Consider the following 288,358-nt stretch of genomic DNA (forward strand, 5'->3'; position numbering starts at 1 on the left):
AGGTTTCCTACCATTATATCAAAGTTGAAAACTGAATTATCTCCTCCAGCAAACTTCTTCGTTACAGTCCATTTTTGGTTAATACTTCAATTTTCCTTTCACTTTATTGTTAGAATGGTTGGGTTATCTTTTGACCCTCTCCTCTTTCTTTCCTTCAGTCACCAAGTCTTATCTGCTGTATAAATGTCATCCTTTTCTCTCAATTTTTGCTTATGTTTCTAGTTCAGGCTTATATTGTTCAATTGTTTTAGGTTGTTGTTGTTGTTTTTTTTTTTTTTGCAAGGCAAATGGGGTTAAGTGGCTTGCCCAGGACCACACAGCTAGATAATTATTAAGTGTCTGAGACCAGATTTGAACCCAGGTACTCCTGACTCCAGGGCCAGTGCTTTATCCACTGCGCCACCTAGCTGCCCCGTTCAATTGTTTTTAGGCATTTCTGACTAGGATCCATTTGGGGTTTTCTTGGCAAAGATCCTGGGAATGGTTTGCCATTTCTGCAGTTCAGTTTGCAGATGGGGAAACTGAGGCAAACTGGGATTAAGTGATTTGTGCAGGGTCACATAGATAGTGTCTTTAGTTGGATTTGAAATCATGAAGATGAGTTCCTGATTCTAAACCCAGTGTTCTGTCCACTGAACCATCTAGCTGCTTTTGTCTTATTTTGCCACTATGTCATCCCCATTTCAGTTGCTGCTTAGTTGATCAGTTCAATTAATATGGAAGGAATTACTCAAGGTCACAGAAGTGAACATTCAGAAATTCCTTATGTTCCTTGTTTATTCAAAATATCAAGAAACTTGCAAGGTGCAAGACACAACTCAGTGCTGTGACAGATACAAACATGAATAAGATGTACTCGGTGCCCTTAAAACAACTCAAAATCAAATAGGCAGATCTAAAACATGCTAAAACATTTTCCATCATCTCTTTTTGAACCTGTCAGGAAATTCTTCCTTCAGCTCAGTACACTCCTCCATTTTCCCTTTCCTATGGGAAAGACAAATGATCAGTGTCTAACAGAAATTTCTCTAAGCACTCTATCTTTTACACTATACTTGCAAAACTGTTCTGGAAAAAGTGAAAAAAGGAAACTGAGGAAAAAGCTAGAGGGAACAGCTTTCTCCCTTTTTTCCCCCTGGGTAGCAATCTAGAGATTCAGCCAGAATGATGAAGATGAGAGAGCGGTCTTTGGAAAGAAAACAGAGTTGCTTCTGGACACTGGGTAGAGCGGGCAGTAAATTTATTTAGAGGATTCAACACTTATCAAGTCCTGAAAAATGAACTGACCTTATCATCAAGGACATAGGATCCGAAGTCATATCCACATAAGTCAGTGAATTGTGTATATAGAATTGAAATAATGTATCATGGATTCTGGATATGCTTGCTTTATGTTAAGGGAAAACTTGGAAATTAGTTATGAAGGGTTCTATAACTCGTAGCATTATTATTCTGTATTCTGAAAACTTTAAAAAGGTTGAGCAGAAAATTGGTTTCATCTCTCTTCCTGCTTCCTAATCATTCCAAACTGAATTATTTTGACTTGAAACACAAACAGATGCTAGGTAAAATAAGGCCAAACAGAGTGGGGTGGGGGTGGGGTCTTTTACTTCTGTAATTAAAATCATTGCAGAAATTTGAGCAGAAACATTTTGGGAAGTCACTGTATAAGGTCACATTTTATGTAATATTTACGTTTATAGTCACATATAAATTGTTCATTTTGAATTTTAGCTAGATTGTGTTGCCTCATGATTTCAGCTAAGTAGTTGCCAACTGGGGCAACTAGGTGGCTCAATGAATTAAGTGATAGACCTGGCATCAGAAAGATCTAATTCAAATCTGACCCCCAGACCCACTAGTTATATGACCCTAGACAAGTCAATCTGTTTGCCAAAGCAAACCAATTCAGTATTTTTGCCAGGAAAACCCCTGGACAGTATTGGTGTGCTTTAGTCTTTGGGGTGACAAAAGAGCTGGATGTGGCAGTACATCGATATTAAAGTTCAGAGTTTAGTAGGATGACAAAATTATCTTTGATGGGTCCAGCTCTCATGTTTCCTGGCCAGAGGCAGATTTCCCAAGCCTCATATCTGGCTTCTAGTCAGGAAACATTTAGAAAAATTGAGGTACTCATTTAGGGAATTGAACCACAAAGTGTACTTTTTATCAGAAGGACCCAGATAGTGATTTGTGCAATATTTCTGTTTTGTCTTAGCCTTCTGGATAATTATTCTCAATTCTACTGGAATTATTGTTGTTGGAAAGACAAAGAGTAAAGGAATAACTACTCCATGTCATAGGCACTGTGTTGAGCACTGATAAAGGGGTAGGGAGGAGAGAGGGAAGGAAAAGGGGGGGGGAGGAAGGAGAAGAAAAGGGAGAAGAGAGAGTGGCAGAAAGGGACAGACAGACACAGAGAATATGAAGAGGCACAGGTATAATGGAAAGAGTTTGGAAACAAGTCAAGGAACCTAGGATCAAATGACTGCTTTACCAATTAATAGCTATATGATCACCAAATTTGAATTCTCATCTGTAAAAATGAGGAAAATAGGGGTGGCTAGGTGGTGCAGTAGATGGAGCACTGGCCCCAGAGACAGGTGTACCTGAGTTCAAATCCGGCCTCAGACACTTAATAATTACCTAGCTGTGTGGCCTTGGGCAAGCTACTTAACCCCATTGCCTTGGGAAAAAAAACCTAAAAAAAATTTAAAAATGAAGAAAATAATCCTTCCATACCCTCCTTCAGATGGTAGATTTGTGATTTTGTACACGAAAGGTTTTTAAACATGTTTTGCTAGCTATGGAAGCCTCAGAAGAAGCCAAAATACCAAATGATACCATGACCATGGATTCCTATAGAACTCAAGTAAGGATGAGGAAGACTGTCATCATGGCATGTCATGAGCTGTCCCATGACAACCCGAGTTACATCAGTAACTAGAAGGGGAGTTAGTGACAGTCTTGCAGTCTGGGTAGAGATGATTGTGGTAAAGAACTTCCTTAGGAAGTGTGAACTGATTTGTTTGATTGGCTTGGATATTTTGGGGGTGAGGGAAGATATCAGTCAGTTTACCATTTCTAAATTATGGTAGGCATTTACAGATAACCACGTAGGATCACTTGAGATCAGGAGGTTTTTTTTTTATTTTTTTTATTTTAGGCTTTTGCAAGGCAATTGGGTTAAATGGCTTGCCCAAGGCCACACAACTAGGTAATTATTAAGTGTCTGAGGCTGGATTTGAACCCAGGTACTCCTGACTCTACTGCGCCACCTAGCTGTCCCGAGATCAGGAATTCTTAATTGTAGTCTATTTGACATCTGCACTGACATCAATATGATGAGTAGCAGAGGAAGGGTAACCAGTTTGCCTAAGGCAGGTTGGAGAAGACCCTCCCTCAAAACAAAAACAAAAACAAAACAACCCAGACAGGTCAAGAATCCCCCTACATCTTGAAACAAAAACGAAAAAATGCTTTTGCATTCAGTACTTCGTCTTATTTTTTGGATGAATCCTCTATCTGAATTTTCTATTCCCCCTCATAACTGTTAACTTTGAAACTCTTCTCAACAGATATTTTACCTCCTTATCTTTGAATAAAGAAATATGGCATTACCTCCAAATAGAAGTTTTAATGCATTTGAAAACTTTTTTTTCTTTCAAAAGCCTCAAGAACTTAGCATAGACTATATGTAAATCTGGATAATTTTCTCCCCTCTTCCCCTTCTGCCTCTGTCTTTCCTCCCGTTCCCCTTTCCTCTGCCCATCTATTGGTGCTCAACACAGTACCAGTGACATAGAGTAGCTAAATAAACATTCTTTTCCTCTTCTGTTTCTCTTCCCAATAGCAAATTGGGAATAATTATTTCTTATTTGTTCAAAATTATTTCTTGATTAAAAGTATCCACAGTATTCAAATCAATATATAATCAGGCACATTCAGAACAGTTTTATAAAGTCTAGTTTAATTCAGAGCTTTTAGGAGTGGGAAAGGAAGTAAATACATGTGCACAGTTGGAAAAATGTTAGTTGAAAACACAATAGGAGTACCACAAATGATCATTGGCTCAAACTAAGTCTGTCAATACAACTTTATTTCTATATTTGGCTCAAGTGACTGTTGCATGCTTATACACAGGACACTGAAGTCTTCCTTCCTCCCACCCACTCTTCTTTCCAGATGCCTCTGGCCAAGGACAGTTTCACCACAGACTCAGAAGAAACCCTGGTCTTGCTTTCGGGCCCTTTGGCTTTACAAAGTCATCATTCCTAAATATCAATGTGTAATTACAGGCCAGGATTTTGACAAAATTGCACTCACTTATTACACTTGAAATAAATGCCTGTATTAAAGCTAGAGTGGTATGGCCAAGAGGAGATGAGAAAACAGCCTTGAAGCAGTGGCCCCAATGGATGATAAGTGTAAAAAAAGCATATTCAGAAATAAGCTTCTTGGTGATTATATATATACACATATGTATAATATATCTGCTACTAGAGATTAGCCTGACAAAAGCAGCATGGCAGCTTCACATTTCAAATTAAAGGCTAGCAAAAAAGGAGGCCTGGGTTCTCAGGCTTTCCAAAAAAAAAAAATCTAGTGATTTTATGGATTGAGATTAAATTCACACCAACAATCAGTTTATTTTCTCCATGATTTCTATAGCTCATTAGAATTGCCATAGGTTTCTAAGGGGTAAAGCCTACATTTCTAGCTCTCTTTTGCTTTGAATAGAACGATTTCCTCCCTCCCCCCAACCCTTTTCTAACTCCTCCAGTTTTCAAAAACCAAACATATGCCTATGTTATTGCACATCTCTCACAGACTTGTGTATATATAGATATATAGATATATACATGTGTATATATATATGTACATACATATACATATAAACATGTAACATATATATCTAATTTTAAATATGCTACACTTCAAAAGAAGGACTATGGCACTTAACTGAGTACATGTTTAACAAAAGATTATCAAACCACAGATTGAAAATGATTAAAAAATATTCCCCCCCAACCCCCCCCAAGTCAATTTTACACTGTTGAGTTAACACACAGGTTTAAAGAATCCACAGAACCATTGGCAAACATTTCATAGTTCTCTCAGTATCACTGTGACACCTTACAAATTTGCCTGAAGCTGAGACTTTGGCAAAATAAATAGGACTCTTCTGGTGCAATAGTCCAAGCATATTACATTTTCAGTGATATGATATGAGATGGTCATCTGAAATGTATTAGGAATATTGCAACTCTTCTTTTTTATACTTGTCAGAAAAATGGAAGAGCTGAGAAATGAACAGTTAACATCTGCATTTCTTCCCTGCATAGTCTCCATCTTGAGTGGTTTTTAAAGAGCTAGTCAGAATAACCTGAGTCCAAGCCAACACAATTTTCAGGAAGTTTTGGTGGACGGAGATGCATGGTGGTTGATGAATGGATGCTGGTTTCTCTGCTCTTCAGTCCAGTGCAGGCCTCAAGGTTTGATGTCACCTTTGCTACCGTTTATCCACCAAGTAGATTCCCTTCCTGTTATATGGTCACTTTTACTGTGTGGAAAGTCTTTCAGTGGTTTCATTTTCTTGGTACTTTTTAAGAAAATATCTTGCAAGGTCCAACTAATTAAATTTGGCTTTGGATACAAATGTTTACATCTTTACTTGCAATTGATGGGAAGAGAATAATTGGGGATAGCAGCATTCTTACAGCCAAGATAACAGCCACAGAGATAAAGGTGATGAAGGTATGATATCAAGACGGTACCTTTTGGTTCTTGAAGTTATTTAAGCCTATAGAAATTAGCTGGAATTTGTCAAAAATGAGATTGAGATTATCTTGAAGGTTGAAATGAAGAGTGAAAAATGAGTGTGGGAACATTTTGTTGATGAATCAAGAAAAGACCTTTGCATAATGAATAAAACCACAAAAGTGGTAACTGAACAAGCAATAAAGCTAGATTATGTGCCTACATAGAAATTTTTAGGTCAGAGCATTAATACAAGTTTGGAACCTAGCCATACCTAGAGTCATTTTTTTTTGTTAAACTCTAAGATTATATGTGATAGCAGATGTAGTTAAAGATTCCAAGCTTAGTGTAGACAACAAAAATGAACTAGAAAATGCCCTCTTCAAAAAAAAAAAATCACCATTTTAACACCATCTCTCCCTTTTCATCTGAGTCACAGGATGGATTTACAATCTAATTACTTGAGACTACAGTCAGTCAGAACTAGTCTGTAATACAGAAGACCTTTAAGTTCTTTCTTTTTCAGCTTCAGACTGACTTCCATTCTTTTGCTCCCGATGTGTCCTAGAGTTAGGTGAGGCTAGCCTGCAGCCAAGATAAGCTGTTCCTGGTGTAGGGGCAGGTGTATGCATTAACAAGCATTTGTAATCATTGGTTAAAAGGCAAGAGCGGTAGTGATTACACAGCTGTTAAAGTAGACTTCTTGAGGAAATCTTAGAAAGTCCAAGTTTTGGAGTACTTTTAAAGTTTCAAAAGATTTAAAATCTCCCAGGTGATCCTCTGGCTCTCAGCTGATTCTGGAAACTTACTGATGATAGGTTTGAAGAAGAACAGAGTGAAGAATTATAGGAAATAGGTTGAACTCATTCACCTGAGATTAGAATTACTTAAAGATGAAATTTGTGAATTTATCTTATTTCCTGTGAGACCTCACAAATTGGACAGAGATTCTAAAAGCAGAGGCAGTTTTCTTAGCAACTTAGTGCTAGAACAAAATGTGAAAGGCCCTTCCTCTGTTTTCAGAGTACTACATCACTTTTTAAATTATTCTTGTATTTTACTCTATTGATAGTGAACATTGCCATCTTTTTAGGTGATTAGAAAACAATTCCACTTGGTAATTTTGGATAATCATTTAGTTTATTACTTGAGATTGTTTTTTACTTGATTTATTATATGCTGCGTCTCCACTCTACTTGTCCATTGTTTTGGGAGCTCTTGATTACAATTTTCATAGATCTAGAGCTGGAAAGGCCCTTAGTAGCCATCTACTCTAATCCCCCAATTTGCAGGTTAGAAAACTGATGTCTGATCAATTGGGTCTTATTTGCACAAGGACACAAATGTAAGCTTGACTCAAGAGCCAATGCTCTTTTATCCACTCTTAATTTTGGATAGTTGTGACCATAATTCACCTTCTGGTGAAGATAATCTCTGCAATTAGAAATACTCAAATCATGGCACTTGTACTCAAAGCATTTTGTGCCCAAGAGAATGGAAGTCCTTATGAGCAAGAACAGTTTTTTTTTCACTTGTTCCTGGCACACAATAGCAGCTGAATGCTCAATAAATTGAATTGGTACACTATGCTTGAATTTCAAGAATTCAGGGTCACCTTCACACCATGAAGAGGAACTAGAGTAGAACACTTATCCCCAAATAAATGAGAGTTTTCCAAAGGATTCTAATACAAGAGAACCAAAGAAAAACACATGAACTGGATTTACTGAGCAGGATGGAAAAAATTCTAAGCCAAACTACTAGTTGTTTTCAGCCAAGTCAATGTTTAGAGCTGAAAAGTTGTTGTAAGAAAGCAAAAGTAAGGCCCCATCTCTGTTGGTCTCTTGGAAGGAATTTGGCAGTCAATTTGAATTCACTGATAATTATTTTTAGAAACTAACAGCATCAATTAATTTCACACAAATCCTTTTTCTCAATTATGGATGTCCAGATTTGGCAGGTAGCATAAATGAAGACTTCATGCCTGTAGACCAGGGACTGTAGTTTCCAGAGGAGTATTATGAATATCATTTTTAAAAAAGTTCAGAATGGCAAATGATAAAACTGTGAGCATAAGTGTGCTTTCTGGTCCCCAAGGCACTTTTCAAGGTTGGCAAAGCTTTTCCAGAGGAAGGAAGGAGTCTTCCCGAGTTTGTCCATATACCTGAACCTGCAGAATCATTCATAGGGTGTTTAGAGCTCCACAGACTCTTAAATAAAACTACAATTTATGGAAAAGTATTCCTTTATAACAGCTATTATTTTTCCTTGTTGGTTCCTCAGAAGTTATTTTATCTTCCTTAAATTTGTCCTCCAGAAGAGTTACTGTGCTTAGAAAAATGAAAGTCATGTGACTAGTTGACTTTTTTTGTTAAAAAACATCAGTTATGGTAACTATTGCTATATTGCTGCTGTATTTGGAAATACAGCTGACGGCAACGTGATGAACAAACAGTGGGAAAATGTCCCCCCACAAATGCTGAGAATTTGGCAGGGCTTCTCAGTTAAGCATTTGAATGGGCCACAGCTGGTCCTGGGACATCAGTCTCTGGAATGAGGAAAGGGAATGAGCTTCCCTTTGGCAGTTGAATGAAGCCAAGTGCTAACACCAGGCAAAAAACACATTATCTGCATTTGAACTGGGAACTGGGACAGTCTCAGAACCTGATGGCCCAAGCAGGCTAGCCTGCTGAATGATGATGGGGGGGAAGCATTTTTCTCCAATTCTAAAGGTAACCAACTATCACTTGAATCTTACTTGGACATTTCTTCTAGATGGTGGGTCCTTCAAAGCTGGAATGGCTTCCATTGGAAACCTGAGACCTTCTGTTTGTTGGTCAAGGACTAGTCTAGGTAGGTCCAGAAAGGCATCTGACCAAAAGGCTAGACACCAAGGGCTGGAGGAGCTGATCTTATTTTGAATGCTTACTAATACATAGCCTGGAGTGTAAAGAAGTATTAGTGTCTCTGGGGTGAGTGGACTACAGGAATGAAATTTGGAACCTTCAAAGTGTTGAAAGATCAAAGATAACAATTTCATTACCATGGGGTTGTAAGATTTTAGTCGTTACCCACTTTCTGCAATCCCAAACTGACTTTTGGTCCACCTAACCCGAGAAGGTGCCTCATCTTGAGTAATCTTCATGTGGGGGACCCTTACAAAAGACTGGATCCCCCAGATTAATATCACCTTCAGTCTCTTTGCATGGTACTCAAGGGGAGTAATACCTTGACAATATCTTGTTTCCCCTTTAACATCACTTGTTTTTCCCCATCAGAGAGTGAATATAGCTTCATTTTCACCCAGCCAAAATGTTCTATGGCAGGCAGTTAATTGTATTTGAAGTCATTTTGGACCACAGTCCCCCTAGCCAAACTCATTCTGATGGATGCTCTTTGCACAAGAGTTCTAAATTTGTAGCAGAAGATGGTCTCAAAATACAGAGAGGAGTGGTTTTCTGTCTCATCCTGTCCAGAATAAAGATTGCTGGCTGTATTGCTTAGAATCCTTCAGCAACTCTGGGGAAGATGCAATCTAATAAAGACAGCATTTGTCAGCGATTTAACATGGTTTATATTGCTATTTACATACTTCAAAACTCCCTCCCCCACCTTGCCCCACTGGCCACTTGTGTCCAGCTTTTCTGAGATGGGCTGTTTCTTCCTGTTGGTTCTTCAGCTCTGGGAGAATGAAGGATGGCTTCGGTAGAAACAGGCCGCTGACAACACATGGGACCCAGTCACCATCAGAGAAAACAGGAAAGTGGATCCTTTTCCAAAGTTAATTAGGAAAGAACAGGCTCTGATCTCTCTCTTTCTCAAATTAAAGGAGGCAGATCAGGTTTTTCCCTTCTTCAATTTCTTCTTGTACTTTGTCACTGGATGTGGCGATCTCAGCTTGTGCTGAGAAGACAGCACAGATGAAGGTCAGGACAGTACCACCAATGGCTGTGTAGAAGGCCCAGCCAAGGGAGCATTCTCCTAGTTTATAGGCAGAAGCATAATGTCCACAGTAGTTTATTGCCTTCTGGGAACCCCAACCAGCAGGGTACAATATCAAACCTAGGATAAGGAACAGACCTAAAGGGAGGAAAAAAAAAAAAGATTAGGTGTTGACAACAGAAGCTATTAAAAACATGACTATTCAGATATTCCTAACAATGATGGTGCCTGCCCTGGACATCTTCAGAGCAGCCTTACAATTGGTGGCATCCTTTCTGCAGAGACTCAGATTTTAATAGGTTTTTGGTTCTAAGCAGATATCAAAGAACAGGATAGCATGACCTAGATCAAATTCCTTCCAATATGATAGGAAAGTTGCTTGGTCCCATCAGCACAATCTTATGTAGGTTCACTCTTTTGGAAGAGGAGGAAACCCAAGCCTACCATTGGTTTTAGAAAACACTAACACAGAAGATGGAAATTGAAAAGATACTCTTGGGGACCTAAATAGTCTCTATAATTTCAGGGTACCCATGAAGATCAGTTTGCCAGCCTGCAGCACACCACTTCCCATAGTTGTGATGCGATGCAGAGACTACTGGACTTGAAGTCATGAAGTCTAGGTTCAAAAATCTGTTTTGGACATTTGCCTTACTTCTTAGGGGCATCATAAACTTGTTCATTCATTCAATAAACAGTTATTAAGCAAAGCCAGGCACTGGACTAAGGGCTAGGGGTTACTAAAGAGGCAAAGACAGGCCCTGTCCTCAAGAAGCTTACAATCTAGTGAAGGAGATAACATGCAAAGCACAGGACAGGATAAATAGGAAAAATTAAGAGAGTGGATACCATGGAATTAAGAAGGCACTGGGGAAGATTTCCTGTAGGAGGGGGAATTTTAGTTGGAACAAAGCCAGAGAGGCTAGCAGCTAAGACTAGAACCTACTGAATTCAACTAATTTTCTAGCTTAGACAACTGAGGCACAGAAAGGTTGACTTGTCCAAGAACACACTAATTGCCTGAAGGAGAATTTGAATTCAGGTCTTTCTAACTCCCAAGCCTAGTATTTTCCACTCACCCCGCCCCCCCTTAGCCCCCTCCCCCATCTCCCCTGGGGGACTCAAATTCAGCTTCATTCTGTTCATTTGTCAAATGAAGGGTTGTATTACAAGACCACTTTGAGATCAAAACCAATGATCACAGATCGACAAAGGATTATTCTTAATAACCCTGTGAGTCTGATAGTGAAAGTATGGTTAACCCCATTTTATGAATGAGAAAAGTGAGGCAGGGCCAGTGGAAATAACTAGATTCCAGAGAAATTAATTTCTCTGTCTCAATTCCATAACATGCTGCTTCTGTAGGGATTGTTATTAACAAATAACTGCAAGATGATTTTCAGACAGATTTCTGCATCATTTGCCTACACAGTAAAAAACAAATTGCAAACTTCATATTGTGCTTCCTCTCCATGGGTGCCAATATTGAGCAAAGCATAAAGGATGGCTTCATGTTACGGAGATAAGAGAGAAACTCTTATTTTCATCCCGCTGAGCTCACCAGCCATGACAGCCAAATAAACACTCATCTCTCTTTGTCTTCAGTTTGACTGTTCATTGGACAGACCAAATCATTACTAAGGAGTAATTTTTTTTTTCCTGGTAGGTTCAAAGATACAGAATAAGTCCCAGGTATCAGATGAGAAGCATTTTTTTTAGGTGAGGGAGGGGAAAGAAAGAAACATTTATATAGAACCTACTACCTACTAGGCACTATGCTAAGTACTTCTAAAAAATTTTTATTTTATCTTAATTTATGGAACAAAATAAGGATTTCCAGTATATAATAAAAGAGATGATTTCTTATGATGCTACAAATAAATTATTACAATTTGCTATTCTTTTTAAATATATAGTAGTTATCATGTAAATTTCTTTTTCTTTTTTCCTTCCCCTACCTCCACAGAGATGGCTATCATTAAACACAAATAAGTATATATATATATATATATATATATATATATATATATATATATATATATTATATATAATAGATATCTATAATACATATGTATAGATACATGCATACATTTACACACTCATGGACACATACACATATAAAATTATTCAGTTCTTTCTCTGGATGCAGGTAGCATCTTTAATCCTATGGCCTTTATAGTTAATTTAAGTATTTATAATAGTCAAAATGACATTCATTGAAAGCCATTCTTAAAATAAAAGTGCTGGTTCTGCTCATTTTGCTCTTCATTATTTCATGCAAATCTTTCCATGTTTTTCTAAAATCATTGAGCTCATCATTTCTTATGTCTAAGCACTTTTTATTATTTCTGAGCTTCACCTTTGTGAGAAAGGTGCTATTATTATAACTCTTTTATAGTTGAGAAAACTGGGGCAAAAAGAGAGATGAAGTGATGTCCAGAGTCACACAGCTAGTAAAATATCTGAGGCAGGGTTTGAACTCAGATCTTCCAGATCCCGAGTCCAGAGTTCTATCCACTATTGTTACCTGCTGTCTTTTTTTCCCCCTTAATCAAGATCTGCTAATGGGAAACTGAACTCAGTCCACTATCTTTTTTTTTTTTTTTGTAAGGCAATGGGGTTAAGTGAATTGCCCAAGGCCACACAGCTAGGTAATTATTAAGTGTCTGAGGTCATATTTGAACTCAGGTCCTCCTGACTCGAGGACCGGTGCTCTATCCACTGCACTACCTAGCTGCTCCTACTATCTCTTTCTAATATACTCTCAACTTAGGCTGCCCACATTAAATTTTTACCATATAGTAAACTTGATCAAGGGTAGATTGTAAGGGAATTGATCTAAGCTATGAAGAAGGATTTACTCAGGCATATTATGTCTTTGCAAAGAGTGTTCCCCAGGCAAGGATGCATGAGTATACTTGTAAAGGCCATTTGTCAATGTTTTCTCTCAAAGCCCAGGGATAGCTTTGGTCCTTCTGGCAAGCAAAGTCAAAATAAGGCCTTTCCACCTACTAGCTACACCTGGATGTTCTTAGTTCTCCTTTCAGATTTCTAATCCATATCTTAACATACTGAAGTCAGAAGCAAGCTCCTGGAAGAATAACTCTGACATAAGTATTTTTGCTCCTATGGTTTTGTCACTTTTCCCACTTGAACTGAAATGCTTTTGATTCATTCAGCACTCACAGATCTACAGTGTTTACCATACAGAGGAAACTTGAATGTAAAACTTTTTATGGTAATGCCTGCTCCATGGGAGATTTAACTGAATTCACAATTGTGTTGTGTTTGTGGTTGATGCTGGGCCTCCCTCCCCCAAACCAAAACTTTTCACTAATAATGTTAGCTAGCATTTATACAGTATTGTAAAGGCAGCTAGGTGGCATAATGGATAGAGTGCTATCAGGGAGATTTGAGTTCAAATTCAGCCTAAGACACTTATACTAGCTGTGTGATCCTGGGCAAGTCACTTAACCTCAGTCTCTTCTGTAAAAGAGATAATAATCCCTAACTCAGGGTTGTGAGGATCAAATGAGATGATATTTGTGAAGTACCTACTATACACCAGATGCTATATAAATGTTTGCTATTATTACTTTAAGGTTTATATGTGTTAACTTGTTTGAGCCCCCAATGATTATTAGCTCCACTTTAGGAAAGCTTCCATTTAAGGAAACTGAAACTGAGAGGTGTGACTTGCCCAAGGTCCTATAGCTAGGTGTCTGTGGCAGGATTTGAATTCAGCTTTTCCTAACTCCAAGACCAACACTTTAATTGCTTTGCCACCTAGATACCTTGAATTGGGAGACTGCTTGCTGCTTCCCTAGCTTGCAGGGCCTTCTGATGAATTCATCTCCCAGCAGCATCATGAATCACAGTCAAGGCAGCAAAAGGTAGTGACACATCAAAGAAAGGCTGCATAGGTCAGAAGGAAAACTCTCAACTCTAGTCCCACCTATCTTACTTACTACAGGTCAGTCTCTACTGACTTCCTCATTGTTAAAATGAGAGGTTTGGATGAGAGGGTCTCTAAAGCTCCTTTTTCTCTAAAGCTCTAATTCTGTGATTAGGTCTGAAGTCAGAAGACCTGGACTTGAACACCAGTTCTCTTGGCTCCATGTAGGATAAGACATTTCATGTCTTTGAGGCTGTTTTCTTTGTTTGTTTGTGATATGAGGCAGGGGCAGCTAGGTGGTGCAGTGGATGCAATATTGGGTCTGGAGTCAGGAAGACTCATCTTCCTGAGTTCAACTCTGACTTCAGACATTTACTAGATGTGTGACCCTGTTCGAGTCACTTAACCCAATGTGCCACAGTTTCCTGTAACATGAGCTAGAGAAGGATATGGCAAAACATTCTAGTATCTTTGCCAAAAATACCCAAATGGGTTCATAAGAAATTGGGCACAAGTGAAACAACTGAATAACAACAATAACAATGAGACAGTTGGATTGGTTGATCTCTAATGTTTCTTGGTGGTTCTTAAGCCTATGAAATAGTTCCCCCTACAATTCCTTGGATGGACAGATCCAAAGGACCTCAAGTCTATGAAATGATATACCCCCTACAATTATTTGAATGGATAGACAAAAGACTTTCCAGGGTTATTTCAAATGACCAAAATACTAAAACAGACAAGGAGTCTTACAAGAATAATCACACATTACACTACCCCCAAAGGGGTTGTGATGCACATAAAGAAGTCTGTCAATTCCCCCTTAGAATGGAGTCACATTAGTCGCAAGCTGGGAGAAAAAGAGGACTTAGGAAATGGATAAGGGCAGTGAAAGGAGCAGGGGAGATATGAAAATGTGAGACATCTGGCAGAGAACAAACCAGTGCTATAGCACCTGCTGCAAGACTGTTGGAAATGAAAGATTGTGAATTACTGTACAATTCCAAAGGTTAACCTTGGAAAATCCAAGAGTTGCTATTCATCATTAAGATCTTACTTCATCATTTCAGTCACTTCCAGTTGCCATGGACATCTTTATTATTTGCCTCCTTCTGCCCCAAAGGATCAAGAGGACTTGGTTTGGTCCATGCATAAATCCAAAGCAGCTCTCTGAAATTCACAGGTTTCTAGGGTGTGTCCCCAAAGTCAAGTCAAAGGACAGAATCCACCAAAGAAGCATTCATGTGGAAAAGAAAATTCATTCCTAGGGTAGGCTGAGGCCAGACTGCAAACCATCAAAATGATGGAACATGGTGAAGTCTCATTAAACATTAATTTATCAGACTGTTCTTCAGAAACCTAGCAGCCTGACATATGAACAAACCAGCTGTGTATGCTTTTAATGTTTACATGTAAGCATATGAATCAAACAACCTCTGCTCTCCTTAATCACATTATCAGTCCTTAAAATCCAACCTCTGCATTTTAGAGATGTGGGAACTGATTCCTAGAGGATTCAAGTGATTTGCCCACTACTTCCTGGTTTTATGTTAAAGGCTTTGAATAGCTGTTTGACTGCTATGGGAAAATAAGGATGTCTTTATGGGGAAGGTCACTAGTAGAACAACTGAAAATTGAGGAGAGGTGAAGGGAATGGAGTCTTTCTTTGTTGTTGTTCAGATGGGTCCCCATCACTTCGTGTCCCCAACTGGAATTTTCTTGGCAAAGTTGCTGGAGTGGATTGCCATTACAAATGAGGAAACTGAGGCACATAATTAAGCAACTAGTCCAGGGCCAAAAAGAGTGTCTGAGGTCACATTTGAATTCATGAAAATGACTCCAAGTCAAGAGCTCTCTCCACAGTGCCTTGTATCTGCACCATAGGACTCTCATATGCCTAATCACACAATTCACATTCCTGAAAAGGAAATTCTGGGTCTAGGGAATAATGTAAGCAAAGACACAGAGTTAGAAAACTGAGGAAAATTTTCACAGATTAGGAAATAATACAGTTTGTCTACATTGCAGAGTATATGAAGGGAATCATTTTGAGTTTAGACTGGAAATATACCATTTAAATGTACTTTGGAAGAATGAGTAACTCTTTCTAGGAACAAAATTAGTATCTCAGAATGGCTTTACTTAGCTGGTCAGGTCTAATTATTTGACCCAATGCCCTGAAGCTCTGTCAGATCCTTGATCAGCACACCCAGATAATACTTTGCTCCCTAAGAAATAACATTAGTTTTCAGCTCCAGATATGGGATGCAAGTGATGGGAGAGCTGAAGCCAGTGGTTGGTTAGTCAGAGTGGTAGGATACCAAGGCCTTCTGCCTTTCCCTAAAGATAGTCCCGTGACTTGGAGTCCAATGTGCCCCTAGTTGGAGCTGGCTGTGACATGAGGAGAGGAAGCAGCTCTTGTTGCTTTCTCTGAGAGTCATATTCTCCTTGAGCGTGCACAGGCTTCAGTCCAGTTAAGGTTGGAGCTTCTTCCTTGACTGGGCCGCCTCCGGAAAGACTAAACTTCACTGTCTTTAGGTGTGAATTGTGGCTCTGATTAAATATTAATTCTGCACTTAATTTGTCTCACATGGTTTAAAACAATCTCAGAAAACTAGATGGATGTGTTTTAATATTTGTCAGAAGCACAGGAATGGAGCTACAACCTTTGTGTCAGTGCCAGGCTCAGGGGGGGTGGCAGGAGATACCATTATTCAACCCTATTTCAAGGGCAATGCCAACTCAGCTCTTTTCTCAGGGTTGGAGTGTGGCTGCCCGTCTGATGACTAGTAACTTCTGAATATGAATTGGATCGATAAGCATTGTATCTTCCTTCTTACTCCCACTCCAAGAGCTCTTTATCTCTGGCTTAGGTGTCTTCTACTCTGATAGTGCATACAAGGCATTGCCAACATCCCAGGATATATTGTCTCAGGTTGTCTCCATCTTACTACTGAGGCAAAGCTTACAGTGATGCATTTCAGTCATGTCTAACTCTTCATGATCCTACTTGGGGTTTCTTGGCAAAGTAATTGGGGTGGTTTGCCATTTCTTTCTCCAATTCACTTTTACAGATGAAGAAACTGGGGCAAACTGAAGTTAAGGAACTTGCTCAGTTATCCAACTTTAGACAGAGATACTGGAGTGGCTTGCTGTTTCTTTCTCCAGCTCATTTTTACAGATGAGGAAACGGGGCAAACAGAAGTGCCTACAAATCAATTTCTCCTAGATATTTATAAGATCATAAGAGAGTGCATATGAAAGTGAAAAAAGAAAAAACCCAACAACTAAAAACCAAGCAAAGGAACATCTGCAGTTCTGAATGGAAAGCCAAGAGGACCAGAGTATCCTGGGCAAGCAGCCTGTGCAAACAGCCAGAGTGACTTGTCTGGAGGCCTGCAGAGGCTGGATTGTTTTGGGAGAGGGAACTGCCTCCTGTTTCACTGATGACCACTGTCCACTCTATCCTTGGCTAGGAAACTTGAACAGATCTTGTTTCTAGGAATAGCTCAGAGGCAGCTAGGATTGGGATGGGTCATTCCTTGGCCAGAGTTGTCCGCCAGGGAGATGATAAAAGGTCAAGAAGAGCTGGAAGGGCCTGGGATCCAGTCCCCGCCTCTGAAGTACTGAGATGCTCACAGAAGGCAGCAAGGCAGCAATAGGATCCCCCTTCCTAGAGGGCCGGTGGGGCCTTTCTCTTGCCTTTCTTAATATCTCAGTGTTAGCAGAGGCTCTGGCACACAAGAGACACCTAACAAATGTTTGCTGACCAAGGTCACACATAAGTAAATATTAGATCCAAACCAAGAAAATACCAAACCTCCGACCAGGAAAGCAAAGAAAACATTAACTTCTAGTTGAGTTCAGAGTATTTCAAGGAAACAATTTGCACCTTTGCATTAGAATATTTGGCTTTGCTTTCTAGTTAAGTATTTTCCTTTCTTTCTCAAGTCAGGCAAGGATTTCCAGAAAAGTTCAATGACTCAGGTAACCTTCTCGGCAGGGAAACTGCTATGTGGGTGAATCAGAAACAGCCCTGATTTTCCCTGACATAAATGCCTGTCTTTCCATTAGGCTGGACCTACATGTATTTTTCTTTTATTTAAAAAATTTTTCTTTTTTAATTTATGAAATAAAACATTTTCATAATGCAGTACAATAAAAAAAGATGATTGCACATGAAACTGCAAATCTACTAGGCACAACTTGCTATTCCTTTCAACAAAATATCATGTAAAATTCTTTTTCCTCCCTTCCTTTCACTGCCCCCCATCCTAAAGATGGTTTCCATTAGACCCAAATAGGGTGGATATGTATAATACATATATAACATATATGTCATATGTAAAATATAATTTATAACATATAACAAGCCATATCTATATAATTATTCTTTATACACTTTTAGTTATCGGTTCTTTCTCTGGATTCAGATAGTGGGAGTCATCCAAGGCTAATACTTGGCAAGGTGTACTTGGTAAAATGTAAGAGCAATAGAAAAAGAATAGGGATGGGAAGAGGTGTAATGAACAATAAGAAGAATTTCAAGATAAATCCCTGGTTTCATGTCTGGATAGCTGGGAGAAAAGCAGTACTATTAGCAAAAATAAGGAAGTCAGAAGGAAGAATAGATTTTGGGAAAAAAGGAGAGTTTTAATTGAGACTTTTGATAATTTCTAGATTGGGGCTAAAAAAATTGGCTAATGGATTTTCATTTAAATGAATGGATTTCCTCAGGAAGTAAAACACAATAAGGAAAAGTGCAATAGACTCCTTTTCTTTGAGGCTTGTCTGGTGCTTCAGAAACTAGGCTGAAGGACCAGCTGAGAGAGAGACAGTAAGAAAGAAAAGAGAGAGATGGAGAGACAGAGACAGAGAGGCAGAAGGGGAGAGAAAGCAAGAGAGACAGAAACAGAGAGAGTTGGAGACAGAGGGGAGGGGGAGAGAGAGAGAGAGAGAGAGAGAGAGAGAGAGAGAGAGAGAGAGAGAGAGAGAGAGAGAGAGAGAGAGAGAGAGAGAAAATGAATCTAGGCTGAGATAGCTTTAGGAATTCCTTGTGTCCACTCTGGTCATCTCTAACCCACAGGCCACTAAACAAATGGAATCACATCACAGATAATTTGAGTTCAGGGCTGCTCCAAAGGTTGAGCCATAACTCATTTGCTCTCCTTGCACTCCTACAGGACTTGGATGAAGCATGGCCAAACCAAACCTCCTAGATCTGCATCAGACCCAAGTAACCTCTCTCCACCCTCACCCCAGGCATAGTCCACATTTCTGCAGCTGTTCCGTCTCTTGTACATGAGGGAAAGAATGAGTCTTTGCTTTGCTACATCCTTATCAAAGTGTCTCTTGTGAATGAATGAATGTGAATACCCATCTGACTCCATAAAAACATTTGGCTTCACCAAATGTTTACCCCAGTTGGGAGAGAGAAAGCAGGGAGTAACAGCAGCCAGCAGCTGGCACCAAGCCTCCCCACCACCATGGAAAGAAACCACAAATGATTCCAGGGCTGCTAGCCTTTTATGCAGTTTGTTTTGGCAAAGTGATTACCATGAGGAGAGTGCCGATAGTCAACCTGACATCATGGTTCTAGCTTCTATTTTTTTCTTCTCTGAATCTGGATCATGCCCCACAGCTCATTTTTCCCAACAGACAGCCTCTTGTCAGCACCCAGGAAGGTCTGACTTTTGAAAAAGGGTTTATCTCTAAAATTGTCTCAGCATTGGCTATAGACCTTAAATTCAGACAATGGGGTTACAGGCCAAAGATCAGATCTGCCAAAATGCACTTTAATATGCTATAGTGGGCTTCTTCCATTGGTGACCCTGCCCAAAGGCAAAAACCTTCCTTTGTGGGTCAGGTTAACATGGAACACTGAAGCCACCACTACTTCTTTTCTATTACCACCTCCCTGCCCCCTCAACCCCTTTGTAATATCTTTTTAAGCATTTAGCCTTCTGATTTGGCTCCTAATTCAGTTGCTTTCCCCCTTCTCTTCTGACCCAAGGTGTTCCATGGGTTCCACTGGAGAAGACCAGAGGCTTTCTTAGGTCTCAATTCACAATTACCTCTAGAGTTTCCCCCAGCCCTGAGTGTCAGGGTCCCTGACCTAGAGGCTGCTACTCAGTCACTAGCAGAATGGGGGGCACTCCTCCTCTTCTTCCTCCTGACGGTCAGTGGTCTCAGAAATCAAGCAAAGCCCCTAGAGCTACAACGATACTATTCCAACTCTGTAATTCCTAAATACTATGATCACTAAGCTGCCACAAATTTATTTTCTTAGGTCATATTTCTCTCTACTATTCTAGAGTTATGGTAAGGCAAATAAACATTTTAAATCTGGGTGGGGGACATAGGGAATTCATCAAATCAGAAAATGTCAGTATCCTATTAGTCTTTATTTGAACAACAATTTATCAAGCACAATGTCCTTTTTTGGCACTGGAGGAAAAGGGAGAAAGACAAAACTAGAATATGAAGGAAATGACAAAAGAGGTAGGGATGAAGAGAAAAGGCATTTCTAGACCTTTAACTATATTAAAAAGCAGCAGTTATAAAAACCATTTGCTCCTAGTTAAAAACTAGAGAAGCAAAAAGAATGGAACAGACTAGACAAGGAAGCTCCAAATCCAAATAAGACACTGGTCTCCAACTGCAAACTAGAATATACTAAGGAATGTTCACATATAAATAGGAAATGAATTAGGACATGCTAGGAATAAAAAAGCAGAAGCAGATCCAACAAGGAAATGTCAGTTGGGACCAAGGGTCCCATTCTTCACAACTGCCCCTAGAGTTTTCCAAGAAGGAGGAGGTTCTTAACATTTTGGTATATTATGGGCCTTTGCAATCTGGTAAAGCCCATCATCCCCTTCTCAGAAAAATATTTTTAAATGTATAAAATAAAATATAGATTAAAAAGGAGATCCATTTATATTCAGACAGAGCTATCAAAATAATTACTAAGTAGTTTTAAGCTGCAGGATAGAGACTTCATAAAGGAGTTTGTAGTTAGACTCTCATATTGTATTGCTTTTATAGAGTCATTTTTCAGTCATGTTCAATTATATGACCCCATTTGGGGTTTTCTTGGTAAAGATTTTGTTGTGGTTTGTCATTTCCTTCTCCAGCTCATTTTACAGATGTAAAATTGCTCAAATAGTGAGCCACTGAAAAATGTTTAGGAGAGGGATGGCATGGTGAGATATTTTTAAAGAATATAACAAAAGAGACAATTATCAAGGACTTATGATAAAAAATGTTATCTCCAGAGTAAGAAACTGATAGAATCTGATTACATTTCAGAGTATACTTTTAAAAACTTCTAAAATTTTTCTTCAGTTTTTGGGGAGAGGGGTGGGGTAGAGGAGGTCTATATTTTCTTTTTCAACATGGCTAATAGGGAAAGTTTTTTTTTTTTAAAAAAGTAACTTGTTGAGGGCCACACAGTTAGTAAGTGTCTAAGATTGGATTTGAACTCATTCCAAGCCCTGTGCTCTATCCCCTGTACTGTCTAGTTGCCTCACATTAAACAGATGAGAAAGCAAAGATCTAAGTGGTTAAGGGACTTGTAGTCACATGGTACATTTGAGGTGACTTTAGAGCTCAGAACTTTTGACCTCCAGTCCTGGGGTCTTTCTAGCATAGCACACTAGAGTCTTTTCAAGCTCTACCAGCAGTTTTGTGCAATGGAAATTTAACATAATTAATTCTCTCAACATTTAGCATTCTCTGAAGACGACTGACTCGGGTATCATAAGGAAGTAGGTTCAATCTCTGAGTTAATTCAAGTAGAAGAACACTGCATACTCCTTGGTCTGCTGCCCAAAGAGTCAACTAGCCATAGTTCTGCCTAAATTAGACAAGGTCTGGAGGGTGTTTCCCAACCCTCTTAGGTGGGGAGGTGTTGGGAAGACAGCAACTTCTCCTTTTATGTATTTATCAACTGGAGAATGGCTATATAATTATGAGGGAATATTACCGAGATAAATGAAATGATGAGTTCCATGATCTTAGAAATACATGGAAAGACTTGGCACGAAATAATGGAGAATGAAATGACTAGAATCAAGAGAACATCATTTCCAGTAACAGCACTATTGTGCTGTTCTTTGAGTGAATTAGTTATTCTATTGTAAATATTCAAATTAGCTAAAAAGGACATATGAAGAAAGACACTATTTGCATCCAGAGAAAGAACTGATAAATTAAGTATATATAGAATAATGTTACACACACACACACACACACACACACACACACACACACACACACATACACCTACATATACACACACACATACAGCTTCACCTATTTGTTTCTGGGTTGTTGGTTTTTTTTTTTTTTTTGCTTGTTTGTGTTTTGGCAAGGGGATTGGTATTAAGTGACTGGCTCAGAATCACACAGCTAGGAAGTGTCAAATATCTGAGGCTGGATTTGAACTCAGATCCTCTGGATTCCAGGGCAGTGCTCTGTCTACTAGGGTGAGGGAAGAAGGTAGAAAAAAAAAATAATTTATATGATGATTTTGTTGTATATTTGAAAGGATTAGGAAGCTGTTGTAAAGATATTTTTAGTTTCATGTATAATCTGCCTTTTTATTGTACTATTTTAAGGAAATTCCAGAAATACGTATTACTATAGTTAAAAGAAAAAGGGGGGCAGGAAAGAGGCTAGGTTGTACCATTTGGTAGCCTGGCTTTTGGGCCCTGGCTCACCTATTCTTCTTAAAGCAGGGGGATCCAGCAAACCCCGGACAACTCTACTAGCTGAGATGCCTAAGCCTTTTACTAGGCAACCCATGACTTGAACAGGAGCATTGTCCAGTTGTACTGGAGGAAGGCAGCTGTGTGTTGTCTACAGATACAGAATAATGAACAAACAAATCAAGTCTCCATACATCCTAATATAGTAAAAGTGGTTCCCTAACAGACATCTGCACAATCCCTTCCTTTCTATCTTTTGCACTTTCAGATTAAGTCTCAAACATTGGCTACACATACTTTACTGAAGGCAGTTTGCTTAGTGAGACTTTCTGGGAATGACAAATAATGATAATAGCTCCATGTACATCACTATATGGTTCCACAAAGCATTTTACATATATTGCCCTCATTTGATCATTACAAAAACCTTCTGAGGAAGGTGCTTTTCCCACCTCCATTTTACAGAAGGATAAACTGAGATTCAGATCATTCAAGTGACTTTCTGGGGAGTCACAGTTCACAGTTAAGTGTTAGGATTTTATCCTCATTTTAAAGAAGAATCAATGGAGCTACAAAGTTAAAGTGATTGCTCAAGGTTGGGTAGTGAATAGGTGTCAGAGATGAGATCTGACTTGATTTCAGTTCAGTCTGATCTTTGCCCTATTATCATCTTACCTCCTCCCAAGAGGAACCCTCCGTTGCTTCATTGAGTTAAATGGAAGAACTCTAGCACTAGCCATCATAATAATTAGCTTTCAAACACCTGTAATCCAGGTGCTTTAGTGCAAATAGGAGATATCATAACTTTGTAAAATAACTATGAGAAAGGGTCAAAGGATATAAACAGGAAATTTTTGGGAGAGGAAATCAAAGCTAACAATAATCTTATGAAAAAGAAATGCTCAGTCACTAATATTTAGAGAAATGCTGCCCAAATATGTGGTTGTAAGGAGATGAGGCAAGAGAGTGGATGGCTCAGTGAAACCCATCCCCTCTTCAAGAAAACCTATTTGAAATCCATTCATTCTCTATTGACTGTGTTTGAAGTGGCCTCTGTGTTTATGAAAGACAGTCTAGTTCATTAACAAGTATAGAAAGTACTTTCCAATTATCAATGAATTGTTTCAGACTAGTCTGAAAAGGAGCAGGATAGGGAAAACTCCCATTCTTAGAAACATGTAAGCTCCTTGAGGTCTGAGATATTTTTTCATTTTTTCTCTGTATTCCCAACACCTAGCATGCTACCTTGCCCATAAGCAAGTACTTCATAAAATATGTGTTGAATTGACTATCAGTCAATTAGGCAGCCAGCGGGAATAATGGATAGAGTGCTAGACCTGGAGTAAGAAAGACTCATCTTCATAAATTCAAATCTGAATTTGTAGACAACTGTGGGATCCTGGACAAGTCACTTAATCCTGTCTGCCTCAGTTTCCTAATGTATAAAATTAACTGGAGAAGGAAATGGTAAGGCACATCAGGATCTTTGCCAAGAAAACCTCCAATGGGGCCACAAAGAGTCAGACCCAAATGAAAATGACTGAACAACTGGAAAGGACCTTCAAGAGACTTATTGCTCTAATTTTCCAGATGAGAAAATGGAAGCCCAGAGAAACTGAGTGGTATTTACAACTTTATCCCAATGACTTTGCAGCACAATGGAGTCCCAGGTCCCCTGACTTCTGGTTCAGTGCCTTTTCCACTACACTGGTTTTCCTCTTACTAAAGAGGAGCAACCTGGATTGATGCCAATACTGTTCCTGAGAGATACATTCTCTCTCTGAGGCCAACTTCTTTGTGATATCTAGCACCCTTTTTTTCTTTCCTGTCTCTGGTCAACCACCTTGCCCCACTTTCCAGAGGTGGGGTGGAGAGAGAGAGAGACAGACAGACAGACACACAGACACACAGAGAAAAAGAGAGAGACACAGACACAGACACAATCAGAGACAGAGTTAGAGAGAGAGACAGAGACAGAGACCCAGACATAGAGATAGAGAGATAACTATGAGTTATGTCAAGATTTCTATCTCCTCCCCAATCTTACCATCACTACTACCCCATGGCTATTTATTTTTTGAAATTAGAATTTTTATTTTTTGAGACTCTAGAATAGGTTTCTCATGCATATGTTATAAAACAATGATTAATGTACTCTGGGCTCTCTCCAAATTCCCTCTGGTCCCAATCTGCTTTCATTATGGTCCTTGTCTTGTTCTTGCACTGAAAATAATGAAGTACTTTGGTTCAATCTTCCACCAATTAAGTTACTTCCAATTTCTTTTTTGGGGGGCCTCAGTTTCCTCATTTGTAGTTCTAACCAATAAAATGAACAATATACAGGCACTAAAAACTCTTACCCTACCATTGTTCAATCGGTCAAACAATAAACATTTATTAAAAGTCTAAAGTTTGTCAGGCCTTGTATCTGCTCTTAAGGAGTCACATATGTGAATATATGGAGACATATTAAAATATATAAGGTTGGAGAGTGGATAAAACACTGGTCCTGGCCAGGAGGACCTTAGTTCAAATCCAGTCTCAGACATTTAATAGCTGTGACCCTGGCAAGTCACTTTTAAAGCAAATGGAATTATAAGAGGTAGACATGATGGAGCAGAAGGGGATTCCAGGCTTGTGGAATTTCAGAGCATACAGACACACAAAGAGATGAACTAGGGATTATGAAAAAAGAGCAAGAAGTGCATTTTGTCTGTATCCTAAAAAGTGGAAAGGGGAGAAATGTTTGCTCATGTGCTTTGAAAATTATAAATTTATCAGAACAACTCAAACCTTCTATTGATGACTAGGTTCTTGTTTTATTAATATATTATCAGTTTCTCCTGACCAGAGCTTCCCTGTTCCTGTCCTTTGAGAGTAAAACTCAATATAACCAGCTCATTCTGCACTGGAGGACAGAGACTGGATAAGAGGTCCAGTCTCATGACTAACTTATATTGTGGAAAACTGGAAATAAAACCAGGTGATAGTGGGGGAGAGGAATCAAGAGAAAAAGCAAGCTACAGAATTCCTAGAAATGAAGATGTTGTGCCTGTTAATGAACCACATGTGATCACGGAACCCTCTCCATGGAGGGGATCCAGATCCTAGGCACCAATGTCATTCTCAACACAATGTTTACCAATATCATCATCTGGGACAAATGAACCCATCCAAAGTGTCTTGGAGAAAGGACTGACGGCTTTTCTGAATGACCATCAATTCTTGGATTCTATAGTTAAGGAATTAGAGAGCTCCTAAAAACAGATTAAGAGACACGAACCCATAGACCAGGGGAAAAGCTATCATGTCCACATTTCTTTTTTATTCTTTTTTTTTTGTTTGGTTGGAATTAGATCCATGTTTAGGATTAAGGTAAAATATATATCCACCCATGAGAATAGCACTGAAAACAAGACTCCCCTCAAGATCATCAGATTTTCCACAGAGAAATAAATTTTTTTTTCTGGACAAGCCATCAATAGCTCACTGGACAAAATCCAGTCTCCAATGAATGACCTCTCAAACAGCACCCTATGTGTGGTATTACATCACCCCTTCAAGTTTGCCAAACAAACTCCTTTCTCAAAAAGAACTCAGAATTCTACTTCTTCCAAAAAGAATTAGCTGAAGCAAAATGGTGTTTCTCAACTTATGGAATCAAATTAAACAGTTTTTTAAAAGTAATATATCATCATCATCACCATCATCAACATAAAGTAAATCATATTTATAAGGGTTTACAAATGACACTATTTGCCTCTCGAACAACATATGATTATGTTGTTCTCTTTGCCATTCTACTTCCTACTGCTTGAATAAAGTATGAATATGTTTCCTAAGAGGGTAGTTGGATGGAGCAGTTGAGATCCTAAATTCAAATTTGGCCTCAGACACTAGATGTGTGAACCTGGGCAAGTCACTTAACCCTGTATGTCCCAGTTTTTTCTCTGTTAAATGAGATTGAGAAGGAAATGGTAAACCACTCCAGTATTTTTGCCAAGAAAACCTCAAATGGGGGTCATGAAGAGTCAGACACAACTAAAATGACTGAACAACAAATGTTACCTAGAATATTGATTTGATAGTAATATAATCTATGAGAGTTAATATAATATAGCTGATAGAAGTTTGGGTTTCAGAGTCAGGGTAATCTGAGTTCAAGTCTTTCAGTCTATACAGATTGGTTGTGTGACTTATATGGACTGGTTGTGTGATTTTAGGAAAGTTACTTAACCTCTTGGTTCCTGGGGCAACTATATAAGAAAAAATTAAAGCACATACTAGTCTTCACTGGTAAAGGCAACTGGGTGGCAGGGTGCCACAGCTGGAGTCAGGAAGACTTGAATTTAAATTTAGCTTTAGATACTTAACTATCTGTGTGACCCTGGGCAAGTCACTTAACCTCTCTTTGCCTCAGTTTCCTCATCTGTGATATGGGGATAATAATATCACCTATTTTCCAGGGTTATTGTGAAGACTAAATGATAATCTATTTCAGATTTCAAACTCCTAGAATGAAGAAACCATTTCTATTTAACTGGATTTTTCCATACAACTTGCTCTTCTGTTGTCTTCTGTACTGTTCTGGATACCACATTTTATAAAGGAAATCAATGTTTGTCCAGAGAAAGATGACCAGGTTGTTTAGGAGATGAGGAGACCATATGGTGAGATGATCAGTTGAAGGAACCAGGTATATTTTTTCCAGGGAGAACTTTGATAGACAAGGATAAGTATGAGAAAGTATATCATATAGATGAGGTGCTAAGACTAATTTATTCTCCTTGGTCTCAGGGGATGAGACTAGGAACTATGGATGGAAGTTGCCCAGTAAGGTAGATTTAGGTTCAATGTAAATAAGAACTTATTAGAAATGAGAGCAATACTCATGGGGAATGACTTGTCTCAGAGGCTAGGGGATCAGCTAGTCCCTGGAATCCTCAAGTGGAGTGAGGTTTCTTGTTTAGTTTGGACTAGGTATTCTGCTTGAGAGTGATGCTGTAGCTTTAAAAGGAAAGTCATAAAGGGAGCTTTTAATGAGAAATAGCATGTATCTAAAACCAAGAACAAACATTCTCTTTAACAGAGATAAACTAGAAACTTTTCCCTGTAAGGTCAAGGGTGAATGGAGGCTGACCATTTACTATTCAGTTTTGTACTAGAAGTCCTAGCCTTAGTAATAAGACAAGAAAAAAGAGATGGATGAAATCATAATTGATTAGAGAAATGCAAATTAAAACAGCTATGAGGTACTACTTCACACCTATCAGATTGGCTAAAATGACAGAAAAAAAGAAAATGATTAATGTGGGAGAACCGTATACTAATGAACTGATCCAACCATTCTGGAGAGCATTTTAGAACTATGTTGAGAGGGCAATAAAACTATGCATGCTCTTTGATCCAGCAATACAATTACTAGGTCTGTACCCCAAAGTGATCATAAAAAAAGAAGACCCGCATGTACAAAAAAATTTATAGCAGCTGTTTTTGTAGTAGCGAAGAATTGGAAATTGAGGGCATGTCTATCAACTGTGAACAAGTTATGGTATATGAATGTGATGGAGTATTACTGTTCTATAAGAACTTCAAAAAAGCCTGGAAAGACTTGCATGAACTTATGTTGTAAGGAATGAATAGAACCAGAAGAACACTGTACACATTACAACAACATTGTGAGATGATCAATATGATGGATACAGTTCCTCTCAGCAGTTCAGTGATTAAACACAATCCTGAGAAAATTACTTTGGACAATACCATCTGCATCCAGAGAAAACAACTATGGAGTCTGAATGCAGAGCAAAGCATACCAAGATCACTTTCAAAAACTTCTTTTGTGTTTTTTCTTACTTTCCTATGGTTCCCTTCTCTCCGTGCCCCCCCCCAGTTCTAATTTTTCTTTCATATTACTAATATGGAAATATATAAACACAATTATACATGCACAACCTAGATATCATATTGCTTGCTGCCATTGGGAAAGATGGTAGAAAAATGTGGAGCTCAAAAGTTTACAAAAGGATAAATGTTGAAAACTATCTTTGTATGTAATTGGAAAAAATTTAAAAAAAAGAAATGGAAGTAATAAGTATAGGTGATGAGCAAACAAAATTATCATTTTTTGCATCTGATAAGATGATTTATGTAGAAAGTCCTACCTAGAAAATCACCTAAAAACTAGTCGAAAGAACTTAAACTTCAGTAATCATCAACGTATTATTATATATATTACATAAATCATCAACATATTAATTATTATACATTACCAACAAAACCCAGCTGGAATTCCATTTAAGATAATTACATGCAGTATAAAATACATGGTAATCTACCTCCACAAAAAACTATATGAAAACAATTATGAAGCACTCCATACAAATAAAGATAGCACTAAACTTAAATATTCATTGTTCATGGGTAGGCTGAGTTAACAGAAAAAAGATTTTTAAAAATATTATCAAAATCGATTTAACTGTTTAGTAAAATACAATCAAATGACCATAAAAAGATTGCTATTTTACCACATCTATTTCACCTAAATATATCTATGTAAGTGAAATAGATGTGTATTAAATAGTATTAATTACTGCTTAGGAGACTGGGGTCAGGTGATTTCCCTGAAAGGACACCAGAGGAATCAGTTAGGATAACTGATCCAAGAAATGTTATTAAGACAAAAGAGAAGAAACTGGGGGTGGAATGGGGGAGCAGGCAGGAGAGGGACGTGAAGCGTCCCAGGAGTGGATCAGGAACAGCAATCTATCATCAAGTGAATAAGCAGATAGGGAACGTGACTAGACCAGTGGTTATGCCTAAGTGAGCAAGAAGCCAGAAAGGCGTCAGAGAAATGACATGGAGCCAGGAATGTGTCATTAGGATTGTCTAAACAAGGCTAATCCTAGGGTGGGGATGGGGTAGGGGGTCAGGGTAGTAAAAATGGAGTATAAAACCCATATTTTGTTCAGAGACCTCAGCAACTGTTAGGATCATTAACCAGACCGAAAATCATAAATAGACACCAAGAAAATGGTGGCTAAATGAAGGCATTTTAACTCTACCCTAACCAATTCATTTATTCATTAGAAGGCAGTTTGTAGTTCCATTCTGGTTCTGGGATCAGAAGAATTCTTATGCTCAGGTCTGAGTTTTGCCACTAGCTATGGGGCTGTGTGACTGACCTTAAGCAAATCACTTCAACAGATGAATAGATAGGTGTGTATGTGGTGGTGGGCCATAGAGAAGATTTAACATATAAACCTGAAGTCACACTAGTTATTTATTAATTTGGGGGATTCTGAAATGCCCTGTTCAATCTTGAGCTAAAGCATATTTTACACTGGTGGTCTGAAAAGCCTCTGAAGGATAAAATCAACTAGAAAATGGGGAGGAATGTGGGAGAAGCAGGAGGAAATTGGGAAAAGGACAGGAGAAAGAAGAAAAAAATTGGCTAATTGGAGAGCTTGTGTAAAGTATTCTGATTATCTTCCTGAAGGTAGCAGCTATGCAGATATATTCTTCTTTGTATTAATTTCATTGAAGAATTTCAGCTTTATACCCCATCTGAGTAGACCTGGATCCCACCTGGAAGGTTTCCATTCCCTTAATTGATTATTTTTATCTGTCCTGTAATTATTTATGGTGCCCTATTAGTACAAAATCTTTGCATATGGGTCTCTTTTCTATCTTTTTTTCCCCTTTAAAAACATTTGACATGTAATCTCAGGACTCAAGAAGGCTCAAACTGTGTTTTGTAAAACAGATGGAAATGGTGAAATGTAAGTAGTATTCTTGATGATACTTTTAAAGACTAGTTCTATGGGTCACAGTCATTTAGAAGGACTATTATACACTTCAGGTTATCAGTATCAACAGATTCTTGAAATCAAAGCTTCCAGAGAGCCAGCAATATTTACATATAATCAACAAAAATCAATTGTTAGGGATTCATGAACTATCTTTGGAAAATGTTAAGATCCAATCTCCAAGTGCCATATAGTTTTCCATTCTATGGAGGAGGCAACTCTCAAGGACTTGAAAGGGAATAAGGGGAGAAATGGTTAATGTAATTAGGTTTTTTGCAGCAATGATTCATTTCTTACATGTAAACAATTTTACTGGTTGTTTCTAACACTAACAAGTGTTGAAATTTATCCTGGCAAACTTAGTTGGTGATTGAAGATTATACCCTTATCATTCTGGTAGCTGACACAATGGAGGGATAGGGGGAAGGGAGGGCAAGTTTTTTGCATGACAGATGTTAGGCAATTGATCATTTTACAGTGGAAAGAACAATAGATGAGGTGTCTCAAAGGACCTGGGTTCAAATCCTGACTTTTTACTTGAATGACTTTGTCCAAGTCAAGGAATTTAAACCTAATGGCTTTTGGTATCCCTTTCAGCTCTAAATCTATTAACACTCTCAATTTATATGAAAGTGAGGAAAAGTATAAACAATTGTCCTGGTCAATTAAGTATGCAAGGTTAAGAGTCATTCTTGGATCCCAGATTTAGAGCAAGAAGAGCTCTTGAAAGTCATCAATGCAAACTCTCATAAATGAGGAAATGGAACTCAGAGGGTAAAGCAAATTATCTAAGGGTCCACACCCAAGGCCAACCCTGGGTCTTTGGTTCAGCTCATGGATAGAGATTCTGTTGTGGCAATTACCCAAATAAAAGGTTAATTTAAGAGCAAATGTTAATTTAAATTGAATGTAGCGTAGAACTCATTAAGAAATGCTTCTTGTTATTTTTTCCAAATTTAGCCTCTTCTGCTATTTAGTTTTTTATAAAGGAGTGCTCTTGAATATTGAAGTCTTTGACTTTAGATAATGCCAAAAAATTCATGGTCCAATCTGGTTCCAGTTTTTAAGATTTGGTCGGCAAGTATTTAGAGATCTCAACTGCTATAGTGAATTAACACTGCAGACAAATCACTATGAAATATTTTGAATGCTGAATTATTGCTTAGCTACAAAGTAATTATTTACAGACCATTTAGATTCACAGACACCTAACTCATACTGATTCATAAATTACTTTTATATTGGTTTTGTTTTCTTAATATACTTCAAATGTATTTCATCTCTAGAGGAGTGGAACCAGCTGTCTTGGGAAGGTCTGGGTATATTGGAAAAAGTGTTGACCCTAGAGTCAGAGGACTTTAGTTTAAAATCCTATCCCTGGAAGAATGGACAGATGAGAATAATTTATTCCAGTAGTCATGAAGCCCACTGAAGCAGGCACTGTGGAGTACTTAAAGTGTGGTCACACATTAAAGACACCAAGGTCATCTACTGCATCTCAGGCTATAGCCAAACATCATGATTTTTGTCTTGCCATTGGACTTTGATGATTTAGGAAGACAGAATGAGGTTGATGATCTTATGCCTTACTTATACAAGTCAAGGTATCACCAGTGATGTCATTGGTCCTCTTCAAAAACGAAAAATGAGAAACATCAATAAGAACCTCTGACATTTAGAACTTTTAAGACTTTGGGCATGTCATTCAGTTTTCCTCATTTGGGAGAGGAGGGATGTTGCACTAATTAGCTTCTGAGCTTTGTTCCAATGAGTGGATTCCCCCTCATAGGGAGCCCTCAAAAAAAGGTATGGATGACAACATATGGGACATTTGTTATAGAACAGGCAAAACTCAATGGGTTCTGAGATGATTTCCATTTCTGTGACTCTGAGGTATATGCTTTAAATGGTTACTTATAGGGTAATACTATAGAAATTTCAATACATAATCAAAATTATGAGCTGAGCAGAGCTGTGTTATTCCCTAATGAGGCAGGGGTTATTTTGGGTTTGGTTTTTGGTTTAAATGATCTTCTAACATTCAAACATCAACCACTGCTGTCTTGGGCTCTTAAAAACAAAATGTTCCAAAACATTAAAGTAAATATTCACCACCATGCTTAGGAGATTATTTGTTAATGGAATGTGTACATGGATCACCCATGGACCAGTGATAATTTGATGCCTGTAATTAGGTGGTTACCATGGCAATCTACCCTGCATATCAATTACCATGTTTGAATTTTAAGATAGTATGTAATTTACTTCTAGACCTTCTAAATGATTTTTCAAAAATAGATCCCAAGCTCAAATTAATGCCTGCCTGATCCACTTGCTTTCAGGCAGTAATTATTTATCTCATAATAAGAATGAGTTCCTGTGTTTCTCTCCACAGATGAATTTTCATTTCTTGAGAGTGTAGCTTACAGAATGCAGACTCCCTATTATTATTGTACTAGAGTTGGGAAAGTCAAGAAATTACCATCCTAATAGTTTCTGGTGTAGTGCTCTATACATGGCTGGTACTCAATAAATATCTAATTTAATTCTAGTCTTGCTCTTTTATAATTTTGAAATTTCATCCAAGTTCAATATGAGTTGCTGAAGGTTAGTATTTTGAATATTCTTGATTTCATTCTGATATACAACTGCTGATTTTCACTTCTAATGAATTAAGGTTACAGACTGTCAGCCTTTGCTAGCAGATAGTTTAGAAACTGAGGTCTCTCTTCAGTGACCTACAAAGTCTGAGAATAATGGCCTCTTCTTTTACTGCTAAATTCTCTATAGTTAGTATTTTTAGTTGCTTTGATCTTAAATCTTCTATAAAATTCTGCTCTAATGTTTTATCATGGTATGCAGAGGTCCTTGGGTTTGCAAGGAATGTACCAGTGAAATTCAAGTTCTGGTAGGTTCTATCATGTTTGAATGACTTCTAGTCTAGACCTGATAAAAGCCTGAGTTTGCCCTCTGATGCATACTCTAACTAGGTACAGAGGAGCACAAGTTGGCTGGTCCCTGGATGGAGAAGTTTTTGTCCATGGCAACACTAACACAAAGAAAAACAAAAAAATGGTCCTTAGTCTTAGGCAATCCCTTTTCCTTCTGTGGTGATACAGAAGGGTAAAGTGGTGGAAAAGAGAGCAAGGATGAATGAAAATGATCATTTTTAAACCATGTATAAACATTAGTTCAGCAGAATTAAGTACACTCTAAATGGAATTGTAGATTGAAATCCAACTCTCTCATTTTACAGATAAGGAAACAGGCCCAGAGAAGTTAGGTAACTTGACCAAGGTCAAGACAGTAAGTGGTGCCTATAGGAGAAGTTTGTCTAATGAACAAGAAAGTAACCTCTAATTTTAGAAATGGAAATATAACTACATTGATATTCTTGTGATAAATAAAACAAAATTATAAAAGGAGATTGCAGCTGAAAGGAGGGGATAGCTTAAATGTATTAAAGAAAATAAGAAACATCATTTCATGGAAAATGCCATCCACATCCAAAGGAAAAACTATGGAATCTGAATGCAGACCAAACCAAACTATTTTTACTTTTTAAAACTTCAAGTGTTTTTTCTTTCTTTCTTTCTCGTTTTTTTCCTTTGGTTCTAATTCTTCTTTCACAACATGACTAATATGGAGCTACATTAAATATAATTGTATATATGCAACCTATATGAGGTTGTTTGCTGCCAGGAGAATAAGGTGGGTAGTAGAAAAATATGGAACTCAAAAGCTTACAGAAAAGATGTATGTTGAAAACTATCTCTGCACTAAACTGAAAAAAATAACATTCAAAAAAGAATAAAGAAATATCATTTCATGGGGTGTCTTATGGCACTCAGGGAAGCTAGGTGGAGCACTATATAGAGCACTGAACCTGGAGCCAGGAAGACCTGAGTTTAAATCCAGACCCTGCCACTTACTAGCCATGTGACTAGGAGCAAGTCATTTTACTCTGCCTCCATTTACTCATCTATAGAATGAGCTAGAGAAGGAACTAGCAAATTACTCTAGTATCTTTTCCAAGAAAACCCCAAATGGCACCACAAAGAATTGAACACAATTGAAAAGACTGAATAGCAACCAAATGTTCCTTCCAGGTCTATATTTATGATACTAAGATACTATCTCTGAGCTTCCTCACCTGTAAGATGGTCTCTAAGGTCCCTTTCAAATCTAAAGTTATAATCCTAAATCAGTTATCTATTCTGAGCTTGCTTATCTATAAAACAGAAATAATAATTCTCCTGCAAAAAGGTTTGTATCTGCTTCTCTTTCTGGTTTCATCTTTCCTGAAAAAGATACTTCTCCTGGACAAGTTCATCACCTTGCTAATCCGAATCTTGATTGACAATACCTCTCTTCTCAGTTTGGAGGGATGGAGTATCACGCTCCTTCCAAAGCCTTTCTTTCCAGAAGGTAGAAAACTCCATTTCTGCACCTGTTGTTCTCTGATTTCAAATCCACGAAGCAAGATGTCCCCATGAGGTACCCTCTGGCATCCCCCTTCCCCAACACCTTTCTGTACCTTTTTAGGTATTATTTTCTCCCCATTCCTGTTCTTGAAGGCTGGGGTTTCCCTTCTTTTTATGAATTGTATCCCTAGCAGTTAGCAAAGTACCTAGCAAACAGTAGGTGCTCAATAAATGTTAATAGGATTGGAAAAATTGTAAAGTGCTCTGGCAAAGTGAGCCATTAATGTTGTTGTCCAAAGAACTGTGCTATGGCTTCAGAGTCCAAGCAAGCATTCAGATCTTGAAAAGGGTAGATTATTAAAAAGATAATATAAACCACCCTATCCTTTCAAATATTGTTTAAAAAAATGATCAAAGGATCTTTCCATAATGGAATGTGAACCTTTGGGAAACCAAAATGCCATCTATATAAAGCCTGCTGAGGAAAGCTCCTAGAATCATTGAAGGCTACTAGCTCTCCTTTCAGCTACATTTCTGGGTGGAGGCAGAGGGAGCAGTCACTGCTCTTTATCGGGATTTGGCTGGGTGCACTCCTGAGTCTAGCTAAGAACTCTGGACACTATTAATTTCTTAGTTATTTGTTCATTGTCTACTGAGTCTAAACTCTTTAAGAGGTTGGACTGCTGCCCTTTTTTCTTTTTTCTTTTTATCTGGCACATGGTAGGTGCTTAATCAATGAGTGACTGAGAATTTGCTGGCTTCAGACTTTCGAGGCAGATGATAGTGTCTGGGCTAATTTAAGAACTAGGAGCTTCATCTGAATTATTTTTACTGAGCTCTGTTTGAAATAACCAAATTTTAGGATTTTCCTAAATTATTTCCTTTGGGAAAATAGATTCTTTCATAACCAGTTTGCATCCTTTAACCAAGCATCAAGACTCTTGAGAAAGACTTCCATTATACTTGTGCCTAGCTTTTCTGGATGACAAAGATTATACAAGCCCTATAGTCTATTTAATCATTAAACTCATACTTGGAAATTAAAAAATTAACTCTTGTATGGTCCTGAAATGTGAAAAAACTTTGCTTTTAAAAAGTAAAGAAAAGAAAAAACTGATCGTGCTTGCCAAGTTGGGAATGAATACAGTCTGGGGTCTGTTTCTGAAAGATCCCTTGCTCTTGTAACAGCCCTTTCTCACACCAATTGTTTCCATGTCTCCCAGATCCAGGGCTGACAAAGTGGGGGGGGGGGACTCCAAAGAATAGATGTCACAGCTGCACTAAGTCATCAGTTAAACTTGTGCTGCTGTTAACCAGATGCAGACCAGTCACTCAGCTGGCAGGGGAGAAAAAAACCAGTGAAGGCACTGAAGAAGCTAGGCAGTGGTCAGGAGGCAGCTGGCTTCAGATACCCCATGGGCAGAATTCACAGAAACAGGGCCAGGAACTAGAGCCAAAAACTTTACTTGAAACTGGGTGGATCTATCTGTCTTTCAGATACATGGAGAAGTCATCCAAGCCTCTCTGAAATCTTGTTTCCACTGATCATTTGGTTCACTCTTTTGTACACTCCCTCCTCCCAAAGGCCCAACTGAGCTAGACAGACAGAATGAGGCTAAATTTCTCTTCAGAGTTGAGATGAAGTAGTCCCAAGAGAGGTGCTCTGAGTGAACAGGAATCTCTGCCTCCCGCCAATTTTAAAATTTGAATCATCCCTTTGGCGGAGTGGGAGGAACTGTGCAAGAAGGAAGAAAGGCAAAAAAAAAAAAAGAAAAAGAAAACCTATTGGGAAAGTTCGAATTTATGGAGTATATTTTTTCAAATGGAAAAGACCCTCAAGTGGTCTGTCCCTCCCCTCTTGCATCATGTCAGTCTATCATAGTAACTAAGGGTGAAAATTAAAGGCTCTCATCTGAAGTAAGAAAGGCACATTCTTCCATGGCACTTTCCCCACCTCATCTTGCTCAAGGTTTATTCTCCAACAATGTCCATATAAAGAATGCTATAATTGGAACTCTCATTCAACTGGAAAGGACTGATCTGAAGGAGCTGTTGGGTTGGCTGAAGGAAGATATGAAGGAGCTGTTGGGCTATCTGAATAAAGGATATTTTAAGTAGAATTTGATAAACCATTCTGTAAAATCACTTACATGCTTATTACATGCAAGGTAATGGAAAAGCCTGGGGAGTATAAAGATGAATCATAGACTAGTTCCAAAGAAATTATATATCCTTGCAATTAAGAAAACTGAGGCTTAGAAAGGGGAAGTGACTTCCCTAATGATGCTGACAGAGAACAAAAGTGGCAGTCAGGACATGAACCCTAATTTTCTCATTCCCAGTCTGGCCTTTTTTCTACATCAACCTTGAAAAAAGGACTGAATCCTCTATAGTTGAGGGGATGGAGAAGAAATGGAAAAAAAGCAAAAATAAAGGTCAAGTTAAAAAAAATTAATAGCTGTCTTAGACTGTAAAATCTCCTTCATGAGAAGGACTATGCTCATATAAAGATCTCTTTGTAGATACTTAATGGGGGTGCAGCTAGGTGGAGCAGTGGATAAAGCACCGGCCCTGGAGTCAGGAGTACCTGGGTTCAAATCCCGTCTCAGACACTTAATAATTACCTAGCTGTGGGGCCTTGGGCAAGCCACTTAACCCCATTTGCCTTGCAAAAATCTAAAAAAAAAGATACTTAATGGGTTTGATTGAAATAATAATTTGTATATCCAGTTTTTCATTTTTTCCTCTCTGTAGTCTCTAGAGAAGGAACAGAGTATGTTCTTTAATAAACAATGTGAAGACAGTGTCAGATAAGGGCTTTCATCAAGTTCCAACTAAAATCTACCTTTCCATCTTCCTTCTAATGTCTTCCCTCTAGTCATATTCCTATTTACTATTTATTTCTCTTTGACTCTGTAAGTTTGTTTGTAGATATCTATTTGTTGCTGTTATCTACCATTAGATTGTAAGCTCATTGAGGAAGAAGTTATCTTTGGTCTTTTTATGTATCCCGGGTACTCAGCACAGTTTGTTATTTGTCCTTCATTTTCAAAGAAGATCATGACATCATGGAGGTGATACTATGACAAATGAATGAATTTGATTTCAGGAGAATGTATGCTAAGTCACCAGCCTCACTTTTTCCTCCAGAGTCATCTGCATCCAGTGCCCAAATATGAATCAGTGGCCCTGGATAAGAGGCAATCCAGATAAAGTGACTTGCCCAAGGTCACATAGCTAGTTAAGTGTCAAGTATCTGAGGCTGAATTTGAACTTAAGTCCTCCTAACTCCAGGCTAGTGCTCTATTCACAATGCCACTTAGCTGCCCTTTAGCACAGTTTAATGACTCATTGACTTACTGAGCTATTCTTTGAATCAGAGTGAATAATACCATTTAGGTGAAAGGACTATTAGCACTAAAAAATGTTAGTCCTTGAGATTCTCAGTGACCTTAACTCAACAAGTTAACACTTGGCATCGGGAGGCTGGTTTTTAAAAAAACTATTTATGTTGAATGGCATCCATCCAAGAATCCTGTAAATGTGAAATCATGGTCCAAATCATTGGTCCAAATATAACCTCGCATTACAAAATGGCCAGAAAATCAGAGGATGGTGCATCTTATTCCACTCATAAGAACTCCTAGGTATATGGACAGATGAACTTGACCATTTCACTGGCATATCTGGAAGATTGGTAGCATTTACAATGCAGGGTAAGATCATTTAAGATCTAGCTAAGCATGTCCTATTGGGAGAAAGGTAAATGGAACATGTCCCTCTAATCTCAAGAGTTTTAATTGGATGCTACAAAGCAGCCAAATGGAAACTAGAAGATAATTTATTTAGATTTCTAAGAAACCTCTGAAAAATCCTCTACACTAAGAGCTGTGTTTTATTGGGGGTGGGGTGGGGAAAGGGGAACATAAGTAAGAGGAAACCTGTGGTTACGAAATGTTCTTATTGTGGATAGTGAACTAGCTTAAAAACAGAAAACCAAGAAGGGATAAATGGATTTATCTCTGTCAGAAAAGTATGAGTAGAGGATTCACCAGGAATGGTATTTAACATTTTAATAAATTATTTGGCAGAGGAAGTATTAGGTGAACTCTTAGTTGCAGATGACACTACACATTTCCAGGTAATGAAATGCCAGGCTGAGCAGGATATATTGCAGGGTGAGCTCACAAAGTTGTAGAATTAAGCTGAAAATGGGAAGATAAGCTTCCCAGATTCGGAGTTTTAGAACTAGAAAGGATATTGGATATAAGATAGGCTAATATTTTCACTTTAAAAATGAGTAAATCGAAGTCCAGAAGATCTAAATGACTTTCCTCACAGACTTTCTGGCAAAAACATAATTAAGACTTTATAATTATCAGTTCTCTTTGCAACCCATTGTGCCCTGGGGCCTCTTAGGAGTACCCACCTAATCTATGATATGTATGATAGGGAGTTGACTCTACTGACATTTCTATCTTTTGTCTGAGCAATAGGCCAGGATATAATACATCTCCCTGCTTCTCCCCATTTCTTTACCCTCTCCATCCTTCCAATGTCTCTGGTGAAGTAATCAAGAATATCCTTTAACTAGTAGCTGGGAAACTTTTCTGTTGTGAGAATATATCATGCTATGGCTTTTTGAAAGACAGGAAGATGAAGAACTTTCCACATTGAACACTGAAAACGTAGTCTCGAGATGAAAAAAGGGGTAAATTAGGAAAAAGGAGACATGGACTACAGTCCTGACTGTCAATAATTCTCTTTAGGAATTTAGGAAAGTTTGCTATTCATGACCAAATGGAGACGATCATCCTTAACCTATCTGGATCCCAGGGTTATGGTGGGGAGGTGAAGGAGGGAATTCAATTAAATTCAGTTCAACAAACATTTATGTAACATTTCCTGTCTATATGGCATGATGGTATATGAGGAAGATAAAATAAGGAAATAAAGATATAAAAGGTGAGATAATAGCTTTGCAAGTGTTTTTTGAAACCAGTTCCTGATCCCTGCCCTATTAACTGTTTTGAAAAATAAAAGATAATTCACTCTTTCTCAGGAAGAAGCTTCAGCACAATGTACCAGCTGGGGTCTGGAGTTTACCTTTCTGTGAGCCAGTTTCTTCATCTATAAAATGTGAGAATTATATTACCTGCTTCATGTGACTGTTGTGAGAAACACCTTGGAAACTACATACATAAATATGCTGTTTGTTGTGACTATAGTAGTTGCAGAACTAGATGGCTCAGGAATGGGCCTTATCTACCTAGAAGCTAAAATGAACAAGTAGGTTTGGACCAGTGGACCTTAACCTCTGCTCTCAGAAAGCCGGGTGAGGTAAATTGATTGGAGCTCTAAGGTAAATTATGGAAAAGCCAGAACTCCCTGGGGCAAGATCTTTGGCCTACAGATGCCTCCTCCTTCAGGGAGTCCCTAGAGGGTGTGTGTGTGTGGGGGGGGGGGAAGAGGGGAACTTTGAACTTCCAGTGGCTAGCAGAAGGCTGGAGATACTGGGCAGATACACCTCAGCAATTGGGAGTGGCCTTTGAATCCCTCAAATTTTGTGTCATCCTTGGGAAGCAGGAATAGGCGGTGCTATAGTAAAGCATTTTCTCTAAACAGAAAGAAAGTAAAGAGAGTATTTCCTTTCTTTAGGCCTGCTCCTTGACCTCTTTCATGTCATGGGCACATATCTGGGTCCTTCTAGGACTCTCCTCTACAGCTTGCTTTAGTACTTCCTTTTGGCATAGTGAATTACTGGGACTACCTCGGTTCTTCCTTGAGAATTTTAGACAATACAGCTGATTGTAACTTGAGAGACTGGAAAATATCTTGGATACAACTATTAAAAACATTCTTTGTACTTTTCTCAAAAGCCAGACAAAATCCCATTTCTAAGATCTACCTACACGAGATGTCTTAATGTTCAACTTTTTTTTCTTTGAAAAAAATGAGTGACTACTGCCAAGAAAACAGAATATTATTTCTTTCAATCCACAGGAGTCTGAGTGGACAACTTGTCCTTCCTTGGAACTAAAACCAAGTATTCTGAGTTCCAGATCCACAGCCTGGGAACGTCTGGTAACAATGGGAGGTTTCTTAACCATTCTTGGCTTTCTCTCTTGTAATCACTGCAATGCCCTACAACTCTCCTTTTTCTGTTCATTTCTAAAATATCTCACCACAGTGAGAATTCCTCTGAAATCTATGAGTTACCTTTTACTTTCCATCCTGAACATTCTGTCTGGTTCCAGGAGGGCAATTTAAAACAGAACACAATTAATACTGAACAGATGAGGATAATTCCTTTTTCCAGCTAAAATGATTCAAAGACTTGAGGATAAAGTTTGAGGAGAGAAAGGAGGACATGGGGAGGCAAAGAGTGGTAAGAAAGGAATTAGTGATTCCTAATGAACCCTGAGCTATTAAGGTTCTTATTTGGAATAAATCTTGTGGCTGAGATTTGCTCTCACCATAATCCTTCACTGTAGGATAGGCTGCCATGGAGCGCATGCTTTCAATTTGATGGGGAAAGCAATAAAAAAGGAGTGGTAACTCAAACAGAGAGTTAACAATTTATAAACCCCAGGACCACCTAACACTGAGAGTTTGGCTAAAGCCAAAAGAGAACAAGAGAGACTGTCTTCATCTTAGCTGAAGATGACAGAAACAGGAAATACAGGAAACTTGGGCCAGCTTAGCTTGCTGGTTCATCTCTGTTGGACTTGTGCCCCTTAATTGAAAAACTAACTGAGGTCTAGAAAGCATCAGAGACTGATATACTGAGTTGCTGTTTAAATTAGTTAGAGGATGACTGATTGACTGACTGACTGACTGACTGACTGAGCCACAATACAGTCAGTTTTCTCCCATCCTGCTTCCTGCACACTTTTCCATCACCAAGCCTTATTCCCCCTTGTTCATTTTGCACCTACCTGCAATCCCTTGTAGCAGCCCACAGACATTAAAAATACTTTTCTTCATGATGCTCTGCACACACATGGTGAAGACAGATATTAATGCCACAATACAGAGAATAATGATCCCAAAGGCTAAGAAAATAGCAGTGGCCTGCCAGAAGCCACTGGCGATCTCGTTGAAGTTCTCAGCATAGGGACCACAGAGGGTGTCCCGATTGGAATGGTGTATATGGGAGATGCGGGTACAGCGAGAATAGATGCCCAAGGTTGGGTGATAAGGCTGATGAGAGCCCCTGGTCCTGTTATCTGTATCCACATTGCTGGAGGATTTGGGAGTGCCGATCAGCCAGTCTGCACTTATGAAAGCGATGAGTTCTGCAACAGCCACGACGATGCTCAGGAGAGTCCAGAGCATGGAGCGACAGGTGACAATAACATGACACATTTTGAGGACTGAGGTAGTGGAGAGCCAGAAATCCAAGGGTCACACGCAGCTACCCCCAACTACAAGAATGAAGGCAGAAAGACAGCAGGAGGAGAAATCTTTTTCTTTCCAAGCAGCTTTGCAGCCAGTCACCAAGGTCCAAGCAGAACTATGAAGAAGTGAGATGATTCAATCATTGACTTGGAGCATACTCAGCTCCTCCTTTCTTTCTCCTCCCCTGACAACTCCTGCTGGCTGCTCTGTTAGCATGCATACTGGCACATGTCGACGGACTGGGTGGTTAGTCTTCTGGGTGGGGAGGTCCCAAGCCCTGCCTCCTGCTTTGACATCACACACCTATAGGAGAGAAAGGAGGAGGGAGGGTTTAGCCATGAGCACTCCCTGCCCCAGCCCCACCCCCTGCTCTGGTGAAAGCAAAACTTCTCATCTTGCCCAACAAGGTCTTAAAGTTAACATGTGAGAGTTTAAAACACGAGTTTGTCAAGTCCATAGAGCAAGAAAATTCCCAGGCTCCGTTGTCAGATGGTGACTCTTGTCCGCTGCCCCATGGTACCCGCCCCCTCCCACCCCAGCGAGCAGCTGTCAGAGTTTAGGAAAGGTACTTCTCCACTTTGTGAGAAGTCAAAGAGACCATTTACAGGCAGACAGTCATAGAATCACCCATGAGAGCAGGAGGGCCAGCTTCAGACCACTCTCCTTCCTCTCCAACTCACCCCAAACCATACAGGTAGTAAACATCAAAGGGTTGGGGGGGGGAGAGGATTAGAACCCATTTCCTCTGACCCCAAAATCAGTTTTTCTTCTCACTTTATAAACCTTCATGAAATACTAATTCCTTGTAACAATCCAGTTTATGTTTCCCTCACTTTTGGGTTTACCTTTACTGTAGATTAGTCTTCTAGAGGAGAGCCTCAACAGGTAGCATGACCTGAGAGAGCTGTCAAATTGGGTGCCTCCCACATAATCTAGAGGATATTATCAATTTAGCTTATGACAGTTTCATTGAAGCTCTTACCCACTGCTAAATATCCAGCATCTCATACAAGAAAAACAAAGTCATAAAAACACTGGCCCTAGGGCACTGGAATTTATTTGGGCATGGTTTGGAGGACAAACAATTTCAAAGGACTTGGGCATCCAACAGTCTCCCCCTCTTCCCCCTATTTAAAGACAGGTGCTACATTGGATAGAAAACTGGACTTGGAGATGGGAAGATTTGAATTCTTATCTAGATTTGGACTCTTCCTAGCTGTAAGACACTGGGTAAATTATATAACCGGTTTACCTCAGTTTCCCTGTTTATAAATGGGAATAAATAAATAAATAAAAGTATCCCCCTTTTAGGATTGTTGTGAGGATAAAATGAGATATTGAATACTTTGTAAATCTTAAAACGCTACATAAACACTATTATTGTTAATTTTACAATTTGCAAGGCTCTTCATGGATACATTTTGGCTTCAAAGACTAAGAGCAGCCTGGCAAAGCTTTTCATATTCACTATGCTGAATGCAAGCAGCAGTCTCCAGCATCTGTTGCTAAGATCAATTATAAGAAACAGCATCTAATTATCCAATTTTTAATTCTTTGGAAATAGAATCACTAGGAATAAGCAGGTTACTCAGGTACTGTGATGGGAAAGAGAAAATCATTACAATTTGCTGTGTTTGAGATTTAATATGAAAGGAAACAAATTATTCCTTCCATGAAGATGGACTGCATCATAGGACTAGGCTCACTGGTGATTATTTAGTATTTACCATAGAACGCCCACAGTGTATTTTTGCCAAAAAATTAAGTCACACTGACTCACAGGTCTTATAAGAGCTAATGACTCATCCCAGCTTTAGGAAACAATTTGAAATAGAGGCATCCCTTTCTAAGGACCATTAATTAAGGATTGCTATCATGGAGTCAACTTGTTGACAACAGAAACTTGTCTAAGGGTTGGAGCAGAATGAAAGTCTTGAATTGTTCCAATTCATTGCCATGTGCAAATGGTCATTCCTCTGCTTAGAGGGCTTTGGTTCACCACAGGTCCTGGGCTAAAACCTCCCATTGTTTCCTATTTCACAGAGAACTTATTCTCTGACCCCCCCCCCCCCCCGAAATGGCTTCATTATAAGAGGACTTTGCTCTAACAACCAAAGCCTCCAGTAGAGGTGACCTAGCTCTAAATAAGTGCCAAGAACTCAGATTGATGTGTCCATTCTTTTCCTTAGTTGGGACAGCAGCCCTTCTGCCTACCAGGGTCAAGATAAATTGAGTATGTTGCATCTGACCTATCAACACAAGGACCTTTTCTGAATGATTAGAGCTTATCAACTGAGGTCATATCAGTTCCATGGGAACCACAGAGACACCCAGAGCATGTGCAGGGTCCTTGCTGTGGGGGAGGCAAGCAGGGAAGAATAAATGCATTGGAATATCTGAGTTGGAAAAATGCAACTGCAAGCAATTCAACAAACAATCCAATAAGAATCAATGAAACACATATACAAGGCACCATGCTTGTCACTTGAATTTCAAAGAGGAATCTTAGAAAATTGGATCTGGAAATGATCTCAAAGATCATCTAGTTCATTTAATTTTTTTAAAAATTTAGTTTCAACTCCTCATTTTATGTAGCAGGTTGGTATAGTAAGTAGTGGGGGTGATTTGGACTTGGGAAGACTTGAGTTTGTATCCTGCTTCATGCTTAAAAGGTCTGGGTCCCCATATAAGTCAATCAGTCTCCTTGAATATGATTTTGCTCATCTAAAATAATTGGGGTAATCATAATACCCAACTAACAGGGTATTTTTTTTTTGCAAGGCAGTGGGGTTAAGTGACTTGCCCATGGTCACACAGATAGGTAATTTTTAAGTGTCTGAGACTGGATTTGAACTCAGGTCCTCCTGACTCCAGGGCAGGTGCTCTCTATCCTAGCTGCCCTAACAGGTTTTTTGTGAATTATCATCAAACCTATGTTTGTAAAGCACTTTGCAAGTTTAAAACATTTTATATATGTCAGTTATTAGTATTATACTTTTCCTCTGCAAATTATTTCCTATTTATCCTGCATAAAGCTTGCTTTGTATATATTTTGCATGTTATTTATTCTATTAAGCTACAAGCTCCTTGAGAGCAGGTCTTCTTTGGCCTCCAGCACTTAGTACATTGCCTTTAGTAGGTTTATCATAAATGGTTACTGATTTGAATTACTATTCTTGTTATTATTAGAGTAGCAAAATGAGGCTTAGAGAAAGAACTGATGCCAGAAGGTCATAGTTTAGAGCTGGAAGAGACATTAGGGATCATATTGTTCAACCCTTTTATTTTAAAGATGGGTAAACTGAGGCAAGAACTCAGATTTGCCAAAGAAAGTGATAGTGTGGAAGACCTAAGACTAAAAGTCCAGTTGTCTCACTACTAGTCCAGGTCCTTAAAAGAAATATTCTATTTAATTAGCAAGTATTTATTTTATTTTACTTTCAACTTCTCTCACTCTAGTGGGGTAGGTGTTAATATGTCTTGCCATGGGAAACAAATTCTCAAATTTGCCATATTCTAAAAGGCATGTCTTCTTCCAGGACCTTTTCTTTAATATCCTCCTTTCCATACTACATGCCATTTGTAAACCTTCATGCTGAAGTTCATGCTAAAGACTCTTCTCCACGTACTATCCAAGAAATGGGAGTACTGCTCAAATCACAATACATTCATAGCAGCCTGGGCTTGTCTGGGCATTATGCAAAGGTTGTCAAACATTCCATGGAATACCCAGAGCCCCAGTGTAATGGGAGGAAATCACATCTTTAGTTTCACTAGCCTCTAACTGAAATTTAGGATTTCCTTCAATTATTTAAAAACATTCTTCTAAGAAGAGTTCTATCAGACTGCCAAAAGGGAAGAAGCAGGGAATAAACATTTATATAATACCTACTATCTATCAGGCTCTGTGTTAAGCACTTTTTACAAATATTATCTCAGTTGATCCTTAGGGCAACCCTGGGAGGTAGATATTATTATTATTTCCATTTTGCAGTTAAGGAAACTGAGGCAAACAGAGGTTAAATGATTAGCCTAGGCTTACAGAGATATTGGTATCAAAGGATGGATATGAACTCAGGTCTTCCTATGGCTAGCAACTGCATCTGGTGCCTCCAAAGTCTGTGATACACACAAAAAAAGTAAGAACCCCTGCCCTATAGTCTTTTGAGCTCAAATGGATGACCTTGGCACAAGGAATGGATAAGCAATAGATACTCAGTGACAACAAAATAAGATGCTGCATGGTATAGTGTAAGAGATGGGATTGGGGTGATGAAGCCATGCCTACTTGGCCTTTCTTCTGGAACTGAATGTAGGAGGTTGTGGTGGGGGAAGTCATTGCATTTTAAATCTCTACTACAGTGTATGGAACATTCTTGGTCTGGGTAACTTCTCCCTTCGAATAAAAGCACATAATAAGGCTACCCCTAGAAAAGCCACAGGTTCCTGGGGGGAGTTATATGGATAATGAAAACTTTTTGTTTGGTAAGACCACTTGAGAAAAGATAGGAGGGCTATGAATATAATAGCAATTCCAAGGTAAGCATTGCAAGAGGGTCTTCTGATTTCATCTATGTGGTAAAAGGTAACATGGAAGACCTGGAGGATTTATACTTTACCAATTAGATCTTCAAAATCATGAGGGTGAAATGGAGATAGGGAGGGGGGATGATGTTGATAGGCCAGAAAAATGCAAGGCACTAAAACAGTTTTTCAATAAAGATAAAACCAACTTAGTCCTCTGATCTGCCTGCCCATCCTTAGTCTGGAAACTCTTTTCTTTAGATCTGAAAAGGGATCCCTCCATACTAATCACCCAATCTCTTACTGCTTTAGTTCCTTCATCTGTAAAATGGCAATAAAATAACAACAACAACAACAATAATAATAATAATGTTAATAGCACCTACTTCCCGGGGTTGAATGAGATAATAAGATTTTGCAACCCTTAAACTGCTATATAAATGCTAGCTATGATTGGTGGTGATTTTGATCCACTGATAAAGGTGGAGTTTGTATTCTGCTAGGAGGCTAAAGTTGATCTCAATGGAAATACTTTCTTTCAAAAGGCGGGGTTGCAATTAAGTTGCAACATCTTAACAGAAAGAGTAAGGGAATCTTGGCAGGGAGGGCTGGCCATGGCCGCTTCGTCTCCGCATCAGAAAAGGGATGATCAGATGTGTCATAAATACTTCCTTTTCTCAGAGCTGTGATGAAGAAAGTTCTCTGGCAACCTTCAAGTACTTTGGGCACGTAAATGATTATTACTAATATTTATTGCAAAAGGTCAAACTCCAAATTCAACATAGAATAGAAAATACAATGTCCAAAGTTTCTATAGTTTGGGAAAAAATGATTCCTTGCTTTCTGTTTTTTGGCTAACTAACTCATGTATTTCTCCAGATTTCAATTCATTTGTATAACAGTTGGGCCTGAATGAGGGTGAGAGATGATTTTTCATTTTTCCTTCTTTGTAAAGAGGAGCAATTCTGTGCACTAACAGCCACAACAGCAGCCTCGAGTTCTTACAATCCTGGATATAAGGGAATCAAACCAAACCTAACTGAACTTGGACTCCAAGAAATGTCCAAATGTAGACAGGCGAGAAACATCTGAAAACCTGTGGACAGTTCTCTAGAGCAAGTTATAAAATGTGTTGCATTGAGCCTGTGAACATATGATGGAGAAGAGAGTACCTGCCTTAATGACAAAGGCATTAGAGGGAAAATAAATACTCCCTCATTAACCACAATGAATGAAAATGGGTAGAGGAAGAACCTCTTAACCTAGACATCTTCAGCTATTAACTGTAATTCCTGGTTACTAAAACAGTTTGTTTAATAAAGCTAAGTATACATTCCTGGTTCACTTAAAAGCTTCATGGGCAACTAAATAAATATTTTTTCCCTTAGAACACAAGATAGTATTTCTGACACTAGTTGGATGAAAATGACTTATTGAAAAATCTACTGTTCCTTCTGTCCCCCTCTACACATAATACTGCCATCTCTCCCATGAGACTTTCCTGATGCCTCTTGTTCTTAGGACTCTATCATTGCTCAATTTTCTTGGTGCTGAAATATACATTTTTCTATCCTACTCCCCTTTGCCTCTTGCCCAACCTCCACAATAGAGTATAGGTTCCTCAAGAGGAAGGATGATATTTGGCTTTCTATCCCTAGTATCTACTTTGAACATCTACTTTATTATTGTTCAGTCATTTCAGTTGTTCACCTCTTCATGAGCCCACATTTGAGGGTTTTTTCCCCCTTTTGGCAAAGATGCTAGAATGTTTTGCCATTTTCTTCTCCAGGTCATTTTCCTGGTGAGGAGACTGAGGCAAACCAGGGTAAAGTGACTTGCCCAGTGTCACACAACTAGTAAGTGACTGAAGCCAGATTTGAACTCAAGAAGAGGAGTCTTCCTAACTTCAGCCCTAGTGCTCTAACCAGTGATCCACCTGGCTGCCTTTGCACATAGTAGGCATTTAATAGATAGTTAATAAATTGAATTGCAACATGTCTTCAGAGTGTATATTCAGAGTATATGGATTGATAGGAAGTGGGCCCTAGACTCAGTGAGAGTGGAGTCCAAGGGTCATAATGCTATTTCTGATACATACAGGTTCTGTGACACAGGACAAGTCACTCTCTCCACACTGTCCCCTACAAGCTGCTCTTAAGACCAAGAGCAGTACAGCAGCTGCTGCTGTGCATTGATAGAGACCTCCTTATATGGATGAAATACTAGGAGCATTCTAAAAAAGCCCCAAACAAACCCAAATTAATAACAAAAACAAATGTCAAAATCCAACTAAGGTGTATCCCCTTAGAGAATCATTATTCAAAATCTAAAAGCTTAGGGAGGACCTTAAGAATAATACAATGTTACTATAAAACTGATTTTCATATTTGGTTTATGGAAATCAGTCTCATTGACTCATTCATTCAATAAATGCCTACGACATACCAGGTAGGCTGAGGAATAAAAGACAAATACAACCACTAGCCTCAAAGTGCTTACATTAACATACAGTGAAACAGGTGCAATAATAAATAAATAGAAACTATGTGCAAAGTAAATACAAAGCAATATAGGAGATCAGGAAAGGTTTCACTTAGAAGGCAGTACTTGCTAAGCTTGGAAAGAAGCCAGATTGTTACAGGAAGAATTGGGGAAAGAGTACTTTTCATAGGCAGAGAGATATGAGTTGAAATATCATGTTGTTGTTCAGTTCTTTCAGTCATGCCTGGTCTTTTGTGGCCCATTTGGGGTTTTCCTGGTAATGATACTGAAGTGGTTTGCCATTTCTTTCTACAGTTCATTTTCTTTTCTTTTTTTCAAGTTTTTTTTTAAAAATTCATTTTCTAGATGAGGAAACTTAGGCAAACAGGGTGAAATGACTTGCCCAGGGTCACACAGCTAGTAAATGGTTAAGGTCAGATTTGGACTCGGAAAGATGAATTTTCCTGATCTAAAGTCTAATGCTGTATCCACTATGCCTCCTTAGTTGCCCCAAAATATCATAGAGAAAGAATATCAAAAAGTCCAATTTGACTGGAACACAATGTACAAGGAAGAGAAATATGAAATAAATCTGTGAAGATTGGTTCAAATTATATTGTGAAGGACTTTAAAAAGTAATTTGAGGAGTCAATATTTTATCCAGGAAGCATTTGGAAGCCACTGCAATCTTGAGCAAGGGAGTGACATAGACAGATACGTACTTTGGGAACATCAATTAGTCATTTCATAGAGGACAGATTGGAGAGTGGAAATCACTTGCAACAGGCTGAGGTGGAAGCAATGAAAGCCTTAATTTGGGTTATAGCTATGTGCATGCAGATAAAAGGATATAAATGTTGAGAAGAAAAAACTGACAACTCTTGGCAATTGAATCAGAGATTGAAAAGTTTAGAAGATAAGTTCATGAATTTGGGTATCTGGAATGGTTGGACAGAAGCGGGTTAGAAGGGGCAGCAATGGATAGTGGATAGAGAACCAGCTCTGGAGTCAGAAGGACTTGAGTTTAAATCCAATCTCATGTATAAAATGAGCTTGAAAAAGAAATGACAAACCACTCACTCTAGTATCTTGGCCAAGAAAATTCCAAATGGGGTCAACAGAGAGTTGAACAAGTCTGAAATAATACAGCAAAAAAAAAAAGTTAGAAAGGTGGAGTGGGGGAAATAATGAGCTCCATTTTGAGTATATGGAATTTGAGATGTCTGTCTCTGAACATTTACAACTTCACTAGTGAATTGGCATTTTGGAACAAACTCAGCATAAAACTTAGAGTTGAATATATATAGATCTGGGAGTCAACTTTCAAAAGTTGATAACTGAACTCACAGGAACTGATCAAATCCACTGAGAGAATGTGGAGAAAGAGAGAATAGGGCCTGAGAAGATGCCTTGGGTATGTCTATAGGTCAAAGATGATAATCCACAAAAACAGCTGAGAAGTGACTAAATAGGTAAGAAGAGAGACAAGGGAGAATATTGTAATAAAAACCTGAGAAGAAAAGAAGGGATGATCAACAGTGATAAATGCTACAGAGATTGTTGAAAATGAAGACCAAGAACAAGTCATATGATAGGCCAATTAACTGATCATAGCTCACCATGATAAGAACAGTTTCAGTTGCTTGATAAAATCAGGCTGCAAAGGCCCGATTAGTGAGTGGAAGGAAAGAAGCAGTGAAAAGTAATATAGATAGCTTTTCTATCAATTTGCCTTTGTTATATAGAAGGGAAAAGTAAAAGTCAAGGTTGGAAGAAACCTGAACTCATTCATTTTGTTATTGTTATTCAGTTGTATCTGATTCTTTATAACTGCAATCTTGAGCAAGGGAGTAACCAAGGGACCAAGGGAGTGATCATCTATTCGGCTGAGGAGTTTATCATTTCCTTCTTCATCTCATTCTATAGATGAGCAATGAGGGCAAACAGGGTTAAATGATTTGTTCAGGATCACACAGCTAGTAAGTGTCTGAGGCCAGATTTGAATTTAGGAAGATGAACCTTCCTAATTCCAGGCCTGGCACTCTATCCACTGTGCCACTTGGCTGCCCTCAAGGCAGGTAGGAAGTAACTGATAAGGAAAGAAAGATCCTAAAGAAAATAGTGAAGGAGGTGGCTAGGTGGTGCAGTGGATAGAGCACTGGCCCTGGAGTCAGGAGCACCTGAGTTCAAATCTGTACTCAGACACTTACTAATTACCTAGCTATGTGACCTTGGGCAAATCACTTAACCCCATTTGCCTTGCAAAAACTAAAAAAAAAAAAGATTAAAAAAAAGAAAAAGAAAATAGTGAAGAAGGAAGAATGATTCAGGAGGCAACTTCCTGGAGAAGATGGGCAGAAATGGGATTAAGAGCCCAAGTAAAGGAGCTGAAGGGGCAGCTAGGTGGAACAGTGGTTAGAGCAGAGGGTCTGGGGTCAAGAAGATCTAAGTTCAATGAAAACCCCAAATGGGTTCATGAAGAGTTGGACATGATTGCAAAGTAACTGAACAGTAACCAAAAAGGGGCTGAACGTGGCAAAGAGAAGCAACCTTCTCTTCATCAGATACAGAAGAGCACTGTATTTGGAGGGAGAGGGTCTGCTCTGCTACTTACTGCCTATGTGAGCTTAGACAAATCTTTGGGTTTCAATTTTCTCCCTAATAAAAATAAGGAGTTGAATTTTAATTCTCTAATAATCTTTCCATTTCATAATTCCATGAGTTTGTGAGTGTCCTATATGGAGTCCAATGCTGAAAAGGAGATATAGAAACTCTTAGAATGAGCGAAGCAACCACTTGTATAATAAGTCAATAGGACCATATGTTAAAATGGTTGTTAGGTTTCATTTTGAAAGGATAGATGATATAACCAAAAGAGAACTGTACTTTCAGAAAGACAGGAACAAAGTTCATATTTACTCAGAAGGTGGTGTCGTGTTGACTAGTAATAATACCTTACATGTATTTTTATTCTTACAACAACCATGTGAAATGAACAGGACAAGTATCATCATTTTAATTTTCCAGATGATGAAAATGACTGGGATTAAATGACTAGCCAAATTGTGGAAAGATTTAAATATTATGATAAGGCTTTAACATTATAGGCAACTGTGAGCCACTGAAGGGAAGTCTTAAGAATTACAATGATTATTTCGGAAATTGTGAAGAATGGATCAGAGAAAGTGTAGATAGTGTAGAATAGTATGGAAAGGCCAGTTAGGGTATTAGTACAATAATTTTGGCCAGAAGTAATGAAGACCTGAAAGAGGGTGATGGTAGCCTGGGTGTGGAGGAGGGAACAGATGTGAGAGGTCTAGTCAAAAGTGATTGACAACTGATTGGATGTCAGGGAAGCGAACTAGAGGAAAGAGTCAAAAATGACCTTCTGGTTGGAACCAGGATGACTCCTGAAGCAGTGGCCTCAGCAACAGAAGGAGGAAAATTGGAAAAGGGATTGAATTTGGGGGCAAGGTAAATGTTCAGTCTTAGAAATGCTGATTTTGATTCATAAGTAAGACATTCAGAAAGGGATGTCAGGACAGAGGACCGGAGCTGACTGAGGGCTTAACTTGCAGTCAGGAAGACCTGCTTTCAAATCCTTACTAAGAAAGGGTCCAAAAGAGAAAGATCATTTTCTTTCATTAATTATTTTAATGCAGGGACTGACCAATGAGGACTCATCCTTAAAAAATTATTTAGATTTGCTCTGGGGAGAATCTAGGGTAGGCTACCCTCTCAGCTTACATTTCTATCTACTTTAAAAGTCTTGAGTTGCCTCAAGTGATGAGAGGTAGGAGAACGTTGCTGTAGTGAGTGGTGCTCTTCCACAGAAGGCCCTTCTTAGGCAAAAATAGGTTTACTCTGCTTAATGTAATTTATTAATACCAGAAATTATAATATCAGCTAAAATAACCTTTCAGGATGCATTTACTTTGTCCTTAACATAAAGTTTGCACATTTTGCTTTGCTGACCTAATACACATTTATTAGTCACCCATTTTGTGCAGAGTGCTATGTTGGGAAACTAAAAGATGGTTCCTTGTTATCAAGAAGGTTACAGTCTAGAATTATTGTAGCTGTTATCAAGTTACTTCATTCATGTCCAGCTTTCTGTGATCCTATTTATGATTTTCTTGGCAAAGACACTGAAGTGGTTTGCATTTCCTTCTCCAGCACATTTTACAGATGAAGGAACTGAGATAAGCAGGGTTGAGTGACTTGTTCAGGATCACACAGCTAGTAAATGTCTGAAGTCACATTTGAACTCAGATCTTCCTGACTCCAAGGCTAACATTCTATCCTTTGCAACACCTAGATACCCTACAGTATAATAAGAGGACTAAATTCATATATACTTATTATATAATATTTTGATATTGTTATTGCATAAAATGAGTTCAAAGTGCAATGCATGTAGATAGATAGACAGATGGACAGATAGATAGATGTTTGCATTTTGTTTCTTCCTTTAGAATATGACCTCCTTGAAAACAAGGATTGTTTTGACCTTTGTATGAAGGGATTTAGTTTTGTTGACTTGACTTGTTGACTATGAGATAAGATGAGGGAGAGATAACTTTAACCAGAGAGAGTCAGTAGAAATTAGCATCTGAACAAGGTTTTGAAGACAATATGGGTATATCAGTGAAGACCAGAAAAAGGAGAGCATTTGAGCAAAGGGATAAAGTGAGCAAAAGCATGAAGGTGAGAAGGGTAGAAAAAAGAGTTTGTGAGGAAAGGCTGGAAAAACTTACAAATGACCTTGAATACCAAGTCCAAGATGGCCTTCTCAGGTGTTCATAGACCATGGCAGATTCTTGTGGGTAGAAGAAACAGCAGGCATAGACCCTGGCAGGACCCTCCAGGCAGGGAGGACTGATATTCTTTTTTTCTTTTTCTGGCCTACAGGATATATTGATGCTATAAGTTGAGTGGCATACATTTTGCCTTGTCTAAATAAAATTATATTTTGGGTCTTTAGTTCATCCAAAGCTACAGTTGGAAGTTTGTACCAGTTCCTAATTCTATTCTGCATAACATTTATCCTGAACAAACAGGAGGCTTCATATATACAAGGAGCAGTTTTACAGAAAGAGCAAAGGTTTTAGATTTGGTTAGTGTAGGTCCTTTGGCACTAAAGGGCAGGGTGACCCTGGGTCTCTCTGGGGCTCAGCTCTCTCCTTTGCAGGCTAGAATTTCTAGAAGGTCTGTCCTTTTCAACTCTCAAATTCAATGATGCCAAGTCCTTCACTGCAAAAACCTACAGAGAAAGTCTAAAATGGAACTTGTTTACTTTTATGGAAGCTAATAAAAGCTCTGTTCCTATAAGGGTGGATTTAAAAACAAAAAAGGAAGAAGGGAGGGAAAGGTTGAAAGCAAAAATCCTATAAAGCATCCTCTTCCACCAGCACATCCATCTAGCTACAGATTCCTTTCTTATGAGTTCACAGATCTAAGATGTCAGAGGCTTTGACCAAACTGCCTCCTGTTCTGTTAACTCAACTCTGGGAACAAATAACCTTTAGAGAAAAGCCTTCTAGTTTAGTTAAGTGAACAGCTGAACAGAAGCTCCAGAGGCTGATGAAATACCCACTTCTCACAGGGAAGGCAACTGCAGGCATAAGAAGCCTCTATTTGATCACAGTTTTTGTCTTATCCCTTTTCTCCTATTGTTGGCAGAAAGAGAACCAACTTAGAATGTTTTTGTTTTAAAGTAATACATTCTTTTGTCTACCATTTGAGAATCAACTGAATAAGAAAAATAGAGAAGTATGCTTATTTTGATTGTGAATAGATTACACATATATACTCTCTCTCTGTCTCTCTCTCTCTCTATATATATATATATAATATATATATATATATATATACATATATACATACTACATATATTTCATGGCCACCTAAAAAAGGGGAGATATCTTTATTCTAACTGTTTGGCCTCTGAATACTGGGGGGGGGGGTTCCCTACCTTCAAGGAGCTTACAAATCAAAGGCAGGCATAAGAAGAAACATATAAATAAATACCTTAAAAAACAGAATGTATGAAGGACAAATGAGACACACAGAAATACTATAAGAAATGTGAGATGGCTCCATTATAGATGAAAGAGAGAGATCCTTTTAGAACAAAGTAAGGTCCCCCCCAAAACATGGTACCAAAAACAAAGATGAAAGCAATCACATACCTCCCCTCTCCACTCAACCCACAACATTCCAAGACAGAAACATGAAGGCAGTATTGAAGGGTGTATGTAGCCACTCAAAGAAGAAAATACAAACATGCTCCTATCTTCTAGTTATCCAAGATATTTCAGCTTCAAAGATAGTCCAGATAATACCCTTAATAAAAGTGCTGGAGAAGGAACAAATTCTATTTCTATGATGTCATCAAATTTCTCTTGATCACTGAATTTGCTAAGGAAGAAAATTGAGAACATTAATCTAGTACCATTTCATTGTGGGTGTCAAGGTCAAAGAATATCAGATTAAGCAAGCTGATAAGCATTTTTATACATAGTGTCTGTTCAAGGTCAACATGCTGATCCAATCTGATAAAAGGAGGATCTACATTTGACTTGCCTCAAACTAATGCTTTGGATGCTGCTAAAAAATTATAATCATCTCAGCTCCATCCAACTGGTCAGTACCATATATAATAACATTTTCCAGGATAGTGCATAAGCAAAAAAACCCAACAGTGAGATAAGGACAATGTCTACAAAAAAGAAAAATGAAACAAAATTGAACCCTGTGTAAGTATAATGACCAATTTGCTTCCAGAAAAGAAAGAAGGAAATGCAACCCTCTCCTTTATTTGCTGGAAAATGTGGCAAACTGTCAGAAAAAAAATAAATATATTGATTGATTTTCCTTAATAGTTTTTTTTGTTATTAGGGAAGGTTCCTTGTGTGTGTTTTGAGGGATTGGGGGAAAGGAATGTATTCAGACATAGTTGTGATGAAAATACAAGAGGCATCAATAATTTTTTTAAAGGTAAAGGAAAAATAGCTTTCCTTTAAATTTAGTTATGTGGTCTGTTTGAAATGACTCTCATATCTCATACTTTTTTGCAATATGTTTGTGGTATCTGTGTTTAATAACCATGAATTTTCAGCAAATTTTAAAAACTGTAAGTACACATGACTTCCTCTACCAAGTTCATCTTTCAATGTCTGCTTACAGTGTGGAGGTTAAGTTTTGAAACCAGTGTTTTTGTCTGTGTGTGTGTGTGTGTGTGTGTGTGTGTGTGTGTGTGTGTGTGTAAACCTGGCTTTTGAAAACCAGAAGAACACATTTTTTGATAGATCTTACCAAACTAGGACTTGATTTTAATACAGGCTGAGTCTCATTTGAGGACCACCTTAGCTAAGGTCTGAGATATTCAGAACCATGTTGGCTACAGGATGAATAATTTTTCTATCCCAATAGCTCTCTGAGTCATCCAAAGCAAACTTCAGTAAAGGAAGTCTTGGGTTTTTCTCCCCACAGGCAATAAAAAAAAAACAACAACAAAAGACACAGTTTTCTAATATACCATCTCTGTAGCAACTCCTTCCTAGTCTAGAAGCAAGGGTAGAAAGGGATAGAGGAGTGACTCATGATGTCTTATCTAGTCAAAAGATGCAAATGACTGAATTTCTGGGCACAGGACTATGAATGACAGTAAAACAAGTACCTCTTGCTCCTTGAAAAATGACTCAGGGGACTGACTTGGACTATTACAGAAGAGCACTATGGCACCCCTATTACTGAGTTACCCAACCTTCCATGAATACCAGGAAAGGTAGTTCTAGGATCACCTCTAGGAATCTTCAGTTCCTCATTAAAAGTATAAGGGTAGATTTGAAACCATTCCACTTTATTTTGGTTTGATACCTTAACTAGGTGAGAAAGAACATGTCTCAATCAATCCATAAAAAAGACCTTAGACTAAGTATGAAACATCTTTGACAGCCAATTGATGAAGTTAAATGATACCAGACAAGAAGTTTGTTCAATTGGCATTGGAATTTCCTTATATGCTCCGGGAGTCCCATTAAAAAAAAGTACTGAGTTAACTGGAATAGGAAGCTTTTGTCAGAAGCTGGAACGTCTGCTTTTCCAGTACACTACTGGGAAAGACTCACCTGGGGAGAGTGCAGGAGGTGTCTCAGTTTTGGTCATGTCCCCTTGACCTAAGGAGGGTCTTTCAGCTTTGAAAGGGTCTAGACTGGGAAATTGGATTTCCCATTTTTCCATCAGTATTTGAAATCAGGTGGCAGCAGTGTCTTCATTACTGAGAAACAAGGATAGTCTAGACTCACAGCTCTGTCAAGAGCCAGAAAAGAGATTATACTATGTGTAAAGGGAAATATTTTAGGACCCCAAAGAGGGGAGAACAAGATTCTAGCAACAAGGAGCTGTGTTAACCTTGGCCACATATGCTCTCAAAGCTAATATCCACTTTTCCTGGGCATTGTATGTTCTTTTTTTTTTCTTTTGCAAGGCAATGGGGTTAAGTGGCTTGCCCAAGGTCATACAGCTAGGTCATTATTAAGTGTCTGAGGTTGGATTTGAACTCAGGTGCTCCTGACCCCAGAGCTGGTACTCTATCCACTGCGCCACCTAGCTACCCTACATTGTATGTTCTTAAGGGAGAATGTGTCACAGATTTTGGGGGGATATTTTATGCCCACTGTTTCTATGACTCTATTCTACTCTACTTCTATTGTTCTATTACTCTACTACTAAAAGCTTGGGAATGGGGGAATACACTGGTGGGGACTATAGTTGATGGCATCAGGTATATCCCTATGATCATGAGAGGAAAAATCTTGGCTGCCTAGCTCTAGGACCCCAACTTATTTATGAGAGTGGGAATTGGGATAAAGATTCTCAGAATTTACTTGAGCTAAAAACAAATACTTTAAGTACTATCATTTGGCATTTGAGCCTGCATAGCAATAGTATATAAAATTCATATCCGTATAGCTACATGCTAAGGTCTCTTAGCTTACTATTGGAGATGACATAATATGCATCCACTACAATGCCATTTTATGTCCACTTCTTTCAACTCTTAGCTTCAGCCAGTGTTATTAAGGTTTGCTTCTGATTCAAATACTGAATTATGTTTATAATAATGTTATATTATGATGAGGGTTACAAATAAGTCTTTTTTCAGAGATTTGGCATGCAAAGCACCTGGCAAGTATAGTTAGGCTTTGTCGAAATATTGAATCTACTTGACTAACAACAAATTTCACCTTGTGGTCTTAAGCTCCTTGCTAAAACAATGTGTCCACATCATGTTTATTTATAGCCAGAGACAGAAGTCTGAGGAGAATTCCAAGGTTCCTAGTGCCATCCTTGGCTTTTACATTTCCCCAAAGTGATATTTCCTAAAAGAATGGAAATTAAGGATAGATACAAAGATAATAAATACCAAGTAACACTCTGGATCAGAATATATCAGATAGGCGATTTATTTTTAACAAGAAATCACTGTAAGCCAACTGTTATTTTTTAAAGTCACGGAAAATCTAGTCACTGTGTCAAGGGTTCTTTTACTATGTCCCAGGGTCATAATATCATGGATTTAGAGCTTGAAGGGAACTAGAGGCTAATAAATTCCACCTCCCTCATTTTACTGATGATAAAAGTGAATCTCAGAAATGTTAAGTAACTTACCTGGAGTCACACAGTGAAATTATTTAAGGTAGAATTTGAATCCAAGTCTTCCTGACTCCAAGTTCAGTGCTCTAACTCTAGGTCAACTCATCCACCCTTGTTCCATCAACACTGCATACTTCAGTGATTTAACAAGCAGGGGTCAAATTGAACTGATTTTTTTTTAAACTTATGATTTCATCAGTATAAGGAACTCCCAGTAAGGATCTTCCTGTCTCAATGCCCCTCGGCACTTTTTATTCAATTAATATCCTCAGAGAGCTGCCTGGAGGACATTGAGAGGTTAAATAAGTTGTCCAAGGTCACACAACTAGGATGTCAGAGTTAGGACTTGACCCCAGATCTTCATTACTCCAAGGCCATAGCTTTTATCAACTAAGCTAAGCTACTTCTCTGGGATAATCCACATCTTTAGTCTTTCCTAATCAGTTCTCCAGATTCTAAAATTAGAAATAGGTTTTCATTTCTCTTAATCAATTGGAGGAATTTCCCAGAGCTATGATATTAATCTATGCTTGGAAAATATATTCAAGAGTACATTCAGGTCCAAAATGCATTCAGCTTTCAGTGGAGGAGGGGAAGAACTGGAAGATGCATCTAGTTATCAGTTCCAGGGAAACTTAGAAATTGCACCAACAGTCATTAGCTTGGGCCTTGGCCCTCATTATTGCAATAATCTCACAATTCAGGAATGTACCAACTGGGAGCATAACGGATGAGTGCCGTTTCTTATCCTAGTTTTGGTGAAGTCACTTCAGACTCCAGATTCAATATTTCCATAGAAAACCTTTTTGGGGAACTTTTACCCTGGATTTGGACAGATGAGTCAAGTAATACTTTCTTCCTGGTAGTGAACCTTACCCACTGGCCTGGTTTCTCATCACAATGAACTGTGATAAATCAAAGGGATGTTTGAAATACTTCAGAAGGCAGCAGCAACCCTACATCCCCCCCTCTCTGAGAAGTCTTCCCATTCCCCACAGAGACTGTGAGAAGGGCAGTTCCACATGGGTGGTGACTTGGAAGTGACAGAAGGCCAGGCTGGAAAGAGAAGGACCACAAGCCCACCTCTCACAGGTTGAAAGCCCCATGTGTGGCCACAGAGGAAGGTACTGAGGAAAGGGGGGTAGGGAAATCAAAGTCAGAGGAAAGGGGGTGGGGTGGGTCAAAAGAGAAGTGTAAGAGGTAGAGAGGTAACAAGAATGATGATGATGATATAATCTAGACTTTATCATTTCAAATATGTTTTTTTTAAAGAATATACATGCATGCCAAATGTCTTTTTCAACGATTTGTAATATACATTTTATGACTGGAAACTTTTTTGTACAAGACACTCCAATAAATGTTTTGATTTAAAAAAAAAAGAATGATGATGATAATGGTGGTGGTGGCTGCTAACATTTGTAGAGCAGTTTAAAGTTTGCAAAGCACTTCACAGATATCATCTCATTGGACTAGAAAAGGTCATCTGAAGAAAGTCATTCTGTCTAGTAAGTAGCACCCATCAATTTGCCCTTTAGACTTCTCCAATAAAGGAAAATGGGCTCCGATGAGTTAATATAAACATTATTCATCTGTTTATTGATTTATTTGTTAAGAAAGCCTTATGTTTCCTTTCTGGGCAGGTAAGTAAAGTAGAATTAAGTCTGACTCCCACATCTAGAGCTGTGATCCTGCCTAAGATGTCACGAGCCAAAAAACCATGTCTTCCATGTCTCTTGTTTTTAAGTGTAAGAACATTTGGCTTCTGAGATAAAAGCTACAATTCAATTCTACATTTGGAGCAACTGGTTCCTACTTAAAGTGGCAATGTTTTTCCTTGCAAATATTCACTTTCTTTCCTGTAGAGGAGAACATTTAATAGTCCTCAGAGATGTGAAAGCATTTGGAGAGCTTTTGCAAGATATTTGAAATTCCGTAAGTTGATTAAAGATAAATGATTGTCTGCGTTAAAGTTCATTTGCAGCAAGTGTTCTCCTGATCAACAGAAACTGTTTCTTAGGCTTTTCAAACTGTAATTTGATTTTAATAATAATAGCTAGAATTTATAGAGGCATGCAAAGCAATTCACAAGTTATCTCCTTTGGTCATCATAATAATCATTATTATTCCCATTTTATAATGTAGAAACTGAGGCTGAGTCATTGAAGTGAAGCAATTCATCCAAGCTCACATAATGTTACTGAGGCAGGATTCTGTCCTCAGATCTTTAGGACTCTAAATCTCAAACTCTTTCCATGGTGCTACCTATCTGAGCCTATATTAAAAAAGTAATGCTCAAAAAAAGTCTTAAATCAGCCCAAATGCATATTTCAAGCAAGCTGGATGTTGAAATTTGTATTAATATTAATTTTCCTATTTGGGAAAGTGAATTTCTCTTGGAATATGCTAAGGACATGGAAGAGTCAAAAGTTATGACTTTTTTAATTTCAAATATGAAACAAATAAATTTCCCAAGATAGTATTGTCTAGTGTGGCTAGGTGGTGTAGTGGATAGAGCACTGGCTCTGGAGTCAGGAGTACCTGAGTTCAAATCCGGCCTCAGATACTTAATAATTACCTAGCTGTGTGGCCTTGGGCAAGTCACTTAACCCCATTGCCTTACAAAAAACCTAAAAAAACCCCTATCCTATGCTGAATAATTCTCTTATCAATTATAAAATGATTTCAGGAGGCTAACTTACATATATTGCAGAGGTATCTTAAAGTACTATTATTAATTATATAGTAAAATGACTTTTTATTATGATCAAACTAATCAAATGATATCATTTCTCTCCTTACCCTCCTTTCTCAAAACAAAAAACCCCACAAGTAGTTCAGCAGTCTTAATGACAGAAGTTTCTTGTCTGACATTAATTTAAAGTGATTATCAATTTCACTTGGGCATTTATCAGCAAGACTGTGAGCAGCTTAACAATGATTAAATTTTTTTTTGCTCCAAAATTATTATGTATGGCCAATTTCCTATAGGATGAAGTAAAGTTGGCCTGATTATAATGATAATCAGAGAACACAAAGTGTAGGGGTAAGGGGATTCTAGGAAGATAAAATGTTTGGCAGGTCACCACATGCATTTGAACTTGGCAAGCATGTGATGGAAGAACAAATCTGTTCCAGCTTCTCATACATACATCTGGTGAGGCACACTCACCCTACATTCCCTTTCCTCCAACTCCCAACTCTGTGACCCTAGTTCCAAATTCCCCCTTAATTACAGGAGTCATTCAGAAAACCAAATGGAGCTATTGCAATATGGACAAGAATCAGAATGTGACCCTTCCAGTTTATGGAAACATGTATTGACTTCCTACAGTTGAGTTTATATGTGCATCAATATTTCTGTCCCATTCGTTGTGAATACAATATATATATATATATACATATATATATATATATATATATATATATGGATAAAGACTGCAGTAAGACAACCACTAAGGTTTTTTTTAGAGCAATGAATCAGCAACAAAGAAATTACTGACTCATTTAATTGGAAAGATTTGATGGATTTGGAAAATAAGGAACCATAAAAAATCTTGGATCTTTTGTCATCAATGCTTTCAGTGTATTACCCTAAACATTTATTTGGAAGTACTTCTTTTAACCTTTTCTCCCAAAAGGTCAGAAGCTGATGATGTATATATTCTGTGAAATGGATGAATGATCATGCATGTTGTTTTCATTGTGCAAAGCAGATGTGGTACTCTTTCAAACATGTGAAAGGGAGAATGTGATATAAGTAGAGCAACCCTACTGTTGGACATCTGATATGGCCAAGCCTGAACAGAGGAATAAAGATAAACTAAAGATAAAGTTAAAATTGACCATAAGTTCTTAATATCATTCCTTCAAATTTATTTTTATGAAATGATTCCATAAGTGAAACCTGTGATTATGGAGAGGAAAAAATCTCAATAATCTATGTTCTGGGTTCAAAGCTTATTACTGATATAATCCAGTTGAGTGATCCTATACAAGTCTCTATCTCCCTTGTCTTTGGGTGTATGTGTGATACTCTTTATCTGTAAAATAGGAACATTACTTACTCATAGGACTGTTTTGAGGAATGTGCTTTTCAAACCATAAAATACTATATAAATGTGTGCTTTTATTATAATGGTGTTGAGACTAAAATGAATGTCATTAGTATATAAATATAAATTGGAATTGAAGTCATTTAATTCAATGTGCTTTATCAATTTCTTTTATCTGTTTCAAAATGCAAATCATAAAACAGAATTATCTAAAAAAATTTTAAGAGAGTTTTGAGGGGCAGGGAATATTCAACAGTTCTATTCAAAACATTTGTCTTTTTTTCTATTTATTTGTATTTCCACTTTTTTCTCTATTATCTCTTCTAGAAAACTGATGTAAATTGAGTCAAGAGCCATAATTTTAAAGTAGTAATAGTTTACACACTAACTAAAGTTAAAAATATTTTTTTGGATCATTTACTTTAAGTCTAACATAAGCACAAGTTCCCCTACAAAAGACTCAGACAAAATATGTTTGGCTTATAGAGCAGAAGTTCTTTGAGGGACAAAGGGTCATTAGACTCAGCTCCTCTAGTCCAAGTGTAATTTAGTCCTGTCTTGATCCCTCATCCTAATTTCCTGGTCAGAAATCTATTGATCAGTCCAGTTCTTTTTTCTGTCATATCATAGTTGGAAAAGACATTTGCTTTACATTTTTCATAAGTCATTTTTATCTTTATGACTAGCCTTCATTTCTTTATCTTCAAGCTGATAAAGGCTGTGCCTAATGGTTGATGCACATCCTTTCTCAGAAAGCCCAGGGAAAATTCTAGAACCAGAAGGGAAATTTGGTTCAATTTTTGCTATTGAGCCAAAAGTTAGAACACTCACTCATTCTCATTCTCTCTCTCTCTCTCTCTCTCTCTCTCTCTCTCTCTGTCTTCATCTCTGTCTTCCTCTCTCTCCCCTCTTTGCTCTATCTCCCCCCACACCCACATGAAAAAGAATCTTTGACATTGATCACTTTCTTATGAGACAAAAGACTTAAAAAACATGAAGTAATAGAACATGTAAGCAAATGGGAGCAGAATTAAGTCTCACTGTACTCTGAAATCTATTTCAAAATGTGATGTATTGTTTATTCATTCTAGCTACTCAATTATCCTTCCCTGAGACTTAAAAGGTAGAGGAGGAGCAAAGAATACTGTGTCTGAGGAGTCATTACAATAAACAGGCTGCTAGCAACAAGGTCAAGATAAGGGAGAATATGAACAATAAAATATTGTAGATGTGACTGCGGGGGGGGGGGGGTGCAGGGAAGGAAATCAATTGGACAATGAACAGATGTCTGTGCTCCCTGGCAGGAGCACAGACAAACAGGAAGGCCTCAAAGTTCTGGAACAAGGGAAAACTAGGTTTTGCTTGATGAGCAGCTCTGAGACTAAGGGGCCAAGCACATGACTGGAATATAAAAACATAAGGTTGTGATTAGGGCTGTGAAAATATTCCATCCACAACCTATATCCCAGCCTGGCTTTCACAAGAAATTCTAATGGCTTCTCCTGGAGCCTGGACCCAATCCATTCTTAGTCTGTTGTTGGCAGCATCTTCTCTACTTGGTTGGTAGAGATTCTTGGGGCTAGACCCTTTGATACAGGTGCTATTCTAGAAATAAGAGAAATTTCCAGACTAGGTGGGTTCAAATAATCAGAGAAGGCTAGGCTCTGAATTTGGGGAGGGGAAGAATCTTGAGCCATACCCAATGCCTATATCTGCTTTCCAAGCTGATATCTGGGATTGTTCACATGGCACACATTCATAACCATGCCACAAAAGATGCCTAGAACTTTAGGAAAATTTCTCTCAATATTGCCAAATGTGAGGTTTCATGAACTCATTTTTCCTTGTAAATAGTTTATGGTTTCTATATCACTATCACCATCTCTCTCCCCCTCCCTCCCCTTCTCCCTGTGGCCCCCCCCCCCCCCCCCAGGTATGGAAACAAAGAGTTTTTCTTAAAGGTAGTTCTGGTAACACTGCTTTACAGAAATAATAAACAAAACCAAACTATCATTGTAAAAAGTCATATTTCACTTAAGCCTGTGAGTTACAAAAATACATGGGGAGTAATTTGGGATGGTCAAAGTAACAGAAAAAACCACTGGGATGGTTTCGGGATCCTATGCTGGGACTAAAGGGACCTTGCAGAAAAATTAACAGACCAGTCAATGCTAAAAGCATAAAAACCTTTTATTTTGATATTTTTAAGGGAGGCCATGTGGCTTAACTGGAGACACCAAGGGAGCACCAAAGGGGAGCTAGCAATAATAGGAGAAAGATTCTATACCTACCCACTGACATGCCCCATCAAATCTCATATATACACAGAAAAAGGCAGGAATAATGCTGGAGATGGTGAGAGGGTCTCAGGTATGAAGCTATCCAGAGTTGAACATGGATTTGAGAGAAGCTGCCCTCCCAGAACATGGGACATAAATTAGACTAAGCTTTGGGGAATTCCTGGGTCCATGCTTCAGGGCAGCTCAGGTACCTTCTGAATCAGAAGCACTCTGGAATCAGGGCTACTCAGGTATTTTACAAAAGGGGGGGGCTATTCAGGTGGATTTGATTGGTTTCCTTAATATCTGACAAAGAATATCCTAGCTGGGGAGGAGGTTAGAAGTCTCCTAGATTAGAAATGATTCAAGAGATGGAGAAAGGGGGTTTCCAGAGAAGGGATAGGACAGAAATAAAGAAGGATTAGGAAGTTCACTGAAGGGGCAGATGTAAGGCATGGGTCATTTGTAGGACTGATAAAAAATTATGGATAGATATCCTCAGCTGTAAAAATACAGTGCAAGCAGAACAACCTAGACCATGAGTGGCAAGGTGACATTGTCCTACTGTTGAAAGATCTGGGAGGAAAGGTCAAATTGACGATTAGTCAATCCACATCTGGATTGACTGTGCTATTGCAGTCTGTCCTGTTGAGATGTCATGGTGCCACATATGCTGTGAGTTGCTATTTTGTCACCAGATATCACATACAGTCACTTTGCCTGGCATTGCAGGATTGCCAAAGCACCTCATTGATATGGGAGGGCAACAAATCATACTCGGGGGTCAAGAATTCCCACAGCAGGAGACCATCACCAAAAATCCTGGTTTCTATCAAATCAAGCCATGGGTGAAATGGTTCTGATAAAAGCAAATGAGAAGGATGTCTTTGGACAATACCTCCTTCACTATAAGAACATAATTGTGCAAGTCATGTCATAATATGGTCCCTTTTGATTATGAAGGACAACCTCTTTCTTGGGAGATGCTTGGGAAAGCAGGTGGGTCTAGAGTCCTTGACATCCTAGGAGATCATTTTAGTCAAAAAAGATCCTACCCAGAACCATTTTCCATAGAAGGAGCTGGATCGTGTACTAGTGGGGAATAATAATAACAACAAAGCTAACATTTGCACCGTGCAATGTGCTAAATAATTTATAAAAATTCTCTCATTTGAGCCTCACAAAAAACTCTGGGGGATAAATACTACTATTATATCCATTTTTATATGATATCCATTTTTTATTGATGAGGAAACTGAGGCAACATCATGTTTAAGTGACTTGCCAAGGGTCACACAACTAGTAAGTGTCTAAATATATATTGAACTCATTGAACTGGATCACCTAGGAAGGCAGGTTGAGTACGAAAGATGCTCAATTTCTATGTCAAAGATTCCTAACCTGGAGTCCATGGACCTTTGCCCTGTTCCCCCCATCCCCACTCCACCCCCAAGTCTATGGATAGGTTTCCAGAGTTGTGGAGAGCAGTTTGTGAATTTGAATGAGAGAGAAATTATTTTTTCACTAACATTTGGTTTCCTTTTTAAACTTATGCATTTTTTTAAATTTTATTTTATTTTTTGATTTAAGGCAATGGGGTTAAGTAACTTGCCCAAGGTCACACAACTAGGCAATTATTAAGTGTCTGAGGCCGGATTTGAACTCAAATCCTCCTGACTCTAGGGCCAGTGCTCTGTTCACTATGCCACCTAACTGCCCCAATCTTATGCATTTTAAAACATGGGGGCCTAGACAGAGAAAAAGATCCAGAGCCCCTGATCTAAGCAGGATATTTCCTGGAGGGGGAATGAGGAGAATCAGGTGATAAGGAAGAGAGAGCAGGTTAAGGAAAGAAGAAGGATAATAAAGGAAAGCATTAGAAATAGAATAATTCAAAAAGATTTCTTTTAAAACAGTTGCTATTCAGTCATTTTTCATCATGTCTGACTCTTCCTAACCCTGTTTGGAGTTTTCTTTGCATAGATATTGGAGTAATTAGACATTTCCTTCTCCAGCTCATTTTATAGAAGAGGATACTGAGGAAAACAGGGTTAAGTGATTTGTCCAGGGCCATACAACTAATGTCTGAGGCCAAATTTGAACTCAGGAAGATGAATCTTCTGACTTTAGGCCTGCACTCTATCCTCTGTGCCACCCTCTATGGAAAAAAGCTGCAGAACCCACCAAAAAAGACCAAGAACCCAAAGTTATACTTCCAGAAGAAAGGATAACAACAGAATGGTTGGTGTGTCTTTGAACAAAACTATAAGAGCTGCATGAAGATCAGAAGCGTGGTGACCTACCAGAGAGGGAAGTGGGAAGTCAAAGAACCACATACAGTAGTATTGACCTAAAACTGAGAAAAGAGAAAGGGCAAGCATTGTGATCTACTTTCTAGCAAAGGGTTTTACCAAAAGTTCCTGCTCAGGGGGTGGTAGAGAAAATAACACAAAGCACCCCTTCCCTACCGGACCAAAGGAATGGTCTTCACAGCCTTGCCAGCTCCTGCTGGCCTCTGAGGTTAGAGATTATAGGCATCAAACCCGGATCTCTCCCACTGAGCTACTCCTTGGCTACTCCAGCCAGACCCAGATTTGACCCAGATTTGTGATATTTTACATTTCCCACTGGGAAATCCAACCATATGTGGAAACCTCCCTTTCAACCTCTTTCTCTGCTCCTCCTCAGGCCTCTATCAGGCCACACCACCTGTAGTCCCACAGAACAGCACTTTTCAGTTTCAGCTGCCTACCCAGTTTAAGATTCATCCGTAGGCTGGGATTTGGTTGAAAGACCAGAATTCAAATGTTACCAGTCCATTGACTCCCCAAATTCCCTTGGTTTGGAGAGTCAAAAGCTCTTTTCCCCAGTAGCTGGATCTTAAAACAAGGTTGTTTTTTTAAAAAAAATTCTTTTGGATTTTTTGTTTTGGATTCATATCATGAAAATCTGAATTGGATACATCTCCCAATTAATAGCTTCATATCACAATCAAGTGGTGATAAGGAAATGCCTGGAAACACTTAGCAACATCCTTCTCTAGCAGTTATGTTTATCTAATGCTAATCTAATATCTTGGGAGCAGCCAGGTGTCACACAATGGATAGAGTGCTGGGCTTGGAGTCAGGAAGACCTTTCCTCTTCCTGAGTTCAAACCTGGTCTCAGACACTCAGTAGTTGTGTGACCCTGGGCAAGTCACTTAACCCTGATTGTCTCATTTCCTCATCTTTAAAAATGAGCTGGAGGAGAAAATGACAAACCACTCCAGTCTTTGCTAAGAAAACCCCAAAAGGGGTCACAATGAATCAGACACAATTGAAAAATGATTAACAATAACAAAAATCTAAGATCTAATATTATAATGGATCCATGAATCTTAATAATTTAGCCATTCCTCCAATGATGTAGATAATAGCCTATCCATAGCTGCTCACCTTATGGACCTCTCCTCCATGATTTTCAATGAGTTCAGGTGGGGGGAGGTAGTCTATAATATACTAATCAGATTCAATTGTATTCTAAGAGAATTAAGTACAAAGAAGGTCTTCACTGAGGGTGAAGGACTATGAGTATGGAATAGTGAATACACCCTCAGACTCAGTTGATGTTGATGTTTTTTTCCCCCCTCTCTTTTATTCTTTGTAATAAGGGGTAGAGAGGAAGGTGATATATAAAAACAAAAGATATTCATTTTTTAAAAAAGAATTGGATACAATGGGAGACATTGTATCAGACATCATGTTACAAATCAAAGAAAAATTTGAAAGGAATTTTTTTTAAAGGCTTATTTCAGGATCCAGTTAGGGGGAAAATTGTTAAAAGTTGTGATTTCTAAAAATGATAAAAGCAAATTATATATGTTTTATACAGTTAAATAGCCCTTTTTTTTCACTATAGCTCCATGAGAGAAATAGTATGGGTATGGTATTATTAGCCCATTTTACAAATGGCAAAACAGAGCAGAGTGACATGTTTAGACAGTATATTTACTAAGCTTCAAGCATATAAATAAAAGAGACAAAAGACAGTCACTGCCCTCAAGAAAATTCCAATCTAATATATGTAAGATATGTAAAAAATAGATAATAAGCATCTCAAAGGGGATATACAGGTAAGAAGGAAAGCATTTCAGGCATAGGGATCAGCTAGTGAAAGGGCATGAAGGTGGCTGGTATCCTGTGTGAAGAATACTAGGAGGTTAATGTAGTGTTTGAGGAAAGAAAAGTAGAAGGAGACTGGAAATGTAGCAAGAAGCCAGGTTAAAAGGAGCTTAGATGCCAAATAGAGGTCATTACATTTGATCCAAGAGGTAATTAGGGACCAAAAGAGTAGGGATATGATGGTGATAGGGATTGAATAACATGGTTTGATCTGCATTCAGAAAAATCATTCAGCTTAATGTAGTAGAGACGAGTGGGGAGAAACAAGACAAGGGAGACTGATTAAAGGGTGATTGCAGTAGTCAGGCAAGAAGTGAGAAGGACTTCTACTGGGATTAACTAATGTGAACGGAGAGAAGAGGATTTCTAGGGGAACTGTGAAAGTAGAAATGACAGGATATGGCAAATGACTAGATGTACAAATGGGGGTAAGTGAGAGTGAGGAGGCAAGGATGATACCAAGGTTTCAAGTCTGGGTTCCTAGGAGGGTGGCCTACTTGTGTAATAGGTAAGTTCAGAACAGTGGAGAGTTTGGGGGAAAGATAATACATTCTGTTTTTGACATATTGAATTTGATATGCCTATGGAATATCTGGTTCATCACATGTTCAAAAGACAGCTGGTGGTGTGGTACTAAAGCTCAGGAGAGAAACTAGGATTGAATATTTAGAAATGAGAATAATTTGCATATGGATGAATACTGAGCCCATGGGAGGAGATGAGATTACTAAGATAGTATCAAGTAAAAGAAGACCTAGGACAGAGTCTTCAGGAACACTAATGTTGGAGATGAAAGTGGGGGTGATTTGCTAAAGAAGACAGGAGGGGATAGGAACAAGAGTGATTATAAAGGGGTTAGTCTTGGCAAAAAAAATCAGCTCTTCATCTGAGACCATAGTGCTGAATGAATTGATGGGGGAAGATGTCTAAGAAAAGAGAGATGGGGGGGGGGGATAAGGGGGGAAAAGTTGAACTTTTGAAAAATGATCTCTATTTTTTTAGTGACTATAAAAAACAGCTTTTGTCTAAGAGGCTAGAGGGAGGGGGTGCTATGGGAGGTTCAAGGAGAAACAAGATAGTTTGGAAAAACCCTTGTGGAGAGAATCATGAATTAAGGAGTAGAGTGATGGCTCTATTGCAGTGAGTGTTGTTATTGATCATTTTCCATCATTTCTGACTTTTCATACTTTCATTTGGGGTTTTCTTGGCAGATATACTAGTTTGACATTTCCTTCTCCAGTTCATTTCACAGAGGAGGAAACTGAGGTAAACAGAGTTAAGTGATTTGCACAGGGTCACACAGCTAGTGTCTGAAGCCAGGTTTAATTTAAACTCGAGATCTTCCTAACTCCAAGCTCAGAGCTCTTTTCACTGCACCATCTAGCTGCCCCACAGTGAGGACCTAGTTGAGATTTAAAAGCATAAAAATTTATACTGGACACAGTCAGCATAGTTTTGAGAATTTCTTTAGCTCCATTTAGTGATAGCAATCCAGTAATTTACCAAGATATGACTTTAAAATGGATAAGGGAACAAGGGATTCAAGGATAAAGGATAATTTATAGTTGAATTGGTTCAGCAAAGAGTTGAAATACAGAAGAAAGGAAAACATAGCCAGTATAGAGTCAATGACCTAGCAGAGAACAATAAGATAGAGGGATCAAACATCACTGTGATGAAGACTAGGGTTGGGGTTTATAAGGCATAGGTAAAGATGGATAAAAAGATTATAGATTGGCTAAGGGAATTTCAGAGATCATGAGGACAGACATGATATACTTGTAGGCAATAGCAAAATCAAGGGAAAGGTCATCTCTGTGTATGTAGTTGAGGTATAATAGAGTAATAAGTTATGAGAATTGAACAGTTTGAGGAACTAAGAAGTTTGTTTAGAATAGTTGAGGGAGTACCAATATGTATGCTGCTTACTTACAAGAACAAGAGATAGAAGAGGAGAGAAGGTGGCAAGCCATGCATTGAACTCATTGAAGAAAGAAAGAAAATGTCCTGGGGGTAGATAGATAACCAATACCCTGAAATCAAAGCCCTAGGTTCAAATCCTTGCTACTACTTCTCACTGAGACCTGGCCTTTTCCAGTGACTGCTACCCCAGGTTCTCCTTCCAGTACTGTTTATGCTTTCTTTCATACTATTGATTCATTGATTGCAGCGAAGGCATTGGAATTTTCAACTAAGTATCTGTCATTTGAAATATTAGTAGCTTTGTGCAAAATGTTTAAAGCTATAAATATCAAAACTAGGTAATATATCTAAATATACATTTAATATTTTGGAATTCACATCATTGAGCAGCTAAGTAGATAGAGGGCCAGACTTGGAGTCAGGGAATCTTATCTTCCTAAATTCAAATCCAGCCTTGGATATGTCATAGCTGTGTGACCCTGGGCAAATCATTTAACTTTTTTGCCTTAGTTTCCTCATCTGTAAAATAAACCGGAGAAGGAAATGGCAAACAACTCCAATATCTTTGTCAAGAGAATTCCAAAAAGGAGTCACAAAGAGTCATGCATGACAAAAAATGACTGAACAACAACAAAAGGGAAAGGTTTAAAACTGCAAACATCAAAACTAAGCAATATATTGAAATAGACATTTAATGCTTTGGTATTCACATCACTTCTACACAAAAGTCTTGTGGAGGCCACCAAATGACTTTTGACTCTGATAAGCTATTATGCTGTTGTCAGTTGAATGAGCTCTAAGAACCAATGGAGAAAAATTAGAAACCCTTTCATTATTTCTGAAGGAAAAGCAACACAATGAACTCTACTTGACCCCAGCATCAACTCAAAGTAGTCAAAGAGGCCTGTTGGGATTCTTTTTAAGCTTTTGACATTTACATTCCACAGCAATTTTTATGAGATTAAAAATAATTTTTTATAAAAAAAGACACTAAAAAAAATATATTGAATGTATGGACAAAGCAGAGGGAGAACAATTAGAATTTGAAAAATGGATAACAAAGACAGATGTAATTGACCCAAAGGTCTTTTAAAACTTGATATAAAGCACGATGTTGGACTCCTCATTTTCAGATGGTGTTTGGAAACTTTGTCCTGGCTGCTTTAGAAATGAAATTCCCCAGTCAATTGTAGAGTCAACCATGCCCATTGCTTGGCTCATTTCTGCATTTCACCTGAACAACTATTCTTCTCCCTGAAACGTAGGCCTCAGTCTTCATGAAGTTTTAGACTATTAAAGTTGAAAACTATATGAAGACTTTTGGGACATTGCCTATTTCCCCCAACATTATTGCTTTGCTTTTCCCTCCCTCTAAACCTCTTTTGCCATTTTTCCCCTCCTTTTTCTTTTGAACTTGAAAACACACAAAAACTTACAATGAATTCTTTCATGTTCTGAAGATAATAAAGTTTAGGTTAATTGTGTTTGGAAAGAAGGAGAAAAAATGGAACCCAAGGATGACAGCAACACATTTCACTTACGAGTTTAATCATACAACTATATCTGGCAATAATATTTTCCACATGAAAAGCATATAATTAGTGTTTGTTGAATGACTGGTGAATAGACTCATAAGCAGACAACTATGATTGGAGACTCAGAGATTTACTTTTCTCTGTTCCAGCTTTTCCTAGCAAGTAGCATTCTCTATACCTTGATAGTTATTTATACTGATTTTGCTACATTAATTTGGATTTGTTGATGTGCTGTTCTTTAAGAGTGCTTGAGATTTGTGTGGTTCTGTCTTCGAAAGTTGATTGTGATGTATATTTTTATTTCTCCTTAGGACCTAGGCAAATAAATACTGTGTATACACAAGTTTAACACATGTCATTGACTGATATGCTTCCATTCTGACTAGTCTCATCCTAACATATGACAACTATTTGCTTTTCTAAATCATAGGCATTTTGATTTGGGGGGGGTTTTATGAGTTTACAGCAGAGCAATTAAAAATAACAAAGAAACTTATGGGGGGGCCTTCAAGAAAACATAAGCTTGTCATAATAATAGCCATGACTTTATGTATTGCTTGTCTTCCTAAGAACTTTCCCTTTTAATTTTTTATTTTCTTATTTCATTCTCACAATATCTCTGTGAAAAGCACAAGGAAAATCTACAAAGTATAGCACTTATCACAGAAGAAAGGAAATCACAAGTTGACTTGAAAAACATGCAACTATTTCATAGAAAATGTAGGAAGCAACAATGTCATCTTCAGGATTGGGTGCATAGCTGATTGAACCCCAGAGCTTTGCAAATAGAGAGGGCAGCATGGAGGAAAGCAGATGAAAAGGACCTGAGGAACAAAGTCTTCATGAGATAGGAGTTGCTGATGCTAGCAACCACAATTCTTGTTGGGGAGAAGGAAAAGGGAAGAGAGGAACACAGAAAGAATCAACTGACTGGTTGAGTCACCAGTTTGTGTAAGAATTTATACGGCAACAGGGTGTGAATCATATACATGAAAATATTTTTAATGTTCTGACAAAAATCACACCTAGTGATGTGGTAACTCATCCAAAGGCAGTTCCCTTTTTTATTGTCGGCACTGATTCACACTGAATATTTTTAGTAATGAGTAAAGAAATTCATAACATAATCTGGAGGCTAATTTCTGAGAGTCAGGAAAAGAAAACAAAATTAATTCCAACACAGACACAAAAACTGCTCTACTGCTGCCTGGTTGGCACAAAAAATATATTACAAAAGGGAAAAATCATCTTATTGGTTCTGTTGGTTCCAATTCAATGAGCAAACTATCAAATCTAAACTGCTATTTTATTTTTTGGTTTAATTAGTCTAATGCACATATATTTACAACCAAGCACTTGTAAGGTGAACTGAAGTTATTTCCTTAATTTGTTTTTTTTCAAATAATGCTATTTGGCCCAAAATTAGGAAACACCATGATGTCAGAAAAATCAAAATTTCAGATGACCCAAAGGTAAGAAACATGGTGGCCACTGGTAGTAATGTACTATTTCAGCACTTTTACAAATATATTATTTTACTTTTACAAATCCCTGAGAGGTAAGTACTATTATTAGTCACATTTTATTCATGAAGAAACAGAAGTGGACAGAAGTTAAGTGACTTACCCAGGGTCATACAAGCTAGTAATATCAATCGTATTTTAACTGGGGATATTCCTGACTCCAGGTCCAATGCTCTATCCACTGTGTCCCTAGTTGCCTAGAACACTCTCAAAAGACCGGGGTTTGAATCCCAGATGCCTGTTCCTTTGTGTCATTTCATCACTCTGGTCCATGAAGTGTATAAAACGATAAGGAGCCTAACATAATCCCTGACTACTATAGACATTTATAAATGCTTGCTAAATCTTGATTAAATATGGGGAAGGGGTATGGTACCATTTCACATTAGCTATTTACTTCATCAAAGTCAATCCCTAAAGCTGATTAGTTATGCAGTTACCCTTACTGATTGAAAATAGGAGGGACCAAATAAGGAATCCAGTAATAATGTAGTCAAGTTTATTCCATGTGTCTAGATAGGCACAGTCAAAACTAGGCAGCCCACATAGATACTGGACCAGACACTGTGGGTCATTTTATCTCCTTATGAAGAGAAGCCTAAGTTGTCAGTGGACCTCTGACCTCAGAGGAAATGGTCAGGACCATTCTATATACTATTATCCTGTAATCAGTTCTCTGCCTTTCACCATTTTGACTACAAGTTCAACTTGCAAATAATGACATCTGTGCAAGATTGGAATTATTTGAGGGATATTGGTCTTTGACTTGATATATCTAGTGCCCAAGCCTAGAAGTCATCCGGTTTATATTAGAGATGAGGAAGATGAGACTCAGGATGGTTATATGACTCACGCAGATGGCAACTTATGGATAGTAGGGTCCAGAGCATGGTTATAAACAGGAATCCTCTAGGCAGTCTAGTAGATGTTAACATATGCTTGGTGATTTAAATTAAATTGGTGCAAATACTGTAATGCCTATGGCAGCCTCTATATTGCAAATAATTTCACAGAAAGGGCCAATTTTTACAAGAATTTCCTTCTCACAATTAACAATGGAAAAGTTGATCTATTCTGAAGAATTTCCTTGAGACTCCAGAACTTAGACTGATGCCAGTAAAATATTACTCACAAACAAAAAACCATTAGCACCTTTATTTATAAGTAGTTATATTAGAGAAGGGTTACAGAGTCATTACCTTAATTCCCAGACCTTGTTCATTATAAAATTATAGTACTTTTCAAAACAGATTTTGATAGAGCTTTTATCAAGCACTTAACTCTATGTTAGGCATGGTATTAAATGTCAGAGATGCAAATAGACATAAGCAAGACAGTCCTGGCCTTTGAGCACTGTTATTCTGATGGAGGAAGATAACAAAGAAAGGGGAACTGGAAAGGGCCTGTGCAGGGATCTAGTGTAGGGACCTGGTGCCGGGTAAGGTGAAAAGGTTCGCCTCTCAGAGTCAGGTAACTCAAGGGTAGATTTAAGATTCTAAAACCTACATTCGTGGTCCTTCAGAGCAATTTTTCCAGTCTTATTAGACATCACTCCTCCACCTCTCTTCTAATCCAGTCAAATTCCTGTTTTTTCTGCTCCTCATTCCATTTCCCAATTCCAGACCTTTCTCTGCATTAGCTGTTTCACTCCATATCTGGAACACAAAATTCCTTTCTTCTTTCAAGAAGCAGCCTTTTCTGAGCCACTCAAATCCCTCCCAGACATCTTTGCATTTAACTATTTTATATTTATTCCCTTTATATACAAATTTACATTAAGATGGAAGTTTCTTCCATGAGTACTGCATACTCTAGGTGCCTAATAAATGCTTGTGGATTAAGAAAAATATCAATTTCAATTAAGCCTGAAATCTTTAATCAAAACTTAGTGGCCACCCATGTGGGGAAACAGTAAGTTTTCTTTCATCTTCCTTTGTTTATCTTCCAGAAATTGAATGGAGGGTGACAGTGAGCAAGGAAGGTGTGCAGCTGGGAGAATAGGGGAAAGGGAAGAGCAGTTGATAAAAGAAAGGGCTTGGATCAGAAAATTTTTAAAATTTATTATTGATGGAGGTGAGGAGAGGTTACAGCACAGAATCTTGACAGCACACTTAAATGTCACATGCTTCTATATGACACATGTCTGATATCTTCCTTCCTCAGTCAAAAACTGCAAGTTGCTGGTAATCAATAGACCTTAGCAATTTTTCTTTTAAAATGAGAATAATTCATTCCCATGGTACCTCTCTTAGCCACCGCTTCTACTTGCTTCATTATAAAAAGAGATTGGAGGATTAAGTTTCCATTTTTCTTTGCTCTATCACGACATCATCAAAGACAGGATGCCAGACTGGATCAAAAGTAAACTAGATCCAATGGAGAGCAAGCCTTCAGGTGGTAGAAAAGGCAGAACTAGTTCTTCAAGCAGCTAAGATTTTAGCAATTTCTCAACTATTTTCTTCTTTCATATTTATGCTCTTTCAAAAGGAAAAGTACAATAAAAACCTCGCTAATTCATATTAATGGCCATATAGAAAGCCAATATAGATGAAAAAACCCAAATGACAAAATGTTTTATATAAGCATGGTTTCACTACTTTCTATTATAGAGAATTACTCAAGTCTGGCCAAGGAAATGTTGCCTAGCAGAAGTCCTGAGAGAACTAGCTGTAAGGGTGAGATAAGAATAGTTTGTAATTACCATATCAATTGTTTCTAGTTTTATTGTACACAATGTGGAGAGGGCAGGGGAACTGATATGGGCCTTTTCCTGGAGAGTTCAAGGTTCTGTGAGAACAAAGGATATGAAGAAAAGATTTCAAAGAACCAGAAGGTGTAGTTTTTGAACCAGAACCTGAGATTGTAAGGTCAGCGTTCCCTTTTCAGTCAAAAAAGAAAAAAAGGAAGAAAGAGAGAGAGAAAGAGAGAGAGAGAGAGAGAGAGAGAGAGAGAGAGAGAGAGAGAGAGAGGAAGAGAAAGTAATAAAAAGGAAGAAAGATAGCTAATTTTCATTTCTAGTTGCTTGTTGGGACTGTTAGGTAAAGTGCCATGTGCCAAAAGCCTAGACTGCAGGATCAACTCTGAAAAGAGGAAAAGACCTTTGCCAAGGATTTATCAACACCTAAAATTGCTTCTCTCCATTCTCTGCACTAAGGCAGTTTATTAAATATTTTAAACCCCTTGCCTGACTAAAACAGTCATTACTTGAATTTGGAACCATCCTTGTAAAAACAAAAACCCTAGAGAAGTTATTAATATGTACAAAAGAGTGAAATCATCCTGAGAATTTTCTTAGCAATTCTAGGATGCTACAGCAACAGAAGCATATGCTTGATCTGTTTACTTTGGCCGAGTTAGACCTAGCCCTATACATTTTCCCTTCTATAATCCAGGAAGTTTGAATTAGCAGGGAAGGGCCCTACTGACCAACAGAATTGGACACCAGATAAAAATCCCAGTAGGATGAAGACTATGTGGTTATTGCAAAGTCAATTCTATAATGCTTGGAGAGTGGAAATGAGGAGGGGAACAGACTTAGCCTTTATAACAGAACAGCCTCTTCTTCCCTCTTTCCAAGGATGGCACTGGATGGGTTCACCAGCTGTCAGTGATATTCAAGGATTTGACCTTAGAGCAGTTCTCTGGATAGGAGTGTCCAGTGCTAGATGAATAACAGGAGTTCTACTGGGGCGTGATATGATGTGGGAGAACTCTGCTATGCTGGTGACACTGAGCAAAAGCCCATTTGGACCAGGGGCTGAGATATCAGAGAGAAAGGGCACTGCCTGAGACTTGGACAATCACTTTTCTACACTGTGCTTGATTCCCTTATTTGTAAAAGAAAGTTGGGAATTGGGAAAAAATGGCCTTTAAGATTTCTCTTCCAATTCTGACATTCCGTGACTTTATAGAGTCATGCTTTGGTCACATAGTGACCAATTTAGGATCAGGATTTCAGACTCAGGTACCACATCACTCCTTGTCTTTCCATTGTTCTTGAGGCATCCCTAGATTTTAAGGGAAGTAAAAGCCTAAATTTGGATTTCACCTCTGACTTTGTTGGTCGTAAGTACTTCCTTATAATAGCTTTTATGCTATCTCTGCCACAGTCTCACAGCAAAATAACCAATGTCTCTTCTGTAATAATCAAGATTCCTTTGGAAAGGGTCCCCAGTAGGGCCATAAGACTAAAAGAACTCACCTTCTAATGACCTTCTCCCTCCTACATACTAGTTACTTTGGCAAACATCCTTGATCCTGCCAACCTGTGAATGAGAAGACTGGAGCTTGGGAACAAGGCCAGATATTTCACAGGGTACAATAGTGCCAGAATAACTGCTGCTTGGACTTAAGCTTTTTAATCTTAGATTATTATTTTTGCCTTCTACTATGAGCTAGACCTCAGTAGAAAATAAAGAACTTTTATGCCACCTCTCTTTTTCAAGGTTAGCAAATTTGCCTTGAAAGAAAAGTACACAATCATAGATGTCTAAGAATAAAGATGGAACAGTGAGAATCTCTCCTTAGCATGATTTTTTTCCCTTTAGTCCATAAAAGAAGAGGATTTATCATGTTCGGTTACTGTTACATTGAAGCTTAAATCCTAAAAGATCCCATCTCTAAATGAACCTCTTTACAAAGCTACTTACATAGTTACAAAGTCATTTACAGTTACAGTACAGAGTAAAATTAGGGATCATCATAAAGAAACTCCTAGAGACAATTTATTAGACCCTGGATCTCATTTACCAAGAAGGAAAAGCAACCTTGCCTTGGTCACAACTGTCTTACAGTTATCCTTAAGAATAGCATTTGGTCAAGCATGGTGGTAAATGCCTAAAAATCTTAATTTCCAGGTTGTACATCGGGGGTTTGCTTGAGGTTGCTAGTTTAAAGCTCAAATAGGGCTGAAGTTATTTGGATGTCCATAACAATTACAAAACCAACATGGAGAGCCCCTAGGGGCCAAGAGATGGGGAGGAAAATGCCACCAAGATGGGGAGCAGATCAAAGAATCAGCAGTCATATAGCAGTGGGATCAGCGGGTGAGTGGTTGCTATATATTTCCAGATGAGGCAAGATGGAGAGAGACAGAATCTAAAAAAAAACATCCTCAAACTGAGACTCACTTCCAAGCTGCCTCTGGGACTCCTTTCCTCTCTGCCCCCTATACCACCCACAGCCCCAAGCTTTTGGCACACTTCTCATAGAGGCACTTATAGACTATCTGTTACCTTTCCTTGTATCTTTAGTACTTAGCACAACATCTGATGCATAAAAGGGGCTAAGAAAGACTTACTGAAATGGGAAAATGTATTGAATTCCTATTGGGAAGGTGGGGATTATTTATATGTAAAATCTTTTATTCTTCAAAAAGATATGGAATGTTCAACCTTTGATGGAAGGGTGAATGTGTGTGTGTGTACACACATGAATAACAAAATGACCTACACCTTAATTCTGAACATTTTGTTTCTTTTAATGTTCATCCTTTTACACCTATAGCCAGACTTTCAGTCCGCCACCTAGTGGAATTTACCTCAAACTCACTTGAAAACTGACATAAACTTGTTGAATATATAAAAATGGAATGCAAACCAATTAATCAATCAATCAACCAACAAGCATTTATTAAGCTACTATCTGCCAGTCGAAGTGCTAGGAACTAAGAATACAAAGATTCATCTGAAACAGTCCCTGTCCTCAGGTAGCTTAATACACATCAGCTCCTGGTGGTTGGAAGAACAAAGGAAAAGACAATCTTGAATGGAAAGAAGATCAGCTTGAAGAAATTGGTAGGTTTTCATCCAAAATGGGTTAGAGTTTAAGAGGCTGGAAGCAATGTTTCTTTGACAAAACTGGTGCAGAGTGGTGGTAACCATGTAGTCGATTAATTTGACTTCATTGCTCATGTGAAAGAAGACATGGCAAAGAATATTAACAAAATGACTGGAATTTGGTTCACTACCCACACAGGGAGAAAATTTCAACTGAATCAATCATGAATAATTGGGATTACAAGATTAATGGATGTAGCCTGCATTTCTCTTCACCATTGGTACATCCCAACCAAAATGACCTTGAATATACTAAAAAATCTTATAGTACCCTAAATCCTCTCACATCCCCCCAAACTTAATATTTATAATATATACATATATAATACAACATATACATATGTAATATATATTACAAAAATACAAACCAAATTTTTTATTCTTTAAAAAAGGGAAAAGTACTCTAACTTCAAAATTTACTTTTCTTATACAATTTTGATAAAGTTTATTCCTTTTGGGGGGGAAATTGGTGGCTTTGAATAATTGATATTTATCATAGAGTACTAAATTAGTACTAAACTCAAATGATATTTTGGTTTTGGCACATTTATTTACATTTCTAACATAAATGTGAAATAAATGATGCTCTTGTCTTAACCTAAGTTAAAGTTTTGCTATCAACATAGATCAGAAAAAGCTGTCAAAGCACTTAGCATTTGCCTCTAAGCTTCAAAATCCCTTAAGAGTCCAGAAACACTTGTTGTGGTCACCCAACACTGGTTGATCATCCAAAGCCATCTTACTCTGACTAAGAACCAAAAGATGAAAAGTCACATGGATTTCTTAGACTGCTTACAATGCTGTTTGTAGAAAATTTCCAGTCTTGTCTTGGAGGCCTTGGCCCATGGAACTCCCTTGTTTTCTTAAGGAGATTTCCAATAAGGGGAATACATTTGACTTCTCTTTTTGTTCTTTTATTTCCTCTTTCACAGGGAAAAAAACCAAACCAAACAATATTCAGTGAACTGAACTCATTCTTGGCCTCCATGCCTTGAGATCTGAGATCAGAAGATTTAACCAACCAGGGGTTCTTCAGTCTTCTGAAATGAGTAACCGGTTCCAAATACATAACAATTTTTTTATCTGAGGCATCACCACCTTTTCCCCTTCTGTATTTAACAGAGAAACAGATTCCAGTGGAAAAGAACCTTACATAGTCTTCTGGAGGAACAATATTCTTAATCTCATTTTAATTAAGAGCTTCCATGACCTTGAACTCATACACTTGAATGTTTTACCTTTCTTCTTCTTATTACTTTCCATCCCTCTGGTCTAAGTCTTTGGTTATTCTCTACTGTCTTCCTCAAGCCCTCCTCTGCTTTGGGATTATGGAGGACATACAGATTACAAATGACACATCTCTCCAACATGCTAAGAAGTAAGGAAAACAAGTATTTTGCTTTTCTTCTTTCACTTAGGACAATCTGCATGCCAGTATGCATATGCAACTAACCAAAGTTAAAGTCTAAGCACATATGAATTCATATGGGTAACAAAAGAGGAGAAAATAATAATACATTTAGATGACTTGGATTACATTAAATCACATGATAGGTCAATGGGGGCAGAAGAGTAGATAAGCAAATATAAATGGTCAATATATTGCAGACTCTTAGCCAATTTTATCCACCCCCACTCCATCTTATCACTAAAAACTCCACTATATATTTATATTTAATATATTGAGTACTTAGGGTAATAATAGAAACTATTGGTAGGGTCTTTCAAAAAAAAAGTAAATATCAAAGAATGTCAGAGATAATTTAGTTTAACACTGTCATTTTATGTTTGAAAGTCATGCTTCTCAATCAGTAATAGAGATTGGATTAGAATTCAGAACAACTAACCTTTTCTCCAAGTTCTTTCCTAAAAATACTCAGCAGGGGCCAGTCTTCTCTCACTGAGAGAGAAGCCAATTTCATCCCCATTATAATTCTACTATATGGACACTGCTCAAAGTCCTCACCTCCTAAAGCCCAGAGGATTAGGTTACCTCTGGACAGCAATACATCTAACCTAGCCACAGGTACACACATTGGGATGCTCTTCCCTAGCTCTTGGACGGTGATGTCCTTTAGGGCTAAAGTTATCTGTCCTCGATGATTAGGAATATGTCAGGCCTCTAATGACATAGGAGTGTCATTTAACTACATGTTAAATAGTGAGGAAAAGGATTTATTTTTAGATATCAGTGACCTAGCTGTCCTGGTCAGGCTTAGTCTCCTCCTCCCTCCTTGACCAGTTAAGAAGAGCATGTTGTTTCCTGTCTCAAGATTCTGGGGGTCATTAAAATACATGCAAGGGATGGGGTGACATTCTTATGAAACAGTTCTCAGTGAATGGAAACAAGATGATTTGGGAATGATTTCTTCTCAAAACAATTTCCTCAGCACCCACCCTTTCCTCCCACCATGGAACCCATCCTGAAGGGATGCCAAGAATGGAAATAACAAAAACATAAACACATGCAAAGAGCTTTACACCTTCAAAGGACTCTCAAAAGAACATATTGCCTCTGTTAACCCTCCACTACCCCACCACCTGAAGAGAATGTTAGGTCTCCTAGAGTTCAAAAGTGCCTCATTCCTGACTTGTTTTCAGATCTAGCTAGTTGGGTATTGGAGAAATATGCACATTGCTAAAAGCCCTCTTCCTCCAAATGTGAGGAGGGTAGGCTACCTCTGGACAGTATTATATCCACCCTGGCCACAGTCATATACCCTAGATACCTCTCAGACTACCTTGTCATCTTCCTCTGTTTTCTTGGTGACACTGCTCATCCCTGAATGAAAGACCCAAGACCACAACCTCTCCCTCAAATGCTTTCATTGATTATATAATACAATACTTTCTTGGTTCCCAAAAACCAATGGCAGTCCATTCATCAAGAACCAGCTCAAACCTTCATATAAGTGCTCCCTGACAACTTCTGACCAAAGGAATCTCTTCTCTTTTCAGAAATTCTATATTTAGGATCATAGCTTTAGAGTTGGAAGGCTCTGAGGTCATCTAATCCAGGTGTCCAACAGTGTAGCCCATACCAGATTAAAAGGTAATTGGGGGCAGCTAGATGGTACAGTGGATAGAGCATTGGTCCTGAAGTCAGGAGGACTGAGTTCAAATTTGACCTCAGACACTTAGTAATTACCTAGCTGTGTGACTGTAGGCAAGTCATGGAATCCAATTGCCTTGCAAAAACAACAAAAAGGTAATTGAGAAATAAATTACAATACAGCAGAACATAGATAATATTACTATACCATTTTCTAAGTCCACATACACTGAGTGAGGATCCTTGTACATGGTTTAGTGGCCCTCATTTTTTTTTTTTTGAGTTTGATACCACTATTCTAATCTCTGCATTTTATGGACAGAGGCCATGAGAACTAAAAGGTCTTACCCAAGTCATACATTCATTTCAACTGCACCCCACTCCATATGGTGTTTTCTTGGCAAAGATTAGTAGCAGAAATGGGATTTGAACACTCCAGATCCAGGACAGTCACTCTTAACTGTACCATTCACCTAGCATTTGTTATGGTTGTCCTCAAATAGGAACCAACCACTTTTCACTGTCCTGCTCATTCGATAATACCTAGAAAGAAGGTTAGACCTCATATTTCAAGCCCTGCTGACTTTATAGAGTCAGTCAAGTGTTTTCCCAATGGCTCATTAAGAGAAGGCAACTATGCAGGAAGGATATAGCCACAATTGAAATCTAGATTTTTGCTTCATGGAAGCACGACAGACTTGTGTAAAACTTCTGCTACCACTCCCAATACATTCGAGAATCACTATGACTAAAATTTCCTGGTATACACAGCTGGGTAGATTGAGTACCACTCAGATTTCATGTGCCTCAATTTCCTCAACTGCATAATACCTGCAGCACTTGCCTTCATTGCTGTGAATGTTTAGTATAGTGCTTGGCCCATTGTAAATCCTTGATAAATCCTTATTGATGGATAATTAGGAGGACCAAATGAGAGGAATACATGAAACATTTTCTAGACAGGCCAATAGGTTGAGTTCAACTCTTGGGTGTGGCCCAATCAGATTAAAATATAACTGAGAAACATTTAACAACTTAAATCTATAAACACATAGTTTTCTTAGTCAATTTGTTAGCACGTATTGACTAAGAAAACCATATATTATTTATATTTTATAAATATTTTAAAATATTGCTATATATTTCCCAATAACATTTTAATTTAGTTTTGGCCACATTCAAGAGGGTTGGGGACCTTATACAGTCCATAAGCTGTTAAATTTGATATCTCTACTCTATACCATAAAACATAATTATTAGGAATGAAATAATAAAAGAGGACCAATTACTTTTTCTGGGGACCTTTAGTGGATAGTATTAGGCCTGAATTCAAATCTGGAGACCCTGGCAAGTAATTTAACTGTCTCAGTTTCCTCATGTGTAAAATGAGCGGGAGAAGGAAATGGCAATTTCCTTTGGTATCTTTGCCAAGCAAATCTCAAGAGTTGACTATAACTGAAATGATTCAACAACAACAATTTTTTTCATGTGAATGTATCTCATTTCTCTAATTTTAGAAAAGCATCAGGGCATGGTAGATAGAGAACTCAGTTTGGAAGGTAGTGTCCCACCATTGAATGGCCTGATAGATTAAAATTCATCATGTTCAAAAATTGAAGTCATCATCTTCTCCACAAAACTGGTTTCATTCCCTTGATGGGTTTGTACATCTTCCCTGCTAGAATATAAGCTTTATGAAAGCTTACATTTTGATTTTGCATTTCCAGCCTCTAGCATAGGGTGTGAAACATATAGCAGGAGGTTAATATATGTTTGTTGATGGACTGATGACCCAACCAGCCTTCCAATAACTCAGGTGTGAAATTTTCATTATTTTTGACTCTTTTCTCTCCTCTCCCTACATTCAATTAACTTAAAAGTTTTGTGTGAATTCTACCTCCACAAGACTTCTCTGGCAAAGTCGAGAAACTGGGGATAGCAGAGAGCTTTAAGATTTTTTTAAAAAGGCAGGATTTGCACAGCTATCCTTTGTCTTTATATATCAGGTTCCTGGCTCCATCCACAAGATGCTCAAGTGTGGATTTGGTCCCTGGTTGTGTTTGGGTAGGACAAAAACCCTTTATTGAATGAAGTAAAACTAGAATATGAGCATGATGAGAGGTTGGATGATTAACTGTTTTCTGAAAGAGAAGAAAGTGAAATGCGAGCAGGGAGAACTGGCTATTTGGGAGTCCTGAAAAGCAATTGGGCAGCTAGAATGTATGACCTGAAGTCAGATGACTCATCTTCCTGATTCAAATCTAGCCTCAGATACTTATTAGCTGTGTGACTCTGGGTAAGTCACTTGAGCCAGTTTGCCTCTAATTTCTCATCTGTAAAGTGAGCTGGAAAAAGGAAGTGATAAATCATAAAACTCCAGTATTTTTGCCAAGAAAACTCCAAATACGGTCACAAAAAAATTGAACACCATTGAACAACCAAACCACAGAAGCAATGGGGCTGACAATTGGATTTGTGGAAGTGGGGGAAGAGGGCTCCTTTTCTATTTGGCTTACAGTTTGCAGCACATGGGTCAGCATTATATGCCCTTTCCCTCATTTTGAATGTCAGCTCCTTGAGAACAGAAGCCATATTAGTTTTTGTTTGGGGGCCCCTAAAGGAGAGTGAAAAGAATAGAGGTACATAGTAGGTGCTTAAAATGCTCAGGGTGATTATTTTCTGGCAAGTAAAACAAGCTACATTCTTTTATATTCACTGAGCACCAGCAATAAAACGCATGCATCCTAAAAAAACAACAGACATTTATTTCCCTATGCACACATAAACATGTTTTAAGTTAACTCAACTAGGAAATGGAATGCTGCCAGATTTGGGGGTAATGTTTAAATATATACAGCATAAGAAATGAAAAGGGACTGAATTGGGTCACTGTCTGTTTATTTTCTTTTTTAGAAAAGGACTGATGATTTCAGGGACTGAAGAGTTTTATTTGCCAACTCTTCAAAATTCAGGGAAGAAGAATGAAGTGTCTTTCCAAAAACAATAGTATCTAATAGAGTGCAAAGTATAAGTTTAAACTGTCCACAATTATTCCTTTCAATTTTCTAAATCCAGGTCATCAATTTAGACAGACTCTATTAATCTAAGTGAAAATGGCATATTTTTTTTTTTGGTCAAAAACTACAGTTCTATTACACCTTTTAACATAGGTTTCTCACCATTCCCCATGAGGTAGGCAGGGCAAAAACCCAAGGTAACATGAGAAAACTGATGCTTAGAAAAGTTAAATGACCTGTTTGAGGTTCCACAATTAGAGTCAGGGTTTGTCTGGAATTCAGTGTTTGTTTAGTGCTTATTACTGGGTCATCTCTGACAGGCCCATTGATTCTAAGGAACCTGGTATATACAGCTCAATCAAATAAGCATTGATTGTCTATTAAATGCCAGCTTAAATTAACTGGAAGAAAAAAGAACCCCAAACTTCTGCTAAAGGTTGAGCAAGGCTAGATTCTGGAGCAGCTTTTCCAGCTTGCTGGGGGTATTTGCCATCAATCTTGGCATCTGGACTCAATGGGCATTTTTTCAAGGATTCCACAGTTCCTGTCTCTCTGTAGTCAGCTTTGAGCCCTATGTGACAGGTTAAAGCAGTTATAAAGTTCAATGTTTTAAAAGCAACCTGGACAACAGGTAACCATTATATGGAGCAAACAATGGTGTCATTGAAGAGGCTTTCATAGATCATTTGGGAAGTGCTCACTTGTCTGAACAAACCAACCAGACCTCCCTCTCCCCACTCCTCCAACTGGGCAGAACCTATATGGTTCCTATAATAGAGAAATACTCCATTGCCCTCCTTTTAAATACCCTGAAACAAGTACCATTTGTGTCTTGGTAAGATAATATTCACCTTTTTGAAATGTGAAATGGGATAGTAGGGAAACAAGGAGGGAAACAAGATAGATAGTGGGGGTGGGAGAAGAGAGAGAGAGACACAGAGAGACAGAGAGACAGAGACAAAGACAGAGACAATCAGAGACAGACAGCTAAAGAGACAGACAGAGAGATGGAGACAGAGAGACAGACACAGAGAGACAGATATAGAAAGATAGAGTCAAAAAGACAGGGATAGAGAAAAAAGGACACATAAAAAGAAGCTTTATTATTATCATTAAAAACAAAAGAGGTGAAAATCCCCTACTGCGTACTTAAGGAAGCATTTTTCTTAAATCAGTAATTGGTCCTTAATTCCATCTTCCAACTTTACACCATCTCCACTCCACTTCCAAAGTTCCAGACCGCCACTGACTAAAAGGCTTTTATTCTATAGAAGCAGCTTACCATCACCTCTCACCAGACTTAGCAAATGGGTGAGTGATTCAAAGATTTAGGTGGCTGAAGGTGGGGAGAGAGAGAGAGAAGGAAGTGAGCTTTCTTTAACTCTCTGAGAACCAAATCATATGATATTAACTGGAATCAGCAAATCAGAGCTGGCTTGAAGTTCTTCATTCAGGTGGATTTGGATGTGGCTGGGCCAGACTCTAGAGGTAGGACTGCTGCCCTGGGGATCACAGAGCTTGTGTTTCACAATGAATTGCAGATTGTAGAGGCCATTTCAAATTGAAGACTCTGTAAACCTGCTCCGCCCCCCAAAGAACAGATCATGCTCCAATGAGCTCTGCTTAAGAGAGTTCCTAGATGGATTCCTTGAGACTACACGTCAAGGACATGGAGGATGGAGAAGGCTGTGTCTGGCGTGTCACTTCTGCAGCAAGATGTTACCTAGTTGGCATTGCATAAATCAATTACTGAAGTGGACCTTGGGCTTTCAGCTTCAAAGGAGTCACAGTAGAACTCAAAATAGAATAAATTTTAAAAAAAACAGACCACAAAAAATTTCAGAGGAGACTGCTACAAAATTCAGACAAGAGAACTTTCAGTTCAGACTTGCTCTAACGGGAAGAGTAATAATTAAACACAGCTCAAATACCTACTTAAGTAAAGTCAGTAATTGTTTTGTACCAACCTGGACCCTGGATGGTGAACACCAGGGCTAGCTGTGGTTAACTGAAGAAAAAAGAAGTTTTAGATATTTGTCTCCTACTCCCTGTATTAAGGAACTTTGGAAGAAATATGGTCTTTTTTACTTTTTTTCCAGGGTTGAATCATGAAAAGGTTCATGATAACCTTCATTTCTATAGAGCTATACAATTATTTGTAGAGTTCTTTCCTTGTAGCAAACCAGGTATGAGGGCAGCATATGTAATTCTAGAATCCTTCAGTTACTGAAATTTAATAGCTTTATGAACTTTGGAATCCACTTTAAAAAAGAAAAATGGCTCGTCTATCTCCAACTCCCTTATAAATAAATAAAAGTAAAGTATACTTTCTTGTGATATGATTACTCTAAAATGACTTTGATTATAAATTGGATTAAAAAAAATCCCTTAAACCTCATAAAATGATATGCTATTATATCAGGGCTTTTGTTTTTCCCCTTGATATTTTCCTTGGTTGGATAAGAATCGAAAATACTGACCTGACAAGAATCATAGATTTAAAGTTAGAAAGGTCCTTAGAAATCATCTAGACTCTTTTTACAGATGAGGAAACTAAGATCAAATTGCCTTGCTCAAAGATTTACTGGTACTAAGTAGCAGAAACAGAATTTCAGCTTAGGCCCTTGAAGAAAGTCAGATATTCCCTAATCTTATTGGGACATTTAGATCTCTTTTTCCTATATTATCAACCTGTCTGAATGTACTCAGCAAAGATATTAGTGAGTAAAAAAATCAACCCTGTGATTTTTAGAAAGATTTGTCTTGATTTTCTTCTTCCACAATGTATAGTAGAAAGGGTAAGAGAAGATAGAATCAAGAGATTCAAGTCTTGATAGATTATTCCATCAACTTGTTTATTTACATTGAGTCACTTCTTTTTTCTAGATGTTTGTTTCCTCATTGGTATTATAAGGAGATTGGACCAGATGATTGATAATGATTCTAACTCTCAAATCTGATTTCTAGCTATTATCTCTCTGTTCTCCCTTAGATCTCTTAGGAAACAGCCTGTTTGGCAAGTTTTGAACAGAGAAGAAAGGTGAGTTCCAATTACTTAAGTCTCCCTTAGCAACATGTAGACATAAATGCTTTTTTCATTTATTCACTCATTCTAGGGGCTTATTCTGCTTCAAAATTCTGGGTTCTTAAACAATAGGATCAATTACCAGCATTTTTACCCTCTTCCCCTACTCTCTCAACTACTCTGCAATGAATCTTGTTGTCAATAGGTAAAAGAAGCAGGTAGGAACTCTATGCCCAACAGGTGAATTACAGTCACTTCCTCAATTGTATTACCCAACATACACATACACTCTCTCTCTCTCTCTCTCTCTCTCTCTCTCTCTCTCTCTCTCTCTCTCTCTCTCTCTGTCTCTCTCCCTCCATAACCTTAATGTAAGAATATTCTTGGAGAGAGGGAGAAATGTCAAATCAACCAAATTTAAATTTAGAGGCCATAGTATTGAAGGGCATAGGTATCTGACTCACAGGTCAAGGAAAGGATGATAAAAAATTATGACCCAAGTGGAGTTTTCACCTGTAGGTGAAGTCAAACTGAGATGTATGAACAAGGGCAAATTACCAGAAAGATATGGCAAGACAAAAGCATCAGGCAGGAGTAAGTGCAACCTTCCTAAGATAACTTTTCTCTTCCCTGTCTGTCTCTTATCCCTTCTCATTGAGAATGTGTTCAGTTCAATTCAACAAGCATTGAACAAGTGCCTAACTTTAGGTAAAGTGCAAGGTAGTACTGGGACACAAAGAAAAAAATCAATAACCACTTATTAAGCACTTATGATTTGCACTGTATACACAGACACTAGGTAGAAGACAAATTTCATGAGTAGGATGTGAGAAGGGGGAGCCGGAGGGGAAATAACAATTTGAGGAATCAGGAAAGGCCTCCCATAGGTGGTAGTTCTTAAGCCAGACTAAAGGGAATCACAAAAAGGTGCCATGCTATGAGAAACAGTTTGAATACAGCTTTTAGTGGTTCCTCCACTTGACTCTTCCTTTGCGCTTGGGAGAATAAAGGTGTAAGAGCAGATTTTAGAAGTCCAGAGGACTGTAACATAAATGATCTGAGATCAAAAGTGAGCTGATTGTTTATGTTGAAAAGATCACTGGATTTGAAGATATGGCTTGAAGTTCCAGTTGCACCATTCATCAATGGTGTAAATTTGGGTAAACCCCTATGTCTAGGAGCCTCTGTTTCCTCATCTATAAAATAGGCACGATGAACACTTGTACTATCTGCTTCATCAGAAGATCTTTGCAAAGAGAGTATTTTGTGGGGATACAAAATTCTTTCCATAAACTGATTGTAGCATCAGGACATTAATTGGAGTATGTCTGGTCCCTTAACAGCATAGCATCAGAATTAGGCACTGGACTTGTGATTATTAATACTGGGAACTTCTAGGTGAGATCTATGAGATCCTTAAGAGTAAGCACTTAAATTAAATATTTATTGCCTAAGGAAACTTTTTTCTCCAATTACATGCTGGTAACTTCTTTGCAGGGGCAGTTTTAGAGAGTTGTCTAGGGCACTGTGAAATTAAGTTACTTACCCAAGGTCATTCAGCTAGTATGGGTTAGAAGTGAAACTTGAATCCAGGACTTTCTGACTTCAGTATCAACTCTCTGTCTCTTATGCTTTGTGCCTTTCACTTATGGCAGATTACAAAGTTCTCTCTCTGTTGGCTCCTCTAGAGAGACAAACCCATCTCTTGTGCTTCAGAAGTCCAGAAAGCATTAATACAGGATGTTGCAGCAGCTATTGTGTTTTTATTTGACATGCTTTAAGGTTAAACCTTTTTAACATAATGCACCAAATTATGCAAACAATTTATCATACAGCTCTGTCTCAAATAATACAAACAAAAAATTCTGAGATGTGGTTGAATTATTTGAATAGGCACTGTAGGTTTCCATTGTAGTTATCATATTTTTACATAATTATAATTTCAAATAGTATAAATTCAAATACATATTACCACTTAATGGGATTCATTATTTTACCAATTTGGAACCTAGTTGTACTTTGATTTTGGGGGGGGGGGAAATCCCTCAACTGAAACTGTGAGACTGGAAAATCTCTTTATTATTTGTTAAGATAGGGAAAACTTCTTTATTATTTGTTAAGAGTCACATTTGTTTCTGAAAATACAGAAGAAATTGATCTGGGCCTATGCAGTTAGGATCACCATTCTGCTGATTATGCCTCTTTTAAACCAAGAGGGTGAACAGTATTTATTTTGGAGTAAAATCAACCCACCCAGGCTAGAAGGTCTGTCCAACGTTCTAGTCTTGTTATTTAGAGAGGACTCATGTCATTTTTCTGCACACAGAAAAGAATTTAAGTTTCTGCTTCTAAAAACATGGCATTGTGGAAAGACCTCTGTAATGAGTGGGGTGAAAATTAAGAATCTGGGGGATGGCAGGGTGAGATGAGAGAAAGGAAAATATTCCCTGATCTGAATATGGAATTCATTTGCATTGTAATCCCAAGTGGAAAGTGCACTCATTTCCTCTTGATCTGTGATTGGGTTCCACCCACTTGCTCTTGTTTCTCATGAACAATGAATGGAAACACTCACATGTAAGAATTTCAACAGCCCTCTTCAAGACAGATGTTTTGGAAACCACTAAAAAGATTCTTGTCGTATTAAAGCACATAATGCATTTTTACAACCCATTCATCCCCAAAGCTTTACAATGAATTATTCTTCAAGCTAAATATTAACTGTGAACTCAAATACTTGGCTATTTAGCAGTCTTGTTTTATATGTCCTCTTCAAGCAAATACTATTTCCTTTGAGGCAGGGTAAGTTGGTAACAGCTAAACATGTATGTCAGAGGAGTCTTTATTCAACGTAGAATCCAATGTCAAAAATGTCCCACATTGCTGCTAATGATGGGCTTTTACTGAATTCTGATCCTTTGCCGAATAAATTACTTTAGGGAAGTCAGTTAGACTGGGGAAGAAAATGAAATCTTTTAAGCCCCAGGGCACCATTTAGTACATTGTTACTTTAGCTTACTAAATGATCCTCTGGTGACCTGAATTATTGCCTAATGTATATTAAGCACCCACCATAGTCTCTGTTCATCTCATGGTGCCTGGCTTGTTCCCCCAAAGAAACTTACTATAAACTTTGCTCTTATTTAAAAATGGGACACTCAGCAGAACTACAGAGGTCATTACCGGATCCACCTGGAAGAATTGTTGAAAGGCCTGTCAAGAAAAATTTACAGGTTCCCCCCCCCCAAATATTCCCATTAAATGAAAAAAATACACATTGAATTGAGCCATTAGGGAACCCAGGCCATGAAACATTACTCCTAGAAGCATCCAAATGACTAGGGAGAGGCTTCATAAAAAAACCAAATTTGTTTAATATAGAGATCTGGTCCATGAGCAGGAGTGAATGGCATCACACAAAAAGTGCCAGAGTGAGACTGGAGCAAATCTGTCTGCACTCCTCAGTTGATGCTTGGTTTCAGCAAGTGCTACAAAGATGATCGGTATAATCAGAAGTGTGTCTGTGTGAAAATCAAGATTGGTATAAATTCTTGCATAAATTATTAAATTATATTAGTATAAATACTTAATATTTACATAAATATTATATATCTTCTTTAATAAATCACCCATTCAATTTGTTCCATGTGAGAGAGAGAGGCCTGTTTTGTTTTTGCTCCAGTACAGATAATAAATTTTTGTTTTTGTTTTGCAAGGCAATGGGGTTTAGCGACTTGTCCAAGGTCATACAGCAAAGTAATTATTAAACATCTGAGTCCAGATTTGAACTCAGATCCTCCTGACTCTAGGAGCAATGCTTTATCCACTGGACCACCTAGCTTCCCCCAATAATACATTATGAAGGAATAACCTGGTACAAGGGAAAGAATGCTATAAACTGAGAGTACACAGAGACATGGGTTCAAATCCCATCTCCAAAACTTATTTTTTTGTGTAACCACAGGCAAGACAGTTAAACTCTTTTTTCAGTTTGTTTATCTGTGAAATGGGGATAAAAATATCTGCAACATCTATATCACAGGGTTATAAGTCTCCAAAGAAATGAGGTATATCAAACACTTCAAAGTGTTAAAACTGTTAAGTGTCAATTATTTAGGAGCATACAGAATTATCTCCAAGAGATTTTTGGGATACTCAGTATATTTAGTTCTGCTGCAATCTATTCAGCACTTTCAAAGAATAATCCACTCTAAGTTTCTGCCAAGAATTTACATAGACTTTTCACATAACCACCAAAGACTGGAGGAAAAAAAAATCTATGTGAATATGCACAGAGGCAAAATCATAGACAGAAAGGATACTGTGGACACTTCAAGGGATTCAACTGGTGATGTCACTTTTAACATTGATGTAACCTGAATGGTATCAAGCCAGGCAAGCTGATGCATGTGAACCTGGGTTTAAATACACATTTTCAAAGCTGCACATGCATCTTTAATGGTCTCATTCTGTGAACACACTCAGCGAGTTGCATTTTTATCTTTCCCTTTTCCCTTACTGAGGGTCATTTACAGATCATTAAGTTTCAAAGTTCATAAGTTAATTTTTTTTAGTGGATGGGCAGCAACTCTAAAAACAAACATATGAAAGACATTTTCTAAAACTCAACCTGATCATCTTTTCTCTTTTTCAAGAATAATTAAAATACATTGTCAAGAACTTTGGAAAGATGGGAAAAGAACATTATAAATGTAGCCTTGTATCTTCAGCTAGAACTCTTACAGTTGCAACTTATTATTATTTTTGACACCCTTGGGTAAGTCATGTCAACTCTCCAAGCCTTCTTCATTCCCACATCAATAAAATGAAGGGGTTGGGCTAGCTATCCCTAAGGTCTCTTTCAGTTCTAACAGTGTAAAAGTTCCTTGTAGGGAAAAAAATCATGACTTGGCTCTTGTACCTAGAAATCAATTATTTTTTCACACTGCAGCTTAAGGATTCCTTTCCACTTGGGTCCATTGAGATTGCATGTTGATGATATGGTAGTTACCAAAACATCTGTATCTTTGGTGATTTTTTTCCTCATGTCCTCCAAATATCTGAATTCTCCAAATAGATACCCAAAGGCAATTCTGAGGTGCTTGATTAGAGTTTTCTCCATTTACTTTTCTTAGAAGTTATTAAGGTCACCCATATCTAAGAACTATAAGGTTTTGGTCTATAGCCATTTCTATGCATTCAATTCAAAGGGTCTTTGTAATCAATTCCTGATCTTTCTTTGTATGATAAAAAGAAAGATCCACAAAACCATTCTCTGCTTACAAAAAAAATATGGACAATATTGTGGTTTCTGCCCATACAAATGCCTTTTTCTTTTCTTTCCTAACATTTGCTAAATGTAGGCTGGGCTACCAGCAAATCCCCTAATGAAATGCCTAAGCCCACAAGTGTTTATGTAGTTATGCCAAAGAATTTGAATGATGCACAAGATTTCTATTACTGGTAATAAAGGAGTCATGTTCTATTTCACCGTATTTTATACCCATTATTCTGTAATACCTCAACTCAGGTCCAAAACAACCAAGCAAAAAGTTGTTGCCAGAAATACTTCTAAATAGTTTCAAGCAAAATGGTGCACCTGTGTGAGTAGAAACAGCACCCCCCCATCATATCCCTGAAAGGCAGCCATAGTTTTATACACATCAAATGCAAATCAGGTCGATCAAACTCATTACTATGTGATACAGAAGATAATGAAAACGCATCAGAAAAATGCATGAGAAAAGCATTTGATGCAGAAAGCGCCAAGTGAACAGAGCCAACACTTTCTTTGTTTAATTGCTCTGAAATGGAAGCATGACAAATGTTTAAGTGTGGGAACCCGAAAAGGTAGGAGGAGACTTGTTCCGGGTGGTCCAAGGAAGAGCGGCCAAGGAGCTTTGAGGAGGGAGTCAGCCAACCACAAATTTCTCCAGATTATCAGGAAAATATTTCCTCAACAGTCAAGCCTTCTCTCTCCCATGGGAACTGGTGGAAGACCCCTAGCCTGAGCCATTCAGAAAAATATTTTACAAAGAACTTTGTAAAATAATATACCATGGGGAACAATCTTGCAACAAAAAAAGACCCTTTTTGACCTAATTGACTTTGTTCCGTTCTTATTCTCATATTATTCTCTAGTTTTTTCTTTTTTTTTTCTTTTCTTCCCCCCCCCCCTTCATAATATAATCACCGAGAACTGGGCATGAGCTGATTCAGGAAGGCTCCAGGACACAGGGGTCTTACAAGGAGGGCTTTCTGGCTAGGGTGCAGCTAGTGAAGTGGGCTCTTGATTTGCTCTGGTGAACAGCCCTCCAGCTGTGCTGCATCATATTGCAGTCTGGCTGACAGTCATGTAAACAGCTCCACCTGGCCTCAATGGGCTGAGGAGAAAAACTGATGTCATTTCCAAGACCCCAGTGCTCCCCGAGCCAGGCACCCATCAATCAGGGCTCAGCAAGCTCAGCACAAGTCCTCTCGCATTACCACTTCACACCGAGGGCTTGTTGAGAATGTTCCCCTTTAACATCTGCTAATCAGATTTCTTCCTAGGAGCCTGTAACAATTAAACCTGCTATATTGCAGGAAGCACCGTGGAAGGAGGATTTTTACACGTCCACAGCTGGGCAGTTAGCAGAACAGATGGACCCTATCTGAAGCAATGGCTCTTGCTTAGATTTAATTATTAAGCCGGTAGAATGAAGGCTAAATGAAGATGACTGCCTCAACCACTAGAAGAGACTGGGCCTGATCAGCAGCCTGCACTTGCCAAGTAGTCTCTGAAAGGCTAAGACCTCTCCAGACTGGCCATTAACCAATTCGGAGAGATCCCCAGGGACGTCACTTAGAAGGCAGGACTCAGACGGGGTGACTCACTGGGAAGTTGGGTGCTGCTTTCTGGTCTTGCTAATCATATTCAAAACATATTCAAAATCAGTCTTCTTCATCTGAATATTGGCTCAGACTGCTGGAAAATCCCTATTTGGATTGGAAAGTAGACCTCTCAATTTGAACTAGCTAAGCCTTAAATGAAGTTCCAGATTGGACAAATAATTGACCGTTATTCTGTGTTAATGTTTCCAATTTTTCCAATTTTTCCTACACCACTAACCCACTCAGTAATGTATGCTGTTGGGTTTTTTAAAACTCAACTATAATTTTTAACCACCCAGGAAAACATTTCAGAGTTGAGTGCACAGTCTGGGGATTTCATTTTCTACTTTCCTGCCCCTCAATAATTGAATACCTGCAGCCTGACGGTTTGATCCCAGCACATTTAATATTAGGATGCATTTTAACTTATTTTGTTTGTTTTTGCAAGACAGTGGGCTTAAATGACTTGCCCAAGGTCACTCAGCTAGGTAAGTATTAAATGTCTGAGGTCAAATTTGAACTCAGGTCCTCCTGATTCCAGGGCTGGTGCTATATCTAGTATACCACCTGACTGCCACCCTCCCTTTAAAAATTTCTTTTTTTTTCTTTTTTCTTTTTTAAATTTTGGTTTGTGATTAAAAGCAATAGGAGGTCATAGGTATAAGTATCATAGCCACTATTCAAGCAGCAAGGCTGAAACTGTTCTTAAGGAAAGGACACAAGTCTTCACTTTATTCCATTTCTCTTTCTCTCGCTCTTCTTTAGAATCTATCCCCTTCTCAAAGTGCTTCCCCACTAACACTCTATACCCTCTTTACTTCTGTCAAGTTCAGAAGGCAACTGTATACCATTCTTGAAATTTTTGATGGTGATAATAAGAAGCAAAGCATTTTACTTCATTCACCATGGCAACAACAGCTATCTCATATAAGAGATAAAGTATTTTTGTCAGATACAGAGAAGAGACTCAGGGATGAGAAATGCAACATTAATTATCGGACTGGATTTATTGAATCAAATCAACCAGATCATGAAGAATCCTCAAATTCAGAAACAGGACTCTGTTCAACTTCTTTCCAATCATATTTTCTGCTCCTTATCTCACACATATAATAGGAATTCTGCAAAAACTTGTTTATGGTAAGGTACAAAAAGGCAGGTTGGGAGTACAGTGTAATGAGTATAAACCCAGGAGCTGGGAGGATTCATTTTCCTGATAACTGCCTAGCTGGGTGACTCTGGGCAAGTCACTTAATCCTGTTTACCTGAATTCCTTACCTAGAAAATGAGGTGGTAAAGGAGAAGGCAAACCACTCTAGTATTTTGCCAAGAAAACTTCAAATGGGGTTATGAAGAATTGAACATGACTAAACAAAAAAAGTGGAAAAAAAAGATGCACGTATTCACATATACATTTTTTTTAGGTTTTTGCAAGGCAATGGGGTTAAGTGGCTTGCCCAGGGCCACACAGCTAGGTAATGATTAAATGTCTGAGGTCATATTTGAACTCAGGTCTCCTGACACCAGGGCCAGTGCTCTATCCATTGTACCACCTAGAAGACCTTACACACATACATATTTGTAAGAGAGTATGTTTAGTAGAGACTGTTGGAAGGAAGACTTGAGTTCAAATTCTGCCTATATCACTAAATATCACTAAATCATTACAAGTGATTCCAAGATTTATAAATGAATATATCTAGAGAAGACAGAGGATCTCTACCAAACACACTCAATCTTATGATCAAAGAAACACATATACATACATGTTTATACACATGAGGTATGCATATTTATGTGCATGTATATGCACTCACATAGTTATAAAGGAATTGTGAGTTACCCATATGCATTAAAGGAGTTTCTACATTTTAAGTTCTCTAATGAAATTACAGGTCCAAACCAAAATAAATACCTATGTATGATATACTTAAAAATTAACTAAGCCAGTGGGAACACTCAATCTGTCATTGGTTTTTCTCAGTGACACTCTCATGTGATAAATAGTAATTTCACTCATTCTTTTTTAGGAGATACTTGCTGGGATCAAAATGGAAACAAATAGGAAACAAAGGCTAATTTCTAAGTCATTGGATCATATGATGCTGGAACTGAAGAAGGGATCCCAGATGTCTGATAATATTGTCCCTCCCCCCTCCATCTTTAAAGATGAAGAAACTCAAATCCAAAGGTAAGAAGATTTGCCCAAGGTCCTGAAGCTAGTTAACGACTCAATCAAGTCTAGAAACCCAATTTAAGAGTTTTAGTTAATGACCCAATCAAGTCTAGAAGCCCAGTTTAAGAAAGTCCAGTTTAAGTGTTTTCTTCATTACATCACCCTTTCATGTTAGAAACTGGAAGATTTGATACAGAAAACCATTTACAAACACCCACATCGCTGCCCAGAAGGCAAAAGACTTTAACTCTCCAACATTTATTTGAGCAAAATGGGTCACAAAACAAGACATTATCCTTTCATTATGCTTTTTAAAAAATTTCTCAAGATGAATGAAGGCTAGGGAGTGGGGAAGAGAATGGATGGGAAGGTAGATAAGGAGGGAAAAAGGATCTTTATATAGAATATGGTTAGGCAAAGAGGCAGGTGGGCTTTGGAACACATCTCATGCAACTGTTCCAAATCCCACAGTGCAGTGAATAGAGCACTGGCCCTGGAGTCAGGAGGGCCTAAGTTCAAATTTGGCCACAGACATGTAATACTTATTTAGCTGTGTGACCTTGGACAAATCACTTAACCCTAATGCCTTGAAAGAAAAAGAGATAGACAGTTGAGAAATGACCAATAAGATCCAATGACTCTCAGGAAGAGTGTTGCTGAAGGTCCCATTAAATCTTTGGTCTTCTTCATTCCTCTTCCTTTTTTTCTTTCCCCACCTTCCCACTCCTAGGGTTAAAAGTTTTTGGAATACTTACTCTAAAGTGGCATTTTGAAATTATTGGTGTTTCTCTCCTCTTCCTTGCCCCTAATAATTTGTTCCTCTCTTTATCTCAGTTTTTATAAAATTTTGGTCTTCTTGTACCTAGATTCACATACAGGGTACCACTTCATTATTTGAATTGGAAATGGAGACAAAATAAAAAATTAACGGGAAATGTACCCTTGTATTATATCATGTTGATAAATCACTTCAGCTGCAACCATCATTCTTCATTACTGATAACAGTTGCTACCTTGGCAGCAGCAACCCTGTTAGAGATGAATGTACAATGTGGTCAGTGTACTAGGTGAAGAATGTCCTGTGAAATCCTGCCCTTTGGTGCCTTTTTTTTCTATTTGATTAGAGGATAATAATTCAGGAACCTGGGTTGAAGTGGATTCCCAGGCTTATTTCCAAGGCCCCTGAGGGAAGAGGAGGGAAAGAGACAGACAGATTGATCTTGTTTTCTTTATTTAATCTGAAAGAATCTGTTCTAGAGGTCTGCCTTGTCTGACTGACCTATTGCTTCTCAAAGCTCAAATTGAAAATAAAACTCTGGAATTTATTGAATTTTCAGAGGGAATTTTTCATTGCTGTAATGATTTTGGTGTAGAATGCTGTGGTTATAGATTGATTCATTTTTCTTTCTTCATGAAAATTTTCCCCATTTCTCTCATTCCAACAAAAGAATAAGGAAAAACATTTTCTTCACATCTTTCTTTCTCCATCCACTCCCCCAAGGAGAATCAGATCATGATTAGTGCAAATAATAAATCCTTTGAAATGATATCATGCAGTCAGATTCACACTATTCCAAGTAATAATTATGTAAAATTTGGTCTTTTTTCCCCAGTTCAATGAAAATATTCAGTCTTCCAGCCACGGTGTCCTGGTGTTTTTTTTTTTTCTCCTGAAGGGACAGTAACTTTGATATGCTTATTTGGGGTAATGTAAAAGCAAATGGATAGGAAATTTAGATTCCAATTTACTTGGCTCCAATTCCTATATAACTTTGGAAAAATCACGTTACTTTTCTGAGTGATGGTGAAGATCCTAAATATTAATGAAGTTATCCAGCAACCAGATACTTGCAAAATATTCTCCCTATTCCTTGCCTTCTATTCCCCCATTCCACTCCAAAGCAATATTTACTTTTAGAATTAAAATTACTAGAGTAAATATAAGTACTTTCTCCCAATCTCACTTTGAATTTAGGATCAACTGGGATTTGTAGAAAACTTTTATGTAGGTATTCTTAAATAACAGAAGATAGAGGACTGAGCCTGGAATCAGGAAGACGTGAGTTCAAATTTGACCTTAGACACTTACTAGCTGTGTGATCTTAGAAAAGTCTCTTAACCTCTGCCTCAGTTTCTTCATCTATAAAATGAAACTAATCATAGCACCTACCTCCCAGAGTTATTGTGTCCCTGGAACATAGATGATGATGATGTTTATCCTTTTTTTTTCTGTTTTTTTTTTTGGCAAGGCAGTGGGGTTAAGTGACTTGCCCAAGGTCACACAACTAAGTAATTATTAAGTGGTTGAGGCCAGATTTGAACTAAGGCCCTCTTGACTCCAGTGCTGGTGCTCTATCCACTGTGCCAATTAGTTGCCCCTTGTCCTTTGTCCTTTTTTCTTTTTTAGTTTTTGCAAGGCAAATGGGATTAAGTGGCTTGCCCAAGGCCACACAGCTAGGTAATGATTAAGTGTCTGAGGTTGGATTTGAACTCAGGTCCTCCTGACTCCAGGCCCAGTGCTCTATCCACTGTGCAACCTAGCCGCCCCTTGTCCTTTGTTCTTAAAGAAGAAGGTGACAGACTAGTGAATTGTATTTGAGTGAGGGATGCTGGGTTAAGTCACCAGCCTTACTTTCTCCTCTGGAGCCATCTGATTCCAATGGCCAAATATGGGTCAGGATGACTGGAGATGGTCCTGGATGCAAGGCAATCAAGGTTAAGTGACTTGCCCAAGGTCACACAGCTAATAAGTGTCAAATATCTGAGACTGGATTTGAACTTAGGTCCTTCTGACTCCAGGGCTGGTGTTCTACCCATTGCAACATTTAGCTTCCCTGACACACAGAAGATGATGTATGAATGTTAGTTATTGTCGTCATCATCATCATCATCATCATCATCACTATTACCACTCCATGACAGACATGATTATCAGATCTGGATTTAAGGAGACCACTTTTATATTGGTCTTCCTGGTTAGACTTTTTACAATTCAATCCTGAATTCTTCCTTACATGACAAATAAAATATTTGCTCTTTTACTCATACATATATGTGAATATATCCTCCCTTTAAGTCCTTCTCAGATTTCTCAGTATGACTGGTGTCTCTAAAACTACAAATTCTAACAGTGATCATTCCCCCACCCCCACCCCGAGCAATCCAGGAAGCTATCTATGACATGCAGGTAGACATATTCATCTTTGCATCAGGGAAGGGAAGGCCCATGTATGACATCACAAGACTTTTTCTCAGAGTCAGAGAATCTAAGATTTGTAGGAACCTCAGAAGTCATTGAGTGCAACCTTATCTGACCCCAGGTCCTTTTTTTTGGTAAGACAATGGGTTAAGTGACTTGCCCAAGGTCACACAACTAAGAAAGTATAACTGGGGTTGGATTTGAACTTGGGTCCTCCTTACTCCAGAGTCGGTGCTCTATCCACTATGCCACCTAGACAGCCCCCCCCCCCCCAAGTTCTTCCTACAAGTCATTACCTGACCTGTCTGAAAATGCCACTTGGTTTCTTCCCTGGGGACAAGAAGCATAACTCTTGTACTCAAATTGGATGATGGCCATTATACTCTCCCAAGCTCTTTTCTTTTAAAAGCTAACTACTCCCAAGTTCCTCCAAATAATCTTCACATTCTCCATTCCTTCTGTCATCATGGTGATCATCTTTTGAACATAGTCAAGATTGCTTATGTATTTCTAGTAATATGATGCCTGGAGCTGAATACTGTGTTCCTGATATGGCCTGATCAGGGAAGATACATTAGAATTGGGCTCTGGAGGAGAGTGTATGTGCTCACACATGTACTTAGGTGATGCATTGGATAGAGCACTAGCCTTGGAATCAGGATCAGCCCTGAGTTCAAATCTGCCTCAGACACTTGATTCTTACCAGCTATGTGACCTTGGGCAAGTCACTTAACCCTGACTGACTCACATTTAGAGCCATCTCCAGTTCTGATCCATATCTGATCACTGGTCCCAGATGGCTACAGAGGAGAAAATGAGGCTGGTGACTTAGCACAGCACCACCTCACTCGAATTTAATCTTGCGCTTGTCATGGCGTCACCTCTCTGATGTCAGGACAACAAAGGATAAACAGCAACATACCTATATAGAGGGATAATGACTAGACTTAGGAGTCTAAAACTTGGAGGACTAAACTCTAGGAAAGAAAACTCTGTCAAAACAGGTTGCCCAGGGTCACATGAGGAATACATGTCAAAAGGAGATTATGAACCCTGCTCCATAGCTTCAAGATTGGCCACACTAGTGCTACTCTGCACCTGTCTGCTGGCTTACTAGCTTGCTGACTCCGTTTTCCAACAACAACCTTACACTTGGTTTCCATACCAAGGAAAATCATGCCTGTCCCAGGTAAGCTGATCACAAGAATTTTATCACCATACTCCCTGGACTTGACTTTTTATACTAACTCCCTCTGCCTCTACCCCTCTGGTTTTGACTTTATGAAACAAGATGTCCTTCTGCTTACCCCACATCCTTCCTATGGCTTTTCTGCTTCATTTTGTGTGTTGTCTTCCCTTATTAGATTGTAAGGTTCTTGAGGACAGGAATGGTGAGAGGCAGTATTAGCTTGTTTGGATTCCATGTTACATTTTGGCTAATACTCAATTTTTTCATAGGAACCATTACAGTCCAGATCTATAAACCTTTGACAATGATACAGAGCTATTTTTTTCTTTTCCAAAATGAGATTACTGGAACAAATGTATAACAGGGTAGAATTTCCCAAGATCAAATGTGGCACAGGAAATTCAGCATAAGGAAAGAGAACAGAGAAAAGAAATCAAGGAAGGATGGCCCAGAAGAAAGTCCTGCTAACAGAATTGGATTCATCTTTTTTATTTTCCCCAGGAATTCCCCGACTTTATGAGGACAGCTCTGCTTTGTGGGCCACAGATTTCCGTTAGAAATTGTTTTTCTTCCAGATCTGAGTGCATGGAAAAAAAATTTAATTTCCTTGTTGATGTTATGACTCTGCAGGCTGATTAGTGTTAAGGAAAAAAATAAATCCTGCAAATGCAATCTCTCATGTTGCCAAAAATCAGTAACAGACACAATTGTCAATATTTATTCCTAACAAAAAAATCAAGGACCACGGTCTACACAGGTGTGTGGTGCCTAGAAAAGAAGAAATCTAAATCTTCTTTATTTCCCTGGTTTCCTTTATCCTCCACCTCAGAGGAGCTGACATTTGAACTCTTGTCACCCTTTAAATTTTCTGAAATGTCTGTAAAATATTGGCAAAGTTTAAACTCATTCACCTAGAAATATCTCTTTGTGCTTTGAAATGTCTTGAGCAGACAGCTGAGGCAATTAGCTCTAAAACTGTGAAAGGCAACTAGAAAAGCAGAGCAAGATCTAGATTAGTGGAAATAATGAATGAATCAAATTCACATGATACATTTCCACTGGCCTAGAACCAATGATCATATTTTACATAATTTTAATTTTGAATAGTGCAAATTTGTAGTTGTCCTTTGTTCTCAAAGTGGACCAAAATGACATCACTATGTTAGCGTCAAGTTACTGTGTCTGATTAGACTAATACAAGCTTGGAATCTCTACTACAGATGGGGCACAAATAGACCATGTGAATATCTGGGGTGGATTCTCTGAATTTGTGCATCGTGCAAATTTGCGGAGTGCAAATTACAATACATTAGAATGTATTCACATTGATCAGGACCTACCTGCAGTTTGATCAGTAGATACCTAAGGTGGAGCCTCTAGGAAGGTCCAAGATTCAGGCTTACTAATTGTTTACATTAAATATAAAATGCTGAAGAACCTTTCGCTGTCATATTCAAACTCAGTGTGACAGTCTCAGGAAGAGATCAGAACTACACCTAGTTTCTGGGAAGAAATATGCTCAGTGTGATGTAGAAAAAAATTTCAGTGAGTTTTATTCCCTGCTTTCAGCTCTCCCAAATTTCCTTTAAATTTTTTATTTTCAATTTTATGTTTATTTTCAATAAATATTAAAAATAAATTATGTTCGTAGAAAATCACAGTACTTAAGAACTGAAAGTGATCTTAGCAGTCATAACTATCACAGCTCACCAAAAATCTGTTCAATAACATTTACCTAAAGCCCTCTATATCCTAAACAGACCATTCTACTTTAATATAATTCTAATATTTTTAATACAGGATGTTCAAAAGCTTAAAATAGTACCAGGAATTTTTTTGTTCTTTTTTTCTTTAATACTCTCCTGGCTGTCCTCCCTTGAATGAATGAATAAATGAAAAAGCACTTACTATGTACCAAACACCATGCTATGTACTGGGGATACAAATGGAATTAGGAGATCATCCTTGCTCTCAAAAAGTGTTCACATTCCAACTGGGGGAAATTAGATATAAATGAAAATTTAGTTGCAGAGTATTTGAAAAAAATCAGAAATCCTAAGTATTCAATGTTGATGTGAATGTCAAGGTCCAAAATTCCTTAGGAAATCTTTAGAAAGCAGTGGGAGAGCTGGTTGCCCTCCACCTTACCAGAAGGAACAGAGTAAGTGACTCCCACCTCATTTAAGCTGTTGATATTTTTCAACCTGAGAATAAGACTTTCTATTCATTTAATTCCAATTAAATTTTATAGTTTCTATCCAATGTTGTAGTCTTTTGATATTTATTTTTTTGGGAGAATTCCAATTCGTCTATTATGCGAGCCATCCCCAACTTCAAAAGATCTATAATTTTGATAAGCTTATGATCTACGTTTGGAAAAAGAAATGGTAAATTGGAGAAGTAAATGGTAAACCACTTTAGTATCTTTGCCTAAAAAATCCCAAATGGGGTCAGATATAACTGAAAATGACTGAACATCACTATAATAATTAAATTTGTACCCAAGTCAACAATTTTTAAAAAACAGGGTTGAATACATATAGCTAAAACACAGAACTGGAGACCTCCTTTCACAACTTCAAATCATTAATGATGACTCTGTGGATCTGGCCCTTCAACAACTTCTGATTTTTACATATATGTGTATATATATATATATATGTATATATAACATAATATATATATATAATATATATTTATATATATGTATACAATTATATTATTGTCTAGCACACATCTCTTCAATTTTCAATATGGATGTCATGAAAGGCTCCATCAAATGCTTTGCTAAAATCTGAGTAGACTAATCTGATATAGGTTAAAAATGCACCATCAAATGATTTCTCTGTCATCACATTCAGCTGAGATCAATGTATAACATGGAACCAATGTAAACACTAACAGAATGTCTTCTGTGGCAGGTGGGAAAGGGAAGCAAGAATGGGGGGAAAATTGTAAAACTCAAAATAAAATCTTTCTTTAAAAAATGTACAATCATGTTTAATGTTTCCATATTAGGTTGTGAAAGAAGAATCAGAACAAAAGAAAAAATATAATAAAAAAACACAAAATATACTTTGATCTGCATTCAGATTCCACAGTTTTTTTCTTCTGGTTGTAGATGATATTTTCTATCACAATTCTTATAGAATTATCTTTATTCACTGTATTACTGAGAAGAACTATGACCATCACAGAATGTTGCTGTTCTCCTGGTTCTGCTCATTTCACTCAACTCATACCACATATAAGTCTTTCCAGGTTTTTCTGAAATCTACCTGCTCATGATTTCTTGTAGACTAATAGTATTCCATCACATTTATATACCACAATTTGTTCAACCATTCTCTAACTGATGGACATCCCCTCAATTACCAATTCTTGGACACCACAAAAAAAGTTGCTATAAATATTTTCGTATATGTGGATCCTTTTCCTTTTTCCTAATATTAAATTCTCAGTGATCCATTTAATTCATGTAAAGTCAAATGTTTCTGTATAAGTTCTAAACTGGAAAACTAAGAAAATGTGATACAGCTAGACTAAAAGAAAAGACCAAAATAAAGATGAGAGGTGTTGTCTAAGAGGTTAGGTTTGATTTTTGTTCTAGATACTATAGAAAGTATGCCCTACTTTAAGCAAATTAGATAAATAAAATCAGGAATATTGGTTTCTTTTCAAAAGAATTCATACTAGACTTCCCTGATTACCATTTTATTGAGAATTTTGAAGCATTATATAAAATTTTATTATAATAAATAATAAGCCTCCAGAGATATAGTTTAAATAATTTTATTTACCATTCAAAGTTTGCCCAGTTTTCCAGAATGTCTACTATAAAATGTGAGATGCACCTATATTTATAAGGAGACCCAAGGAACCTCCCACAAAATAAGATAAAGGCTATTATTATAAGGATTTTAATTTTAAGAAGTATATACTAATTTTCCTGTGATTCAAACCAATGTCAAGCCTTTCCTAGTGTTTTTTTAATCATAACTAGTAATTCCCTCAACATTATTTGTGAGGTTATGAAACCATATTTGAAAATTATATATTCTGCCATTTCTCTTCTTGTATAGAATATTCTTTTCCCTAACCTTAGTGATCCAGCCTAACTGCTCTTGATATTACCTCTTCATTTTTTTGCATGCATACTAGTTGGAAATTACTTGCAATCAGAGTTCTCTAGTTTGCAAAAAATAAGTTGTCCATCAGACAACTCTCTGCAAGTGTTAATAAGACAATAAAAGTGTCTCTGACACTCTCTATATTTATTTATCAACCTGAGTACTTCATTAAAATTTAAAAGATGAGGATTTTTTTTACAAATATTTTTCATCCTAAAGCTTTTTGTCTCATCATTGCTCACTGTATTATCAATGACCTGTCACACAAAATCAATCTTACTTGCAATAAAAAAAATTATGTATTGGGCCTTCTCAAAACCATATGAGTTGAGGTGGGGGGGGGGATATTAAGGTGTACTCCACCACCATTTGATGCATGAATTCGGTCTACACCATTTCTCTTGGGTACATATCTAAGTTCCAACTGGACACCAGCAGTGATGGGAAACCCCACTAAGCAAGAAGCAAGTCAACTCACTCCATTTTGAGACAGCATTGTCAAGTTCTTTCTTATATTCAATAAAACTTTTTTTCTTCATCTTTCATTCACTCCTCTCCATTCTATTTTTTGTAGGCATACAAAAATCAATCTAATCCCTCTTTCAAATGACAGCTCCTTAATATATGAAAATAGTTACCATGACTCCCTTAAGTCTTTTTTTTTTTTTAGGTTTTTGCAAGGCAAATGGGGTTGAGGCCGGTGCTTTATCCACTACACCACCTAGCTGCCCTGTCTCCCTTAAGTCTTTACATTTTCAGGCTTCATATATTCATATTACTTCAATCAATCTTCATACAGTGTTGTTTCATGTTCTCTCATCACCTTTGTCCTCCTCTTTGAACTAACAAAATAATCTAAGTATGATCTGACCACATAAAAAAGAGCAGGACTGGGGGCAGCTAGGTGGTGGCATAGTGGATTGAGAACTGGCCCTGGAGTTAGGAGGACCTGAGTTCAAATCCGGCCTCAGATATTTAATAATTACCTAGCTCTATGATCTTTGGCATATCACTTAACCCTTACAATAAACTAAAGAAAAAAAAAAGAGCAGGACTATCATCAAATGATGCAGTCCAAGATGACATTTGCTTTTGTAGTAGCTACCATATACTATATATTACTGTTTATTAAGTCTGCTGTACATTAAACCTTGATTACTGTGATTTTTTGAACCAAAAATGTCTAACTTTATATTTATTTCCATTGCTTTATTTTATCAGGCCATTTGATATTATAGTCTGTGACTTTTTAAAAATTTTTAATTTTTTTTTGTTTGTATCTTGATCACCTAGCACACTGTATTTAGCACAAATTTTAGCACAAAATTTGAATTTTGGAATTATTGTGTCCTGATTATTTCAATCAAAACACTGACAGTTCATTCCATCTGTCAATTTTATGTTTTTTTTAAAATATAATCAATTGATCAATAAGCATTGATTAATCCCTGCTTTGTGCTTGACAGTCCCAAGCACTGTGCTTGACAGAAGAAGAAAGGGTCACTGCTCTTAAGGTGTTTATATTCTCATTGGAGAGAAAATGTAAGAGCCTTGAAGACAGCAATTGCTTGGCAAAAATAGTCAATAAATAATTATGGGGTTGGAAGTCTCTAATAAAAATATGGAACCTACCGGCTTAGGGCAGAGCTTGGTGAACTATAACAAAATCTTTCAAAAGATTCATACTGATGCATCAATCAGCACTCCATGGATTTCACCAGTCTCAGATCTACCTAATTTGTGTTGTTGTGAAGCCCACATTTCTCTTTTTAGGATGTTGTTGAGTTGTTTCAGTCATGTCCGACTCTTTGTGACTCCATTTGGTAAAAGATACCGGAGTAGCTTTCCATTTTATAGATAAGGAAAATGAGGCAAATGTGTTTAAGTGAGTTGCCCAGGGTCACACAGTTAATAAATGTCTGAGGCCACATTTGAACTCAGGAGGATGAGTCTTCCTGTTTCCTGGTCCAGGGCTCTATCAACTGTGCCACCTAGTTGCCCATCCATTTTGTTCACAAGGATGTAATAATTGGAGGCTTTTGCCAAAGTCTTGATGAAATCTAGGCATGTTGTGTCAACTGGTATTAGATTTATCACTAGTCTACTAACTCTTTTAAAAAGAAAATAAGGTTAGCCCAGTTGTTCTTACTGAATACATGCTGATTCCTGGTGATTGCAGCTTCCCTTTCTATGTATTCATAAGCCTTACACATTATCAATTCAATATTATGCTATAGAATTTTGACTGATAACAAATCAAGTTCTCTAGTCAGTGGCTTGTAGACTCTACCTCCTTCTATCTAGCTTCTTTTTTTTTTGCAAGGCTTGCCCAAGGCCACACAGCTAGGTAATTATTAAGTGTCTGAGACCGGATTGGAACCCAGGTACTCCTGACTCCAAGGTGGGTGCTTTATCCACTGTGCCACCTAGCCGCCCCTTTCTATCTAGCTTTTAAAAATAACTAACAAATTATTTCATCAATAATTAAAATTAAAGACTATTTGATCAAGACTAAAAAAACCAGTGCTGATGAATAAGGGTATCTGAAAGACTAGACTCTCTATGTTCATAAAAATTATTTTTTCTTTTTGCTTTGAAATGTAAAGACACATACAGAAGTCATCATGACATCCAAAGGGGATGTCTGAGAAAAGACCTAGATTTTTTTTTTAGTTTTTTGCAAGGCAAATGGGGTTAAGTGGCTTGCCCAAGGTCACACAGCTAGGTAATTACTAAGTGTCTGAGACCGGATTTGAACCCAGGTACTCCTGACTCCAAGGCCGGTGCTTTATCCACTATGCTACCTAGCCGCCCCAAAGACCTAGATTTCAACAGATAAATACTGCTACAGTTATCTCTAACTGAATTTTCCATAGGATATTCAATTCAATGTATCCAAAACAGAACTCATTACTTTCCCCCCAAAATTTCTTCCCTCTTAAATTCCCTATTACTACCCATAAGGGCATCACCAGCCACCCTGGTTCACAATCCCCCTGCCATCCTCAACTTCTCACTTACTTATTTCACATAACTACCCAGTCTGTTACCAAATGTAATATTCTGGCTCCTGATTTTAAGGAACCTTACCCCCTCACCAAACAATGGAGTATTTCCAAAGAGTAATTACTTTCAGAGATAAAGTCTTTGTGTTTGTTCGAAGCATAGTGTTCATGGAATGCTACATGAGAGCCATAACTAGGAAGTAACAATGAGGTACTTGCCTCAGGCATGCAAAGCTGAAAGAAACAGAATATTTAAAATAGAGGTTTATAAACAGTATGAAATGTAAATTCATGGTTTTATAGTGAATTTTCTTTTTCTATTGTCCTATGTACATGTACAGGGTTTTTTGCTCATGTTTAAGTTTAAAATGAATTGAAAAATAAAATTAAAAGATGAGATATTTACATATATAAACTATACCAGGTCATTAGGAAAGGAGACACAACTTTCTATTCTTGATTTGGGTATAAAATTAGTTAGGTATGTTCGCCAGTCTAAACAACATGGTCCATCCAGTACAGAGATTCTTATTCTTTTTGTTTCATGGTCCCCTCTGGCTATCTAGTGAAGCCTTAGAATCTTTCACAGAATGATGATTTTAAAGGCATAAAAGACAGAGGATTAGAAAGAAAACCAATTATATTGAAATATGGTTATCAAAATGCTAAAAAACTGTTAATAGACCCTAGGTTAAGAAGCCCTGGTTTAGTGGAAATAACATTTGAATTGGAGATCAAGAACTAGCTCTAATGCATATTAAGTGTGTAATTTTAAGCAAATCACTTTTAACTTTTCTAAACCTCAGTGTTCTGTTCCTGGGAAACTGGAATATTAATACTATGGACTATCTATCCCACAGAAATGTTGTGAGGAAAATATTTTGTAAAATTATTGCATTTTGTAACAGAAAGCTATGATGATAAGCCTTGCTGATGATTATGGTGTAAACTTATATTTCTTCTTAGATAAATCTCTTCTTTGGATTATGGTTCAAGAGTGAGAAGTCTGGTATCTGGTGAGAGAATACACCTCTTTTATGAGTCTATTTTTTGGGGGGAGGGGTAAGTCTTCTCTTGATGGAATACATTTTGGTAGGGTTGGAAAGATCTAGAGACAAGAGTGATCTGTCAATGTACGAGAAGTTGGCAACTGCTGATGAGATAATTATGTCAGATCATAGTCCATAAATTGCTATATAAGACTGCTTTCTTTGATCTGTTCCACTCTCAATCAGCACTAATTAAGGTACAACTCTGAAGAAATAAGAAGTAAATCATTTATAAAATTGCTTTTTCTGTAATTTTTTTTAAGTTTTTGCAAGGCAAATGGGGTTAAGTGGCTTGCCCAAGGCCACACTGCTAGGTAATTATTAAGTGTCTGAGACCAGATTTGAACCCGGGTACTTCTGACTCCAGGGCCAGTGCTTTATCCATTACGCCACCTAGCCGCCCCTAAAATTACTTTTTCAATAGTGATTGAGGAAAAAGAACAAGAATGGATAATTGGAATCTTATTCATTCAAATCTTTAGCTACTGGTTTTGGTTTCCTTCCACGGCAAATTTCTTGCCAGAACTGTCAAGTATTTAAGAAGAGGGATCTGAAATTCACTTACTTTAGCCTTTAAGGAGTTTAGATAATCAGACCTGATGATATAACTGGGAGTAAGATTCAGCATTTTATTATTTTTTAACCCACAGCATGACTCTGTGGCTTTTCTTCCAGACATTCATCCCGTGAGCCTAAGAAGAAAACTTGACTGGAAAAGTTTCTAAAAAGGGGAACTGAAAATGAGGATGTGAAAATTTCAAAGAGGAGAAATCTGAGAGTAAGAAACAGAGAAAAATTAACTGGCTCATTTCAGGCATTTATCTTGGATCTCTGAAGTATATTTTCAATCATATTTTTCAAGTATTAGTCTTCATTACTTAAATTTGATGACCTATGCAATGAGTTAATGACAGGAAATGTCCATTTCCTAACAAACACAAGCAGGCTATGTGTAGAGAACTTTGATTAAAGCTAGTCACATTTTCCAAGACCATTTGAACTTTCCAAGTCCCCCTTAACATTTTTTTCACAGTTTGTACTCAAAAACTTGAATGACCCAAAAAGGGAAAATCCTTTTTATGCTAACTTTCCATTGAAGAGAGAAAGAAAATCATGAAATCAAGTCCTGGTGTTTAGATTCACTAAAAAGGAATCATTATGTTAAGCAAGTCTTCCTCACAAGCAGGTAAGCTTCAGTAAGGAAATTCTTGATACAATTTACCAGAGCAGGAAAGGTTTCCCTGGGGAAGGTCCCAGTACTTTCAGATCATCCCTGACAGAGGAGAAATACTGTGGATTCTGGAGTCAGGAAACTTGGAACCTTTTCTTCTACCTTCCTAGCTGTGTATCTGTGGAAAAGTCTCAACCTCCACGAACCTTGGTTTCCTCATCTGTAAAATACATACCTCCAAAATTAAGTGAATTTGTACTACCTACCTTATGGGGTTGTTATAAGAAAATCTTCAAGTGAAAATTTGGGTTGTTATGGGTAGCATCAATTTTTAGTATTACTTTTGTTTGACAAAGGGGTAGACAAAACTGGGAAAGGGGTTGTATGTATGTGTACATAAACATATAAACTGTGTATAATGTGTAAGCAACCATTATTAAAGAATCCTTCAAAATGTTGAGTGTATTGAATTAGGGATAGGTATTTTGATCTAAAAGATCACTGTTGTAGGGTAATCCTCATTGAGGAAATGTCTTCTACCAATGCAGGTTGTACCTTCTCTACAGCTTAGAATTTTAGAGTCTCACCTAGGGGTACTGAAAGGTTCAAAGACTTTTCCATGGTCATGAGCTATGATTTAAAGTCTTTGTGTTTAGAGCTTTATCCCTATGCCATGCTACCTTTCATGTCAACACAAGAACAAGAAATACCTTTTTTCCCCTCTGTGAAGAAAGTAAAAAAATAATGAGGGTCTAAGTCATAAAAGAGGAGAGGGAAGGGAATAAGCATTTAGACAGTGTCTTCTATCTAAGGCACTGATTTTACAGATATTATTTAATTTGATACCCACAACAGCCCAGGGAGGTAGGTGCTCTTGTATCTTCATTTTATAGCTGAGGAAACTGAGGTAGATGAAAGTTAAGTGACTTACCCAAAGCCACATAGTTAGCAAATATCTGAGACTGGAATTTTAAATGGGGTCAACTATAGCTAAAATATCTCCTAGACTGAATATTTCCTTATGAATTTTCTCTGAAAAGAAAGTGTTCCAGAGGAAGGAATTATCAAAAATAGACACTTTTGTAGAGTTGAAGCTCTGCCCCCCTCATTTTTGCTCTAAAAACTATCAAGTTTCCAGATCATCAAAGTGGTAATTTTGAAGAAAGAAGTGTACCCTCATATAAGCATCTGTGCCTAGACATAGGACCATGGCCTAACAACTTTAACACAGTAAAAATCAGTGCCAGAAGCAATATTGAAAGAATTTCCCTCACAACTCACAATATCTCTCCTTGGGGTAAAGAAATTATTACAAAAACCCAATTTCCCTTCTAAGGAAGCTACTTAAAGTCAGAGAAATCTTAACATTGTCAGGCCCATTGACCTTCAGGATGCTGTCCCATTTTTCTCAGTGACTTTGGTTCCTGATTCAGTTTTCTTTTCCATTCCTGATCATAGTTCCTTGAATGCTTCTACTCATATAAACTTCTTCATTTTCCTTCAACTACCCACAACCTAGACCTTCTTCCTTCAGGACATTAAACTCTGAAATTCTCTATTATAACCATAAACTATAGACCCTCCACCTTTTTTTACTCTTCCCATATCTGCTCTTTGCTTTCTTGGGACCTTTGGCCTCTTGAACCAAACTTATTCTCTCACAGTCCATCAAGTCCTTCAAGGAGGTTTCAATGCTTGAATTTCTTATCCCCCCTCTTGTCACTCTTCTTTCTCTTTTAGCACCTAGTCTTAACCAGCTAGTATAATTTGCTTTTCAGTATCTACTCTTATCTGATTAAATGTTGAAGTGAATCATTAAATCATGGTTGACTGGTCTATTCTAGATATATGCTATGTGATGAATGAAAAATCCTAAGGGACTCTAGTTTCTGGGTAGCAAATGATCATTTTTATTAATTAAACTGGCTAATAATGAATAAATTGAAGGTTTTCTCTTGGAAAACCAAACACAAAAATATAGAAGACCCTGAAAACTTTAAATTATTTTTTAGATTTTTTTTCAAGGCAATGGGGTTAAGTGGCTTGCCCAAGGCCACATGGCTAGGTAATTATTAAGTGTCTGAGGTCGGATTTGAACCCAGGTACTCCTTACTCCAAGACCGTTGCTCTATTCACTGCACCACCTAGCCGCCCCTAAATATTTTTTTAAATAGAATGCTCTTGATAAGTGGAAACTAAACTTAAAGGATGGACATTTAATGAGGAGGTGGTCTAAACAGTCCTCCTTCTCTCTGAGAGCGTGGCTTGATCTTGAAACTCAGTCACCTCCAAACAAATCTGGACAAAGGAATTCATCTCCAACGAGACCACTTTGGTTGGTTTTCTCCTTCCTGAGTTGGGTTGCCATAAACTCCATTGAACAGGTGCAAGAACAGAGGCTCATTTTCATAAATCAAGAATTCTCCTAGACTGAATTTTGCTTGCACTCTTAACAGAAATAAGGTCTCCTAGTTGCATGCAGTCCTGCCCCAAGATAAGAAGCATGCTCCTGAGGATTAGGACAACCTCATCAATAAGGTACATTTTTCAGAAATTAATTTTTTTTACAGGGTCTAGGTCTGAAATGAGGAAATGAAAGGAGAAAAATCTGGATCCTAATTTAATAATTAGTTATTAATATATTAACAAAATAATAATTTTTCTCACTCTATAAACTCACCTGGGTCACTACTATTATACAGGAACAGTATTTTTTTTTTATCCCTTTACTATATTCTCTTTTCTCCAACCTTAGGATGGACTGTCCCACCCTCTCTTATTGGGAAGTCTTTTTAAACTTTTATTTTTAGGGTTTTTTGCAAGGCAATGGTAATTATTAAGTGTCTGAGGCCAGATCTGAACTCAGGTCCTCCTGACTCCAGGGCCAGTGCTCTATCTAGGTGCCACCTAGTTCCCCCCTTTTTTTAAAAACTTTTTTTTAGGTTTTTATATTGGGAAATCTTTGCCTGCTAAAGTCCCTTCCTTAAATGGCCCAACTTGGGTACCACCTCATTTATGAACACTCTCTGATTCATCTTCCTATCTAAATGAGAGTCATCCTTGTTCAGATTTCTAAGGAATAATTTGTCTGGATCTCTTCTTTTAGTTTTCTTTTGGCATCTATATCTCACCATTCCCCCCATTAGACTATAAACTCCATGAAGACAAGGTCTTTGTATCTGTCATTATATTTGTGTCTCCAAAGCCTAGTATAGAAGTCAATTAAATGTAATGAATCTAATGATATGTGGATATTCCCTTGGCACGCTTATTAATTCTAATGCAGAATGTGTTCTTTTCTGGAGCACTCATTCAAACCAATAGCTGGCAAGCATAAAATTGCCAAGGATCAAAGAATATGCCTATGAACACAAAGAATCTATGAGTTAGAGAGTGTACACACACACACACACACCACACACACACACACACACACACACAAACCTCAGAGTAAGGTGAGTACAGATGTTTCTTGCTCTAAGAAAAACTATATTTGAATTTTTAAAAAAATACTTTTCTTGCTTTTCTTTTTTGCAACATGGTTAATTTGGAAATATGTTTTACATGATTTACATGTATAATTAATATCACATTGTTTCCTTTCCAGTGAATGGGGGGTAGAAGGAGGAGGATTTGGAACTCAAATTTTAAAAATATGCTAGCTAAAAATAAATAATCATTCTTAAAAAGGGAAAACTGCTTAATTTACAAAAATTACAAGGTGATTATTTTAATAACAAAAGACTTTGTTGCACCACTCTTTTATACCTAGAGTGATATTCATAACCCTTACCATAATTAAACTGGCTTTATTTAAATTTTTATTATCAGCCAATGCTGTTCACTGAGGTTTCTTGGCAAGGATACTAAAATAGTCTGTCTTTTCCTTTTGTAGAGGTAAACAGAGGTTAAGTGACTTGTCCAGGTTTACAGCTAGAAGTATTTGATGCTGGATTTGAACTCAAGTCTTTCTGACTCTAGACCCAGCACTCTATCCTGTGGGCTACCTAGATACTAGAAAGGAATATTAGAGGTCACCTAGTCTAGTATATCAGACTTAAATAGAAATGGGGGGGCCACTAAACTATATATATATATATATATATATATGTACATATATATATACATATATATATGTATATATGGATACCTGCAGGCAATATATTGCCAATATTATCTTAAGTTCTACTTTTTTTTTTTTTTTAGGTTTTTGCAAGGCAAACGGGGTTAAGTGGCTTGCCCAAGGCCACACAGCTATTATTAAGTGTCTGAGACTGGATTTGAGCCCAGGTACTCCTGACTCCAGGGCCAGTGCTTTATCCACTATGCCACCTAGCTGCCCCAGTTCTACTCTATTTTTATCTATTTTGAGAAATATTTCCTCAATTACATTTTAATCTAGTTCTGGATGCACTTGGGTGTGTTGCTGCCCAGATATGTGCTTGACATCTCTGATTAAATCCAACCCTCTACATTTTTTTTTTTAGGTTTTTACAAGGCAAATGGGGTTAAGTGGCTTGCCCAAGGCCATACAGCTAGGTAATTATTAAATGTCTGAGGCCGGATTTGAACTCAGTTACTCCTGACTCCAGGGCCAGTGCTCTATCCACTGCTCCAACTAGCTGCCCCCTCCACCTAGCTGCCCCCTCCAACCCTCTATATTTACAGAAGAAATATACCAGTTTAGTTATTTTTTTCTTCCCATAACATTTTCTTTGGGAGGGGGGTAGAGGCTAACAGGGTTAAATGACTTGCCCAGGGTTACACAGCTAGAAAGTGTCTGATGTCAGATCTGACAGGTCCTTCTGATTCCAGGTGCTCTATCTACCATGTCACCTAGCTACCCTACCTATAGCATTTTAAAGTAAAGTTATGACTGAAGAGTAGATACAAGGAGGCAGTATGGATGGAACAATTAGCTAGGCTTTATGAAAATTCAAGAGCTTACATTTGTACCTATTCAAAAAAGTAATAAAAAAGATAAAAGGGCCATCTAAAATGCTTCTAAATCACATACTACTAAATTACAATGAGTAAATTTGATCCTCTCCAAAAAAATGCCTTAAGCTTGATGATACAAATGAACACTAAACTTCAGTCTTAACTTTCAGAACTTCATTTTATATTTCAAAAAACCAACATCATCCATATTACAATCAATGCCATTTTTTTTAGGATTTTGCAAAGGCAAATGGGGTTAAGCGGCTTGCCCAAGGCCACACAGCTAGGTCATTATCAAGTGTCTGAGACCAGATTTGAACCCAGGTACTCCTGACTCCAGGACCAGTGCTTTAATCCACTGTGCCACACAGCTACCCACATATTACAATCAATAGGTAGGTCCTTTGTATAAGCACTCTTTTCTCGTAGGAAAATATATTGTTAAAAAACCTTTAACAGTTTGTGTCCAGAGACTGCTTCTCTGTGCAAGGCAATTGCAAAGAAAACAATATCATCTATGTCATTCTTTAGTTAACACATCATTATAAGATTTGACACTGGAGCTCTTCTCACGCAGAAATATTGCTTGCACATTTTTGGAAGGAACCCACAGGACTAGTTACATCAGGAGCATTTAATTTCCTTTGCCTAGTAATACATTAGTCTTTTGGCACTGAGTAGGCATAAGGATAACAAAATATTTATTGTCCCTATCACAGTTACTGTGAAAGGATTTAAACAAGGCGAAGGTCTGAATATAAAGTTAAAGTAGCAGAATTTATAGTAAATATTAATTGCATTACAGCTTGACAATGTCTCATGGATGTAGCTTTTATAATGATTGGATTAAATAACTGTCCTGTACTTGCTATATCAGTATAGTACAATATGTCAGTATAGAAACAATCCTCTGGTTTTCTTGGCACTATGGTTCCTGAAAGAACTCCATGATGTACTGTTGGTGATTAAATAGTCATTTTCCCTTGAATGAGAGTTTCTGAGCTGATCATATCTGCTACAAATAAAATCTCAATATAGGGTGCAAGGTATTTACTGCAAGTATCACAAAGTGAAAGATCTGACAGTTTTCAGAACTAGACTATCCTCATAACTGAGGTTAAGCTTTTCAGAGGGTAAAAGTATCGATTGAAGAATTGTGCATAAACCTACATCACTCAAAATTCAGCAAGTGGTCATTAGCATTGAAGATAGATTCAAGACAAGTAGGTATACTTCAAATAAAAATCTGGAAAAGGTGAAAAATGTGACAAAGCATTAATGATATATTATAGGATTCATGAAATAACTAAATTCAAATGTATTATAAATATACATAAAACTTATATACAAATATGTACCTATATTTATATAGTGTCTACTCTAAGTTTAGAAGTATTAAGAACTGGATCTATGATTTCACTGCCACAAGAATTTCATTTACTGTTATTGATCAGCACATATCAACTTACAGTCTAAAGATACCTGTCTAATACCATTACTAGGACTGTATTCTAAAGAGATCAAAGAAAAAGGAAAAGGACCTATTTATACAAATAACATTTACAGCAGTTCAATTTGTGGGAGGAAAGAATTGAAAATTAAGGGTATACCCATTAAGGGGAGAATGACTTAACTAATTGTGGTATTGTATTATATAAAGATATATAAATACTATTGTGCTACATAAGAAATGACAAGTGAGGGGTGGCTAGGTGGCGCAGTGGATAGAGCACTGGCCCTGGAGTCAGGAGTACCTGAGTTCAAATCCGGTCTCAGATACTTAATAATTACCTAGCTGTGTGGCCTTGGGCAAGCCGCTTAACCCCATTTACCTTGCAAAAAAAAACCTAAAAAAAGAAAAGAAATGACAAGTGGGATGCTTTCAGAAAAACCAGGAATGACTTATATGAATGGATGCAATGTGAAGTGAGCAGAACCAAGAGAATATAGTACCAGCAATATTGTAAGGTCAAGTGTAAATGACTTAGCTATTCTCAGCAATGTCTCAAGACAATTCAAAAGGACTACTGACGAAAAATACTATCCACTTCCAGAGAAAGAAGGCTGGAGTCTGAATGCAAATCAAAGTATGTTTTTTTAAAAAAAATGTTTTTTGTTTTTTTTTCTCATTTGGCTAATATGGAAATATAGTTTGCATGACTGTATGCATATAATTTACAGCAAATTGGACTTCTTAAGGAGGGAAGGAAAGGAGAAAGAAAATTTGGAATTAAAATTTATTTAAATTAATGTTAAAATTATTTTTACATATAATTGAAAATATAGTGTATATAAGTGGGCATGTATATGTGGGTAGACATATCTATAAATAAATGTGTTATATGTATGTACACACACACATATAAAAGAGAGAGACAGACAGACAGCTGCCTAAAACACTAATGGTTTTTTTTTAACTTGAATTAATTGATTAAACATGAGCAACAGCTTTTATGTTAGACTTATTTCTGGGTTAAGTTCTGAACCAAGAAGCTATGTACTTCACTCATCTTTAATTCTTCAAAGTACTTGCAAATAATACATTTTGAATAATTCACAAATTATATATTTCTATTCAAAGATCTCATGATGCTTTATAAGCACTAATTATTCTTATGACTCACACTCTTATTATGATGATCTGCCAATAGAGGAATGAAGATCTGTTTCAGCTCTGATTTGCTCAAGATTAGACAATATGCCAGAGGTAAAACTGAGAAAAGAAAGTAGCGTGACGGGTTTCCAGATGAATGCTCTACTGATTACATCTAAGAAGCAGTTTGATTTAGTTCTGTAGTACTGGATAGCTAGGTAGCTCAGTAAATAAAGTGTCAGGCCTGGAGTCAGAAAGACCTGAGTTCAAAATCTAGACACAAACACTCACTGGCTATGTGATCCTGGGCAAGTCACTCATCTGTGAAATGAACTGGAGAAGGAAATGGCAAACCATTCTAATATATCTTTGCCAAGAAAAACCCAAATGGGATCATAAAAAGTTGGACAAGTCTGAACAACAACAGTAAATCTAGAGTAAGGAAGAGATAGGTTCAAATCTTGTCTGACATTTACCAGCTAGATTGTAGTAAAGTCTTAACCTCTTGTTCTCAGTTTTTTCATCTATAAAATAGGGATAATACAATCACCTGCATCTACTTAACAATTGTTTCAAGGAACAAATGAGATATTTTTGTAAACCATTGTGTAATCCTTAGATTTATACACAAATATCAACTAAAATTATTATTATTACCATATTTATCAATTTAAATGTAGCTAACCAGGGCCTGTAGAGAAAAAGTTACTTTCACTATACAGATATTATCATTCTATACCAATTCTTGACTGGCCAAAGTGTGACTCAAAATCTAAATTGCTAATTATTTCAGATTTTAATTTTGACAAAACTAAAAATAACAAAACAATTTTTTTTGAGCCTGAGCATTTACCTCTTTTTGGGTGAGTGATATAATTTGATTTATATCAATTTTACTGATTTGAAACTTATTAAGCTAAAGGCAGAGACCGAGTCAGAGTTACTTTTTTTGCTTAGCAAAATCTTTCTTCATCAATAGTTCAAATTAATAAAATAACTGAGATTTCAGAAGAGTGGTTTGGATTTCTAACATTGAGATGTACTCATTTATATGATAATTTCAAATTATTCTTATTTATTCATCGAAATAAGTAAAAACCCATAAGAGTTCACTTTCTTATTTTGAGTTATAGCACATAATTGAATGCAATAATATTACTTTTATCTATAAATACTCATTAAATCATACTTTACTTCCCTCTAGTCAGTATGAATTGAAGTTTAAATGTTAAGAAAGTTAAGAAAGAAACAAATCAGGCTGATGTTGAAAAAAAAATCCAAGTAAGAAACAAGAGAACTGAGAAGTTGGAGTATTTAATTTTCTCTGTATGCTATAGTTCTCATTATTTTGGCACTAAGCAAACATGAGGATAGCAAAATATTTACTCTGCATATAACAAGTGTGTCTTAAAGGCCCATCAATTACTATAAAAGGGCTGTGCAGAGAGAGGGGTAGAGGTCATGGGAGAATATAGTTTCAGTCCTGAAGTGTTTGAGCAAAATGGAGGAGGTCAATAACATGTCGAATGATCCTCCACCCTAATCATCTTCAAACTCAAATCTGTTGATATAAGTATAAAAACAAAACTCCACAGCAGATTAATCTAAATGGTTTAATGAACACTATAAGAAGAACAAATTACCATTTTCAATGGAGCAATTTAATAACAAAAAGTTTATATCCTCCCATTGTCCCAAGTCACAAATCATTTCTATGTAACAAGCTCATTAATTCCTGGTTCTCTTCTTAACCCTGTAATTCCTGCCTATATCTTCAACTTAGAGCTGACCAAAATTCTCCACAGAAACTTAACCCCCACCTCATTCCAAAACATTTTGTGGAATGGAGCCTTTCCCACAGTGATCTACAACTTGGGCCAAGAGGATCCTTTGGAAAAATAACTTTTCTCAGTCTTGATTTCCATAAATATATAAGCAGTAGACTAGTAAAACCAACTGGGCTTAATCCAAAATGCTATGTTGGTTGATCCATTCAAGCTCTTGCCTAGTCAATTCTTTTGAAAGAGTTGTCATTAAGTAGCAAAACTAAAAAAAATTGAATTTGCCCTTTCTATTTTTTTCTTTATTACTCTTTGGTGATAAAAGAGTCTGAGGGTCAATAGTTAGTGGGGGATGAAATTAAGGGAGTGAAATGTCCAAGACTAGAAAGGTGATAGTCCCAATAGACTTTGCTCTGCTCAGACCATATTTGGAAGACTGGGTGCTATCAGATTTTTGGAGGGACATTGATAAGCTACAGAGCATCCAGAGGAAGGCAACCAGGTAGTGAAAAGCCTTGAGGTCATACAATTTAGGAAGAAATGGGGTACAAGGGAAGAGATTAGAGGCTTTAGAACCAGAGAGACTGTTCCATATTATGTGATTTTGGACAGATCAGTTACCCCCTCAGTTTCTTTATCTGTATTATGAGAGGGTTAAACTAGATGCCTCAAAGTTTCCTTCAAGCTCTACATCTATGATCTAATATCAGGATCAGTTGAAGGAACCACCCTCAGATAGTTAAACTAGAAAGGGAAGGGAGATGTTTTCAAGTATTTAAAGAACTGTCATGTGAGCAGCTAGATGGCACAGTAAATAGAATATCAGGCCTAGAGTAAGGAAGACTCAATTCTGGCCTCAGATATTTATTTGTCAGCTCATTTAAGCCTGTCTACCTCTGTTTCCTCATATGTAAAAAGAACTGAAGAAGGAAATGGCAAACCATTTTAGTACCTTAGTCAAGAAAACCCCAGAGTCATGAAAAGTTAGATAAGATTGAAACAATGGACAAAAAAATATGAAAGAGGGATTTGACTTGATTTGATCTCAGAGAGCAAAGTGAGAAGTGAGAGGAAGAAATTGGAAAGGTGCCAATTTTACAAGATAAGGAAAAGTATTTCACAATCAGACCTCTCCAAAATGGAATGGTAGATCTTAGGAGATGGTGAGTTCTCCCATGTTGGAGGTCTTTGAACAAAGGCTCAATGATCACTTGGGTTCGCTCTGATGTGGTTGGACAACATGGCCCCTAGCATCCCTTCCAACTTAGATTCTGTGATTTTCATGACTAGGCAAGAAAAATGGTGAGTGTACCTGAATTTTCAGTATACCTTAAAAATGATGAAAAACAAAACAAAACACACAAAAAACTTTTGAAGTATCAAAGTAGAATATGATAGAACAGAATGCCATTGTGATAGGGTGATTAAAGATTAAGAGTAACATTAAGTTTTATTTGGGCAGCAACACATGGTTTCTTGCATCCCACCAAAGCCTCTTAATACAAATAGCCCTAATTTTTAAAAAGATTGGTCTTTATTCTGCAAGAGTCAGAATTGATGGAAATTAGCATCTATCTCTTACATAAATTAATCTGCTCTACAAAATGTAAACATTTTGCAAAGCACTAACAACAGCTAAAGAAAATGGAATTTCATTGACTCACCTATTAAAATCCCACTGAAATATCAAGAAGTCTTGGTGAATAGCTTCAGAAAAAAAAGTGACACCTGGAGAAACAAATTAAATGAAACATAAGGAATTTGTCTTGGATCCCCAAACAGTAACCACACAATGATTACATCCAGTTCCAGCACCAAGAGTAACAAACTTGGATTCTTGGGCTCCTCAGAGTAGTACCTTCATTACCATAGAACTGCTCCTTCATTGAAACACTGACCTACTTCTCCAGGGTGCCAAACCACTGATAGACTGGGAATAATAAAACAGGGCTAGGAAGAATGTGTAACCCATTAAACATGCACCAAATTATATACTTTCCCTTCTCCTCCAAAACTAACTTCAAAATATAATTTTTGTCCTCGAGGTCACTTTGTGAGCAGATGGGAAAGATTCAAATGGATGAAAAAGTAAATTTAAAAAATAAGGAACTAAATTGTATATGATATAAAATCAAGAAAACATTTATTAAAACCTATTATGGACCAGATACTATAACAATAATCCTGACAATTATTTTTTATTATCTTTTCATTTAAATTTGCTAATTTTAATAAAAAAAATAAATTTGCTACTTTTTTCAAATGTTGCCCAAGGACAACATGATAAGCCTTGACTTATACAGGCTACAGGCAAAAAATGCAAAAATGCTGAAAGGGTAAGAACAAAAACTCAAAACTGTTGATTTGTCTAAAAATGTTAAGACAGAAGCAAAGATCCTAGTCAATCTTTAGAAAACTTCAGAAAACTGTATGCTCAATTTGCTTTCTTAAAAGAAGGGGGGGGGGGAAATCACAATTAGGAAAAATACTAAATAAAATGCTGATAAATAACACGTTTTTATTTAAATGAGACAGGGAATAGTTTCACTACTATTAAATGAAATTCCATCAACCCTGATCTTTCTGTTTGCTAAATAGTCAGAGAAAGAAAAAAGAAAGAGCATTGAATTTCATCTAAGAGAATTTGAGTTCAAATCTTAGTTTTGCCATTTAAATTTAAATGCTCAAAGTTTTTTATTTAAGCTCTCAGTTGCCTCATTTGCAGAATGAGAGGATTATGAGTCTGAGACCTTATAATATATGATCCTATACATCTATGTTTCTTAAGCCCAAACCAGTTTAAAATAAAACAAATCAGTTCTTTGCAAACATAAAAGTTTATTTCTTCATTTTAAGATTATTCCTGATTGAATAAAGACCATGATAGTTTAGTCAGATACATTAAGATTTATCTTAGTCTTGTCAGCTACATATCAGATATTAAGATTTGTGGAACAAGAAATATTTGAGTAATGATGGAAATTCTATTACCTCCCAGAGTGAAGACCAAAAATCAACAGCTAAAAATTTTAACAGCTTTGGTTTTACATTGTAGATCATTATAGTAAAGAAGGAGAAATCTCATCTCATCCACCCCTCCCCCCTTTCTTTTGCAAGGCAATGGTGTTAAGTGACTTGTCCAAGGTCAAATAGCTAGGTAATTATTAAATGTCTGAGGCCAAATTTAGACTCAGGTCCTCCTGACTCCAGGGCTGGTGCTATAATCTACTGCGCCACCAAGCTGCCCCCCCCCCCCACTTAAATATACCATGGAACTTATAAGTGAAAGATTATTTAATACCAATTAATGTTAGTACTCAAAAGTTGTTCTTTATTTTGGTGTCTGTGGCATGAGTTTTAACAGAAATATCCAGAGAAAAATATTGCTATTTAGATTGATGACTCCCTAATCTTCTGAAATCAATTTAATTAGTTGCCAAACAGAAAGCTACTAAACAAGTCATCAGGGTTCCCTTCAGAAAAAGTAGGAGCTCCAAAGGAGGTATTAAATTACAGAATTAATTCTCTCTTATGATAGTTTCAAGAAAATTTATTTTTTAAAAATGTTCTTTCAAAGCCAATTACTAGATAAAGCTCAGCATCAATTCCTTTTAAATTGTAAACTTCTTGAGTGCAGGACCTGTAACAATCTATCTTTTGTAACCCTAGTACCTAGCTCAAAGCACGCTATACAAATTAGTCATTTTATAAATATCTATTGAATTGACTTGTTCATACTTTTATTTTTCCTATTAATGGAAAATTGTTATCTGAAAAATATCATTGAAATAAGCCATTAGAAGTTTCCGAATGGCCACTGTAAAGAGAATTCTTGATCCTTTTGGTCTTTGTTTTCTGACCCCTGAAAATGAAATGGCTTACAAAAACAAATGAAACTTTTCAGTGTTAAAAACTGAAGATAAAAATTTTGCAGTCTTAAAAATACACACTCACACAACCCTTGATGATGAAATAAATACCACACTCATTATTGTCCTGGAGTTGAATTCAGCATCACTCTGACCACTATTTGTTCCAAACTCTCACTGGCTCTAAAAATAAATGTAACTGAAACGTAGAGAATGACTACTTTCTGGAACAAGTCACACTGTCATGCCTGGGTGTTCTGATGATGAAAACATCAATTCAATTCAATAAGCATTCATCAAAATTTCATTATGCCTGGAAGTAGATTGTCCATGATCTGTCCATCATCCTTTCCCCTAAGATTTTATAAATAAGCTTACATTCTAAAACAGTTTCCCTTGGCTGCCCTACCTCAGATTAGCAGAGGTCAAATGTTTGGTATGCTTGTTATGGCATCTATTTTCTTCTGGGTAAAATTGTTGTAATTAGTGTCAATATCCTTTCCTCTACCATTTGTCATTATTTGATGTCAGGAAGTTGTTTAAATGAGTCAAGCTGTATTGTTTTAATTGAATGCTATTTTTTTCTTATTTTTGTTCTTTTATGTTTAGATCAATTTTGTTCTTGTTCAATCATTTTAGTTGTATCTGATTTTTGTGACCCCATTTGGAGTTTTCCTGACAAAAATGTGGAGCAATTTACTATTTCCTTCTCCAGTTCATTTTATAGAAGAGGAAACTGAGTTAAGTGACTTGTCCATGGTCACACATTTCCACTCAGATATTTCTGATTCCAAGTACAGTGCTCTATCCAATGTGCCATCTAGCTGCATTATTAATTTGGACCATTCATCTAACAAGTGGTTTGACTACATACTAACCATTTATATTGAAATGGTTCCTATATCAATAATGTTATGTTCTGATTGTGAAAATATATATAAATTTCAATGTTTGGTAATATTATTTGCTACTTACCACATCTTGGACCCTCCAGTTATTTTATTTAAGAAAATGCTAAAAACAGAAATATGAGGCTTCTTTGTAGTTTACAAGTCTTTGTCCTCTCTAATTCTGATCTCATGAATCATATTTTCCAACTTTATTTTTTTTAAATCATTCTTCCCTATGGCTATCTTTGTATTAAATTCACTGACTTCCAAAGTATATGCTGATTTAATTGGGAAGGCCATATGCTCTTTGTAAAATGTCTCTTACTTTATCCTGTACAGCAAATGTTAGTAAATAAGTTGCAATTATTTTCCTAATGATATTGTAAATATCATGAGTATTGTCATGAAATGACAAAATATCAAATAAAATTGCTTCTTATTGGCTTAGGCTACATAAATAAATTCACCTTGACCAATTTTTTTATTTCTCTAAGGAGAATATGTGAAATAATCTTCTAACTGTAACTTCTTTCTTCATTTCAAAATTGTAAAAGGAGATATAATTCAGATTCTCTTAGTGATTTTCAATTTATTAGTAATTGGATAAGAACCTCAAATTTTAAGTTGAAAAGGTTTAATGTTTTTAGGTGGTATAAAAATTATGCAATTATTAGCATATTGTGCCCCATTTTTTAACCATGCTTCTATCCACAAAAATAGGATGGGTGAACAGAACAGTGAGGATTATTTTGTATTTTTTTTTGTTTTGAGGAAAGAATTCATTTGCTATTATTGTTGTTCAGTCAGTGCAGTCGTGTCTGACTTTTTGTGAACTCCTTTTTGGAAATTTTCTTGGCAAAGATAGGGGAATGATTTTCCATTTTCTTCTCTAGCTCATTTTACAGATAAGGGACTGAGGCAAAGAAGGTTACGTGACTTGTCCAGGGTCACACAGTGTCTATGATCTGTCTCTAAGCTTAATGCTCTATCCACTGTGCCATTTAGTTGTCCCAAAGAATTCATTACCAAAGGGTGAACTAATTGTGATGAACCTCCTTGTATTATATTAGCCTGGACTTTGGAAAATAAAGAATAGGTTATCTAAGAATAATCTACATACACATGTCTCTTTGATAAAAATATTAGAAAAAATCAAGCAAGCTTTCACAGCAACATTCTAAAGCTAAGACTTTACTCAAAGCTTTCCTATTATCACAGAATCTGCTAGAGCTTGATTTTTACTGGTATACTCTTTGAGAATCCAGGGTCACTTCACAACACATTTAAATATGTATGTGTCCATAATTGTAATATACTCAGGACCAGGAACATCTGGTTTAGAAAGTCCTTCTACTGATATAGATGGGCAACTAATATTCTGATTATTAAAAGGTTGCTGTGTGTAGAGGTATGAATATATATATATATATATATATATAAATGGATGAATGTACAAATACATACATGCATACACATATGAAATCACTTGAATGTTAATAATTCCTACATGGATATGCATGTGTATATATAGAAACACAAATGTGTACATGTGTATATATATGTGTGTGTTTGTGTGTATGTGTGTGTGTGTGTATCCAAACCTCTGACTTAATCAATGTGGATAACAATTAGTTTACAATTTAGCAGATATTCTAAATTAAAATCATTGAGATTTATTTTTAAAAGTTAATTTTTTCTTTACTTTCTAATTAATTTTCTCTCCATATATATATATATGTATATTTAACTTATATTTACCCAAATCCATTAAAAAAATTTATTAAGTACCTGCTATTTGTAAGTCACTCTGCAACATGAACAGGAAGAGAAAACTAAGGTGAAACATGAAAACTTTCTTTCCAAATTTATATAGAGATATATATAGCCTTTCTAGTTCTAATGGATTAATTGCTAACATTTACTAATAACCAACTGTGAAAAACTCTGGTTATATAGACACAAACCGGTTATAAAGACACAACAGTCCCTGTTGTCAAGATGAATACATTCTCTTGAAGGGTTTATTTGTCTTCTGTTGGTTTGGAAAACTATACTAGCAGAGGGTGGGTGGCTATCATTTAGGGATACAGCAGAAGTGACTCTACACGGTGGGAGAGGTTGGGGCAGCATTCTCTGCCAATACCAGCATTCTCTGAGTCTTAGACTATTGACATAGTTCATTGCTCTCCATCACTGTCTAGATTCTATAAAGAGGGTCTTTGAATTGACTGATGAGATGACCATCAAACATTTGTTCCCAGAATCAAAGAACAGGTTTAGAAATGGTTGAGATGATTTCTAAAAAATGCACCAAATAGGAAAAATATACTGAGATCTAAAATTTTCAAAATTTTCACCATTTTTCTTCAACTACCCCAGCCCAATAGGTACTCAATACTTTCCAGAGATTGAACACCTAAAATATTGTCTTTAACACCAGACTAGGAATCTGCCTTGAACTAACAAAATAAATAAAAATACAATTAAAGCATAGAGACTGTTAATATGTGATTTTCTAAGTCAAAATTCATCTGTAGGACAGCTTAAAAGTCCCCTTTCTCTTTGAGTTTGATATCATTGGTCATCACCAACCAGATTAACTAGATAATTATCCAATCCCTATTAATCTTTTTTCTTTTTTTCTTTTTTTACAAGGCAATGAGATTAAGTGACTTGACCAAGGTCCCACAGCTAGGTAACTATTAAGTGTCTGAGGCTAGATCTGAACTCAGGTACTCCTGACTCCAGGATCAGTGCTGTATCCACTGTGCCACCTAACTGCCCCCCTTTATTTAATTTTAAGCTATATAATACACATTTCTGTGCAAATAATTATTAGCCAAGGGGACCAAAAATATCAACACACCCATTTCTAAAGAGTTTAAATTGAAACTATATTATACTGCAGGACAGATGTTGTTATTAAAGATTTGAAGGAGATAACATGTGCACATCAGGTTTCTTAAATTTTTCTAATAAGCAGAAAGACAATAGCAAGTTGTCCAAACCTGCTCTTAACCTCTGTGAGAACTCATGAGACTTTCCTTGAACTTTCACCCTTAGACGTGTTTTTGGGGGGTAGGAGGTAAAGGGAGGGTGAAGAATCTGTTTACCATGGTTATAAAGCAATCACCATGATTTATTCATCTGGATAAAATTTACTAAAATAATTCCTAAACACAAGGAAGCATTTGATATATTGTGAAAGCCTGGGTTACTCTTTAGGAAAAAGAAATTTTTTTTTTCAAACTCAAGCAACTCAATTAAGAAACTATCAGAAATTTAAATTTATAGATACAATAGCATATTTTGACCATGTTTTTGCCAATTCCTACAGTTAAATCAAATCTCCTCTTGCAAATGATACTGCAAGGAGAACAATCATTTTTATGGTTTCTATTTGATTCATTCAGTAGTCACAATTGTCCCTTGCACTTTGGAAATTTGGAGCCACCTAAATGAAGGATCACAAAATTTTGTAAGACACTTTCCTGTACGAGCAGGGGAGAATTCTGGAAAAATCAGAAAATACACTCTTCAGCAATCAGTGTAGGGAATTCTGGATGGGGATCAATAACCTTAAGCAACTCCAAGGAAGAAAAGCATCAGGCAGGAAAAGGGGGGGGTCCCTTGGAGGGGTCAGGAGAAGAACATGGAGAAGGTAGGGGAAGAAGTAAAGGAGGCCAATAAGGAAGACCAGAGTAGGGAGTTTTGCTATTGTAATTGTTGCACCTAAAAACATTTTTTCCCCTCTCTTTTAAATAAGGGTGTGACCTTAATGCATAAATGACTATTATGAATCTCTCTGAACACCAACAATGCATTTGCATTAAATAGAGTAGAAGCAAATAAGGTATTCCTCAAATGATGGACCCTCTATGTTTGACAGACAAACAAGTAAACATATGCAGACTGGCTAGTGTGTGCCATGGAAAATATAGGTGGCACCAGTAAATAATACCCTTGATTGAAAGTGTTGACAACTTTTCTTCCAGATTGACATCTATTAACTAGCAGTCTGCTTTCCAAATCTGCGACTAAACTTTAAGTAGTTACAGGCCTATGTGTCTAAGGCCAGATGCTGAGATAAACCTAAGAACAAAAGAAGTCTAATTAATAAAAAGACATTTCAAATGGGTAATGAAATTATCTGGAACAAACTGTGTGAAGTGAGTGGAAACTACCCCCGTCATTGAGAAGATCTGTGGGAACTAGTTTTGACTAATGTTTCATAATATTTCTTGCAATAATAATAACTCCAAAGCAGGAGATCTTAACATTTTTTTATATCATAGAAACTTTTGGCAGTCTATTGAAGCCTCCAGACCTCTTTTTCTCAGAACGTTTTTAAATGAATAAAATAAAATGCATAGGTTTGAACTTGAATACGAATAAAAATAAATAAAATTTTATTTGAAATGAAAGTTATCAAAATTGAAAAAAAAGTTCACTGACTCCAGGTTAATGATCTCTGCTCTAACATATATATATGTATATATATATATATATATGTATATATGAATTTTGTATTAAATTCCTGAGTCTGGATTTGAACTCAGGTCCCCTGACTCCAGGGCCGATGCTCTATCTACTGCATTACTTAGCTGCCCTTACTCAAACACATTCTTGATAATTTTAAGAAGACATGGATTTTATGCATCTAGTAAAATTTTTAATTCAAGCTTCACCTAATTTAATTCAAGTTTCACTTAATTCAAAGTGAAGAAAGTATAATGATATTATATATACAACATTATTCTGGTATGATAGCAGAAGTAATCAATTCAAGATTCACTAGTTAATTATATAGCTACAGCCAGTCATTTGAGTAAGCTTCAGTTTCTTCACCTATAAAATGTAAGAACAACCTGTAGTTTTCTTCTAAAAGCCCACCCCTGGTGCCTCACTGAAGCATGGTAGTTAACACAGGGGCTTTGGAAGATAGAGCATAAACTCTGCAAGTTCCTGTCGTGTTAGAGAAAATTCAAGCAGAGTCGTGGCAACGGGATATGTCTGTTTTCTGACAACTGGCTTTGCCAAATACAGAGGAACTCATCATCAGTGAGGTTAGCCCATAGCTGATAGAATTCTTTGACAACGGCAAAGACATTCTTTGACAGAACATTCTTGTCTTCCTGTGTTTCTTTGTTTGTCTGTCAAATTTAGATGGTCCATCCTCTGACAATGACCATATTTGCTTGTTTTTTGTGATGCAAATGCATTATTGGTACTCAGAAAGATTTATGACAGTCACTAATGCATTAAGGTTGTACCCTTATCGATAAGAGAAAAAAATGTTTTTAGGTGCAATTATCCCAAATAGAAAAATAATGGAAAATGTTTCAGCAGTAGAATCCTGAAGTGAGGTCTAAATATTTGCTTTGTTTTGGCAAAACCCATTGACTTCATCAGAGAAATAACAGTACTCCCTCTAGTATATCATGATGTATTTATCTCATCTACTGTGGATCGGGCACCTGGAATATGTAAGGGCTTACTCCAGAATAGTTTTTTGAGAAAAGATTCTGCTGTCATTGGCAGATATTGCAAGGAAGCAATAATACTGAATAAAAATTACCCTGCAAAACCAGAATGCATATTTATAAACCATTAAAAAGTCTGAATTCCACTAAAAAATAAGAGTAAATGAACCCACAAAATCAATACTAAAGCCAAAACTTTGTATGGGACTTTAATAACAAGGTGATTATTCCTGTTCATAATATGCATAAAGGTATCACCTAAAATAAAATCTATTTAATTTAGAAGAAAATCATAACATGTCAAAGGTTGGTTATTTCTTCTTCAGGAGTGAGGACAAAAATGTCTTCTTTTCATCAAGCTTTTAGTCATTATAGTTATAGTGTTGGCTGACTGAAAACCAGCAATCTCTCTGCTTTGTGTGGCTCAGCATAAAAAGGAATTTTTATAAACTCATTATGAGTAGCTGGGAAGCCAGACTTGTTTTCTTTGAGTTTTTCAAAAACTAGTTGTTACAGCTCCTATTATCATCAAGTCTTTGAAGGACAAAAGGAAGGGAGAAGTGGGCAGGAATGGGCATGGAATCCAGCAAGGAGGACATGTCCGGGAGAAAATTTTAAGAAGAAAGCTCTAAAATAATTCCCACAAAACTGTCCCTTCTCAATGCCTTCTCTGCTAGAAGGCAGCAAGTGGATAGAGTGATGGGCCAGGAGTCAGAAAAATCTGAGTTCAAATCAAACCTCAGTCTCTAACTAACTGGATAAGTGATTTAATCTGAGTGCCTCAGTTTCCCCAAAAGTGAAATGGAGATAATAACAGCACCAACAAGGTAGGGCTGGTACTTAGTAGGTGCTAGATAAATGTGTATTCCCTTCCCTTCCCTCATACCATTAATTTTGGTTGATTTCAATGTTAAACATGTGCTTCTCCACCAAGAAGCATTGATACCAGTAGCATATTTTTCAAACTATCTTTTAGACCTAGGAGAGTGAATTACAAAGTTGGAGACCAAGAAAAGGTGATCCATAAGGAATGACTTTTATTTACCCAAATAGTTCATTTTATTCCTATAACACTGCTGGGTTTGAATTCCAGAATTAAAACATATTAAAGAATAATATATAGCTTTGGACAGGTCACTTTAAGTTCTCTGAATATTAGTTTCTTTCTCTGTAACAGAGAATGAATGAATACTTCATGTACCTATCTCATCAGGCTGTTATAAAGATCCATTTAGATAATGTGTTACACACTTAGAAAATTAAACACCCTTTAACCTCTTTGGGTCTATTTTTCTTATCTGCAAAACTGGAATAATTTTGCTTCCTGGGCTGTTTTGAGGATTAGATGAAATTGTGGACATAAAATGATTTGTAAATACAAATACACTAGATAAATGTGAATTATTTTTATTTTACTCATTTAAGATAATTTTTTCTAGGTCAAAGATCTTAGTTGTAGGCTTTATTTATTGAATGAAAAGCAATATTTTTCATTATTTATGTGGGATGATAACAATAATGATAATGATAATGGTAGCTATCATTTATATAGCACTTACTAGGTGAGCTAGATAGCTCAGTGGATAAAATGTTGAACTTGGATTCAAAAGAACTTGTGAACAAATCCAGCTTCAGACACTTACTAAGCTATAGGACCCTGGACAAGTAACTTTTTCTTGCCTCAATTTCCTCATCTGTAAAATGAGTTGAAGAAAGAAGTGGCAAACTATTGCAATACCTCTGCCAAGAAAACTTCAAATTGGTATCATAAAGAATGTAGAATGACTCAATAACAACAATCACATGTATAGGGACAGTGCTGAAGGGCTTTACAATCATCTCATTACATCATCTCAAAAAACTTGGAAAAGAGGTGCTATTACCACCATCATTTTACAGATGAGGACACTGAGGCAAACAGAGGTTAAGTTACTTGTTCAGGGTCACACAGTAAATGTCTGAGCCTGGACCAGAAGAAAAGAAAAGCAGAAAGCAAAGAGCAAAATTGCACCAAGTGAGTTTCATAATGACCAAATTAATCCTAAAGAGGTACATTAGCATGAATGGTCCTCTCACTGAAAATGGGTTTTTAAATCCAGTGTTGAAAGGAAGGAGGAAAGTTTTCTGTCACAAAATAAGGGCATCAGAGAAAGAAAAGTGGGATTTTGAGTTAAATTTAGAAGACATTGAAGTTAAATTTAAAGGTTTATTTTCAAGAGAGAAAATCACTGGTTGCCTTTTAAGTCTGCAATTAACTTTAGTTTAACTAAAAAGCTACCCAAAAATAAATGAAGTAAAGAAGACTGTGCTCTAACCTCTAGAACTTAGGAAAATGATTTTGGACAAGTTCCTTGACCTTTCTGGGAGTCAGTTTACTCCTCTGTGTAATGAAAAATCAAAGTTGCATGATTGTGGAGTAACATTGCAATTCAAAAATTCAATACTTCTAAAATTTTATAGCTACCAAGACCCAGGATGCCACATACATGTGTGCACACACATATGTGGGGATTAAAGAAATGAAAGAAACATATTTAGAAAATATATTTTAATTTTGCAGAAAGATTATTTTGCATCATGCAGCAGCAAAGAACTCAACAGAAGTGAATCTTAGGGAAAAAATCCTGATGTAGTTTTCTTTTACAGTTTTAAATAGTGTACACACATTCTTACTTTAGACTAAGGACTGTCTGAGAATTTTTACTCTAGACTTTTTAATTTTTCATAATAGAAGAGAAAATATAAATAATTCTAATTGCTTTACTGGGCAAAGATGACATATCTTCCTAAGACCTCCCACATTACTGCCCTTAAGATATAAGAGAAAACACTCCATGCTAAAGAATCAAGAGAAAATCTCCATGCTTAATTAATACCATAACTCTTTATTTATACAGCATCATTCTCCAAGGAAATCTGAGGCACTGGATTCATGTTATTCTTTTCCAAATAATTTTTGTAAGATCCTGTGTGGGATTCTTTTTCAGATGAGAATCAGGTGTTTCAATTTTACTGAATTTCAAAATAGGACTTATTTGTATAACACAAGAACAAAATCAGAAAGAAATTACAACTGTAGGCAAAAAAGGACTTTAAAAGTATTTCTTAAAATGATTTCAGATTTCTCTCAACACCTATTCTCTCCTTAGGCAAGAGAAAAGGGTACTGTCCTATTGAAGAACCATAGAAACATCACATACATTTCAGGCTGTAAGATAGTTTAATTGACTTTTTTTTAGATGGAAGAAACCCTCATTTGTTTTTTAAAAATTATTTTAAATTTTAATTAATACTATTGTCATTGTTAGACACAGCATGACATATTGGAAAATACTAACCTTTACATCTCAGAGACTGGGTTAGTCTTGCCTTTGGCATACATGTATGGCCTGTGGAGCCCTGCATTAAGTGACTTAGCCTCCCAATGGTCCAGATTACATATTTTCTAAATTAATAAATTTTTTTGGTTTATTTATTTTATATTAATATAAAAATCTTATGAGAGTAAACATAACCCCACCCCATCAAGAAGATAAGAAACCTCAAGAATACTGAGAGAGAGAGGAAAAAAATGTACTTCAGTCTATGTTCAGATTCCAATGGCTCTATCTCTGGGATGCGTTGCCTTCTTCATCATAAGTCCACTAAAAAAGCTGCTTCAATATTTTCCCCACAGTTGCTATTTCTAGCTGTATTTCTCTCTACACTATTCCTCCCCACTCTCATTTATTCCATTCCCTCTCTCTTTTCACCCAGTCTCTTCTCAGAAGGGTGTTGTATCTGAGTACCCTTTCCCACAATCTTCCCTCTCTTCTATTACCGATTCCCCACTTCCCTCCTCTTATTCCCCCTTATCCCATGCTTTCTTCTCATTTTTTCTCTAGGGTAAGATAGATTTCTATACTCTATTAAGTGTGCATGTTATTTCCTCTCTGAGTCATTTCTATTGAGAATGAAGGCTCACTCATTCCCCCTCACCTTCCCCTGTTCCACTCCATTGAAAAAGTTTTTTCTTGAATCTTATGTGAAATATCTTAGCCCCTTCTTCCTCTCCTTTCTCTTCCTCCCAGTATTTTCCTTTATCACCCATTGACTCCATCTTTTTACTATATTATACCATTATATTCAGCTCCTTCCTGTGCCTTGTCCACATATGCTCCTTCTAACAGCTCTTACAAATGAGAAAGTTCATATGAGTTATCAGTATCTTCTTCCCTTGCAGGAATACAAACAGTTCAAGTTTATTAAGTTCCTCATAGTTAGTCCTTCTTGTCTGCCCCCTCTATGGTTCACCAGAGTCCTGTACTTGAAGATCAAACTTTCTGTCCAGCTCTGGTTGTCAATAGGGAAGTTTGAAAGTCCCCTGTTTCTTTGAAAGTCCATCTTTTCCCCAGAAAGAGGATGTTCAGTTTTGTTGGGATTCTTGGTTGTAAACCAAGATCTTTTGCTTTCCGGAATATCATATTCCAATCCCTTATGAGACCTTAATGTAGATGTTGCCAGAACCTGTGTAATCCTGACTATAGAACCTTGGTAGTTGAATTATTTGTTTCTGGCAGCTTTTAGTATTTTCTCTTTTACTTGTGAGTTTTGGAATGTGACTATAATATTCCTGGAAGTTTTTCTTTTGGGATCTCTTTCAGGAGGTGATCAGTGAATTCCCTCAATTTCTATTTTACCCTCTGCTTCTAGGATCTCAGGGCAATTTTGCTGTATTATTTCTTGCAAAATGAAGTCTAGGCTCTTTTCCTGATGATGACTTTCAGGTAGTTCAATAATTTTTAAATTATCTCTTCTGGATCTGTTTTTGTGGTCAGTTGTTTTTCCAATGAGATATTTCACATTTTCTTCTAATTTTCTGTTTTTTGGAATAGTTTTATTTCTTCCTGATTTCTTGCAAAGTCATCAGCTTCCTTTAGTTCCATTATGCATTTGAAGGAGTTATTTTCTTCAGAGAGCTTTTTTTATCTCCTTTTCCAGCTGGCCAATTCTGCTTTTTAAGGCATTCTTCTCTTTGTTTGCCTTTTGTGTGGCTTTTTCCATTTGGTCTAAACTGGTTTTTAATATATGATATTTCCAGTATTTTTTTATATTTCTTTCACCAAGCTGCTGATTTGGTTTTAATGATTTATCTGCATCACTCTCATTTCTCCTCCCAATTTTTCCTCTACTTCCCTTAATTGCTTTTCAAATCTTTTTTTGAGCTCATTCATAGCCTGAGCTCATTTTCTATTTCTCTTGGAGGTTTGGATATAGAAGCTTCGATTTTGTCATCTTCTGAATCTTCCATGGGACCAGAGTAATCTTCTATGGTCAGATTCTTCTTTTTCTTTTGCTTGCTCATTTCTGCAGCCTAAGATTTATTGCATTTCCAAGGCTTTGGGGGTTTTTGAACACCCTATTGGGAACTTAATTCCTCAAAGATCTCATAAGAGGCTCTGACTGCTTTCTTGCCTGTGCTTTGATATGTGGATGACCACAGGCCCTTCCCTTTGCCCTGGAGCTGTGAGAAGGTTCCCTGCTTGGCTATCATAGTATGGAGGCCCAAACTGCAACCTGGATCTGAGTGTGGGCAAACAACAGAGCCCTGTCCCAGGGAGAGCGGAAAGATTTCTGCAGTCTTCCCTGACCCCCTTACCATCTGTGGGATGCACTCTAGATGGGTAGACTGGCTTCCCCAATTCCCACTACAGGTTCTCACTGCAGGGCTGCTCTGAGGATGGTGCATGCTCTGCACTTTCTCTGGTATGGCAGAGTTCTCTCATCACCCCTTCAAACTGTTCCTGGTGCTGTGCTGCGCTGTGACTGTGGCTTTTTTTTCAACCCCCAGTCCCGGTGAAACAGTGCATTCTTGCGGAACTTCTAAATTGTCTTGGACTGGGAAATTGTATCACTCAGTCTTTCTGTAGGTTCTGCCCCTCTAAATTTTGACTAGAGTCATAATTTGACAGCTTTTGGAGTTTTGGGGGGAATGATTTTCTGGGAATTCCTGCCTTCATGCTGCCATCTTGGCTCCATCCCTCAAGTTAATAAATTGCAAAACAGTTGACAATTAGTAAAAGTTTCACTGATCTTTTTTATTAAAGTTAATAGATTTCAACTACAGTCTATCTTTAATATACTATATTATATATATATATATATTTGTATATTATTTGTATATATATTTGTATATCTTAGATATGAAAATGGTATTACTAATCCATTATCACTAGGGCTTATAGTTTGTGTTATTTTCCTTTATTAATGGATATAATCCATCCCTTCATACTCTAGACAGATATTTTCCTCTCTAGGGAGTTCACTAATTCCAGGGAAATTTCAGGTCCAATTAGACTACTATCATGCTATAAGAAATGATGAGTTTTATGATCTTAGAAAAACACAGATAGACTCGCATGAAATAATGAAGAGTGAAATAAGCAGAACTAAGAAAATATTGCATACAGTAACTGCAATATTGTTTTAAGAACATCTTTGAACAATCATATTTTGACTATTATAAATAACCATATTAACTACAAATGACATTAACTGCTTCCAGAGAAAGAACTGATAAATAGATATATAGAATAGTTTTACACACACAGATATATATTTTATATACACACATATATGTATATATATACATATCTATCTATCTATCTATCTATCTATCTATCTATCTATCTATCTATCTAGATATACATAATACATTGTGTAGCCCAGAGGGGTAGGACACAAGGGAAGGAAAAAAAGAAATTTACAGGATAACTTTACTATATATTTAAAAGGAATAGCAAATTGCACATAACAGATTTGCAGTTTCATGTGCAGTCATCTTTTTTTATTAAACTATGATACAGAAATGCTTTTGATTCTATGAATATTCTATTTTAATAATTTATTTTATTTATTATAAATTATAATTACATAGTAATATGAAAAAGAAATCTCAGATCCAGGTTCTAACTTTATCTTATTCATCCTTTTTAGCCCCATCTACAAATGCCAATTTTCCCCCCCTCCCATGAACTCCCCAAACTTTCTACTTGTAAGTTTCTTGAACTCAGGACTGTTATTCCTTTCTATATTTCTCCAATGCTCACACTTCTCTGCAAAATACTTTGCACATAGTGGAAGCTTTAATGAGAACTTACTGAATGAATCATTCTTCATATGACCATCAGTACACATTTTGAAGAGATGTCTGGGGTTAGAAATGCAGTCCATGGTGATGGATCATAGTGAAGCCCATATGGGGACTGAACCCATGACCTTGACCTCATTAAAACTATGCTCAAAACAACTGGAGTTAACTGGCCACAGAGTCTCTAACCATATACTTCCAACATATTTTATAAGTAGAAACACAACAAAAACAAAAGGACTGAATATAGTTTCCCTTAGTAGGAAGATTTTTAAAAATTTTATGAATAGCTAAAACATTTAGCAGTAAGTTCAATTATACTCAGTGGAAAACAACCTACAGCTAGTTTAGTTGTTTTAGCTTTATTTTGTCCCATCAAATTCATTCTGCCTCAATGAAATATCTGAAAAAAAAAAGAAATGTTTTCCTCAGAACCTTAGTTTTGGTCTCTTTGCTTTTGTTCCCCTATTACTGAAGCTTACCCAGAAATAAAATAATTCTTCCTTAGAAAGCTCTTATGTTTCCACTCCACACTGCTAACACAAGTCCATTATCCATTCATTCAATAAACATTTCACCTTGCTCAATACTCCCTATTTATCACTTCAACTGGAAAGCAGGTAGAAAGAAAAATGAGATAGAAATAAAATATTTTATTTATTTGCATGAATTTTTTATGCTTGATAGTAAGGCATTAAAAACATCAGAGTAACCATTCTGTTTTTCCCTTAAAAGAAAAGTCAAACTGAGAATGTAATAATACATTTCAGGTTCTAGGTCCCTAGAACTTGACTTAGTAATCTGGGTCAGTCAGAGTTATCAACTATTTGAATATATAAGTGAACCAGAGAGGAATTAATCAGTTAGTATAAATTCCTATAAAAACAAACAAGCAGAAAAATAGGGTACTTAAAAAATCCCACCCAAACCATAAAGTTATCTTTCATACATTCCCAGCAAAAAATTAAAAAGACCTTATTTGGACCTCTTATATACCTGCCTCTTGGGTACCTCCCACAGCTTCCCATCTCTAGACCTACTTGCTCTTCTTACAGGTGCCTACAAGCCCATAAAGTGATATCTCTTTGAGGTCATCCAGAGGAAGGGAAACCGGTTTGCCAATATGTGGTAGGAGTTAAAAGTTGTATTTGATTTTGCAGATGGAGTAGTTTGCTCCAGGGACACTGGGAATTCAACAGCCACTGAGAAATATGTTAACTGTGGTTTTGCTCACCACAAAGAACCTTTTCTTTGGTTTTTTAATTTTTGTCATACTAGGCTCACATTGGAGCCAGACTATTTTAAATAGTGCTGTAGACAATCCTTTTTGAATTTTTCAGAGGTAACATTTTTCCCTCAGTATTGCAACCAATGTCTTTGCATTTTGTAGAGCATTTAATATCAGCAATTTCATCATTGCTAATGTAGTATTTCTTTCATGCATAATTCTTTGGAATTATTATTTTTAATATATTTAATGCATATCTCTATATTACCCCAAATACTATCTGTTTTTTTGGTTGGCTTTTAGTTTTGTTTTGTGGTGTGGGGCCAGGGGTGGGGTTAGCCACAACAGCTGCATCTTCTGATGAGGTCTAATTTCACAACTCCTAAATGACGACTTCTTTTTATTCCTCCCTCCTAATCATACCACAGTTTTTTTTTAGGTTTTTGCAAGGTAGTGGGGTTAAGTGGCTTGCCCAAGTTCATACAGCTAGGTAATTATTTGGTGTCTGAGGCCAGATTTGAATTCAGGTACTCCTGACTCCAGGGCCAGTGCTCTATCCACTGCATAGTTTTTGAAGGCATTATTGTTAGATGTGACAACTGAGAGATATATTCTCCTCTAGAAGTTGAGGACATATATTAAGAAATTAAAGGCTAGCTAAAAAGATCATGAAGACCAAGTCTCCATTAAAATGTCCATTCTTAGAGATGAGCATTTGTTTTATTTTTTAGTATCCACCCCATGCCAGCATAGTTCTTGATAAATTGTAGGTACATAATAAGTAAATACTTGTTGCTTGCTTATTACTAATGACTGGGAGTCTGAATTTGTAAATTTTTAAAAGGAAGAAAATCTTTCTCTCTTCCTCCCTTTCTCTTTCTTTGTCCTTTCTTAAATTGTCTGCAGAACAACATGCTATGAAGGGAGTCTTCAGGAGATTGCCCATAGCCTTCTGGAATTTTTCAATGAAACTTGAAGGGGATGTTTACCTGACCCCAAATGTTATCCTAATGGAAACTCTGTTTTTAATTCTTTGAAATCTTCTCTTTCCCTTTTCTTGTAATGCCCGCTGGGAAAGAAAGCAAAGTACAGCTGTTGGCTTGACCTCAAATGGCAAAGACCGAGATAATCGAGGTCTAATAGTTTCTCAAGAACACAGACAAAACCATAAAGGTATTCTTTTCCTTCTGGAGTGGTTCATTTTTTCTGAAGGATTGATGAAAAAGGAAGAAACATCAACCAATTTTGTTGGTAAAGGAGAAAATTGTGAACAAATGGAAGAAGAAATGAGTTATAAACCTACTTTTAAAAAGAAATCAAGGAATATTAAGATCTGTTAAGTGAATGTATTGGAAGATGTGAAGGGGTGTTCATAATAACTCATCTTTTCAATGGATATTTACTGCCAATTAGAGATTCCAGGTAAGAATGTCAGAGTGGCACAGAGTGACTTGGGAGCTGAACAGTATAATCTGAGTAGACTGGACACAGGTGGCTTCTGCCATGTTTTATATCAAGTGGTGGCTCAATAAAAGAAGTATATTAGTACCAAGCTTCTGGAAGCTTCTACAATGGATCTTTTCCTAAAGTCACCTTGTACAGTCTGCCCAGGCAACCTCATCTAGAGATACCTGAGACAGAAGTTACAAATTTACTTTCCTTCTAAGAAGCAAAGTGATCTAAATATCCTCATAATGTCACAGGATATTGGAGCTACAGGAGATCTTCAAGGCCATCTAGCCAACACCATTTTCTTTTTTTCATTTTATTTTTTCCAGTTACAAGTAAAGATATTTTCAACATTCGTTTTTGTAAGGTTTTGAGTTCCACATTTTTCTACCTCCCTCCCTCCCTTCCCATGATCTCATTTAATCTGATATAAGTTATAGATGTACAATCATGTTTAATATGTTTTCACATTAGTCACATTGCAAAAGAAGAATCAGAACAAAAAGGAAAACCATAACAAGAAAAAGAACACAAAATAAAATTTAAAAAGTGAATATCATATGTTTTGGTCTGCAATCAGTTTCCAAAGTTTTTTTTTTCCCCTCTGGATGTGGATGATATATTCTCTCACAAGTCTTTTAGAAATGTCTTTGTTCATTGTATTGCTTAAAAGAGCTATATCTATCATAGTTATCACAGAATGTTGCTTTTAATGTGTACAACAGTCTCTGGTGCTGCTCATTTCATTCAGCATCAGTTTATGTACGTCTTTCCAGGTTTTTTTGAAATCCACCTGCTCATGATTTCTTTTTTTGGGTTTGTTTTTTTTTTTAGGATTTTGCAAGGCAAATGGGGTTAAGTGGCTTGCCAAAGGCCACACAGCTAGGTAATTATTAAGTGTCTGAGCCCAGATTTGAACCCAGGTACTCCTGACTCCAGGGCTGGTGCTTTATCCACTGTGCCACCTAGCTGCCCCTTCATGATTTCTTATATATAACAATAGTATTCCATCATATTCATACCACAATTTGTTCAGTCATTCCTTAATTGATGAACATTCCCTCAATTTCCAATTCTTTGCCACCACAAAAAGATCTGCTATAAAAATTTTTGTACATGTGTCTTTCTCCCTTTTTTATGATCATTTTAGAATACAGACCTAGCAGTGGTAATGCTGGATTAAAAGGTATACACAGTTTTATACCTTTTGGGACATAGTTCCAAATTGATTTCCAGAATGGTTGGATCAGTTCACAACACCACCAACAATGCAATAGTTTCATTTTCTAAATGAGGAATCTGAGACTCAGAGAAGTTAAGGGATTTGTGCAAGGTCACATGGTCTCCTATCAAAACTTCTGGTTGTTCTAGGAAATATCTCTCAAGGATCATTCAGGAACAGCTTGACTCTCCTGTCCCTTATGTTGATATGACCAAGAATGTTATTATCCTACTTTACCCAATAGTCACATCTCTCAACAATGTTCATAAATCTCTCATTGTTTCCTCTAAAAAGAGTATAATTACTAGTCATTTAACCAATAAGTGCTTATGATGTGCCAGACTCTGTGCTAAGGGTAGAGGTTGAAGAGGGGGAGAAGAAATAGAATCATGGGGGAAGGAAGGAATGGAGGAAGGGAGGGAAGGAATGAAAAAAGGAAGGCATGAAAGAAAGACCAAGAAGTAAAAGAAGGCAGGTGGGAAGGAAGGGAAGGAGAGGAGAGAATGAAAAGGAGAAAGGAAAGGAAAGAAGGGGAAGGAAGGGGGAGAGGGAAGAAAGGAAGGAAGAAAGAGGGAAGGAAGAAAGGGGAAAAGAAGGAAGAAAAAGAAAGGAAGGAGAAGAAACAAATATTTATTAAGCATCTGCTTTGTGTTAAGCAGTTTACAAATATCTTATTTGAATACAAAGAAAAAAAGAAACAGTTTGCCATAATGTAGTTATTCATTCATTCATTCAACAAATATATATTGAGCAGCTACCACATACAAAGTACTTTATCCAGTTCTGCGGGAAGTACAAATATGCATAAGAAAAAGTACCTATATTCCAAGAGGCTACAGTGTGCCTACAGGGAACATTAGCAATGAGTGCAAAAAAACCCCCAAAACTAATGATACAATAAATAAAAGGAGATAGGAGTTTTAGAGGCAAAATCATTCAAGGTTATGGTCACACATCAGTTCATAGTATACATATGGGAAGGAAGTCAGTGGTAACAATAGGGAAGATAAAATGACTAAGACAGAGAAAGATACATAAACTTGCTAAGATTTCTTCTGTCTCAAGGTGGATGGCTTGGGCACAGAATAGATCTCATTTATTCCCCTGACACCACTAGCCACACTATTCAAATAACTATTGTCTTAGTCTAAAATCTGCATGGATTCAAGGAACAAAAGGCACATGGATAAATCACATATAGCAATTTTGTTGACTGATTTTTTTTTTAGGCAAATGGGGTTAAGTGGCTTGCCCCAGACCATTCAGCTAGGTAATTATTAAGTGTCTGAGACCGGATTTGAACCCAGGTACTCCTGACTCCAGGGCCAGTGCTCTATCCACTGTGCCACCTAGCTGCCCCTGACTGATGGATTTCTGGGAGGTGTTCCAACTGCTATTTGAAATCTAGTTATGATGCTTCTGAAGAAATGTATTATGAATATTTTTTATTCAACATAGAGACTTCAAATGCTAGTTGTTTCCTTCAGACAAAATTTGGGATGGAGAAAAAGGATGATAAAAATCAGGAACACCTCACAAGGTTAATGAAACTGACCCATGAATTGAGTTCTGCAGGCCATTGGAATTTATCAGGATCAAGATGGCAGAAGTTAGGTCCTAGCATAAAAATTCACATTCTTAATTGGAGTCATAAAGTAGAAGAATGTACATATGTCTTTTATCAGCCCTTTTAATAATCTCACAACAAATTACTGCTTCATTATTTTCTTTTGGATCACTCAATAAATATATTTTTCTCTATTTCTTATCATAAATTCTAATGGGAAAAAATCCAAAATAAGGAATTTCTTTTTGTTTTGATTTTTCTTCTTCCAAATTTAATTTATAGGCTTGGCAGGCAGGTTTTTGGATAAAGAAGCAATTTTTTTCTTAAAAAGAAACCCCAAAATTTCCATCTTAATGTGTTAAATAGTTCAGTTGTACCTTAAATAGATATATGGGAAGGTTTTGTCAGAAAAAAAGGATGAAGATAGTGTGAAAAGGTTCTGCGCTAGTGAAGGGAGTTCCTACAATAATGGCATCCCAGATTTCATAAAAATGGCAGTCTAGAACAACTGACCTAAATGAGCCCCTATGCTTTGTAGAGCAGCTCAGAAGGTAGGGCTATTGAAACTCAGAATTTGGGATTCAAGAAGTAGCTACTTGCATTAAAGAGATAAGCAGCTATAGAATTTTCTAGAAACGAATAACAGCTGCTGGCATTTATATAACGCTTTAAAGTTTGCAAATTAATTCTCAAATATTATTTCAATTAAAATTCACAACAATCCAGGGACTTAGAGACTATTATGACCCCTATTTTACAGATAAGGAAACTGAGGTAAAAGAAGTGAAATGACTTATCTAGGATCATATAGCTAATAAGTATTTGTGGTTGTATTTTAACATAGGTTCCCTGCATTAATGAATAGCATTATATTTCAGTGAGACACCTAGCAACCTCTGAAAGAAGACTGAAATTAAGTAGAACTAAACTCAGGAGATTCCACAGGTTATTCTAAACAAAAGAATATGAAGATCTCATAAGCAACAAATGCTTCCCAATAGAGAAGAGACAAAAATGGCATGACTAGATGAAAAACAAATTAGAATAATGATATGGAAAATTATTTTTCATCATCATCATTATTATTATTATCAATAATAATATTTCAGTTTCAAAATGCTTTGCTCAGAAAAACCTCATGAGTGGGAAGAATAAATATCATGATTTCCTTTTACTGATAAGGAAACTGAGATATGACATAATAACTTGCTCCTAGGCAGCTAGCTAGTAAATGACTAAGTTGGGACAGAAAGCCAGGCTTACTAAATCTGGACCAATGCTCTTGGCACTGTACCATGCTGACTCACCATCCCTTTTTCACACTGGTTCTTCGGGATCAGCTTCCCTTGTATTTAAACAAGTATCCAGGCTATAGTGTTATGACAGAGACATAGCATGAGACAAGGAGAAATATGCATGAAGTACCTTAAGCTCCTTGGTTAGCTTTTATATAGCACTTTGCTTTATGTTAATATCTGATCCTCACAACAACAGGGCAAAATAAAGATTATTGATCTCCCCATTACACAAATGAGGAAACTGAGACAAAAAGGCAAAGTGACATGCCAAGGGTCACACAGCTAGTAAGTGTCTGAAGGTGGATCTGAACTCTACCCACTCTGCCTCTGGTTATTCATACTCAACATCCTTATTGTGCTAAAAATGCCCCATGGATGGATACTAAATTTAATTTTACAAAAATAAAATAAAAAAGAGAAAGCAGGAGAGAACAAGCTGAGAAAGTAAATACCATGAACAATTTAGGACCTTCAGAAGAAACTTTGGCAACCTACACCCTTGACCCAGGTGCCTCTGTGACTTGATGTCTCAGCAATGCACTTCAGATGGGGTGAGTGGGGGGGGTTTACAAAAGAAATAATGATGTGGGGGATTCAAAGGATATTTTCCCAGGAGACTCACCCCTGTCAGAACATAGAGGGAATCAGCTAAGTGGGTTTCTTTTAATTTCCCAAGATAAAGAGCGGATGTTGACCCCTGGGAAACAGCACAACCACCTGCGAGTTCAAGTCTCAGGACCTTTAACTGCACTAAGAATGGGTGGAAATAAAATACATTATATCTATGTCTTCAGGCATGTGATCTTACTGTGTGGAGAGGAAAGAGCAGATAAAGAGAATATTGTGGCTGCTTTTAATATTTCATGGTATTTTTTACATTTGTGGTTGTTTGGTTGCTTTAGTCTTGTCAGAGTCTTAGTGACCCCATTGGGGAGTCTTCTTGGCAAAGAAACTGGAATGGTTTGCCATTTCCTTCTTCAGGGCATTATATAGTTGTGGAAATGAAGCAAACAAGGGTTAAGTGACCTTCCCGGAGTCACACAACTAGTAAAGAGTATTAGGTCAGATTTGAACTAAAGTCTCCCTGATTCCACCTAGCTCCTTCATTTTTTATATATATTGATTCTTTTTAATTTTTGCAATGACACAAAATTAGGACAGTTTTTCATTATACAGGATGAGGAAACTGAGACACTAAGAGATCAATAAATTTCCCTAAAGTCTATCAGTTAACTGGTCAGGAACAGAGTTCAGATCTCCTGTGCTTTCCCACCAGGGGTGATTTCATTTGGCTTACCACAAAACCATGAAGTACTCGGGGTTAATAAACAAGGTTCATTTGAGGAGCTGAATATTGTGGTTGTGAAAAACGTAGACTATCCTGCTATTCCATAGGGTTTTAAATGATACTATGAGGTTTTTCCAACACACATTCTTCCTTAACTAAGGAAGGGTACATTTCTTATCCCCATTCCACTACTTTTCTCTTCTCCCAACCAGAATTTAAAAAAAAAAGTGGGCTAATCAAGTAGGCAACTCGATGGTCTAGTGGATAGAGCACTGCGCTTGGACTCAGCTAATCCTGAGTTCAAATCAGACCCTTACTTGCCTTGTGATCCTGGGCAAGTCACTTAACCTTCATTTGCCCTGGCTCTTCAACTGTAAAAGTGGGGAAGGAAATGGCAAAGCAAGTCTAATATCTTTGCCAAGAAAATCCCAATAGGATCATAAAAAGTTGGATATGATTGAACAACAATATCAAGACTTAACTCCAATTTCCCCTGTAAATTAGGGCTCCCTGCTTAGTTATGTGAGTTGACCCTAACTACTAAAAAAGCTCTAGAGATTTTCTAATATCAGGGACTGGGCCTTCTATTTGACTTTATACTTTAAGCAATGAGCATTGGGTTTGGCAAATGTCTTTTCAGTCATGTCAACTCTTCATGACCCCGTTTGAGATTTTCTTGGCAAAGGTACTGGAGTGGTTTACCATTTCCTTTTCTAGCTCATTTTGCAGATAAGGAAACTGAGGTAAGTAGTTACATGACTTGTCCAGGGTCACAGAGCTAGTGTCAAAGATGAGTCTTCTTGATCCCAAGCCCAGTGATTAACCACTTAGCTGCCCTCTCTTTCTCCCCTACAACATAACATCTCCTGTGTCTTTGCACTAGTCAATCTCTCTCATCTTTGCCTTAGTTTCCCTAGATTTCTTCAAGACTCAGATCAAATCCTACTTTCTGTGGGAAGCTTTTCCTGATCCTTTTTATTCCTAGTGCCTTCCCTCCTGAGAGTACTTGAGAAACATCTCTACATGTACAGATTTTGTATAAAACTACTTTTTTATATTGTCTCTCTCACTGGAATGGGCATTCTTGGAGAACAGAAATTATTCTCACCTTCCTCTATAGCCCCAATACTTTGTACAGAATCTAGTAAATGCATAATAAAGGACTGGCAAATAACATTTGAGACTCATTCATCATTTAATGGTTTGACCACACTGACTGTTAGGAGTAGAGACGAAAATCTATAAAGCTGGGTTCACTTGAACTTTTGCTGGCAACTTTCATTTGAAATGTCTGTTGCTTAGCCAATTCAAGGTGGTCACAGGGACTCACATTTTCCATAATCCCTTGGCTCTCTGCATGCTTCCTGGCAGAAGAAAGAGAAGCCAGGGGTAGTTCTATTCTTGAATAACCAAAGGATGACAGCGTTAGACACTGCAAACTAACTGTTATAGAAGAATGTTCACCACTTTTAAATGCCTTTGAGGCCAAGAAGAAAAGATGGGACTAGAAAAGACTACCAGAAGATGCTTGCACAGCAAATCACAGTTTCTGTCTCTGCATCCCACACCTCTTGGTCACAGGGACCCCGGCCTGAGTCCTAAATACTCTCTGTGTCCACATGTAAGCCATTATGGGTAACTTTGTTTGAAATTTAATTCCACATCTGCTGTTCTTCAGCCTTTGGAAGTCTTATGAATTTCTCTGACAATTGTTTGCAAAAGCTATAATCATCAGCATCTGTAACAGGATCCTCGGCTACAAGGCAAAACATCACATGATTCTCAGAAGACTTTTTGCCCAGTGCTATCTAGTTTCTCTCTCTCTCTCTCTCTCTCTCTCTCTCTCTCTCTCTCTCTCTCTCTCTCTCTCTCTCTCTCCCCTCCCTCTTTCCTCTCTCCCCACTCTCTTCTCCCCCCTCAAATTTTGCTAATGACTCAATTTGCAAAGAAGTGATTAGTGACTGAAGAAGGATGAAGACTAAAGAGTTACAAAGGTGCCCTGTTTCATGAAGTTCATAAAGTTTTCAGGGTCATAGATACCTAAGATTTAAAATCAGAGGGGATCTGTGCAATCATGTCCATCCCTTCTAAGAAATGGCCAAGGCCAAAGGAAGTGTTTGTTCAGGATCCTTTCCTGGTAATTCAAGGGCTGAAAGAGGTCAGAGCTGACATTTATGTAAAGGGTGCCAAGCTCTTTCCAGATCTCATCTCATTTGATCCTTACAACAACTTTGTAAGAAAGTGGGAGAGGAGGAAGAAAAAGTATGTGTGTGTGTGTGTGTGTGTGTGTGTGTGTGTGTGTGTATGTGTATATATCTATATACGCATATACATACACACATATATGTATACACACACACACACACATATATATACATATATATATATATGTATATATATATATATATATGTATATGTATAGTACTATGGCACCACCTAGCAGCCTCTAGACAGCTCAGTAGTCATGCTTAGACTTTAAACATCACAACCCTGAACCAGCACTGCATCAGAAATCATTGTATCTAGGCCCTTGAGATGTTCTATGACTTGATGATTAAAAGATAAGCAGGGAAACCCAAGTTCTGAAAGTCCCAAACCTGTCTCTGATACAATATACGCCCTTAGACAAGATAAGCTTCTGCCTCAATTCAATGTAACATTACTGATAGACTGATTCCACAATCCCACTGTTTTCTATGCAAGAAAGTCTCAAAATCTCCCTTTGCTTCTCTCCAAAGTAGATAAAGCACTGAGCCTGAAGTCAGGAAGACCTCTGAGTTCATCTACTCTTAGAATTTATTGGCTGTGTGACCCTGGGCAAGTTACTTAACCTGATTGTTTCCTCTTCTGTAAAATAGGGATAATAACAGCACTTTCCTTCTCAGGATTGTTGTAGGGATTAAATGAGATAATAATTGTGATGTTGTTTGCCTCAACCCAGGATTTTATAAATGCATAGGGTCTATCACAAAGTAAGTATTATATAAATGTTAGTTATTATTATTGTCATTGTTATTCACTTAAATAAAATAGCAATAGCAATAGGGAGGGACTTGTGAGCTGAAAAAACAAAGCAATGTTTAAGATGTCACCATCTCTAGACTCTAAATCCCAGATTTGCAATAACAACCTTTCACCTCTTATCATCTTAGTTTCTTCATTTGCAAAATCCAATCTGAGCCTCACAGAGACACTGAGTGGAACAAAAATATCCATCAAAGTACTTTTCAAAAATACACAGAACTGTAGGGTAATATTATCATCCTCCTCCCCATTCTTTCTGTCTTAGATATTCTGCTTCCTGGTAGTGTTTGAGATAAATACTTCTCATGGTGAAAAAACTTCCTCTGGGGGATCAGGGGATCATTATACTTAATATATAGCAAGTGACTTCAAAAAATGCCTGTCTTCTGTCTACCATTCCTCTATCTTCACCCTTTAATTCTTAAATCAGCTAAGTGGTAACAATAATGTGACACTGTCACCCAGGGGTGTCTGGTTTATATAGACTGTGGTTTCAATGACATTTAATCTATACAATCACTGTCATTCTGCTTAATTTATTTTAAGCCTAAAAGTTATTAAAAAATAACTATTTCTCAGGGAAGTTAGGTAGCACAGTGGATAGAACACCAGCCCTGGAGTCAGGAGGACCTGAGTTCAAATCTGATCTCAGATACTTTATACTTACTTAGCTTTGTGACCTTGGGCAAGTCACTTAACCCCATTGGTTTGCCAAAAAAAGTTCAAATAACAATTTTTCCATTGTCCATAAAAGGAGATCCCTGATCCTAAAGTATTTGCTTTTTTTTAACTATCCATGGAAACATAAAATCTAAATCAAGAAATCTAAAACATAGTTCTAGAATTAGAAGGTCATCTTGTCCAACCTCCTTTTTATAGATGAGGAGACTAAGGTCCAAGGAGATATAAGTCATTTGCCTCAGATCACACAATCAATAAGTGACAGAGAATGCATTCAAACTCAAGCCTTATCATTTCAAGGTCAGTGAGTTTTTCATTACACTATGTAACCTTCTGATTAAAAAGTATTCTGGGATTTTCCTTGGAGTTGCAAAATTTAAGTGTCACTGATATGTGCTAATTCAGAATCCTGAGGTCTTGTGGATTGACAACTTGGGATAGTGGAAACTTGGAATCTTGCTGAGTTAGGAATAATGAGGATCCCAACATGAACTAGATGGTTTGATTTTGTTCCTTAACTTCTTTGAGTGTCAAGTTCTTCATCTAGAATTGAAGTACTTGGTATATACATACATACATACATACATACATATATATGTATGTCTGTGCCTATATATATATATATATTTTTGAAGTCCGAAGGATATCGGACTTCAAAAATTTATGCATGAAGACGCTTTGAAAAGAACATTGAAAAAAATCCAAGATATTTGACTTAATCATCTACAATGGAGAAAAATGAATAAAGAATGCATATTGTTCAGATAATTACGATATGCTCTGATGTATTAAGGTATGAATAAATAAGCACTTATTATGGGCTAAGAATCATGTGAAGCTCTGAGAATATAAATGCAAAAGTAAGAAAATGTTTAATCTCAAGGAATTTACATTTTGGTAGGGAAGATAAGACAGAATGATACAGATAGACTGGTAGACAGATAGATTAATAACTATGGAAAATAGCTATATTGCATTTGGCTCTAGGTTGCTTTCAATGACCATAAATTACTCTATGTCTTTATTTTAGTAGAAGTATTTTCAAAATAATGCTATATGGCCATGATCAATCAAAGGTAGAGCTGATTAAAAGTAAGTCCTTTATTCCAAAATGGAATATGGAAAGATGCATAAACTAAAGTATTACCTCTGATAACTGGCATGATATAAACATCCAGGACATGATACAACTAGTGATATGATGAGGAAACAGCAGATGAACAACTGGGTGACTTATAACCTCAAGAGACTAAAATAATCATTTCAAGGGGTTTTTTTGGTGGATACTCTATAAAGTTTTTATGTAAAGAAAGGGAAAAGACAAGAGTGGGAAAACAGTAGGAAAATAACATAATTAATCATATTAAAAATATGATATAAAAGATTTTTTTAGTAGAATTTGTGGCAAGACTTGTGATCTCTTGGGGAAAGAGAATTATAAGATGAAGAGATTCCTTCTATCAATGTAGGTTAGCACCTTTACACACCTCCTCTGAAACTTATAGTCAGGAAGAACTGCCTAAAGCATTAATAACAAGAATGACAATAATAACTAACATTTATATTGTGCTTTAAGTTTTACAAAGCACTTTATAAATGTTATCTCATTTGATCCTCACAACAACCTTGGGAGGTAAGTATTATTTTTACCCTTAACTTATTCTATAGATGAGAAAACTGACACAACAGAAGTTAAGTGCCTTTCCCAGGTCTAGAGCTCTATTGATGTTAATGCCTACCTTCCTCGAGCTAAAAGTGTGTTACTTGCCCAAGGACATGAAATTATTTCATGTTAGAGGTGGCACTTGAACCAAGGACTCTCTAGTTTGAGTCCAGTTCTATATCTACTTTGCCATACTGCCTCTTATTTTATCACTAGATTCATAAAGTCTTTGACAAGGTACACATATTTTTATGATAAAAAATCTTACAAAGAATTAATATATAAGGTCTAATTATAACAAAGTAAATATCAAAAGCTGAAAGATATCATTATTTCAAAAGGGAAAACATTAGATTTTCTGATAAATTGAAGCATAAAGCAAGAATATCCTCCTTTCTATACTAACAGATTTCCAGAAATGTTATTAAGAGCAAGAAATTAAAAGAAAAACATAAATTGTAGGACTAAAAAGTAGAGGGAGGGCCCACAAATGTATGGATACATCAAGATTTCAAGCTAAATGCCCTATTATAAAATGCAATAAGTGAAATCTAAAGTGAAAAATTTGATATTCTCATGAAACTTGGTTATACTCCCTCTGTTAGAAGATAGGGAAAAGAAAGGAGTTCTCTAATAAAATTTAAAAGAAGAATTAATGTTTCATTGTAATTCACTTTGGAAAACCAAGAATAATAACATTCATATGAAGCTAGAAAATATTAAAAATAATTTTAGATATATATTTCAGTAGAAGATTCCCTTTGAATCAGTACACTTATTCATATTTCACAAGTTCTTGATATGACATCAGGTACAAATTATAGATAGATAACAGGATTAACTGGTTAGAAGACAAGAACAAAATCCTGGTTCTTAATCTTCTAACTACAAACATACATTTAATGACATTTGGGGCTATATCTTGCAAAGGAACTGATTATTTTTATCCTGATTTTACTGAGATTTTCTTAACTTACTGGTATTGTTGGAAAAGAATATTTTAAGGGGTACAGGTTTATACTGCACTCAAAAATTTTTTAAATCCCAGATATAACATATATAACCTATATCCAATTACTTGCTCTCTTTGGAAAGAGGAGGAAAAAGGAGGGAGGCAGAAAAATATGAAACTCAAAATCTTACAAAAAATCAGTGGTGAAAACTATCTTTGCATGTAATTGGAAAAAAATAAAAATAATAAAAATCCTAGATATAGAAACTTCTGCATTCATTTAAGTATTCTTCCCCAAATTATTTAGAAAAGCAATCATCAAACCTCTGTTATCTTGTTCCCTTTCTTAAAAAGAAGAATAAATCAAGGTAGATTAAAAGACTTATCAGGGCCACAGGGTGTGAGCTTTTTCTGTGTTCTTGGGACTCTAATCTTTCAAATTGTTCTTATGATCAAAAAAATATATCACAAGAAATCTAAATGTCTCCTCCATCCATTGGACCCCCTGACATCCAACTACATCTGACATCTCTGAGAACAATTAGATTGGTTACCTTTTGTGTCTATCTGGCCATTTATTTCCTCACTCTCACCTCCTACTGCATTTAATGGCTGGCAGAGCAGGGGGAAAGAGAAACTCGATATGCCACTTTTACAAAATCACCACCCACAGAGCCATTGCCCACACAGTAAGACAGACACATTGATTTATAAGCAAGCATGCATTTGAAAAGTAAAATAAAAGACCAATATATATATCCCATAAACCACTGATCATGGGAATATATAGCCCAAAGCTCAAATGAAATGCAGAGAAATGAGTGACTAACTTGACCTTTACATTTTTTTCCCTCTAGCTTTTAGAATAGTTTATAGTTTCTTTATCTTTATTAGGGCATTTTCATCATCACATTAATGATTCATTAAACAAGAGCTTACCAAAAAGTTTACAATTGGAAATAAACTTTAACTTCTAAAACTCTAACAGAAAAGGCAAACCATAATTTGCCATGACTCCTCACTGAAACCTTCAAGGGGAAATTAAAGCAGAAAAGTTGGAAAACTATGTAGAAAATGGAACATCCAGATTTACTCCAAGAGATCAACTCAATAAAAATGTGGCTTTATCTCTCTGTCTTCCTTTTTTGACCTGTAATCCTTAAAACTATCCTTTCCCACAACCCAACCCCACTTATGGCTTAGAGCTCATATCTTTAAAACTTCTTTTTTTTGTGTGCCAAACATGTTGTTGTACAAAGCATTCTGGTGTGTAAGTGATCCAAGGAGATATCAGCAGAGACCTTGTGCAAGTACAACACAGAATAAGGAAGAGATGGGCAAAACCTGTTAGCTGAGGCAAGAAATAGGCAACATATGTAGGCTTAAATTGTGGATGGAAAAGAAAAGACAGCAGAGCTACATATCATACCTTTTAACCAAAAATGAACAGTCAGGATGAATTTATGCTTGATGGAAGATGCTCGACTTTTCTTGGCCTCAGTTCTTTCCTTATCTGAAAATGAAAAATTAAGGGGTTATTATTAGATGATTTCTAAGACTTCTTAGAGGCAGTTAAGTGACTCAATGAATGGATATAGCATTGGGTCTGGAGTCAGGAAGACCTGAGTTCAAATCCAGCCTCAGACACTTTGTAGAGATGTGACATTACTGGACAAGTAGTTTGATCTGGTTATCTTAATCCTCTGGAGAAAGAAATGGCAAACCACTCCAGTATCTTTGCCAAAAAATGTTGAACTATGGCATTCATGGAGTAAAGAAAAGGCAAACATAACTGAACAACAGTAACAAAAGATTTCTTATACCTTTAAATCTAGGATCCTCTGCATGTCTCACTTTGAGCTTAAGAGAAGCTTAGGCAAATCTAGACTTCAGGATGATTTCTAAAAAGCAGTTGTCCCTTTCCCATCATTTACTCTTGGTGATCCAGGCAGAGCTTTGAACAATGGTCATGAACACACATTTTGGATTTACTATGATACAGAATGTTCATTCCAATGGACAGCTCAGACCCTCAGTAATCCCTCTAACAAAAATGTTATGGCCAGGGCAGGGGAACTCAGGCAGGGATTTGAGAAGGGTTGAAATGGGTCCAAATCGGGTAAAATTTCCTCTTACAACTACTCCAGAAGGGAACCGAAAAACTCTTTGCACAAAGGAACAAGAAGATTAATGGCTCAGACTGAGGCAAGGAAGCTTAGGACAAATCCATAGCAAAATTTGTTCAAGGAATACTCATCTTTATAAAGCTATACTTGGTAAAAATACAAAGTCAGTAAGGTCTTAGTTTTCATTTTCTGTATGATTTATCCTTCTCAAGCTAAACTCTATATCCTGCCACCCCCTGAGTAGAAGGTCTTCCTTTCTTCCTCCCTCTCATTCTATTCCCTTTCCTCACCAAAAGTATTTCAGAATTATGTGCTGCAATACTTGATTATTTTGGACATTTTCCCCTTTATTCAAACACATTCTGATCTGCACCAAGTAATAATTTATAATACTTTAGATTTTTAAAAATCCACATAAACAGACACACAAACTCCTTAATTATTACTATCATTATTGTTATTTTTAAGTTTTTATTGATGCCTTTTGTCTTTATATTTCACTTTCCTGTATTTTTTAGGCAGCCAAGTCATACTTCTGGCAATTCTAAAATTTCACTGCTCCACAAATAAAAGTCCCCTCATAATGGACTGCATTTCCAAGTCCCAAATGTGTCATGAGAACTAAATCACCATGCAGTTTATACTCCGGATTTTGGCAGTCACTCGGCTTGCACATAATCACTGTCACTAACTGTTTTCAGTTGGGTACAGGTTTTCAATAACAAGGTTGTGTCCTTGCCAATTCCTGACATTAATATGGGAAATAAGACAGAAAAGCCCCAAAGGCAAGTCTAGAGCTTCTTTCCCTATGGTAGGTATGTATATCCAGACCAATAAGAGGAGTACCTCCTCTGAGTAAAGGGGATGACAAGCCAACCATTCCGTTCTAACATAGAAATGAGTTTGATGGACCTTGGAGCCTACAGCAGGAAGGGTCAGCCTTGGTCAGGGCAGGAGGAAGATGAACAAATACAGCAGAGACTACAGGAATACAATAAGAGCCTTGTATACTTAAGGTCTCTGGGACACCCTTCCTAGCCTCTACCAGTCTTGTAGTGACCGATGCCAACCTGAAAAAAGGCCCAAGATCAAAAGAGGCAGAAAGATCCAGTGCCCACTTCTGCTCATATATTTTTTCTCTACATTTGCCTTCTTCTCAAGTTTATCTCTAAAACATTTTTAAGGTCCTGATGCATAGGTCCAGGTTCTCCTTTCAGGAATCTAATAATTTAAGACAGAATAATATTTCCAAGAACAGTCCAAACCAGATTAAAAATGTAACTGGGAAATATTCAACAAAATCAATAAAGGTATTATACTTTATTTTATTTATTTTAGGTTTTTGCAAGGCAATGGGGTTAAGTGGCTTGCCCAAGGCCATACAACTAGGTAATTATTAAGTGTCTGAGGTCGGATTTGAACTCAGGCCCTCCTGACTCCAGGGCCAGTGCTCTATCCACTGTGCCACCTAGCTGCCCCAGTATTATACTTTAAAACTGTCATTATGCAGCCCACAGGGATCTTTTATGTATAGATTAGTGGCCCTATTTTCTATATGAGTTCATTACCACTGACCTAAATAAGATGCAATGAAGTGCGTATATAAGAACTTAACAAATGGATGGCAGAATAATGATGGCATGATTGGGTAGTAAGGTATTTACAACATAAAAGGAACAAGTTAAGAGTAAATATGTTATAGGGGAGATATACTCAGTTAAAGAAAGGCATGGAAGGTCTATAACCAACTTTGGATCTGGTAATGGAGGCCTGAAAGGCAAATAGGCATTCCCTCATTTTAGGTCATAGCCTGGCAGTTAACAAGTTTTCAAAATGCCTATATAATATAGTGGAAAGGTCACCAAACTAAGAGTCAGAAGACTCTGTGCAAATCCAAGTCTAACTTAAGTATGTGAACTTGGACAAGTTACCTTCCACCTCCAGTCCTTAAGATTCCTATAAAAAGAAATGAATGGATTATAAAATGACAATGGATGAACTAAGTGATCTCTGAGGTCTCTTTCCACCTTTCATATTCTGCGAATCTCGATTTGACCACTTCTCTAGTACCACAAAACCACTTAAGGTACCATTCAGAATAATGTAAGGAGGTAGATAGAAGCGAATTAGTGGAGTGATGAGATCACTTCCTTTCATTAATTTTTTCATGTGTTCAAAAACTATTTAAGCCCCTTCTATTGTGCAAATCATGATGTCCTAGGTGAAATATGAACCTAGTTAAAACTATCCTTCCCTTCTCTCATGGAATTTACAATCTGGGAAGAGATACACACATATGTATGTGTGTGTATAAATATATGAGATTATATATATGTGTGTGTGTGTGTGTGTGTGTAAATATATACATATATGTATATACATACCTGCATATACATACACATATGTATATGTATACATATATGTATATACACACATATATTATATATATATACATATATATATATATATATTCAACAACTAGGCAGTGGGGTCTACTAAATAGAAGAAATGACCTTATTAGTCAAGTCAGAGGGATGTTAGTCTATATTGCTAGAAAAAATTTTCCTAGCTGTATAGGGTTCCTATACAGATTAGAAATATAAAAACTATAACATTCAACAGAATATGGTAAGAGAAGTATGTACAAAGTGCTTTGTAAGAGATAAGGCATCATAGATCACTTCTGACTTATTGGGGAGATAAGGAAAGACTGAGTTGGAAAAATGTTTAGATCTTGAAAGATGGGAAAGATTTCAACAGGTAAAGATCCTAGGGGGAAAACATGTTTTCAAGGTAAAATGCCTTAGAAGTGAAGGTTTTCCTTTTATTTGGGTATGAGAATGTCTCTTAGGCATGAATTTTGAAATGGCACATAAATATGTACTTATAATAGGCAGCTGTTTCTGTCTCATTTGTTTTGTTGCTTTTAAATCTTCGTGGAAATCACTTCTTTTCACCCAGTTAAAAGACCACAGTCTCAAACCATCATCTGCCATGTTGATTACTGTCAATCTAATACATTAATGAAAATACAGAAGCAATAAATGGACTATAAATTGATATGCACACAACAGTAAACTCTTGGCCAGAGTTTGCCATTCGTCTTCTAAATATTGCTTAGGTAGAGGTTCTGCAACTTTTCCTAAGTGCTTCTATGTACACTGACATTTAAGTTCCAAGACCCTAGAAAAGAGTAAATTAATTCATCAGTGACATATTCCCTTAAGACTTCAGTGTTAAAGAGAAAGTCCGCAAAAGGTTAAGAGGTTATATAATATTCTCATCTTTGATTCTTGAAAACCAAATAATTCATGATTGCTCAAATGCCTATGTTGTAATCTCTGAGGTAGAATAGATTGGTGAGTTTAGCTGTTAACCAAATGGTTGGTGGTTTGACCTCACAGGGACCTCATAGGGATGCTCTATTGGGCAGCTAGGTGGTGCAATGGATAGAGTGCTGGAACAGTAATCAGGAAGACTCATCTTCCTGAGTTCAAATCCGGCCTCAGAAACTTACTATCTGTGAAAGTAATTTGTTTATCTCAGTCTCCTTATCTGTAAAATGAGCTGGAGAAAGAAATGGCAAATCACTTCAATACCATACTTTGCCAAGAAATCCTCAAATGGGGTCAACAAAGAGCTGAAAATGACTGAATTACAACAAATTATAATTTATCTATAGATCTTGTGGAGATATTCCAAAACCCAAAGAAAGACTTTGATTTGCAGGTTTCATTTCACAACCTCCAGACTAAATTGTTAATTTTGGGACTTGCTCAGGGTCACACGCTAGTAAATGTCAAGTGTCTGAGGCTGGATGTAAATTCAGATCCTGCCTTCAATGAACTCTACTCTAGCCACTGCGCAGAATTGTTAAGTTTCTAATGGTTCTGAATCATTGATGGGGTTTTCTTTGGGGAGGCGGGTGAAGAGAGCAACCAGCCTGCCCAACTTCTGAACAAATTACTACCTTTATGAAGATTTCATTGCTAGAATACTTTTGTCACATCAGACTAAGAAAGAAGAATATATGTGACAAAGTATTGACTGAGAAGCATTTTCCTTTCAAACAGTTCCCAAAGAATAGAATTCTTTCTGAAAACTCAACTGTATTTTCAAAGTTTTTAAAAAAATTTTCTTTCTGAACTCTTCAAATATCAGAGAGCAAACCAAACATAACATCTGAAATAATGATTCATTTTGGACTGGAAATAGAAGCATCAGGTCAAATACAGTTTAAGCCACTTTTTGCCAAAAAACCCAGACAGCCCCAGTACAATTGACAGACAGGCCTGTGACATCAGTTCACCCTCTGATTCCATTGTAGTAGATGTTTTAGACATATGGTTGGCTCTTACACCAGGTTAGCCCATATGAATAAGGGAAGACTGCATACTCAATCTCTAGTAATTCAGCAAAGCCATGGCAGCAAGTCTGCTCTCTCAAATCTTCTCCTCTGGGGACATTTCACTATTCCTGAGCATTAAGATGGTAGGTAAAAAAGGAGGTAGAAATGGGGAATGAAGGTTTTGATATAAGATAAATAAAAAAGCTGTCTCATTGCTTTCTATTTATTGGTCTTTGCTCCAATGGCTATACTTTATTTCTGATTGGTAAACAGGATTACTTGGCTCCCTCCCATTTAGCAACACAGAACATGGTATCTTTAGAAAAAAAGCAAGGGGTTTAAAATATTCCTTATCAGGATACCACATTGTTGGACTTTTTTTTTTTTGTTAATTAGCCTGTGTGGGATATTGGTTCTTAGATTAACTTCGACTCCATTCCTAGTTTATATGGCTGTATTTTGTAATTTCCTCCCCAAGTAGAATTTGATTGGCCTGCACTAGTATGCTTCAGCATTGGATACATCTATATTGGAAAAGTTGACTTTGTGACTAATCGAAATAAGTTGGAAATGGAACCCTGAGCCAGTCAGAAGTCCAACTGCTTGTGAGAAGCCTGAGGAAACATTTCACAATTGCCTCACCTGAGTTTATTGGTTTATATTCTGAGGTACTTGCCAACCCAAATGTTTCATGTTAATATTCAGAGACTTAACTTTCTTCTCTTTCACAAGAACCTTAGTTCTCTGGAGTCTTTGGCAAACAAGCAACGTATATAGAGTTATTCAGACACCGGTCTGGGTTACTCTTTAAAGCTCTAATTCCTTAAATTGGGGTTTCCAATAGACAATTTTCCAATAGACTTTATTCATCTTTGCCTTCTTCAGCAGAGGAAATGTCAATATATGTCAAGGAGTCATGATTTTGCAGTATTAGAACTACCATAGATTGCAATCCATCTATCAATCAGAACAGTTTTAGACAGCTGCCCAAGGCTCAGACAGGATAAGTACCTTACATTTATGGTTATAAATCTAATAAATGACAGAGACAGAATCTGAACCCAATATTTCCTCAATTCACATCTAACAGTCTACTTTTCTCCCAGTCTAAAAACATACAAATTTTTTCCTAAAAATCAGACATATGATTTTATTGGTATAGAGAATGTCCAGAAAGGTAAAACTACCCTTCACCTATGTAGACTAGTAATTGCTAAGTAATATAGAGCTGAGTGAGTTGCCTAGATCCAGAGAAGTCAATAACTTGTCCATGGTCAAACGGCCAGAACATGTCAGCCAGGACTTGAACTGGACAGCTAGGTGGTACAGTGGATGGTGCTGAGCCTGGAGTCAAGAAGACTCCTATTCCTGAATTCATATTTAGCCTCAGACACTTTCTTGCAGTAAGTCACTTCACCCTGTTTTTGCTTCAGGTTACTCAACTATTAAATGAGCTAGAGAAGAAAATAACAGAACTCTCTACTAACTGCCAAAAAACACAGTCATAAAGAGTCAGACCATGAATGAAATGATTAATAACAATAAAAGGACTTATACTACAGACTCATCTTCACATACATAGACGTATACATGTATATAAGAGGCTGAACTTGGTGTGGTGAATAGACAACCAGTTCAAAGTCATTAGGACTGAAATTTCTGTCCTGGTTATGGACTTATTATGGACTAACTATGGAGCCCTGGGCAAACTCCTAAGCCCTTGCAAGTCTTTAAAACTAGAAGCAACTGGTAGTGGATCAGAATGGATAAGAGGTGTTTTCTCACTAGGAACTCCCCAAACCAATGGATAAAAGGTATTTTCTCACTAGGAACTCCCAAAACCAATAAAATCCATGTGAGTATTCAAATAATAATCAATGAACCTAATTTAATATTTCCTTGATGATGCAGAATCAGCACCATGAATACCAGTTGCTATAATGTACTGAAAATCTATGAGTAGTGAAACAAGGGACAGAGGATTGAACCTGGAATCAGAAACACCTGAGTTCAAATCCTGTCTCACATACTTGCTATTTGTGTGATACAGGGCAACTCACTTAACCCCATATGCCTCAGTTTTCTCATCTGTAAAATAAGCTGGAAAAGGACATGGCAAACCACTCCAGTAGCTTTGCCAAGAAAACTCTAAATGATCACAAAGAATTGTATACAACTAAAATGACTCAACAACAACAACTGATGATCTAATTAGAGAAGAAAATATAGATTATATGAGAGGCAGAGGCAGTCCTGGGTAATGTAGAGAATGCTAAATGTGAAGTTAGAGGATGCTACAGATCCTTGTTCTCCTATTTAACAGAGCAGGCCTCAGAAAAGTTAATCTTGCTGAGCAATGGTTTTCATATATGCAGTAGGTAAATAAAAGCAGAACAAATACAAAATACCCATAAGGTAGGTAAATAAAAGATAGTAAACTCTTAAAGTATTTGTTAAATGCTGATGATATACCCACTGTGGGGCAGGATTGAGGTACAGAGGGGTGAAAGAAATATTTATTTTTGGAGGTTATGTTAGAAATTTGCTTTCTTTGAATATTTTAGGAAACTAGTTGCTCTAAATCTAGAATTTTGTGAATTATATATGCCTTTGAAACATACAACTGTGAGGTCAGTACCTAGTCTGGCAAAGGTCTGAGTCTTTCCTAAATTCATTTCAGGCTGAAAAAACCAACTCTGGAGAGAAAGTAGCTTCAGGGCATTGCTGGGAGTTCAGTGAGCATTCCACAGCCTGAGGCTGGCCTAGTCCCCAAGGGACCCAAACCCACATCTAGGCTAGCAGAAAGAGCAGCCTCAGGGCATTCAGGATTCAAAAGGTACTAGGGGCCACAGTCAAACTGCAAAAGTCTAAGTGGGGAAAATTCTCATATGACACTTAAATTATCCATTTATTTTTAATCCTAGAATTTAGGCCATATAATTCTTCAAGTTACAGTATTCTCTGGTTCTATAATCAAGGTCTGATCTGAACTGAAACTGAATTAACAAAGTATAAGTATACAAGATTGCTTATCAGTTTAAATATGACAGGGAGCTAAAGTGTCCTAGATGGAATAAACAGGATTTAAAAGTTTTAGCTTCTGTTTGAAAAGGCCTAGACTTTGAGGAACTATGAGTCTTTCCTTCATCACTCAAGAGATAAGAGAGGGGAGAGAATTCTCAGAGATTTTGACCTAGGCCAGCTCTAAGATTCAAAGATATATATATTTCTTGTCTTGAGAAGAACTTTACTTGCTCCTCTCTTCCTATAGCTCTCTGCTGCCTATTCCAAAATAAACTCAAGGGTGATGGGATGAATTAATGACCTTTCAAGTTGCAGTGTGAAAATCCTCAGGAATGCCTCAACTGTAGGGCAAAGAGATACAATCATTTTTATCACTCTCTCTCCCACTAACTCCAACTCAGTTTGTTTCTGTCCCTGCTTATTCTTAAGCTCCCCGTTCCCCGCAATCCCTCTTCACTATCCTGCTACACTTGATCCTGAATCCTGAGGCTCTTTGTAAGCTTTCAAAACGGACAGATTGCAAAAATCTTCAGTTCTAAATGGTTCTAAGATCACATGCTTCCATAGGCACAAACACAAGCATCCTACTTAGTGCCAGACACAGTTTAAGGTATATCAGGGTCTCAAAAAACAAACAAAAAAAAGCAATCCTGGCTCTCAAACTTATGTTTTGTGTTCAACATGAATATAAATATATAATACAGAATAAATACAAAATGAATATAAGATAAAGAAAATATAGTAAACAAAAGTCTTTATTAAGCGTTTAATATGTCAGACAATTGTGGGGAAGGATTCAGGAGGAAAATAATGAGTTGTTTGCTTCCTTCTAACACTTGAGGGTGGGGAGGAAGTTCCCTGCTCTTATGAAAAATTACAGTTCTATTCAAATATAAGCATAGGACCATCCCTGCTCTCAAGGTGTCTACATTCTAATAGAGGAGGCTAACACATAAAGGGGAATTAGAAAATGGGGGTGGGGAGATAGGTCTGGCAATATAGTTTGGAAATGCTAGGAAGTTATGTGGAGGCCTAGGTCCAAGCTCTGTAAGGCCAAAGATCCCACTATCAGTGTTCAGAGTCCTGTGGGAATAGCTAGAGAGCATGAATAGCAGAAACAGTACTATTACTTGGGGCAACAATAAAGGCTTTGTGTATAGAGTTTGAGCTAAATCTTAATAAAAGTTAGGAATTTTGTGAAGTGGAAGTAAGGAAAGACTACTTTCCACATACAGGGGCTGGCTCATAAAAGGGATGGGGAAAGGAGATAAGGACTGTGTGAGGAACCTAGAGGAGGTCAGTTTGACTAGATCATAGAGTGCAGTATGAGGGAAGTATTGTCAAATGGGGCAACACAGATAGGCTTTAAAAACCAAAGAGAGAGATTTAATCCTCTAGGAGAGGGGTAACTATAGGAGTAGGGGAGTGATAAGGTCAGAACTATTCTCTAGGAAAATCAGGGTGGCAGCTAAGTGGAGAGACTTGAAGTAGGGAAACCAATAACTGCAAAAATGATCAGTATTTCTTTACATAATCAGCAGAGAGATTTGATTTAAAATAACTGTGAACAGTATGAAATACTTGGGAATATACTTGCCAAGACAAATCCAGGAACTATATGAAAATAATTACAAAGCACTTGTCACAAAACCCAACAAAACTGAGATTATCCTGCAGAAAAGGATGGTCAACAATGCCAAATGTTGTATACAGGATGAAAAAGATGATAATTAGATTTGGAAATTTAAAAATCACTGTTAATTTTGGGGAGAAAAGTTTTAGTTATGTGATTGAAAAATTGGGTAAGAGGAGAGAAGTTAATATAAAGAGTATTTTTGAGGATTTTGACTGGGGAAGAGGAGTATTCAATAATGGTTAAAAGGGCTATAGGTTATTATGAGTTATCTTGTTTGTTTGTTTTTTGAAAAGAGGAGTTTTAGATATCCTTAAAGGCAACAGAGAGGCAACCAATAATAGGGAGAAACTGAATATTAAAGAGGAATGGGTGATAATTGTGGGAATAATATGCTAGAGAAATTGGGAGGAAATGAATTAAGGATACAAGTAGGGGGCTATACTTGGCAAGGAAAAGGATTAACTCTTATTACAGACTGGGAAAAAAAGGGGAATGAATGAGAACTGATGTCACAGGGATTGGAGCTGTGCAGAATAGAGAGAATGGGGGATCTTCTAGTCTCAATTTAATCAGTAAAATATAAAGTAAAGCCTTCAATTTAGAGTGTTGGAATATAGGATTGTGGTGGAAGGCTTGACTACCTAAAATTAAATTTATTTCTATACACATATCAGCACCAAAATATTTATCAAGCCTAAGTACTCTTCATAGTCAAACTATCCAAGAGTTTTCTATATGACTTGCTAATCAATCTGGTCACTCAGAAGTAAAAAGTGCTCTTCCCCTCTTTCACTCAAAACAAACAAATAAATAAATAATTTCATAAGATTTGTCCATGTTCTTGTCTCCCTCAGAGCTATCCCTTATAACACAGAATTAAAAAGAAAAAAAAAAAACCCAGGATAACAGATCATTGAAAAACACTGAATTAAACAAATCTAACATTCTTTGCAATATTCCACATCTATAGACTTCAAGAGAAGTAGAATAGGTATTTTCTCATATGTCTTCTTTGGGATTGAGATTGTTCCTTATAATTTTGCAAAATTCGTTTTTGAAAAGTGATACATTTTTATTTTATATCTGAAGTACTCTTAAGAACTATGGATCCTAACCCTTATATGAACTGATACTAAGTGAAATGAGCAGGACAAGGAAACATTGCACATAATAACAGCAACATTATGCCATGATTAACAGAGGTAGATTTAACTCTTCTGAACGATGCAGTGATCAAAGAATTTCAAGACTTATGATGGAAAATGGAGAACTATGGAGTCTGAATAGAGATAGAAGTATACTAATTTTCACTTTTTTTGATGCTTTTTCTTTTGAATGATTTTTCCCTTTTGTTATGATTCTTTTTTCACCACATGACAAATTTAGAAACATGTTTCACATGAGTGCTCATTTATAACCTTTATCAGATGCTTGTTGTCTTAGGGAAGTAGTAGAGGGGGAAAAAATGGAGCTCAAAATCTTGTAAAAATGAATGTTGAAAACTATCTTTACATGGAATTGGGAAAAAAATACTTTTAAGTGGTGGAAAACCTTTGGATTCCAAATGACATATAAATTATTATTGCTAAATAGCCAAGTCCCAGGGGAGAGAAACTATATATATATATATATATATATATATATATATATATATATATATATATTTGAGTCTGTTTAATGTAGAGATCAGATTTCCTTCAACCTCAATCACCTAGTGCACAGCCAAGAACCTGGAAATAAATTAAATAAAGGTTTATGAGCAGTGAAATATCCTTCAAAAAGTTCAGGCAGGAAATCCCTGTAGATAGACACACAGACATATAAGCACACATAGAGAAATAATTTACTATGGCTTGTACAAAATTTTAGGATTGGTTGTCTAGTTTCTCAGTCCACAGAAGATTAGAAGCAAATTAAATGTTGAAGGAGAGGAGAAACAAGGTAAACCATGTTGGAGGAGAGGAGAACAAGATAGACTACTGCTGTGAGAAACAACTTAATAATAAAAAGTGGCAATATATTGTTATGGGCTTGCTATTTAGTGAAAGGATAAAAAAATCCCTAACAGCAATATCCTGTTCAAACTTGAACTTAAAATAATGAATCTGAGTTAATGTTCAATTATGCTCAATATAGATTTTTAAAAAACTCTGTTTTAAGGAAAACTTCCATCAAAATAAAGAAAGTTTATAATCAAAGAGAAAACTTCAGCTTCTTGGAAAACTTACTCACAAAGAACAATATATTCCCTTTTTCCCATGGGGACTTCAATTCAATATCACTAGCATTTTAAAATTATATTTAATTAGTTTGGGAATATTTTTTCTCCTTTTGTTTTCTCATTGCTCAAATAGTAAAGATTTATATGTCTGTTTGATAGAGAGTCCAGAAAAGACAATTAACTGTCCTTGTTTTCTTATAATGCTTTATATATTTTTTTAACTTCCTGGTCATAAACTGGCAAAAATGAAGCAATTCTAAATCCTTTAAACTTAGTTGTTTATAGTTCTAATAGTAAAAATAAAAACAAAAAATAATGTTAAAATTATTTTTACATATAACTGGGGAAAATAAAACATTATTTAAAAATCAAAATAAAAACTTAAATATTTAAAATTAAATTTAATGTGAGAAAAGTTATTAAAATTTTCATTCCCTTTGGTGAAATGATCCACTTTATGTCTTTGACAGAAAGAAAGATTGGATGTGTGTATATACATATATGTATATATATACATATATGTATACATACACATATATGAATACTTTTTCTATGAAATAAAAATCTGAAAACAACATGGGTGTCCATCTAGTAAGAAATGACTGAATAAATTAAGGGCTATAAATTTAACAGGGCAGTATTGTGAATGAGTAACTCAAGAGAAGTATGGGAAACTGTATAAACTAAGTGAAGAGAGCAGCTATGTGGTATAGTGGATAGAGCACCTGACTTAGAATCATGAAGTCTCATCTTCCTGAGTTAAAATCTGATCTCAGACATTTATGAGCTGTGTGACCCTGAACAAATCACTGCACCCAGTTTGCCTAAATTTTCTCATCTATAAAATGAGTTGGAGAAGAAAATGGCAAACCACTCCATCATCTCTATCAAGAAAACCCCGAATAGGATCACAAAGAGTTAAATATGACTAAACAAAAATAAAAAGAGAACAGAATCAGGAGAGCAATAGACACAATGATTATAATAATGTAAATAAAAACAATGCCAAAAGGCAGGTAAACTAAGATTAGCTGTAAGGAAAAAACTTGGTTTTGGAAAGGAGGTGATGAGAAACACCTCCTGTCTTTCTCTTTGGAGAGATGGAAGACTACAGGTTCAGAACATTACATATGCTCTTAGGATATCAAATATCACCTAGGCTGACAGAAACAAAATGGTGACTGTGCCAATTGATTTTGATTCAGTTTTTCTTTGCAGTCAAAGAAGGTTCTCTGGGAAAAGGGAGAAGGGTAAAAATGATAACTTTTTGTGTAAAAAGGTTTCAGCAATATTTTAAAATTAGGTCTGTAAATCAGTAATTTCTAAAACTTTAATTTAATATAACAAACATAATTTTATGAACACAACTGCACATATATAATCTATTTCAAATTGCCTGATTTCTCAATGAGGGGGAGGACAGGGAGGAAGACAGAGAATTTGAAACTCAAAATTTTAAAAATTTAATGTTAAAAATAATTTTCATTGTTTTTATGTGTATTTGGGGAAAAAGAAAATGTTTAATTAAAAACAAATTTGATCTATTATTCCCAGAAAAAATAATTTTATGATTAAAGTACATAAAGTACATAAATCATAAAGTTTTATGTTCCTATACTAACAAGTGGCCTGCAAATTGCATTATAATAAATAGGTGTTTTATGAATTTTCATTCCTCCCCCAAAAAGTTCTCCTCATAACCACTTTCCATATGTCTTAAGAATCTATAGAAACTTTATATTTCTGGGGAAAGGCATAATCAAAGGTGGGGAGAAATGGACATGACAAATTCTTGGGACAGAAAGAAAAGGAATATATGGAGTGAAAATTTTATATAAGAATCTAGGAATGATAAGTTTAGAAAAATAGATTCAGGACAGAGTTTGGACTGAATGTTTTAAAATTCACCAAACCTAGAAAATTTCATTAGATCAAGTTTTATGGGGGGGGGGGGCGCTTTGGTTTGTTTTTTGGTGGGGAGAAAAGGAAGAGTGGGGAAAGGAACTTTGGACAAAGATGAAGAGAGGCAAGATAAGGAGCTGTCTGAACTCATTTAATTGCCATTTATCAAACAGCCAAAACACATAACTCTGCATTACTGGGATGAGGGGGAGAGGGAGAATAGTATAATGTCTGATACATTATCAAGAGCAGGTCAGGACTACTAGATTAGCAGATAAGTAGAACGTGATAGTCATAATAATATCTCATATTTATATAGTGTTTTCAGTTTTACAAAGTGCTTTTCTCATAATCGTCTTGTGAGATATGATCAGTTTCATTTTATATTTGAGGAAACTGAGATAAAGAGATAGGACTAAAATTCAGATAATTGATACCAAAGTGAATGTTCTTTCTACTATGTTGTTGTTCAGTCAATATCTGTTGTGTCTGATTCTTTCTGATTCCGTTTGGGGTTTTCTTGGCAAAGATACTAAAGTGGTTTGCCATTTTCTCCTCCAGCTCATTTTATAGATGAGAAAACTAAGGTAAACAGGGTTAAGTGAGTTTACCAGAGTCTCTGTTTGAGGCTAGATTTGAGCTCAAGAAGATCAATCTTCCTGACTTCAGGCCCAGCCCTCTATCCACTGAGTCATCAAGCTGCCTCTCTTTCTACTAGACCAGGCTTAGAATCACTCAACAATCATTTATTAAGTATCTACTGTGGGTTTGTCAATGGGGATACAAAGAAAAGAAGGTGTGGGGGGAATGACCTCTGCACTCAGAAAAACATTTGATGAATTGTTCACAACATCCTCTCACAAAAGAAGGAACAATGAGGAGAGAATGATAATTCGCTTATATGAATTAGGAATTCACAGCATTCTTAAAGATCTAAATTGAATAATGGATCTGTGTCAACTTTGAAGGAGGTCTCTAACATAGTGCCAAAGGTTTCTGTCCTTGATCCTGTTTTTGGCATTTTTAGTAGTGATTTAATGAAGGCATAGATGCCATGGTAACAAAATTGTGTATAAGAAATGCACACTTAGACACAACCAATGTACAAATTTGTTTTGTCTATTCTTTGTTACAAGGGAAAGCTTCAATTTTTTGTTTAGGGGAAAACTTTGGGAATTAATAGTAAAGGCAAAAACCAAAAAAGTAAGAGAGGAAAGAAAAAATAATGAAAAATTTTAAACAGAAAAAAGAAGATGGTTCAGAAGGGAAATAGACAAGCAGGGCAGTGTGTATACTACTATACTAAATTTAATAAATATTTAAAAAAGCTGCAAATAGTAAAGATTCAAAGTATCATATATAATTCTCTGTTTTGCTTCCTCTTTGTATAGGGCAATATTGATTTTATTAATGGATATCATTTTATAATAAAAAATTCATGAATGATATTAAGATAAGAGAAACAGCGAATACATTGGATTACAGCAGTCCAATTTAAAAAGTTTGGCAATCTAGAATAATGAGTTGAATCTAATACAAAGAAATGAAATGGAGATAAAAGTAAACTCAGATTTAAAAAAATAAATTGTACAAATAATCATGGAAATGTGGTTTAAAAATGTTTCTAGACTTTATCTGGGGGTTTTAGTAGATTACAACTTCAATATGAGTCAACTGTGTGACATGGCATTCCCCACTCCTCCCAAAAAATGAATGTGGTCTTTGGTTGTATTAATAGAAGCAATGTCCAAAATCCATGGCATTCTGTCTTGGTTAGACCATAATCAGAAAGAATATATTGTATTAATTTGAGAAATATATTTTAGGTAGGATATTGACAAGTTGGAGTGCACTAAAAAGAGAGAACACAAGTTAATGGTAGATAACCACACCAAAGAAAGATCAGGTGAAGAAATTGGGTGTGTTAGCCTAGAGCCAAGAAGATTTAGGTAGGATCCAATCACTGGCTTCAAGAAGCAGAAACTGTCATGTCAGTTGGGTTTTAGACTTGTTTAGGATGACTAAGAGGGTAGAACTAGGAAACATTTTTTTTCAATTAAAGTGAATTTTAATACGTTTTGTTGTGAGAATTTCATAATGCCCTTTGAGATAACTGGAGATCCCCCTGAGCTGATGTTGAGAATCACTACACCACTAATTCCAACCTTCCTATTTCCCTTAATAGGAGCTAATGAGGAATCCAGGGAATCTATATATGGCAGTCAATACAGTTTCTGTGGCACTGAGATAACCAAATAGGCACCATATGGACTAGTTTTCTTTGGCACCTTTATTTTATAAATTTTCCTTATTGCCATTTCCTATAACTAAAAAAGGAAATCACAGGAAACATATGGTTACTCATATAGATTGCTATTAACAAAAACACAGTTTTAACAAGGGTAGCAATGAACTAAGTTTGAAACCTATTGGGTATGGACAGTATTGCTTTAGTCAATAATGGACCAAACTTTTCAAATTTACTGTCAAACTTAAGCTTATTTCCTGGAGACCTCCTTGTTATGAAGCTTCAAAAGAAATTAATTTTTACTGATTTCTGAAATGCAATAAGAGAAATATTTAAATTATCAAGTAAATCTTTTATATTCCTTGCAATTATCCTCCCATTGGGCTAAATAAATGGACCAGTAATACACAGCTCCAAAAAGCTACTTCTACAAGCAGGAGATAAAAAAGGTGCTCCTCTCTTAATAGTATCTTAAAGGTCCTGTTAGCTGCTGCTAAATTTCATTAACATCTTTGAAAATTTGAGGACTTGCTTTCATGCTTTCACTTTAAGAAGAAGAAGTTTATAGCCTCTGTTACACAATAAAATCTGTTCTTTGTTAGGCTTGGCAAAAACCAGACCTTAAGTCTCACTGACGCCCTGCAGTTTCATACAATTCCCTCAATGTCTAATACCACCAGACTTTCAAGAAAAGGCCGGTAGCCTTTATAATGCTTTTAACTTAGGGGTCAGGGGTAGTAAGGAAAAAGGAAGTTTAATTTAAATCCCTAATTTAAGAGAGAAAATTATCCTAACTTCCTGCAATGTTAAAGAACAATGTTATATAGCATTCTGTGGCCAATGATTAATAAGCAAATTAGCAGGATACTAGTTTGTATCTGCTAATGACCTCAGAGATGCATCATACAACCCAAATGATAAATAACATTAAGGCAGGTTGTATTTAGAATAGAAAGCCTAAGCTTTGGCATTAAAAAATATTATAACAGCACATTTTCCCATTTGATTTGCCAAAAGTATTTTTCTTAAAGCAAATACTAGAATCCAAGAGATTCACATCTGAATATTCCTGGTACCTGATGATTTTCTTTGCTGTTTGTCCAACCCACACCCTAGGAGATCTTTTCCATCAGGATGAAAAAGCACTAAGTGGTTTGGTATGAGCTTGTGAGATCAAGTAACAACCAAAGACTTAGGCACCTTTGAGGAAAAACTGTGAAAATGTAATTTAGGAGAATGACTCCAGCCATTTGGTTTTGTGACGAAAGGAGGGATGAGGTGTCATGGAGAATGATAAATATTTGTTCTACTGACTTCTTAAAGGGTAGCAGAACAAATGTCTTGGAGGGGGGTGGTGATTGTGTTTGCTTTGAAAAGATTTACTAAACTAGGATGTTTCTGCTATATTCAGAAACCTGTCCCCTGAGAATGTTGGCCCCAAAGCAAGATGAGCCAAGAATTTAAAGTTATACATCATTCACAAAATTCTTTTGGCCTTTTTCAAGCTCTGCTCACTAGTACTATAAAGTATTATAAGGTTTAAAGATGATTTTATATAGACAGGGCAAAGCTATGGCAATGACATTCTATGAAGAAAGGAACATTTAGGGAATAAATAAGAAATAAGTAAGGAATTAAACTAAAATGACCCTATTTAACATAACTTGTAAGACCAATGGGTTATTATCACCTTGGGACCAATCCATTGGTAGAATGCTAAATGGACTTGCCTCAGAAGGAATCAAATGACTAGGAAAAAATCTCAGAGTATTATTACTTTAAAAGGGGAACTTTCAAAGGTCACTAATGATCATTCTTAGATCATCTCTAGAACCTTTATGAAAATGACTTAAACTGGTATCAAATATCCTTGATGAAAATATCATTATACACAGCCTTTTGTGCATAATGTTATAAAGGTAGAAACACAATTAACAGGGCAACTAGTGGTGCAGCAGATAGTGCACTAGGCCTGGATTTAGGAAGATCTCAGTTCAAATATGACTTCAGACATGTAGTAGCTGTGTGACCTTGGGCAAAGTCAATTAACACTATTTGCCTCAGTTTCCTCATTTGTAAAAGGAACTTTAGAAGGAAATGGTGGACTACTCTAATATCTTTGGAAAGAAAATCCCAAATGAGGTCACAAAGAATCAGACTCTACTGAACCAAATGAACAGTGACAAATAGGGAAGAGGAGATTTTAATGTGTTTAATTTGTTTACTGATTATTAAAAAAGTTCCTTAATGGAGCAAAATGCAATCTGCTTAAGCAGAGGAAGTATATGCACTGATGAATTCATAGATTCCTTGAAGTGTTGAACTAACTAGGTAGACTTTTGTATGGATATGTTTAAATGATACCATTACTTGAGTGGATTTACTGAATGAATTCTTTGTTTGACCAAAGAATTAGTCAAACCATTTATGCTAAAAGATATCTTTAAAATAGGAATATACTTTTGGTTTAGTTTCACGACAGTAGGATTTTCATAGCCCAATAATTGCTACAAGAAAACGTTTTCTAGCATATTTATAGATTTTGATCCTAGTCTTAGAAGTCATGATTTTCTTTTTTTGAAGTTTCCATTTTTTGGAAATTTTATTCATTGGTAATATGAGTTTAATTAGTGAAAACTTGCTTTTATCATATACTTCTAGCATTTGGGCTTTCATTTGGCCTGAAATCAGGCATCTTATAGAATGTCCAGGTAATCAATATGTCAAAAACAGATAAGCCATGTGAGAAAGAAAAATATCTGATCCACTATCTGGGCATTCTAATGGATAAAAGTTGGCTTGAATAATATATGAAGCTGCCAGTAGATAATCCACCATCTGTAAAATTTAGTCTTATGTGTCACTTCCTATTTACAAAAGGCTGTCAATCATTTTATCAGCTAATCTTGAAAACATTCTCTAGGATTTTAAAGATCTTTTATGCTGTCATCATCCCCATCAGAGTTTGAATTAAAATTCAGACAGATCACTTTTCTGTATATTTTACTTCCAGGGTAGAGGAGAGCACAAAACAGGTTCATGTTTCTATTCGGCAATGTAGATATTTTTTCCCCTCTCTTTCCTGTTTGATTCTTTCTACCCTTTACCTTCCAATAAAGTTAGAAAAGGAACTTTAGGCCTTGGGGTCATAAGGTTGTAAATTGTATAGATCCTTATTGGAGAGAGATCCATGGAGGGAATGAGGCTGGGTGAGTTTTGTATCCTACCTTCAATCTCAGTTAGGTTTGACAATGGATAGTGAATTGGGACCTGAATTAGGAAGCTCTGAGTTCAAATCCAGCTTCAGATACTTACCAGCTATGTGACCCTAGACAAGACAACCTCTGTCAGCCTCAGTTTCCTCAACTGTAAAGTGGGGGATGATAACCTACCTTGCAGGGTTGTTGTGAGGATCAAATGAGATATTTGTAAGGCGCTGAATATATAGTGCCGGGGACATAGTAAGTACTATATAACTGCTTATTCCTCTCCTTTCTCCTAATCCAATGGCATCCCCCTTCCCTAACTAGTCTGTAAACCTTGTCTATTAGTAATTATCTGAATGTAGCTTGCAGTTGTTTCCTTCCTCCCTACAAAATAATTGTGTGCGTGTGCATGTATGTGTGCATGTGTCATTTTCAGCTGTGTCTGCCTCTGCATAACCCTATTTAGGGTTTTCTTGGTAAAGATACTGGAGTGGTTTGCCATTTTCTTCTCCAAGTTATTTTACTGATGAGGAAACTGAGACAAACAGAGTTAAATAACTCATATAGCTATTAAGTGTCTGAGTTTGGATTTGAACTCATGAAGATGAATCTTCTTGACTCCAGACCCAGGACTCTTATCTACTGCAGTATTTTTCGTCTTTGCCCTATATAAGGTTAGGAAAGGTCCCAGTGGTTGGGTTAGATGACAGTTAAAATGAGAATATGAGATTCTATGACTAGGATACTTTTGGAGATTAAATATTTACATTAAATTTCTGAATTAAATACAGTTAAGTACTATTCATCCACTGCCTGAATTGGCAGTTGTCATCCAAAATTCTGTTAGATGCATTAACTATTCTGGGCCACTAGGGGACCATTGAGTACATTACTGCTTCATCGCCATTTAATGGACTAAGACAGTCATTTATTGAATGGTAATGAAGGAGTAATTTACTAAATGGTCCCTTAGTGACCTAAAAGTCACTAATTAAGTACAACTTACTCCACTATGGCTCTAATTTATTAAATGGTAGTGAAGCAGTAATTTACTAAATGGTACCCTGGTGACCTGAGTCACTTCTTACAGCTTTTAAAGGTGCTCAGAATACAGACAGTGAGGAACTTGGCCCTTAGTTATGTTTCCAAAATTCTTGTGTTTTGACATCAGGGTCTATCCTAAACAAGCTATGACCTTCAACTATCCTTCAGTGATGATGTATGGATAGGCAACTGATTAAACTACTACTGTCATTGGAATTCACCATCTAGTGAAATCTTAAATTATAGCCAATGGAAAACTGAGGCCTAATGAGGGGGAAAGATCCCATGATTACACAGTTAAAAAACTAACAGTCAGATTTTGATATCAGGTACATGGTTCTAAATTTAGTGCTCTTTCCACTGTATCAAATTATACAGGACCTCATTTTCTTTCAGTTTTCCCCTATTTCTCTCCCTTCCACCCCAAAATTATGGAGAACTCCCTAAAATGTTCTATAGTCCATGATAGGGAATTGATCAAGATGACAGCATGGCACCACCTTTATCACAACGTCTTCTATGTGTTCTCCAAATTTTATGGATCCCTTCTTCCTTAAATTTTTTTTATGAATGTCTAAATCTTCCTGGTTACTTAAACATATTCTAACAGGTACTGTCTTTATGTATATGTCCCTTCCCCCAGTAGACAGTAAACCCCCTACAGGAAGGAAGTGAATTGTTTTTCTTCTTTAATCATAGTTACTTAATAAATGTTTGTTGAACTGATTGTTGACTGTTGATAACACCATTAAGAAAATCTTAAAGGACTTCCCCTTTAAGCCAAGCTGAAGAAAACCTTTAACAAAACATACAGTGAAAACTGAGATTTAACCTATTTGATAACTTATATCTTACTGTATTTTGACAAAGCTTGGAAGTCTATTAAAAAAAACTATATAATTATCAAACAATCGTGTCCAGGCTTACTATAAAAGCAGGTATTTTATAAAGTTTTAGATTTGGAATCAAGAAGACCTGAGGTCAAATCTGATCTCAAATTCTTAATATCTGAATGACCCCAGGAAAGTCATTTAGTCTCTCACTGCCTCAGTTTCCTCATTTACAAAATGGAGATAATGGGAGCCTATCTTGCAGGGTTGTTGTGAGGATCTGATGATAGAAATATTTATAAATCCTTTTCAAAACTTAATAAATTATATAAATGCTAGCTATTATTGTTTTTGTCATTGTTGTTAGGATCAGAAGGCTTTCTTCCAGGATTTACTTTGTTCTTGTTAATCCAATTTCCTTCTTCCCAGTTGGACCTTTTTTCAATTACAGTCTGCATGCCCTCTTCCAAATCATTCTGTGTGCCTGAAAACACTCTTGCCCCAACTAGCCACCTCCCTCTTCTAAACAAAAATTCACCATTAAAATAATATTTGCACAGCCTACCTCCCAATATGTTGGTGAAGAAAATTATACAAATCTCTCTCTATATATAAGCTATTGTTTTTATTACCCATCCAAAGGAAAATGTAAAGAGGCTAGTGGGTCTGAATTCATTTTAACATATTACCAACCTCAAATTGCCAAGAAAATTCCAAAGACAGTATTGGTATGCTATTGGTCTTTGGGGTCACAAACAGTTGGATAAAACTCATCAACCACTTCAAATTGCCTAAAAGATATCATCATAGAGGCACATGACTGTAAAAGCAAACAGATCAGCTATTTGTAGAGAGTGAGGGATGAATGACAGAAAGTTCACTGTGTTGGTAGCAACAAAATATCGAGTCCAGAATCTAGTGGGTGAATCCTATCCAGGAGGGCATGGTCAAGAGTTTCATAGGCAAGAACCTGAATGTGTTGGAATTTTAAGATTATAGATTGTTATAGAGAAGTGGGAGGATCAAATATGATGATGAAGGTCTTGGGCTCTCTGGCTGCAATATAAAAGTATATTAATCTATTTTTATATCTAAGTCATTTCTCTAGAAATGTACAAAAAAGATTATTCTGTCTGGGTTATTTTGATACTCGAAATTAGTCAAGCTTTTTAATTAGATGTAAAAGCTTTCATTTACAAAAGCAATGATATCTTACTTTGGTAACTGAATTTATCCCACATACATGTATTAGGCAACTATGAGTGACTATTTTTTATTTACTAGTTAAAAAAAGAAAAGAAAACATTACTATATAGGTTCTTCACTGGAAGTTCCAGATACTAATAAAATGGAAAGAAGGGGGGAAAAGGAAAAGGGAAAAAAGGAAAAGAAAAAAGAAAGGAAAGGGGAAAGGAAGAAAAAGGGAAAGAAAAAAGAAAGGGAAAAGAAAGGGGGAAAGGGAAGAGAAGATCTGTTAGAGAACACAAGTAGTATTTATTCAACTGTAGGTAGTTATAGGAAGCTCCAAGGAGTCACTGGAGCAGAATGGGGGAGGGAGGAGGCTCCATAGAAAGTGAGATTTGATTTAAGCTTGAAAGGATGAGTAGGATTAGGTGTGACATTACATCAATCTTGTGAGCTACTCAGCTTCTCAAATTCTACAAGCTATTGAAATGAATGTATTACCCACTTTCAATATCAAAATAGAATTAATTTAACTGAACTTCATATTATTTGAAGTAGTATTATTCACAATTTTATCCACCTTGCTGGAAAACTACCATCTAGAAGTTGTGTATAACTAATTTTCGTATTTTTTTTTGTGTCAAACATTCCAGGATACAAACAACCTAAAACTGCTATGGGGAAGAAATTCAAGGACAACAATAATAGCTCACATTGGAATATTTCTATTTGGTTGATGAAGATCATTTCTGTCAACAGTCCTATTGATAGGTAGGTAGACTATACTGCAAGGTGGTTGTTAGTCCACCCTACCAAAGAGAAATATTTGTACGTACACTTATAAGAATTAGGTACCCTCTAATCCAGAAAAGTACAATTCTGAGAAGGTGTAAGTGAAGTCTACCCCAAAAGAAGCACAACACAATGTGAGGTTGTATATATACTCCACCATGAAAAAATAAAAGCCTATGAGATGTGGAAACACCTCAGAAATATAGGGTACATTCTATCCTGGAGCCCTATGAGGCTCTATGCTCATTTGGTCACAAAAGGATGCAACGTGATGCACTCATAGATAGATTATAATACAAACAAACGCCAAGTCCAGAAGATTGTAGATTTATTCTACCATGAAGAAATACAACTTGTGGAAGGACACAAAGAGTGTGAGGCAGAAGTCACAGTCTAGTTAAACAACACAACATGATATGTTTGTGACTACAGTTTAAAAGAAATTGCTTATTTCATGCTTCATGTTTCAGCTTCTTTTGGATTAACAAAAGTACTTGACTGTATAATGACTTTGCCTCGCCCTGTTCATCTGGAGAACTAAGATTCAAAAGAGGAATAAAAAAAAGGACTAAAATAGATTGGAGAATTGGAGTGCAAAGGGAAAAACACAAAAGGGAATTCAAGCCATGATTGACAGAGATGGTAGGGTCAATAAGTCGTATCTAAATGAAATGTTATTCTACAATCCGAGCAGCCAATGGTGTGGAGAGGCAGAATGGTGCTTTCTTAAGACTAGGGACTAGCCTGCTGAGAAAGGAGGGACTTCCAGCTGATCCATTCGATGAGGATTACTCATGTAAACAATGACAACACAGCCAGGGGTGGGGGGAAACTGTGCTAGTTGTAGCAACAGTCACTTATCATGCTTAGGGCTCAGAGCTGGCTCCCTTTCTCTAGAGAGGTGAAGAAAGCAAGGAAAAAGAGGAAAAGTCTTTTTGTAAAATAAGCCTAAAAACAGTAGAGAGCAGGTTAAGCACCTTAGGAAATGAGTCACTAACATGAATCAGCCTTCCTAAAACATGGGGACTCTTCTTGGATTAAATCCCTAAAATGTTTTTTTCTTTTTGGATCCCCAGTCCCCTTTCTTTCTCTGACTCTTCCCCTATCCTAATTCTTTATTATTCTCACTACTACTATTCACTACAATTTTATGAAAGCTATGTGGGAACAGCTAAGTGGAACAGTGGATAGAGCACCGGCCCTGCTATATGACCCTGAGAAAGTCACTTTGTTCTGTCAAAAAAAAAAAGAAAGAAAGCAAGCTATACTGTTACAGTCATATAAGAAGTCACAGATGTCTTAGGGCTGGAAGAGAGACTAGATAGTACTTTCCTTTTAGCTTAGGCATCCTCTACTTCTTATAAGAAGAAAAACTAAGACTGACAGTAGTTTAATGACTATCCCAAGGCCATGCAGCATTTAGTGGCCAAAATGAGACTAGAAATCAATTTTCCTGATCACCACCTTCACACTCCAGTTCAAAGCTCTTTGCCTCACCTTTACCATATTAAAAGCTACTATAGTCAATGACAATTTAGCTTTGTTAAATATTATAAATTATCATTTTAATGCAGGAGTGACTTGAGTGTCTAGAGAAAAAGGAGGCACTTGAGAGTGGGGAGTAAGTGTTCCAGGTGAATGCCCCAACCAATGGAGCCCTAGAGAGTTCTATTAACTGGGACCAATGTGTGGATTTCCTTTTTTGTGCCTTCAGAGTATAGAATAGTGCCTAACACAGAATAGGCACTTGCTAAGTTTTTGAAGAATTCCTTTACTTAAATGGCAGCATCATCATATCAGATAGGCACTCTTAACCATTTCTTGCATGGATCTCTGGGAGTTTGGTAAAGATTATGGACAATTTCTCAGAAGAATCCTTTTAAATGTATAAAATAAAATGCATGGGATTGAAAGAAAATCAATTACACAGAAATGTAGTTATTAAAATATACATATAATTTTAAAAATATATATAAATATAGTCTGTGAATATGTATATGTATATTTATGTATACATTCATATAAAGTTCACAGACCTCAGGTAAAGAATCTCTGTAATAGAAATTTCTGCAATTGCTGGAAATATGATCAAACATGTTCTAAAGACTACATTTATAATACCTTTCACCTTATTGATAACTTGGAACATATGGTTGCAATCTTTTTTTTTAGACTGTCTCAGCAGTTATAATTATTAACTGAAGGTCTATTGTTGAACCTCAAAATATATTTCACAAAGTTCAACCTGACTGGGACTACAAAGGTTTGGGGGAGGTTATTTTCATAATTCCAAAATGTTTCCATATGCAGTCATCAGGAACTCTGAAATATATACATTTATAATATTTACATCCTCTCCTGTGGAGGTGGTCAGGACATTCTGGGTACCACATTTTAGAAAGGGCATTCACAAGCTGAAACTTGTCTAACAGAGGAAGGTACTTCCATAACAAGAATTGCCTGAGTTTTTAGCCTAAAGAAGAGAAGGCAGTCTTGCAAGTACTAAAAGGACAATTATGTGGGGAAAGCATAGAATGTTTTTATTTTACTTAGAGTGCAGAACCAGAGAATCATATTTTTGGACCTAAAAGGGAACTTAAGATTCTTTTCTCCTTCATTTGACAGATGAAGAAATGGGGCTCAAAGAAGAGAAATGATTTGATTAAGATCAAACAGAGAGTAGGTGGCTCAGTTAAGATTCAATCCCCAGGCCTTTGACTCCAAATCCAGAACTCATTCCACTATGACAAACTGTGTAGAAGCTGCAGAAAGGCAAATTTCCATCCAATGTAAGAAAAAAAAATTTCTAACAAGTTGGAAAGTATCCAAAAGTAGAATGGTGTTTTCTAAAAAACAGAGCTCATTCTCCTCAAGATTCCCTTTTAAATTAAAATAGTGCAAAAAAATTGACAATTTATAAAACAGATTTTGTAAATCATAGGATCATAAATCTTTAGCTAAAAAAGAACCCTTGAGGCCTTGTAGTCTAATCTTCCCACATCTAGCTCTCTAGAAAATCTAGTTTTCTTTCCACTGTGCCTCCCGTACCTTTTATAATAATCATATGCCTTTTCTGAAGCTATTAAAACTTACTTTGCCTAAGTATTAACTCAATACTTAATTTTATGCAATTTGGAATATATTACAAATTCTGACAATATCCCTACAAAGTCAATAGAGTTCATTATAAAGGTTCATACAATGTGAAAACTTGGCTTGGCTCCTCAAAAGTTCAATCTTAAAGCAATTATTAAAATTAATTTTTAACTGTAATACAAATGATTTAGTTGAGGTGCCCTAATAAGCAATTGCCTACCTGAGACACATTTACTCTGCATAAAGGCTACCTTTCCCTTCCTTATGAACAAGTTCACTCCTATCAATTGAGTTCTCTGAAAACAAAGACAAGTTTTCTCAACTGCAAAGTGAGGAGGCTGTCTATGGTGGTCTCTAAGATTCCTTCCAATTCTTGGGATTTCAGGTTCCTTAGCATAATAATTCCAGGAGCTGTTGGCTTGTTATAAATAAATAAACAAACAAATGAATGAATGAATAAGTAAATAAGCAAATGAATAAACAAACAAATAAATAGGTAGATAGATAGATAATAAGTAAATAAATAAATGAGATTCTTTTACTTTTCAGATCAGCTCTAAGTGCTACAAATAAAATGATCTTTAAAGCCCAGCTCTCTTCACTGGAACAAGTGAACTGGAGAGATGGCAATTTTCCAATGGAGTCAAAGTTAAGTACAGAACCACTCTGAATAATTCAGGTTAAAAAAAATCCACTAAAGGCTTTAGAGCAGATTTGGCCTGATTCCTTCCTACCCACAAACCCCTATTTCTTTCCTCCTACTTTGAATGAGCTTTGCCATATAGCAGGGATTGGTAGGAGTTAGTCCTGTTTAGATAAAGATAGGGACACAAAGTTATGTAAGCCTGGAAAAGTCCAAGTAAAGAACAGGTTTGGAAGACAGTGGACAGGACCTGGGTGCAGTGAAAGAGTGATAGATTTAAAGTCATTAGATTTAGGTTTCCATCCTAAGCGTGGCCACTTACTACCTGAGTGCTCTGTAAGGCAACTAACTGGGTTTCTCCACAGATAGACAAATGGGCTTAGAGTCAGGAATGAGTTTAGTTACTGGTCTGAGATACTTATTATTATGTCATCTGGGTCAAATCATTAATAACAGTCACCTATCTCTTAGGGTTGTTGTGAGAATCAAATGAGATAATATTTGATGGTACAGTCACGTTTATTCCTTTCTTCCTTCCCTTCTAGTATTATCTAATTTCAATTGGACCTTCACTGTAACAAGGCAATCCTATTCTTCCTGAATCTCTTTGCTGTTCTCACTAAAAAGAATAGTTTTCCACACCTATTCTAAACCTTCTTTTCTATCCTCAAGCTTTCCACAAAGCCCCTTTCCCCCCTACTCTCTCAGTTGAGGACCTTGCCTCTGTTTCATAGTGCCCAAGTAAGTTTCTTCTTACGCTGGAGATTCACGGTGTCCCTGCAGTCCAGCGTCTACGTCCAATGAATCTGTTCCTTCCAGGGACACTAGTTTAAAGAATGTTTCCAGGCCAGTCAGGTTTTCTTTTACTCTATTATCTCACCTGCTCAGTTTTCCATCTTTCTTTTAAGTATTATCTTCTACCCCCCCCCCATTAAATTGCAAGTTCCTTGAGAGCAACATCTGTCTTTTTCCCCCCAGTGGTATTTGTGTTCTCAGCATTTAACCCAGTGCTTTAGTAACTATTAAATACTTAAAAAATATTTCATTTGTTGACTTTTGAAAATTTAAGATTATTTACTGAGAGATTCTCCTTCTGCTTTCCATCTCCTCATTTCACATGACTTGGAGGTCTTTTCTCACTTTTTCTCTATTTATTCCAGTCTCAGATAATGAGGTGACCCTTCTTTTCAAGATCAATCCTTCTACATGCACACTTGATCCCATTCTCAACCATCTGCCTCAGCAGGTTTCTCCCACTACCATGATCACCCTCTCTCTAATCTTCCCCATCCCTAGGAAAGTCTCACTTGATCCTACCAGTCATCAGTATGAAATGCTTCTACTTTATCTCCTCTCACTTTTTTTCTAAACCCTCCCAACCTCATCATTCAACCAAAACTGCTCCCTCAAAGTTATTATTGACTTTTTAATGGCCAAATTTAATGGAACTTCCCAATCCTCATTGTTCTTTACTTCTCTACAAAATCTGACACTGTTGTTTTCCAAGATACTCTAGATTTCCATCAATTTCTTTGCCCCAACTCTCCTATTTATCTGGTCACCCCTCAATCACCCTTACTAGATTTTCATTCATGGCATACTCATAAATGATGGAGATCCAGTTCTGAGACTCTTGTCTAGCTACCCTTTTATTTGATGATCTCATCAACTCCTACAAATCCAATTAGCATCTCTGTGCAAATGATTTCCTGATCTAGATATATCTCTCTAGTCTCTCTCCTGAGCTCCAAATCACTACATGCCTGTTGGACACTGGATCTGAAAGTTCCTGAGGTATCTTATATTTAAAAGGTTCAAACCTGAACTTATTACCTTTCCCACCAAACTCTCTCATTATTATCAAAGGCCCCATTATTCTGCCAGTCACCTAGGCTTACAACATTAGAATCATCCTTGACTCCTTGCCCTCAACCTCATATGTCATCGTCACCTTAACTACTGCAATAGCTTTTTGGTTGCTTTTCCTGCCTTAAGATTCTCTACTACAATGCATCCTCCATTCAGCAGCCAAAATGATAACCAAAAAGGGAGATCTTCCCACATCACCCTCTATCTTCAATTCCCACCCCCCCATTCAATAAATGCCAACACTTCCCCATAATTTCCAGGATTAAATATAAATTCCTCTGTTTCACACTTAAAACTCTTCACAACTTCTCCAATCTTAAAATATTTTACTTCCATGTAGCTTTTGATATGGTTATATTGGTTTATTTTGTTGTTCCTAACATAGAATATAGCCATCTCCTAATTCTGTCTAAATTTCATCCTGTGAATAAGACCACTGCCTGTCTCCCCCAGATGCTGATGCTTTATCTTGAGATTATCTATATGTTGTCTCCTCCAATCAAATGTGAGCTATTTAGGGGTAAGGATTGCTTTTGTCTTTCCTTGTATCCACAGAGCTTAGCACAGAGCTAGATAGTACATAACAGATGTTTGTTGACTGACTAATTTGTATGATCTATGGCAATGTATGTTTTATTTTTCTGAGCATTAATTTCCTTGTCAGTAAAATGAAAGGAACTAAATTACATGCCTATAAGGTCCCTTTTTAGTTGTTTAGTCATTTCAGTCATTAGATTCTTCATGAATCCATTATAGGGGTTTCTTGGCAGAGATACTAAAGTGGTTTGCCATTTCCTTCTCCAGATAATTTGCTGGTCAGGAAACTGAGGCAAACAGGATTAAGTGACTTGTCCAAGGTCACACTGATTATAAGTATTCTGAGGTCACATTTGAACTCAGGGAGACAAGTCTTCCTTATTACAGGTCCATTTTATAAGGTCCCTTTCACTTCCATAATTATGAGACATACAAACTTGAATTACTATTCCTATTAGACTTCTTTTATCCTCCTCTCAAGATATGAGACAGATTCCTCAAGCTACAAAATTACCAGTTCTTAATCTTATCATCTCTCTATTACAGAGTCTCATTTAGTACATCTGCCATCTCCATAAAGAGGGTATAACGTTAAATTCTACCAGACTTGGAGATCTGAACCAATAAGACCTGCCAGGGAGGAAAAAGGGGAGAGGGAGAAAGGAGAATAATATCATAGGAAGAAGGCATGCTTGATTTCATCCCATTTCCTGCAATCAAACACTGTATTGTTAAACAGATAATTAAACTAAAAACAAACTTGATTTTAGAAACAAAGTAAGACTCAGTTGCTTAATGGAGACCTATTTTCTGAAAACAAATCCATATACTGTAGACGTTTTTCATTTGTTATTATGAAAACACCAAGCATAGGACTCCAAAGCAACTTGTGGCCTGTAAGATAAAGCAAGAGGTATTTTCCTTCCTATGAAATCATAATAAGGACACATTATTTCTTGTGCTGATTAGTCTAGAAAGTGTGTGATATAGAAATATGAATTGGGGGGAGGGTCAAAAGTTTGTGTGTGTGGGGAAGGTCAGATCCTAGCCTAGAACTGCCAAATCTGTATTCTGGCTTATCAGAACCAACAGTTCTTGACAATAGAAGCACTGTTAACCTTCAGAAGGACCAGGAAGCAAGTTAAGGTGAAGGTTGAACACAAGAAAAAGCTAATATCTATATTCTACTCTCTCTCTCCTTTCTTTCTATGTATCCGGCATCCAACCACACAGGAAAAGAACTCAGAGTAAGACCAGAGCACAAATCTTGTCTTTGTTGTCTTTTTTTAAATTTATAAAATAAAATAGATTTCCATAATATAATTCAATAAAGAAAAATCATTACACATGAAACTGCAAATTTTTTATAACCAACTCTATAAATATACAATAAAGAATATATTATGTAAATTTTTTCTTCCCTTCCTTCTCCCCACCACAGAGATGGCTACCATCAGGAACAAATATGTCTCTATATGTAAAGATCATTCTATTCATGCTTCTATTTTATCAGTTCTTTTTCTGGGTACAGGTAGTATCTTCTTCATAGATCTTTTGTAGCTAATTTGTGTATTTATATGGTTATCTTGGGTGGACAGTCTGTGAGCCCTGGTGGAGGGGCTCACACAAGTGAACTCCACTAGCATTAGTTTACAAAACAGATCTATCATTATCCCTCCTATCTTCTTCCACCCTCTGCCTTCCCTACATCCATTCCCTTCTACCTCTTTCCTTTGTTTCCCCTCTCATTTCTCTGTTCCAACCCATGTTTTCGTCTTATCCCTTTCATTCATTAAGCAAACATTTATTAAAGTACATAAAAAGCTATTCTGGGGGCTGAGGGAAATATATAATTATTTACTCTTTAAAGGATAAACCTCAAGGCAACTACCTGTTATTTACTAGAGGAATGGCACCAAATTCAAATAGGAAGGGATCCATGTTGACTTAGAAAACCACAAATTAACATTATCTAGATTGTACTATATTTTTATTTATTTGGTTGAATATTTCCCCATTATGCTTTAATCTGGTTCTGGCAGCACTCTGGATTTAGGAGATGTGGAGGCCTCAAGTTTCATATTTCTACATTGGAAAATTGGAGTGATGGCTAAGGGGAAAAGCTATTACCTATAAGGGATATTAGGGTAATTTCAAGGAACTGCTAGCATTTGAATTGATCTTTAAAGGACTATTAAAAGGGCAGCTAGATGGTACAGTGCATAAAAAAGCAAACCTGGAGTCATGAAGACCTGAGTTCAAATTCTGCTTACTGGACAAGTCATTCAAGCCCAATTGCCTCCAAAAAACAAAGAAAAAAAGGATAGGTAGGAAGTACATATGCAAAGAGAGAGGAGAGAGGACATTTCAGGGATAAAGAACCAAATAAAACAAAGGCATGGAGAAGGGAGAGTACATAACCTATGAAAGAGTTTTGAGATTTGAGTGAGTACAAGGATGCAGTTGGTACAAGATAAAACTAGAAAGGTAGGATCACATGGCACCAGACTCTGAAGGGCAAGACTTGGGAATTGAGATAAGAGGAATTTGAGGTAATTAGATTCAGATTTCATGAGGTTAAGTCCATATAACTTCATAGCTGCCACATTTCTGGTTCATGTGCTGACTGGCTCTCTTCCAGAGTGGGAGAGAGAGAGAGAGAGAGAGAGAGAGAGAGAATGAAAGAAAAGGAATCATCCTGAGTACTGAAGGTGATGAAATGAATAAAGACTATGAGAGATCCTTACTCCCCCCCTAAATGAATCCCATTTTGCATTCTTGACCCCTTTCTTCCTCTCAGTTAAGAATTTTGCAGTCTTTTCTTGAAGCTCCCACATGTGCCCCCTGACTAGAATCTGCATGAGAGAATCCAAACAGACAACAATATCTGTATAGTACTTTGCAAGCCATAAAAATAATAACAATGACAGGACCTGTAGGTACAAAGTCCAGTCCTGGACTTATGCTCATATATTCCTTATATAGGAATTGCTAGAGAAGAATTGCCTACATATCACAAAAGCTACCAGGAAGGAAAGAAATTGGTATTAAAAAGTGCCTGCTATGTTCCAGGTCCTGTGCCAAGTATTTTACAAATATCTAATTTGATCCTCACAACAACCCTGGGAGGCAAGTGTAATTATTAACCCTATTTTGTATCTTATAAGGGAACTGAGGCAGAGGGAAGGTTAAGTGACTTGTCCAAGGTTATGCAGCTTTTAAGTGTCTAAGGCTGGATTTTAACTTGGTACTAGATCTACTATGTAACCTAGCTGCTCATTAGGAATCCCTCTTTACCTATCCTTACTTTGGTCTTCAATTCAATAAAATTATACCAATGTAGGTCCTAGAGATACAAACAGACAAAAAAAGAAAACGCTCTAAGGTTGCAAAGAACTTACATTCCACAAGGAGGGAGAGATAATAGTACAAAGCTATGTAAATACAGTATATATTCAGTCATTTCAAGAAAGAAATAACTCTAATGACTAGGGATTGAAGAAAGGTCTCAAGTTAGTGGTGGCACCTAAGGAGGACCTGGAAAGAAGCTAATAATTCTACAAGGGGAAGGAGGACAAGTACATTTTGGATGTGGTAGATCACAAATAATACAGAGTCTTGGAAACAAGAGATATAATGGGGGAACAGCAAGGAAGTCAATCTGACCGAAATGAAGATGAGAGATATGAGAGACAATGATAGAACATAAATCCTTTCTTCCTCTCAAAGTCTGTAGACTCTCAGAGGTAAGGTCAAGGGAAACAACCTTTCAAGTGCCACACCTCTCAGAATTTTATTCAATTGATTCAATAAGGATTTAGTAAGTGCCTAACAGTGTGTATCAATCACTGCACTACCTTGAGGACTAAGCAGAATTCATGTAAGATCCAGGTCCCTGACCAACCAGCTTAACATCTAAAAGAAAGAGAAGACATAACCCTGAATATTAGGCCAATAAGATTTAACTTGGTTTATTAGGCACTAGGGAAAAGACTGACATAACCTGGTTTGGTCTAAATATAGACCAAATATGTCTAATTTTCTTCCCTCAACCCTCAGTCTCTGCCTCTCTTCATTCCTTTTTCTGAATTTCAATTTGGGGAGAGAAACAAAGACTATCCCTTCATATAACTGATATAGCTGTTCCTTTTCCTGCTTAACTAGTAGGCAAAGTGAAAAGTATGCATAAACCAGTAGACCTGATCTTAGATTTCAGAGGAGACAAAGGAAGATCCTTTTACACTTCAAAGGAGATCTCTTTGTGTTGGAGGTGGTGCAATGGCTAAAGCTGGGAAGACAGGAATTCAAATCTTGCCTCAGAGAGCTATTAAGTATGTCACCTTAGGCAATCACTTAATATCTGTTTGCCTCAATTTCCTCAATTGTAAAATTATAATAACAATAGCACCTACTTCCCAGGGTTGTAGTGAGGATCAGGGAAAATATAGTTATAAACTATAGGGAATCATAACAGACCCTTAATAAGTGCTTATTTCCTTTCTTCCTCCTTTCTCATTGTCCTGAAGAGATGGGGGTGAGGAGGGAAGGAGATTTTATCTCTAATCCTTGCATTCAGACCTTCATGGGAAAAGGGAAAAGGAAAAAAAGAGAAAACTGCACCTGGAATTCCAAAAATCAGACTCAAGATCCTGGTTAATTGGGTGGCAGTTCAGGGCTCCACATATTTAGGGGCACCAAAAAAGGTAGAGCGTAAGCATACCAAAATTCACTTGGTTCAGGGTATAGTATGGTAAAGTAGGAAGAAAGGTAGATTTTGGAGTTAGAGGACCTTGGTTCAAACTGCAGCTCAACAATTCAACTAGACATGGGGCATTGAACTAATCATTTGGATTCTCTGTATCCGTTTCCCTACTTAAGAGATGAGGGATGGTGACCTTATGAGACCTTTTCAGTTCTGAAGCTATGATCCTATGGCATCCTTCCTTCTTGTTAACATATGTGTGTGTGTGTGAGGGTAGAACCAAGATGGTAGAAGAAAGGCAAGCTCTCCCCTAGGGCACTCCAAATAACTTTATAGAATGACTCTAACCAAATTCTAGAGTGGCAGAATCTACAAAAAGCCTGAGTAAAATAAAGATATGCAGGAAGGATCTTTTATACTGGGGTTAGAAAGGACCCATAATGCAAATGGGGCCTTGCAGGTGGCACCAGAGCAAACAGGTTTCAGTCATCCAGGAACAACTGTGGGGTCCCTGGGTCCCTGAAGGCACCTGGGGTACCTGGGTCCATGGAAGCCATGGTGGTTTCCAGGCTTCTCAACCCAAGGATTGCTGAGGCCAATTGGGAAGGGTAGTGGGAAAACACTGCTGCATAAATCCAATCCAGTGTAAGCCTCTATGTAGACCTGACCCAGGGACCAGAACAGGACTGGGGAATCACCCGGCAGTAAGCCACATGGAGTTGCTTCCAGAGTGCTCAATCCAGGGACTATAAGGGAGTCAAGGAAGATTGCAGAGGTCTCTCTGTTCTCCCTGAGGTAAGACTCTGTGGCTTTGCCCATAATCAGATCCAGGTCACAGTTTGGGGCCCCAGTCTCAGGAAAAGCAGCTTTACTCCCCTAGAAGAGCAGGGACCCTCCTCATGTTCCAGGGCAGAGGGGAGTACTTGTGGTCATCCACACACCAGAGTACAAGTCAGAGTCTTGGAGAAATTGAGGTCCTTGGACAGTATCCTTGAAAACAGAGCAAAAACTCTCAAAAGCGTGGGACAGTGTCTCCTCCACCCTGGAAGCAGAGCACCACCCTAACAAAGAATTAAAATCAAGTCATAGACTGGGAAAATGAGCAAACAACAGAAGAAAAAAATCTGACCATAGACAATTACTTTGATCTGATAGAAGACCAAAACACGCACTCAGAAGATAACAAATCCAAAACTTCAGTATTTAAAGCTTTGAAGGAAAATATGAATTGGTCTCAAGCTATGGAAGACCTCATAAAAGATTTTGAAAATCAGGTAAGGGAGGTAGAGGAAAAATTGGGAAGAGAAATGAGAGCAATGCGGGAAAATCATGAAAACCAATTTAGTTACTTGGTGAAAGAGATTTAAAAAAATACTGAAGAAAATACATCTTAAAAATCAATTTGGGTCAAATGGAAAGAGCAGTCCAAAAGACCATTGAGGAGAAGAATGACTTAAAAAAGCAGAATTGGTCAGATGGAAAAGGAGATTCAAAAGCTTGCTGAAGAAAATAATTCCTTGAAATGTATAATGGAGCTAAGGGTAGCTGATGATTTTTTGAAAAATCAAGAAGCAATAAAAGAAATTCAAAAGAATGAAAAACTAGAAGAAAATATGAAACATCTCACTGGAAAAACAACTGACCTGAAAAACAGATCTAGCAGAAATAATTTTATAATTATTGGACTACAAAAAAAGTCATGACCAAAAAAAAAGACCCTAGGACTTCATTTTTCAAGAAATTCTCCAGGAAAAATGCCCTGATAATCCTAGAAGCAGAAGGTAAAATAGAAATTGAAAGAATCCACCTATCACCTCCTGAAAGAAATCCCCAAATGAAAACTACCAAGAATATTATAGCCAAATTTCAGAACTCCCAAGTCAAGGAGAAAATATTACAAGCAGAAACAACAATGGAACTACAGTCAGAATAACACAAAATTTAGCAGCTTCCACATTAAGTGTTTGGAGGGTTTGAAATATGATATTCTGGAAGGCAAAAGAGTTTGGATTACAACTAAGAACCAACTACTCAGCAAAACTAAGCATAATCAGGGGAAAAGATGTACATTCAATGAAATAGGGAAATTTTCTGATCAAACAATCAGAGCTGAATAGAAAGTTCAATCTACAAATATAGGATTCAGATGAAGCATAGAGAGAGAGTAGATGGGAAGGACAAATTAAGAGAGACTTAATGATGTTGAACTGCTTGTATTCCCACATGGGATGATGATACTAATGACTCATATGAACTTTCTCATTTAGTAGGGCATTTAGGAGCAAACATAGATAAGGCACAGGAAAGAGTTGAATTTGAAGGTATAATCTATTAAAAAGATGGAGTTAATGGGCAAGAAAGGAATGCATTAGGAGAAAGGTAAAGGAGGGCTAGAAAGAGATAAGTTATTTCACATAAAAGAGCAAGGAAAAGCTTTTGCAATTGAGTGGAAAAGAGGGAAGGTGAGGGGGAGTGAGTGAGCCTTTACTCTCTTTGGAAGGGACTCAGGGAGGAAATAACATACTCACTCAATTGGTTATAGAAATCTATGCTTACCCCAGAGGAAAATAGGAGAGGAAAGGAAAGGGAGAAAGGGGGGATGGGAGGGTGTTCTAGGTGATAGAAGAGAAGGAAGATTGTGGGAAAGGGCAGTTAGATACCACACAACAACACACTTTAGAAGAGGAATGGAATGAAAGGAGAGAGAACAGAATAAATGTGGGTGGAGGAAAATAGGTTGGAGGAAAATACAGCTAGCAATAGCAACTGGAGGAAAAAAATATTGCAACAATTTCTCTGATGGACTGATGATAAAGAATGCTACCCACCCGAAAGAAAGAGATGATGGTGTCTGAATATCGACTGAAGCACACAGTTTTTTTCTCACTTTACTTTTCTTGAGGTTTCTCTTTTTGTTTTTTTTTTTGTGTGTATTATGTTTGCTTTTACAACATGACTATTGTAGAAATGTGTGTCATGGCTACATATTTTTAACCTTCACTAAGTTACATGCTTTCTCAATGGGAGGAGTGGGGTGAGAGGAAAGGAGAGAATTTGAAACTCAAAGCTTTGGAAGTAAAATTTGAAACTTGCTTTTCCATGTAGTTGGGGCAAACTTTTCAAAATAAAATAACATTTTAAAAAGAAAAGAAAAGAAAAATCAGATGTGTGGGTGCTAACAGTGCCTAACACTGACTATAAATTTCAATTTGAGATCCTGAATGTATTTTTAACCTAGAAATATTGATCTATTGTGACTAGGTTCAAAAGACTAGGACAGTACAGTACTAGTTAAAAAAGCTTTTGGAGACTGGCCTAGGAATCTAACAATTTTCATATCACACTATAATAAAAAAATAGGTCCATGCTTTCAGTAAAATATTTAAATTGGAAAATGATCTATTGTTAAACTGAGAACTCTACTCACTTCTCTGTACATATGTTTATAATAATTTTATATATAATTACATATATATCTATATAATAAAAGTATTTCTATTCTGAAACTGGTCCTAGATTCATTTGGGAACAGGGTTGCCCAGAAGAAAGTACTGGCTCTGAAATCAGAGAACCTGGTTCGAATCAGGAAACTGCAGATGTGTGATCTTCTAATGCTTTCCCTATGGAAGTTTTGTTATTATTCCCCCATTGCAGTCATGTCCAACTCTTTTTTTGGGGAGGGAGAGGGGGTTTGTTTTTTATTGGGTAATAGGGTTAAGAAACTTGTCCAAGGTCATGTACCTAATATGTATCAAATATTTAAATACAGATTTGAACTCAGGTCTGGAGCTGACACCAAGGTCATTGCTCTAGCCACTGTGCCATGTAGCTGCCCCCATATCTAACACTTTAAGATCCCATTTAAGGTCTTGGAAAAGATTCTAAAATGGATTACCATTTCCTTCTCCAGCTCATTTGATAGATGAGTAAATTGAGGCAAACAGGGTTAAGTGACTTGCCCAGGATCACACAGCTAGCAATTGGCCAAGGGCATATTTGAACTCAAGATGAGTCTTCCTTACACCAGGGTGGGTACTCTATCCATTGTACCATGGATCTCCCCTATGGTAGGATCCCTAATCTATAGGATGGTCCCTAGCAAAATGACTTGACACTTTTGCTGTCTTCTATCTCATTAGAGACAAAAACTCCAATTTCTTGCAAGTATCTTTTAATGGAATTCATTTTTTCCACCTCCTTACTAAAATAGCCACAATTTGATGATTTATACTCTAATGGTTAAGTTAGTTTTTAAAATAGCCCTTTCTATTTGGCCAAATTAGCAGCAGGGCTGATCAACATTATAAAAGATGTAGAGCTGTCTGCAAAGAACAGGGTACAAGTGCATTCACACATATTCTTTTGAAAAATATACATTTTTAAGCTTATTCCCATCAGTAGACCTACTAACTTATAAACTACTACAGTAAGAGTCATTCTCAATCTATGCTTTTTAAAAAACAAGAATGCCTGTAAATATACAGTAATTGATTTAAAGAAGAATGAGTGAAATTATATAGCTTTAAAAAAATAAGGTATCATCAGAAAGATTAACTCCTCTCTTAGATTTATTCTCATTCAATTACATTTTAGGGAATCATAAGTTTAGGTGACCAGCTACATATTCAAAGAGGGAGAGAGGATCTAGTCTTCAGCTGCTCCCATTCAGCCTGACCTTTTGTTTCTTTATAAGAGAGAATCAAAGCATCTTTATGCATGGGTGTGCAAGCAGACTAAGAGTTGCAAATTAACCCCTGCTCTTTCAGAATGGCCGAGTCCATCTGTCATTTCACAGCAGGAGAACAATAGCAGCAATGACACAGACACAACCCAATATAGCTGGGCTATTGCCGTCTACTGCCAGCTGCTGCTAAGACAACACAGATGTTTATATTTCACAATGGGATCACTTTCCACTTTGCAGTAATTTTCCCTTATCTGCTTGGTGCAGTTATAACTTGTTCTTATAACGGATTCTTAAAAACAAAAGCAGATGCATAAAAAAGAAGTCAGAAATGACCAAATTTTTGTAACAGTAACCAAATATTCCAAGACATAGTCTTACACTGAACAAGATTCAAGGATCTAACAACAACCCCATTTTTAAGCTACTACCTTAACTTTGGGGGTCCAGCTCGGAGACTATTTTTGAGTTTTTTTCAACCAGTATCTGTAATGCTGCTTTCTCCTCCTGAGCATTATTACATGGAAATATAGCTTGATTCAGCTTGAGGAGATCTGAGAGCAAAATATGACTCTTGTTTTTCAACCTCTCTAGTTTTTATACTCCTTGAATGAAAAATAAGAACAACAATAGTACTATCTATGTCAGCAAGCTGAAGTGAGCCAGGTGTTCCTGTAAACCATAAAGTATTATATTAATAGAACCAATATTCCAAGAAAGCAACATGGTACAGTAGAAAGAACACTGGACTCAGAGACACAGGACCTGGGTTCAAATTCTGTTTCTAAAACTAACTACCTGTACAACCTGGGTAATTCATTTAACTTCCCTGGACCTCATTTTCCTTACTTATTAATTAAAGGAAGCACTAAGACTGGATGACCTTTATGCTTCCCTTAAGTTCTAAATTGATGATACTCTTAAAATGAGGTTTTGATGGTACCAGTCAAATCAAATGGTACCACAATAGTTCAAGACACTAATCCTAGTGAAATAGGATTGGTCAACTTGTGGCACATGTTGGTTGAGGAATGGAATTCTTCTTTTTAACTGAACTTGCTTTCTCCTTTCTCTTTCATCTCCCAAATTAGGAATGATTATCATTATTTGGAACCTTTATTATATCTCTCTCAGACAATTTTCAGACTCTTATTTTGTATTTTTGCAATCCATTCTCTCAGGACAAATACAAGTCATTTTAAAATACAAATCTTTTGACTGCTCCTTTACAGATGCCCTGGGCCAGCATATAAGCTTCTGACCTTCCAAGAAGGCAGTTTTAGCAAAGAGGATCTTCCCCTGGGTTTTGCTTTTTTCCTCAGCTGGGTGGAGTTTCCTCTAGTAAAACAAGTGTTTTCTAACAAGTTCCATCACAGGGTTAAATTTAATTTTTTAAGTGCCTATTAATTTTAACTCATGTCAAAATACAGGCTCTGGAACGCCTTTGATCCTGAAAGTGAAGGAAACCCCATGGAAATGCCAGTTTATGGAATCAGCATGTGATGAAGAGAGAAGAATAAGCATTGGACATATGAGCACCAGGAAATTCAGTCATTAAAAAGTTCTGAATCAGCCCATGGTGGTGCCTAAGGGTGTCTAAGACTCCTCTCAAATGCTGGCTGCACACATTTTTCTATTCTTTGGTGGGGAGAAAACCCAAAAAAGCTCAGTCACCCTGGGAAATGATGGGATCTCACTAGATGATCTGCATTTTAGCCTACAGTCCCTTATGGGAAAAAATAAACCCAGAAATGAAGGTTACCTAACCATTCTCTCAAAATAACTAATAAATGTCTTTCACCCTTTCTTAATTAGTGAAATATTTAAACAGATTGCAGGATGATTGGACAGAATTCAGTTGCTTTTGTTTAATCATTAACATTTGCAGGCAACAGAAAATAGCAAATGTCACAAATTCATAACTAACTGGTACTGTTTGTGGCAAAACTATTCTGAGATAGAATCATGCCACCAAAAGGATTACAGAGGAATGGACAGTAGACCTGGACCTGGCATTATAAATGAGGTTGTCTAGCGGCTGCTGGTGTGGACCAGGAAGGAGATATTGACCTTCTTGAAATTCTTGACAGAACCAAAGGGAGTTTAAGCCTGAGGTGAGGGGTTCCCCACTTTTTTTGGGTTATGGACCCCTCTGCCAATCTGGTGGAATCCATGGGACTCCTCAGAGCAATGTTTTTAAAGGCATAAAATAAAATACAAAAGATTTCAAAGGAAATCATTTACATTGAAATACATTCTTTAATATATTATTTTAAAATTATAAATTCATGAACCCTTGATCTAGGTCCTGAAAATTGTGAATGAGCAGAAGGATAGGGATGGCTAAAGGATTTGGAAAGAAAAAAATAAATCTAAAGAATTTGAAAATAGTTTGAAAAGGGTAAAGGGACAACAGCAAGAAGTCAAAGATTACTTTGAATTTGTCTTGAGCACAGGAAAGAAATGCCTCTCACTCTTTAGGAAAGGCACATCTTCTTGTCTCCTCCTTACTAAAATAACCACAATTTCACTTTATTTTTTATGAGTCTATACAGTCACATTAGTATTGTCAATGAAAGTGATTTACAACCTGTCTTTGAAGAAACCTTTGTGATGTGAAAAGAAATGTGATTTCACTTTCAGAATAAGAAAATCATTTGTGTGAACTAGCCTCCAACCTTAACTAGCATTTATCAAACCTCTACTCTGTACAGAGCCCAATGCTTGCTAAGCAGGAGGATGCAGTAGGAAGCTATGACAATTTTTCGAACAGGTGAATAAAGGCAGGTGCTGGGACTTGGGTGAGGGGAATGGGAAAGGATGACATTAGAAGACAGTGGGATGGTGAGATACTAGGAAGGTAGAATTGACAGAATTTAATAATGTTAAACAGTGGTTAATAAATGATTCTGGAGACAAGACAGATCCCTATTTCAACATTTTCTTTTTTCCCTCAGATTAATATTTTATTTTTCCTGTTACATGTTATGAAAGTTTTTCAATATCTATTCACTTGTATATTTATAAATTACACATTTTTCTACCACCCTCCCTTCCCATCCCCCTCTTGTCCATGGAGAACAGTTAAGCAAAAGTTGTATATGTCCATTTGTGTTTAACATGTTTATATATTAATCATTTTGTAAATGAAGAATTAGGATTAAGGAAAAAGGAAGAAAATCTTGGGAGAGGGAGGGAAAACATAAGACAATTTTTTTAAATGGACATAGTATTCATTCAGATTCTGTTTTTCCCCTTCCTCTGGATGTCATTGTCCATAACAGGTCTCCTAGGGTTGTCCTAGATCTCTGAACTGCTGAGAGGAGCTGCATCCATCATAGCTGATCAACTCAAGTTGCTGTTAATGCGTATCATGTTTTCTTGGTTCTGTCCCCTTCACTCAGCATCAATTTGGGGAATTCTTTCCTTACTTCTCTGGAGTCCGACCATGCATGGTTTCTTATAAAACAATAGTACTCCAAAACATTCATATGCTATATAACATTTTCCAACTGATGGAAATTCCTACAATTTCAAATTCTTTGCTACTACAAAAAGAGCTGCTATAAATATTTTTGAACACGTGGGACTGTTCCCATTTATTTATATGATTTCTTCTGGAAATAGGCCTAGTATTGGTATTGCTGGGTCAAGCTATTTCAATGTTTTCAAGTTCAATTTTTTTTCAAAAGAAAATTTCTCTTTTGAAGTTTCCATTAGCTTTCTTGCCACTGCTGAAACTATAGTCTCTACTCTCATCCTATGCTCCAAAGAAAAAAAGATAAATGAAAGGTAGCAATTTGGATTGGAAATACTTCACTTTTAACAAAAGAACTTATCAGACAAGAAGATGTGCCTTTCCTACAATTGATGCATTTCTGTATTTAAAGATCCTTTCAATGTCCCTGATGGAGGTCAAAGACAGAAAGATTCCCTCTATATTCACAGCAGCTCTTTTGGTTATAACAAAGAACTAAAAATAAAGTAGGTACCTATGGATGAAGAATGGCTATACAAATTGAAGTACATAGATGTGTTTGGGAGGCTCTAAAGGAAAATGTGGGAGAGAAGAGGTATTAGACTAACTACCAAACTGAAGGTCTACAGAGCCATTGTGTTGATCTCATTGATGTATGCCTGTGAAACCAGGACAGTCTTCTAAAACCCTTGCCAGGAAACTGAATCATTTCCATTTAAATTGTCTTAAGAAGTTTCTGAAGATAATCTGGCAAGAGGAGGCGCTAGACACAGAGGTCCTTTCTCAAGCTGAAATGCTAAGAATTCTGATAGATTGGTCATGTTGTTGAAATGACAAATGTACTTTTGCTTAAAAGACTAAGGCAAGACCAGAAAAAGTGATACAAGGACACTTTCAAGATCTCTTTGAAGAACTTTCTAATCGATTATGGGACGTAAGAGACACTGACACAGGTCCACCCAACATTGTATGCCTGCCTCAAAAAAGCATGATGGGTTCTAAGAACAAAGCAAAATTACAGTGGCTCAAAAGAAATGTGAGATGTGCAAATTTAGAGCCATCTCCACTCCAGATGTTCATATGAATTATTTCTGCCTGACCTGTGGCAGAGCCTTTTGAGCTCATGTTGGTCTGATCAGTCACAGAGAGATCCCAGCATAGTGATGTCATTTTGGTCTCTTCAAGAATGAAGAATAACAACCTTGTGAACATAATGAAACAATGTTGCACTATCAAAAAATGACAAAAATATGGAAGTTCAAGAAAAAACATGGAAAACCTTATACGAAGTGATAAGAAATAAAGAAAACTGATTCAGGAAAATATAAACAATGACTTTAATAAGATAAACAGAACAATAAAATCAAATTGAATGCTTTACAAGAATGATGACCAAGTTTAGACCTAGAGAAGTGATTAAGAAAAATGCACCACATTCCTTTCTTGGAAGAGATAGGGGTCTATGAATGGGGAATGCTGTCTATGCTGTCAGATTTTTGTATGTTTAGTGTAAGTTTTGATTACTTTTGTTGAAATGCTTTTTCTTCTTTTCATCTTCATTACAGGGAAGATTTGATATACAGAAGATAGAATAAGGTTCAGAAATGAATATGATATAAAAGCAAGAAGCACCAATAAACTTTTTTAAGTGTCATTCTATAACTGAGCAGTCTAACTCTACCCTGTCAAACTATGTGACTTAATTAATATTGAAATTATAATTAAATTTTTCCAAAAAAGTCTTGGCTAACTGGACAATATAGGTAAGTAACTTTTCCAAATAACTAATTTTTATAAATATATTTGAATACTGATAATGTTGAATATTACATTGTCTAATTTTCATGTTTTTTATATAAGGAATATTTGAGGTTCTAAAATAGCTAAAAACTGAAAGTAGAAAACTGATGTGGGTCCAGATTACTTTTTGTCTGCTCTGTCTTGTTTTTAAGTCACTACTATGTTTAACTTTGAGTTCTGCAAAGTAGTCATGATTTTTTTTTTATCAGTATAGACCTGGATTGAGCCCACCTCCTGGGCTGTTGTAAGTCTGCCAAATTTAGATCAATAAGCTATATGATCTTTAATGCACAGCAGAAGTCAATAACTTGGGATGTAACTGTCTCTTTCTGTAGTAATAAATCAGGGCAAGGCTTGAGGCTACCTTATGATCCAGTAGGAGATTTAAAATTGGCTACATGGTTCCTGGTGGGTAGGTGAAGTAAAGTGGGGAGGTAGTGTGGAGGCTCTGGAGGTAGGGGAGGGAATGAGGCTGGAGAAGTACAAAGAGGCCTCAAAGTTTTGATTGCTTTTCTAACAAACAGAATCAGCAGAAGTCAAGAAAGTTAGTGACAAGTGTAGCTCAGAGGAAGAGAAAAGCATGAGAGGAATCAGTGATTGCGGCAGCAGCACTGAGATGAAGCAGGATCCTGCAAACACTAACGAGAATTCCAGCCACAGCACATACTCTCTCCTAGACACAAAGGCCACATGTGGTGCTTCTAAAGGGTCAATTTAGCACACATACACACACCCCACACACACTACACTCACACAGACACCCCCATATAAACACACACACACACCCCACATTCACTACCCCACATACACACACTCACTACCCCATATAAACACACACACACACACATACTACCCCATATAAACACACACACACTCACTACCCCATATAAACACACACATACTACCCCATATAAACACACACACTCACTACCCCATATAAACACACACTCACTACCCCATATAAACACACACACTCACTACCCCATATAAACACACACACTCACCGCCCCATATAAACACACATGCACCACACTCACTCAGACACACTCACCCCCATATAAACACACACACACCCTACACTCACTACCCCATATAAACACACACACACTCACTACCCCATATAAACACACACTCACTACCCCATATAAACACACATGCACCACACTCACTCAGACACACTCACCCCCATATAAACACACACACACCCTACACTCACTATCCCACATAAACACACACACACTCACTACCCCATATCAATACACACACCCTACACTCACTATCCCACATAAACACACACACACTCACTACCCATATAAACACACACACCACACTCACTCACACACTCACCCCCATATAAACACACACACTACACAAACTCATCCCCCAACATAAACACACACACATACCACATTCACTCAGACACACACTCACCCCCCATATAAACACACACACTACACACACACATCCCCCCACATAAACATATACATATACCACACTCAGAGACTCACCCCACCCCCTGCATAAACACACACTCCTCCCCACATAAACGCACAAACATAGCACACTCACACAGACACATACTCATCCCCCCATGGAAACACACACACATATACTCACACTCATACACACTCATCCCTCCTACATAAACACACACATACCCCACACTGAACAGACATACACTCACTCCACCACATGAACACATACACATACCACACTCACAGAGACTCATACTCAACCCCACATAAACACACACATTACACTCAGACACATACTCCCCACAGAAACACCCATACATATCTCACACACACACATACATTGTACCTCTCTCCTTTGCTTAAAGTTAGTCAATGGTTAGTCAAGAGCAAGAAAAGAAGCTACAAAGCAACACCCAAGGAAGTCTCAGCGTGTTGCCACTTGGAGTTTGACACCAAGCCTGCTGGCCTCATAAATTCCCTTCAGTCTCCAAAGGTCTGTATCATCAGGGTTAGTCTTCCTCCAACCACTTTACCCTATCTGAAAAGTGTTCTGTAATGATCATTTTGAGTCATGTGTGAGATAAGCTGGAGATTGAATGGGGAAAAAAATACCACCCAACTACATTGAAAGACCAACCTAAACAACTGAAAACTTTTTTAAAATTCTACAGAACAAGGTGAGATTTAGAAAAACTGGGTGGTTTAGTGCCATGGTTTTCAAAACACAGGAAGAAAGGAGGGAAAGAAGGAGGGAGGGAGGAAAGAAGGAAGAAGTTTGGAAGGAAAGAAAGAAAGAAGGAAAGAAGGAGGGAAGGATGGAAGGAAGGAAGGAAGGAAAGATATTTGGGAGGAAAGAAAGAGGGAAGGAGAGAAGGAATGAAGGATGGAAGGAAGGAAAGAAGGAAAAGAGAAGAGGGAAAAAGGAAACAAAAGGAAGGAAGGAAAGGAGGAAGGAGAGAAGGAAGGAAAAAAGAAAAGGAAGGAAAGAGGGGAAAGAAAGAAAGAGGGAAAGGAAGAAAACAAAAGGAAAGAAGTTTTATTTATTAAGCCCTTTCAAAGTTATGCTTTACAAATATTATCTCATCACAACAAAAACCCTGGGAGGTAGACACTATTATTACTCCCATTTCACATTTGAGGAAACTGAGACAAACAGAAGTTCAATGACTTGCCTGGGAACACACAGCTAGAAAACTGGATTTGAATTCCAGTCCTTTGACTCTAGGTCAAGAACATTATCTTCTGTGACACCTTCCTGACTAAACTAAAATTAAATATTTAAGTCCTTAAAAGTTTAGAATCAAACAAAAAAGAAAAAGGTCTCCTATATACATTAGCACTATATTAAATGTTGTGAAAATAAAGATAAAAATGAAATAGTCCCTGCCTTTAAGGAGCTTACATTCTACCAAGACAGACAAAATATACACATATAAGCATATACAAATTAAATAAAAGGTTATTGAAGGAGGGAAAGAGACCAGAAGCAGAAAAATCAGGAAAAGCTCTCCAAGGAAAGTGGACCTTGAGCACATTTGATCTTCTGTGTAACAATGACAATGAAATCTACCGATAGTGATGATATTACTAAGTAAGGGTGTATAGAGAAAAGAGAAGATGACCCCCAGATATGTCTCTCTCTTCACTGCTCCCTTGTCCCCATACCCTAGAAATATTCTTAAATATCTTATCATCCTTCAGGGACCAGTTCATGTGCCACCTCCTCTGGAAAGCTTTCCTTGATACAGTTAGAATTTCCCTCTCTTTCCATCTCACATATTAATTTGTACTTTCTAATACTCTTGTCATGTCAAATCTAAAGTACAATTATCTATTTATTGAATCATATTACATATTACGGTTATGTTGTTTCCTAGACTTTAGACTGCAAGCTCCCTGAACCTAGCATAGCACTATGCATATTATTGCATTATTGAATGAGTGAATCATTTGTTTAGGGTCAGTGCTAACCAGAATCAGGCACTAGCTCTCAACTAATTTTCTACTAGACTGTAGTTTGAAAAGTATGAAAAGAAAAAAAAAGGCAACCGGTTGGGAGCATTTCTTTGTTTAGAAATAAGGTTCAGAAAAGCTTGTAATATTGTGATATGTTCTGTAAAGAAGTTGGTCAGGCCACAAAGTGACAGACTCTAAGTGCTGACAAGCCATGGAATCAATTATGGGTTGAGGGGGAACACGCAGAAGACCCTCTTTATGGTGTCTTTAAACCACTTGACAACATCCTCAAACTTGTCTAAGAGACTGTCCAATTCCCTTTCTTCCATCTTCATCTACTTCCCCTTTCACTCTCACTTCAAGACACACACCTCTTTAAAATCAAATTCAGCATTAATGCAAGGGAACTTAGGCTCAAATTTAGACCTAAAAGAGATTTCAGAGACCAGCTAGTTCATCCTCTTTATTTAACAGGGTGCTTCAGAGGGAATAGAAGGACACAAGCATTTAAAAATATGTACTATGTGTGCTAGGCTGGACAGGTAGGTGGTACAGGGGATAGAACCACAGGCCTTGGAGTCAGGAAGACCTGAGTTCAAATTAGCCTCAGACATTTGTAGTATGACCCTGGGCAAGTCATTTTACTCAGATTTACCTCAGTATCTTCATCTGTCAAATGAGCTGGAGAAGGAAATGGTGAACTACTTCAGTATCTTTGCCAAAAGAACCTTAAATGGTGCCATGAAGAATAAGACACAACTCAAAATAGCCAAACAACAACTTGTGCTAGACACTTTGCCAAGATTTACATATATTATCTCATTTGATCCTTACAACAGCCCTGTAAGAAGTAGGTGCTGCTTTTATTCCTATTTTACAGTTGATTAAATTGAGGCAACCAGAGGTTAAGTGACTTGCCCATCATTGTACAGGTAAATAAGTGAAGTCATAACTGAACTCAGGTCTGTCCAATCTTCAGGTACAGAATACTATCCACTGTAATATCCAAATGAAGATCAGAGAAATTAGAGTGCCTTGCTCAGCCTTATATGGGAAGTTAACCCAAGTCCTCCACCTCCAAGCCTACTCATGGCTCCAACTGCACCATGGACTGCCTCTCCAAAGGAAAAGTATTTACTTTGGCTATGGTTCAACATTCTAATGCAGATGCAAGCACATATAAGATTCAACCAAATCATTAAGAAAATAGTCAAACAAATTCAAAACAGTATCCTAGTCTAAAGAGAGAGAAAAGATTAAGTAAATATAAAGCATCATTTCTACAGACTTCTAAACATTAAGTATCTCTTTTTTAAAAAAGGAAATACAGGTTCTGTTTCTAGTCCTGGTTCTATCACCATCTTACCATGAGCAAGTCATTGTGTCTTGGGGCTTTAGTTTTCTCATCTGGGGCAAAAATAAGGGAGCCAGTCTAGTTGATCTCCAATATCTCCATTAAGTTAATGATCTTTTAACTCTATAGCTCCATTAGCATGAATAATACTTCACTCCACTGCCAAATGGGCAGAAGCAGCCTTTCAACATTAGTCCAAAAAGGAAAACCGGGCAAGGTTGCCCTGCCTTCCATATATGGGACTGTGTTTATTTATTATTTATACACTCACCTCCTTTCTGATACTATGTTTCAATTTACTGGACATGATTCTACAGAAAAGCATCCAGTCAACTCCTGATTACTCAGATCAAGTGACCCAAACAAGATAATGCTTTCTAATATGGCTTTTGTTGATGTTGTTCAGGAGTTTCTATTGTGCCTGACTCTTCATGATCCCATTTAGAGTTTTCTTGGCAGAGATACTAAAGTGGTGTGCCATATCTTTCTTCAGCTCATTTTATAGATAACTGTTTCATTAAGTGAGATGCCCAGAATCACACAGTTACTAAGTATCTGAGGCCACATTTAAACTTAAGTATTTCCGACTCTAGACCTGATGTAGTTACTATATTTATGAGATGGGTTGCAAGGAAAGGCTTTGATTAAGCACATTCAACTGTCTTCCCTTGGCAATATTTCACTAAAGTAAACTACTGAAGGGAATTAGGATCTTTACAAACTTTTGGTCCTAGAGGCATTAGCCATGGAGTCACAAGACTTGGATTCAGGAACTTCCTCCACAACTTATTACTTGGGCAAGGTATTTTAAATCTTGAGTCTCAGCTTTCTTGTTAGTAAAATGGTTATGATGGCAACTGTAGAGGGACCAGAGTTGTTATGAGGGTTAAATGAATATGTGATTAGAAACTAAAATGCAAGCTACAAGCAATACTCATTCTTAGAATAGTATTGAAAAAACATTTCTTTTGCAAAGTTAAAAAAAATTTAAAAAAAAAAACCCTGGATCAAATGAGATTAGAAAAGTGCAAGTTCTCTTATAATTTCAAGAAAAAATAATAATTAACATTTATATTGCACCTTGAGGTCACCTAGGTGGCACTGCAGATAGAATACTAGAACTGGAGTCAGTGCTAGATCTGGAGTCAGTTCAAATCCAGCCTCAGACATTTACTAGCTGTGTGATCCTGGGTAAATCACTTAATCATAGTTGCTTCAATTCCTCTTCTGTGAAATGATGTGGAGAAGGGAATGGCTAACTCTTCGAAGTATCTTTGCCAAGAAAACCCCAAATATAGCCAACTTTTCATGACTCTATTTGGGGCTATAACTGAAAAAAAACGACAACAAAGCATCTTACGATTTGCACAATTTACAAATATTAACATATCTTCATAACAACCCTGAGTGGTAAGTGCTTTTATTATCTCCATTTTACAGATATAAGAACTGAGGCTGACAGAGTGTGAAGTGACTTGCCCAAGGTTGCACAATTAGTAGCTGTCTGAGGCCACATTTGTACTCAGTTCTTCCTAATTCCAGCCTCATTGCCACCTGGCTTCAAAATACTATAAATGTGAGGAGTAGAGGAACATTGACTCAATATTGTATTAGCACGTTTCAAAAGTCTTAAGAGACCATTGTATTTATTGTGTATGTTTTTCATATTTATTTGTCTGCTGTTGCTCTCTACCTACCCATTTATTAAAACATAAGCTCCTTGAGAGACAATTTGCTTTTTGTCTCTATTCCAAGTACCCACAAGACTCTGTCTAGGATATGGTGGGCACTTAATAAATGCTGGTTGAATCTAAATGAAGACTTAATTGATCCTATAAATAGTAAACAAGAATGTGTTAGAGATTATGGAGAATGACTGGAGAAATGAGGCCAATTGGGAGGCACAAGAACTAGGGTTGTTATGCCTCTGGGAAAGGGGCACAAGAAAGGGAATCCAGAAAGTCTGTTAGCAAGCTTGGGCCTTATATATGAGTGTTTGGATTTCTGCACTTTCTGATTAATGTACAGGCACTTCTCAGATTAATGAACACCCAACTTGTGAAAGTCTGATGTATATTTAAAATCATTCACTACTTCCCTCTCTTCCCAAACAATCCAGAAACCACTATTGTAGGGCAACTTTATAGTACAGCATATGGAGAGCTGGTTTTAGACTCAGAAAGATTCCAATTTCAAACTGTGCTTCAGATACTTAGTTTTTGTCTGAGGGCAAGTTACAGCTCCTGTTTCCTCAACTATGAAATGAAGAAGTTGGGCCCAATGGGCTCTATGGTAACCTCCCAACACTAAAGCCATGATCCTATTCTCCATCCTTTATAGACAACTGCCAAGCTATATTGGGTGAGGGTTGAAAGTACTATTTCATGGCCTATGCAGGGATCTATTCCCATAAGCTCATTTTTCCCCCCACTCAGAGGGTTCATTCACCACCTTTCTATTACCACCACATTGAGTTGCTCCTTGGACCAGATTCTCTCTCAAAGACCCAGATCTCAGGCTGTACATCTCTACTAAGTCTTCCTCATACATGATACTGAGCTTTGAGCTTCAGAACCAAAGTTAAGTACAAAATAGATGACTGATAAATCTTCTATAAAGACCTTAATTTCTTTCTCTTCTTTTGAGTTCCTATAGTATTAGGCTGAAATACTATTTTAATAGTTCTTGGTACTAGGACTCAAAAATTGTTAAAGATTTTTTTTAAAAAATCTGTACCATTTTCTTTTTTTACTTTTTGCAAGGGGCTGGGATTGGATGGCCTGTCCAGGACCATAGGGCCAGGTAAATTCTGGGCCTAAGGGGTGGTATGTGGGCTTGGGGCCTCTTGGCCCCAGGGTGGGGGATCTGTCTGCTGAGCCACTCAGCTACCCTACAGCACATTTAAGAAGAGGGACAGAATGAAAGGAGAGAGAAAATATAATATATGGTAGTGGGGAAGTACAAATGGAGGGAGTAGCTATCAGCAATGGTAACAGTGGAAAAATATGGAAGTAACTTTTGTGATGGATTTATCATAAAGAATGTGATCGGGGTGGCTAGGTGGCGTAGTGGATAAAGCACCGGCCTTGGAGTCAGGAGTACCTGGGTTCAAATCCGGTCTCAGATGCTTAATAATTACCTAGCTGTGTGGACTTCGGCAAGCCATTTAACCCCATTTGCCTTGCAAAAACCTAAAAAAAAAAAATGGAATCAAGAATGTGATCTACCTGCGACAGAGTTGGAGGTGTTGGAACACAATCTGAAGCACATTTTTTATTATTCTTATTTTGGGGGAGGGTTTGCAGGGCAAATGGAGCTGGGTGGCTTGCCCGGGGCCACATAGCTGGGTGATTGTTGGGTGTCTGAGGCTGGATTTGGACCCGGGTGCTCCTGGCTCCAGGTCTGGTGCTCTGTCCACTGCACCACCTGGCTGTACTTATTATTGTTATTATTATTATTATTAATTTTAATTTTTTTCTCTTCCCTTAACTTTATCGCTCATGCAGGTCTATATTTTTTAGGGGGGAGGGGGTATTATGTTTACTCTTAAACAATAATATTTTAGTAATGTATAAAAACATCATTTAAGAATAAATAAATAAATAAATTTTAAAAAAATTTTAAAAAATGTGTACCAATGATATGCTTGCTTGTGACTTCTGGTCTTAGAGAATTGCCTTCAGGATAGAGAGGATATAAACTGCCCAGGGAAACAGAGCTGAGATACCATTAGAAGCAAAATTTGAACTTCCCCAGGTCTACTTGAGTCTGGCCCTCTAACCATTGTTACATTGTCCCCCAGAGAAATCTTAAAAATTGAGTTGTTAGGAACCTTAGAGATCTTATAGTCTTCTAATTTGCAGACTTTTTTAAAAAAGTCCCCCAAAACAAACATAAAAACAAACAAAAAACTCCAAGGCTCAGAGACTTGCCCAAGGTCATGAAGCAAATAAATGGCTGAGACAAGATCATTGTCCTAGGTCTTCCAGTTCCCAATTTGATATTTGTTCTTTCAACTATGGGACACTAAATAGTTTCATCATTGTATACTTAATAGTCAAAGTGTGTGTGTGTGTGTGTGTGTGTCAGAAAAAGAGAGACAGAGCTTAATAACTGAAGGTAACTACATCTCTTTTTCCTCTTGCAACCTCTAGTTACAGTCACACAGGGATTCTGAAATGTTGGGAGAAACACTGGAAAGTCCACACCTCTTAAAATGCAATTCCAGCATTAAGAATGAATATATTATCCTTCCCCTGCTTCTCTGAAAAGATGAGAGGTCATGCATATATAAGACTTTTCCAATATGTTGGTTAATGAACTATTTAATTTTCTTCCTTCTATATTCATTGTTTATAAAGGATTTGATTTATAAGAGGAAGAGAGAGATGATTACATAGGAAAAGTTGGGTGATGTCAAAACAAAAGCTATCTATAAAAATATGTTAAAGAAAAAAAGTTAATGTGGCCCTCCAAATACCAACTTTGCTGCTAAAACTTTTGTAAGGCAAAATAATTTCTAGTTATATTTCTTATTCTCCCTGTTTACATCTTGCCTCTAACATTTACTAGTTGGCAAATCACTTTAATTTCATCCTAAATTTTTTGAACTATAAAATATACTTATTTGTCAGGGTGGTTGTGAGGCTCCGAGGGGGACAAGGGGAACTAGTTAAGAGGAAAAACTTTGCCTCAGTCTTTAAATAAAAATATGGGTCGACCCTTCAAGTCATCTTGTGCTAAGCTCACTTTGGATGCAGCTTAATGAATTAAAAAAAGTTATCATCTTTACATTTTATTCTTTAGAAATGACCAGTAAGATATCCAATAGTCTCTGCTTTAGGGAATGGCTTCTTACATTTTGCTTTGGCCTCCTTTCTATTTTATGCTGATCTCAGAATCCAGATCCATATATCAATGGACTTCATAACTCAAGGATTCTTCCGTGATGGCTTGTTTTCCAGACTGAGCTTCTTTCCATGGAGTGAGTTCACAATCAGTTCAATCTTCATGCTTCAGAGACGTCTCCTTTGAACCCACCCCTGCTTGATGCTCTGCTCAAAGAGGGTACTAGTCTCTTTTCAAATCTTCAAAGCATGAACATCAATTCTCTTCTTTCCAGCCCACAAAGGGCCAGAGTCAGAGACAGAGTCAGAGAGGCAGAGACAAGAGAGAAAGGGGGTGGGGCGGGGGTCAACATGGTTAATTGTCCACTGAGCTAAAACACAGACTCACACAAACCAGGAGTACCTAGGGAAGCTGGTCCCTCCCATAAAATGTTAAGTGCCCTTTGAACCCAAGCATAAAGAGAATTAGAACTATTTTCCTGGCCTGCTGGGCAGCAACTGGAGCCTCTTCTGTTTGTTTTCTTTTTCCAATTGTGGCCATAAAGGGAAATAGTCCTACCTTACAGCCACCCCAGGCAGGCAGATAGAATTTGAGCCAGAGAATCCACTAGGCTGCTTTGCTAATCAGGAAACAAAATAGAGAGAGATATGGATCAATGGAGGAGGGAAGGGGGGAGAATGGTCTAATGGGAACTAAACAGAGCCTCAGGATGTATCTGAAGATATGGTTGAGAATCCAGAATTAAGCAATCACCTCAAAGTGCCTGCTATCAAAAACTTGTTTTTTGAGGAGCCTAGTGCTGCATTTTTCTAAAAAGTCTGGAATTCCCTTTGGGAAGAGTAGAAGGAGGAGGATACAGGGAGTAACCTAGGCAAAAGAAATGATATCAATAAAAGCATCTATTTCTTTTAAAAAGCCCAATATTTATTATTGCTATCATTATCACTCTAGGCCAGAGGAAAAAAAGTATTTCCAATTCTCCACCCACCTTTGTTAACCTGGAAAAATCTGGTTTTATCAACTCCTCTTTGAAAAAGTCTTTAGCTACCTCATTTCCTAAGAGGCCTGCTCTGATTTGGTCCATAGCCCCTGTAAACTGAAAAATGAAACAAAACAGATAAAAAAAACACCAAACTTGTTCTTTACAAAATGGAAAGGCCAAGTCTGGGGTTATCTCCAAGTGATAGTCCAATCTTAGAGCATTCCATTTGGGATCAACTAACTCTCCTACCTGTTGGATGAGTCTCCTGGATGATAAAAAGTTAAGATTTCAAAAGAAAGACTCAGAAAAATCAATAAATTCAGAAACAAGTAATAAATAAAATGAACAGAAAATGACCTCATCAAGTTAAGTGTGTTAGCTACATTACACACTGTTTCAGCTTTTAAATTGTGAAAGAGCAAACCACAAGTAACACTGGTAGATTTTAAATCCAGAGGGTTTAATATGAAGCTTAAAAAGATTGCTCTTTCAGAAACAAAGAGTTGATCATAAGAAAATCACTTAGCAACATCAAAGTCAGCTGAAGGGATAGGGTTATTTTAATTATTTGTTTTTTGGTAGCCAGCTGTTGTTCAACCCACACAAAGGAGAAATAGGAAACATTTGAGATCGAAAGTAAATCATCACCTATGATTGGCATGAAGGGGCAGGAATAAAGCCTTTCAAATTGCATTAAAGAGCTTGTATTTTGGGGTTTCCCTGCCCCTCTCTCCCACCATGAGAGAAGTGTGTCATTTTGTTAAGATAACTTAATAAAAACCATTTTAATCACTCTGGAAAAAAGAAAGTAAATCATCAATGGCTGAACAGATCACAGAGCTAACGAGGGCAAGAATTTGATTCTTTGTTCTTGTCCATATCCAAATTCTACCCTTCCACTTGTTTTAAGAGTTTAGAGAATCACAAAATTGTCAAACTGTTGCTCAGAGCTTAAGAGATTATTTGGTCCCATCCCCAAATTTTAAAGATGAGGAAAGGAAATTCAGAAAGGTGAAGGGACCAAATGGTCTCTAGGGTTCTTTCTAGCTCTGAATCCTATGATTTGCAAGCTAGTCGTATATTTATTAGCAAATGACTGCCAATGTCTGTCCTTGATCACAAGGAGACTAGGTAGCCTAGACAACAACTTCTTCCATGGAAAAAGAGAATTCACATTCTGGGACCAAGCAGTAAAGTTCAAAAAATATGAGAACAGAAGAGCTATATCAAAAATAAAACTAAAAACCATCCAAAACATGAACCATCAGCTCTTTAAAGCAAAACAAACTTCTGTGATAAAACTGGTCAGTATATATAAAAACAAGTCAGTTGAATACTGACTAATTGCCAATGGTAAAAATATCAGTTTTTGGCTAATCTTAGATACATTCTTGGTTGGTTGTTATTCTTCCTTCTTGAGGAAGACCAAATTACATTAGTATGTCAATATGTCCAATTGTGGCTGAACAGAACAATATGATCTCATGGAGTGAAGATGGCTCTAAATTTGCACATCTCACATTTCTTTCGAGTTACTGCAATTCTACTTTGCTCATAGAGCATAGCACCTTCTTTGATGCAGCTATGCCATGTTGGACGGTCTTGTGCCTATGTTTCCTTTTCTCACAATTGATTCCAAAGTTCTTCAGAGAGAATCTTGATGTACAAGTGCTAACAAAATATATGTCAGAGTAAGGGGTCCTCCATTCAGTATATGATGTCACTACCTAGCTTCCATCTCCTCTGCCTCTTGAGAACTCTGCTTAAAGCCACATAAAGATACTGAAAAACAGGGAGGCATATTGGGAGTCAGGTAAATGCTAAAATGCAATATTACAGTATGGTACAGTAAAATGAAAATAGTTCAGGATGTGGAGTTGGGAGAGACCTGAGTCTTATCTGGCATTTACTAGCTTTGTGTCCATGGGCTACTCAGTTCCTTAACTTTTGTTTGCCTCAGTTTCCTCATCTGCAAATGTGTACAATAATATCTTCAGCAGGGTTGTTGTGAGGCTCAAATGCATATAATTGTACATCATAGATATTTACAAGCCTTAAAGTGTTTCATGCTAAATATTACTACTGCACAACACCAAATATATCCTTATTGAGTGCAATATTTAGTAAATGTTCATCAGGTACCAGGAGCTAAATGGAACGGATGTTCAATATAATTCCAATTTTAAGAATTTTTAGTCTAAGGTAGCACAACAGAGACTTTTACATATCCAGTCACAAGAGTCATATAAAACTACCCTGAGCATGTTTTAAGGTTTTATATTTTTCTGCATTGTCTTTTTCTCAGGCTTGATATGACTATTAGAAGGAACAAGAAACAACTTTTCTCAAAGAAAATTTGAGGACAAATAGGATTCTTTATCCTGTCTTCCTGATAATCAGCTGTTTTCATGAGCAGGGATGTCACATGGAAGTCAAACAACTTTAATTGCCTTGTTGATCACTGAATTATCCCTCCTAGGATGGAATGGAAACTAAAGATTAAAAATCCTCAACTTTAAGCTGGGACCTAGAATTGTTATTGTTTAATCTTTTTTTGAGCCATGCCTGACTCTTCATGACCTCATTAGGGGTTTGCTTGGTAAAGATATTGAAATGGTTTACCATTTTCTTCTCCAGCTTATTTTACAGATGAGAAAATTGAGGCAAACAAGACTTGTCCAGAATCACACAGTTAGTAGATATCTGAAGCAAGATTTAAACTCAAGTCTTCCTGAGGACTAGCTCTCTATGCACTGTGCCACATAGCTGCCCTAACACATAGTTAGAGGGCTTAATAAATGTTCATTGCCTTGCCTTGCTACCTCCAGCCACAAGGCTAACCAATCTGCCTTGGGCTCTCTATTCTCATCCAAAGTTCTTTCTTTCCTAGTGCCAAAGTATCAAGATAGTCACAATCTCAGGGGTCCTAATGAGTCAATCACTGCAAGAGTCTGTAATATTCTTCACTCAGGCAGTCCCTTAGGCTCAGAGGAAAACTGAAGCACTCAATTATTTTGAAAGTTTTGTTGTTTTCAAGCTACTGCTTCTCTCTGAAGGTCTCTATGACTTCAACTCCACACCATTCAAGTCTGCCAACCCTTGGGCTAATGGTGCATGGTCTGCTCCTTCCTGGGAATACCTGAGGACTGGTTTCTGGGACTGCCTAAAGGTACTTCTTTTATGGATCATTAGTAGAATTTTCTATGAAGGCAAATTAATAATTTCAAGCTATAAAACAATCTTTTAGTACATTACTGGCTTCAGTGACTTTGTATTCCAGTGTTCTGAAAATGTTAATGCCTGTCAGCAAATATTACAGAGACTTGGACAAACTATAGCAAAAACTATATGTTTATAGAGCACATAAAAGTTTGCAGAAAAATTTCCTGTGAGGCAGGTAGTGATTTTGTTTTTAACATTTGAAATAAAACAAGCATGTATTATTCTACTCACTTTTTTCTTCATATATAGAATGAAGGGGTTGGATTCAGTGTCCTCTAAGTTCCTTCAAGATCTAAAGCTATGATTCTAAGAGGTGATAAAATCAAGGCTTCAAGAAGTCATAAGATCAGTGATTTAGAGCTGGGAAGGAACTCAGAAGCCATGAAGTCAAAATCCAGATAAGGAAACTGTGGTGCAAAGAGACTAAGCAATTTGCCCAGGGTCACAGAGGCAGGATACAAACCCACATCTTTCTGACTTCAAGTACAGCATCCTATGAAGTACACTATGCTACCTGTCTAAGCTAAGGGTTCATGATCATACAATAAGTGTCTGAACTGGGGACTGATCCCAGTGGTCCCCACTCAGGATCTAGTGTGCTATCCATTGTGTCACACTATGTCTCAGAAATAATCACTTCCTGGGAAACCTTGAGGAGTAGGGAGAATAATGGAATTCAAAAACCTGTCTGCATACTGGCCTCACAGTAAAGCCTCAATTATCATTCCAGAAAAATGCAGGTTTCTTGAGGGCAAGGTCTGGTTTTTTTTGTTTTGTTTTATGTTTACCCTCAAATACAGGATTTGGGCACAAAAGCTTACTGGATGACCCTTAAATGATTATCCATAACAATTGTTTTATAAGACATTTCCTAAAAATTGCTTATACAACAAATATCGGATTACTCAGTGTCATGGGGAGGAGAGAAGAAAGGGAGTAGGAAAATGTGGAACTCAAAAGTTTACAAAAAGATGAATGTTGAGAACTATCTTTGTATGTAATTGAAAAAATAAAATAACTGAAAAAATGGTCATATAAATGTCTCAAAAATATTGTTATTATTGTTGTTCAGTGATATATAACTCTATGTGACCTCATTTGGGGTTTTCTTGGCAAAGATACTAGCATGGTTTCCATTTCCTTCTCCAGCTCATTTTACAGATGAGGAAACTGTGGCAAACATGGTGAAGTGACTTGCACAGGGTTATAGAGCTAGTAAATGTTTAAGATCACATTTGAACTCAGGTCTTCTCTGACTCCAGGTCTGGTGTTTTATCTACTGCATCACTTTACATCTCTCAAAAGTCTTAGTGTGGTTTTAATCTTTTTTTGGCTTTTTAAGATATAAAATATTTAAAAAATATTCAAGCTGTGAAATATAAGCTTAAATATTATTATTTAAGCTTTATGAAGGTTTTAAATTAAACTAAGACTTTTGGGACACCTTTTATTTCCAATCAAAACACATTGATTTAACAAAAAACTAACTGTATAAGGGTTTATACATCAAACAAAAACACTGGACTTACATTTTTTTTTTAGGTTTTGTTTTTTTTTTTTCAAGGCAATGGGGTTAAGTGGCTTGCCCAAGGCCACACAGCTGGGTAATTATTAAGTGTCTGAGGCCGGATTTGATCTCAGGTACTCCTGATTCCAGGGCTGGTGCCACCTAACTGCCCCAGACTTCCATTCTAATAGAAAAACAAGACATATATTATACATACGTACACATAAAAGAATGCTAAAAAGAAGATTGTCTAGAAGGACACAGAGAGGTCCTGATAAAATTATATTAAAATTACAATAAAAAAGATACCACTTTCAGGTAGAAAGGCATTAGGGATATTTAAATTTTAGCAATATTTAAATATTAACATCAAAATAAATTAAAATAGTCTTCAGTTAATAATAAAATGAGTTTTCCTTTGTTCAGCATATGCCACAAGTAGCCCAGTTTTGTCCACTAAGTCAGAATTAAGAATTTTTTAACTATATAATTCATAAAATATGGTTGACTTCCTTTTCTTAAAGTTATGCAATATATTTTTATTTTATACCACCAGGATAAACTAAATTGTGAGCTAGGAACTTTAACTTTTAATCTGTTGGTAGGAAGTAGATATGGGATAAAGTTTCTTACCTATATAGAAATCTCCAAATTGAAGATGTAGAAACTGCAGAATTCAATCTCACTCCAGGGCTTTGCCTCTTCCTTTACCTACAAAACCAATAAGAAATGGTCATTTTTGTAAACAATTTTTAAAAAAAGCTAATCCCTTAGCTTATACTGACTACATCCATATTAGTATAAACAAAGATCCTGGCACTCAAAAAGAATTTACAACTTAATAGCAAGGATCCATGGGGGAACAGTAAAGAAATAACTACACCAAAACTAGGGGACCTTTGAGAAATGTAAGGAGGAAAAGCTCATTTTCAACTAGTCTCAGAGAAAGTTTCAAAGATGAAGTGAGTCATAAAGGAGGGAAAGACTTCAACAGGGGACAGCCTATGTAAGCCATGGGATCAACATGAACAAAAACACAGAAACCAAACTAGAGTTGACCTGGTCACTGAACTGGGAAATTTAAGCTGTGGTTCCCTTGTGCTCTGAACCACGCTACTCCTTTATGCTCTCTCAGGCCCCCTAATTCAATTGCCATCTATCAGATAGTGACACGTTGATTGGTCATCTGATCTCAGGAGAGAGGGTCAGAATCATAGACCTAAAGATAGAGAGGACACTGAGTCCTAACTCCCTTACCAAGGATCATGCACAACTAATAATTATCTGAAGGAGGATTTGAACTGGTCTTTCTGACATAATTCAGTTGACTCTACTTCATGATACTTCTCTGTCAAGTCATTCTGAGGAAGTCACATGGATAGACAGGGCTAATATAATAAAAAGGACACAAGCTCCAAACCTATTGTTCTATGGAAATTCTAAAAACTGGGTTAGTATGCAGCAATCCTTCAATAATTACTGTTTCAAACTTGTGTGTTAGCTATCTCCACAGAAATTGGTACCTCCAGCCAGGCAAACACAGATGTGTGAGCGAAACTGCAAATGCAACAGGTCTGTGTTAAACATCCCAGGATTTTGTCTACTACTGTCTGGGTGATTAAGAAGACAGTACTATAGTCTGAACTGAGAAAGCTACCAGAAAGGGGTTAAATGGCTTAGAGGGGGACAGCACTGACCCTGGAGTCAGAAGGACTTGAGTTCAAATCCAGTTTCAGACACTTAATAATTGCCTAGCTGCATGACCCCGGAGAGTCCCTTAACCCCCATTGCCTTAAAATAAATAAGTAAATGGCTTAGTGCTGGACATGCCAAGGTTAAAATCTTCTGGGATATGATCCTCTCTTCAAGGGGTTTATAGTATTAAAGTCTTTTAAAAATTGACTTTCATGGATGTGTCCAGTGACTGGAGAATGGCTGAACAAATTGCAGTAAATGAATCTAAATGAACTGCTGTTGTGTTATTACGAAATAAAGAGTTGTCTCAAAAGACTTGTACAAACTGATATAGAGTGAAATGAGCAGAACCAGAAGTTAGTTGTACTATTATATCATTACTACAAAAGGAAACAGTTCTGAAAGACTAAAAAATCAAATCAATGATAAACCATGATTTTTTTTTACTATTCAATCTCTTTTATTTTTTAAATTTCTTTTATAGATTTTATTTGAGTTTTGAGTTTTACAATTTTTCTCCCAATCTTACTTCCCTCCCCCACCCCCTCACAGAAAGCAATGTCAGTCTTTATTTTGTTTCCATGTTGTACACTGATCCAAATTGAGTGTGATAGAGAAATCACATCCTTAAGAAACAAAAAGTATAAGAGAAAACAAGATCAGATAATAAGATATATGGTTTTTTTTCTAAATTAAAGGGAATAGTCCTTGAAATTTGTTCAAACTTCATGGCTCTTTATCTGGATACAGATGGTATTCTCCATTGCAAACAGCCCAAAATTGTCCCTGATTGTTGCACTGATGGAATGCGCAAGTCCATCAAGGTTGATCATCACCCTCATGTTGCTGTTAGGATGTACAGTGTTGTTCTGATTCTGCTCATCTCTCTCAGCATCAGTTCATGCAAATCCCTCCAAGCTTCCCTGAATTCCCATCCCTCCTGGTTTCTAATAGAACAATAGTATGAACCATGATTCTAAAGGATTAGTGACAAGAATGCTACCCATACCATGAGAGAGGCTAGTGCCGGACTAACATGCAGCATGAGACACCTGTTTTTGGACATGACAACACTGGAGATTTGTTTTCCTTGACTATGGATAGGTGCTAAAAGGGTTTTGTTTTTCTTCTTATTGTCTTTTTTTTTCTTTTTCAATGAAGGGATGGGGAGAGGTGAGTGGGAAAAATGCTTGACAATAGAAAAAGATTCATTAAAATATTCATTTCCATGAAAAACAACATTTAAGAAACCTTTAGTAATTTTCTCTAAACTTGCAAGGTCTAGTCATTTGATGGATTTAGGGATACTTGCAAAGTTTTATTGTTTCAGTCAGAAGGAAAGAAACATTACCCCTTTAAGATAGCTTTTCTCCCCTGAACTGGATAAGGCCTGACCACTCTAGGGTAGAAGCATAGTCCCACAGACCTGGAAAGCATTACACAGTCCCAGAAGAGAGCCAAGTTTCTTTTTGGAATATGGAACAAATCCTGTGGGCTAAAGCCTTAGATGTCATGAAGTAATTTGGTATTGAGGACAGCCCTGTTTAGCAGTGGGTCTCTTTCTTTGAATATCTATATCTTTGCTCCTTTTTCAAAGAAAACAGTCTCCCCACCAAAACAACATATATTTATGTGAACATCAGACAAATTCCCAAACCCTGGGTTGTGTTCTTAAATCTCTTGTTTGCTTTTGTGAGAAAGAAAGAATGGGTCCAAAGTACAAAACTAGTGCAAGGATAAAGACAACTTACACAGTAAGAAGATACAACATTTTCAGAACCGCAGTCTAATTTCAAGGTTAGCCTTCTCTTGCCACAGACACTTCAAGATGCTGGGTGAGACTCTTGGACCAAATAGCAAATAGTACTAAAAGCCCAGAAGTCTACCTTCTTTCAAATGCATTTCAGATAGTGCTATGGTAAGCCTGACTCCAGCCCCCCCACCCCCACCTCTAAGGGAAAATGGTCTATTATTACTCTTACATGGCTGTATTTTAAAAGAACTCTCTCCTCTCTCCTCTCTCCCCTTACCTCCCTTCCACTTTCTCTCTCCTTCCTTCTCTCCCTCTTCTCTTCTCCCTTCCCTTCCTTCTTCCCTTCCTTTCCCTTCCCTCCCCTTCTCCCCCATCCCCCCCCTTTTCTCAACCTCAGAGCTCTCTTCAAGGGTCAACGGCACTTCATGGGGTTCTCAAAAGCTGACTCCTTAGGACTCAAATAGAGTATCAAAGATAACACTCCCTAGGGTAGGAGACACGCCAAAAAGCAAAAGTATCCCAAGATTTGATCTTAGAGATGTAATCAAATTAATTTTATTAAAATAGCTTATATTCACAATTGACAGAGTGCTTTTATATCTATTTGTTGTTTTGGTCATGTCTGATTCTTCATGACCTTGCTTAGGGTTTCTTTGAGGAAATAACTGGTATGGCTTGCCTTTTCCTTTTTCAGTGATTTGCCCAAACTCACCCAGCTAGCAAGTGTGTGAGGTTGGATTTGAACTCAAGTCCTCCTGACTCCAGAATCAGTATTCTATGCACTATGGCACCATCTGGCTGTCTTTATAGACATTATCTTACTAAATTCTCGTCTCTCTTTCTTTGTATTCCTGGTATTTAGAACAGTGCTTGGCAAACAGCAAATACTTAATAGAGATTGTCCAGGTGGCACAGTGGGAAGAATGCTAGACCTGAAGTCAGGAGACTGGACTTGAAAATATGATCTTAGACCCTCACTGTGTGACCGTGGGCATGCCTCTGCTTCAGTTTCCTCATTTGTAAAGCAGCGATAATAATACTGCCCATGTTCCAGATTACTGTGAGGCTCAAAGGAGATAATCTGTATAAAGTGCTCTGTAAACCTCAAAGTGCTGCTACCTAGATGCTTGTTGGTTTACACTAGGAAATAGGGAATGGAGGTCTTATTCTTCTCATGTGATAGATGTGGAAACTGAAGTGAAATGAGACAAAGTGATCTTTAAGGATTCTTCCAGCCTGTGGACTATAGATCCATGACTTGCCCAGAGCAGTAAAATGGCAAAACTGGCTTTAATCTTAGATCTAGTGCTCAGCCAATCATCTGAAACCAGCCTAGTGCATCACCCCATCCAGTTCCCTTTGGCACAGGCACAGGCTCCACCCATACCACTTCCTATGTGTATATCCCTCTTTCCCCTTATTTACATACCATCCTTCACCCCCAAAGTGGGCCTAGACAGTTCTGCCTTCTTCAGATTCCCATTCCTGCAGAGGAACTGAATTCTTTCTGCACAGTTCCCAGGTCAAATTATTTTGCCTAATGAAACAGCCCCTCCCTCTCACTTTTCCATAAGGCTTTGTAACACCCCACCCAGACAAGCCTATCCTCTTCTGACAGTGTCCTTTGCTCCAATTTTCCTTCATCAAAGTCTCATTTCCCAAGTGCCCTGACCTCAGCTGACCAAGAAAACATCCAAAAATACCTAATACAATAAATCATAAATGATTGATAGCAGTTTAACGTATAAACCTTTCATGAGATTATTTGCTTTTTTAAATTAGGGCTTAGAAAAAAATGGGTAAAATAAATGAAGGGATGAAATTAGAGCCTGGGATGAGCATTGTTTTAATTACTAATGATGAAATTTTAGGTATTGAGTCAATGGTTGGAAAAGATAATTTGGGACCTACCATTCAAATAACACCACAGAGACAATTGTCTGTTTCACTTATTTGTAAGGCTTGTCCTGCCTCTGACATTGTGCTTCCAACTGAGACTTTCCATTTGCAAAGCAGTGGGAAGCATGAACACATCATCATGTTGAGTGCTCTTCTTCTTCTTCCATCATTCTTCCTCGAATCTTAGGATAGTATAAATTACATTTATATAGTGTTGTAAGGTTTGCAAAGTGCTTTCTAGATATTATTTCTCAATCAGAGTCTAGTCAACCAATTTGGGGTCCCCTTCTCCATATGGATTCAGTGTCCCCAGTGACTAAAAAATATCAAAATGGGGGGGGGGTGGCTTGAAGTGTCAACTTTGGACAGTAGACTCCTTCAAAATCAGAATGACTAGGCACAGAGAAGACCTTTCAAGGTTGAGGGAATTAGCTCCCCCAGGGGAATTTTCTCATTCTTTGGCCTTTTGGACAGAATCTAGAAAAATGACCCCAGTTGAAAAATCAGCCTTTAGGGGAGGTTAATCCATTGAGATGTTTTGACTGGTGAACAAGCACAATCCCTAGACACCCTGCCCTCCAAGAAACTATGCTTTCCAATCCATTCTGCTTCCACAAAGCAGCTCTTTTCTTCCATCTTTCTCCTCCTTCTCTGGAATCACATCCTACTAGCCTACTCCCATCGTCTTTGAAAAGGGTACAACAATTGACCACATTAGGTATAAAACTCTGACTTTCCAGATATAACTTTCTCCAATCACAATTCCCATATATATGTTGCCTCCCCTTTTAGAATGTAAGCTTCTCTGTGAATTAATTCATCCATTCCAGAAAGCAACTGGGAAGTATGCAAAGCAACAAAGATATCCACTCTATCCACTTATTCATTCAATAAACATTTATAAGTGCCAACTATGTGCCAGTAACGTGCAAAACCTTGGGGTACAAAAACTGGCAAAAGACAGTCCCTTCCCTCAAGGATCTTACAATCTAACAGGTTGGCAGCACACACAAAAAAATTAAAAAGCAAGTTATATAAAGGATAAATAGGAACGAACAGAGTGAAGGCACTGGAATTATGAGGTTGAGGACAGTTTCCTGGAAAAAGTGAAATTTTAGTTGGGTCATACCCTTTAAGCCAGAGACTGATTAGACAGCTAAGCATACAGCCCAAGGAAGTTCCTCATAAGAAAGGTTCTGTGTACACCAAAATATTTCTATTAGCAATTTTTTTTTTTGTGGTAGCCAAGACCTAAAACCAAAGTAGAGATCCATCAATCAGGACATAGTTAAATAAATTGTGGTAAATCAATATAATGAAATATTATTGTATCAAAAGAAATAACAAGTATGACAAATACAGAGAAGCCTGAAAAGATGTCAACTGATAAAAAGTGAAGGAAGCAAAGCCAAGAAAAGAATATGCACAATGACTAAAAGAATGTAAATGAAAGAACAACCACAAAATAATAAAAAATGAATGCTGGAAAATTACAAAGTAGAAGTTGTCCCCAAAGAAGAAATAAGAGAAGATAACACTCATAAATTCTTTTACACAGGTGTGGAACATTGCATATGGGGGAAGGTGGGGAAGGAGTAGGGAAGTCGTTTAGTGTATTGATATGTTTTGCTGATTTTTTCCTTTTCTTTTTCTTAAAAAAAATTATTTAATATGAGGACTTGACTCTTTGGAAAGAAAAGAAGGAGCATTCTGGGGAAAAATTTAGGCACAGTAACTAAATCACCAGACCTGGAGTCAGGAAGATTTATCTTTCTGAATTCAAATATAATCTTAGATACTAGTTGGGTAACTCTGGACTTAATCCATTTTAATCTATAAAATGACTTGGAGAAGGAAAAGACAAATCACTCCATCATCTTTGCAAAAAAAACCTTAATAAAATTTATTTTTTTAAAAAAGATCCCCTATACCAAGATAAGATTGAAATGGATACAGGATTTGGACACAAAATGTGATTTCTTAAGCCATTTAGGAGAACAAGGAAGAGTTTATCTGATAGATCTAGAGAAAGGTGAGGAGTTATAACCAAATGAAGTAGGGAACATTTTAAAATGCAAAATGGATAATTTTGATTACATTAAATTAGAAAGTTTTGTACAAATAAAACCAATATAACCTAGATTAGAAGGAATGTATAAAACTAGGAAATGTTTTTTATAGCCATTTTTTAATATACCCAATGTTTTTGATAAAAGATTCAATTCTAAAATAGAGAAAATTGAGTCAAATTTATAAGAATATAAATCATTCCCCAATTGATAAGTGGTTAAAGGATATGAATAGACAGTTTTCAGATGAAGAGATTAAAGCTATTTATAGTCATAGGCATAGTGACTCTTCTCAGCAATGCAATAATCAAAGATAATTCTAAATGACTTGTGATGAAAACTACCATCCACATCCAGAGAAAGAACTATGGAGTCTGAATGCAGATCAAAACATACTATTTTCACTTTTTTAAAATGTTTTTGTCTTTTTTTTCTTTCTCATGGTTTTCCCCTTTTGTTCTGATTCTTTTCTCACCACATGACTAATATTGAAATATGTTTAACATGACTATACATGTTTAGCCTATATGAGATTACTCACTGTCAGAAGGAAGGGAGACTAGAGAGAAAAATGTGAAACTCAAAATCTTACAAAAAATGGATATTCAAAACTATCTTATCTGTACATATAATTAGAAAAATAAAAAAAAATTAAATATGGGGGGGAGGATAATAAGCTCTGTGAGGGAAAGAACTGCCTCATTTTTTTAAATTAGAATCTCCAAAATCTAGCACAGAACTTGGCAAGTAGTAAACTCTTAATAAATACTTTTTTTCTTTATTTTATTCATTCTATTGCAGAAAGATTGTAGGCATAGTGCTGGGCTTGGGTTCAGAGAGATAGAAATATTAATCCTGCCTCAGACACTTACAAGCCTTATGACTTAGAGTAGTTCCTTAACTATTCATTCTGCTAGCCTCTATTTCTCATCAATAAAAATCATGGGCACAAAGACCTCTAAGATACCTTCAAGTTCTAAATCTATGATTCTTTAACTCTTTGATTTAATCCAACCCACTGCATGGAGCTCATGTTAAGAATTTCTTATTCTAAAAACAAAAACATCCTAAATTAAGTTAAAATTGGAAGGAAACAACTAGATAGAAGACAACCCCTGACCACTGAAGACCTATTGTCCAAAGGAGTAGAGAAAAGATGGAACAGACAAGACAAAATTCAAAGATCATATGCTATAAGATAAAGCATCTCTAAGTGAGACCTCTTCTCTAGGAAGGGTACAAGTGAAACAAGTGTTATGATTTGTTGATGATACCAATTGGCAGAAAGCAGATCTATCATTTCTGGGTACTTAATGTCAATAATGTTGAAAGGGCATTTCTACTTTATATTATGATAACAGATAGCTAAGGAATCACATTACACATTTTTTGAATCCATTTCATAGTCTCTTAGGTTTAGAGTTGAAAAGAGCCTTAGAAATTATCTTGTCTAAACCCCTAATTTTAAGGTAGGATTGAGACCCAGAGAGATGAAGTAGCTTGGCCAAGGTCACTGACAGAACTAGAATTAAATAAATAGGACCTAGGTTGTCAGACACTAAGTTCCTTTTTGTTTGTTTGTTTTACATGGTGCTTATTAGTGATAATTAAAATTATCATCTAATTCATCTAGTTAACATTATATCAAACATACAAATGTATCAAAGACCTAGCAATTTACTTTAACTGATCAAAAAAGTTCATTGTGTTCATAAGCAATTTTCTTAAGTCTGTAAATTATAAATGAGTGCAGTAAGGAGAGGAGGAACCTGCTCTAATAAAGGGAATTTCTTCACAGAGTTCTTTATGCCAATGAAACCACCATCAAAACAAGCAAAAGAAAAAAAAACATTCCAAAAGTTCCATCATTTTGCTGCTATAGGACCAACAGGATTCCTTCAGGTTGACAGTTTGGAAAGATTTGTTAGCTAAAATGATGGAGCTAAGCATCCTTAATCAGGTCTCAGAATAGGCAGGATCCTCATAAGCAGCAACAAATTGATAAGTCGACCTTGAAAGTACATTTCCAGGAGACTCATAGAACAGGTACAGCACAAGACAGTTTTGTTTTCTGAAGATTTCTATAACATCTTAGAAGGATCTTGGACAAGTCACTTAACCTCTCAAGACCTCATTTTCTTCATCTAACACCTACATCGCAATAATATTATGGGGACAAAATGAGAATTTATTTATAAAACACTCAACTTAAAAGCACTATATATATATATATATCTGGAAAAATTAGAAAGATGTTTTGTATAACTGTACATGTATAACTAATATTAAATTGCTTATCTACTTCAATGAGAGGGGAGGAGACTGATAGAGGGAGAGAAGGACGAACTCAAAATTTTAATAAATAAATATTAAAAATTATTTTATATGTAACTGGAAAAACATTTCTTCTTAAAAGGTTCTATATAACCATTGTTATCATCATCATCATCCTTCCTTCTCACTTCTTTTTCTGAAGTTCTTCAGTATAGTATGGTAGAAAGAGAATCAGGAAAGCTGTATTCAAATCTCAATTCCCTTTGCTTTAGGTTGTTGCAACAAGGCAGTCACTTGACTTTTCAAAGTCTCCTAGAATCATGGCCTCATGAGAGAGCCAGACAGGGCCTCAGAGGTCATTAAATTCAACTTCTTCCTTCTATAGATGAGAAGTTAAATGAGTTACCTAAGATTATACAGATAAGAAGTTATGTAGTTAGAAAACTAGTTCCTTTGATTCTAAGTTCAATGATCTTCCACTATCACATTGCCTCAGTTTCCTTATTTATAAAATAATATAGTCCCTATCTCAATGGGTCATTGTCAGGGAAGTACTCTGTGTGAAATATTAAAATGCTATATAATTGTTTTTTTATTATTAGATGAGGGGAGAGAAAAATGCCCTTTAAAGGTTATTTTTGTTCTCTTACTCCCATATCTGCAAGAACAATCTGATCAACGATCTCCATGTTCTGGGCAATAAACTATCCTTCCTCATGCTCTTCCTTCACTGTTCATGTCTAGTTTGACTGGGGGCAATGCCTGTGGGAAATGTCACATGACCCTTCAACTCTCTATTCAAGTGAAGGAAAGGGCAAAAGTGAAGATCACATCTCTCTTACACTTCATCTAACTTCTGGCTAACAGAAGAAATAATCTGGCCAGAAGGAAAGGGATACACAATCCTACAGACCACTGGGAACCATCAAATAAGCAAAATGAACATTCAAACAATAGAAACAAGATCATGGAATATCAGGTAACTTCCAGAGAACACATAAGGCCAAAGTCATTCATTCATTGGTTTGATTAACTTCCTCTGACCCTGAGTTACAGACCTCACCCCTACTCCTGGCTAGAACTCTGGTAAATGCTCTCTCTCTCTCTCTCTCTCTCTCTCTCTCTCTCTCTCTCTCTCTCTCTCTCTCTCTCTCTCTCTCTCGGCATTGACCAACAGGGTAGAGGGGACACTCCCTCTCCATTGCTGGAAAAAATGACTCAGACCTTCAACTCAGGTGAAAGAGTTCTTAAGAATCACCTGGTCAACACACCTTCATTTTTATAGATGAAGAAATTGTGGGATAGAGGGATTAATTAAATTGCCCAAAATTACCAAGATAGTCAAATGGAAGAACTGGAGAGTGAACTCAGGTTTTCTGCCTGCCAATTCTCTGTTCTGTCTTATATGCACCATGCTTGCATTCCTGGTGGTAAGTAGCACCAACTTCACTTATACATTGATTTGTACTGTGTATGTTCCTGGTCCAAACAGTACTGAACCTCAAGTTTATTATCTTTCCTTAAGTCATGCCACTCTTTCTGAAGGTAAAGAATAGCAACTTTAGTCATATATTATTCATGTTGTGATATTCCTGGCCCAGATACTATAGAATCATATTTTCAGGACTGAAAGTTTGCTTGAGTATCATCTACTCTAATATTCAGCTTGGAGGTGTGAGATAGAACAAAAGAAGAAAAACTCTCTTTACCAATACAGATTGACACTTTCTCTACACCCTAAAGACTTATCTGTCTATAGTAGGGTGAATTAAGTCATATAAAATCAACAAGCATTTATTAAGAGTCTACTGTGTACAGTGTTAATATGGAAATATGTTTAACATCATTATACATGTATAATCTATATTAGATTACTCACTTTCAAGGGAAGAGGGAGAGAAGAGAAGGAGAGAAAAATATGGAATTCAAAACCTTATAAAAATGAATGTTTAAAACTATCTTTGCATACATTTGCATAAATAAATTTATTTATTTTAAAAAGAGCCTACTGTGTACCAGGTCCTGGATAAGCACTGAGGACACACACAAAAAAAACCCCCAAAAGATAGTCCCTGCTTTCAAGGAGCTAACAATCTAAGGGTGTGTGTATTACATGCATAAACAAGATACAGACAGATTAAGGTAGAGATCATCTCAGAGGGCAGAACTAGGAAAGATTTCTTGTAGAATATGGGATTTTAAAAGAAAGCAAGGAAACCAGGAAGTGGAGAAGAGGAGGAAGAGCATTCCCAGCATGGGGACAGTCAGTGAAAATGTCCAGGGTTAGAAATAGAAGAACAGAAAAGAAGACAATGTCATTCAATCAGAATATAGGGGTAAGGTTGGGGAGAGACAGGAGAGAAGATTGAAAAGGTAGGAACAGATTAGTTTATAAAGGATTTTAAAAGCCATACAGAGTTTTATTATTTATCCAGAAGGTAATAAAAGGAACAATTGGAGTTTATTTAATGTCTGTTTATGTGTGTGTGTGTGTGTGTGTGTGTGTGTGTGTGTGTGTGTGTGTGTATGTGTGTGTGTCAGAGAGAGAGAGAGAGAGAGATGCTTAGGAGGATGGACTGGAGTGGATTGAAGCTTGAGGAAGGGAACCAAGAAGCTTTTGCAATAGTATATTCAGAAGACACTGAGGGCCTGCACCAGGATGGTTGGCAGTGTCAGAGAAAAGGGGTCTATATATGTCTTACTGAGAAATGTGAAAAGACAAGACTTGACAATTGATCAGCTATAGCAAGGGGCTGGTGAAAGAAAATGAAGAGCTGAGGATGCACCTAGGCTTTAAACCTGATTTACCAGGAGGATAATGGAATTCTTGACTTGTCCAAGGTCATACATTCAGTATATGTCAGAAGAGGGACTTTGAACTCAGATCTTATTGGCTATCAGGTCAACAATGTTCTATTTGCTAGACCATACTGTCTCTCAGTTCACAGATAATAATATTAACAGTAAAAATAGCTAACATTTATAAAGTACTCTTAAGGTTTGTGAAATGCTTTTTAAATATGATCTCATTTGATCTTCACAAAATGGGATGTTCTATTATTATCCCATTTTACAGATGAGTGACTTACCCAGGATCATAGCACTAGAATTCATCTGAGACAGGATTCAAACTCCTGTCTCCTGTCTCCAATACTTGAGTTCCATCTATACCATAACCTCCAGAATGATTAACTTACTTAGTGAAAGAGAAGAAATGAGAACCCAGACTCCTTAGACTGTACTCTTCCTAGTATATCATTGTGACCACAACTTTTAGGCATCTTACAAAGTTGGACAAAAATACAATACTAGAGAAATAAAAGCTTTATATAGAATCTTGAGGTTTGAACAGTGCTTTACAAATGTCTCATTTATCCATGCAACCCTGGGAGGTAGGTGCTATTATTATTATTATTCCCATTTTATAGCTGAGGAAATTGAGGCAGCTAGCAGTAAAGTGAATTACCTTAAATCATACAAGTTAGCATCTGAAGTTGAATTTGAACTCAGCTTTTCCTAACTCCAGGTCCAGTCACTGAACCACCTAGCAATATCCTACCACCAAGATAAAGGGTTTTCCTACCTCTGTGCTCATTGCAGCATAAAGGGACTTTATGGGGCATTTAAGTCAGGATAATATCAAATTTTACTGACTGATAATTATATTTTTCTCAATGTCTATCACATGGTAGGTACTTGCAAAATGATTATTGATGGATTATCACTGGAGGAAACAACAACATATTGCTAGAACAGATGCAGCTATATAAAACACCCCCCTTCTATTAGTTATGAGGAATAAACAAAAGCTCTTTGAAATGAAGGGGAATAAGGAGGGGGAGAAACATTTCTATAGCTCCTACTATGAGCTAGGCACTTTTATAAATATTCTTTCATTTGACCTCAAGGACCTCTCTCTAGGTTGGCACATATTCATTTATCAATCCAATTATATTTTTAGCCAATATACATTCACATTCCAAGGGCTTTCTTCAGATTCCAATATGGTAGCAATTTTTTAAATACTTTATGTTAATATCTCTGTATTGGAGAGTATTGGAGCCTTCTTTGATCTTTTCTGTTCTACTGCCATTAATATTACATCTTGACTTCAACCCCTATTTTCTGCATGATACTTTCTTTTTTATCCACTTCTGTGATTTCATTAATGAGGAGTAGTTTTCCATTTGGAACCCTCTTCTACTAAAGGACATTAGTACCTGTTCTACAATTTAAGAGTCAGCCCTAAGATAGTTTCCCAGAGCACTAAGGGACCAGGTATTTTGCCCCAAAGTTTCATAGACAGTATGTAAAAGGCAAAGCTTGAACTCAGGTCAAGGTCAGCTCTCTTCCCACCATGTCAAGTTGCCTTTCTATTAATTAGGCTAGTCTTTCATTACCATGTTTCATTTATAAATACTTAGCATTTTTATAATTAACATTATTATTATTATTTAAAATTCCCCCACCTTGGTATTTCCCCATATACTATCTCCACCCATTAGAAAGGAAAAGTCTTTGTTTGCAGGCACTACTTTTCTGAAAAAGAGATCTGATAAATTTGTCATCAAATGACAAAATAGTGGTAGACAACTTGGCATACAAGTAGGTGCTATAAATGTTTATTATTCCCTTATAAAGGGTAGTTCACATTTCCTCAACAAATCTATTATGTAGTTTGAACACTATCCCTATTTTACAGATGAGGAAACTGAAATGTGAAAGTGATTTGTAGTTTTGGGGGGTTTTTTTGGTAAAGTAATGGGGTTAAATGGCTTGCCCAAGGCCACACAGCTAGGTTATTATTAAGTGTCTGAGGCTGGATTTGAGCTCAGATACTCCTGACTCCAGGGCCAGTGCTCTATCCGCTGAGTAACCTAGCTGCCCCGTGAAAGTGATTTGTGCAGGGATACAACTAGAAAATGTGAGAATCAAACCTGAGTCTCTCTTGAATCTAATTTCAATGCTCTTCCCACCCCCATGACATTGTTTCTCTAACCCCAAAACCAGATAGTGGAGCTTGTAATGAATGACATGTGTAAGAACCCACCCACTGCTTCCTGTTCCCTTCTGGTTCCTGTTGTTCACTTGCTTTAGTTGTGTCCTATTCTCTGTGACCCCTTTTGAGTTTTCTTTTTTAGCAAAGACAGTAAAGTGATTTGCAATTTACTCCTCCATCTCATTTTATACAGATGAGGAAACTGAGGCAAACAGGAGTAAGGGACTTGCCCAGATTCACACAGCTAGGAAGTGTCTGAGGCTGGATTTGAACCCAGATAGATGTTTTCCTGACCCCAGATCTTGTGCTCTAATCACTGCACCATCTAGCTGCCCTTTTGGTTCCTATGTCCCCCCCCCCAAAAAAGAATACTTATAAATGTCACTTGTCTTGAACTACTCTTTTCCATGCTCTGTCTCATAGAAAGGTAGTGAACTAGTTTCAAAGTCACCAATGGTCTTACTGCTGAAAGCAGCTTAGTCTAGTGGAAAAGATGCTGGCTTTGAAAAAACAAAAAACAAAAAACAAGGGGTTCATTCCTGGCTCTGGCAATTACTGCCAATTATTAGTTTCCTTATCTGTTCAGATGATGTCCAAGGTCCCTTTCAGTTAGACTCATATGACCCTAGGAAATATTAGAAAAGTTTATTTTTGTTTCCTTTCAAATGGGATTCTTTATAGGAACATTTCCCTGGAATTCATGCCTATGTTCCTCCTTTCCTCTGCGGGGTGAGAATATTGAGTGATCTGCAGCCTCAATGGCTGCCAAAATCACTCACAATTACACTTTCCTTCTCTCCCTATAGTTAGCTGTGACTTCTCTGCATTCCTCACACCTTCAAGTTCCTTGGCAACATGCTAAAAATACCTGCAACATCTAAGAACAAGAAAAATCAAACAACAGAGTAAAAAGAAAATTACACATTTTGAGGAATTACCTTAAAAAAGAATTCAGAGGGGCAGCTAGGTGATGCAGTGGATAGAGCACCGGCCCTGGAGTCAGGAGGATCTGAGTTCAAATTCAGACTCAGACACTTCATAATTACCTAGCTGTATGGCCTTTGTGCAAGTCACTTAACTCCACTGCCTTAAATAAAAAGAATTCAGAAGCAAATTCCTTTATGGAGTCACGTGGTTTATATAAACCAGTGCATCACAGATTTGAGCTAAAGAATTTCTTTTGCCTCCTTTTGAATCTCCTTTGTTTGGCACAGTATTTGACAATAAATGTTTACTGATTGATCAACTGACTGATCAATCCACACAGCTAATAATTAGGATGGTAAATGATGAATTCCCAACAACAAAGGAAATTTTTTTTAAGGTTTTTGCAAGGCTTGCCCAAGGCCACAGGGCTAGGCAATTACTAAGTGTCTGAGACCAGATTTGAACCCAGGCACTCGTGACTCCAGGGCCAGTGCCTTATCCACTGCACCATCCTGCTGTCCCCAGCAAAGGAAATCTTAAGAGGACCATCCCAAGAATAAACAAACTACAGAACAAATGAACTGTATACCTAAAAGTAATCATTATCTTTTTTGTTTGTTTGTTTGCAAGGCGATGAGGCTGTGATTTGTCCAAGCTCACACAGCTGGGTTGAACTCAGATCCTCCTGATTCCAGGGCCAGTGCTCCATCTACTGTGTCACCTAGCTGCCCCTAATCTTTGTCTTTTAATGAGATGAATATAGTCCAAATTATTTTTTAAATAGCAACAAATCTTTGAAGATATTTTTTCTACCAGTCCAGGACCTCAAACAATGCATACACAGAAGGCCCTGAGATTGTGACAGCAAGATTTTCTTATCTTCTTATCTTACTGCCTCTTTAGAGGTATTATCTTTACCATCTTCTGTAACATGTATGCTAAATGTCATCAGTCATCCAAAGAGAATTGTGAATATTTGGGTTTCTTGGCTGAAGAATGGAATCTGTGACGGCTTCAGAGACATTCCAAGCATACAAACATATTTCCTAAAAAGTTTGTTCTTGAAAAACATCTCAGTTCTATACCTTGGCCTGATCTGAGATCCTAATCTTTTCCAATCTGTCCTATGCTCTGCTCTCTGTATCAACCTATATAGATATTATTTCTTCTCAACAACTAATGTAATTAAAATCATGAATGGCAACAGAGGAAAAGGTCTACTTCTACTTTCACTGTTGTTTTGTTCAATTATTTTCAGTATTGACTGGCTCATGATCTTAATTGGGTTCCCATGGCAAAGAAACTCAAATAGTTTGCCATTTCCTCTCCAACTTCTTTTACAGTTGAGGAAACTGAGGCAAACAAGATAAAGTGACTTATCTAGGATCACACAGCTAGTAAGTGTCTGTGGTCAAATTTGACCTTAAATGTTTCTGACTTCAGGGATTGCATGCTATATCTGCTACATCTGCACACATAGCTGACCCTCCTTTCAAATTAGATTCTGGTTAAAGAACCATAACAGTGGGTCTTAAATAAATCTTTGATATTGCTGAGCATTCTTCCCTTAAATACAGTAATTGCACATCATTTTCAGGAACTCAGTGAAGACCTTTAAATATTGATCTAGTTGCTACACCCTCTTAAATGTCACCTTCAAAGTCCAAGAGCAAGTAAATATGCTGCTTAAAAGTTTAACATGAATGCTTTTGCAAATATTGCTTCTGAAACTTCTTAGAAGACTCAATCAATAATAATAAACTATACCAAACCAATAAGAGGACAAGTCAATGTAAAAAGATTAAATATACTGAGTTTCTTCTTCACTTATCAGCCAAGGTCCAAGGACAAGATTATAAAGGATAGCACAAAGAAGAAAACAATTAATAAAGTAACTAATACATGAGATAAATTGGATTTTTTTAGACCATCTTTCCAAAGTAAAATGACTAAACAGATTTTTTTAAATCTAAAATTTCAAGGAATGAAAAATGGCTACATACATAATTTCTCTATAGTAAAATATATTTATCCAACATTGTCCTGGTGGATCATTTTCTTCCTAAGTGAATTTGCCAGATGATATTAACCCCTTTAAGGTCCCAAGTTTGGGACCTTAATATTAATTTTTTTCAATAGAAATCTTAATACAAAAGATACTTAATATTTATAGCCTTTTTAAGATAACTCATGGTCATCTTTAAGTGAATTGTGCCCCATATTGTAGCACAACAGTGTCTATGAGATATAATTTTTTTTTAGATTTTTCAAGGCAATGGGGTTAAGTGCCTTGCTCAAGGCCACACGGCTAGGTAATTATTAAGTGTCTGAGGTCGGATTTGAACCCAGGTATTCCTGACTCCAAGGCCAGTGCTCTATTCACTTTGCCACCTAGCCACCTCCAAGATAGTCTTAAGGTAAGTGACCCTATCTGCCCTTATAAATACATGTCCATCAGATTTTAAATTTTTTGAGTTCTTGTGTTTGCTTTGAATAATATTCCTTTTTTTCTTTCTTGCTACCATCAACTATATTACTTCTTTCTTCCCTTAATGGACCTGCTTCAAGTAGCTGACTTCTCTTTTCAAATTTGCTTTTTTTTTAAATTTGCTTTTTATAGATTGCTGTGAACTGGGAAATAGGATAAGTAAGCTTGTTAAATTATATCTAAAATAAGAGTAAATAGGCTCTGAATGAGGGTTTGATAAGCCCTCTCAGAACAAAGTGTACAAACTTTATTAGTGGTATCTTGTGATACCTATATTTGGCCCATTTTGCTTTCTTCCTGGTTCTTGGGGTTTTTTTTAATGGCTTAAAATTTAACTAACACTTTTGGGACACCTATATACTGTAGAATAGAGTTTGCATCTCAAATGAGGGTAATTATGTGTAATTTCCAGGGAAAATATAACATTTAGCAGTTTGTGACTGAAGGTATATCAACTAATCTAAACTCCCTCATAAATTCTGCAGTCATTTAGAATATAGCTAGGTATCTCTCAAACCTCTTTCTTTGCCTCATTTCCCTCCCATTCATCTGTAAAATAAGGATAAAAATACATACCTCACAGTGTTGTTAGGAGGACTGTGTGAAACAAAATAAAACTTGCCCATGATCACACAGGCAGCCTATCAATACAGGTAAGATTATATCAGGAATTGACCGATTCCATTTTTCAATCTGCTCTATAATGTAATACATTATCCTCTCTGTTCTGATGGGGGAATAAAATATGGTGAAACATGAATAGTTGAAGCTGGGTATGAAAGAGGATATTCCCATTATAGGTAAAGATTCCAAATGTAGGATTACAATATTAGGTTTTCATCAATCTATTTGATATATATCTCATATATTATCTTATATATGATATATATCTTATATATGCATTGCCAGTTACATGGCCCAGTGCATAAAGTTAGGGAAATCTAAATCCAGCCTCAGTTGTCTCATCTCTAAAATATACATGATGATAATAATAGCAGTATTGTTATGAAAGCAAAATTAAATTTTTGTAAAGTACTTTGCAAATCTTTAAGTACTATGTAAATACTTGCTATTTATTTTTATCATCATCATCATCATCATTGTTGCTCACAGACAATAATATTCACTAAGCATCCATTTAAATACAAAAGAGTAAAAGAGTAAAATACAAAAGAGTATGAAATGTAATTCTGACTTTGGAGAAATTTACCATCTGCTTGGGGTAAGATGACAGAGCAAATAAAAAAAAATGAGAGCTAAGCAATAATCCAAAACAACCAGCTTAATAACAACTAAATCTAGTGACAATCGAGTTTGTACTAATGGGACCCTTGGAGCTCCTAATTGGGGTGGCAGAGCACATGTTAAATAGATGAAGGAATAAAAACAATTAAAAAAAATTTTCAATGACCCACTTTCAATCCTGCTTTCTTCTCCCAGATCAACCCTATTTTATTCCTTGCCCTTCTTTACATCTCTCTCTCTCTGATCTTGGGCATATTCACACACTTGTTTTCAGTTCTATCTTAACACTCATTTCTAGTCATATATGACTTCTAGTAAAAAATGTTAAACATTTCCTACTATATCCCTCATTCTCACTCTTATCCAGCCCAATCCAACTGTCAACCTAGAGATCTCTGATAAATAGTTATATAGACATTTATCCTATGATGCAAAGAAAGAAACCTTGCTCTTCTTAGGTTGTAGTTGTCGGAGGGGCCTGAAGTTATGAGGACCTGAATATTAAATCCAGCCTCATGTACTTATTAGCTATGTGACCCTATACAAGTAATTTCACCCTGTTTGCCTCAATTTCCTCATCTGTAAAATGAGCTGGAGAAGAAAATGGCAAACTACTTCAGGATCTTTGTCAAAACCTCAAATGGGGTCATGAAGGGTCAAACAGTGAAAGGACAGAACATCGCTTGGGTTATGGGGCTTTAAGACCTTAAAAGCTATTGGAAAGTGGGCACCTACTTTTTCTTTCATTTAATCATATTTTCTAAGATACCAGAGGAAAGATTCATTGATCACTCAGACCAATCTTGCCTCTTTTGTGGACAGATGTCATTGACTGATTAAATAGGTTTCCTCGATTTATTGCCCAATATTGGCCATCTCTCTGTTGTAGTTGTTTGCCATTCCCCATTCTCAACATTCTCCTTTGGGTCAAAGGTCTATAAAGCTGGAGGGTCCTCAAAGGTTAACTAGTCCAATTCCCTCATTTTTATAGGCATAGAAACTAAGATGAGGCAAGCCAAGTGACTCTCATGCCTGGAATTCACATTCTCCTTACTTCTGTTGAATATAATCCCAAATTCACCTTCTTCCAGGAAACTTAGCCTGATTAGTTGCTAAGACTTTAGACTCCTGACCCTAGTACTAACCCTAACCCAAAGTTACTTTATATATCTTTGACATTTTATTTTTTTGGTAGATTGGTGTAGATATTATTTGGTATTTTATTTTTGGTGTAGATATTGTTTTCCTCCCAAGAAAACACACTTTACCACCCCCCGCCCCAGAACCTCAAACAGGACCTAATAATGTTTGTGGAATGAATGAAGGATACTTTTGACTTCATACCTTCAGTTTTCAATGACTTTCTGTTGATAACACTTTTTCCTCATTTTGGTTCTTAGAATTCTTGTTTGTCATAGGTAGGTGGATGAGCGCATACATATAGACATAAACATTTATTTAGGCATTTACTATGTGCCTATCACTGTGTTAAGTTGCTAATACAAATAAATCAATTAGTCTTTATCCTCATGGAAAGAGGAGAGTTTGCAACAGATGACATAATGGGCAAGCAAAAAGGGAAGTCACAGAGTAGAGATGGCAAGTGAAGTGGCAGCCTGGGCCAGGGCAAGATATAAAAACTCACCTATCAGAACTCAGCATCAGAGGAGAACTTAAGAGTCCTAAGGGTGTGGTTCAAGATACCAGTAAATGCTTAATTAATACTTATTGGTGGAGCAGCTAGGTGGTACAGTGGATAGAGCACTGGAGTCAGGAGTATCTGAGTTCATATCTGACCTCAGACACTTAATTACCTAAATGTGCAGCCTTGGACAAGCCACTAAACCCCATTTGCCTTGCAAAAACCTAAAAAAAAAAGATAATGAAGTGGTTTGCCGTTTCCTCCTCCTGAGAAGTAATCGATTTGCCTAGGGTCAAATGGCTAGTAAGTGCCTAACACAAGTGAGAAAAATCTTCCTGTCTCCAGGCCCTTTAGGATACCACCTAGTTGCCTACAAAAAAAGCACATACAGAAAATAAATGTACAGTGTTGGGGGTAGGACTAATAATTGAGAGAGACTAAGCGAAAGGTATCTGGAGGAGGCATCTGGAACTGAATCTTGATGGGAGCCAGGAGTTTCAACAAGTAGAGTTGATGTGGGGGAATGTCCCAGCATAGGCATGAAAGAGTATGTGTCAGTAACATTCAAGGTTAGTTAAACCAGAACATAGATTCTGTGAAGGGGGATAATATGCAATTAGCCCAAGTAAAAGATGTCTGGAGCCAGAATGTATAAGATTTTAAAACCAAATGGAAGAATTTTTATTTTCTCCCTCAGGTGAAGGGGAGCAATTGAAGTTTCTTGAACTGCAGATTGACATGGTCAGATCTATGTTGTTAAGAATATCAATTTGGTCATTTTTCTAAAGAATAGACAGGGAAGAGACCTGAATAGAGGGAATCTATAGGAGTGCTTTACAATGCTGTCTAGGTGAGAGGTGATGATGAGGGTGATTGCGGTGGGAGTGAAAAGAAGTTGGTAGAAGTCCAGGAGGTGAAATCAATTAACACTTAATAAATGCCTAGCCTGGAGGGTGAGGAAGGGTGAAAGAGTGGAAAGTCAAGGGACCTTAGAGATAGGAAGAATGTTTGTGCTCTACACAAAAACAGGGAAATTAGGGTGGAGGGGAAAGAGAATGACATCTGATTTGGACAAGATAAGTTGGGTCCACCGATAGAACATCCAACTGGGGTTCAGGAGAGAAATGAAGACTGAATATAGGAAATCTGGAAGTCATCTATATAGGGATAACAGTTGGACACTCAGAGGAAGGAAAGAAACAAGAATTTCTTAAGCACCTATAATGTGCCAAGTATTTACTATATTTTAAGTTCTGTACAATTACCTCATTTGATCCTCATAACAATTTACAAGAGAGGAAACTGAGGCAGGCATCGATTTGAGTCAGTTGACAGTTCAGAGTCATACAGCTAGAATCTCAAGACTGGATTTGAGTTCAGTTCCTGACTCCAGGCCCAGTGCTCTGAATGCACAGAATTACCTAGCAGAGCCCAGGGATAAATCTACCCATACAGTATGATGAACCTGCAAAGGAGACTGAGAAAGAGCAGTCTGACAGGTATGGAGACAACAAGTTGGTAATTAGGTTTCTTCCCTCTCTAATCTATTCTCTAGGGGGGAAAATGGTCTAATTGAGAGAGCCCTGTCTAGAAAGCCAAGGAAGAAAAAGTATCAGAGAAGCAGGGGGTTGGAATGGGGGTGCTTGTTAGAGTGGATAGTCAGGAGAATGTGGATTAGGACAACCTAAATTTAAGTCTCACCTCTGATGCATAGCAGCTGCATGACCTTGGCAAAGTAATTTAGCCTCTAAGGGTCCCCAAGCAATTTACCCAGACAAGTTTCTAAATGGTGGAGAACGACTGTTGATGTACCTCAGACATTTTCTCATTACAAGCTGTCTGCATATTGATAAAATCACTAATTTGGATAAAAAAATTAAGACAACAAAGATTTATTAAGTACCTATAATGTGCTTTGTATTGAATGTCTTTAGGATTCTAACTCTAAAACTGGAAAGGATCTAAACTGCCATTTAATCAATCCTTACTTTTTACAGATGAGGAAAGTGAAGCTAAGGGAAGTTGATTTGTCCAAGGTCACATAAAAAGTGTCAGAGATAGAATTCAAAAATGAAAAAAAAAATGAGCTATATCTTTTTTCCTCAAAGCTTGAAATATAATAGGGGTGGAATACAATGACATGTATACAAATGAATACTGTATGGTGAGAAGGGAAAAGAGATCAGTTCAAAGTGCTATAGGAAAATGTGGGGAGAAATAAGTTTGAGCAGGGGTGGGGAAAAGATTTCATGAAGGAGCAGCACCTAACTAGATCCCTAAAAGAAGATTTCAACTGGTAGAAGTGAGGAAGGAGTTTTTCCCAAGAACAGAAGACCTTGATAATGCTGCCAAAAGTTTTGAAGTTATATCCCATCATTCAAGGTAAAGAAAACACTCCTAATGGATACACTTTTACAATAAACTCATAATTTATTCATTTTGATAGAATACTATGCAGTAAAACTCTTAATTCATCACTCCACACTTTTCCTCAGGAGACTATCACTAATTCAGAACCCATCAGCATAGATGAGCAGTGTAAATTACTGTTTTCAATATGCATTACTTTGCACTTATCCAAAATAGATTGCATCTACAATCCTGTTGTCTGAGACTATTTTGTGTCTCATGATTCCCATCATCTTCCAAGTAGACCCTTTTTAGAAAGCTGCAAACCACTGCTATTGATATCAGTTATTAAACCTTTCTGGGAAAAGTGGATTTTTATAGCTTTCAGACCCTATTCTACCCCACCCCTTCATTAATTAGCCTTAACAATCATCTCCCCTTCCTCATGTAAAACATTCACTCTATCTTTTGCAACAAAAATCCCTCTTGTCCAATATTACTACCCATAGCATAAAGTATTATCACAGCATACTGTATTATTTGGTAGCAATCCAATTCCATCAAAGTTTATTTACTTTGTAATCAAATTTCTGCCAGGTAACAATTTCAAGTGTATCACCACCATTACGATTTTTTTCTAATGAGAGTTCAAATACATGCTATAATCTCATCTTTGACTTCTCTCTCCCTGAATTATTTGCATTTCTCACTGGTACTTTCTAGATACATTTTTAGCCCTCCCTCCCCACTGGGGAGGGCAGAGATAAATGGGAGGTAAAGTACAGATACACCAGTCAAGTAACACTGTGAGAGGAAATACCTAGTATCCATTCTCTTTTGAAAACTAGCCCTGGAATGGATGGAAATCCCTGATTAGAGCACGAGGCAGAAGGCATGGGCTGCTGATAAAGTCAAGCCTCAGGCTGAAGTTTGCTCTCTCCCCTCTTGTAGCTGCAGCTCAGAGTCTTTCCTCCGGCTGGTTTTGTTTTGAAAGTTACATATTCTCCAGGCAAGGCACCGACGGTAAACTCGAGACACAATCACAGTGGAGAAAACGAGAAATACAGGAAATGGTTCTGGGATGGGGGGTAGTGGGAGTGGAGGAAAAGTCTTTACTTTAACCCATGCCCGCACTTTCTCCCGCCCCCTTCCCCTTGGAAAGCTCTCATCTCCAGTCCTGAAAAAATCTCTTCCTTTCTGCACGTTTGGTTTGGGGAAGACTGTGAGAATCTTTTAGTTTTCCAAGTTCAAAGAACACTGGACCGCTAACTGGAAAAAAGAAAGCATGTGCTTAAATCAATCCAGAAACACACACACACATTGGCCTTGAGTCCTTTCCCCAGGCTGAACCCACAGAGACAATCAGCCCAGATGTGGTCTGCCCCACCTCCACGCCCATCTTTTTCCATCCCGCAACTCCTCCATACCCACCCCCATCACACCGCTTCCCACAAAAATGCAGCCGGGGCGTTTGGAGCGGGCGCGACCGATCCCCCCCCCCCCATGCCAGGGCATCCAATCTCAGCTGGCAGCTCGGAGCGCCCAGGCTGGACCGCGGCGGCCGGCGGAGAGGAGCGCCCTGAGCTTAGTTCACAGACACTAGACGGCAGGGTCCCAGAGGGGCGGGCCGGCCCGAGTTATGTCCCCCCAGTATCCCCCGGGGGCCCGGGTCCAGCAACAATCGGTGGCATTTATTTTGCGGAGGAGCCAAGGGCAGGAGCGGCAGCTTCCTTCCTTTCCTCGCCAGCCCTCCGGCCAGAGAGCTCTCGGAGCTTTCAGAGGGGATCCCCCTCCCCAGCACCCCCGCTCCACTCCTTCTCGTCCTCCACTTTCCTCTCCACCCCCAGGTCCCCGGCTCGGAGGGGGGCAGCTTTGTGAGAGTGAAACTCGTGGGGGAAAGGCTGGCCGCAGAGGAGAGGGAGCAGCCCGGTCCAGTCGGCCCGGGTCAGCTCGCTGCCCGCGCAGCCGGGCTGGGCAGCCTGGGCCCGGCCACCGGCTGCTCCCCCGGCGCCGCCGCTTCTGCTCGGGACACACGTCTCCTGCCAAACTCCCAAATGAAATCAGGAAACTCGTGTGTGCGTTTGGGGGGGGGGCGTCCCTGCCTTGCCAGCGCTCTGCGCCCCGCACTCTCTCCTCTCCTCTCCTCTCCTCTCCCAGGCTCGCCGGTGAATGAATGGAGCGGACCCCCCAATTCCTTTCCCCCACTTACCGGCCCGCCCCAAGCAGACTGAGAGCTGCCGCCCTCCTTGCGGGGATGCCGGCCCCGGCTGGGCCCGGCGGGCAGAGGCTCCCGGGGCTGGGACCCTGGGCCGGGAGGTGGCCGGGGGGCTTCACCAACGAGCCTTTTCTTCCCGGTCCGCCTCTTTCCCCCCTCGCTCTCGGCCCGGCTGCCTGCTCACCCCAGGACTGGAGAGTGGAGGAGGGACGAGGGAAAGGAGGAGGAGGAGGAGGAGGGGAAAGGGGGGTCGAGGGGGGTGGGGGAGGAGAGGAGTCGAGGTTTAAGAGCACTAACCTCCACCACCCCGGGGGCAGAGAGCCTCAGCGCGCCCAGGGCCGGCCAGACGCTGCCGCCCTCCCTCCATTCACCCGGCTCTTGCCTTTCAACTTCTCCCCTCCAGCCCTCCCGGCCGTCCCCCTGGAACCCCGGGAGGGGGGCGTGGAGTCCCGGTGGGAGGGGCGGAGAGAGCCGAGGGGGTTCTCCTCGGGGGGCGGGGCACTTGGGAAGGACATAAAGGAGGGGCCAGTGGGGGGGCTGGGGAAGGGGGGAGGGGACAGAGTGGAGAGGAGAGAGGTCCTGGCTGGCGGGAAGGGACCCAGGGGAGGTCCTCGGGGAGGTGGGGGCAGGGGAGAGAGGCGTGTCTTCCAGATGAGGGGAGAGTATCGCAGAAAGGGGATCCCGAAGAGGAGGGGCGACGGAACTCTGGGGAGCGCAGACCAGCTTCGGCCTGGAGGGCCTGGGAGCTCTCCCGGGAGGGCCCCCGTGGGTCAGGGAGCGGGGGGCTGGGGGAGGAAGCCCAGAGCGGGAGAACCGGGGGACGGGCCACCTGGTTTCCAAGCGGGCCCTCTGCCTTCGGGAGTCCGGGGACGGATGCTCCCGGGCCCGGCCGGCGGGGCAAGCCCCGGGAGCGCAGAAGTCCTTGCAGACCCATTCTCTCCGAGAGCCAGGGAGGACGCCAAGCTGCAGGATGGCCAAGCCGGGGTCCGGCCCTTGGCGCCGGCCGGGGAGGGACAGAGGGGCGGAGTCCCGGGGCCGGGGAACCAGGGGGTGAAAAAACCCAGAGCTGGGTGAGAAGATGTGCCAGCTGGGATCCCTGAGCAGGGGTGACATCTGGGAAGTAGCAAGGTCCGGGGCCAGAGGCAGTGGAGGGAGAGGAAATGGAAAAAACCTTCCTGTCTCCTGCCGTGAACTCCGAGACTGTGATTTCGAGAAGGAAGGAAGAAAGGAAACCGAGAAGGGGGAAAAAGAGGGTAGAAGACAGATTGCTAAAGTTGGGTCAGGCCTTGGTCTGTCTAAACAGTGTTGGTACTATCATAGTCGAGTTTTCCCTTCCTTTAGAGAAAGTTTGTGAACTGAAAATGGGCCTATAACAACAAATGATTTCTTGTTCCAAAATCTCTTTTCATGAAACAACCTATTCAGACCATGAATTAGTGTTAACAAAAAATACTCTCTGAAAAACAAAAATAGAATCTTTAGGAAACAACAACAAACCTTACCTGGACCCAACAGTCATCAAAACTTGATATTCAGGAAAGAGTTACAAAGTGACCCTTCTGAATTCAAAAGCTAAGTTCCAATGGGGGTGGGGAGTAGGGTGAAGGTAGGTTGCTCTCAGAAAAACTGGACTAAAGATCCAGATTCAGTCCAATAAATCCCTGCTCCCCTCCAGGTTTATCAATCCACCCACTTGCCTAGATTTTATGTCGATGACTTCTACATTCCAAAGAAATGAACCTTTAAAAAAAATTTCATCTATTGTACAGTATTCCATTTTTTTAACATAGTGTAATACCAGGGGACTTCCAACCTCCCAAGGTCCTGGATCTTTTTTCAGCCCCCAAAGATGGGTGTTTTAGGGGGCTTTGCCTTTGGTGCTTTTTTCTCTATACTCTCTCCCTCAATCATAGTCACAGTCCAATCTTCAGCAATCATCAATGCCAATGCCAAACAATTTATGTACATCCCCAGCCTAGGAACTTCAAATGCACATTTCCAATTACAGGACACCTCAACCTGTATGTACCATACTCAACATGGCCAAAAGGGAGTCAAAGAATGCTGAATTTGGAGATATAGAGGAACTGAGTTCAAGTGTTCCTTCTGCTACTAGGAAAATGTCTGAACTCCTGCAAATTACTTGAGGCTTTTCTAGACCTCAGTCTCCATCTGTAAAAATGAGGAAGTTGACATAGGTATCTAAGTCACCCTATGGCTGGATCTCTTGATACTATGTTTACCCCAAAGCAGACCCTTATACAAACTTCTCATTCTGTCATCTGACCAGGCTCAAAATCTTGGTGTCATCTTTGACTCTTCTTCCCTTTCCCTGATATCCTGCAATCAACCAAAGTCCAAGTCCTGTCTAATAGTATTTTCATAATGTTTTACATCTATTCTTTCTCTTTTCCTCCTTTATAAGAAACTAGGTGTCAAACACCATTTCACAGAACAGGAAACAATGAACTCCATATGGATACTAAATCCAAATATCAATGGTCATATCATAGGAAAATGGGAGTTGACTTGATGCTATAAAAGTATTTATTGACTGTGGTATATGATTGTAATGGAATACTATTGTGCTATAAGAAAAAACCCAGCAGGATCTTGTCAGAAAAACCTGGAAAGACTTAGATAAATTGAAGCGAGGAGAACCAGGAGAACATTGTACATAATAATGCAGTATTTTACCATGAACAAAATGTGTGAATGACTTATCTATTCTCAACAATACAATGATCCAAGACTCACAAAAAAAAAAAACTCAATGAAAAATGTTATCTGAGAAAGAACTGATGGTGTCTGAATATTAGACTAATGCATGTTTTATTTCTACCCAACCATGTTGACACTCCCCCCCCCAAACTTTTCTGGAACCATATTAAAATACATCTGGGAAATATGTAGCAAAATAAACTAAAAAAATACAATAGAACTTAAATTAGGTTAATTTATAATTTTGTAAGTTGATATGTAGAGTTCTTTAGGTATGATATAGTGGCCCAAAGTTCTATTTGAGTTTGATGCATCTCTCCCACAGATCAGAGAAAGAGAAGAACCCATTTATACAAAATTATTGATAGCAGCATTTTTTGGTGTTTTTTCCCCAATGTGAAAGAACAAGAAACAAAATAGGTACACAACATTTGGTGGAGAATTGAACAAATTAAAGATATATTAATGTGATGGAATATTATTGTGCCATAAAAAAAGAGTAAAAGGAACACACTTAGAAAAGTCCTGGAATACTTGTAAGAACTGATTCATAGTGAAGTTAGCAGAATAACAATAATTTTTACAACTATAACCTTGTAAAGGAAAGCAGTTTTAAAAGGTTTAATTCCAATAATTCAATAACCAATCAAAACTTCAAGAGACTGATGATGAAGCTCTTTGGCAGAGAGCTGATAAAATGTAGGTTCAGAAGAAGCCATACATTTTCAGAAATTACAGATTTATTTTGCTAGACTATGCTTACTTGTTATAATAGGGAGTTTTTTGGGGGGGAAGATTTGAGGAGGAGTTAGTGGTAGAAATTCAAAAAAAAGAAAAGAATATTCAGAAGGGGTAAAGATAAGAATTTCAGAATTTCAGAAGGGGTCATAGAAATGCAGGATAATGTTGGTATTATTGTGTTAAATATATATGTATGCTTTTAAAATAAATAATTTATATGTAATAGAGATGTATGGTTTCAGAAACGATTTTTTTGTTCCCCTGTTCTTCCTTGCCTATGGAAAAGTTCATGTTTGTTGATGCTGAAAAGCAATTTTTCTTTAACTTCAGGTAATCTCTCTTTTCTTTAAATCTCTTTTTTATTTATGAAGTTTAAAAAAATTGTCATGTGTTCAGCAAAATATGAGAAGATTCATAATATAAAACAACAAATTTTGATTTCAAGAAAGTCTAATAACTATTACAGATTGTGTTCAAAGTTGTCCATCTTTTCTTTGCTTCCTTGTAATTTTTCTTCTCTGCTGTGCACTATTTATTTATTTTTTTTCCTTCTACTACTCCCAAGAAGGCTACAATTAAGCATGGATAAAAACATATATACATAGACATATAGCTATATACTTATACTTAAATATATATATATATGTATACACTTACATATACATATTCACTCATATATGGACATTTATATATATACACATACACATATATACGCAACCTACATACATACACATAGATATATAGAAACATATATACATACATGTTCATTGATATATATATATATATATATATATATTTAGTTTGTGTATATCTCTCATTTTTATAGTATTTCCTTAAAGCAACAACCCCTTCTCATTCTTCCACTCTACCTCTACTGATGGTCTTGCCCTGTTATTCCTTAAGCAACCCTCCTTCAAAGAATCTCTCCCTTACACACCCTTCTACTCCACCTCCATTAATCTACATACTCTTCTTATATCCTCTTATCCTTTTCCCTTACCCTCTAATTCATTCCCTCCCTATCCTCTCCTATTTCTTTCTGAATTTAGATGGCTTTTATTGCCTTAAATTTTTGTATATGTTTTGTTCCCTTTTTAACCCATTCCCTATGAAAGTAGGTCTACCTGCACTCCTTCTCCATCTAATTCCTCTGTAGCAATTCTTCTCACAACTTGTGTAAGATAGAAACTTTTTTTAAAAACAAAATCTTTTCCTAGACTATTTTACTTTTAAAAATCCCATCCTTCTCACCTCTACCCCCATCTTTCCTTCAAACTACCCAGTTACTAATAACAATCTTGGACTTATGATTTACATTTCCACACATAGTACACTTTTTGTCCTTATTGAGTCCCTTGTAATTAGTCTTTGATATTTACTTATATTTCTCTTATTTCTTTTATGTTAAAATTTCTAATAAGTTCTGGTCTTTTTGGAACAAAATCCTGAAAGTCTAGAAATTCATTGAATATCCATTTTTTTTTTTGTTCAGGATTATGCTTAATTTTGTTGGGTATGCTATTTTCAGCCTCAAAACCCAGTTCTTTTGCTTTGATATGTTGTGCTCCAAGACCTGTGGTCTTTCAAAGTAACTGCTGCTAGGTCTTGTATAATTCTAATTGTGATTTTGTTATGTTTGAATTGGTTTTTTTTCTTGTTGCTCTTAATATTTTCTTCTTAACCTGGAAGTTTTGGAATTCTGGTCAGTTTTCTTCATAGGATCCCTTTTTAGGTGTTGATTGATGATGAGCTTTCCCCCTCTTATTCTAATACTTCAGGACAATTTTTTTTTTGTTTTTTGCAAGGCAATGCACTTAAGTAACTTGCCCAAGATCACACAGCTAGGTAATTATTAAGTGTCTGAGGCTGTATTTGAACTCGGGTCCTCCTGACTCCAGAGGTGATGTTCTAGCCACTGCACCACCTAGCTGCCCTAGGACAATTATTAAAAATTATTTCTTGTATTATTGTATGCCTATGAAGTTTGGAAAGTCTATCAGTGCAAAGCCAGGAAACTGAATTGCTTTCATTTAAATTGTCTTAGGAAGATTCTGACAATCACCAAGCAGGAGAAGACACCAGACACTGAGGACCTTTCTCCAGCTAAACTGCCAAATATTCCAACTTTACTACAGAAAATGCAACTATGATGGGTTGGGCACATTATTAGAAAGCAAATGTGTACTTGGCAAAAAGACTATTTTATGGAGAATTCAAACATGGCAAGCACTCACAAGGGATCAGAAGAAGTGATATTAGAACACCCCCAAAGGTTCTCTTAAGAACTTTAAAACTGATTGTACATGGGGTGGCTAGGTGTCGTAGTGGATAAAGCACTGGTCCTGGAATCAGGAGTACCTGGGTTCAAATCCGGTCTCAGACACTTGTTAATTACCTAGCTGTGTGGCCTTGGGCAAGCCACTTAACCCCGTTTGCCTTGCAAAAACCTAAAAAAAAAAACAAAAAACTGATTGTACAGCATGGCACAAATGTGCGCTCATCAGGGAGGGTGCTGCACTGTATGAGAAGGGCAGAATTAAAGCAGCTCGTAGAAAACATGACATAGGTGTTCACATGGACTATTTGTGCCCAACCTGTGGTAGAGCATTCCCACTATGTATTGGTCTAATCAGCCACAGTCGGACACACTGTGATTTCTCTCAAATATAGTGATATCATTTTGGTCTTCTTCAATGAGGGAAGGGCAAGAATCAGAACGTTGATTGGGGATCTTTCTTCTGATCTTCTTTGGTTGTCCCAAAAGGAAGTCCCAGAAGCTCCATTAATTAATTTTTGTTTGTTTTTTCCATTCTACATTTACACTGGGGTGTTTTTTTTTTTTGACTTGTTAGTGGAGGAATTTTCTGACTTTCTCTACCATTATCCTGAATTCCCTCTAGTTGAAAAATATTTTAAAGAAAGTTTGGTAGTCTGGAGAGAGACAAGGCTCCAGGTAAGAACCTTGGGGAGCTCATGGTTAGCAGTAAGATGATGAATGATAACAGCAAAGAAAAATTCCAAGTTACTATGCTGAGCATGATATATAATAGGACAGCTGGATGACACAATGGGTGGAGTGCCAGCCTTGAAGTTAGGAGAATATGAGTTCAAATTCAGCCTCTGAGATTTTGTAACTTTGTGACCTTGGGCAAATGACAACTCTGATTGCCTTGCATCCAGGACCATTTCCTGTCATCCTGATTCATATCTGGTCACTGGACTTAGTTGACTCTAGAGGAGAAAGTAAGGCTGGTGACTTTCTCAAACCCAATTCACATGCATGTTATGGCACCACCTGTATCTTCTTTGGGGGAAAAAAAAGGACAAACATCAACCTAATAGGTGTAATAGAATGCACTGGTGGCCCTTCAAGAAGCCTGAAAAGTTGGTAAGGACAGAGACATCGAAACTCTTCAGATGCAAAATAAACATTCTAAATGTTAGAATGAGTTGGGGGGGTATGAATAGTTGAAATGTATAATAAAAGATCAGCAAAAACAATAAATTTACCCATAGGGAATCAAACTGTATTCACTTCTCTTTTCCTAGACCTGAATGTACCTCAGACTCTATAGCCTTGGGACCAATAAGTCCAAAAGGCAAGCAAGAGTACCTTTTTGAGAAAACTAACCCAAAAGTAGGAAGGATCATTGAACAAGAGTGATTAATCCTTTCCTACTTTTTGTCTGGAGGTGACAAATTTGATAGTAGAGACTCTGAGGTCTCTTCTATCTTAGGTTAAGGAAATTGTTGTTCATTTCAGTTGTGTCCTAATCTTGGTGACCCCATTTGGAGTTTTCTTGGCAAACATACCTCAGTTGTTTGTCATTTCCTTCTCCAGCTCATTTTTTAGAAGAGGGAAACTGAGGAAAGAGGGTTAAGCAATTACTCAGGGCCACACAACTACTAAGTGTCTGAGGTCAGACTTGAACTCAGAAAGATGAATCTTTCTGACTCCAGGCAGGCTGAGCTCTCCACTAACCCAACTACCAGGAATTACCCTATCTGAAAAATTGCAGTGGCCCTCTCCTTGGAAAAAGTTCAGGATCATCTAGCTAAATTTTCATCTTAGTAGCTAAAAATAGAGCATAGTATCAACTATCTATCAGAATGATTCTAGGGAGCCCAGCTAATATGTAGAAGAGATACCACACCTTAAAAATAGCCCACTGACCAAGAATTTTCATTAATTAATTTATCTGCATTCATTTTTTTCTTTTGATATCTATTTCTCTTCTCCTCCCCCACCCATTAAGAAGGCAAACAAGATAGTACCCATAATACAGGGCATTTGCATTTAAATAAAATATAAACTAGTATATACTGCAATGCTAAAGGGTCTAAAATGCTTGTCATAGTCAATAAATATGGGTTCAGAGGAAGGAAAGATTCCTGTGATCTGTATTGAAAGGATAAGGCCTTTTGCAGGAAGAGGACAGCCACTGCTGCCAACTGAGTGGTCTGCTCTATTCAGCCCAGCAACAAAGAAGCCTAATAGGGAACTGGCTTCTCTGAGTTATCTGCTTTGACTCAACTTAGCAGTGGATTGACCTAACCAGTCAAGATTCAGTGTTCTTTAAAGAGAGAAAAGGGATATTAAGGTCAAATTTTGGAATTGGAATTTTTCTTATCCAAGTACATTCCCTACGTGTGTGTTTCACTGATATCACACTTTATATTTATGTCTATTTTCCCTCCTCCCTAAGAATTTTGTTAGTATTGGTTGAGGAATATACCCCAGATTTTTGTGACCACTGTTTTTGCTATGCTACTTGAATAAATGACTTTGTTATTTAGCAAATGAGTATAAAGGCTAATCATTAAGGGGGAGAACTTTAGTAAGGGCTCATGAAATAGTAAATGAGTCACCTAAAGATTACCTTTAGAAACACAAGAGTAGTAGTAGCTGCCTTTTTGAGGATCTAACTCATCAATGCTAGTGAGAGTTGGGGTGCTATATAGACTTTTGTCTAATTGAATTCAGAAAAGATTCATTCTCTTTAGCCTTGAACCTCTGAGTCACTTTTGACCCTTTGGTATACTTTACCCTCTATATATGATCAATCTCCTGGACCTGGTGATTGTTCCATCTTCCCTTTCTTTCCATTATTACTTCTATCACCTTAGTTTAGTTCTTCATAATATCATGCTTGGATTATTGCAACTGCTTCCTTGACTCTAATCTGTCCTACTTTAATTTGGCTTACACACTTGCCAACAAATTAATCTTCTGAAAACAGTGCTTTATCATACCAGTCTCCTTTCACAAACCCAAGAGTTCCCTATAGCTTAATGTCCAAGTTCCTCATTTTGGCATTTATCTCCAAACTTATTTTTCACTAATTTCATCACAAACTATGTGATCCAGGCAGACTAATCTCCTCCCTCTCCATCATACATATTATACTAATTCATATCCCTAAGATACTTCTCATTTCATTCCTTCCCCTATCCCTATATGTGTAAGTCCTATCTTTCAAGATCTAGATCAAGCCCTGTCCTCTTTCACAAGGCCTTATACATTCAACACAGCTCAAAAGAATGTTTCTTTCCTCTATGCTTTGCAGCACAGGTATTATCTGGGATATGAATTCAGACATGTTTTGTTGACTTATATTGTAATATAAATATTTCATCTATGCATGTTTCATTGCCTCTGCTAGACTCTTAAAGATCAAAGATTATGTGTTTTCTTATTTTTATAATGAAGCAATGTAATGTAGAAAAGGAATTGAACTGAGAGTCAGGAAGACTTGGACTCAAACTCCACCTCTGACACTTAGCAGCTGATGACTTTGGGCAAGTCACTCAACTCTTCTGAGTCTCAGGTGCAAAATGGAGATTCCATGTCAAGAGATAGGTTCCATGATAGGTCCTGGGGAGACAAAAATGACAATGAAAACAGCCTTTGTTATACTCTATTTTGGGGAAACAACAGGTTCATATTTACACGTATGTTTATGCATACATATATCAGTGTATATGTTGAAGACCTCCATGACTTTGACCTTAAAAAATAATTATAATTTACATTTATTTGAACACAATGTGAACCTTCAGAGTGTGGTCTCAAGAAAGAACAAAACAAACTTAGGTTAACATATACTTTTATTAATATTTCTCTAGGTTTTCTGATTATGTAGGTATGTGAGGGATGGGAATGTGGCAAAATCAGATCCCAAAATGGAGTTTTGAAGAGGCATTCTTATACAAGATCACTAGCAGAAGGCAGAATATGGAACAGCTGGATCTAGAATCCATCAAGGGAGTGGCTCCTCAACTCAGAGCGGAGTTGGATATTAGATATACTTCCTGGGAGCTATATCTAGGAGCACATCTCAGGAGGAATGACTCCTTCCAACCCAGATTCTTTGTACCTATATGAACCTTCTCACTCCAGTCAGTGTCACCCAGTGATAATTGATATGATCAGGAGATTCCTATTTGTTATTAGAAGTCAATAACATATATATATGTCTACATATGTATATATATATTCACACACAAATATGTATATACATATATACATGAGTATGCCTCTCTTTGTATGTATATGCATGCATATGCTTGTACATGAGTTTTATACATTCATTCATATATAATCAGGGGTGTATTGCCATGACATACAGGTGAATTGGATTTAAGTGAGGGAGAATTGTGCAAAGTCACCACATCACTTTGAATTATACATATAAAATATGTATAATTTATATATTATAAAAGTGCATGTATCTACTTACAGTATTTAAGTAGATATACAATATGATATATACATTTTTATATATCTACACAATTTATGTTCAATTTATATGTACTATAAACAATTATATACATGTTTTATATATACAATTATGTATATTCATGTACATATACACACAAATCAAATATGAAGTAATATGGAAAGAGGGGAAGGAATCATTAATAACTAGGTTATTAGGAAAATCCTGGAGCAGGTTGTACTTGGACTGTCTTAAATAAATCTAGAAATCCTAAGAGGAGCTGGTGAGGAGGGAGAGTATTTTGGACATGGAGGATAGCTTATGCAAATCTTATGCAGTCTATCTTATGCATCTTGTAGCAAGTATGGCAATTTGAAATTAGATTGAATAGGAAAGAGTGATATGAAATTTAACTAGAAAAATAACAAAGAAATTTGCATTTTAGCCTAAGGAAAATGGGGAGCCTCTTTTACTCTTATGTAAAGGAGTTGGAAAGTTTGTTCTATGATTTAGCAATTTCAATTTGGCAGCAACATGAAGAATGGATTGGGGAGGGAAGAGGTGAAAAGCAAGGAGGCTAATGAAGATGCAGTTGCAAAGGAGGGCCTGCATTAAGGTGGTGAATATTCAAATGAAATGGAGATGATTAATTCAAGTTATGTGATGGAAGTAAAATTAAAAATAAAAACCCAAAAAACAAAAAAACAAAACTTGGCAACCGATTGCACTTGGGACTGAGGGAGAAAAAAAAGAGTCAAGGGATGTCTCTGAGGTTGGAAATCCAGAGCTGGTGCTCCTAATGGAACCAAAGACCTTAGGAATAGGTTTAGATTCAGTGGGGAAAATGATTTCTTTTTTGGGGGCAGGTTGAGTTTGAGATGCCTATGAGTCATCCAGATGGAAATGGCCAGCAGGGATATTATTTGTAGAGATTAACTCAAAGAGTTTGAGGAGAAGGGGATGTAAAGTATTTTGCAAATCTCGAACCATTATATAAATGTTGTTGGCATTATTGTTATTATTCCTTATTACATTAGAATGTAAGCTGCTTGTGGGCAAAGACTCTTTCTGCCTTTTTTTTGTGTCCCCAACAGCTTACAGGGGTATGCTAGTACATATTTAACAACTGACTCAGAAGGAAAAAAAGAAAGCAATGAAGGAAGGAAGGAATAAATGTATACACAACAGACACCTTTAAGTTTAATCTGCATTGTTGACATTTTCTCCAGTACTTTCTTAAATCTCCATGCCCAACAAAACATAAGTCAAGCCCAGATTGATAATATTTACCTATCATAGTCAACACTAAAACATCCTTGGTCCTATTTATCTTTGCATATCTTAGTGTCTAAGTATGTTGAAAGTAATGGTTATTTTTTAAGTCTTCATTGAATTAATAAATGAATGAATGTTCCATTAGGACAAGGGCTATGGCATATCTGAATTTTGTATTTCTCCCAGTGCCCATCAAAACGCTTTGCACATAGAAGGCACTCATGAGCAAATGATTAATAATAACTTTGATAGATAGCATTGACATAGTAATTTCAGGTTTGAAAAACATATAATTGTATAAAATCTCATTTGATCCTCACAACAATCTAGTAAGGCACATGCTATTATTACCTTCATTTCACAGATAGAGGAAACTGAGGTTGAGAGAGGTTAATTTACTTGGCCAAAGTCTCAAATGCTAATAAATGTTTTGATTTGAACTCAGATCTTCCCAAAACAAAGTCCAGTGCTCTATCTATTATGTCTTGGGGGTCAGTTTCTTCATATGTAAAATGAAGGAGTCAGATTTGATGATAAAAAGATCCCTTGAAATTTTTGTTTTCAGTATATCTATGATTAAAACTAATATCTGTTCTCTCATGAGCATCTACCTTCACTGTGACTCATGTAAATCCCAAAATTTACCCTAGCAGGTTCACTTATTGCATCAATATGGGACCCACCCTGGGTGTCTAAAAGTAATTTCTCAATTGAATTTGTTGTGATCTGGGATAAAAATCAGAGAAGGTACCCCAAATAGATGCATTTTTATATGACATCAAGTCTGTACATTACCTTATAGGTCTTTCCATTAAGTCCCACTCCCTCATTTTTTGGCAGAGTGTGTAAAGAGGTATTATTGTTGGGGTTTAGCCTTTGTTCTCTAAGAGGACCCGTAATATCATAAGGGTGGCATCTTAAGTTGCACATGAATTAGATTTAAGTTAGGCAGAACTGTGCAAAGTCAGTTCCATGTTCTCCTCCAGAGTTAGCAGAGTCCAATGACAAATGGTGAATGTCTGGAATGTCATGAAGTGGTGATAGATTCCATGGAAGATAAAAATGGAATTCAAATTGGAGGGCTGAATATTTAAACAAAGAATTCAGAATTCTAGTAGGTATTGGGAAGAGGAGGAGTCATGGAAGAAGGAGGGAAGAAAAAGTTGAGTATTCCCAAAAGTGAGGTAAATGAGATGAGGAAATAACTAAAATCAAAAAGTGTCTATGAGATTTAGTCAAACGACAAAGGAGGCCTAGGAAGAAAATAATAATCAGTCCTTTGGGTAAGTCATAGAGTAAAATTATAGTGAAGCTTTAATAAAATGTCATACCTGGTTAACTTGCCTGTGCAGATCACTGAGCACTCTGGGTGTCTGGACGTTAACACTCCTACTAGCATAACCCTGCAACTACATGTCCAGATTTTTGGCAGGCATTAAAAACAGGCTGTAGCCTATCCTTTCTCAGGGAGCATGAACCTTGCCTTAATTTTGTTGTTTAACATTTAAATCCATTATGTATGTATAACTAAGAGGAAAGCAGTTTGATACGATTGACATCCTTCAATTACATTGAAATTGTGCACTGATTTTCTCTTAATCCTGCCTCCTGATCCTTTTTTTTAAAAGAATTTTTAATTGATGCTTTTCCCCACTCCATCCCCATCTCACTCCTGCCCTGAAGACTTTTACTTTTGCTTTTTTCCCCCTTATTTCCCACTACCTTCCCATCTCCCAACTTTCTGATAGCCCTATAATAGCTTCATAGATTTAGGGTTGGAAACTAGATCAGAGGTCATTTAGTCCACCCGTAATTGTTCTGATTATTTGTCCTTCATTCTTGAAGAGAAACATGACATCAGGGGTGTGATGCCATGACATGAATGAATTGGATATGGAGGGTGCCATGTAAGACTAAGGTCATCCACCACATCTTGAGCCATCAGTCATCTTGACTTTTGTCCTGGCACTGGACTTCAATGACTTTGGAGGAGTGAGATCAATGACTTTGTGCAGCTCTGCTTCATTTAAATTCAATTTATGCACAAGTCAAGACATCATTCTCAAGATGAGGATCTCTTTGAGAACAAAGGACAAACAACAATAACCAAAACAACAGACATGAGAGAGAGAGGAAATATATGTCAATAGCTAGAGGGGATGGATAGATTATGTGAAGGGGTATGGGGAAGATAGGAGATAGGGGAATGTTTATAGGGAGTAGGAAAGCAGAGAGTAGTCCAAGAGATTAGGGATGATAGATGAGGGCAATCATTTGGAGAAAACAGGATAAAATAAGTCTGTAAAAATTGCCTAATTCCATGTGCCTAATTCATACAAGATAAATATGGGATGAAAGAGAAGATGGTTCCTAACCAAAGTACAGTTTTAAAGGACTCTGTGGGGAGAGAAACTGGAAACCAAGAAGTCTAGAACAAGTATAGTAATGGGAAATGGCCTTATAGAAAAAGGTTACACTTCTCAACAGACTTCATATATCATCACAGAAAGTCTATCTCTAACTAGAAGTCTGACAGTCAATAAAAAATTATTAATCACCTACTATATGCTGAATATTGGGATACAAAATGGTCACAGGCAATTCCTGCTCTCAAGGAGCTCACATTTTAAGGGGGAGACAACATACAAACAACTATACACAAACAAGCAATATTTAGGATAAACTGGAGATAATCCACTGAAGCAAGCCATTAGTATTAAAGGGGATTGGTAAAGACTTTTCATAGTGGATGGGATTTCAGTTAGGTCTTGAAGTAAATTAGGAAATCCAGAAAAGAAGTAAAGCTTGTATATCCAAAGTGAATTTCATGTCCATCTTTCATTTTCTTAATGAAAGCACAGATACTGAACAAGCTAATGTGTAAAAAAATAACATTGAGTTGCAACTTTTCCTTAAAAAAGGTTTGCCATCAAAGGCAAACACTATGGGAACAGAATGTCTCAGTACTGAAAGCAGAATAAGATCTTAATATAAATGTTAAATTATACCTGAAATGTAGGTGCTAATCTAGATGTCCTGAGAGGGTCAAGTTCCCTTCAAAGAATTAGAAAAATTTCTTTCTTTTTCACAAATATATCTCGAAGAGGAAAAGTGAATATTTTTCATAATCTAATACTGAGAAATATGATCCTAAGAATACTCACAGAATCGAGACCTAGATAGGTCCTTGTGTACTTAGCAGTCAAAACTGAGTCTGCCTGGTCATGATGTTTTCTTTTACACAGCACAGTATCCATCTTTTGTACAGTATTCTTCTATGTGCCTGTAGCAGAAACCATAGTTTAACCTACCTAATAAGTCATCATGGCCTGGATTTCTGCCAGCCATTCCCAAACCAGAGCAAATTTAACTCCAACAAAACTGGAGGGGAGAAGGTGCTGTGTTCATTTCCTCCTATTATGTCACCACTGCCATGGAGAAAATCAATCTGGCTTGTATCCAGTTGATCTTATCCACAAGTAGGTGGAAAATTCCTTACAATGTGAATTCTTTTTCTTTTCTTTTTTATTGAAATGCTGTTTTATGGATGTAAATTCTTAAACTTTGCCATTGATTAAAGATAAATTGCCAGGTTCAATCAACCTCAAATTTCCTGCTCAATTTTCACTTTAAAAAAGGACTGGGAACCTCTCTGGAAAGACATGTAACTAACAAAGAGACTTGGGAGATTAACTCTATTACAATATTCATGATGGTATAAAACAGTCTATAGAAAGCTGGCTTTGGTTCTTTAAAATAACAATGCTTTACATTAATTTCAAAAATTATAATTCCAAGGGCTTTCCAATTTTCCATCATAAATTATGAATGCCTTCTAATACCCTTGAATATTAAGAATTATAAATTAGAAGGGACCATACAATCTAACTTTTTCATTTTACAGATGAGGAAATTGAGGTCCAGAGAGGGAAGGTAACCTCCTAAGATTACACAACTGGAAGAGTTAGGGCTAGAATCCTGAGTCGGGGTTCTTGTAATAATACTGTATTTCCTTCTTTTATGATACTCAAATGAAATAATGTCTTTAAAATGATTTGCAAAACCTTAAAGTGCTATATGCATGTGATTTTAAAATCATTATGATCCTTAAGCGAATATGGAAGATAGTAATGGCATTCATTCAGTATAAATTTAATGACAGATCTAGAATGAAAATAATATTTAAATATGTGTTACTTTGCTTAGATGTAAAAAAATTGTTTTATGGAAGATTATTTATTTTCATATTGCAGTAATTTCTGGACTACTTCCAATTCCCTCTTCTCTCCACACATGAATCTTCTTTGTAACAAAGGAAAACATCCAATATAGTGACTGCAACTGACAATGCCTATAGCATTCTCCCCTAAAAGTCTCTTCCCTCTTTACCTTGAGTAGAGAGGTATATATTTCTGTTCTCTGAGACCATCAGAACCTTTTCTGATGCACATTTTGACTTCCTTTTGTTAATATTTTCATTTACATTATTGTTGTAGTTCTTGGACAAGTTGTTTTCTAGGCTTAGCTTATTTCATGTTGTATCAATTTATCCAAATCTTTCTAAGTTTCTTTAAATTCCTTATGTCTTCTCTTTTAGCATATTAGTGCAAAATCTTCATATACCCAGTCATTTCCCAATTAATGGTTACTTTCTCTGTTTCTAGTTTTTTTGTTATCAGAGTTCTTTTATAAATAAATGTGTGTATATAAATTTTTATATAATATATATATGTATATATTATTTTAAGATAGTATTATTAGAAGGAATGGCAAACCTCTCCAAGATCTTTTTCAAGAAACCCCATATGGGGTCACAAAGAGTCGGACACAACTCAAATAACTGAAATATAGTCACATACAGACAACATACACTAACCATGCCTTAATTCTTATTCTGTACCTCTAGTCTATTGTTTAGTACTTTTGTCAAGAGATGAGAAACATTATTCAGTATGAGTTTTCTGGAGCTGTGATTGGTCACAGCATCAGAGTTCTTAAATCTTTCAGAATTTGTTTTCTTTACTTTGTAGACCATAAATTGTTCTCTTGGTACTGTATACTTCCTTCTGCATTAATTCATACATATCCTCCAAGGTTTTCTGGATTTGTTCCTTCATCATTTCTTATTACTCAAAAACATTTCACTGTGTTTATATACTTTTTTCTTCAATCAGAATCCAATTGATGGGCCCCTAATTTGTTTCCAGTTCTTTACTACTAGCAAATTTTTGTTCTTTTGAGTACTTTCCCCTTTTTGGGGAGAGGGGATCTCTTTAGGATTTAGGCATAGCTAGGTGGCTTAATGGATAGTGCTGGGCCTGATGTTACTGATTTTAAATCTAGCCTCAGACATTTCCTTGGCAAGTTTTTTCTTTCTTTTTTTTAATTTAAATTTATTTTTATTAAAGATATTATTTGAGTTTTACATTTTCCCCCCAATCTTGCTTCCCTCCCCCCCCCCCCCCCCACAGAGAGCACTCTGTCAGTCTTTACTCCTTGGCAAGTTTTTAAACCCTATTTGCTTCAGTTTCTTCAGCTGTAAAATGAATTGGAGAAGGAAATGACAAACCAGTCCAGTATCTTTGCTAAGGAGATTGCAAATGGGTTCATAGAAAGTCAGATATAATTGAAAAACAATTGAACAACAACACTGATATTATGGAATCAATAAATTTGCTTTTTACAGGATAGTGACTTTTTATGTATAAAAATTGTCTTCCTGAATTGTTGGAATATTCTAATTTTCCATCAGAATGTATTAGTTTGCCTCATTCCATAGCATCTCCAATAATTGTCATTTTCTCTTTGCCATTCCAATGGGTATGAGATAGAATCCGAGTTGCTTAAATTTATATTTCTTTTAGTATGAGTGATTTGCAACTTTTTTCATGTGACTATTGTTTATATGCCTTTCTTCTTTTAGAATTGCCTCTTCATGTCATTCATCCATTACTCTGAGAAGGCTATTGCTCTTATACATTATATCAATTCTCAATTCATCTTGGGCACCAAACTTTTATCAGAAAAAAATTGCTACAAAGATTTTTCCCCTAACTCTTTCTCTTCTTAACTACCTTGATTTTGTTTATATAAAATCTTTTCGGCTTAATATGATCACAATTGTCCATGTTATCTAGAATCTTATCTATTCCTGCATCATTTGGTCAGGAACTCTTCCCCTACTCCCAGTATACTCCTCTAATTTGTTCATGGTATAACATTTTATACTAAAGCCATGTATCTATTTGGAACTTATTTTGCTATATATTTTGCTATTTGTGAAATGTTGGTGTAACTCTAATTTCGGTCAAATTGCTTTTGAGTTTTGCCAACAGTTTTAATGAATAGGGAGGGAATCCTTACTCCACTAGTTGAAGTCCTTGAGTTTATCAAACTTTATGTTCACTTGCTACTTAGTCTTTTGTACATAATATATTCCACTAATCAGTTTTTTCCATATTGTAACCAATATCAAAATGCTTTGATAATTACTTCTTTGAAGTATACTTTGAGATCTGGTGTTGCAGCACCTCCTTCTTTCATGCTGGTTTTTTTTTTAACTTTCCCATGAACTTTTGAACTTTTCGTACTTTCAAATGAATTTTGTTGTTTTTCTAGTTCTTTTGTAAGAATTAGAACTAGCAAGTCTTTGGTACTTTAGTTAACATGATACTGCACATACAAAGTAATTACAGTTTTATCATTTTTATTATATTGACAAAATTCAACCATGAGCAAGTAATATATCTTCAATGATTTATTTTTATTTATTTCTGTAAAGAAGTTTGGTTGTTTGTTGTTGTTTGTAGTGGGAGGGGAAGAATACTCAAGTGCCTTATAAATTTAAGACATCGTGTTAAGTACTCTACAAATATCTCATATCTTCATAACAATCCTATGAGATAAAGGCTGTTAATATCTCCACTTTTCAATTGGAGAAACTGAGGCAAAAAGCATTCAAGGAACTTGCCTGGGGTCATAAACCTAGTAAATGTCTAAAGCTAGATTGGAACTGAGGTCATCCTAACTCTAGGCCTGGTGCCCCACCCACTGAACCATCTAGTTGCCTCATTGTTATTTTCAAATAATTTGTTCCTGTTTCTTGGTTGCTGAACTTCCATTTTGTATATTCATAGTCATCTGGAATGGAATTTTTCTTCAATAGCTTTCTACTGCATTTTGTTGGTAATATCTGGAAAAGGAGATGATTTTGTGTTTATTTTATGTACTGCTACTTTACTAAAGTCTTAAATTGAAATTGGTTTTTGGCTGAATTTCTAGAGTTCTCTTAGTCAACTGTTAGATACAAAAGGTGATAATTTTGTTTCTTTTTTCCCTATACTTATTGCTTCAATTTATTTTTCTTGTATTAATGCTATTATCTTTGCTTGCTTTCTGATTTTATTAGATGAATTTCTAACATTTTTTCATTACAGATATTGTTCTTTGTTTTAGCTAACTATTATTTAATATATTAAGAAACAGTCTATTTATTATTATACTTTTTCATGTAAAAGTGTCCTGTATTTTGTTTTTAAAAAGATATTTTCTTCATCTAATGATGTAATCATGTGACTTTTATTACTTTAGTTCTTAATGTGGCTTATAGACCATATTAAGCTTTATAGCTTTACATTTTTTATATTTATACTTTTCTTAATTTTGAATCAACTCTGCCTTCTTGGTATAAATATATCATGACAATAGTCACAGTATGTTCTCTTTTAAATATGTCATTGTAGCCTCTTTGCAATTATTTTAGTCAATATTTTTACATCAATATTCATGAGATTGATTTATACATTTGCTTTTCTCTTTTATCTCTTTCTAGCTTAGGTATCAGAATGATCTTTGTTTTATAGAATGGGTTTAGTAGTATCACATCTCTCCTGATTTTTTGCAAAGAGTATGTGTAATATTGGAGTAAGTTGCTTTTGAAATGTTTGATAAAATATTTTTATACATCCAAATCCTGGGAAGTTTTGTTAGGAATTTTGTTTTCTTCCCTGAAACGATTAAATTTTCTGTTGCTTGTTAATTCAAACATTTGTAATTTTAGAAAAATCTTCCTATTTCCTTTATCAATTTTGTTAGCCATATAATTGGGAAAAATAGTTTCTAATAATTTTTTTATTCCTCTTCATTTATTGTAATTTTTTTCTTTTTTGATTTTGATATCAGTAATTTGGTTTTGTTCTCTGCTTAATAAGTTGCTAATGATTTATATGTTTCATTATTTCTCCCCAGAGCTAACTCCTAGATTTATCAATTCAATTTTTTTTGTTTTAAGTTTTTAAAATATATCCTTTATTTCATTTTTTTCATATTTGGCAAGAATTTATTTTAGTGATTTTCAAATTATTTTTAGTTAGATGTTTCATTAATTTATTCTTTATTTTGTCAAAGAAAATGTTTATAAATATACATTTTTACATCCTAAAACTCATGGTATAATATTTATTTTTGTTATTTTCTTTAATGAAATCATCCATTATTCTTATGTCATTATTTTGCTCACCAATCCTGAAGGATTAAGTTATTTAATTTCAATTTCAATTTGCATCCTGTTCCCAAAGACCCTTTATTGAATATAACTGTTTTATATTTGTCAGTAAAGAATGTGTTTTGATACTTCTGTTTTTCTGTATTTATTTATATTTTTAGGGTTTTTTTTTTTGTTTTTGTTTTCACAAGGCAATGGGGTTAAGTGGCTAGGTAATTATTAAGTGTCTGAGGCTGGATTTGAACTCAGGTATTCCTGACTCCAGGACCGGTGCTCTATCCACTGTGCCACCTAGTCTCCCCTTTTCTGTATTTATTTATCAGGTCTTAATATCCTACCATAAAGTAAATTTTTATAAAGTTGCATGCACAGTTGAGAAATATGTATATTCTTTTCTATTCACATTTGTTTTCATCAGAGATCTACTATATCTATCTAACTTTTCCAAAATTCTATTCAGTTTCTGAACTTTATTTGTATTTTTGTTAGATTTGTCTAAGCCAAAAAGGAGCACATTGGAGTCTACAACTACTGTAGTTCTTTGTTTTTTTCTCCATGTAATTTGATTAATTCAATTCAAGTATTTAAATGATGACATTTGAAGCATATTTGTATTAAGTATTATTTCATTATTAAGCAGTCATTTTTATGTTTCTCTTTAACCACATCTATTTTTAGCTTTGTCATTTTTTTTGAGACCATGGTTGCTATTCTTGATTTTTTTGAATTTGTCTGAAACATTATAAATTGTGTTTCAGGTCCTCCATTTAAAACTGTGTGAATTTTTATGTTTTAAGTGTTTCTTTGTAATTGAAGTACCATTGAACTTTCTAATGTATTTTGTCACCATCCTCCATTTATTATTGTCTTTCTGAAAGTTGCTAAGTCCTAGAAAATTGCTCAAAACTAAGCATCAGCCTTGTTTAAAGAACTGGAATAAGAAGAAAAACAAGTACTTTAAAAACTTTAAAGTGCTATATGAATATGAAGTATTGGCATATGTTGTTTCTGTGCAGAGTCAAATTCTTTAAAATAAATACCAAAGTATTACTTCTAAAACCTATCAGAACAAATAAGCCCCATATCTCATCTCTATAGGAATTGGTTTGTTGTATGAAACAAGGATGGTAAGTGCACAGAGGGAAATCAATAGGCCATCACATTGTGTGAAGCAGGCTGGTGGAAAATTAATGAGGTATGACAAAATAAGTCTAGACTGTATTTCTGTTTCACCTACAATTGCATTATCTAAACTCAACTTTTTTTTTCCCCCAGAGGGCCCTCTCCATGTCCTAGTTCAAAAAAAAAGGGGGGGGGGGAAGAAAGGAATCTTGTATTAAAGGAATCATGAAAATAATGACATCTCATGAACTTGACAAATCCCTTCTCAATTCTGAATTTTCTTTTGTTTTCAACTGAGTTCATCTGACAAACTGAAAGATGAATGTTAACTTAAGGGAAACCTTAGCAACGTTTTCAGGGAGAGTAGGCTAGTCCTCACAACCCGGATTAGCTTTATTTTTTGTTCTAGCAAAATGACCTGTCGCTAAACTCATTATGTTGGAAAGACCCTGCCTTGTGAATAAGCCGGTGCTTTCCACCTTCTGTCCCCTATGTCTGGGATGCTCATTTTCTTCAGCTCTGCCTCTGAGAATCTTTGTTCAAACTCTCTAAGACTTCTTCACATGACCTCCATTCAGGTGTTGCTTCTCAAGTAGAGCCCTTATAGCCTAATTTTGATCTAATTTGTCATCAATCAAAGGGTAACAGCATTCAAATTAGACCGCCCACACCTTCCTTCTCTCAGTTCTCAGAAATTGCTGAGGGATGAGAAAGGCAACCTCTCTATACTCCTCCCTCCAGTCAGTGACTCATGGCCCATGACCTGGTTCATCTACCTGCAGGAAGTTCCCCATCAGCTGAGACTGTTCAAGCCAATTGCTAGCCTAGCAAAGAAGTTTCTCGTGATCTTCAGTTAGACAGACAGATAAATAAATATTTAAAGCTTCGTTTAAGAGCTCACCATACACTGTGCTAAGGGCTGACAAATCCAATTTGTTGTTGTTGTTATTGTTGTTCAGTCCTTTCAGTTGTGTCCCACGCTTTGGGACCCCATTTGGGGTTTTCTTGGCAAATACACTGCCATCATTCTTAGTTTTCTTCTCCAATTCATTTTCACAGATGAGGAAATTGAGGTGTGATGGGTGAAGGGACTTGCCCAAAGTCACACAGCTGGTAAGTTTATATCTGAGACCAGATATGAACCCTGGTCTTCCTGACTCCAGGCCTGGTGTTCTATCCACTGTGCCAATTTGCTGCTCCAAGGATACAAATATAAGTAAAGAAAGAAAGAAAAAGAAGAAAGAAAGAAAGAAAGAAAGAAAGAGAAAAAGAAAAAAGAAAAAAAGACAGTTTCTAAGTTCAAGGAGTTTCCATTCTAAGAGAAAAGGGGAGAGAAATGAGGAAGTATATAGGATCAGGGAATGGGAAAGGCTACTGGAAAAGTGGTGGAAATTTGTTAGTATTTTCCCTCCTTAAACAATACTGTATCTATTTATAAGCATGTGAATTATATCCCTATAAAATAATGTAATGTAAGATTTCTCAAAGGTAAGGACCTTTTGTTTTGTTTTGTTTTGTCTTTGTAAATCTTGGACAAATGACTTGACTTCCTTAGGAGTTCAGCTGATCTCTGAGGTTCCTTCCCAACATAGTGTTAAGAACATAGCAGGCAGTTAATAATTGCTTGTTGAATTTGTTTTCAGTATAAAGTTTTGAATGTTACATTTTATAACTGAAGAGTTTTCTACAGATGCCTTAAAGAATTTCATTAGGAAATTATAATATGTAAGGTCTTGAATGATTTGACGATACCCTTTATTTTTCTGAGTGCATTATTAACACAGGGTGAGGGACTAGATCTGTGATTTTAGTGGTATAGAAAAAGTCTCAGGTGGATACTTAATCTTAGAGAATCCTACAGATTAAATGACTTGCTCAAGGTCACACAATCGGTATATGTAAGAAGAGGGATTGGAACCCAAGTCTTAGTTTAATGACTTACTCAAGGTAATACAACCAGAATTTGTCAGAAGAGGAATTTGAACTCAACTCTTGCTTAACATATTCTTGGTACATAGTAGGGGCTATATCAGTGCTTATTCCTCTTTCTCTTCCTGGATTTGATGTTATCTGTTTATTAATAAACCCACAGCTGCCTCCCTATAATTAACATAATAATAATTATTATTACTATTAATATTTAGGTAATACTTTGTGGTTTTAAAAAAAAGCATTTTCACATACAGTAAGTAGATTTTCTCTTTTGATATTCCTCACAACTTTATGAGGTACACACGACAGGCTCTAATTTTTTCATTTTTACAGATGAGAAAACTGAGACTCAGGGAACTGCAGGGACTTACGTAAGGACATGTAAGTGGCATAGCTGGCTCCAAGTCCAGCCTTTCCACCATGCCACAATAAGATCTTTATGCAATATTAATGACTGCAATCCTTTTCTCTTCCCTCAGTAGGAAAGAAGAACCATGGTGTCCTATATGACCAGTTAAACCTAATTGAAGAAGATGATTTTTTCTGGGCAGCTGTCCAGTGAAAGGGGAATTTCGATACTCCCTTGAAGTTAAAGGTCAGTGTGGTGGAAATCACTGGCTCTAGGACCTGACTGGGTCCAGACCCCAGCTCTGTTATTCCCTTGACCTTACTTCACCCTGGAAGATCACTTTATCTGTGTTAGAGCCAGCTGTAAAAATGAGAGAATTGGATAAGCTGATCACTAAGGTAATTCTAAATCTTATGAACAATGGAACTGTAATAATGGAAAGGCACTAGTAGCTATTACTCCTGAGGGATAGATCTACCCAGGCACATCTTTGGGAGTTATAGAGTAGGTAGATATTGTCACAGTGCACAGAGTTCTAGACCTGGAGTAAGGAAGACTCATCTTCTTGAGTTCAAATCTGGTCTCAGACACTATATGTGTCACTCTTGTTTGCCTCAGTTTCCTCATCTATAAAATAAACTGGAGAAGGAAATGGCATTCCATTCCAGTATCTTTGCCAAGAAAATCTCAAATGGGTTCATGATTGAAAAACATCATACTATTATATTTTAGGGTTCCATTCTAATCTGTATAACTTGTACACCAGGGATAAGTGCTGCCATCAGCGGGGGTCCAAGGAGTGGACCTTGTAGGTTCTACCCATTCTCATATCACTGACTGTGCCACAAAGCAGAATGAATTGCACCGAATGGAAACAATCTCCACTGTTCTCAGTCATTAATTGCAAGCCTCAGGGACCACTCAGTGCTAACCTCAATCCTCAAGGAGTGAGCACAAATGATCAGAGATGTTTCTTTGCCAAATTTATGAAGTCTGAGCAATGATACATCTCCCTTGGCACCTAAGTCGGGAAAGACCTTGTCATTGCTTCCCTGATGTCTTTAGAGATATACCCCTCGATCAAATGGACTTGGCTCAATCCCAGATCTGACAAGACCCTTGAAAGATGACATTAGTGGAAAAGAGAAGAATAATAAAACAATGAACTAGGGCAGAGAAATCCTGTGAGGTAACTAGGGGAAGATTCCTTTAAATTATATAGTATTTCAGTTCTCTCCTACTCTCCCAACTTTCTTTTCCCTCCATCCCCCTCCCTCTACTCCCATATCAAATGCTAAATCTCAAGAAAGAATTACATTGGGACCTTAAAGAAGTTAGTACTCACAAGAAGCTTCTTTCAGAAGCATAGCCAATTTTGAACAGAAGGAAAGAAGGGGACATTTATTAAACTACTTACTGCATTGCCAGGCTCAGATTTGATTCTTATAACAACTCTGGGAAATAGGTGCTATTGTTACCTCTCTATTTTACATTTGAGGAAATTGAGTTAGAGATTATGTGACTTCTCCAATGTCACATGAGTCATGTAGATTTAAAACTGGATTTGAACTCGTCTTTCTGACTCCAGGTAGTACTCTATCTACTGTGCCTCTTAGTTGTCTAGGCTTGGAATTAACATATATCATTAATACCATTTAATATGTAGATGATGTCAAATGAATTAGTGGAATCAATTAGTTTTTGAACTAGATATGATGTTTAAGTTAATACTTTACTAGAATTTTTCAAGAACAGAGATATATGTTTAACTTTCATTTGTGTCAAATTAAATATTCTTTTTACAGTTTTTGAACTAACTTTTGTGAGATAGACCTGGTTTGAGAGAGAGGAACTTGAGTTCAAGCTTTACCTCTGTTGAATATTGTCTGTGTTACTTTGAGCACTTATTGAATTTCTTTGTCTTCCATGAAACTTTGGAAGATTCTATGTTGGAGCAGCATTTGTCAAAGTGTAGTCCCTGGAATTCCCTGAGAACCTTCTGGGGGTCTCTAAGATCAAAACTATTTTTCATAAAAATATTAAGATATTTTAATTTCTAATATAAAAAAATATTGATAGGTGTAAGTGTTATTAAAAAAAACTCTTTGGAGAAGGGTTTCCTCAATAATTTTTAAAAGTTTGAGAACCCCTGTGTTGTTGAAAATCAGTCATTTTTGTTAGGGGGGTTTCTTCATTGAAATTTTCTCATACCAGTGAAAGCACAAGGTCTAGACCTAAAAAACAAGGAGAAAAGAAAACTTTTAAAATTCCTCAAATCTATTGGCTTTATTGATTGACCAGTCAGAATCAAATTTTAGTGCAAATCTTCATCCTACATTAATTTCTAGATGGAATATCCGGAAATGGAAACATGGAAAAATAATGCCTAAGCATCCATTAAAAAAAAGTCTGTGGGAAAACACCTGCGTGTTTTCCAATATAGAATTATGTCTATGAGTTTCTTTGGAAACCTGAACTTTCCTTGACCTCCCAGAAAGTCACTTCAACAGAATGAAAGACAACATGATATGCATGTCCAAAAATAAACAATTGTTTAAAGTGCATTTTAACCTTAGAGACCTCAAAAGAAAAAGTAACTGCAGTGTTTACTGATAACACAAGAGGAATTTGGTAGAAAAATTACTGACCTAGAAAAAAATTGTTAAATCTCTCATACTCTTTGTTTTCAATTGGCTGCAGTCCAGAAAGCATCTGACAGGGTTTCCAGACTAATAGCAACATTCCTAAAGGGAGGAAAATGGGCCAGAGCCCTGGAGCTAAGGTGTTGTGCCAGGACTCAGGGAAGGCAAACTATGAGTATAAAATAGGAGAGACAACTTGGCATGGTGAATAGGCTTTGAAAGATTATTCAATGGAATCATTTTGGGAAAGAACAGAATTTTACATTTTTATTAACGAGCCCAGATTCACCAAAAAAAAAAGATGAAATGGAATCATTTAATAATACTGCTTTCTGTTTTTAAGAGGAATTTCATTTGAAGTACTTTTACATTATAGCACTCATAGACTCCCATGGAATTTATAAGTAGGTACAGAATTATAAATCCTTGAATATTATGCAAAAAAAGGTCATTTGAGAAACCAGGAGAGTAGGGCTGCTAGGTGGTGCAGTGGATAAAGTACCAGCCCCAGAGTCAGGAGTACCTAAGTTCAAATTTGATCTCAGACACTTAATAATTACCTAGCTGTGTGACCTTGGGCAAAGCACTTAACCCCATCACCTTGCAAAAATCTAAAAAAAAAAGAAGAAGAAGAAACCAGGATAGTGTGTACCTCTTCATTTCAGAAGCTTGTGGCACCCCTGGACTTCTCATTGTGGAGGTTTTTCTGTCCCTGAGGACTTATCCTCTCATTGACTAGTTCTTCCCAGACCCTCCAATTTAAGGAAGAGACTGAAACCAAATGTCTATATACCAGTCCAGGCTGCACTGCTGACTCATCTCCTCAAAATTTTCTTCTCCTCCATATCTTTACCCAGTTGTCTCTTTCCAGAACCTCTCCCCACCTTCCCCATTACACTGTCCCAGTCTGACCCCTGCCTCTAGACTTCGACCACTCTGGAGGAGAAAGTGAGACAGATGACTTTGTGCTATCCTGCTTCACTTAAATCCAATACATTCAAAAGTCAAAACATCATCCTAGTGATATCATTGGTCTTCTTCAAATGAGGGATTAACTGCTATAATTTGAACAAAAACTTAACACAGCTCCGTTTTACATGGTGTCTTCCCCTATTGAATTAAGGCAAAGTCTATGTTCTGTTTCTATTTATTTTTCCAGGGCTTAGTATTTTTTTTCAAGGCAATGGGGTTAAGTGGCTTGCCCAAGACCACACAGCTAGGTAATTAAGTGTCTGAGGCTGGATTTGAACTCAGGTTCTCCTGACTCCAGGGCCAGTGCTCTATCCACTGTGCCACCTAGCTGCCCCCAGGGCTTAGTATTCTACCTGGTACATTTATTGTTGTTGTTAAGTCATATTTCAGTCATGTCTCTTCTCTTTGTGAGTGAATTTAGGGTTTTCTTGGCAAAGATCTTGAAGTGGTTTTTGGTTTACCTTTTGGCAAACAGGGCTAAATAACTTGCCCAGGGTCACACAACTAGTAAGTGTTGAGGTCAGGTTTGAATTCAGGAAGATGAGTCTTTCTGACTCAAGGCCTGGTTCTCTATCTAATGTATTACCTAGCTGTCTCTAGCCTGGTAAACCTCTCTAATGTATTACCTAGCTGTCTCTATCCTGGCAAACATTTAATAAATAATTATTGACTGATTGGAAGAACAAACCTAGAATGTTACAGTGGAGAGAGGGAACTGGATTGTAGAGAAAAAAGACTTATATTTTTCATCTTGACTCTAGCACTTCTACCTGTGGTTGCTGGTTAAGGTACTTGAACCTTCTAGACTTGTTTTCACCTTACTAAAAATTGAAGGAGTTGAACAAGATGAACTTTACAGACTCTTCCAACTTTAAATCTATGAATCTCTCTTCCAGGCCAAAACTCCATGGATGATAATTTTTAGTAAGGACTTGGGATTCCACTAATGCAGAACTATAACCAACCTATAATTGATAATTTTGGAGAATGGTACAATGTACTGAAATTTTAAGTGAGTTACCATGGTTCACATAGCTTTCGGTGTCAGAGGTGGGACCTATAGTCAGGTCTTCTTGACATGAAGGTCAGCTACTATCCATTCTACTATGCTACCTTTGCTAATATATTAATATGTATGTATTCATATATTGAAAGTTATGTTGGACTTCTAGGACAGAGTGAAGATGGCAGTGTGAAGTTAGCATGCTCTCAGAGCTTTTACCTACATGACATTAAATGAAGTTTCTACACAGACATTAAAGGTAGAGATCTCACAAAAAAGATTGAAACAAGTTTTCAACTGCAGACATCATAGAGGATCTTCAGTGAAGGTCTATCTCTTGGGGCGGGGAAGGGAAAGTAAAACCCACTTAGGTGGGAAAGCAGGAAAGCCAGCAGGAAGCTTCTAGTCATAGTGTAGTTTAGGACTCAGCAACTAGGTAGACAGCCAGTAGGGAGAGGTTTTATCTTTCAACTAAAGTCTGAACCCTGGGAACACTGGGAGAATTCACAGAACTGGGTTGGGAACAAGCCACCACAAAGACAGAGCCTGAACATAAAGGAGGAAACAAATCTCTGAAAAGGCAGTTCTGGGCTACATAGGAAATATCTTGGCAAGCAATAAGCCAGGGATCAGACCCTATCCCCAGCACAAAAAGTTTGGGATTGTACTTCAGGAGTAGTAGACTATATTCCAGAAAAGAGCATTAAAAATAGAAAGCTACTATTCAGATAGAGATGATAAAAATACGATAAAAATACCATCTCAGAAGAAGAAAGCAATGACAAATTACCTACATGGGAAGTTTCAAAGGAGTTAACGCATTGAACTTAAATCCAAAACCAACTTAAATCTAAAACCTCATACAAGAGTTTAAAAAGATTTTAAAAACCAGAGAAGAGAGAAAGGAAAAAATGGGGGAAAAAAAGAAATGAGAGCCATACAGGAAAATTATGAATTAACCAAATAAATCAACTCCTTTAAAAGTAAAAATAATCAATTGGAAAAAAAGAATATATAACTCATCAAAAAGTCAAAATGCCAACTGGAAAAAGAATGCAATTCAGTTGAAAATCAACCCAACTTGAAAGGGTATGCAACTCAGCAAAAAAGTAAAATTAAGCAAATAGAAAAGTAAATCAACTCAGTGAAAAGTAAAGTTAACCAACTGAAAAAAGAAACACAAAAGCTGACTGAAGAAAATAAAACCCTAAAAATTAGAATTGGACAAATATAAACTATTGAATCTGAGACACTAAGATTTCATCAAAAAAATCAAATGGTTGTAAAAATTGAAGAAAATGTAAAGTACTGGAGGGAGGGAGGTGGCACAGTGGATAGAGTACCGGCCCTGGAGTCAGGAGGACCTGAGTTCAAATCCAGCCTCAGACACTTAATAATTACCTGTGTGACCTTGGGCAAGTCACTTAACCTCATTACCTTTCAAAAAATTGCAAAGTACCTCTTAAGGAAAACAAACGACCTGGAAAATAGATCCAGGAGAGATAATTTAAGGATTATTGTTCTACCAGAAAGCCTAAATCAATAAAGGATTTTAGAAAATATCCTTCAGGAAATTATTTTGGAAAACTGTTCTAATATACCTAATATCAAGAAGACAAAATAGTTATTGAAAGAATACACAGTACACCTCCTGAAAGAGGCCCTAGGATCATAACTCCAAGGACTATACTAGTCAAATTCAGAATTATCAAATAAAGGAGAAAATACTACAAGCAACCAAAAAGAAGCAATTTTTTTTTGCAAGGCAAATGGGGTTAAGTGGCTTGCCCAAGGCCACACAGCTAGGTAATTATTAAGTGTCTGAAACTGGATTTGAACCCAGGTACTCCTGACTCCAGGGCCGGTGCTTTATCCTCTGTGCCACCTAGCCACCCCAAGAAGCAATTTAAATACAAAGGAAGTACAAACAGAATTACATAGGTCTTATCAGCTTTAACATTAAAGGATCAGGGGGGCCTAGAATATGATATTTCAGAGGGCAAAGTACCTTGGATTATAACCAAGAATATATCACCCTGCAAAATTTAGCATATTGATGAACTTTCAATAAAATAGAGAACTTATAAAATTTTATGATTTAAAAAGACCAGAACTGAACAGAAAATTCGATCTTCAAATACAAGACTCAAGAGATGCACGAAAAGATAAATATAAAGGGGAAAATCAACAAATGCTAGTCAAGAACATTAGATTGTATACAATCCTACAAGGGAAGTTAACATTTGTAATTCTTGAGAATTGTATTTCTCTTATAATACTTAGAGTTGAATATAGTTGAAGGAATTGTATTTAGATTATATGGGTATGATTGGTTCTTGTCCTTCCTTATTGAAGATGACCAAAATGACATCATTATGTTTGAGACAAACTGCAGTGTGTTGGACTGTGGCTGATCTTATCAATATGAGCTCAGAATGCCCTACCATAAGTTGGGCACAAATAGGCCAAGTGAACCCCTGAGGTATTTACTCTTAACTTATATATCTCCTGTTTCCTTTGAGCTACTTTGATTCTGTCTTGCTCATAGAGTTCAATACTTTCTCTGATGAGGGCACCCTATGTTGGATGTTCCTGTGTCAGCATCTCTCGTGTTTTACAATCAGCTCTAAAGTTCTTAAGAAAAATCTTCAGGTCTCCCAGTACTTAGAATACTTAGAGGCTCTCTAGATAATTAAATCAGTAGTGACCTTACTTTACTAGATACCTTAGAAAAGAAGAATTATAGTACAATGGAGCAGAGAGTGAGAGAATACTTAGAAGAGTTGGACCTAAGAGATTAGGAAATAATCTTGCCTTAATCTGGTTTTTGTTTGTTTGCTTTGTTTTTGTTTTAACCATGGATGGGGTGCTTAAGGGACAGAGGAAGAGAGTGTACCTGATACTTTGGTTAGAGAGGGTTGTAGGGCTGTGGTTGGAGTACTATAGAGAAGAGGGGAGAGAGGCTACTTAGAGAGACTGGACAGGAAAACATCATGAAATGTTTGCTTGGCATTTTGATTACAGTTGGAGGGAGTGGACACTGGGCTATATAAATCGTTCATGAAATGATTTGGCTTTTCATGATGCCTTGGCTCATGAGGATTATGTGTCCATGCAGGCTACTTAAAAAAGGAGTAAGGTATAAAGTGATTATAAATTGATGTGATTTATGACTCTGGAGAAGTACATTTCAAATGAGACAGAAGAGGGGAAGGTACTTGGTGACTTTGAGTCAATGTTGCTTATCAATCAATCAGGCCATCAGCCTTTGAGAATAGTTCTTCTATCAGGACAGATAAAAGGAGTATATTTTGACAAAGGGGTTGTAAGGAGAAGACAGGGTTAAAACAGAAAAAAAAAGACTAGGCATTAGTGGATAAATAGCACCAGGTGAAAAGGATCAAAGATCTGTTATAGAAGAGGGAAAGAAGGGAGGGCATGAACACTGAGTAAATCTACTCAATAGATTTGACTGAGGGAGAGGGAATAGCATACATTCCCAGTTGGGTTTAAAAATCTATGTACCTGATACCGAGTGAAAGGAGCAGAACCAAGAGAATATTGTACATATTAACAACAACATTGTGAGCTCACCAAGTTTGATGGATATAGCTTCTCTCACCTGTTTGGAGAGCTAGGACAACTCTAGGGGGCTTGCTATGGACAAACTGTTCACATCCAAAGGAAGAAAAACAAAATAAAACAAAACAAAAAAAATCCTACAGAATCTTAATGAATACTACATTCACTTTTTAAAAAAAATTTTTTGTTTTTTTCTTATCTCATGATTTCTTTCTTTTCCTTTAGTCATTAGAGGGACTGGATAGTAAACATGTTAACTGTAAACATGTTAAACACAAATGTGTATATACAATACTCACCACTGTTTGCCAATGAAGGGAGGGGAGTGATGAATGTTGAAAAACTTTTATACCATGTAATTGAAAAAATAAAATATCAGTTAAAAATAAAATATCAGTTAAAAATCTATCTTACCCTTCAGGGAAGTAGGGGGAGAGGGAAAGGGAAAGAAAGGTGAAGAAGGGACTGATAAAAGGGAAGGTGAAGGTAAAAGTGCAAGTAAAGTTAAAGGGGAAAAGGAGCAAAACATTGTTGAGGAGGAATAAGAGGAAAAGAAAGAGAAAAGTATAACTGGGAAAAGACAGCATGGAAGGAAATACAGAATTAGTAATTTTAATTGTAAATGGGAATGGGATGAATTCTCCCATAAAACAGAAGCAGATAGCAAAATGGATTAACAACCAGAATCCTACAATATGTTGTTTACAAGAAAGACATTTAAAGAAGAGAGATACACACAGGGTAAAGGTAAAAGGATGGACCAAAATAAATTGTTTCAGCATAAGTACAACAATCAGGAGTAGTAATCCTGATCATAGACAAAGCAAAAGAAAAAATAGATCCCACTAAAATGGATAAGGAAGGAAACTACATCTTTTTAAAAGGCACAATAGGCCATTGTCTATAAGTTATATCGTAATTAAACATATATTCTCCAAGTAGTACAGAATCCAAATTCTTAGAGAAGAAGCTGAACAAATAACAAGAAGACACAGCAAAACTTTAATAATAGGGGACTTCAATCTCTCTCTCCTTCAGAAATAGATAAATTTAACCACAAAATAAACGTGAAGGAAGTTAAGAATATATGATAGACCTCTGGAGTAAACTGAATTGGGATAGAAAAGAATATATCTCTTTCTCTGCAGTTCATGGCATCTATACCAAAACTGATCATCTCCTATTGCTTAAAAACCTTGAAATCAAATTTAGACAAGCAGAAATAATAAATGCATGCTTTTCAGATGTAATGTTTCATGATGTAATAAAAATTACATGTAATAAAGAGTCATGGAAAGATAAACCAAAAATTAATTGGAAATTAAATAACTTAATTTTAAAGAGTGAGTGGATCAAACAGCAGATCATAGAAATAACCAACCATTTCATCCATGAAAATAACAATGAAACATCATATCAAAATTTTTGGATTGCAGCCAAAGTAGTTTTTTGGGGAAAATTTAGATCTCCACATGCTTGTATCAATAAAATAGAGAAAGGTGAAATCAATGAATTGGATATACAACTAAAACAATAATAAATTAAGGATCCCCAATTAAATACCAAATTAGAAATTCTGAAAATCAAGGGAGGGATTAACAAAATTGAAAGCAAGAAGACCATTGATCTAATAAATAAAACCAAGTTTGTTTTATGAAAAAACACAATAAAATAGACAAATTTTTGGTTAATCTGATTTACAAAAAGACAGAATACCAAATTATCAGTATCAAAAATGAAATGGGTGAACTCACCACTAATAAGCAGGAAATTAAAGAGATAATTCAGAGATATTTTGCCCAACTTTATTCCAATAAATTTGACAATTTGAGTAAAATGGATTAATATTTACAAAAATACATTTAACAGCTTAACAAAAAGAGGAAATAAAATATTAATAACCCTATTTCAGAAAAATAAATGAAAGAAACCATCAATACACTCCCAAAGAAAAAGTCTCCAGGTCCAGATGGATTTACAAGTGAATGCTACCAAACATTTAAGGAACAATTCTACACAACATATTTTTTAAAATAGGAGAAAAAGGAATTCTGTCAAATTCCTTATATGATACCAATATGGTGCTGATACCTAAACCAGGAAGAACCAAAACAGATAAAAAATTATAGAACAATATTCCTAATGCAAAAACATTAAATAAAATTTTAGCAAAAAAGGTTTCATCAAGTTCTTACTAGGATAATATGCCATGATCAGGTGAGATTTATACCAGGTAAACAGGAATGTCTCAATAGTAGGAAAACATTCCACATAATTGAACATATCAATAACAAAACATCAATAGATTCTGAAAAAGACTTTGATAACATGCAATCTCCATATTCCTATTAAGAAAGTATGGGGGGAGGGTGGCAGCTAGGTGGCATAGTGGATAAAGCACCGGCCTTGGAGTCAGGAGTACCTGGGTTCAAATCTGGTCTCAGAAACTTAATAATTACCTAGCTGTGTGGCCTTGGGCAAGCCACTTAACCCCATTTGCCTTGCAAAAACCTAAAAAAAAAAGGAAGAAATGGAATTTTCCTTAAAATAATAAGCAGTATCTATTTAAAGCTATCCACAAATATCATATATATAAAATGGTTAAATTGTAGCATTTTCAATAAATAAATCAGGGGTGAAACAAGGATGCTCATTATCACCATTGCTATTCAATATAGTATTGGAAATGTTAGCTTTAGCAATGAGAAGAAAAAGAAATTGCAGGAATTAAAATTGACATTGAGGAAGCAAAAGTTTCACTCTTTGCAGATGACATGATGGTATACTTAGAGAACCCTAGAAAATCATCTAAAAACTACTTGAGACAACAAATTCAACAAAGTAGCAGGATTTAAAATAAACTCACATAAATAATCATTTTTATATAAATGAACAACAAAGCTCAAAGGTAAGAGATAGTAAGAGAAATTCTATTTAAAGTAACCGCAGACAACATATAATACTTGGGAATCCACCTCCCAAGACAAATCCATAAATTTTATGAACACAATTACAAAATGAAAACAAAAAAAGTCAGACCTAAACAACTGGAAAAACATCAATTGCTCATGGTTAGGCTGAGCTAACCTAATAAAAAATGATAATTCTACCTAAATTAAATTGCTTATTCAGTGCCATATCAATCAAATTATTGAATAGCTATTTTATAGAGCTAGAAAAATAGTAACAAAAATTCATCTGGAGAACAAAAGGTCAAGAATATCAAGGGAACTGATGAAAAAAATGTAAAGAAAGGTGGTCTTGCTCTACTAGAGCTAAAACTATAAAGCAGTAGTCATCAAAACTGTCTGATACTGGTTAAGAAGCAGAGCTGTGGATTAGGATAGCTACAAAAGAAACAGTTATAAATGACTATTGTAACCTATTATTTGACAGTCTCAAAGAGATCAATTCATAATTCATATTTGTTGGGCAGAGCCAAGATGGTGACAGGAGAGGACCATCTCTTAGGTGTTCTTTTTGATATTTCCAAACATAAAATAAGGACCCTAAATGCATTTTCAAGAAACAGAATCCACAGAGGGACCCAGTGAGGCAGTTCCCCAACCCAAGGTAATCTGGAAAAGAGTGGAAAGGCTCTGCTCCATGGGGTGGGAGGGGTGGCCTACCAAAACGAAGGAACTTCAGCCTCCCAGAGGCAGCCCCAGGGTGCTGGGAACTGAAGCTCACAGCAGTGGGGGCAGTTTCCTGATCTACACTTGGGGAGCACCAGGCACAACTTGGGGGATGGGGGTGGAGAACCTCTGCCAGAGCGAGCATGTGAAGCCCAGCCCTCAGGGCACAGAGCAAGCAGCCCACATCCAGGAACCGGAAGCAGAAGCCAGTAAGCTGGAGCCCCCAGGGCATGAGTGCTGAGTCTAGGGAGGGGAATGGAGAGAGATTGCCAAACTCTGTCCTCTGTCCCTGGAACAGGACTCTGAGCTTCTGACCACATTCAGATCCTGATCGCAGTCTAGGCTCCCGCACCCCAGCCCCATGCTTATGGTCATTCACAGACCAGGGAGGGAAGATAGAGCCTCACACACTCAAAAGCTCAGGAAGCACCCCAAAACCAGGCACAGGCTGGAGAAAAAAAGAGGAATACCACTGAGAAATACTTTGCCTGTGATCCCAAGAAGGATCAAAACACTCAGTCTGAAGATGAGGAAGCACAAGCTCCTGCATCTAAAGCCTGCAAGAAAAACAGAAATTGGGCTCAGGCTATGACAGAGCTCAAAAAAAACTTTGAAAATCAAATAAGGGAGATAGAAGAAAAATTGGGAAAAGGAATGAGAGAGATGCAGGAAAAACATGAAAATGAAGTCAGCAGTTTGCTCAAGGAGATCCAAAAAATGGTGAAGAAAATAACATGTTAAAAACCAGCATAGGTCAAATGGATAAAACAGTTCAAAAAGTCACTGAGGCAAAGAATGCTTTAAAAAGCAGAATTGGCCAGATGGAAAAAGAGAAAAGAAAGATCTCTGAGGAAAACAAAGCCTTCAGACAAAGAATGGAACTGAGGGAGGTTGCTGATTTTGTGAGAAATCAGGACACAATACTTCAAAATGAAAAGAATGAAAAATTAGAAGAAAATGTGAAACTTCTCATTGAAAAAACAACTGATATGGAAAACAGATTTAGGAAAGATAATTTAAAAATTATTGGAATACCTGAAAGTCATGATCAGGAAAAGAGCCTTGACATCATTTTCAAAGAATTACTACAGGAAAATTGCCCTGATATCCTAGAAGCAGAGGGCAAAATAGAAATTAAGAGAGAATCCATTCATCTCCCCAAGAAAGAGATCCAAAAAAACCCAACCCCCAGGAATATTATAGCCAAGTTCTAGAGCTCCCAGGTAAAAGAGAAAATATTAAAAGTAGCCAGAAGGACACAATTCAAATATTGTGGAGCTGCAGTCAGGATCACACAGAATTTAGCAGCAACTACATTAAAAGCTCATAGGGCTTGGAATATAATATTGAAGAGGGCAAAAGAGCTTAGAATGCAACCGAGAATCAACTACCCAGTAAAATTGAACGTCCTTTTCCACGGAAAAAGATGGATTTACAATGAACCAGGGGAATTTCAAATGTTCCTGTTGGAATGGCCAGAGATGAACAGAAGGTTTGATATTCAAATACAGGACTTGGGTGAAGCACAGAGAGTGGAGGAGGAGGGGAAAATATGAGGGACTTAATGATGATACAATGATGATACATGTATTCCTGTATAGAAAAATGATACTGATAATACTCATATGAACCTTCTCATTTAATAGAGCCGGTAGAAGGAGCTTTTATAGATGAAGCACAGGAGAAAGCTGAATTTGAAGATATAATATGGTGTAAAAATTGAGTCAATAGATAAAAGGGAAATGTAATGGGAGAAAGAAAAAGGAAAGGTGGAATAGGCTATGATATTTCATATAATAAGATTTTTTTATTGCAGTGAGCTATTGCAATGATATGGAAGTGGGGGTGGTGAGGGGGAATGAGGGAATCTTTGCTCTTATCAGAGGCGGCTAAGAGAGGAAACAGCATATATACTCAATGGGGTATGGACATCTGGACTAAGAAGAAGAGAAGGGGGACAGGGGGAAGGGGGGGAATGTGAGTGATGGAGGAGAGGCTGAACCATGGTGGAAGAGTGGTCAGATATAACACATTTTCTTTTTTACTTTTTACAAGGGGCTGGGATTGGATGGTCTGTCCAGGACCATAGGGCCAGGTGGATGCTGGGCCTAAGGGGTGGTATGTGGGCTTGGGGCCTCTTGGCCCCAGGGCCAGGATTCTGTCTGCTGCGCCACTCAGCTATCCTACAGCAGAGACAGAGTGAAAGGAGAAAGAAAATATAGTACATGGTAGTAGAGAAGTACAAATGGAGGGAGTTGCGATCAGCAATGGTAATGGTGGAAAAATATGGAAGTAACTTTTGTGATGGACTTATCATAAAGAATGTGATCCACCTGCGACAAAGCTGATGGTGTTGGAACACAGACTGAAGCACATTTATTATTATTATTATTATTATTATTATTATTATTGTTGTTGTTGGAGGGGATTGCAGGGCAAATAGGGCTGAGTGACCTGCCTGGGGTCGCACAGCTGGGTGATGGTTGGGTGTCTGAAGCCAGATTTGGACCTGGGTGCTCCTGGCTCAAGGACCAGTGCTCTGCCACCCAGCCGCCCCTACTATTATTATTACTATTTTATTTTATTTTGGGTCTTTTTTTTGTTTTTTGCAGGGCAACGGGGTTGGGGTGGCTTGCATGGGGTCACACAGCTGTGTGATTGTTGGGTGTATGGGGCCAGATTTGGGCTCAGGTGCTCCTGGCTAGAGGGCAGGTGCTCCATCCACTGTACCACCTGGCTATGCCTACAATTATTATTATTATTTTTTTAATTTTAATTTTTCTCTCCCCTTTACTTTATTGCTTATGTGGGTCTATATTTTTTTGGGGGGGGTGTTATGTTTACTCTTAAAGAAGAATATGTTAGTAATGTATAAAAACATTATTTGTACAAAATAAGAATCAATAAATAAATGGGGAAAAAAAGAATTCATATTTGACAAAAACTACTGAGAAAACTGAAAAATAGCATGACAAAACTAGGCATAGACTCACATCTTACACCCTATAATAAAATAAGATCAAAAGGGGGTACAGGATTTAGATATAAAGAGTGCTACCAATAGCCAAATCAAAAGATCAAAAAAATACTCTATCTGTTGACTCTATGGATTTTATGATCAAACAAGAAATAGAGCATTATAAAATGTATGATTTTGATTATGTTAAATTAAAAAAGTTTTTGCACTATTAAAACAAATGCTGCCAAGATTAGAAGGAAAATAGAAAGCTGAGAAACAATTTTTTCAGGGATTCTGGTAAAAGTCACATTTTTAAAATATACAGAGAACCAAATCAAATTCATAAGGTTACAAGTTATTTCTCAACTGACAAATGGTCAAAGGATAAGAATAGGCCATGTTCAAACGAAGAAATTGAAGCCATAATCATATGAAAAAATGCTCCAAATCATTATTGATGAGAGAAATGCAAATTAAAACAACTTTGAGGAACACCTCACATCTATCAGATTGGATAAAATGACAAAAAAAGGAAAGCAATCAATGTTGGAGGGATTGTGGGAGGATTGGGACATTAATGCATTGGTGGTGGAGTTGTGAACTGATACAACAACTCTAGAGAGCAATATGGAACTATGTTCAAAAATCAATAACATTGATCATTCCCTTTGACCCAACAATGACAATACTAGGACTAAATCCAGAAGAAATCATAAAAAAATGGGACATGTCCCACATGTTCCAAAATATTTGTGTATAGAATTGGAAATTGAGGGGATGCCTATCGATTGAGGAATGGCTGAACAAGTTATGTGTTATGGAATACTATAAGAAATCATGAATGATCAGATTCTAGGGGAGCATGGAAAAAATACACAAACCAATGCTGAATAAAGGGAGCAGAACCAAAACCATTGTATACATTAATAATGATACTGCAAGTTGATCAACTATGATGGATGCAGCTCTTCTCAAAGAGAGCTAGGACAATCTTGGGAGACCTGTTATGGACAAAGCCATTCACATCTAGACAGAAAACAGAACAAAGAAAAACAAAAAAGTAAAAAAAGACAACAGAATCTGAATGAACACTACATTCACTTTTTAAAAAATTTCTCTTATGCTTTTCCTTCCCATCTCATGATTTGCTTTCTTTTGCCTTAGTTCTTAATTCCTCATTCACAAAATGACTAATATGTAAACATGTTAAACTTGGTATATGTACAATGTTCACTAGAATGTTTGCTACTAAGGGGAGGGGGGGTAAGAAATGGTGGAAGAAAAGTGTGTAATATATAAATATGCAAATGGATGAATGTTGAAAAACTTTCATGTCATGGATTTAGAAAATAAAATATCAATTAAATAGAAGTTATGTTGACTCAGTGAACCATAGTTCTCAGTCTTTTAGGCCGAACAGTGTGGGGGGAGACTGTTGGAGAAGGCAAAATCAAATCTGGAGCTTTTTGCATTTCCTGCTCTTTGCCTCATATCCCTAGTTGCAAACAGTTATATTTTTGTTACCTTGGGGAAGAAAAGATGCAAGGACCCAGCTTCTTTTGTTTTCACTTATCTTTCTGAATTGTCTTTAAGTTACCTGCCACCATCTTGAAACCATGGCTGATTTTCAGTGAACAGCCCATCATTGTGTTGCTACCTAGACATATGTATAATTGTATTCAGACCTTTAATTTTGTTCTGAATTTTGCCTTGTTAATCAGATTGAAAGTCCAGTCTACACTTTTGTATCTCTGTGTTCATGTACATCTGCATATTCATACATAAACATATCTTATTTGAAATATGCAAAAATATATATGTGTATGCATATGTATTTGTGACAGTGAAAGCTCAGGTTATCAAACCAAGTTTTCTTAATTAATCTTTAATCAGGTGCTTTGATCTGAAGATTTTTTTTTAGCTGGGGGAGAGTTAGAAGGGTTTTATAAGATGTTCTACCAGTGGAATCTAGTTGGTTCCTTAGGTATGCCCTGCTCATAGATTCACTGAGATGAAATGGGCACCACCCATAGAAGGTGTCCTCCAGAGGCTCCTTATAACATACCTCAACGGTAACTTTTTACTGTAATTACCTGGGGAATGTGGGGGTTGAGGGAATCTGAGGGTCAGGTGTGGAGGGAAGATGGCCCTCAGGGTTCACTGTATCCTTGAGTCTCACTAACTTCCCATTATCCTCCCTCTCTATGCTTTTCTTCCCTGTCCTCCCTACAAATTATGTATAGGGTACTCTCAAATGGTTATTTTACAAAGGACCATTTAAATAGAAACTTTTAAAATGTTTTTTAGAGGAAACATCAGGGTGCCAATTACTTGCAAATGAAGCAAGTGCCAGTTCAGTTAGAGTTACTGACTCACATTGATCAGTTTGATTCTGCACAGATTTCCCTGCTTCTTTCTTCTGGTTGGATAACTTAATGGCCTAGCCCAGAAGATAATGAGCCACCTGCAAAACTCCCTTGTTCATCTGAAACAGATTAAAATACAACATATATATGGTTTTAAAAGTCAATGTGTGCTTGTTTGACAGAAGGGCATCAAGCTCTATTTGGATTACAGCCCCTTTGTCCAAAGGTGAACTCTCTCTTTTACTTAGTTGTTTCTTGATCTTTGGAAAAATAACTTATTTTTCTTTTTGAGCTTTAGATACTGCCATCAACTACATGTTAGAACTTTCTCCTTAAGATCATTTTATCCAAGTGCCCCAGGACTACAGAAATTCCCTGAAGTAGCCTCTGTGGCCCTGAATTCAGCATCCAATTTTTGTGGGTAAATCCTGGTTCTTTTTGGGTCTCTAATCTCTTACCTTATAAAAGCTCCAAATTTTAAACTGTCTTCTCCCTGAGCTTCAGGTAACTTGCATCTATATCTTCCAGACCTTCTAGCACATAAAAGAAATTTCTAATTTACCCACAAATCCATCCCAGTTTGGTCCTTGTTGAATGTTGAAATAACCTAAAACCTATTTTTACTTTATATCATATCTTCCCTGCACATAATTTGATGTGAGTCAATCAACCACTATTGAGTATTTATTTAGTGTAAGATTATAAAGTAGGTACTATGGGGAGACAAAAAAAGAATAAGAACGTTAAGAGATTTGTAGTTGAATTAGAGAAGTGGGCTGGGTCATGTGCAATTGAAAATGAAACTAAAAATAGTGTCTCAATATTAAAAAAGGTTTAAAATGACACTAAGAATTTTGGACACCATGAACAGCTTGTTTATAGTTATTAATAATTGGTCATAAATGCTATAGTAAATAGAGGAAAAAGATTAATTTTAACTTGGATGGTCAAAGAAGGTTTCACAATATGGTATTTGTGCTAGGTCATTATGGATGCTAAGAAATTTATATATACAGAAACTAAGGAAAGATATTCTACCCAGGACCTCCCTTAGAATTCCAGAGGTCCTAGTTATCTCCACTATTCAAAGACCTCTTTCAGGGACTTTCCCTTTTCTGCTGAATACTATATAAACTCCTTATCACAGCATTCAAGGTCCTCTCTCATGGGGAATCTAACCAACCTATCTGGTCAGTTTTAACTTATTCTAGTTATCACAGTTTTCTATGTTCCATACAAACATTTATTTATTATTATTATTATTAATGTATTTATTTTATTTATTATGTGTTAGTATGTTATTTATTCTCTTTGTTTATTCTATCCTTCCCATCTTTGCAACTTTTTTTTCTTACTGCCCCTTAAGTCTATCCTGAAGTATTTCTCTTCAGTTCTGGGTGATTATATTCATCCTTTCCTTCAAGTTGCAGTTCAGGCTTGATCTCTTGATATCTTCTGTTTCAAATTTCTTGTTCTTCTTTGGATCCCTGCTTTATATTCATCATAGTCATTGTTGTTGAGTAATTTCAGTTGTGTCTGACTATTCGTGACCCCATTTGGGATTTTCTTGGCAGAGATACTGGAAGTGTTTTGCCTTTACCTTCTCCAACTCATTTGACAGATGAGGAAATTGAGAGAAGCAGGATTTTGTGACTTGTCCAGGGTCACACAGTTAGTATCTGAGTCTGGATTGGAACTCAGGTCCTCCTGGCTCCAGTCCCAGCACTCTATTCATTGTAATATCAAGCTGCCCCTTTAGTCTTTTCCATATAGTATAGCTTTTCCCATATATTAATTACTTTAACATGTTTCTCTTTTCCCCTTTAGACTGTAAACTCCTTGAAGACAGGATCTGTGACTAATTTCATTGTTGTATTCCTTAAGAGTTAGCATAGTGCCTTATATAAATTATGTAATTAATTTTTTTTGAAGGCAGATAGACCACTGGATCTGGAGCAAGAAAAATCTGAGCTCTCAGATTTTGGACATTAGCTAGGCAAGTAATTTAACCTCTGTCTACTTCAGTTTCCTCATCTGTTTAATGGGGATAATAATAGTACCTCCTTCCTGGGGGGGGTGTTGTGAGGATAAAATAAGATATTATCTACAAAGTTCTATGCAAATGTTAAAGTGCTACAGTTATCATTATCATTATTATTATTATTAGTTCAGAGCTGGGATTTTATTGACTCAAGGAACTCCTGGCAGTGAAGCTACCTTTGCCAATGTGTATCGTCAATTGTTTTTGCAACTTAAAGTATTAGAAAATTATTTAACACATTTTTAAAAAATAAATTGAGTGTAAAGAGGAGCAATATGAACAAAGTTGAAAAGATGGAAAAGTTAAGGGTAGAGTCAGTAGAATCATTTGAATGAAGAAGAGGGTGCCTGCCCATAGAAAAGTAGTGGAAGATAAAGTTAGAGGAGTAGACTGGGGTATAGAGTGGTAAGCTAAAGAATTTAGACTTTATTCCATAGGTTATATGGTAGTTTTTGAGCAAGGGAATGCCATGATCAAAATCAGTATCTTGGACAATAAGTCTGGTGGCCACACGTAGAATGACCTAGAGTGAGAGGGGTTGCAGTTGTACAACTGTAATGAGATATGGAACTGTCTCAGGATCTAACAGTCAACATAGAAAGGAGCAGAGAAGAATGAGACATAATGTATTTTGAAGGACGAACTGAAGGGATATTGTAATTTACTGGACTTGGAGTAGGATGGAGGTGAAAGAGGGTCCTCTACTGTACCCAATGAGCAGAGTTTTAAGGAAGGTCATTTAGTCCAGTGCACTTGACTTTAAATAAATGAATATCTAAGCCCTCTGCCATAGGGAAGTAATTGTACTTTGTTCTCCTTATTAGTATGTATAAGTGTGTATATAAAAGGGTGCCACAATATGGGGAATGATTATACAAGTAATTTTACAGGAATGTAATGTAATGATATTACAAGGAATGACAATTTATAAGGTGAGAGCATGGGAAGATTCATGTCAACTGATACAGAATGAAGTTCATAGAACCAGAAAAATAATAAAAGCACTGTGTGACTACAGTGATATGAGCCAAATGAAAAGTAAAACTAGGTGGTACAGAGAATAGAACACTGGACTAGGAATCAGGAAAACTCATCTTCATGAGTTCAAATCTGGTCTCAAACATTTAGTAGCTATATGACTAGGATAGGTCATTTAACTCTATTTGTCTCAATTTCTTCATTTGGAAAATAAGCTGGAGAAGGAAATGGCAAAGAATCTAGTATCTTGATCAAGAAAATCCCAAATGATCACAAAGAGTAAGAAATAACAGCAACAGCAACAACAACAACAACAACAACAACAAATTTTAGGCTCAATCTAGGTTTCAGAGAATAGATGAGAAATAAATTTTCATTCCTTGAAGAAGCGAGAGACTATGAATATAGAATTTGGCATATATTATCAGGTATGATTGTTGTGTTAGTTTTATCTTAACCTTTTAAATCATTGTTACAAGGGAAAAGTCACTTGATCAAGGAGGAGGTATATTTGGAAATGAATGCAATATTAAATCAAAAATAACATTTTCTAAAAAGAAGTAGAAAAAAGTATGAAAGCAGACATTCTCACATCTCTCTTCAAATACAATTCCAGGGTTTGACCAATCTCATGGTCACAAAACTCCCCCAACAAAGAAAGGTCTGACCCATATAGTATCTGAAGAAAAAGGTCTAAAGTGTGTGAAAGAAAGGTCTGATCCATATAGGATCTGAGCCAAAAAAGGTCTGAGTGTGTGACCCATATAGCATCTGGGCTTGGCTGTTGCCATGGAAGACAATAAGGCAGTGATAGCAGGAACTTTCCAGTTGAATGGACTTCAGAAGAAACTGGAGGAAAATGCTGGTCCACAGTCAGACATTGAAAAAAGCCCACACGCATAGAATGTAGTAGATTGGGATAACTGACTAACCTGGCACTCTATTTCTTGCTCATTGTTGACTTTTTCCCCCATTCTTGACTATTTACAGTTCCAACCTTGAATGTAATCTCTCACTAATATCCTTTCAGACATTATTTGTATCTTGGACTTTTATCGTGTAACGTGAATGACATACCACCTCCCACTTAAAGTCTTTCAGTTTCCATATATTTTTTGACATATTCTTTTTATTATTATTATTTTTAATTCTTGTTTCTTCACTTTGATTCTCACCAATCCCTCTCTCACCTGGCACATACATGCATGAGGTCAGATTGCACTCCAAACTCACCTCTCCCTAGACTAGGGAGAGTTCAGTGGGCACCATGAACCTTAAAATTGATCATAATGGCTACAGCCCTTGGTGACTCCAATCCTGGTCCAGTGATAAGGAGCTAGGCCTCTATAAGCAAGGTCCAAGATAATGAATGTCAAATAAGCTACTCCAAGAGGAATTTATCTTGGGAGTAGGGAGGTAGGGAGTTGGGAAGGGTAAGAAAAGGAGAGGCTAGAAGGAAAAAACTGGACACAGGGACAAACAACCTGGAGCCTCCCTTCTCCAACTTCCTTCTGTCACTAAGTTCCTTAGGAAGTTTCTATTTGTGGAGAGAACTAGGCCACTGGCCTGGTATTGTTTCTGGCCACCTTTTTACCACCCATTCCACATTCCTCTTTCAGGTCTCTTTTTGTGTGTTCTTTTCTCCTTTTAGAATGTAGACTTGTAAAGGGCAGAGACTATTTATTTATTTGCTTGTTTATTTATCTATTTATTTATTTATTTTGCACAGGGCTTCGTATAGGCATCACTCAATAAATGTGTCATCTTTCTTTCTCAATAAAAGAAATGCTCAGTTGTGCCTAGATCTGTGTGAGCTACTGGTACCTTCCCTGCTACCTCTGTCTTCCCTCACAGTAAATATCACATACACAAACACATACACTCTCTCTCTCTCTGTGTCTCTCTGTCTCTGTGTCTCTCTTTCTCTCTCTGTTTCTCTCTCATACACATACACTCACTCCCTCTGTCTCTGTCTCTCTCATACTCCTCTCTTTCTGTCTGTCTCTACCTTTCACACACACACACACACACACACACACACACACACACACACACACACACACTTACATGGTCTCCCTCTCTCTGTCTCTGTCTCTCTCACACACACTCACATACTCCCTCTCTCCCTCTCTCTGTCTCTCTCTCCTTTCTTTCTCTTTGTCTCTCTCACACACACTCACATACTCCCTCTCTGTCTCTGTCTCTCTCTGTTTCTTCTCTCTCTGTCTCTGTCTATCTGTCCCTCTGTCTATCTCTGTCTCTCTCACACATACACTCACATACTCTCTCAAACATACTCTCTGTCTCACAAAAACACTCTCACATGTATGTAACTGTATAGCCCAGCCTTCCAAAATACCTAGGGCGTTTTGCACTCCCTAAGGAGATTAGGAGACTTCTAATTGGCAAAACAAATGTTGACACAATGCGTGGTTCTGTGTTTTTGGAGGAGTTTGTAGGAGAGTTGTTGGTAGGAAAGGCAACCTTCATAGAAATAGGACTGACTTTAGAGGAGAGAGAAACTTTGGAGACTACAGACTCAAACAGGAGGGGTCTCCCCAGCAAAACCCTAATTTCAACTTGCCTCAGTAGACTTCAGGGAGAATTTAAGGCCTTTTAATTATTTTTAACTGAGATCTCATCTTCCTTGTGTATATTTCTGGTGTATTATGATCTGTAGAACTTTCTTGTTTTGTTGTTTTATGATGGTCTTTTGTGTAATTACATTTGGTGAGAAAAGACCAATCTAATTGGTATGAGCTTGGGGCTACTTTCTGCCTTGAAGAGCTACTAAGTAATCAACTTTTAAACCTATCGTAACTCCAGATCCGCAATATTTAGGGGGGGGAGGAACCTAAAATAACTATTACTCCCTTTCAGAGACTGTACTTCTCTGGTTCCCCTCAAGGTATGATTCAAAGCTTCTCTTTCAGAAAGGTGGAAAAGATTCCAGAGCTATCTATCAACAATTCTTGTGAGCTGCAATTGGACAACCTGGTGGACCCAGGTGGAGATATATATATAACCCACATATACAATCTTATACTTGGAAAGCTCTTCAGGCATTTTATAGAAGTAGGAATTTTCATATCTCTTCTAATTCTTAAGATTCTGTGGATTTTGTTTCTATAATATATACAAATAGTATAGAACATTCTTATGACAGTTTTTTTTTCTAGTCAAAAACAATGAATCTTTTAATTGTGAGATGGGCTTTATCTGGAATGAAACAGCCAGTCAACAGATTCTGACGTTTTTTCCATGCAATTCCTTTTTTCTTTTTTTTTGTTTTCTTTTATTTTTTTTAATTCTCATTTTGTACAAATGTTTTTTCTTACATTATTAAAATATTCTTGTTTAAGAGTAAACAAAATACCCCTCCCCCATGAATATAGACTTTCTTGGGTGATAAAGTAAAGGGGAGAGAAAAAATTAAAAAAAATAATAGTAATAATTGTACGTATGGCCAGGTGGCACAATGGACGAAGCACCAGCCCTGGAGCCACAAGCACCCAAGCCCACATCCAGCCTCATTAGACCCAACAATCATCCAGGCATGTGACATGCAAGCCACCTGATCCCCACTGCCCTGCAAAAACCAAAAAGAAGAAGAAAAAAAGACCCAAAATAAAATAAAATAGTAATCATAGTAGGGGTGGCTGGGTGGCAGACAGAGCATTGGCCCTTGAGCCAGGAACACCCAGGTCCAAATCCGACCTCAGACACCCAAAGATCACACTGCTATGCGGCCCCAAGCAGGCCACCCAGCCCCATTTGCCCTGCACCCTCTCCCAAATAATAATAATAAAAAATGTGCTTCAGTCTTTGTTCCAACACCAACAACTCTGTCATGGGTGGATCGCATTCTTTATGGTAAGTCCATCGCAAAAGTTACTTCCATATTTTTCCAACGTTGCCATTGCTGATCGCAACTCCCTCCTTTCTTATTTCTCCACTACCATGTACTATATTTTCTCTCTCCTTTCACTCTGGCTCTGCTGTAGGGTCGCTGAGTAGCGCAGCAGACAGATCCCTGGTCCTGGGGCCAAGAAGCCCTGAGCCCCCATACCACCCCTTAGGCCCAGAATCCACCCGGCCCCATGGTCCTGGACAGGCCTTCCAATCCCAGCCACTTGCAAGAAGTAAAAAAAGAAAATGTATCACACTGCAATTATATATGAGGCAATGCTTTTTTTTTTTTTATCAGTCAGGTAATTTGGGGTGGGGGAAACACAAGAAAACTATGTGATCCATACATGGCAGTAATTTCCAGGGTAAGGAGACCTCTAAAATCTGAAAGGAAGTAAATTAGGACCCTTATTTTTTACTAGTCAAGTGGTAGAGGCTGTGATCCTGGATGGCCAAAGGCTACATTCAGGCTCAATAGCTGGCATTTTTTCCTATAAAGTATCTGACTATAGTCTAGCAAATATATAATGTATAAAGAGTTTTGCCAATTTTAAGGTGTTTTATAAATGTTAGTTATTATTTTTATTATGAATGATACATGAATTCTTCTGAAAATATAAAAACAAAAAATCTAACCAAACAATTGCAATGAAGAAACTACAAAATTCTTTACAACAAACATAAATACCAAATAAGTTATTTAAAAACATAATAAATATAAAATAACTGTGTTTAGTAATAATGAATATAGATTGGACACATTGTTAATCTTTGATCACCCTCCTATCTTCCAAGAGTATAATTGTCTGTAAATATACATATACATATACATACATATATATGTTATTTTAAGCAAAAGACTGCTTCTGTTCAGTCATTTTAGTCATGTTCAATTCTGTGACAAAATACTGAAGTGGTTTGCCATTTCATTTTATAGAAAAGGAATCGAGGCAAAACAAAATTAAGTGACTTGTCCAGAATCATCTGGCTAGTAAGTATTTGATATCAGATATGAACTCATGAACATGGGTCTTCCTAATTCCAAGTTCAGTGTTCTACATACTACACTAGAAAAAAGGCAATACTTTATTATATGAATGATGTATGTCTTGGAAAGTGTGATCTTTGAAAATGGTTATAGACATTTTTAAAATGTCCACAATCTTTCAGTCTCTATAAGCCTTAATTTCTTCATCTAAAGAATGAGGATAATGATCTTTATACTACAAGAGTTAGATTATCAGAAAAGCTCTAGAATTGTGTTGCTGAAGAAGACTTTTGAGAGTCCCTTGTACAGCAAAGAGATCAAATCAGCTAATACTTAGAGAAATTAACTCCGACTATCCATTGGAAGTAGTTTGACTTCATTGAAACTGAAACTTGACCACTTTGGCTGCATAATGAGAAGGCAGAACTCATTGGAAAAGACTTTGATGTTGGGAAAAATTGAAGGTGAAAGGAAAAGGGGACAGCAGAGGATGAAATGGATAAATAGTGTCATGGTAATGAACATGAACTTGGACATGCCTTGGGAGATAGTGGAAGATAAAAAGGTCTATGATTCACAGGATCATAAAGAATCAGACTGAACAACCTCATACTGTTGTTTTGAAGAATGTGTTTTTATATAACTATCTGAATGCCATTATTGTAGTTATTTCTATTTTAGGTCAAGAAGCAAGGAATACCATTTTCTGATAGATAAAAGATAAATTCAAAGTACAGACTGAGGCACATTTTGGGGTCTTTTCTACATGGCCAATGTGATAATTTGTT

The 288,358-nt window shown here is 37.0% G+C and overlaps 1 protein-coding gene across 4 annotated transcripts; it reads right to left on the reverse strand.

Moving 5' to 3' along the window:
• Positions 1-8,135: 8,135 nt before the first annotated feature.
• On the reverse strand, positions 8,136-239,532 carry LHFPL2 (LHFPL tetraspan subfamily member 2). 4 transcript variants are annotated; one of them, XM_074208394.1, is made up of 7 exons: positions 239,431-239,532; positions 214,212-214,289; positions 154,293-154,376; positions 122,785-122,848; positions 50,027-50,081; positions 41,479-42,244; positions 8,136-9,840 (listed from the first exon to the last, which is right to left on the reverse strand). In XM_074208394.1, exons 6-7 carry the CDS (start codon positions 41,906-41,908, stop codon positions 9,584-9,586), a joined length of 687 nt encoding a protein of 228 aa, XP_074064495.1. In that variant the 5' UTR covers positions 41,909-42,244; positions 50,027-50,081; positions 122,785-122,848; positions 154,293-154,376; positions 214,212-214,289; positions 239,431-239,532; the 3' UTR covers positions 8,136-9,583. The 4 variants fall into 4 exon arrangements, with proteins under 4 accessions (XP_074064495.1, XP_074064493.1, XP_074064494.1 ...); XM_074208392.1 differs by lacking the exon at positions 50,027-50,081; XM_074208393.1 differs by lacking the exons at positions 50,027-50,081; positions 239,431-239,532 and adding an exon at positions 239,128-239,369.
• Positions 239,533-288,358: the final 48,826 nt, after the last annotated feature.

The sequence above is a fragment of the Macrotis lagotis genome, chromosome X, assembly GCF_037893015.1.
Source record: "Macrotis lagotis isolate mMagLag1 chromosome X, bilby.v1.9.chrom.fasta, whole genome shotgun sequence".
In the NCBI taxonomy this organism is placed as follows: domain Eukaryota; kingdom Metazoa; phylum Chordata; class Mammalia; order Peramelemorphia; family Peramelidae; genus Macrotis; species Macrotis lagotis.

Excerpts from the sequence above, each read along its gene's own strand:
- LHFPL2 (XM_074208395.1), bottom strand. The coding sequence starts at position 41,908 with ATGTGTCATGTTATTGTCACCTGTCGCTCCATGCTCTGGACTCTCCTG. Across the intron at positions 9,841-41,478 it reads GCTGCTACAAGGGATTGCAG|GTCTGTTCCTTATCCTAGGT; the intron begins GTAGGTGCAAAA and ends TCCTCCCTTTAG.